Source organism: Oryctolagus cuniculus, chromosome 19 (genome assembly GCF_051225735.1).
Source record: "Oryctolagus cuniculus isolate XC-2025 breed Fujian yellow rabbit chromosome 19, ASM5122573v1, whole genome shotgun sequence".
In the NCBI taxonomy this organism is placed as follows: Eukaryota; Metazoa; Chordata; class Mammalia; order Lagomorpha; family Leporidae; genus Oryctolagus; species Oryctolagus cuniculus.
The window spans coordinates 23,507,403-23,791,388 of record NC_142885.1 but is presented as its reverse complement, the minus strand read 5'-3'; the positions used below and the strand labels follow the sequence as shown (position 1 = coordinate 23,791,388).

General features: G+C 45.9%; 1 protein-coding gene and 2 pseudogenes across 5 annotated transcripts; all 3 read right to left on the bottom strand.

Moving 5' to 3' along the window:
- Nucleotides 1–46,474: 46,474 nt before the first annotated feature.
- Nucleotides 46,475–51,351, bottom strand: LOC103345914 (serine/threonine-protein kinase LMTK3-like; annotated as a pseudogene).
- Nucleotides 51,352–51,757: 406 nt separating this feature from the next.
- LOC127489823 (potassium/sodium hyperpolarization-activated cyclic nucleotide-gated channel 2-like) lies at nucleotides 51,758–59,945 on the bottom strand (annotated as a pseudogene).
- A 617-nt stretch (nucleotides 59,946–60,562) lies between these two features.
- LOC127489004 (uncharacterized) lies at nucleotides 60,563–175,904 on the bottom strand. Of its 5 annotated transcripts, XR_016226101.1 has the most exons (8): nucleotides 149,655–149,751; nucleotides 122,658–122,784; nucleotides 110,880–110,977; nucleotides 85,369–85,478; nucleotides 82,144–82,372; nucleotides 72,990–73,122; nucleotides 68,634–68,845; nucleotides 60,563–60,840 (listed from the first exon to the last, which is right to left on the bottom strand). XR_016226101.1 is itself a non-coding variant. In XM_070063863.2 (5 exons), the coding sequence occupies exons 1-5, from the start codon at nucleotides 87,342–87,344 to the stop codon at nucleotides 60,811–60,813; spliced, it is 582 nt and encodes a 193-aa protein (XP_069919964.2). In that variant the 5' UTR covers nucleotides 87,345–87,430; the 3' UTR covers nucleotides 60,563–60,810. The 5 variants fall into 5 exon arrangements, 1 of the variants encoding a protein (XP_069919964.2); XR_016226099.1 differs by lacking the exons at nucleotides 110,880–110,977; nucleotides 122,658–122,784; nucleotides 149,655–149,751 and adding an exon at nucleotides 87,265–87,429; XM_070063863.2 differs by lacking the exons at nucleotides 68,634–68,845; nucleotides 110,880–110,977; nucleotides 122,658–122,784; nucleotides 149,655–149,751 and adding an exon at nucleotides 87,265–87,430.
- Nucleotides 175,905–283,986: the final 108,082 nt, after the last annotated feature.

Genomic DNA, 283,986 nt, shown 5'->3' with positions numbered 1-283,986 from the left:
GATGGGCCCAGGTTCTCAATGTTGCTTTACTGGTAGCAGCATCTTACTGTCAACTCTCTTCACCACTGAGCCTCCATATTCCCATTAAATTAAGTAGAAAACCTATTGGAGGCACCTTGTTCATAAAGTTTGTTTCTGCTTGTATGGTTTACATGTTTCAGGTGCCACACAGAACATTCTAGGTTCATTCATGGCCTGAATTGTGTAGGCAGGCTCTGAGATAGCAACTGTTGATCCCCACCTCCTGGTACAACTTGTTTTTTAAAAATATTTGTTATTTATATGAAAGGCAGAGTTTCTCTCTCTCTCTCTTTCTCTCTCTCTCTCTCTAACACACATACACACACACACATACACAAACACATTTTCCATGCACTGGTTCACTCCCCGCATGGACACAATGGCTGAAGCTTGGCCAAGATGAAGCTAAGATCCCAGAATTCCATCTGTCTTTCCCATGTGGTAGAGGCCCAAGCTCTTTGGCCATCACCTGCTATCTGCAAAGCAGAGTGTGCTTAAATAGGCAACTGCATAGGAAGTGGTGTAGCCAGGACTTGAACTGGCCCTCTGATATGGGATCCTTCTGTTGCAAACAGAACCTTAACCCTGAAGTGGGGTCTAATCTTATTCCAGGTCTTTGCCTTCTACCTAGAGAAGCATTTGAAGCACAGAAACATGTACAGTACACAAAATGATAACATTTATTTAAGGGATGATAAAGGAAACGTGAGCATGGGTGGGGAGTGGGCCGGGGAAAATGGAGGTAAGAGGAGAAGTGGAGAGACAGCACCTCAGCATCCGTCTCCCAAGAGCAGGACACACTTCTTCCAGTGCGGGCTGCTTTTGAGGTAGAAGTGTGGTGGAACTTCACATGGCACGTGCCCCACCCAGAAGGAAACACGCCCCAGTAAGGGGCAGTTTATTGGACAAGTAGGATAGAATTACATGGGGGCGAGCGCTTGTGACTTGGGACTTCCAGCTCTGTGGCCCTAAGCTAGCTACCTGCCTTATCCCACCTCATCCCCCCGCAGAGATTTCCGACCCTTAATCTTAAGGGGGTGCTGAAGGATGATGATCCGTCTTCTGTAGCTACTTCCTGCTGGCCAGGGGTGTTGTCCCTACCTATCCAGGGTTCGGAAACCTCTTCTTAGCTCATCTAATCGATCCATCTCATGAGCTGGGGAATTTTCATTGTCACAGCCAATCGCTGTTGCCCTTGCATGGTCATCATCATTTTGAGAAGCTGTCAAATTCTGAAACAGAAAAGTTAGTCAATCAGGATGAGCATAATTGGAAAAAAGATAAATTGCAAGTTGAATCCCCTTCAGGATAGGAGGAGTATATTCCACTGTTTCCCAAAACATGGGCATTGATAGATTGTCTTTGCTGAGATTATAAAACCATCTAGCATAGCCATAAAGACTGGTAGTATCCTTTTCAGTGAATATACAACTGTTAGAGTAGATGCCGCAGATTCCATTAATCACTGCACACGCTCCTGGTTTTGCCAGTATGCATTTTATGGCCAGCTAGTTGTCCATGACTAACTTAGAACACCCACGGACTCAAGCAATTGCTGTAAAATCTGGCCTGAAGTGTAGGCTCTAGTTTGGCCCACACAATAAACAGATTTTTAAATGGTTTTCTATGGCCTAGCAGGATCTCCTACTATCATACTACAAGAACTATGGAGTTTTCCTCACAACAGCAGCCTCCTGAGAGAATAAAAGATAGGCAAAACATGTGTGCCACTAAGTGTAGCAGGTTCAATATGATAAAAGCAAAGGTTTTACTCACCCTTTTGCCCCTTGAAGATGTATTCGAGATCTTGGATGCATTCACAAGAGTGAGCAGACTTGTTCTCTGTGTGCCCCTGTGAAGACTAAAGAGGTAGAACTGAGATCCTTGACAAATGTACCCAGCTTGGGATGCCCTGAATTTGACTTCAGTAGGAGTGCTGAGTAGCACCTGGTAGGATCCCTTTCATCTAGGCTGCAATTGATCAGAGGAAGAGTCTTTGCTCCAAGTGTCTCTTAAGACTTGGTCTCCTGGGGACAGGCTGTTCATGATTTTGGGACCTGGCACTGTGAGAATTTTATTACCACAGTCCATTAGCCTCTTGTATAGGAAAAAGATTAATAATAAACTCTTACCTGATCTGTATCCCTGAGTGAAAGAGGGTATCAGAGGTGAAGAAGACCTTTTTACATAGCATTTTAGACAGGCAGTTTTAAAGCAGCCTTAGGTGCCACTTTCATCCTGAGGGAAATAGGTAAGAATTTAAGCCATCTTTCTGAGGTCTCTTGGCAAAGCTTCACCAGGACTTTCTTAAGAATATGATTAGCTTTTTGACTTTGATGACTAAGGTCTCCAAGGGGTATGGAGATAAGAAAAACCTAAAGCAGTCACCACATGCTGAGGTACTTTCTTTATGACAGTATGCAGCCTTTACCCTCCAAATACCCAAGGAACTCCTGGCATTAAACCTTCTCTTCCAAATAGGGAGAGTCATATATTAATAACCCCCCATTCAGCACATGGCCTTATGACTGAACGCCCACCTCCACTGGCATCCTTCATGTTGCCTGGTTGAGGAGAACATTCTATGACAGGGTTTGTGTAGTGAGGATACTTAGTGACCAAAAAGCTCAGGTAGCAAAGCTATTTCTAGAACCTGCCCTGCAGCAGCGACTTTTGCTGCCTTATCTGCTAGCACATTTCCCTGAATAGCATGGCTATCTGTCTTCTTGTGTCCCCTGCAGTGAATGACAACCACTTTCTAAAGACTCCAGTGCTCCTGAAGGAGAGCTAACATCTCTTCTCCTTATTTAGTGGGAGAGCTCTTTGAAGTTGGGAGGGCTCTTCCTTTCCAAATTGCTCCATGTGCATGGAACTCCAGGAAAACAAACTGGAGTCTGGACATAATAACTCATTAGCTCTTCCCCATTGCAAGGTTCTAGTTAAAGCAGTAAGTTTGGCCTTTTGCGATCAAGTGCTAGTTGGCAATGTCTGAGATTCTATCACCTGAGTAAGACCCACCATGGCATAACCTGCCTTTTAAACTCCATACTTTGTGCAACTACTGCTGTCAGTAAACCACTCTGTATCTCGATTTTCTAGAGTTTTTTAAACTGTACCCTTAGGAGTCAGTCCACAGGGACGAATGAGGAGTCATATACAGCTGAAGTTTTGGTAGAACCTGACAACACAAAAGTGATATGGCTCTCCACAAACCCTGTTATGCTTATATATGTGATTCAGATCCCTTGTATTAATTGTATTGGATACATTACAAAGGTTTTATACCCCAATTTGAGGTCCTCGGCTTTAAGCAACCTGCCTCCAGGGCTCCTTGTGGGTTGATCTATATGTAAGGGCATCTTCATTACCCAATGCCCCTATTAAAATGTCTCAATGAACATGCCTTACATAATCTGGCCAGTTGAAGAGTGCTGCTGCTTTTGCAAAGGTGCCAACAACTTGGGAGCAAATGCACATATAATTGGGGCATTTTCCCAGCATCCAACATGAGCTTATGGGATGTCATCTCTGCAAGAAATGATCTCTAGTGGGGCACTGCTCCTCACACCAGGAGGAAAATCTCCTGGGTTGTAAAAATAACACAGCCTATGCCTGAAGACCAGCTGCTAGAGGTTGTAAGCCCTGAAGCTTCTGTGTCCTGAACATTCTCTGGGGCTAGGACCAGCATATCTAGAGCTTGTGACCTCAGGTAGCATTGAAACCCATACCTGGGTGTGTATTCCAGGGCAGCAGAAACCAGCATAAAGCTAAGATAAATGGTAGTGCTGCTGACTAGGTACATGGCTTGCACTAGCTATGGGGTCCACCATGGTCAGGTGGGGTCCATTTCCTTCATCCACTGAAAAGCTGAAGTCACACTTGAGGCTTCCATGGTTGGGCAAAGTCCCTCCCTCGGCTCCTGTTGAGGAACTCCTGCCATGTTAGGAAGTACCACCTGCTGACAGGGGGTGTGGCACATATACACTGCACACCTGTTTTGAGGACCACTCCAGTCAGATGAAGAGAAGTTTGCTAGCAAAAGGCGAGTGCTTGGCCCACCTGCCCATCTTAATAAGGAAAACACCACGATTCAAAATCTCAAGACAGAACTTTTTAGCCAGGTGTATTGCATCCAGTAGAAACTAAATTCCAAGTTCCAGGTTTTTCAGCAGCAAGAATGAATTTAAAAAACACACTACAAACTAGAAACAAAGATTTTGGGCACAAGGCCACAAACTGTCCAACTCTCTTCCCATTCCTCTGTCCAGATCTTCCTTATGAAGACATCTCATTGTCGCCTTTCCTCCCCTATAGCTGAAACTTAGGAACAAGGTCCCCACAACTGCATCTTAACAGATCTGCCTGAGATCAAGAGCAGTGAGACTGAGGGAGACACTTTTGAATTTTCACAAGGAGGTAAAAGCTCAGCACAGCTGAGACAGAAACAAATTGAATTCCACTTACCACTGTTGCTTTTTTGGTTCACTGTTGGGCTTTCTCAGACACCTGGATGGCTCACCCATAAGAAGTGAAGTAAGTGGGGTGGCTGAATGTGTATTCCAGGTCTGTGCCTTCTGCTTAGGGAGACATTCCAAGTACAGGCACATATACACTGTCCAGAATGATGAAGTTTATTAAAAAGGTGAAAGAACACACATGCATGGGCATAGGTGGGGAGTGGCCAGCAGCATAAACAGCTGGGGGAAGGGAATAGGAGAGGCAGCACCTCCCTCTGTCCTGGTCTCCAGCTGAAGAGCTTGCTTTTCCTGGACTCTAGACTAAGTTAAGGTTCCCATTCCATCTTTCTGCTCATGTGCACCTTGGCAGGCAGCAGGTGATGGCTCAAATACTTGAGTTCTTTCCACTCCCTTAGGAGACCAGGGTGGAGCTCCAGGTTCTGGGCTTTAGCCTGGCCCAGCCATGGCTGTTGTGAGCATCTGGGGAGTGAAGCAGAAGATAGAGATACCTCCCTCTCTGTCTCACTCTCTCTTTCACTCTCTGCTTCTGCCTCTGTAAATTTGCCTTTCAAATTAATAAATATCTTTTAAAATTAAAATAAATATAAAGCTATTTCCTTATAACCAAAAAAATTTATTGATTTGAAAGGCAAAGTCTGTGGCAGGGAGTGGGAGGAGAGAGACAGAGAGAGACTCCTCCATCTACTGCTTCACCTCCCAAATGACCAGAACAGACAAGCTGGGCCAGGCCAGAGGCAGGAACTTCTTCTGGGTTTCCCATGTAGGTGGCAGGAGCCCAAGTACTTGAGCCAACCTTCATGTCTTTCCTAGAAGCATTAGCGGGGAGCTGGATTGGAAGTAGAGCAGCTGGAACATGAACTGACTGCAATATGGAGTGTGGGTGTTCCAAGTGGTGGCTTAACCTGCTACACCACAAAATAGAACTGCCACCCAAATTTTTAAACATTGAATTGTCAAGTAGCCATCTAGGTATATATACATCTAGGTGTATATTTATCTAGGTATATGACTCCAAGAATTGGAAACAGGGGTGGGTGTTGTGGTGCAGCCAATGAAACTGCCACTTGGGAGGTCCACATCCCATACTGGAGTGTCTGGTTCCAGTCTTGGTTAATTTGCTTTCAATTCAGCTTCCTGCTAATACTCATGGGAAGGCAACAGATTATGGCTCCAGTTCTTGGGCCTCTGTCAACTGTGTGGGAGACCTAGATGGAGTGCAGGGCTCCTGGCTTTATCCTGGCCTGCCTTCACTGTAGTGGCCATCTGGGGAGTGAGGCAGAGCTCTCTTTCAGTCACTGTGTCTTTCAAATACCTAAGTACATACATAATAGAAGAATTGAAGACAGGGTCTCAAGGAGTAACTTGTACCCATGTTCACAGTAGCATTATTCACATTACCCCTATATGCAAACAACCCATGGGGCCATCAAAAGAAAATGAGTGTGGGAAAACAATGTGGTCCAAGTGAACCATGGAGTATTATTCAGCCTTCCAAAGGAAGGATATTCTGACACTTGCTACTGCAGGCATGAATCCTGAGGACTGGATAATACAAGCCAGGCACAGAAAGACAAACACCAAGGGCAGGCAGTTAAGATGCCTGCGTACCATGTCAGAGTTACTGGGTTTCACTCTCAGCTCTGGCTCCTGACTCCAACTTTCTGCTGTTGCAGACAGGGAGGAAGCAGCTGATGGCTCATGTGATTGGGTTCATTTCATGCACATGAGAGGCCTGAATTGAGTTCCCAGCTCCTGGCTTCAGCCCAGTCCAGTACTTGCCATTACAGGCCTGCAAGGAGTGAACCAGCTGACGGGAGCTCTGCCCGTCTCTCTGGCTCTCAAAGAGCAAATACTGCATAATACTTGAGACAGAGTTGTCCCATTCATTAAGACAGGAGTAGACCTGGGGGTCCCGGGCTGGGGAGGGGGGTGGGGAGTGTTTCATGTGGAGGAGAGGAGTGGTGGTGATGTGCACACAACCCTGTGACTGCTCTTCATGCCACTACCGTATACTTAAAAAGGGTTAAAATAGTAACATTTGTGTTTTGTATTATTAGCATAATTTAAAAGGTAAAAGAATCCCCCACTCCAATATCTATCAATGCAGACCAAAGTTACTCAATTTGACTATAGCTGCCAATACTAGGCTGGACTTGATAGTGACCCCAGACATCACATACCGAAGTGGGCCACTGGGGCCAGCAGCTGCCAGTCATCCCCCAAGCAACCAGTGGCCCCTGCACACATCCCAAAACAGGATGGGAGACTATTTGAGTATAACCTGAGAGTCCAGTACATTCATGCTAGAAGGAAGGCTTATCTGCCACACGTACCTGGGTTTCCCTGAGCAAGCACATGGCTGGACTTGTCATCCCAGAAACTCCAGACCTCACTGTGTCACAAGGACTTTTCAGAGCCTCCTCCCCAACTTTTTAGTGGTAACCAGGGCTCAGAATATGAGGTACTTGCGCAGTACCACACACCTCATAGATGTGAAGGCAAGGTTTGTATAGCTCTTGGAAGTCCCAGGGCCTGGTCTCTTTGTTCCTTTTTTCTACTTTTTATGGAATCAAGGAGATATTTATGCATGCAGTTCTGTAAGTTCTGCTGAATGCACACAGTGTGGCTGTCCTCAGAATCCAGATAGAGAAAGCCCCTGAGGCTGGCACTGTGCCCCAGTATGTTATGCCTCTTCTAAAGGAGCTTCTATAGTAAGTCCTTATAAATGGATACATTCACTACAGCGTTTCAATGTCAGGTGTCTGTTTTTCTGGTGCCTAGCAAATGGTCATGGATGCTAACCAATAAAAATGCTATTCTGCTGACTACTTGAACCATGTGACAACCGAGAAATGTCACTGACCTGACACTGGAGTGAGGTTATGCTCACCTGATCAGCTGCTTGCACATGAGACACAGGACCTGGTGGTGTGGTCTGGTCTGACGCCTGATCCTAGTTCCTCCTATGAGACCCATTGCCTTCACTCCCTGCCTGTTATTTCTTACTGCCTCCCCACAATCCCTCCTCCCAGGCAGGGATCATAATTTCCTCTTGAGCATTTCCAGTGAATGAGCTATGGGGCCACCTTTCTCCTCTGAATTCAGAGGTCTTCCTCTGGGTCTGGCAGGATACAACACACCCGCAGAAGGCAGTTCACCATCCTCCTGCAGACCCCCTGGCGGCCCTTGCTCTTGGCAGCTTTAGCAGGTGAGGTCCCTGCCTCCTCGTCCTGTTGGTTTTCTGGGAGGCTCTCATTCTCTGTCACTCCCTGGGAACAGCTCCTGTCTCCTAAGTGGTCCTCACTGCTGCTGGAGCCGAGAGTGGATATGGAGGACACGGGGCTGTTGTACCTGAGGCCTGGCCAGGGAATGTAGGTCTCCCTCCTTATCCCAGGTTGGGGGCCATCTGTCCTCTCAGCCTCACTGCTGGTGATGCTGATAGTGGCTATGGAGGACAAGGAGCTGTTGTGGCTGAGGACTGGCCCAAGAATGTAGGTCCTCCTCCTTATGACAGGGTGGGGACCACCTGACCTGCCGGCCTCACTGCTGCTGGTGTTGAGAGTGGACGCAGAGGACACGGAGCTGTTGTACCTGAGGACTGGGTGAGGAGTGTGGATCATCATCATGCCAGGTGGGGAACCGTCCATCCTGCCGGCTCCACGGCAGGCATTTAGCCCTGATGACAGGTCACCTTCGGGCAGCACTGGGGACGTGGCGCTGGCTTGGAGACTGGGTGTCAGGGAGGCTGCTTTACAGCTCAGCTGAAAGCCCAGCTCCACCAGGTAGCTTTGGGCCTCAGCATCCTGGGGAGATGCTAGAAGCTCCACTTCAGTGAGCTCAGGTCTCGCTGCTCCACTGAAGCCCTCCTGGGATTTCCCCCAGCTCAGAGCAGGGGACAAGCGGCCATCCTCCTCCTCACGGCCCAGCTGGAAGAGGAGGCCTGAGAGGTATTTCGGACCTTCAGTAACATGCGAAGGACCTGGGAGCCCCATGTAAATTTCGCTTCCTCCTCCTCTGAGGTGAGCCTGTAGCTGGGCTTTTCCCCACAGAGGGGCGTCCTGTTCTCTGAGGCCCTCCTGAGAGCTCAGGCTCTCCACACTTTCACTGAGGTCCTCGTCCTCGGTTGAACTCTGAGTCTGTTTGGCTGTGTCTTCACTCAGTTTGGGCCCTTTCTGCTCCATGCTGAGCCACTTGTGGCCCATAGCATCTGCCACTGTGGGCCTCTCAGCAGGGTCATAGGTCATCAGCCAGTCCAGCAGCTGCTCCAGTTCCCCGCTTATAGAGGAGGGGATTAGGTAAGAGCCAGCCAGGATGGCTGCCTTCAAGTGTGCAAAGCTGTCCCCTTCAAAGGGCAGCCACCCTTTCACCATGGTGTATAGGAGCACGCCCAGGCTCCACACGTCAGCCTTGTAGCCATCGAATTCCTTCCCTAAGAATTCTTCCGGGGCACAGTATTCGAGGCTGCCACACAATGAATTGAGTTGTTGGCCTTCAGCCAACTTTTGGCTTAAGCCAAAGTCAATTAGTTTAATACACATGTTTCTGTCCACAAGGAGATTTTCTAATTTTATATCTCTGTGGACAACGTGCTGCTTATGGCAGTACTCCACTGCTTCCAGGGTCTGACTGAAATAGTAGCATGCTTCTCCTTCCTCAAGGTGGCCGCGCACTGCCACTAACTTTCCAAGGTCCCCCACGCTAATATATTCCATGAACAGGTAGGCTCTCTCTGCCGTGTAGTCTACCTGCATTAGCTGTACAATGTGAGGGTGATGCAGAGAACTCATAATCTCTGCTTCTACCCTTGCTTGTGGGAACTCGGAGGAATCCCCGTGCCCTCTGGCAATGATCTTCACAGCCAACATGGTCCCACTCTCCACGTGGCGGGCCAGCTTCACCTTGCCGAAGCTGCCCTTGCCAAGGGTTCTGAGGACTTCATATCCCTGGAACACCTCCTCCTCTGTGTGGGAGGATCTGTCACCACTCATTGTGGGGATATCTTGGTATCTAGTGTACTGGGAGTAACACTAGCTAGTCTCCTACAGCACCTACGGTGACCTGGCAACCCAATGAGAAAGAAACAAATGAATAAGTCAATATGTTAATACTACTAACAGGTAACACTACATTTACTATACTACAGACTAATTCTATTCACTATACTCAAGTTACTAATATAACAAGAAAAAGAGAAAAAGAAAGAAAAGATATTTAAATTAAATACACAGAGATAGAAAGAAAAAAGTTGAGTTGGGGGAAAAACTAAGAATAAAAAATAAAAAAATAAAGCTCTTAAAGAACAAGTAGACCAAAAAAACTGCATATGAACTTCACTGTACTAATCAATAAGACCAATTCTAATTCACTATGTGATATTATGAACACAACAAGAGAAATCAAAAAAGAAATGAGATTTTTAAATAAATACACACAGATAAAAAAGCAAAAATTCGAGGGCGAGAAAAGAGGAAAAACAACAACAACAACAACAAAACACAGAACAAAATAAACAGCACTGAAAAGAACAGACAAAACAGCAGTACATAACTACACTAATTATTAAGATTAATTCTGTTCACTATGCTAATATTTTGAACAAACAGTACATATGAATTACACTCTACTAATCATAATTAAAACAAAATAATCAAGCAACAAAACAAAAAAATGGAAAACCATAACAGAAAGTAAAACACCAACTCTTATAACAAACTTACAATACTAATCCTCCTGTGTAAAGCGATTACAGATGAGAAAAAAATGAAAAAGGTGAGATACACAAGAATTAAACAATTAGAAAATGAAAAAAGAAAATAGAAGAAATGACAAGAGAAATAAAAAAGAAATGAGATTTTTAAATAAAATACACACAGATAAAAAGCAAAAATTTGTAGGGGAGAAAAGAAGAAAAACAAAAAAAAACCCAACAAAATAAACAGCACTAAAAAGAACAGACAAAACAATATGAAGTACACTAATTATTAAGATTAATTCTATTCATTATGCTAATATTTTGAACAAACACTATATGTGAATTACACTATACTAATCATTATTTCAAACAAAATAATCAAAAGTGACAAAAACAAATGAATGAAATAAACATGATAATAAATAAATAAATAAAATGAAAGAAACAAATGAATAAGTCAACTAACACTACATTTACTATACTACAGACTAATTCTATTCAATGTACTCATCTTACTATTATAACAAGAAAAAGAGAAAAACAAAAGATATTTAAATTAAATACACAAAGATAAAAAAATTTGAGTTAGGGGAAGAAAACTAAAACTAAAAATAAAAAAATAAAGCTCTTAAAGAACAAATACACAAAAAAAACTGCATATGAACTTCACTGTACTAATCAATAAGACCAATTCTAATTCACTATGTGATATTATGAACACAACAAGAGAAATCAAAAAAGAAATGAGATTTTTAAATAAATACACAGATAAAAAAGCAAAAATTTGTGGGGAAGATAAGAGGGAAAACAAAACAAAAAAAAATAAAACAAAAAGAACAAAATAAACAGCACTAAAAAGAACAGACAGAACTGAAGAGCCAAAGTGACTCTATTTTGAAACAATCAAAAGCAGCCTCCATTTCCCATAGCAGACCTGAGTCCTTGTAAAAGCAGGCATTCAGGCATTCTGGAGATATCCAAGTTTACCAAGGACAGCTAGCTCAGCAGACCAAGGCCAGCTCAGTAGAGATTACCAACTGAGGTAACTACCTGAACCCAAGCCAAACAGAGACACTTACCCCCCACCCTGCCCAATCACAAAAGGCCCCGCACCTTAAGCCCTTGATGATGTATCTCCCCTTTAAAAGCGTCCCCAAACAAAGACTTAGGCCTTTCCTCCTTCCTCTGCTGCGCCGGTTGGTTGGATGAGGTCCCTGTCGCGGCTTGTACCTTTTTAATAGAAATCTTGCTTTTGGATTTCAGTGTGATGAGGTTGTTGATAGTTTATTGGGGGATCTACTTATCTGGGCATAACAAAAACAACAGTATATGAAGTACACTAATTATTAAGATTAATTCTATTCACTATGCTAATATTTTGAACAAACACTATAATGAATTACACTATACTAATCAGTGATTCAAACAAAATAATCAAAAGTGACAAAACAGAAACATGGAGAACTGTAACAGAAAGAAAACACCAACTCTTATAGCTAAACTTACAATATTAAACCTCCTATGTAAAGAAAGTGATTACAGATGAGAAAAAGAAGGTGAGATACACAAGAATTAAAGAATTAGAAAATGAAAATGGAAAATAAAGAGAAGAAATGACAAGAAAAATAAAAAGAGAAATGAGGAGATATTTGAATAAAATAAAAATGCACAGATAAGAAGTAAAAGATTGTGGGAAAGGGAGAGGACAAAATGAACAGAACAATAAAACAGCAAAAACAACAAAATATGGAAAAACTTATAGCTTTGTCCAAGTCTCGCTGGCCAGCATCCAACTGCTTCCTGGAAAAAACGGACAAAGTCCTCTGCCCAGCCAGGGATTCAAACAGGCAGTTGGAATGACATCACAATGCACCTTCCAACGTCAGAGCAAGAAATGGACCAATCACAGTTGGTGATACTCCATGGCAGTTTCCAGAAGTATCTGTCCATTTGATTAAAGAGAAAGTACCCCCAAAAGATCTTTGCTTAGGTTAGTGATAGAAATTGATATTTATTTTTTGCAAAATTAGCACATGTAGAATGTTCCAATTGCCTCCTAAAGTCTACACCCCAAATAGCCTTTCCTTTCAATTTAACATCTGAGTGATAGGTCTCAACATGATGGGACCACTTTCCTGGCATCATGACACTACCACAAAATGTTCTGTTGCCCGTGACAGCTCAGGTGCGTTGTTCATATCTGTAGAGCTGAGAGGGAGGTATCTTCCATCATTTCCCCTATGTTCATGAGCAAATTGCTCATTGGAATCCCTGGAGGACCACAAGGCAGAGGGCTGATGTGGTACAGTGCAGAAGGCAAAAACAAACAAACAAACAAAACACAAACTGAGGAATCTGTAGCCCACAAAGCTATGCTTCAGAGTGTGGAGCCAAGATGGCGGAATAGTGAGGGCGCGCACTGATAGTCCAGGAAAATTTAGTTTAATAAAAGGGGAGTTATGGTAGCCTCAGAAAAAAGAACCAGGAAAATATTGCAGACGAAACTCTTCTGGATCCAGTGGGCGTGAATCAGAGGACCTACTGGGAGAACAAGGTCACCCACCACGTGCGAAAGCCGAGCTGTGGGACCGAGCCGCGGGACCGAGCCGCGGAAGCCGAGCCGCGAGACCGAGCTGCGCAAGGTGCAGGGTCTGCGCGCAAGTGCTCGAAGGGGAGTGCAACAGCCGGGAGACTTGGGACGTCCAGGGCTCCGAGTCCACACATCGGCGCTGGAAGGGGAGCGGACCTGCGTGGAGAGCGCGGGAGCCCACAGTTCGGGACACCAGCAGCAGACTCAACACACCAGCGCTGGAACGCGAGGTGAGCCGAACCTCAATAACCCGAGACACCGGCAGGCAAGCGGAGAGAGGAGACTAGAGCGAACTACCCCCGGGGGGGGACTTCACCAAGCTAACTGGAAGAGAGAGAGAGGGAAAAAAAAAAGGTGACTGGTACGGACACGGGTTTCTCTCTCTCCGCTCACCTCTCAAGGGCGAGCAAGACAAAGAGCAGGCGCCATCTTGGACATACGTCATAAGCAGAGCGACCTCAGGTCTGCACCGGCCCTGAGCCTAGCAGAAAAACCTGACTCTGGGCGGGGCGAATTAACAGGAGATTAGGACCTAGTAAATTTGTGGTGCTACTGAACTGGGACTGTGAAAAAAGAGACGGTGGGGGAGAGAACTCATGGAATTCACGTGAGCACTCTCCAGAGACGCTACAATTCCGTAAATTTGGCAACCCAGTGGGAGGCTGAAGGAGAATTTGAGCCCACTCTGAGAGCCGAACAGATTCCCTGTGTGGTCCTTGGGAAAGAGCTTCTGATCTCTGGCTCCTGTGGGTATATCATTTGCCTGCTAATTACCTCCAACTTCGTTCAGCTGTGCAGAATAACTTCCCTTTTGAATCAAAAAAAAAAAAAAAGAGAGAGAGAGAGAGAGAGGTTTACCACGCCTAACCTGGGAGTGTCACCTTTGGCACACCAAACAGAGCTCTCAGGCCACACCCATCTCAAGCCCTAAGGCTCCATCAAAAACAGATAGTCCACTTAATCTAGAGTCATAGTATAACAAGAAAAAGCACCACAGTGAAGAAACCAAATATCTCCAATATGCCAAATAACAAACGTAAAAACCAAGGTAATAAAAACAAGGAAGTCACCATGAAGCCCTCAAATGAAAAAGACACCCCAATTCAAGATTATGAGGATGATGACATAGAAGAAATGCAAGAAGCAGATCTCAAAAAATTGATAAGAACATTAAGAAGTTCTCAAAAACAAATTCTTGAACTACAGAAATCCTTAATGGACAAGATAGAAAATCTCTCTCGTGAAAATGAAATATTAAGGAGGAATCAAAATGAAACGAAACAACTAGTACAACCGGAAACTGGGATAGTGACTGAAGTGAAGAATTCAATAGATCAAATGAAAAACACAATAGAGAGCCTTACAAACAGAATGGGAGAAGCAGAAGAGAGAATATCGGACTTAGAAGACAGAGAACAGGAAAGGATACAGTCAAACCAAAGAAAAGATGAGGAAATTGGAAATCTAAAACATATTGTCGGGAATCTTCAGGATACTATTAAAAAACCCAACATTCGGGTTCTAGGAGTTCCTGAAGGCATGGAGAGGGAGAAAGGATTAGAAGGCCTTTTTGGTGAGATATTAGCAGAAAATTTCCCAGGTTTGGAGAAGGACAGAGAAATCCTAGTACAGGAAGCTCACAGAACCCCTAATAAACACGACCAAAAGAGATCCTCACCACGACACGTTGTAATTAAACTCTCCACAGTGAAACATAAAGAAAAGATCCTAAAATGTGCAAGAGAGAAACGTCAGATTACTCTCAGAGGATCTCCAATCAGACTCACAGGTGACTTCTCATCAGAAACTCTACAAGCTAGGAGGGAATGGCGAGATATAGCTCAGGTACTAAGAGAGAACAACTGCCAGCCCAGAATATTATATCCTGCAAAGCTATCATTTGTGAATGAAGGTGAAATAAAGACTTTTCATAACAAACAGAAATTGAAAGAATTTGTTGCCACTCGTCCAGCCCTGCAAAAGATGCTTAAAGATGTGTTACACACAGAAACAAAGAAACACGGTCATCAATATGAAAGAAGGTAAAGGAAGGAAACCAAGGAAGGAAACCTCACAGCAAAAGATCACAGGGAATTCAAAGCATATATTAGAACTTATCTTTGGCAAATGGCAGGGCAAAGTTACCACTTATCATTAGTCACATTGAACGTGAATGGCCTGAACTGTCCAGTTAAAAGACACCGATTGGCTGATTGGGTTACGGAACAAACCCATCTATTTGCTGCTTACAAGAAACACATCTTTCCAACAAAGATCCATACAGACTGAAAGTGAAAGGCTGGAAAAAGATATACCATGCCAACAGAAATGAAAAAAGAGCGGGCGTAGCCATCTTAATATCAGACACCATAAACTTTACCACAAAAACCGTTAAGAGAGACAAAGAGGGACACTACATAATGATTAAGGGATCAATTCAACAGGAAGATATAACAATTATCAATGTATATGCACCTAACTACAGGGCACCGGTTTATCTAAAAGATTTGTTAACGGACTTAAAGGGAGACTTAGACCCCAATACAATAGTACTGGGGGACTTCAATACTCCACTCTCAGAAATAGACAGATCAATAGGACACAAGATCAACAAGGATACAGTAGATTTAAATGACACTATAGCCCAAATGGATCTAACAGATATCTACAGAACTTTCAATCCTACAGCAAAAGATTTTACATTCTTCTCAGCAGTACAAGGAACCTTCTCTAGGATTGACCACATACTAGGCCATAAAGCAAGTCTCAGCAAATTCAAAAGAATTAGAATCATACCATGCAGCTTCTCAGACCATAAAGGAATGAAGTTGGAAATTAGCAACTCAGGAATCCCTAGAGCATACGCAAACACATGGAGATTGAACAACATGCTCCTGAATGAACAATGGGTCATAGAAGAAATCAAAAGAGAAATCAAAAACTTTCTGGAAGTAAATGAGGATAACAGCACAACATACCAAAACTTATGGGACGCAGCAAAAGCAGTGTTAAGAGGGAAGTTTATATCAATAGGTGCCTACATCAAGAAATTGGAAAGGCACCAAATAGATGAGCTTTCAAATCACCTCAAGGATCTAGAAAACGTACAGCAAACCAGACCCAAATCTAGTAGGAGAAGAGAAATAATTAAAATCAGAGAAGAAATCAACAGGATTGAATCAAGAAAAACATTACAAAAAATCAGCAAAACGAGGAGCTGGTTTTTTGAAAAAATAAACAAAATTGACACCCCATTGGCCCAACTAACTAAAAAAAGAAGAGAAAAGACCCAAATCAATAAAATCAGAGATGAAAAAGGAAATGTAACAACAGACACCACAGAAATAAAAAGAATCATCAGAAATTACTACAAGGACTTGTATGCCAGCAAACAGGAAAATCTATCAGAAATGGATACATTCCTGGACACATGCAACCTACCTAAATTGAACCAGGAAGACATCGAAAACCTAAACAGACCCATAACTGAGACAGAAATTGAAAAAGCAATAAAGGCCCTCCCAACAAAGAAAAGCCCAGGACCAGATGGATTCACTGCTGAATTCTACCAGACATTTAAAGAACTAACTCCAATTCTTCTCACACTATTCAGAACAATCGAAGAAGAGGGAATCCTCCCAAATTCTTTCCATGAAGCCAGCATCACCTTAATTCCTAAGCCAGAAAAAGATGCAGCATTGAAAGAGAATTACAGACCAATATCCCTGATGAACATAGATGCAAAAATCCTCAATAAAATTCTCGCCAATAGAATGCAACAACACATCAGAAAGATCATCCACCCAGACCAAGTGGGATTTATCCCTGGTATGCAGGGATGGTTTAATGTGCGCAAGACAATCAATGTGATACACCACATTAACAGACCACAGAAGAAAAACCATATGATTATCTCAATGGATGCCGAGAAAGCATTTGATAAAATACAACACCTGTTCATGATCAAAACTCTAAGCAAACTGGGTATGGAAGGAACATTCCTCAATACAATCAAAGCAATCTATGAAAAACCCACAGCCAACATCCTATTGAATGGGGAAAAGTTGGAAGCATTTCCACTGAGATCTGGGACCAGACAGGGATGTCCACTCTCACCACTGCTATTCAATATAGTTCTGGAGGTTCTAGCCAGAGCTATTAGGCAAGAAAAAGAAATTAAAGGGATACAAATTGGGAAGGAAGAAGTCAAACTATCCCTCTTTGCAGATGACATGATTCTTTATTTAGGGGACCCAAAGAACTCTACTAAGAGACTATTGGAACTCATAGAAGAGTTTGGCAAAGTAGCAGGGTATAAAATCAATGCACAAAAATCAACAGCCTTTGTATACACAGACAATACCATGGCTGAGGAAGAACTTCTAAGATCAATCCCATTCACAATAGCTACAAAAACAATCAAATACCTTGGAATAAACTTAACCAAGGACGTTAAAGATCTCTACGATGAAAATTACAAAACCTTAAAGAAAGAAATAGAAGAGGATACCAAGAAATGGAAAAATCTTCCATGCTCATGGATTGGAAGAATCAATATCATCAAAATGTCCATTCTCCCAAAAGCAATTTATAAATTCAATGCAATACCAATCAAGATACCGAAGACCTTCTTCTCAGATCTGGAAAAATTGGTGCTGAAATTTATATGGAGGCACAAGAGACCTCAAATAGCTAAAGCAATCTTGTACAACAAAAACAAAGCCGGAGGCATCACAATACCAGATTTCAGGACATACTACAGGGCAGTTGTTATCAAAACAGCATGGTACTGGTACAGAAACAGATGGATAGACCAATGGAACAGAATGGAAACACCAGAAATCAACCCAAACATCTACAGCCAACTTATATTTGATCAAGGATCTAAAACTAATTCCCGGAGCAAGGACAGTCTATTCAATAAATGGTGCTGGGAAAATTGGATTTCCACGTGCAGAAGCATGAAGCAAGACCCCTACCTTACACCTTACACAAAAATCCACTCAACGTGGATTAAAGACCTAAATCTATGACCTGACACCATCAAGTTATTAGAGAACATTGGAGAAACCCTTCAAGATATTGGCACAGGCAAAGAGTTTCTGGAAAAGACCCGGGAGGCACAGGCAGTCAAAGCCAAAATTAACTATTGGGATTGCATCAAATTGAGAAGTTTCTGTACTGCAAAAGAAACAGTCAGGAGAGTGAAGAGACAACCGACAGAATGGGAAAATATATTTGCAAACTATGCAACAGATAAAGGGTTAATAACCAGAATCTACAAAGAGATCAAGAAACTCCACAAAAACAAAACCAACAACCCACTTAAGAGATGGGCCAAGGACCTCAATAGACATTTTTCAAAAGAGGAAATCCAAATGGCTAACAGGCACATGAAAAAATGTTCAAGGTCATTAGCAATCAGGGAAATGCAAATCAAAACCACAATGAGGTTCCACCTCACCCCGGTTAGAATGGCTCACATTCAGAAATCTACCAACAACAGATGCTGGCGAGGATGTGGGGAAAAAGGGACACTAACCCACTGTTGGTGGGAATGCAAACTGGTCAAGCCACTATGGAAGTCAGTCTGGAGGTCCCTCAGAAACCTGAAGATAACCCTACCATTCGACCCAGCCATCCCACTCCTTGGAATTTACCCAAAGGAATTTAAATTGGCAAACAAAAAAGCGGTCTGCACCCTAATGTTTATTGCAGCTCAATTCACAATAGCTAAGACCTGGAACCAACCTAAATGCCCATCAACAGTAGACTGGATAAAGAAATTATGGGATATGTACTCTTTAGAATACTATACCGCAGTAAGAAACAACGAAATCCAGTCATTTGCAACAAAATGGAGGAATCTGGAACACATCATGCTGAGTGAAATAAGCCAGTCCCAAAGGGACAAATACCATATGTTCTCCCTGATTGGTGACAACTGACTGAACACCAAAAAGGAAACCTGTTGAAGTGGAATGGACACTATGGGAAACGGTGACTTGATCAGCATAGCCCTGACTGTTAATGAACAACTTAATACATTATCCCTCTTAGTAGTGGTTTTGTCTGTTCTACTTAATATGACTGGTTTAATTCTGTAATTAATACACAGTTATTCTTAAGTGTTGAAATTTAACTGAAATGTGATCCCTGTTAAACATAAGAGTAGGACTAAGAGAGGGAAGAGATATATAATTTGGGACATGCTCAAGCTGACTTGCCCTAAATGGTAGAGTTAGAAACATACCAGGGGACTCCAATTTAATCCCATCAAGGTGGCATGTACCAATGCCATCTCACAATTCCAAGTGATCAATTTCAGTTCACAACTGATCATAATGAAAGGAATAAGAGTCAAAGGGAGCACATAAACAAGTCTAGTACCTGCTAACACTAACCGATAGAATAAATAAAGGGGAGAGTGATCCAACATGGGAAGTGAGATACCCAGCAGACTCATAGAATGGCGGATGTCCTAAATAGCACTCTGGCCTCAGAATCAGCCCTGAAGGCACTCGGATCTGGCTGAAAAGCCCATGAGAGTATTTCAGGCATGGAAAGCCAAGACACTCTGGCAAAAGATCTCTGTGAGTGAGATCTCAGTGGAAAGAACAGGTCTTCAAAGAAGGAGGTACCTTTCTCTGAAGGGAGGAGAGAACCTCCACTTTGACTATGACCTTGTCTAAACAAGATAAGAATCGGAGAACTCAGAGGGCTTCCATAGCCTTGGGAACTCATGACTGGAGCATAGGGAGATTACTGATGCCATAGACAGGAGTGTCAATTGGTAAAGTCAACAACAGGAGTCACTGTGCACTTACTCCTCATGTAGGATCTCTGTCCTTAATGTGCTGTGCATTGAGATTTAATGCTATAACGAGTACTCAAACAATATATTTCACTTTGTGTTTCTATGGGGGTGCAAACTGTTGAAATCTTTACTTAATGCATACTAAACTGATCCTCTGTAAAAAAAAAAAATTATCAACTCCCAACTTGACTCTCACTGGGATTAAACATGACAATAGGTCAGATCTGATTTCATCATCATTTAAAAAAAATCATCTATTATTCCTCACTTTATGTTTCTGTGTGGGAGCAAACTGTTGAAATCCTTACTTAATGTATACTAAGCTGATCTTCTGTATATTAAGATAATCAAAAATGAATCTTGATGTGAATGGAAGGGGAGAGGGAGTGGGAAAGGGGAGGGCTGTGGGTGGGAGGGACGGTATGGGGGGGAAGCCATTGTAACCCATAAATCGTACTTTGGAAATTTATATTCATTAAATAAAAGTTAAAAAAACAACAAACAAACAAACAAAAAAAAGCTATGCTTCAAATTGTAGGGAGAAAAGCAAGACATTCCTAGAGATTTCAGTGCTTTTTAGCTATTGTAACAAGACCTTGTCTTGGGTATTTGAAAATTTTCACACTGTTTTCAAGGCTGGGGAGAGTAAAATTGAGGACCAGCAGACTCAGTAACTTGAAAGGACTCACTTTCTGCTTCTATGTTGGTGCCCTCGTCAAAAAATTGATAATGAAAGGGAAGGCTGGAGGCCTGCTATTCACCATATGTGTCAGAGTTGAAAGGGAGCATTGTACCCCTTTAAATATACCAGGATGACTGAGTTCAACATCCAAACATTAGGAAAAAGATGGCTCCTTTTTGAAGTGTCCTCACAAGGTGGAAGAAGTGAATGGACCCCTCCAAAGTCCTTGCAGAAAGTCCCTCATCCTGGGTCTTGTGTTGAGGTGCACTGGGTTAAGCTGCACTCTGCGATGCCAGCATCCCTCTACATGCACTGCGTTAAGCTGCACTCTGCTGCCGGCATCTCTCTATGTGTGCTTTAAGGATTCAATAAGTTGTGGGGCTAGGGAATGATACAATGAAGTTTGTGGTTTAGGAAAGTTCCTCTTGGGATGTTAATGCAGAACCTATAGGTAAAACCTCTTCAAGACTGGAGCCACTAAGAGGCCCTAAAGTAATGAGATCTAGAGTCTAGGTCACAGACCCAACTGACTGAACAGAGGGAATGAGAGAGCTGGAAGCCCCCAAGATGACTCTTCTAAAATGACTGAAAAACACAGAAGTGCACCTTAGAGAACTTTGTTTTTGAGAATGAATACTTATGAATATCCATAATGAAGATGAAACTCAAGGATCGAAATAACAAAAAATTATCTGATTATAAAATGGGCAAATAACCTGTACCGATATTCTCAAAATAGGATTTACAGCAACCTACAAGTATATGGGAAAATGTACAATGTCACTAGTCATCAGGGAACTGCAAATCAAAATCACCATCTTATTCCAGTTAGAACAGTTTGATCAAAAATAAAAGTAATAAATGCTGGTAAGGGTGTAGGGAAAGGGGATCTCTTTGTAGGAATGGAAATGACTGTTGTTGTTTTGGAAAACAATGTGGCCAATTCTGAGAAACCTAGTAACGGAACTGCTATATGCCTCAGCTATCCTACTACAGGGCGTGTATCTATGAGTTGAAAGTATGTTGAAGAGATGTGTGCACTCATGTGTAGCATTGTACTATTCACAGTAACCATGATGTAGAATCAGGTGCCCATCAACTGGAGAATGGATAATGAAAATGTGGTATACACATGCAAAGGAATGCTAACGGAGTGGGAGGCCAAGGCAACTTTGGCTTGCTGACAAGGACATAACAGAAGGTCTGTCTCAGCAAGGCATGAGAACAACAGCTGTGGTCCTCTTGGTGGTTTTAGGTTTGTTGGGATCTACACTCTGCATAAGAAAGCCAGACCTTCCTGGTGGTCCCATTAATGATTGTTATATTTCTAATTTTAGGGAAGAACTCTTAAGTCTCATGATCCCCAAAATGTTCATTGCTTTGTAGAATTTTAATCAAGCAGAATGTTAGTGTAGGAGAAGGGGTTAATGCTTTACACAAGGTTGATCTGTTTGTGGAAAAGAATTATAAGGTAACAGGCTCCTTGGTATATTCTTCCCACTAGAAAAAAGATAAATGTTATTAAAACTTTAATTTAATATATGCAACAAATACAACAATGGTTAGGATGTCAAAACTGTGGAATAGCCGGCGCCGCGGCTCACTAGGCTAATCCTCCGCCTAGCGGCGCCGGCACACCGGGTTCTAGTCCCAGTCGGGCCGCCGGATTCTGTCCCGGTTGCCCCTCTTCCAGGCCAGCCCTCTGCTGTGGCCAGGGAGTGCAGTGGAGGATGGCCCAGGTGCTTGGGCCCTGCACCCCATGGGAGACCAGGAAAAGCACCTGGCTCCTGGCTCCTGCCATCGGATCAGCGCGGTGCCCTGGCCACAGCGCGCCGGCCGCGGCGGCCATTGGAGGGTGAACCAACGGCAAAGGAAGACCTTTCTCTCTGTCTCTCTCACTGTCCACTCTGCCTGTCAAAAAAAAAAAAATTAAAGAGTTACAGAAAGAACTGCAAAAGAGGGGATATATTGAAAAAAGGGCCTGCTCTGAACATTGGGGCTTCTAGTAAAGATTTGATTAGGAAGGTAATATTCTAGCTTGTGTAGCCAATGTCTGCATAGCTAGATAGCACTCTAGGCCTTGGTTTGTGTGGGCAGCCTGTTATCTCGCACCTGTCTGTGATAGTAACCCATGCTCTGAACATGCCCTTGAAAATTGTCGTCTCACACCTGTGATTGTAACCCATGCTCTGAGTATGTCCTTGAAAACCAAAGAAATTGTGACTAGATAAAAGTGAACAACAAACTTGGTATAGTAAGAAGAAAGAATCATTATGGGACTTATATAAAGAAACAACCTGGTACTCCAGAGGCAGAGCCATACCATCAGCCTTGCTGTGAGTGTGTCTCTCATTTCTTCCTGTGCCAACACCTCCCACACCTTCAGGAACCCCCGGACTTGATGGAGCTGGACTCCACCATTTACTTCAATTTTTATTGGTTGGAAAATTTGGATGTATGATTCATGTGCACTCATACTCCTTGCAGACTGCTGCTCTCTTTTTGTACATAATCATTCTAAAATTCATCCATGGCATGTTTTTGCCTTTTCCACCACTCTTTCCTCTCCCTCTATTAAATAAAGTAAATAAATACATCTTTTAACATGGCAGGGATTTGATGAAGCAATTACGATGCCACTTGGGACACTCGCATCCAATGTCAGAGTGCCTGGGGTTGAGTTCAAGTTCTGCTTCTGAGTTCAAGTTCCTGTTAATGTGCATCTTGGGAGAGAACAGGTGATGGTAAAGGTACTTACGTCCCTGCCAACTACATGGGAGATGTGGATTTAGTTCCAAGCTCCTGGAATTAGCCTGGTCAAGTTCCTGGCTGTGGCAGGTAATCGGGTGGTGAGCCAGTGTTTGGGATTTCTCTGTCTCCCAAATGAATAAATACATATATTGACATATTTTTAAAAGATTTATTTATTTATTTGAAAGAGTTACACACAGAGAGGAGAGGCAGAGGGCGCAAGAGAGAGAGAGGGAGAGAGAGAACCATGGTACAGCATGTGAAGTGTGTATTTTGAAGGGAGGTTTTATTCACTATTTTCAAATAATGATTTTGAGGATATTTTACATAGTTATCGAAAACTTATTTTTTTTGCAAAATGTCCATTCAAATCTTTACTGATTTTAAGTTTTTTTTCTGTTCTTTTAATTTTATTTGTTAGAGTTCGTATAATAAATTAGAGTCACATTTTTCTTAATTTTCATTCTATGTATTTTTTTGCTATTTTGAATAGTATCTTGTACTTTTTAAACATACATGTATTTATTTGAAAGGCAGAGTGACAGGGTTAGAAAAAGAAGCAGGGTGTTGGGAAGATGGTGGTATAGCAGCAGGACGTTCCAAGTTGCATAGGAAAAAATGGATAGTGAGTGAGCAGAGAGGATACAAGCCAGTGGCAGAATAGCCAGAAATTCACAGAGTGGCCCAGGACTCCACCAGAGACTGCTCAGGTCTACACTGGGGGAGCAAAGAGGAGGGGGAGGTGGTGGATGTGCAGCAAAGGAGCTGCAGAGGGAATAAGCAAAGAGGTGCTGCCCCCACCACCAGCGAACCATGGGGAGAGGTTGTGAGTCCACAGAGCTGTGTATTTAGGCGGGCAGGAAATCTTGGTTAACTATGTTTGAAGTTCCAAGCAGGAAGAAGGAGAAATTGTAGGCAGAGAAATTGGGCACACCATGGTCTGTCTGTGTCTCCCCTCTACCCACAACTGGACTTACAACCAGTGGAGAGAAGCCATATTGATAATTAACATTTTCGAGCATAAGCAGAGGGCTTCTGCATTTGCATCCTTCACACACACCCATCAATTGTGAGGTGCACCTCACAACATGCCCCAAAGGATCACAACATTTCAGAGTGATTTCTTCCACATTATGCAAGCTGTATAACTAGGATTAGTCCTAAATCTCAAAAATCCAAGATCATTGCACACACCAGTGAGAAGAGAGCCCAGCCCCTAGTAGGCAGGGCTTAGTGCATCAAAGCCCTGGTACCTATCTCCACCAGGATCTAGAAATAAACAGGACTCCAGGAGACAGGTCTGCATGATTTCACTTGCATAAACACATGGCAGCCAATAGCAGAGGGAAATAAATTTTAAAATAAAATCAACCAGAAATGCTGAAGAACAAAGGAAAAATATGGAATAAGAATAAGGAAGAATCTATGAACTCCCCAAAGGAGCAATAAAAATCTTCAATAATGGAGGCTGATGAAGAACAGATCAAGGATATGCCAGAAAAGGAATTCAGAAAATTAATAGATTAATTATGTGGCACCGGCACACTGGGTTCTAGTCCCGGTCGGGGTGCCTGATTCTGTCCCAGTTGCCCTTCTTCCAGGCCAGCTCTCTTCTATGGCTTGGGAGTGCAGTGGATGATGGCCCAAGTACTTGGGCCCTGCACCCACATGGGAGACCAGGAGAAGCATCTGGCCCCTGGCTTCAGATCAGCATGGTGCGCCAGCTGCAGCGACCATTGGAGGGTGAACCAATGGTAAAGGAAGACTTTTCTCTCTGTCTGTCTCTCTCTCACTGTCCACTCTGCCTGTCAAAAAAATTTTTTTTAAATAAAAATAAAAAAGAAGGTATTAGTAATGAAATAATAACTGTTAAAAGAGATGGAGAAGGGCACTATGTAATGATTAAAGGATCAATTCCACAGGAAGATATGACTATTATAAATGTATATGCACCTAATTACAGGGCATCATTCCAGTGTTTAACCCACTGTGCCACAGCGCAGGCCCCCAGGCATACTTCTAAGGGTACAGTTTAAAAAGTTTTCATGGGACTCCAAATCCAATTAAAATAGGTGGTAAAATGCCATCTTAATTGTTCAAGTGGGAGCCAGTGCTATGGTGCATTAGGTTAAAGCCGCTGCCTGCAGTGCTGACATCCCATATGGGCACCAGTTCCAGTCCCAGCTGCTCCACTTCCAAACCAGCTCTCTACTATGGCCTGGGAAATCAGTAGATGGCCCAAGTGCTTGGGTTCTTGCACACGCATGGGAGACCCATAAGAAGCTCCTGGCTCCTGGCTTCAGATCAGCTCATCTTTGGTCTTTGCAGCCATTTGGGAAGTGAACCAGCAGATGGAAGACCTCTCTTTCTCTATTTCTCCTGCTCTACCTCACTCTGTAACTGTCTTTCAAATAAATAAAATAAAATTTTTTTAAAAAGTTAAAGGAACATATGTGTTAAAGTGAGCATATAGATACGATTAAATGTTAAAAAAATCATATAAACAGCATCATGTGCCTGTTAATAATAATAGAATTAAAAAGGAGGGAATGTCCAACATGGGAAGCAGTCCACATAGCAGACTTACAGAATGATAATCTCTTTAACACTCTGACCTCAGATTCAGTCCTTAAGGAATTTGGATGTGGTTGAAAAGTCCGTGAGAACATTTTGGACATGAAAAGCCAAGGCACTGTGTCAAAAAATATCCAACATGAAGGATCTCTGTGACTGTGACCCCAGTAGAAAGAAGGAGCCATCAAAAAAGATGTACTTTTCTCTGAAGCAAGGAGAGAACTTCCATTTTGTTTATGGCCTTGTCTAAATTCTGACAGAGGTTGTGGTATTAAAAGCCTTCCATAGCCTTGGCAGCTCATGGCAAGAGCCTTGGGTAATCACTGATGTCATAAATAAGAGTGTTAATTGTAAAATTAACAACAGAAGTCTCTGCATTTACTCTCTATGTAGGACCTCTGTCCTTAATGAGTTGTACTATGAGAATTAACTGCAAAACTTGATCTCAAACAGCATTTTATATGTTGTGTGTGGGGGATGCAAACTGTTGAAATCTTTATGTAGTATAGAGTTGATCTTCTGTATATAAAGTTAATTACAAATAAGAAAAAGTAAGAGATAGAGGAAATAGGAGAGCAGGAAGGGGAGGTGGAGGTGGAGAGAGATAACCTGTCTGCTAGTTTAATCCCCAAATACCCATAACACCTGGGCTGGGCCAGGCCAAGGCCAGGAGTTGAACTCCATCTGTGTCTCCCATGTGGCAGTCAGGAACCCAACTCTAGGCCATCATCTGCTGCTTCCCAGGCACATTAGCAGGAAGCTGGATCAGAATATTTTAACATTCCATCCCAGGCACTCCAGTATGGGATGTGGTCATCCCAAGGGCAGCTTAACCCCTGCAAAATGCCCATCTCTGAATGGTATCAATACATTCTTAAGCACTGTACAGAATATTCATTATACTTTTCATAGAAATATAATTTATTTTATACTAATCTCACACACTGCAACTTTGTAGAATTTATTAATTGGAATGGATTTTCAGTGAACTATTTAGTATTCTTTTATACTTAGGATTACATATTTATCACAAAAAAATCAAGTTTTATTCCTTGCTTTGCAGTCCAGAATCCTTTTCTCCATTTTCACCACATACTTTTTTTAGCAGAAACCTTCCTGATGACATTTAAAAGACATGCACAAGAAAACATTTGAGTCTTGTGGCTAACCATTTGGGGAAATCATTTTGCATTCCTCCATTATATGCGGTGTTTACTGTAGGCTTTCTTTTGGTGCTCTTTTTAAGATTTTGGTATTTTATACATTTTGAATGGAAAGAAAGAAACAGGGACAACCAGAGGAAAGAGAAAAAGTTATTTACACACAGAGATCTCTCCCATATGCTGATTTCCATAACAGATTCTTGCAACATCCAGAGCTGAGTCAAGGACAGAGCCAGGAAGTGGGAGTTCCATGTAGCTCTCCCAGATTCAAACACTTGAGACATCACCATTACCTCCCTGGATCTGCATTAGGAGGAAGTCAGGAAATAGAACCTGAAATTGAACCCTTGCACTCTGATACAGAACTTGGGATTTCCTACATGTATGTGAATTACTAGACTCAATTCCTGCTCCCCACAGGTGATTTTATCTCATTGTGGGAATTTCCTTCACATCTTAGTTTGCTTAGGGTTTTAATCATAAATGGGTGGTGGATTCAGCCAGAAGAATTTTCTTTTAAGATGATCACATGTTCTTTAAATTCACATTGGGGTTTTTCTTAATATGCATTATTTTCTGTCTTTCTTTTGTTCTAAGATAGTATTTTCTAAGAATTTTTTGAGGACCCTTCATATAAGCAAATTCATTTTATTTAGCACCAAGATTTAATTAATACTTATATTAATTAGTATGATTCTTTTTGCATCAATTTTGATAATTTTTATTCTTGTAGGTTTTTTTTATCATATTCCATGTTTCTGAATTTTCATGGAAGTTGTGGGAAAAATAAAGTGAAAAATAATGCACTGGGCAATCTGCCATCACACTCTACTTCAGTTTATTCTGATGTAGCATGCACAAAATAACTAACTGCTCTATGTGCTACTCAGTTATTTTATGAGACAAATGAAATATTGTGCATAATGTAAACTGATATATTGTGCCATTTGACTTTGGGTTTTATCAACATGACAAACTGAATGTACATTTTCTTTTGTGTCCTAATTTAGATAATGACATTAAAATAAGAAAAACATAACATTGTATGAACAACATAAACATGCTGATCTGATGAACCAATGATTAAATCTGATATGTTACACACAGCATCCCATTTACATATATTTATATGGAAGCATAATAGTATTTTAAATGGATAAAATATCAGGGTACATGGGTTAAACCACTTCTTGGGCCCCTCACATTCTATTTGGAGTGCTCTTAGACTAAGTCCTACTTTGCTTCCTACCCAGCTTCTTACTAATGCACACCCTGTTAGGTGGAAGATGAGGACTCAAGTGCTTTGGTCTCTGATACTCACATTGGATACTCAGATGGAGTTCCTGGCTTTTCATTTAAGCTTGGCCCAATCCCAGCTTCTGGGCATTTAGTCCTCCCTCTCTCACACTCTCCTTCTCTGTCATTTTCTTTCTGTGTTACTTCACCTTTCAATTAAATAAATAAGATTTGGAAATTTAGAAAAATTCAAAATATTTATAGCATAGTGGTTCACTTTAAGAAGGATAAATTTATGTATTTAAAACCACAATAGGTGATATTAAACCTATCACAAGGCAGGCACTGTGGTTCAATAGGCTAATCCTCTGCCTGTGGTGCCGGCACACCGGGTTCTAGTCCAGGTCAGGGCACTGGATTCTGTTCCGGTTGCCCCTCTTCCAGGCCAACTCTCTGCTGTGGTCCAGGAGTGCAGTGGAAGATGGCCCAAGTCCTTGGGCCCTGCACCCACATGGGAGACCAGGAGAAGCACCTGGATCCTGGCTTCAGATCAGCACGATGCGCTGGTCACAGTGCACCAGCTGCTGTGGCCATTGGAGGGTGAACCAACGGCAAAAAGGAAGACCTTTCTCTCTGTCTCTCTCTCTCTCTCTCTCTCACTGTCCACTCTGCCTGTCAAAAAAAAAAACTATCACAAACTGATTGTTAGTATATTATAAACATACATATGAACATATAAATGATAAGTAACTTTACTAAATTAACAAGATATTGAGATACACTTATAGACAATATTTTAACCAGTTCACACAGAGAGAGAACAGTATTTCCAAATAGGAAGACATTAGAAACTTTCAAGGTTTATGGACCCAGTCATGTCATGAAGGCATAAATCTAAAAATCCTGTACTCTACCATCTATGAAATGATAGAAAAACTACCAATTAAAGTGCTACCAAGAAGTCATTCAGACACATGCAAATTTTACTTAAGATTATCTTACATTGCATTGGTCCAGAATTATTTTTCAGGAATCAGAAAAGTATTAAGTGGGGATTGTGATTATTGCACTCAGAACATGAAATCAGGTAACTAATTCAGCTAATAATTTTTAAAAGTTATCTTTATAAAACAAATATTAAATGTGAAATGTGACATATTTTAAATTTGTCTGAAAATGTATAGCTATTCACAAATTTGTATAAAACGTAGCTTTGTATAAAGCATAAAATTATTTATAAAACATGAAATGTGTCACCATTGTAAAATCATTATTAGTATAAAGTATATTACTTGGTCATTAGATGTTCCAAGATAAGAAATTTAGTATTTCTTTCTTTAAAAAAAGATTTATTTATTTACTTGAAAGTCAGAGTTACACAGAGAGAAGAGGCACAGAGAGAGAGAGGTCTTCCATCCACTGGTTTACTCCCCAGTTGACCACAATAGCCACAGTTGTGCCAATCCAAAGGCAGGAGCCAGGAGCCTCTTCCAGGTCTCCCAAGTGGGTGCAGGGGCCCAAAGACTTGGGCCATCTTCTACTGCTTTCCCAGGCCATAGCAGAGAGCTGGATCAGAAGTGGAGCAGCCCAGACTCGATCCAGTGCCCATATGGGATGCCAGCACTACAGGTGGCAGCTTTACCTGCCATGCCACAGTGCTGGCCTGAGAAATTAAGTATTTATTATGAGATCATGTTGTCTTGCACAAACTATCCCTGTGAAATATTCTATTCTTGTATGCATTTGATATATACATGCATATGATAAAACATATGCCTCATTTACTCAAACTCTTACATTACATCCACTATGCTTACTTTCCAGTACAAAAATTATAAAATGTGCAAGATCATCAAAAGGAACATTGGAGAATTTCCCAGAGGCCAAAATATATCAATAGAAATATTGAGAGGACAAATCAAGCTGAAGGACTATTTTTGTCCCCAGGACAGTTGCTGAATACTTGAGCCTCAAATCCCTTTGGGTAAACCAGATTTCCCTCTGGTGAACTGGAATAAATAAGAAAATATGCCAACTAGTGTTTACCAAAGGTTAGGCATAGCCAACATGTGCACTAAATTGGAACTAATGAAGCATACAAAGAAATAAGCTACTAGAATTGAGTTTCACAGATTAGATAATGTAATTACATTTCAAATATTTAAATAAACATCAAAAATGAATGAACTGAGATAATAATGAGCTTCAGAAATAAGAACAAGGAACAGCAAAATTGATCATATTTGGAAAAAAGCCAAATAACGATAAACATTTGAAAATTGTAATAAACAAATATACAATACAGAATTTAAACATTAAGTTAAACTCAGGTTTTCCATGCCTGAAATGCTCTCATGGGCTTTCAGCCAGATCCAAATGCCTTAAGAGCTGATTCTAAGGCCAGAGTGCTGTTTAGGTCATTTGTCATTCTATGAGTCTGTGGTGTGGCCTGCTTCCCACATTGGATCATTCTCTCCTTTTTCATTCTATCTATTGTTATTACCAGATACTTGGTCTTATTTATGTGATCCTTTGACACTTAATCCTACCTATATGATCAATTAGACACTTAATATGATCACTTTAACATGTGAGATGGCATTATTACTTCCCAGCTTAATGGGATTTGGTGTGCCATGACAAGTTTTTAGCTTTACCCTAAAGGGTAAGTCCCTGAGAATATGTGCAGAACTGTACAGCTCCTCTCTCTCAGTCCCACTCTTATTTTTACTGGGGTTTATTTTCAATTGACTTTATACACCTATGATTACTTCTATGCTAGGTAAAGAGTTCCACCAATGGTATTAAGTAGAAAAAATAAAAATGATAATAAAATGAAATAACAAACTGTTATTTGTCAGTCAAGACAAAGGCTGTTCAAGTCATTGCTTCTCATACTATCAACTTCACTTCTGCAGATTTCCTTTTAGGTGCTCCGTTATTTGTCACAGATCAGGGAGAATAAATACTATTTGTCCCTTTGCGACTGGCTTATTTCACTAGGTATAATGTTTTCCAGTTCCATCCATTTTGTTTAAAATGACTGGATTTCATTTCACAAATGAGAGAAATAATACATTTACATTGCTAACAGAAATTAGTATATAAGCTACAATTGAATATTTACCTATTTTAAAGAGAATAAAAATATTTTCAAATGTAACAATCAAGAAAAACTTGATTTTTTTTAGTGGGAGGTAAAATAGCAAGGTTTATTAGGGCAGGGACATCCGTAAGGATGGATGGGCACCTCTCCAGACAGGACCTGGGAGACTGGGGGGGGATGGGGAAGGAGCGAGGTTACATGGTTGAGTAGAGAGATTACACCTGACCAGGCCAGGTGGGCGGCTCAGCAGAGAGGCAGAGGGCTGAGCGTGCAGTCCGGTTGAGGATGGGGGTTTTTAAGGAGATGGGTCTTGCTTCCCCACCTGTTCCTCTTGGAACAAAGGGCTTTTTGGATGCAAATGTTAAGAAACTTCTCCCTGGGTTTTCTCCTGAAGGTCTGAAACAAAGGACTTCATGGGTGCAAATGTTATCAGACAGGAGGAAGGGAGCAGGGTGTTTGAGATGCAGATACTGGGCTGCACCTGGGAGATATCAGGTAGAAGGGGTCAGGGCAGGGCAGGATGTGAACACCGGGCTGCCCCTGAAACACCATCAGGATGACCCTGAGATGCAGCATATGCTGGACACAGATGTCCTCTCTTTGGGCCTTTATGTCACACACACATAAGCTCATAACTGACTTTCCTACCTAACATTCCCCCCTCAAGAGGTAATACCCAAAATTCTTCTTTGGGATTATGGATGGAGTTCCGTTTTCTGTAACTTCTTCAAAGCTGGCATGTGGGCCTTGAGGGGGAAAACTTGATTTGTTATGTGTATTTCTAAAGTATTCATGTTCATAGTAACAAAGGTCTAGACGAACATTTTTATCATCAACAAAGGTCCAAGACAAACATTTTTATCATCAGTCTTTTAAAATCAAAAGCTTTTTCATGGTATATTGTGCAAAATATTGAGTATCCTCTTATCAGAACAAATAAGCACCAATGGACTGACAGTGGCATAGACAATGACTACAACACATTGGACACCAATGATAACTGAGTCATATGACCACTGTGGAAGATTGAGCTGCCAAATTATATCACAGAATGACAATGCAGTAGAAAATATAAATTTCGTTATATGACAACTAGAATGAGAATGAATAAGACACATTTATTTGTATCTTTAGATTTAGAGAAATTATACAATTATGAAATATGCTAGCCCAGTAAAGCAATTCATAAATAACTAACACAAAGGGACATAAATTATTGATATCAGCATTTCATTGTATTAAAAAGAGATAAATAAATAGAAGTGTTCAAACAGAAATAAATGTTGAACTGCATAACCAAGTAAGGGTAAAATTGGAGAATAGAGAAAAAGAAATACACCTAAACAATCTACACAGCCCTTAAATAATCCAAAAAAGAGAGATACAAAAATTATCATTGCTGACAAAAATTATTTTCTAGGTTATATTTGAATATTTACCTATTTTTAACTTAAAATGTAAAATAAAATATTTTCCAAAGTAGATCATGAAAGATTTGATTGCCATCAGAAATATCTAAGGTATTCAATTTAAGAAGAAAGAAAAGTTTTCCTGTCTGATTTTCTGAAATCAGAATGAATAAACAAGAAATTTATAAATATATGGAAATCTTAAATCATTCTGGATATAGAATTAAAGAAATGTAAATTCTGGACAAAATAGGTCTGAAAGCATTTAGATATAAGAAAATATAATGAAATAAAATGGAATTGATTAGATAGAAACCTAATGTAATAGAATAATTTATATGTTCTCAGAAACATCTACACTAAGACAGTCATTCTTAAAATTATGTTTGCTTTTTCTTTATTTAATGTCAGAGAGAACATAGATGATAGATAGATAGATAGATAGAAAGATAGATAAATTATAAATAGGTAAATAATCATACATTTCATTGTTCATTGCTGATGTGCACAGCCAGGATCAGGCCAGGCCAAAGGCAAGATCCTGTCACTCCCATGTGGGTTACAGGAATACAAGTACATGAGCAAGCACCTGCTGCCAATCACACTGTGCACTAACAATTAGCTGGATCAGAAACAGAGGCAAAATTCGAAACTGGGCACTCCAATATGGGATGTGGGATTCCCAAGTGGTACCTTAACTACTGAAAAATATGCCCACTAAAAGACAACCATTTTTGTCATAAACTTGTTAAAATTGAAACATTTTACATGATATATTGTACTAAACAATGAGTATTCTCTTGCTCAAGTACTTGGGTTCCTGTCATCCACAACATCAGAATGACATCTGGAGATCTATGATCTTGGTTTTGGCCTGGACCAACCCTGGTTGTGCACATCAGCAATGAAGCAGCAAATTTATGATTACCTATATATTTATCATCTATCCATCTATCTATCATCTATCTATCCTTCATCTCTCTTCTCTCCGACATTAAGTAAAAATAAATAATTTTAACAATGACTGTCTTGCAATACCTGTATCTGAGAATAAATAAATTATTTTACTACAACAGGTTCCTATCTGATTAATTCAATTGTGTAGAATTATACTTTTCTCATATCTAAATGCTTTGATTCATATTTTGTCCAGAATTTACATTTCTTTACTTCAACATCCAGCATGATTTAAGATTTCCATGCATTTACAAGTTTCTTGTTTATTCATTCTGATTTCAGAAAATCAGATAGGAAAACTTTTCTTTCTTCTTAAAGAAGACATATGCTTTAGACATATCTGATGGCAATCAAATCTTTCATGACTTACTTTGAAAAATATTTTTATTTTACTTTTTTAATTAAAAATGGGTAAGTATTAAAATGTAAACTGGATATCCATTTCTCTCTGCAATGATAATTTTTGGTATCTATCTTTCTTGGATTATACAAGGGCTGTGTAGATTGTTCTGTCACTTTTTTAGGTTGTATTTCTTTTTTTCTATTCTCCAATTTTACTTCTACCTGGTTATGCAGTTTAACACTTATTTCTGTTTTAATGTTTCTATTTATTTATCTATTTTAATGCAATGAAATGCTAAATCAATGCTTTATGTCTGATTACTGTGTTTGGTATTTATAAATTATTTTATTGGGTTATTATATCTCATAATTGTATCAATTTTCTAAATCTAAAGATACAAATGAATGTGTTTTATTCATTCTCATTCTAGTTTCACCCTATATATAACCAAATTTATATTTTCTACTGCAATATCACCCTGTGATATATTTTGGCAGCTCGATCCTCCAGTTAATCACTCTCATTACCTGAGCTGAATGTCTAAATTCTGTGTTTACTTTATTTTGCTTACTTTATTACATTTTTTTCAAATGTTTACATTTCATTTCGTTCTTTTATAAATATGGCTTATCAAATTTGCAGTTCCCTCATCTTATTATTTCGAATTCTCAATACTAGTTCAATTTTTTTCATTTTCTGTTTAATTAATTAAATATTTGAAACATAATTCTGATATATAATTTCTGTGAACCTTCATTCTTGTGGCTTCTTTCTTTTTTTTTTTTTTAAAGAGTGAGATCCCAGTGGAAAGAACAGGTCTTCAAAGAGGGAGGTGCCTTTCTCTGAAGGGAGGAGAGAACCTCCACTTTGACTATGACCGTGTCTAAACAAGATAAGAGTCGGAGAACTCAAGGGGCTTCCATAGCCTTGGAAACTCATAACTGGTGCATAGGGAGATTACTGATGACATAAACAGGAGTGTCAATTGGTAAAGTCAACAACAGGAGTCACTGTGCACTTACTCCTCATGTAGGATCTCGGTCCTTAATGTGCTGTACACTGAGGCTTAATGCTATAACGAGTACTCAAACAGTATATTTCACTTTGTGTTTCTATGGGGGTGCAAACGATTGAAATCTTTACTTAATGTACACTAAACTGATCTTCTGTTAAAAAAAAAAAAAAAAAAAAAAGAAAGAAATTTTCAATTCCCAACTTGACTCTCACTGGGATTAAACATGACAATAGGTCTGATCTGATTTCATCATCATTTTAAAAAAATCATCTATTATTTTTCACTTTATGTTTCTGTGTGGGAGCAAACTGTTGAAATACTTACTTAAGGTATACTAAGCTGATCTTCTGTATATTAAGATAATCGAAAATGAATCTTGATGTGAATGGAAGGGGAGAGGGAGTGGGAAAGGGGAGGGTTGTTGGTGGGAGGGACGGTATGGGGGGGGAAGCCATTGTAACCCATGAGTCGTACTTTGGAAATTTATATTCATTAAATAAAAGATAAAAAAAAAAAAATAAAGAATTATTTTATTTTTTTAAATTTTTTAAAATTTTTTTTTTTTTTTTGACAGGCAGAGTGGACAGTGAGAGAGACAGAGAGAAAGGTCTTCCTTTGCCGTTGGTTCACCCTCCAATGGCCGCCGCGGCCGGCGCACCGCGCTGATCCGATGGCAGGAGCCAGGAGCCAGGTGCTTTTCCTGGTCTCCCATGGGGTGCAGGGCCCAAGCACTTGGGCCATCCTCCACTGCACTCCCTGGCCACAGCAGAGAGCTGGCCTGGAAGAGGGGCAACCGGGACAGAATCCGGCACCCCGACTGGGACTAGAACCCGGTGTGCCGGCGCCGCAAGGCTGAGGATTAGCCTAGTGAGCCGTGGCGCCGGCCTCTTGTGGCTTATTTCTGTGTATGCTCCATTACTTCCAATTTGGTTTTCATATTTGGTATATTTTGATCCTTGGAAATCTCCGGTTTTCATATTGCCTTGCTTCATCCAGTTGGCCAGAGGGAAAGTTAAGTGTTCAGCCAGTGTCCCTAGGATAGCACTTGTCTCTCAGTTTGATTTCTCCTCTCTCTGTTGATTTATGTTTGATCTTGGGAAATTCTTCAATTTTCCTTTTGACTCTTGGGCATTTTAAGGATGTTTGGAACTTCTTGAGTACATGCAGTTATTATATTTGAAATGTTTTAGGAACACGTGGCATATATTTTATCATATGCATGCATATACCAAATGCACAGGAGTATAACATTTTACATAAATTGTTTGTGGCAGACAAAAGAGTCTTAAAAGAAAATACCAGGTTTCTCATTATGGAACCTTTCATGAAAGAATAATGTACAAATCCATTAATAATGATTTCTGGGTTTGCTTATTTTTAATGTTTTATGGGTAATTTTATGTTTTCTACACATTTATGGAAATCAAAATTTTTATAAGAGTGATTAATATGAGAATATAGTAATAATTAATATTTTAATAAAAATATAATTTTTAGAAGTTACTAGCTGAGTTAGTTACCTGAATACATTCTTTTCATGTAATCATCAAATTCCTACCTACGACTTTTCTGATTCCTCAAAAATAATTTCTTTGCATGTTTCATTTGATACAATGGTTAAATAAGATGATTTAAATAAATCATGAATTTTTCTGCATGACTTACTGATAACATTTTAATTGGTAGTTCTATCTGTCACTTCACAGTTGAGAAAATATAGAATTTGTAGATTAATATTTTCTTAACATTGGATCCTAAAACGTTGAAATTTTCAAAATGTCTTCTTACTATTTGTAAATGGCATTCCTTCTGTTTACTGGCTAAAATGTTGTCTATGTTCATATCTTACTAACCTGCTGATTTTTCCAATAAAGTTATTTAATTTTCATTATATTTATCCTTATTATATACCAAAAATTGATTTGTGATAGTTTTGATGGTGCTTATTATAATTTTAAATGTACTTCTTCATCTTCTTTTCATTGAAGCCCCATATATTTATAAAATGTTACTGACATTTCCTAAACTTATTTATTATTTAGCTGAATGGAAGAGTGACAAGAAAATGATAGAGAGAAAGAAAGAAAGAGAGAGAGAGAGGGAGAGAGGCAGAGAGACAGAGAGTGTATATTCCATCTCCTGGTTAATTCTTTAAGTGCCTACAACAGCTTGGGCTGGGCCAGGCTTTAGCCAGAAGCCAATATTGGCTATGCATGCAAATGATATATAATATGAGAAAAATTAGTAATAAGAACTCTGATTCACCAGATTATCATATGTTCATACTGTTCTTCATTTATAATTTTTTGTGTTTTTCTGATTCAAGTTGCATTATATAAATTTTGACTCAAAAGAGAATGTAACCTCAGTCTGTCATCTTGATAAAACACAAAGTCAAAGGGCAGACTTTATCAGTTTATATATGTACAATCTTGCATTTGTCTCATAAGTCAGTCAGGGGAAGCACATAGTGCAATGCTTTTCTCCTTCCTACATCTGAGTAAACAGAAACAGTGTATTAATAGATAACTCAATGTCTCCTTTCACTTTATCTTTACTACATCAACTTTCATGGAAATTAAGAATAAGGAATAGTACAAATTAAGAAAAAGTCAATAATGACAAAAAATTATCAAACTTGATTAAAGAAAATTATATTAACTCATCTATAGTATATGAGAGAAGATGCTAATTCATTAAAATCTTCATACAAAATAATATGAAATTGCAAATATGAGGGATCTTCAAAAGCTCATGGAAAGCACATAATAAGAAAAATCTAGCCATGAATTTGAGTACATTTTGCAACAGAATGAACTTTTTTTTATGAATTTTCCATGAACATTTGGACTACTCTTGTACATAACTTGCTTAATATGTGAAAAACAATGAATATAAAGTTAATGGAAATTAATATGTGATCATCTTAAGCATCTGGCTAAGCCTACCACCATTTATAATTAAAACCATAAACAAAGGATTGAAGATAACTTATACAAGTTGATAAAGAGCACCTGTATGGGGCAGTAATTTATCTCAGAGGTTAACATACTTTTTAGGAATCCCAGATCCCATATCACAGTGCCTGGGTTCAAGTTCTGGTTCTATCTCCTATCTCCTCCCTCCTAACACAGTCCCTGGGAAACAGTGGTGATGGGTCCAACAGTTCAGTTCCTGATACCCATGCCTGAGATCTGGATTGAGTTCTCAGCTCCTAACTCCTGTTCTTACCATACTCTGGCTGTTAAAAGCATTTGCCATGTAAACCAGCATTTAGAAGATAGCTCTGTGTGTAACTGTCTTTTTCTCTGTCGCTCTATCTCTCCCTGTGTCACTCTGCCTCATAAATGTAAAAACAAATATTTTTAAATAAGCACCTATGGGAAACCTGCAGCAAACTCCATATTCAATGTAAATGGTGAAAGACTAAATATTTCCCTAGATGATTCAGCACAAGATGAAAATATTTTATTGGGCACTTTTTAAAATGTCACACTGGAGGTGTTTGGTTTAAAAAAAAAAAAAAGCATGTGATAAAAGTGAGAAAAAGGACTCATGACTGCAAGCCAAAGAGTAAAACTTGATTTTCATGTAAAATACATAATCCTATAAAAGAACTACTAAAGAATTCACTAAAAATCCACTTGAATTAATAAGTTCAGTAAACTTGCAGTGAATGATATCAATATATAGCAGTCAATAATATTTCTATAAGCAACTAATGAACATTCTGGAACAGTACTTAAGAATGTGATGCCATCCTGAGATAGGCATATTTCAGGGGACTAAGCTGCTTCTTGGGATTCCTACATCTCATGCTGAAGTATGTAGTATTAAGTGCTACCGTGTTTCTGATCCAGGTTCCGGCTAACATACCTTGGATGCAGGAGATGATGATCCAAGTAGTTTGCTTCCTGTCAACCACATAGGAGACACAGATGGACTTCCACCTCCTGACGCTGGCCTGGCCCATCGCCAACTGTTGCAGGTAACTAGAGAGAACACCAGAAGTTAGAAGGTTTCTCTTTTTTATTCTCTCTCCTCCCGCTCCTTCTCCTCCTCTTCCTTTTCTTAATATTGTCACTCTACCTCTCAAATAAATAAATCTCTTTTTATTTATTTATTTATTTATATTTTTTGACAGACAGAATGGACAGTGAGAGAGAGAGACAGAGAGAAAGGTCTTCCTTTGCCGTTGGTTCACCCTCCAATGGCCGCCGTGGCCGGCGCGCTGCGGCCGGCGCACCGCGCTGATCCGATGGCAGGAGCCAGGAGCCAGGTGCTTTTCCTGGTCTCCCATGGGGTGCAGGGCCCAAGCACCTGGGCCATCCTCCACTGCACTCCCTGGCCACAGCAGAGAGCTGGCCTGGAAGAGGGGCAACCGGGACAGAATCCGGCGGCCCGACCGGGACTAGAACCTGGTGTGCCGGCGCCGCTAGGCAGAGGATTAGCCTAGTGAGCCGCGGCGCCGGCCAAATAAATCTCTTTTTAAAAGGCGTATGATAGCATCCAAAGTAGCAACAGAATGAGTGCATATCTCAGGAAAAAAAATTTTAAAAAGCGATGCTGATTTCATAATGAACTCCACCACATAGAAGACAAATTTGAAATTAGTACTGATTTGAATTGACATGTTGCACTAACATACAAAAATTTTCACTAATTGTGTGAAATATTTTCAACATTACTGGTAATTTTTTTTTTACAGGGAGAGTGGACAGTGAGAGAGAGAGACAGAGAGAAAGGTTTTCCTTTTGCCATTGGTTCACCCTCCAATGGCCACCGCGGCCAGCGTGCTGCAGGCAGCGCACCACGCCGATCCGATGGCAGGAGCCAGGTGCTTCTCCTGGTCTCCCATGCGGGTGCAGGGCCCAAGCACTTAGGCCATCCTCCACTGCACTCCCGGGCCACAGCAGAGAGCTGGCCTGGAAGAGGGGCAACCGGGACAGAATCCGGCGCCCCGACTGGGACTAGAACCCGGTGTGCCGGTGCCGCTAGGTGGAGGATTAGCCTATTGAGCCATGGTGCCGGCCCAACATTACTGGCAATTTGAGAACAGTAAATAAAGGAGTAAAACAGTAAATAAAAATTTAAGAAATAACACTACACAAGCTGAACAATGCTTCTAACAACAGTGAAAAACAATTCAAGGGAATGGAGAATATGGAATCATTGAATGTTGCTGATAGAGAGTAATGAAATAGTGCAGCCACTCTGAAAGCAACCTGGCAGCTTTTCAAAATGTCATAACAGAATTATCATATGTAGGGGTTGGCATTTGGTACAGCAGCTAAGATGCTAATCTGAGACACCTACACCCCACATTGGAGTATATTGCTTTATAGTTCTGTCTCAGTTCTTAATCCTGGCTTCCTGCTAGTGCACTCCTGAGAGACAGAAGATGATGGTTCAATTAGTTGGTTTCCTGCCACCCAGTTGGGAGACCTGGGTTGAGTTTCCAGATGCTGGCTTCAATCTGGCCCAGTCATGACTATTTTAGGTATTTGGGGAATAAACCAGGGAATGTGAGCTTTCTCTGTATGCCTATGTCTCTGTTTCTTTCATTTTCTGCCTTGCAAATAAAGAAATAAATATTTAAAAGGAGAATTAGCATATGATCCAGTAATTAAAATCTCACTTATATACCCAAAATACATGAAAACGTGGATCCACATAAAGGCTCACCACAGCCCTTACCACAGAGCTATATGTGAAAATAATCCAAGTATCTACCAATGAGTGGAAAAAGTGTGATATTTCTTTATAATAGAAAACTCTTTAATAATTAAAATTACTTAAATGGTGATATGTTTCAAGAAGAGATCTCAAAATGATTAAGATTACAGAAAGAAATTAAACACAAAATAATGCATACTATATGGTTTTGATAGCCAGAAAACCAAAAATGGCTAATCTCTGGGCAGAGAGTATAGATTAATGGTGGTCCTTAGGTTGGTTGGGGATGAGTGACACTCCATGGTCATGCAGCCTGTTGCACACAGAGAGGCAAGCAGCATGGAGTTTTGATTGTTTTAAGGAAAATATACCCTTACCTTAAATTGGTCAAGGCTGTCTCTAGACCTTCACACTTCAACCACACTTAGTAAACAAAATAAAACCTAATTTAGGAATTCATTTTTGATAGTGGGTCAGTTTCAGGCAATCACTAGCAACTACACACCAACCATGCTCAGGATGTCAGAATGAGGTGGATACTTACCCTTAGCCTAATGAGCTTGATCTGTACTGTGCTTCCATGTGCCATTTGTAAACACTTCCCACATGGCCAAGCCCAGCTATGTGAACCTTTCCTGGCCCTGAGTGCTGCCAAGTCACAAGTCATTCTCTGTGCAGAAACACAAATTTCATTCCTCAAGTTTCTCTTCTAATAGTATGCAACAGAGTGGGATTATAATTATAGAACCCATTCATACACCAAAATGCATGTAAGTTCCACTTATAGTGTGTGAGTATTGTGTTACATAGATCATGTCAAACTTTTTAAGCAAATGATTTCTAAAATATTAAAGTGATGCAATTAATCAAATTTTCAAGCATCAGAACTAGAAAAAAACTATGCATTTAAAAATATATTTATATATTTATTTTATTCATTTGTGAGGCAGAGGAACACAGTGGAGAGCTCCCAAACAGTGGTCCACTCCCCAGATACTTGAAACAGCTAGGGGCTTGGTCAGGCTGAGTGAGGAGCCAATAACTCAATCCAGAATTCCCATGTAGGTGGCAGGGACACAAGTACTTTAGCCATCACCTGCTGCCTCACAGGATGCATACTACCAGCATGAAGCTGGAATCAGGAGCAGAGCTGGGACTCAAACCCAGTCACTCTGAAATGGAAAGGGAATGCTTCCAGTGTCACAGTTAGTGCCATTTAAAATACTTTCTATTGAAAACATTATTTATTTATTTGATCTAAGAAGGAGAGAGGAAGAGGGAGAGAGAGCGTGTGCTATTCATGTCCGATCTATTAAAAGGATAAGAAGGAAAGGGTGGAGGAAAAGGCACAGGTAGGACATGAATTGTGTTTAGAATGGTTACATAGGCAAAGAGAATAAAAATTTGCAAAATATAAGACTAGACATAAATCATGTCCAATATTACCAGCCAATAAAAATGGAAGTAAAGGGTACACTCTATAACTATGTTAGTGAAGTGGGGGAAACATGTAATGCTATGAGCAAGGTTATTTGCTGAACTCTTTATTTACCTTAGGATTAATCTTATAAAGTAAACTTAAAATACATCTTTCTAAAAATTAAGAATGGAAATAGGAGAGAAAGGAGGAAGAAGTGTAGAAGTATGTATAGGAGGAGGGTAGGGTGGGGAAAATCACTATCTTCCTAAATCTGAATATATGAAATGCAAGACATTTGTATACCTTCAATAAAATTTCAAAAAGAATATCCTTTCTCAAATAAAGCTCAAAAAAAAACCACAATGTTATATAAAGTTTTTTCACAGCATCTCTGTCTATGCATGAAGGGAGTTTTACATTGCTCTCTTCCTGGTAATAATGCTGCATTGTCATAAACTCATTCCACAAGAATTATGTCACCTAGAACTGATAATAATATCAAAATTCATTACTATAACATGTGTAAATTTACAATTTTCTTTTTCTTTTATTTTTCTAAATTTTTAAAAAACTTTTAATGTGAAAATATTTTATGTAGTTTATATATACAGATTTAGGAGCATAGCTACCCCATACTCCTCCCCACCCACACACCCACCCTCCATTCTCCTTCCTTTCTTATTCAGCCTTTTAATCAACTTTCAGTTTATTTTAACCCTACAGAAAATAAAGACTTCAAAAATTGTAATAAGATAAAAGAACAATTCTTCAACAGTAGAGATAAGGGCTCTAAACAATCATTGAACCTCACAATGTCAATGTAAATTTTTGGTACTATATTAATGATCACAGATCAGGGAAAACATATGGTATTTGTCTTTGGAGGACTGGCTTATTTCATGAAGTATAAGGGTGTCCAGCTTTATCCATTTTGCTGCAAAAGACAGGATTTAATTCTTTTTTATAGCTGAGTACTAGCCCATACTAAATATATACCACCATTCCTTTATCCCATCATCCATTGATACATATCTGGGTTGATTCGATATCTTAGATATTTGAATTTATCTACAGTAAACATGGGAGTACAGATAACTCTTGCATATGCTGTTTTCATTTTGTTTGGTAAATTCTCAGGCATGGGATGGCTGGGTCATATGGTAGACTTATTTTCATATTTGTGAGATATACTGTCTTTGACAGTGGCTGTATTAGTTTACATCCCCACCAATAATGGATGAGGGAATCTTATTATAAGGGGAAAAGCTGTTATAATCCAAAATTGTACTTTCAAAATTTATATTAAATAAAGTTTATATTATTAAATTTTATATTAATATTATTATATTAATATTTATATTTATTAAATAAAAGTTAAAAATAAAATAAATTAAAAAAGAAAGTTGACTACAATATGTCATGGTGAAGATCTTTTCTGATCACATCTCTTAAGAGTTCTATGTACATCCCATACTTGGATTCCTTTTCTTTCTCCAAATTAGGAAAGTTTTCTGTTATTATTTCACTGAATAGCCCTTCTAATCCATTCTCTCTTTCTACATATTCACAAAGACTCAATTGTTGGGTTGTTTCATGTTATCCAATAAATCTCCAATGCTGTTTTTAATTTTTCTAATTTATTTTTTATTTGGTCTTACCATTTCCAAAGATTTTTTCCCCTAGCACAGATATTCATTCTTCTGCTAACCAAGTCTGTTGTTAAGAATTTCCATTGTGGCTGGCTCCACGGCTCTCTAGGCTAATCCTATGCCTGCGGCGCTGGCACTCCAGGTTTTAGTCCCGGTCGGGGTGCCGGATTCTGTCCCGGTTGCTCCTCTTCCAGTCCAGCTCTCTGCTGTGGCCCAGGAAGGCAGTGGAGGGTGGCCCAAGTGCTTGGGCCCTGCACCCGCATGGGAGACCTGGAGGAAGCACCTGGCTTCTGGCTTTGGATCAGTGCAGCATGCCGGCCATAGTCACCATTTGAGTCTAACTCTGCCTGTCCAAAAAAAAAAAAAAAAAAGAATTTCCATTGTATTTTATTTGATTTATTGACTTCTTCATTTCTAATATTTGTTTCATTTCTCTTCAATCTTACAGGAAAAGTTTCCCTGTCATGTATGGATTTAACTCATGAATTTGTTTCCCACATAATCACTCTCCTGAATTCCTTTTCAGGCATTTCATCAATCTCTTTGTCTTCACATTTCTATTTGAAGTGTTGTTGTGTTCTTTTGGGAAAGTCATATTGTCTTCCTTATTCTTGCTTCTTGTGTTTCTGCATTATTTTCAGATTTATCAATATACTTGTTGTTTTTCTCCTCTGATGGACTTTATACTTGAACTATGTCTCTGTGACTAAGTTGAGTGTGAATACCAGAGGCACCTGCTAGGTGTGGCCAGTGAACTCTGGTGAGAGCTCAAGGTATGGTGAGAATCCAGGATGACACCCAAGATGGGCATGTCAGCAGGGGAGATGGTGATCATGCCTGTTGGTGTAATCTCAGTCTCACCTCCTCTACTATTCCAAGGTGATCAATGACTGGGGTGATCCCACAATGGGTACAACACCCATCCATGCTGGCACATGAATTGCATAAGGGATCTGTGTGGTACTCAGTGTAAGCAAGGAACCTTTGGCAGTGACCCAGCCCACGCCATCAGGGACCTCTAAGCCTCTGATGCCAGACACAGTGTTTGCCCAGAGACCCAGATACACCCTGTGCCCTATCATGCAGTCACAGTATTCCCGCAGTCACAGCTACGGGGTGCTGACCTGCACGTCTGTCCTGTCCAAAGAGAGAGCAAAGAGGTTCTCAGAGCCAGCTGCTCATGGGTGCTCTGCCTTGGGATTTTGAGTCTTGGAACCTGTGATATGTGGACAGGAAGGGGACACCTCACAGTCCTACGTGGTTGCCTGGTCTCTAGTTTAACCCTTCAAGTGAAAGTCAGTGGGTAATGTGGATTTTTCCCTCACAAAATCCCCTGCACAAAAGCAAGCACCACCTCTACTGGTGTCAAGAGGGCACCTTCTGCCCACCAGTGCCAGGCACCTTTGTCAGGAGCTTGAAGAAATAAATGCCTTTTCTTTCACTGGATTAGGTGGATAAGATGCCCTCTGTTAGGGCTCCATTCCAGACTCAGTGTGGTCTGCAAAGCTCTTCCCCATACAAAATCACCAATGGCCTAGGCTGCGCAGTCTCTTCACACTGCGATTTCCGAAGCTGGCACCTCCTCCAGTCCCTGGCTGCAGGAGTCATGGGAGGTGTCCCCACTCATTGCTACAGGTCTGCACCTTCCCCACTACCTCTGTATCCCTCTTCCTTCTGTAGAGTTTTCACTGCAACTAGTCCCTGGGGATGCACTGCCTCTGCTTTTCTTCTGCTATTTTCCTGTAGTCAAAAGCAGCCATCTTTTCCCCATTCAGACATCTTGGAGTCTGCAATTTTTTTTCATTATGGAATTGGGCTTGTGTGCCATCACATGTTTTATAAAGACATATATGTGCTTTATTTAAATATAAAGAAATGAAAAAATGATAGTAGTAGGGATAATCAAATAAAACATGACTGGTATTCATCAAACAGCTCCAATTATTTTCATTATTTTTATTACTGAGGAATTTGAACATTGGATTCATGAACAGTTTTTCATGTTTAATGACTATTTGTATTTTTTATAATATTCCAGTCCCATGTCTTCTCCTTCTTCATTTTTGACAGGCAGAGTTAGACAGAGAGAGATAGAGACAGAGAAAGGTCTTCCTTCCATTGGTTCAGCCCCCCAAATGGCTGCAACAGCCAGCGCACTGCACCGATCCGAAGCCAGGAGCCAGCGCACTGCACCAATCTGAAGCCAGGAGCCAGGTGCTTCCTCCTGGTCTCCCATGCGGGTGCAGGGCCCAAGCACTTGGGCCATCCTCCATTGCCTTCCTGGGCTACAGCAGAAAGCTGGACTGGAAGAGGAGCAACCGGGACAGAACCGGTGCCCCAACCGGGACTAGAAACTGGAGTGCCGGCGCTGTAGGCAGAGGATTACCCTAGTGAGCCACGGCACCGGCCCTGCCTTTTTATTCTACCAAACTGTTTTTTTCTCATCAGTTATTAAGAAAATAACTTTCATTATTTTGCCATGGTTTTAACTGCCAATCCCTGTTATCCTAGAAGTATTTGAGGGGCTGGCACTGTGGCTCACTTGGTTAATCCTCCACCTGCAGCACCAGCATCCCATATGAGCACCAGCTTCTAGTCCCAGCTGCTCCTTTTCCAGTCCAGCACTCTGCTGTGGCCTGGGAGGGCAGTGGAGGATGGCCCAAGTGCTTGGGCCCCTGCACCTGCATGGGAGACCAGGAGGAAGCACCTGGCTCCTGGCTTCGGATCAGCGCAGCGCCAGCCATGGTGGCCATTTGGGGAGTGAACCAATGGAAGGAAGACCTATCTCTTTGTCTCTCTCTCTCTCTCTCTCTCTCTCTCTGTCTATAGCTCTACCTGTAAAATAAATTTTTTTTTAAAAAAGTAGTATTTGAAAGCAAGTATGACATACTATATCATTTATTTTGTAGATGTTTCAGTATTTACTGCTAAAGGATGAAAAAAGTACAATAACCTCACTTGAAATTCAATCCCCTGCTTTCCAGGTTCCCCACCTGGTGGAAGAGGCAGAAGGTCAGGTCCCCGTGGAAGGAGACCATCTTGCACTTCCCCTCCAGAGCCCTGTCCTCGGGCTCATTGGCTGCACGCAGAGACTTGAGCAGCCCCTGCATTGGCAGGCCCTGTCCACAACGGCACTGCTCACCACCACAGGCACCAGGGCTGCCCACAATGTCCCAGGGCCATGCGGCCCTGTACCACACCCACTGTCACTGCCACTGTGTCCCCCTCCTAGTCCTTGTCCTCATCCTCCCTGTCCTCTGCTGGCCCTGAGGACCCCACCCCGCTGGCCTCCCCGCAAGCTGCCCTGGCATTTGTGACCTGCCATGGGGGCTACCGCAGCCCAGGCCTGGGAACTGCATGAGCACAAGCGGTGGCAGTGCCAGTGAGAGCCGCAAGAGCTTGGCTGCTAGGGGACAGATACAGTGAGCCCTTTGAACCACAGAGACTGAGGCAGGCCCCCAGGTCTGGCTGTGTTCCAGTAAGCCCCCAGCCCCCACTCCCTAGCTACAGCTCCCAGCAGCAGCCAGCGCTCTGTCCAGGGGCCCTCAGTCTCTGTGTCCTGTACCTCTCTTTGGCCACAGGCGTCATCCCCCCATTCCTCTCACCTCTGAACCCATGCACCTGCCAGGAACTTGCTTTCCTAGGGCAAGCTCTGCTTCTCCACCAGCTGGGGGCTTTTCAAGCCCCCAGACCCTCTCATGGTGGCAGGGAGACAGAGATAGAGCTGAACTCCTGGGAGGGCTCAGTCAGTGCCTGTGAAGTTAATGGATGAATGGTGCCCACAGTGACACTGGCTCTCAGATGCCAAAGCTGGGCTGTCCAACGGTCTGTAGGCCCCTCCCCTGTCCTAGCAGCCCCTGGTCTCAGGTCCCCACAGGAGGAAACCCGGCTTCAAATCCCAAGCCCGTCCTACCCACTTGCCAAGTGTCCCTGGTCAATCAGATCCACCTGTGTCCTCACTGCCAATGAACAGGGCTACTCAGTCCTCCATCAGTGCATAAATGAACTGCGGGCCTGTAGGGGCAAGATGAGGTTCCAGGTTGGGGGGGGGGAGCATGGATGCAGAGCAGGTCACTGTCCCCTCACTCCTGACCTTCTGCTCCTTGGCAGATGCACCTTGTTGGTGCCCAACTCAGTGCCCTTGACCCGACACCTGGACGCCCTCCCCTGGGTTGTGTATGGCTTCTGTCCACCTTTCCTGATGACCACCTCAGGGTGTTGGGGTCCTGGGGGTGCCATACAGGAGGAGCAACAGGGGCTTGGGGGACCCCAGAGAAAAGTTGGGGTGACGGCCCTTAGAAATCAGGAAGGCCTCCCAGGGAATGGAACTGTGGGTAAGGTCTCGGAGAATGCATAGGAGTTCACCCAGTAGGAAAAAATAGGCCAGCACCAGCCTCTGCCCACCCAGGTCTGCAGCTGCTCCAGCTTTTGACAACACAGCTGGCCCCACGCTGCCCACTGCAGCCTGGTGAAGGTGCAGAGGAGACAGAGGCCTGTGCCCAGCCCCTTCCTGGCTCTCACCCTCCAGCCACAGGCTCACCTGGAGAGGAGAGCCCAGGCGTACCCAGGACAGACAGGAGCCGCCATCGCCTCCCAGGGATTCTGGGGGCCACCTCCCCCATGTTCACCTCTAGATGGGGGCCTCTGTCTCCCCTGACACAGTCCCCCAGGGGCGAAACACTCCTACGTCCTTAGCACAACTGCCTTTCCAGGGAAGGCACTGCTGTGCCTCCAGCTCACCAGGGCCGACGCAGCTGGCAGCTCGGTGCCTGGCACACTCCCCACTCCCACCTCGAGGCTGGCACAGTGGGCAGACACCTGAGCCCCCTACAGTTTCCCCCAGAGGCCCACAAGGCCCAGGATGTGCTGCCTCTGAGTTGGCTGCAGCCATGGGGAAAACAAACAGCACTCTGGCTTAAAAGGGGGAAAGAGCGGAGGTGGGCTTCCTGAGAAGGAGCTGCCCCTCGGGACTGGGTGGTTTCTCTGGAGCCGAGCTGGCCCCGTCCTTGTCCCTATGCTGTCTGGCCCCTGTGGGCAGCTGAGCTGCAGCCCCTGACATGTGGGAGTGGCAGTGGCTGAAGCAGGTGGGCTTTGCATGCTCTAGTTCATCTCCTTTAACCACAGCCCTGGGAGAGAGGCACTGTCCTGGCCATCTGTCCCAGCAGATGGAGAAACTGAGGCATGCAACAGGAAGAACATGGGCCCCAGGCGGCAGAGCTAGAGCAGGACTGAGCCAGGGTAGTTGTGGCTTTTGGGTCTGCCATGCCCGGCCTGCCCGGCCTCCAGGCCCTGCTCCCCCCCCTCCCCCCAAAAACGAGGGCCACCACCTGAACTCCTCCAGGCCTCCTCACCTTTGATCTGCTGGCTGTTCCGCTGTGGGGGTCCCAAGTCCAAGTATCCATGCTTCCCCCTGCCGGACCATGGCATCCCGGGGCTCTTCGTCTGAGGCTTGGGAGGGGTCCCGTCTCCACTGGGTGCACTGTCCAGGCCTTGCTGTCTGGGATCCGGGCTCTCCCTCTGACACCACCTCTGGCCTGGCTCTAGGGGGCGCTGGCTCCGGCCTCCTCAGCTGTGCTTCTGGGGACCGCGGCTGCTGCCGCTGCGGAGGCCTCCTGCTCTCTACCTACTCATCGGACCTTTGCGTCCACACCGTCCGCGTGCCCACTGGGGCCCGGCTCCCACTCTCGAGGTCCAGCCTCCCGGCCCCGGGAGCTCTCGGCGCCCCTCCCCCTAGTCTTGTGGGCTCTCCTCTAGGTCCCGGCTTCAGCGTCCCATTCCTGGTGGCTGGGCCAAGGGGGCCAGGGCCGTCCCTGCGCTGCTCTGGGGTGAAGCCGCCATGCCTGCTGTGGGGGCTCTCTCCGGCGAGTGCTCCGAATCTGGTCCCTATTCTCCATCTTCTCCCAGGTCCTGGGGCTCCCCGCGCCCTAGTCTCTGGTGGCTTCTTCGTTCCTGGGCAGTCTCGGGCCCCCATTCTCTGACGCTTTCTCCTCCCTCCTTGGGGGCGTCAGCTCCCTATTCTCCAGTGCTTTCTCTGCTCTCTAGAGGGACCCTGAGCCCCCATTCGCCGCCGCCTCCTTCCCCTCATCGGGGACTCTCTGTCCCCCGCTCTCCAGTGCTGTCGCCCCGTTCACGGGAAGCCTCAGGCTTGGGGCTCTCTTCCCGCTGCCCAGGGCTGGCAGGTCCATGTTCAGGCCCCGGGGCTTTCTCTCTGTTCCCGGGGCCTCTCCCGGCCTTCCTGGGTCCTGCCTCCCGTGGTGTCCGCCCCTTGTCCCCTAGGAGGTTCCTTGTCAAGTCCTCCCGCAAGGACATCAGCAGCTGCTCTGTGCTCACTTGAACTACGAAGGTCAGCTTCTTCTGGGACCCCACGAGCGGGAAGGGACCCGGGTCTGCGGGCGGCCGGGGCGCTCCTGGGTCGGGTGGCTCAGGGGAGCCCGTGGCAGAGGGACCCCTCCCTCCTCCTCGGCCGCCCCTCACCTGGGAAAGACTCCCTCAGGGGAAGAAAAGGGTCTCGGTCTCGTAGTCGCTGTCCCCTGGCTTGGGAACCCGAGAGGACGGGCCTGAGCTGGGACTGGCCATGGGGGGGGGGGGGGGTTCGGGGGACGCAGCCAGGTCCGCGGGTGCCTGGGGAGGTGGTAGCGGCGGCGGCGGGGGCGGAGGGGGGTCGAGGAGCCGGAGGTGGCCCCCGCTCGGGGTACTGGGGGCTGCTGCTTTCATGAGGAGGTCCAGAAACACAGAAGGGCTGGGGGAGGTCGGCCAGGGAGCGCTGTTCTGCCCGCAGGGAGGAGTCGTCCTAGGTAGGGGGTGGGGACAGCCAACAGCAGGGTGTCCCCTCCAACTGCCAAGGGCCAACCGCCCACAACTTAATGAGGCTCCAGCGGCAGGCAGGAGCAGGAGGCCCCCTTGTGGCTGCACAGGGGCACGGCAGGGGCCCTCGCGGCTGAGGCTTCCCCCCAAGGGTGCTGCTGTCCTCGCGGGAGAGCTGCCCTCCTCCTCCTCACTCCCCCAGCACCTCGGCAAGGTCTCCCGCCAGCGTCTCCCCCGCGCCCCAGCCCCTGGGAACTCAGCTGCTCAGCAGGAAGCTGCCTGATGCAGAGGACTGGGCCGGGAAGGGCCGAGGCACCGGAAGAAGGGGGAGGCCAAGTCTTGGACACTAGCTGGGGGACCACGGGAGGGGCCTGAGGGGCAGGCACGCCTGGGTCCAGAGGGTCCCAATCATTGGGGAAGAGGGACTCCGGGTGGGAGCCGCGCTCCTACAGGCGAATGTAGTACTCGCTGCTCACTGAGGGGCTGCGGGCACTGATGACGGGCAGCACGCTGGGTGTGGACAGCGCCTTGTAGACGGGATCGGAAGGGTTGGCATGGGGGCCCGGGGGCGTGGACGCGGGCTGCCAGGTGGCGCTGCGCCGCCCCGCCCCAGCCCGCCTCAGCCCGCCCCCCGCCGGGCCATCTCCCACAGCACTGGAGGTTCAGGCCGCGGCTGCTCTCAGCGATCCTGAGCACCTCATTGGGATCAGCCCCGGGGAAGCCATCATCCCGAAGCAGGAACTGGACGAGAGGTGCCGGGGCGCCGCAGGCCTCACATGCGGTCCCGCCCCGCCACCTCCCAGGCTACCCTGGTGCCCTTGACTCCCAGCCCTGCGAGGCATGGTGGGAGTGGGGTCCCTTTGGATCCAGGGCTGGAGGCGGGACTACAGGACGAGGGGACTGTCCCTGGTCCCCCTTCTAACCTCAGCTTCCCCAACACCCTGGCCCTGCCTCACCCTGGTCCTCATCAAGGTCAAGACCCTGGCTGGGGGCCCTCATGGCTCCGTTCCTACAGCCAGAAGCCTGCCTCTGCAGCTGGGGCCACCACTGCCTCCTTCCCACCCCTGCCAGTGTGCCCCTCATAGCCCCTGCCTGATCAGAGCCCCACCCTCACCTCCTCCCACTGGTGTGTGCCCAGGCCCCGCCCCCACCTCCCACTAGTGCGTGCATAGGCCCCGCCCCTCACCTGGTGAGGGCACAGGCCCTGCCTTCACGAGGCTCCACCCGAGGCCCCTCCCCACACCTCCCACTGGTGCTGCACAGACCCTGCCGCAAACCTCTTTCCACTGGTTTGAGTACACGCCCCACCACCACGAGGCCCCGCCCAGCCCCTCCTCCCACTGGTGCTGCAAGGCCACGCCCCGAGGCCCCGCCCTACACCTCCTCCCACTGGTGGATGTAGCCATGACAGCCACAGTAGGTGCAGCAGGCTGAGGATCTTGGTGAAGCTCATGATGCGCAGGGCGCACGCCATCTTGTAGACCTCAGAGTCGATGCCCTTCTCCATGATGAGGAAGATGTAGTCCACGGGGATGGAGGACATGAAGACCATCAAGAACCACGTGCGCAGGTACCTGCGCTTGATCTTTTCAGGGTCCAGGATGATCTCTGTGTTGTCCTCCACCACGATGCCCATGCGGAAGTTGAGCACCAGGTCCAGTAGGAAGAAGGTGTCAGAGACCACATTGAAGATGATCCAGGGGGCAGTGGTCTCCTCCTGAAGAAGGTGATGCCCTGGGGATGTTGATCAGGTTGCCCACCATGAGCAGCAGCATGGTGAAGTCCCGTAGAACCTGCGGAGGAAGGCCCGGCCCTGCGTGCCTGGACAACCAAGGATGGGGAGTCCCCCGCCCCCGCAGTGCTGACCACGTCTGGACCTCACCAAGGCGGGACCTCTGCTTCCCTGCCGGTGCTGACCACCCCAGCACAACATCAAGGGTGGGAGCTGAACCCCCCCCACCACAGCGCTAACCACCTCTGGACCTCACCAAGGCCAAGGGCACTCAGTGCACACAGAATATCACAAGGTCTGAAGGAGAGCTGCCCCCAGGAGTGGGGGTGGGGAGGGCCCTGGGCGCTGGCTCAGATGGCGCTGGTGCAGATGGACCCAGCCCGTCTGGAGCCAGGGCCAAGGGTGCCAGTCCAAGGTGTGGAGAGAGGTGAGAGGCTGAGGCCCATGGGACTTGGCAAGGTCTGGCATTGGCTCTGGCAGCCGCAGGGACAGGAACGATGGGCAGTGTTCCGACAGCCCAAGGTCAACCCCAGGACTCCACCTGGGGGCAGAAGAGGCCCCACCTCCCCGGGCAGATGGCAGGCTGGGAGAAAGCACCTGGCAGGGATGAGCACAGGCCTGTTGGTGAAGGGGAAAATACCATCAGTCCCCCAGGGAAGACACCAAGTGTCCTCCCAGAGCCGGGGCGGTCACTCCACTGACAGCATCCTGGAGCACTGGGCACGGGGCCAGGACAGGAGCCTGCGTACCAGGGACGTGCTCACAAGGGACAGCACATGACAGGCTGCCTGGCTGGGAGAAGCTTCCCTCCAGCTGGTGGCTTGGGGTTCAGGGTTCAACCCCAGGGGCCCCAGTGTCTGCCAACAATACAGTGGACAGTGAGCATGGGAGGAGTGTGTGCCTGGCAGCCAGACAGCCCCTCCTGGGTCCTGCCCCCCAGAATCATCTGCCTAAACTCCTCCTGGGGCTCCACCTCCACAGCTTTGGGTTTTCAGTTTCTGCACAGGTTCACGGGCCAGGTTCTGTTCACACGAGTGTCCTGCCCAGGTCAAGGAACCCACGGCTGTGTCACAGCCCCCATGTCTGCCATCCTGCTCTGCTCCAGTGCCTCACCGCACCCTGACCACGTCCTTCCCACTGGGGCCCCGAGTAATCAAGACAGGCCATGAAGGGGCTGGTGCTGTGGCATAGCGGGTAAAGCCACCGCCTGCAGTGCCAACATCCCATATGGACACCGGTTCGAATCCTGGCTGCTCCACTTCTGATCCAGCTCTCTGCTATGGCCTGGGATAGCAGTAGAAGATGGCCCAAGTCCTTGGGTCCCGGCACCCACATGGGAGACCTTGAAGAAGCTTCAGGTTCCTGGCTTTGGATTGAGACAGCTCTGGCCACTGTGGTCAACTGGGGAGTGAACCAGTGGATGGAAGACCTCTCTCTCTCTCTCTGCCTCTCCTTCTCTCTGTGTGTAACTTTCAAATAAATAAATCTTTAAAAAAAAAATCCACGGGGCGGGCGTGTGGCACGGGGCTGGCTGTTGGGGGCATTTCAGGAGTGAACCAAGGGATGAGGTGGTCTCCCTTTCTCTGCCTTTCAAGTAAAGTGAAAATAGGTAAAACTTTTTAAAAAACAAAGCCTGAGAAATTAAAAAGAAAAAAGCTACCCGCTTCCAAACAGCAAGGAGACAGGGCCGCAAGAGGAGGAGGAGCACCATGGGTCTGAGCTCCACCTGCAGCCCAGGCTGCTCCTCTCCCATGCCTCTTGCTGGGGGGCCATACACTGAACACCCGCTGTCGGAGGCCAGCACACCTGGGCCTGCGGGAGCCCTTGCACGAAAGGCTTCACTTGCACAGGGAGACGTCTCCAGAGAACCATCTTGGCCCAGCGCCGGCCAGGCTGCCAGCCCTCTGTGCCGGCCCCCGCTCCCCCGCTGCAGCCTGCTGGCCTGGCCGCCTGGCCCCCTGCAAGCTCCCATGTCCTGCACCAAGGGACCCTCGCCTCCATCGCAACCGCCCCCTCCCGCCCAGCCCGTCTCAGTGTAGTTACAGCCCCACGGCTCTAGGCCAGTGTGCAGTGTCAGTCTTTCCCACATAAAAAGACGCCCACCGGGCACCCAGAGGGCAGAAGGCTCCCAGCGTTCGAGGTCCAAGTCCTGCCGGTCTGGCTTCCCCCACTGGGCCCGAACGCCAGGAAGCCAAGGGACACACTCAGGTTAGGCCCCGCCCCAGCCCCACCCCTCCAAAGCCCGCCCCAGTGGCCCCACCTACTTCCAGGCCCCGCTCCCAGCGGCCCTGCCTTCCATGCCCTGCCCCAAACTGCTGGTCCTGTTGCAAGGAGCCTGGGACGCCCGCATCCTCCCTCTCTGCAGGTCCCAGCCTCTGGGGAACACCTGTCAGCCTCCCCGTTTAGGTCAAATAGTTTTTAAGTAAAGCAGACTAAGTTGGCAACCGAGTCGTTTTCAAACCACGCAGCGGTTTGCGGGCCTAGAACCGAGAGACAGAGGGTGTGAAGCTTCATGGGAACACTGGTGGTGGCGGATCAGGGACTCTCCGGGAGCACTGGTGGGGGGTCTGGGACTCTCCGGGAGCACTGGTGGTGGGGGTCAGGAACTCTCCGGGAGCACTGGTGGGGGGGTCAGGGACTCTCCGGGGGGGTGGAGAGGGTCAGGGGCTCCACACGGGATTTGGGGTTGGGGGAAGAAGGTCGGGGGCTTCATGGTAGCACTGATGGGGAGGCTGAGGAGCTTCATAGGAGCTTGGGGGTGGAGCAGAGTCCGCCCAGGTCAGCGGTCCCGTGGCTGAGCAGGCAACCATGAGAAGGGCTGGGCCTGAACCCACCGCCCTAGCTCAATGCAGGCAGAGGAAGCCCGGATGTTGTCCCGGGCAAGAGCTCCCGCAGGCCCCGCCCCTCCCCAGCACGGCCCAAGTGGTGCCTGGCATCTACCTCGGGGTCGGATCCTGAGGAAATCATCCAAAAGGAAGAGAAAAACATTAAAAAGCAATTTACACCCAGGCATGCATAGCAGCTCTGTCCGCGAGAGCCAGAGGCTGGCCAGGGCCCAACTCAGGCTGGCCCGGGCTGGCCACTGCCCACCAGTGACCTGGGCACTGTGGGGGTGGGGGCAGAGGCTTCTGGTCCCAGAGATAGGGCCATGGGGAAGCACCTGCGATGTTGGGAAGACCCAGCCCTCACTTCCACCCCCAATGTGCAGCCTGAACCAGCCACTTTCCTGCTCAGACCCCTGGGTCACCGTCTGGCCTTGGGAGCTCCCTGACCCCAAAGGTCATCTGGCCCCATGGCAGCTGGCTGATCAGACACCAGCTCGGGTGACGGAGGGGAAACTGAGGTGCATCAGGCCGTGAGGGGTCAGCTCGCAGCTCTGCTGCTCAGCCCCAGGGGTCCTCAGCTCCTGCTGAGTCCCCAGCATGGAGACCAGGTCCTCCCCGCGGGGTGTGAGGTTGGAATGGAGCAGGAGGCAGCCAGGAATCAGGGAGTAAATCCTGGAGGGATTAGAGGGATTAGGCTCTAAGCTGGGGCTGCACAGCAGGTGTCACAGATTAAGAGACAGAGATGCCACCTCCCCTGCCAGGGACGCTCACCTGCCAGAGAAGCCTAGGGCAGCAGCAGCGATGAGACCATCCTGGGGCACCACAGGCAGGGGTGGGGGGGCGCAGGGCTGCGGCTCAGGTGCCCTGGGATGGCTGGATGTGGGGTGAGGGTCAGAGGCTGGGCAGCAGGAAGCTGAGCAGGGACCCCTAGGTCACAGTAGGGCAAGTTTCCCAAGCAGGGAGTTGGGGAAGAAACAGGGGAGGAGGGCCCCCAGCCACCCTGATCCCTCCTCCCACACTCCCTAGGAGAGGCTGGTGACTGACCCCTGCCATGGCCACCCAGCAGCCACCGTGGGGGACTGGAGGATGTGGCCCCCGCCCCCTGTCTTTCAGCAGCATGGCACATATGTGCTGTGGACTGGAAGAGGCCCACGCAGAGCTGCAGGGTGGGCAGAGCTGGGGCCAGGACCTTCCCCTACCCAGAAGGAGGCCCGCCAGAGGCCAGCAGGACCCTCAGAGTCAGCGCAGCTGCCACCATACCATCTAGCCCAAGCTCCCTTCTCCTCGAGTGTCCTCTGCCTGGGGCCCCTCCTTCCACCTGCCCAACTCTGCCCGGGACCTCCTGCCCCTGGAACCAGAACAGCAGCATCCCCAGCTTGGCAAGCAGGGGTCCTCAAGGGTCCTAGGTGGGCTCAGGCCAGTTTATTGAAGAGGAATCGGGGGCAGGAAGCAAACTTCATGCTCGAGGAGGGGACAGCACCCGCCTGGGATGGGCCCCGTGAGGAAGAAAGAACGTGAAGGGGACATGGAGAGGACTCTGGCCAGCACCCCACACAGATGGACACACAGACACAGAGGGACACATGAGACACAGACACATGCATGAGCACACACAGGTACTTGTCCAAGTCCATAGGAGAATGAACTTCAGTGTTTGCTTTGGTCCCACTCAGGTCCAGCAGCCCCTGGCACTCATGCTGTCCACTGCCTGTCCCTGGGTCTGTCCCATTCCCCACAGGCCTGGAGAGGGCCCCTGCCCTGCCGTGCACCTACCACACCACGGCAGAAGTCAATGCTCTGAATTAAGCCGGGTGCCCGCAGTGTGGCTGTGTCTCTCTGGGATCCCAGAGTCTGGGGGCACATGGTGACCACAGCAGGGCCTGAGGCCCCAGCGACTTTGCTGGGAAACTTTTAGGTCCCTTTTTAAAATGTGGCTAATCAGAGCCAGCGCCCCACATGAGCACTGGTTTGAGTCGCAGCTGCTCCACTTCTGATACAGCTCCCTGCTATGGCCTAGGAAAGCAGTGGAGGGTAGCCCAAGTGCTTGGGTCCCTGCATCCACATGGAGACCTGGAAGCAGCTCTTGTCTTCAACCTGATCCAGCCCCAGCTTTGGCCAACTAGGGAGTGAACCAGCAGATGGAAGACCTCTATCTCTGTAACTCTGCCTTTCAAATTAATTAATTGGTTAATCTTAAAAAAATAATAAAATAATGTGGCCACTGGGTCTCATGTTGCCCCCCCCCCCGCCCCCAGGGACGATTCATTTGTCTGGCTGGCCCCTCACTTGGTCACAGCAGTTGAAGAGCCCTCGCCGCCCACAGCATCTCCCACCCACCCTGGGGACAGCTGCCCCCAGCAGCAGAAAGTCCAAGACCTCTTACTGCCCAAGGAAGGGACGACTGACTCAGTGCCCAGCCTCAGCCCTGTACCCACTCCCCGCCCATAGGCGTCCTGCAGGGGGTGGGGCGGTCATGCTGGAGGCAACTGGGCTGGAGGGGAGACGCAGCCCTGTGACCAGATGGCACTGGGCCTGGGCAAAGAGCAGGAAGCCCATGGCTCCTGACCGTCCTGCATCAAACACGGGACCACTGAGCCGACCCACCTGAGCTTTCCGGAGCTAGACAGGGGTTGGCAAGTTCAGGCTGCTGGCGGGGTCTGACTGCACCGCTGGGAACCGGACTTTGTTCCACGGCCCTGGACCCCATAGTCTGCAGTTCTCAAGCACTGAGGGTGGGGAGGGGTCAGGAACCAGAAGTTCTCAGACCCTGCTCTGCAGGCCTGGGTAGGGGGCCTCCGGGAGCAGGAGAATCTGGGCTCTGTGGGCCCAGGCTCGGGCAAGGACTGCCAGGGCAGAGGGCGCGGCGGGCCTGGGCGCTGTCCACGGTGCTTTAGTCTCCCACTCCCTGAGCGCAGGCCAGGAGGGCCCCAGAGGCGCCCCACTCACCCCGCCCGCGCACGCAGCCCGGACACACCCGGTGCATGCCTCCTGCACCACTGGGCCCGCGTTCCCCGGAGCCCCGCGCCCGAGGTCCAGCTCACGTTCATCTCGCTCCGGCGCCCGGGGAGAGAGGAGTCCACTCACAGCGGCCCGGCCATGGACACTGCCCAGTGCCTGGGCGCGCACGACCCGCTCACGCCTTGGTGGCTACATGCCCACCTTCACCCTGCACAGCTCCCGCGGCTCCCGGAGACGCCGAGCCCCGCCCCCTCTCAGGCTCGCGGGCCCCACTTAACCCCATCCCCACCCGCCCGCCCTTCCTCCTCCTCGAAGGCCGGGTTGCCCTCCACTCCTCCTCAGCGCACAGCCCCGGGCTCTGCCGCCGTGTCCTGTGACAGGGGGAGAGGGTGCCCCCCGAGGACGGCCGGCGCGCTAGCTGAAGTCGCCGGGCTGGTGGATGATCCAGGCCCCCGCGGACTTCATGCGCTCTTGCTCGCACTCCACCGCCATCTGGCTGCTGAACATGCGCAGCGAGAACTTGTTGACGCCCGGCTGCAGGAGCGCGCCCAGTTGGCGCTACATGAAGCTGGCCAGGCTGCCGCGTGGTTCCCCGGCCGGCCCGCCTCCTCGCTGCCCGCCTCCGCCGCTGGCCCCGCGCCCGCGGTCGCCCCGCTGCACGAGAACACCACCTTGGGGCCGCGCGCCGGGCCCTAGGGCTCCGCGGGACTGTACTGCGGGTCGCCGCGCCCGCACTAGCCTTGCGGGCTGCCCTTGGCCGCGCTAGCCACGCCGGGGGTGCCCGAGCCGTCCCACCAGCTGTCCCGGCTACAGAGCCAGGCGGGTGAGCCGCCTTCGTGCGCTACCCTGGGGGCCGTGGTCCCGGGCCGGGCGGGCTCCGCTGGGGGTGCGGGGTCAAGCGGGCGGCGCGGGCAGCTGCTGCTTGGGGGGGGGGGCGCTGGAGGCGGTGCAGGGGTCTCGCCCAGACTCTGGACTCTCCCCGGGCTGCCCGCCGCCCCCGCGCGCGTCCTTAGCGAGGCGGCGCAGGCAGGGAGCGGAGCAGCCGCCGTCACCGCTGGCCCGGGCCCGGGCCCGAGCCCGAGGGAGGGGCGCGGAGTCTCCATGGCGGGGCCGAGGTTGGGGGGGGTCGCCCCGCCTCTGCCTGCACCCCCTGCCCGCTCGCTGTGCTCTGGCGGAGGAAACTGAGGCCGCGGGGTCGGACGCCCAAGGTTATACAGCCTTGGGCCCGCGGAGGCAGCTGAGGGGAAATTGAGGACCAGCACTGTGGCATAGCAGATTATTACCCTGGCCCGAAGTGCCGGCATCCCATATGGGCGCCGGTTCTAGTCCCAGCTGCTCCACTTCCAATCCAGCTCTCTGCTATGGCCTAGGAAAGCAGTAGAATATGGCCCAAGTCCTTGGGCCCCTGCACCAGTGTGGGAGACCTGGAGGAGACTCCTGGCTCCTGGCTTCAGATTGGCACAGTTCTGGCCATTGTGGCCAATTGGGGAGTGACCCAGCGGATGGAAGACACCCCCCCCCCCCGCCTACCCTATGTGTAACTCTCTCAAGTAAAAAATAAAAAAATCTTTTAAAAAAAGAGGATGATAGGGAACTTATGTGATCTTTCTTCTAGTAAGAACTTTTTAAAATTTATTTGAAATGCAGTTTGAGAGAGAGAGAGAGAAGGAGAGGGGGAGAGAGAGACAGATATTCAATGTACTCCCCAAATGGCTGCAATACCCAGGACTAGGCCAGGCCCCACTCAGGAGCCAGAAGCATCCTCTGGATGTCCCAAGGGGGTGCAGTGGAACAAGAACTTGTGCCATCTCCCACTGCTTTCCCAGGCCTTCAGCAGGGAGCTGGATCAGAAACAGTACAGTTGGGACTCAAACCAGAGCCCATATAGGGTTGCAGGCACTGCAGACAGCAGCTTAGCTCACTGTGCTACAGTGGCAGACCCCCCTTTCTACTGCTACACCACTGAACATTTTAGCAAAGGACAAATCCCTTTGTCTTATCCTTACAGAGAAGGCTCCATGTAAAATGACATGATCTTCAAACTCATGAAGGTCCTCAACTACAGATAATGCCTGATACTTGTTATTTGGGAAAGCCAACTTAAGTCAGCATTAAGTCTATGATTCTGTAGGTTCTTTACATGAGAAAGCACCAACTCCAAGGATAAAAAGGATTAGGAAAAATATTAAGGACTCTATTGACAGGCTACTGTATCTGCATTATTTTAGTTTGGACGCTGTTTCCAAAAATAATAATTGTCTTTCTTTTGGAATTGGGCTGCAGCCCACCAGTGGCCTCCAGTTACTAAACTTGTACACTTGATATGACTGACTTTTGTGCAGTGAAAATAGGTGCAGGGCAGGAGAACTGCTTCCCTTTCTAAAATCTCTTGCCTACTGAAAAGATAGAGTATCCATGAATGTCTGTGCCTGGATTCTAGAAGATTCTGAGAGTTACAAAGTTTTCAGGGAGAAGAGAAGATATAAATATATGATCTGAGGTGGTTTTTCCCCTGCCCTTGAAGAGCAATGATGCCCTAGGCAGGGAGAATTAAAGGATGCACTCAGAAAGTAACACACATGTATGTAACTCCATCATTCTATACCCACTCTGTAAGCCAAGCACTAGAAGGAGAATGAGTAAAAAGCCTCAGAATGCGATTCATTTCTGAGGTGGACACCATTTATACTTTACCTGTGTGTTTGCAGTAAAGCTAGGGTACAGAGGAGCCTGAGGATAAGTTCACACATATACTCTCCTTCTGAGATCTCGTCATGTCTCACTGGCCACTGCTGTCTTGCTAGCCAGGCACCAGGATTCATTTCCAATCTATGGTGCCTCTGGAGGACACACAATGTGCAGGGCTGGTGTAGTGGGAAGACTTGCTTCCAAACAGCTGCTTGGCAATCTAGCTATGAGGGCACGAGGGACAGTGCTGTTACCTGCACAGAAACAGAAGAGAAACAGGGCAGGATCAGCACAATGTGTGTGATTCCTAAGAACTGAGACTGGGGATGGGTGGGATGTCAGAGATCCCGCTCCAATGCAGGATTCTGGTTAGATGAAGACTCATAACCTAGACCCTATAACTGTCACACTTTATATTTCCTCACATGAGTAACCACAGAGCAGCAGAGTTACCAAGTACACAAAGGAAAAATGCAGTGACCTATTCCTTCTCCTACTGTAACTGTTCATGGGACAGACCATGTACAGTCCAGAAAGGACTGCCAAACATTGGGGTCAAGTGTGTGATGGGATACAATACTGAACATAGGGAGAGCATCCTGTGGATAGGGTGTCAAAAAATAGAGGTGCATTTTCAACCCAGAACAGACAATTACTGTTAACTGACTTGCAGATGTAGCAAAATTCACCAAGCAAACAAGATGTTGTGGAGTAAGCAACTGACAAGGGGAAATGAAAACACACAGAAGAAAGGAGGAAGGTAACTTTGTAACTTAGGGGAGTCCAGGAGGACCCACAGAAATGAGCCAATAAGAAACCAGGGGAGGGACCTGTGTGCTGAGATATAAATCCTTGCTTTAACTGCTGGGGTATGCCTGTTCATCAGACACCTAATCTTGCATGACTGATCATAATGTCTTGCTTTCACTGCACATCCTGAGTGCAAGATCACCTCTTGAATGGACCAGTGAGGATTATTTCCCACAAGGGTTACTTACTTGTCTACAACTACTTGTCTTCTCCAGAAGCCAACCAGCCAAACTTTCCCTTTCCTCCTTGGGGTTGCAGAGGGGGAAACATGACATGAAGACCCCAGTTCCCCCACTGAAGAACTCTTTGCTGAGGCTGCAGAAGGTCCTATTTCAGAAAACTCAAGATCTGCATCCTATCCAATGTGAGTCATGAACTTCAAAATGTCATCACTCCAATACAAAGAATCACTGAATGCTGCCCTCAAGAGGGAGGGGGAGCTCTTCATTGAAAACCCTGATGCTTTCTTCCATCCTTCGAGTAGTAGAGTTTTCCTCTGACCCTACCATCTCGGTTTCTATGTAAAAATAATGCCAGTATAAGGGAGATAGTTAGGCTGGACCATAAATAGCAGGTCCTAGTGGTGTGGAACAGCATTTTACTGCAGAATACTTGTTGGTCATGGTACTTGATCACAGACACTCTTGTGTGAAATGAAGGCATTCCAAGCTGTGGCTTAACTGACTGCACAACAGCCACCCAGACAGCTTACATTTTAACCAAGAGTAGAGAAGGTTTCATGTTCATCAGCAACAATACTTAGCATTTCCATGTTTCAGTCTACACAGAGCACAAGCCTTCCCCAATGCAAAGTAATCAAGCAATGGACTTACTGTGTGGCGTTGGCTGTAGACACGTTGAGCTGCTCAGAGCAGGCACAGAGACTGAACTATGACTTTTGTTTAAGTTGGGTTTTGTCAATGAGGAAGTGGAAGATGAAAATGACAATGGAATGGACATATCGCATGAGAGGAATTGTAATGACAAATCACAAAATCTGCTGAGAAACTAACAGAAGTAAAAAGGATGACTGAAAAATAATGCTAAGTCACTGAATGAGAATTCTTTAGGGCATCAAAGAAAATGAATGGAACAGACTGGAGATATGAATGGGCCACTCACTCCAAATTAAATTTTCAGGGAGGGCGATTTATGTTCAAGTCTTTTGTAATAAAGACAGGGGAGAGAGGCATTACCAAATCTTGGTAATTTCACTTCCTAAGTATCTCTTTAATCCACCCATTGGCGTCTCTCAATACAAACCTGCTATATTGGAACATGTACAGAAATATCTGGTAGTTAACTACATCATTTTAATATACAGTTGCAATAATTTTACTTCACAATTACTTGTACAGGACGGTTTTTCTACAATGTAGGAAACAATACAATGTAAATATGTCCTGAAGAAGCAAGAGATCCCAAAAGGAGAAGAAATTGAAAAAAGCTTTGAGAACCTACTAAATGAAATAATTATTGGCAATTACACAGGTCTTTCATGAGACGTGGACATCCTGATAGAAGAAGCTCAAAGAATCCCAAGCTGACTCATTCAAAAGAAGATCTTACCCAAGGCATCTTGTAGTCAAACTGTCAAAAGTAAAGGATAAGAAGAGAATGCTAAAAACAGTAAGAGAACAGCAACAGTTACACATAAGGGAAAATCAATTAGATTAACTTCAGACCTCCCTGCAGACATCCCACAGGTAGGAACAGAGTGAGACGATATATTCAAGGTTATAAGGGAAAAAAACTACCAACCAAGATTATATCAGCCAAATTTTGTCCTTTAAAAGTGAAGGACAAAAATTGGTATTTTTCAGGTAAGCAAAAACTGAGAATCAGACCAGTCTTACAGGGAATTCTGCAGGAGGCCATACATTAGAAGTAAGCATCACGAAAGCACATGACACTGCCAACTTCAGGAAGTATAATCAGTATTCAGTATTATACAGAAGGAATAATCAGTATTCAATCCACCAAATGACAGGGTTAGCTCTCATCAGTCAGTAATAATTTTGAATGTAAACAGATTAAATTCTCTAGCCAACGACTTAGGTAGGCTGTCCCAAAAGGAGAAACACCATATATGCTCACTGAGCTGTGGTTACTAATAGGGCACCTAATAGGCAATCCAGATAAAAGATTTTAAGATGGCAGAATAGAGAGGGAGCTCATTGCTCTAGTCTAGAAGATAGTTTTAAGAGGGGAAAAAAGTGGAGATTGCAATCTCAAGAAAGGGAAAAAACTTCAGAGGACACTCCATGCAAAGTAGAGGACACTGGATCTGTGTGGAGGGTGTGGACACACAGAACTCAGTAACCAAGTGGCCAAGAGCATCAACACCAGCTTTGGAGAGTGAGCTGAGATCACTGAAGTAGCCCAAGCCACTGGCGATAAAGCTGAGGGAACAGCCTGGAATGAGTTTGGCTTGGAGCCCTGTGGGAGACAGTGTACCTGCCACCTAGAAGAAAAAAGGGGGGGCATATGTTTCTATCTCCCTGAGCCACCCTGCATCAGTATCCTGTAACTAGCTGAAGTATGGCAGGAACCATTTTGGACATACTTATCAGCTGTTCCAGCTTCTGTCCATGTACCCAGCAACCAGCTGAGATGAGACGCCTGAGTCTGGCTGGGAGAACTGACAGGGGTCTAGGCAGTTTTGACTGCGGGAGCCTTGTGTGCTGGGATTGTGAAAACACTGTGGCTGCATGGAAGGGTGCAGGGTGTGGCCGGGTCCCTGAGCAGTCATTCTGGGCTGCTCCACATGCTCAGGTTGCCCTGATTCTCTGGTGAGAGTCATTGCTGCAGGATCCAGGCTCACACTGCAAACTGCACTGATGCTTTGTGTGTTCTTGTGGCAGTGTGGACGAATACAACACTCACTGGGGCTAGAGCTCTGCAACTGGTCTCCTTGGAGCAGAGAAGGTGAGCATGAGAGTATGACAACAGAACTGATAAAACTCTCTCCTCTTACAAAAAAATAAGAGAGATTGGCCAGTGCCACGGCTCACTTGGTTAATCCTCCACCTGCAGCACCGGCACCGCAGGTTCTAGTCCCAGTTGGGGTGCCAGATTCTGTCCCGGTTGCTCCTCTTCCAGTCCAGCTCTCTGCTGTGGCCTGGGAAGGCAGTGGAGGATGGCCCAGGTCCTTGGGCCCTGCACCTTCATGGGACACCAGGAAGAAGCTCCTGGCTCCTCACTTTGGATCGGTGCAGTGCACCAGCCGTAGTGGCCATTTGGAGGGTGAACCAACAGAAAGGAAGACCTTCCTCTCTGTCTCTCTCTTATTGTCTAACTCTGCCTGTCCAAAAAAAAAAAAGAGATACCACCACCACCATGTTGATTGCAATACGGTTCACAGCAGCCACAAGGAATAAACATGGATTAAACCAAGATTTCCATCATCAGATGAATTACTAAGGAAAACATGGTATAGATTGACGATCAAATGTTATTCAGGACTTAAAAATAATGAAATTTTATCAAGTGGATCAAAATGGAGTTACTGGAGGACTTCATCTTAGAGAAATCAGCCAGAAAAAGAAAAATACCCACATGTATTACCTTACATGTGAAAGTTAACTTTTTGAAAAAAAAATCAAAACACAAAAAAAGAAATATAAATGTGAATGTGTATCACTACTGTCGCAAATATACTCCTATAAAACTTTGTTTGAAAACTGGACAAAACAATGGTTCAGAACAGAATACTGGATCTGGAATTATGGCATAGTAGGTTAAGCATCCATTGTAGTGCCGGCATCCCATATGGGCACCAGTTTAAGTCCAGCTGCTCCACTTCCAATCCTCTTCCTTGCTGATGGCCTGAGAAAGCAATGGAAGATGGCCCAAAGGCTTGGGCCCCTGCAACATAGCGGGAAAGATGGAAGAAACTCTTGGTTCCTGGCTTTGCACTGGGCCACCTCCAGACATTGTGGCCATCTGTGGAATGAACCCATATTTATGGAAGACCTCTAACTCTACGCCTCCCTCTCTCTGTAACAATACCTCTCAAGAAAACTAATGTTTTTTTTAAAAAAAATTAATTTCCTAAAATAAAAGATCATACTGCTCCAGTAGAACTTTATTCTTTGTACCTTTTTCCTATGAATATTATTGTTACCCTGAATATTACATGGATTATAATCATATCATGAAAAATAGATGAAAAGAGGAAAGGAAGGAGGGGAAAGGGGGAGAGCAGAAATCCTGGGTTTATTCTTAGAACTGTACCTACACAATGCATGAAATATGTTCTCTTTTCATTCATTTTAAAAATAATTGAAGGGGCAGGGGCTGTGTGGCAGTGTGTTAAAACCCAGGCTTGAAAGGTGGGCATCCCACATGGGCACAGGATCTAGACTCCACTGCTCCTCTTCTGATCTAGCTCTCTGCTATGGACTGGGAAAGCAGTAGAAAATAGCCCAAGTCCTTGGGCCCCTGCACCCATGTGGGAAACCTGGAAGAGGCTCCTCGTTCATAACTTGCGACTGGCTCATTTCTAGCCATGTGGCAATTTGGGAAATGAACCAGCAGAGTGAAGACTTCTCCCTCTATCTCTACACCTCTTTCAGTAATTTTGTCTTTTAAGTAAGTAAAAGTAAATTTTAAAATTTAAATTTTAAAAAGAAAAAAGAATGTTACGTTAGTATAGTTTTAATGATCTGTGATTAATTTAAATTTAGGGTGTATAAATAAAATGGTCATTTTTCCATTCAACTGATTATACTTGTTACTTATATTCCCTATAAACGAGGGTTTCTAATCTTTCCTTGTTTTTAGAAGATCTATTTTGTTTTTTACAAAGACATTGTTACATACAGAGAGTGAGAAAGAAGGAGAGATCTTCCATCTGCTGGTTCACATTTCCAGGTCCCCCATATGGGTGCAAAGTCACAAGTACTTGGGCTGCTCTCTCCTGCTTTGGTGAATTAGCATGGAGTTGGATCAGAAATGGAGTATAAACTGGTGCTGTGGCATCACGAGTAAGGGTGCCTTCTGCAGTGCCGGCATCCATATGGGTGCCGGCTTCAAGTCCCAGCTGGTCGACTTCTGATCCAGCTCTCTGCTATGGCCTGGGAAAGCAGTGGAAGATGGCCCAAGTCCTTGGGCCCCTACACCTGCACTAGAAGACCCTGAGGAAGCTCCTGGCTCCTGGCTTCGGATCAGTGCACCTCTGGCCATTTGGACCTTCCAGGGAGTTAACCAGTGGATTGAAACCTCTCACTCACTCTCTGCCTCTCTACAACACTGTCTTTCAAATAAATGAATACGTCTTGAAAAAAAAAAAAAGAAGTGGATTAAATGGGACTTGAATAAGCACCCATAGGGGGATGCCAAACATTGCCCCCACCCCCATTTTTTAGTATCTGAACTTCTTACTTGGTAAAGAATTTAGCTTTTTTTACTAAAATGCAAATATAGAAACTGTCCAAAATGGATGAAAGTAAGGAAGGGAGGAACAAATGGAGAAAGAAAGGAAGAGGTACACTGGGAGAGACAGCGTTGGAAGGAGAGCAGAAAGAAGGGAATGTTGATTCATAATTGTTCTATAGAACATATTGAAGAATTTTGTTAACCTAAAAAACAAATACATCTACTAGGATGTATTAATCTTTGATGGAGATTTACATAAAATAGGTAAGCACTCAAATTGCAGTAAAATTAAAAATGTAAAATGTGCATGTTCGCAAAATTCGGTACAAGGAAAACATGACTTATAAAAATGTAAGTTTGAAAATCTTTCTGTAGAAATAAACTATAAAGTGAGAGTATAAAACTATATAATTCTGCATAAGTGTTACTCAAAAATAACACTGCATTGAAAAGAAAAACCTAAGGAAGAATTTGCATTCCTAATAAATGTAACAGTGTGAAATAAGACAAGGTATAATGGCTCATAAAAGCAAATGGAAACATCAGAGATGGTATAAAAAAACACATGAGGAATAGGAAGTACTACAAAGTATACATTCCAACATAAGGGGAAGATATTTCAAGAACTCCTACCTGGTAAAGTCCTGCAGGACTCCAGTCATCCCCAGCCCCCAAACAGCAATTCTGCTCCATGAAAGCAGAAGCTTTCACACAGAGCTGCCTACAAGGATATGGAAAACATATACCACGACAAAGCTGTGCGCAGTTTATCAAAATGTCTTGAAAGACAACAAACTCTTTCTTTCCACAAACTTTTCAAAGTACCTCACATTGGCCCCTGCATTACATTAAATAACTAGAATAAATGCTGGCACATAACAGAAACATCTTTGAAAGACAAGAAATACACCTTTACCAAGAGAGAGTCCTCTGCCCAAATTCAGACTTCTATAAGCTGACCTCAAGCCTCAAATTTCAGTCCAGGCTTGATCAGGTTCTTGTCTTCCTAAGCACAACACCAATCCAGTTTTCTCCCAGATAATCCTCTCCCATCCCTGGTATTCCAGAGACCTTTGTCAAAGTTTCCTGATTGACCATGCACTCACACCACAGTCCCTAAGAAAGACCACACCACACCCATCACCATTTTCTTACCCTCACATTTCCTAAGGTTTTTGCCCAGATGCTGTCCCAGGTCTAACACTCGGAGACTCCACCAGTCCTACCAGTAGACCTACAAGCTCCTCCCTATTACAACTCTACTGAAAGTCACCGGACCTCCTCCATACACTCCTTCCATTTCCCTGTCTATATCACAGAGTGGCAATATACAGAAATTACCTGATTTCAGCTCCCAACTCCTTGCATGCCCCAGGTTCTTCCATGAAATCTAACCCTCCACTCACACCACACTAAATACCTCCATCCCGTCATTCTTAGGCCCGAAATCTAAAACCCAAACTTTTATTAACACGTCTCTCCAAACCAGACTTCTTGGGTTTTGTACTCTGACTCGACAGCACACACTTTTCCTCCAGATCTCCCTCCCATTTCCTGGATACCCAAGTCTTTCCCTATTACCATGTTCTTTGGCCCCTAATTCTCTACAGAGCCCTGGGGAACTCATTCCCCAACATCCTATCCACCCCTGTCTCCATGCTCTCCAAATCTACTGAAGCCCACCAGGCCCCTACATTTCTCCCCATGCCTGTGGGGCTGCCCCACATGACCCTCCTTGCCACGGGGTAAGGGCACATCACTGTCAGCCTGGGCCGCCCAACCCCAGGGAACGGGCTTTCCCTTCCCTTCCCCTTGTGCATCCAGACATGGCACTACTGGGGCAGCCACATCTACTCACCAGTTGCTCCTCTCCAGGATGAAGGCCCAGCTGGCATTGAGCAGGAAGCTGTGCAGTCTCTCCGGGAATGGGAGATTACTTGGCAGCTGAGCTTCAGCGTCCACTCTGGGTTAGTTTCACATCCAGATCTTCTGGGAGGGAGGAGGGGAGGCAGACATCGCTTCTCGGCTTCTTCATGGCTGAGCCGCTGCCCACCCCCACTGACTCCGAACCTGTGGATTTCGGGGGAGAACGCTGCTGGAAGTCACGGGATCCCGTCTCCTTTGAGGCAGCCCCTGGGCATCTCTGTCCTGTTAGCTTAAATACGCAAGTGCCAGCCAACTAACACCTCCCCCTTCCTCCCAGGAAACACAGTGTCAGTGGAGGAGGCCAAGCTACCTTGATGAATCAGGGGAAGCAGCCTTAGCTCTAAATGGCACTGTGGCCCTGTGCTTATCACAATCAGAAATGCTCCATGGACATCATCGATTCCCATCTAGCCCACCAGAATCTCAGGGCAGTATGGAGCTCTCTAGACCTCTGGGCTGACACCCAGACAGTCCCGTTGGTGTAGCGCTCTGACAAACTACCCGTGGTCAGGGTACTGAATGGAGGATACCTGCCCAGCATCCTTGGCCTAGTCGGTGGCCAGGGCTGCTGCCCGGAGTCAGACAAGCAGGCCTGGTGCTGTGTTACAGCACGTTAAAGCCATGGCATGCAGTGCTGTCTTTCCATGTCGGTGCCAGTGTGTGTTCTGGCTGCCCAACTTCCAATCCAGCTCCCTCCTAATGTGCCTGGGGAAGTGGTGGAGGATGTCCCAATTCCTTGGGCCCCTGCAGCCACATAGGAGACCCAGAAGAAGGTCCTGGATCCTGACTTCATATTGGCTCAGTTTGGCCATCACGGTCATTCCAGGAGTGTACTGGCAAATGGAAGACCTCTCTCACTCTCATACTCTCTCAATCTCGTTCACCTGCACTTGTTCTGTTTCTCTCTAATTCTTTTTTTATTTTATTGATTTTTTTTGACAGGCAGAGTTAGACAGTGAGAGGGAGAGACAGAGACAAAGGTTTTCCTTCTGTTGGTTCACCTCCCAAATGGCCACTATGGCAGTGCTACGCCAATCCAAAGCCAGGAGCCAGCTGCCACCTCCTGTTCTCCCATGCGGGTGCAGGTGCCCAAGCACTTGGGCCATCCTTCAATGCCCTCCTGGGCCACAGCAGAGAGCTGGACTGGAAGAGGAGCAGCTGGGAATAGAACCTGGTGCCCATATGGGATGCCGGCATTACAGGTGGAGGATTAGCCAAGTGAAACACATTGCCTGCTTTCTCTCGAATTCTTAGAAATAAATGAAATAAATGTTTTTATTAAAAAAACCCACATTATTATCTCATTAGATAGAGACATAACCTGAAAGATCCAATCCCATTCATGATAAAAAAAAAAAAAACTTCCACAAAGTAGGTATAAAAGGAATAGGCATCAAAATCTTAAAGGCTATGTATCACAGCTCAACAGCCAATGTCATGCTGGATGGGCAAAAAGTGAAAGCATTTTGGTCAAACATGTAACAACACAAGGATATCCCCTTTTAAAATTCTTACTGAATGCAGTACAGTAAATTTTCACAAGAGAAAGAAAGAAGAAAGAAATAAACAGCACCTAGATTATAAAAGAGAAAGTGAAATTCTAAAAGCTTACAGATGGCATGATATGGTACCAGAAAAAAACTAAAACAATCCACCAAAAACACTGCTAGAACTGGTGAAACAATTAAGTGAAGTTTCAGGTTATGAATAAACATAGTGTGTAAGCAGCAGTGTTTATACATTAATGATGAACTCACTGACAGAGCAATCAACAAGTATCCCAAGGACAATAACCACATAAATAAAAAGTTTAGGAAAAAATTTAACCAAAGAAGTCAAAGAGCTCTAAATGAAAATCACCATACACTGATGAACGAAATCACCAAGGACACAAAAGTGGAAAGATGTCTCTTTTGGTGGATTTGAAGAATCAGTATAATTAAAATCTCTACCTTGCCTAATGCTACCTAAAGATTCAATTAAATTTTCATCAAAACACCAATGACGTTTTTTACAGAATTATATACCACAAACCTATAATTCAAACAAAATCACAGAAGATGCAGAATAGATAAGGTGTTTCTGAGCAAAAAGTGAAACAAACTTAGCCTGGATACCTCACAACACCTGATTCAAAGCATTCTACAAATGACACTAAACAAAATATCATAGCACTTGCATAAAAAGTGACACACAGAGCAATGGAAAAGAACAAGGCAAGCTCCACTATTAATCAAAATATGTTCAATACCATATTTTTACAAAAGGTCTCAGACCATCCATTGGAGTTCTTCAACAAGTGGTGTTGCCAAAAATGGATGTATTTGTGTCGAAGATTGAAATTACATTCATAACTCCAACAAAATATGAAAATCAACTCAAAATGGATCAGAGACCTAAATCTATGACCCAGGACTGTGAAGCTTTTTGAAGGAAATACAAAGAAAGCTCCAAGACACTGGAATAGGGGATGACTCTTAGACAAGACCCTCAAAGCCCAGGCAGCTAAAGCAAAACCAAACAAATGGGATCAAATGAAATTAAAAGCTTTGCAAAGCAAAGAAAATCATCATAGAGTGAAGAGACATTCACAAGAATGACCAAAGGATACTTGTCAGCAACCTATATGAAAAGGGTTAATATCAGGAATACATCTGCAACTTAAAAAAAAAAACACCAATAAAAAACCCAACCAATCCAGTTATGAAGTAGCCAAAGGAGCTCAACAGACAGTTCCCCATCGATATACAGATGGCCAAGAAATACAGGAAAAATGTGCAACATCACAAGCTATCAGGGAGATGCAAATCCAACCCACAATGAGATACCAGCTCACACGTACATACTGGCTAAAACCCAATGGACGGAGAGTCACAATGAGGAGGAAGATGTGGGAAAAGGGAAAAACTTACCCATAGGTGGTAAAAATGTAAATTAGTGCAACTACTGTGGAAAACGGTATGGAGATTTCTTAAAAAACCAGACAGACTTGCCATACGATATGGAGCAATCCCTCTACTGGCTATAACCCAAAACACATGAACATATTGTATCAGAGAGATACGTACACCACAATATTTATTGCAGTATGCTTCACGGCAGCAAAAACAAGAAATTGACGAAGTCTTCTAACATCATCATTGAATGGGTAAGAATAATACTATACACACACACACACACACACAGAGTGAAACAACCTTACAAATCCCTCTTTCCACAAACTTTTTCAAGGACCCACATGATGCTCTCTGCATTACCTTAAGTAACTAGAACAAATGTGGGCACATCACAGACACTCCTTTGAAACCCAAGAAAAGCAAGTTTACCAAGAGAAAGTCCTCTGCTATAATTCTGACTTCTACAAACTGAATACAAGCCACAAACTTCATTCCCAGGCTAAGTCAGGTTCTCCATGTACCTAAGCCCCCTATCAACACTTATCTGATTTCAACTAAGATCTTCTCCATCTCTTGGTAGTGGGGACACTTTGGTCAAATTTCCTGATTAACTCAGCACCCATTCCCCAGTACCTTCTGAAAGGTCCCTCTGACTACCTCCTGATATCCTTTCCCTCACTTTAACTAAGGTTTCTCCCCAGGCCCTGTCCTGGATCTAACACTCTGATGCTCCACTAGTTCTTACAAGTAGATCTACCAGCTCCTCCCTATTACAACTCTCCTCAAAGTCACCTGCCTTCCTCCATGCAATCCTTCTCTTTTCCCTTTCTATCACTGGATGGTGACATACAGAAATAACCTGTTTTCAGCTCCCAAAACCTTGCATGAACCAGGTTCTTCCCATGGCATCTAACCCTCCACTCCCACTGCATGAAGTACTTGCAATCCCATCGTCCTTAGCCTGAAAATCTAAAACATCACAACTATTACCACGTCTCTCCAAAGCAGACTTCTTATCTTTTGTACTCTGAGTCAACACATGCAGTTTTCCTCCCAGGTCTCCCTCCCACTGCCTGGAGACCCAATCTTCCCTTCTTAACATGTTCTTTGGCCCCTAATTCTCTGCAGCGCCCGAGGGAATACATTCACCAACATCTTATTCACCTCTGTCTCTGTGGCCAACACTCTATTCTAGGAATGCTAGGCCCCCACATTTCTGTCTCCACATCTCTATAGGGCTTCCCCACTTGACCCTCCTTCCCAAGGCTTGGAAGTCCACCTTGCTCTCAGCCTTGCCAGCCCAATTCCAGGGAACAGAGGTCCCTTCCCTTCCCTTCTCTCCCCCTTGGCCCAAAGGCTGCCATCTACAGGACGCAGCCACATCTACTAACCAGTTGCTCCTGTCCAGGGCGAAGGCCCAGCCGGGTTTTACAAGGAAGATGAGCAGGATCCAGAAATGGAAGATTACCCAGAAGCTGAACTTCAGCGTCAACTCGGTGTCCAGTTTCATATCCATGAAAATGTCTACAATAAAAATTAATAAACATTAAAGAAATGGAAGAAGACACACAAAAATGGAAAAATCTGCCATGTTCATTCATTGGTAAAATCGACAAAATGAAAATTTCCATTCTACCATAAGCAATTTAGAGACACAATGGGATCCCAACCAAAGGACAAATAACATTTTGCCCAGATGGAAAGAAAACAATGCTAAAATTCATATGAAAACATAGAACATCTGAATACTGAAAGCAACCTTATACAACATTGACAAAACTCAAAGTGTCACAATAACAGATTGTAAGACACAGAACAGGGCAGTTACGATCAAAACAGCTTGGTATAGGCAAAAAAAAAAATGACATATGGAAAAATGGAACAGAAAAGAAACACCTGAAATAACGCACACATCTACAACTACTCTGTCTACAACTAGCTCTGATCTGAGCTAAAGATCAATCCCAGGTGCAAAGGACAGTTTCTTCAAAAAAGAGTCCTGAGAAAACTGGACCTCCACATTCAGAACGCTGAAAGAAGCCCGATACCTTACACCTTATACAAAAAGCAACTAAAAACACTTCAAGGAACAAAATCTAAAACTGAGTATCATCAAATTACTAGAGAACACTAGTCCACTATGGGTACAGGTTCACATCCGTGTGCTCCGTGGGGTGAAGGGAGGCTGACACCAGCGTCTCGGCTTCCTCACAGTTGAGCTCCCACCCACCCCCACTGCCTCCAAACCTGTGGATTTTGGGGGAGAACACCGCTGGGAAGCCCCGAATCCCGCATCCTTTGAGGCAGGCCCTGAGCATTTCACTGTCCATAAGCTCAAAAGCAGCAAATCCTTCCTGCACTCTCCAAGCCTCCCGTGCCACTGCCGCCAATAACACCGCCAGCCTACCACAACGCCACTCCCACAGACATCTACTTCTTCCCCAGGCCTACTGCGCAAGCGCCATCCAACTAACACCCGCCCCTTCCTCCCAGAATACACAGCGTCAGTAAAGAGGCCGCACTGCCTTGATTAACCAGGGGCAGCGACCTGAGCCCCAGCCTGACATGCCCACCCTGTGCTCACCATGACCAAATGCCCTCCAAGGGCATCATTGCTCCCAAACCAGCCCATCAGAAGCTCAGGGCAGTGTGGAGCTCTCTAGACCTCCAGGCTGACACCCAGACACTCCTGCATGGTGCAGCGCTTTGCCAAACTGCCCGTGGTCAGGGTACTGAACGGCAAATACAGCCCAGCATCCTTGCCCTTGTCTGTCCCGGGGCTGCTGCCAGGAGTCAGACAACCAAGTGTACGATGTGTTGCGCTCCGGACAGAGAGGTAGGGTGGGGACAATCACTGTGTACCTAAATTGCATTTATGAAATGCATGGAATTTGGATCTCTTAAATACAAAACATATCTTATGAGAACACCTGCACTGTCTTCACTTGGTCATTTCCTCGCCCCTCCCCTTATGTCACAATTGTAGGTGACTCAGTCGCTCATCACTGTGTCCCTGGGAACAGACTGCCTTGCTGGAAGTCCTAACTCAGAACTTTTCATCCCACACTTGCAGAATACACATTCTTCTCATCAGTCCCTGGAACTTTCTCTAGGACACAACATATGATAGGCCATAAAACAAGCTTAGTAAACTCAGTAACTGAAATCATTTCACCCATCTTCTATGACCAAAATTCAAGGAAATGGGAAATCAACTCAAGAAACTCCAGAACATATGCAAACACATGGAGACCGAACGACATGCTCCTGAATGAATGGTGGGTCGTAGGAGAAATCAAAATGGAAATCAAGAAATTTCTGGAAATGATTGAAGATAACAACAGCACAACACAGCAAAACGTATGGGACACAGCAAATACAATGTTAAGAGGACACTTTATAACAACTTGTGCCTACCACAAGATATTGGAAAGGCATCAAATAAATGAGCTTTTCAATGCATCACAAAACCTGGAAAACCAACATATCAAACTCCAAATTAGTAGGATGACAGAAATCATGGAAATTTGAGAAGAAATAAACAAAGTTGAAGCAAAAACATTACAAAAGATCACTGAAATGAAAATCTGATTAAAAAAATTTTTTTTACAAACTTGCTGAAAATCTCCAAAACAAACAAACAAACAAAAAAACAGGAATAAGACCCCAATGAGTAAAATCATAAACAAAAAACAAACTGTAATAACAGAAACCCAATAAATAAAAAAAAAACATCGGGAATTACTACAATGTACTGTTTGCCAATGAATTGGTCACTCAATAAGTCTGCCTTTCATTTAAATAAATATTAAAAACATATGATTATTTCAAATAGATGAAAACAGCTGGAAAAATGCAACATCGTTTCAGAAAGAAAACCTTAGGGAAACTGACTGTAGAAGAACATTCCTCCACACAATCAAGGCAATTTATGTCAAACCGACTGATAGCATCTTATGAATGGGGAAAAGTTGCAAGCATTCCCAACTACGATCTGGAATCAGACAAGGATGCACCCTCATTATTGCTATTCAAGATAGTTCTGGAAGTTTTAGACAGAGTCATTAGGCAAGAAAAAGAAATCAAATGGACACAAATTGGGAAGGAGGAAGTCAAAGTATCCCTCCTTCAGAATGACATGATTTTTTAAATGGGGGAACCAAGAAACTCCACTACGAGATTATTAGAACTCAGAGTTTGGAAAAGTGGCAGGATATAAAATCAACACACAAAAATCAACAGAATTTGTATACACACAATGTCATGGCTGAGAGTCTACTTCAAAAATCCATTCCATTCACAATAGCTACTAAAATTTAAATACCTTTGAGTAAAGGTAACCAAGGAGCTTGAAGATTTAAAAAGCAACTCCAATACTTTCCCAGCTATTTCAAAATATTGAGCTGGATGGAATAGGATTCAACTCTAACAAACACTTTTTGTGAGGCCAGAATTACTCTGACCACAAAAGATAGCTAAACACTGAATGTAAACAAAACTGCTGGCCTAGATCCTAAATGAAAAAGATGTAAACATTCTCAACAAAATTCTAGCCAAACAAAACCAAAATCACACGCAAAAGCTCATGTATAACCTTCAATTGGAATTCATCCCAAAAATGCCATGATGTTCCACATTTTCAAATTAATACACATGATAAATTATATCAAAATAATTGAAGAACAAAACCACATTGTCAGCCAGCACCGCGGCTCACTAGGCTAATCCTCCACCTGTGGCACTGGCACATCGGGTTCTAGTCCTGGTCGGGGCGCCGGATTCTGTCTCAGTTGCCCCTCTTCCAGGCCAGCTCTCTCCTATGGCCCAGGAGTGCAGTGGAGGATGGCCCAAGTACTTGGGCCCTGCACCCCCTGGGAGACCAGGAGAAGCACTTGGCTCCTGCCATTGGATCAGTGGGTGCGCCGGCCACAGCACGCCGGCCGTGGCGGTCATTGGAGGGTGAACCAACAGCAAAAGGAAGACCTTTCTCTCTCTCTCTCTCTCTCACTGTCCACTCTGCCTGTAAAAAAAAAAAAAACAACAGATTGTCAGGGCCAGCACTGTATTGCAGTGGGTTAAGGCCACAACACACAATGCCTCCATTCATATGTATGCCATTTCGCATCCAGGCTGCTCCTCTTCCAATCTAGCTCCCTTCTAATGTGCCTGGGAAAGTGGCAGAGGATGTCCCAATTAGTTGGGCCCTTTCAGCCACATGGGAGACTTGGAAGAAGGTTCTGGATCCTGACTTCATACTGGCTCAATCTGGCCATCGAGGTCATTTAGGGAATAAACTAGCAAATAGAAGACCCCTCTCCCTCTTTTCCTCCCTCCCTTTCTTTTGCTCTTGCTCTACCTCTATCAATCTATATCATTCTTGCAAACAAATGAAATAAATCTTTTGAAAAACCACATTATCATCTAATTAGATACAGAGATATCAATAGAATAAAAAAGGATTAAAAAACTACACAAAATAGATACAGAGGGAATACATATTGAAATCATAACAGCTATGTATGACATGCCAACAGCCAATGTCATGCTGGATGGGGAAAATTTGAAAGCATTTTTGTCAAACATGTAACAACACAAGGATATCCCTTTTTACCACTCTTTCTTAATGTAGTACTGTAAATTTTCACAAAAACAATGAGGGAGAAGAAAGAAAGAATCAGTAAATAGGTGTGAAAATTGAACATCAAATTCTAAGGGCTTGTTGGTGACATGATATTGTAACAGAAATACTAACACAATAAACCCAAAACACTGCTAGGACTGGTGAAACAATTAAGTGAAGTTACAGGTTACAAATAAACATACTGTAGAAACAGCAGTGTTTAATACATTAAAGATGTTTTAAAGCTCTATAATCAAAATTACCATATCTTGATAAAAGAAATCACCAAGAACAGAAATAATGAAATGATATTTCTTTTGATGGATTCGAAGAATGAGTATCATTAAAATGTCTACCTTGGCCGGCGCCACAGCTCAATAGGCTAATCCTCCGCCTGCGGAGCTGGCACACCGGGTTCTAGTCCCAGTCGGAGTGCCAGATTCTGTGGCGGTAGCTTCTCTTCCTGTCCAGCTCTCTGCTGTGGCCCGGGAGTGCAGTGGAGGATGGCCCAAGTCCTTGGGCCCTGCACCCGCATGGAGACCAGAAAAAGCACCTGGCTCCTGGCTTCGGATCAGCGTGGTGCACCGGTCACAGCATGCCGGCCGCACCGGCCATTGGGGGTTGAACCAACGGTAAAAGGAAGACCTTTCTCTCTCTGTCTCTCTCTCTCTCTCACTGTCCACTCTGCCTGTCAAAAAAAATGTCGACCTTACCTAACGCAATCTAAAAATTCAATTAAATTGTTATCAAAATATCAATAACATTCTTTGTGGAAAAAACAAAAACAAAAAAAAGCCTAAAATTCATACAAATCACAGAAGATCCAGAACAGCTCGGGGGTTCCTTACCAAAAAACAAAACAAAACAAAAGTACCTGGATGCCTCACAACACCTGATTCAAAGCATACTACAAATCAACACTAATTAAAACATCACAGCAGTGGCATAAAATGTGACACATTGACTAATGGAAATAAACAATGCAAGTCCCAAAATCAATACCAATATGTAGAGACATCTGATTTTTGATAAAAGGTCTCAGACCATTGACTGCTCTAAGGAAAATCTCCTCAAAAACTGGTGTTGGCAAAACTGCATTTATGTACGAGATTGAAATTAGATCCATTACTCACAGAAAAGAAAATCAACTCAAAGTGGATCAAGGACTTAAATGTAAGACCAGGGACTATGAAGCTTTTGGAAACAAATGTAGAGTAAGTACTACAAGACACTTAAGTACAGATTGACTCTTAGAAAAGACCTTCAGGGCAAAGCAACAAAATCGAAACTAATCAAATGGGATTATATGAAAGTCAACAGCTTATGGACAGCAGGAAATCATCAATAAAGAGTCCTCCAACAGAATGAGCAAAAATATCTGTGAGCTACCTACCTATCTGAAAAAGGATTAATGTCCAGAATACATCCGCAACTTAAAAAAAAATAAAATGAAACAATGAATCCAGATATGAAATGGCCAAAGGAGCTGAACAGAGTTCTCCAGAGAAATACAAATGGCCGCTGGTGCCGCGGCTCACTAGGCTAATCCTCCACCTGCGGCACCAGACACCAGGTTCTAGTCCTGGTCAGGGTGCCAGATTCTGTGGCAGTTGCTCCTCTTCCAGTCCAGCTCTCTGCTTTGGCCCGGGAGTGCAGTGGAGGATGGCCCAGGTCCTTGGGCCCTGCACCCGCATGGGAGACCAGGAGAAGCACTTGGCTCCTGGCATCGGATCAGCTCGGTGTGCCAACCACAGTGCACCGGCCACAGCAGCCATTGAGGGTGAACCAACGGCAAAGGAAACCTTTCTCCCTCTCTCTCTCTCTCTCACTGTCCACTCTGTCAAAAAAAATTTAAAAAAAATACAAATGGCCAACAATTCTATGAAAAAAATGCTCAACATCACAAGCCATCATGGAAATGCCATCCAAACCACAATGATATGAGCTAGCCCTTTCAAAATGGTTAAGCTCCAAAGGACAGAGTCACAATGATAAGGTGGAAGTGGGAAAAGGGGAACACTTACACACTGCTGTTAAATATGTAAATTAGTGCAGCTGCTATGGAAAACTGTAGGAAGACGACGCCCTGGGGGCTGGAGGAACCTGAGAGAATGGCCTTTGGGGCTGGTGCGCCTGAGGCACCTGAAGCACCTGTGGAAGGGGCAGGTGGAGAGGGGAGGGGAAGACAGGTGGGGGACAGGGGAGGGTAGCATGGTATGTGCAGGCTGAGCTGCAGACTCCCACTGGAAAGCAGGGCCTAGGGGAGAGCCTGGTCTCAATATAGGTCCATGGGGACCCCAGGTCTTCATTTATAAACCTGTCAGCCATGCCTAACTCCACCACTCAGCCTGCACCTCTATCTCTACAGCTCCCTTCTGGGTCCTGCTCAGAAGAGGGGCACCCTAACCCATCTCCCACAGAGCTGCAAGTGACAGGGTGAGTGGCAGATGCCACCATGGGGGCCAGAACTCCCTTCCCACATCCCCCAACAGGCAATCCCTGGAGACCACTAGGAGGTGGCTGGTCAGGTGCCCACCAGTGGGAGCTGCCACCCTGAAAACTAGAGCTAGACACAAAGCAGGCCTGGCTCGACACCTCCTCCTGTCAGTGGCCACCTGACCAGAGAGGCCCACACTGTTGCCCTCTCCTGTCCACTGAGCTGAACACAGGTTGGGAAGGTGAGGTGAGGGATCAGTGCTGGCTGTGGTGGGTGGAGTGGCATCATCATAGGCACTTGTTCTAGTCCTGGCTGCCCCGTGAACACACCTGGGAAGGCAGGGGTCAGAGGATGCAAAAGCCCCACCCCTAAACCACTCTTCAGGGAATGTGGCCATGGCTGAGCCATGGTGGCCACAAAAGCAACAGACAGCAGCCATGTGGAAGCCAACGGTAAGAGCAGCTTCAGACCCCATGTTAAGGACCCAGAATCACCTGAGAGGCCCTAGAGATGCCAGGGACCAAGGACACAGCATTACTGGTGCTGACGAGGTGCGAGGGGAGGTCCAGACGTGGACAGACCTGGGGCAGCCAGGAATCCCAAGTACCTGCACCACTCCACAGCCTCTCTCCCGGCTCACAAGCACCCAAGACAGGAGCTGGGAACAGCTGGGACTCAAGCTGGCACCCGAAGGCCATGCCAGTGTTGGCTGTAGGCCCAGCTCTGCCACCTCGCTGTCCCTGATTCCACCAAACATCAAGTGCCTGAGCTCCTAGAGCTCTGAAGGCGTCCCCAGTGCTGAAATGGTGGGGTTTTAGGGTTTTAAGATTTTTTTTATTTAAGATGCAGATTTGCAGAGAGAGAGAGAGAGAGATCTTCCACCTGCTGGTTCATTCCCCAAATGGCTACAGCAACAAGAGCTGGGACAGGATGAAGCCATTAACTATGTGCACACCACACACTTGCACAGTACACATACACATGTGAACCTACATGCACACAGAACACACACATACACACACACACTAACATCACCGTCACAGTCCACACAGGTGATCTTACTCCAGGAAGGGGGTGGCCTGCCTGCTGTGGTCCACAGGGAAAACAGAAGCAGTAACCGCACCCAGGAGCCACCAGGGTGGGCATAACTCTGACGCTGGGGCTCTGAGCAGAGTCCAGGGGCAGCAATGTGCTCTGCCCCTCCCCGCCTTCAGAACGTGGAGTCCTGGGGCCCTAAGGGGCAGCTGCGAGGACTGGGTTTCACATTGGTTTTTGTAGGAACGTGTGGAACCCCTTGGCACTGAGAACGTTCCTGGTCCCAGGTGGGTCTGGGCCAGGAGGAAGACTCCCTGACCAGGCCAGCTCTGACTCTTGCTCAGGACCTGCATGGCTGCTTCTCCTCCAGTGCAAGACACAAACACATCCAGAGAGAGGGAACAAGAGGCCAGGGCCAGCGCACTGAGGACAGGCCTCTGCCTGGGACCATGGCCTGGCCCTTCAGGGTCTCCGACACTCACCAGGATGAAAGCAGCCATGGGGTGTGGGTGGAGACTTAGGGTCCTGGGTTCTCCAGTGCCGGTACCAGCATGGCCCTGCGTCCTCTCCAAGGTGAGCATCACAAGGAGATTGGCGGGGGGAGGCAGCCCCTTAACCTGGGCCCTTTTGGACATCTGCAGTCACCTGTGTCCACGACAGGTGCTGGTGTCCTTTGTGCTTTGCTGGGTCCCTTCTCAGGGTGCATTTCTGAGTGGAGACCATGGACCCCCGAGCCCACTGCCCCCTCCTCAGCACCTCTCCACTAGGGCCAGCGACCCGCCTGCTGCTCAGGCTCACTGAGGGGGTCTGTCCCACACACCCCCCAGCCCATGCCAGTTGAAGCATGTGCAGGAAGGGCCTGTGGGCTGAAGTATGCATCCGTGCACAGCCCATTCAGAATTCACTTCTGGACTGTGTGTGTGCTGCATATGTGTGACTGCAGAGCTCAGAGCCAGGCTACAACTGGCTGCATGTAAAACAAACTCAGGAGCTCCAGAGGGGACAGTGTTCCAGAAGCCGCATTCAAAACTCCATAGGGAATAGGAGGGATCTGGGCTCCTCTTCCTTTAAGCGTACTTCAGGGCACCCACGCTCAGCAGCTGCCCCCAGTGTCCACCAGATCCTGAGGCCATCGCCTGTCCTCTGGCAGCTCCCAGCCTCTAGCGCCCAGCAGGTTCCTAAGGGTGGGGCCCACATGGCTGCAGGGTACATACCTATCAGCGAAGGAGCCCGTGATCTGAGGCCACAAATGCCAAACCAACCGTGAAACACTGTGGGCGAGGACAGGTTAGGGAGGCCCATGGCTACCTTAGCTGGCTCCTGGACACCAGTGACCACCTCTCTCCCTGCAGGGTTCTCACCCCCAACTCCACACCCCTGGACCCCCTCAGCCAAGGCTTCGACCAGTGTTCTTCATAGAAATGGTCCAGGCGGCTGTAGACACTTCACTGACCTTGCTGAGGATGGCCCACAGAAGTGCAAGTCCTGGGACGCGGGGTGGTTTCTTCCCACTTGAAAAGCTGGAAATGCGGCTAGGGGTATGGTGGCCCATGGTCTGCAGGAGGCCGGGGTCAGCAGGATCGTCGGGCCACACAGAGCCTGGCTCTGAGTCCCACAGCTTCGTCGAGGATGAGGCCCCGCCATGAAAAAACTCCCCCAGCAGAGAACGGGAACAAACATTCCTGGGGAGAAACCAGGTTTTGCAGGGGCCAGCCAGGCCAGGGCAGGTGGGGCAGGGATACAGAGGCTACAGGGGTTGGGGCACAGTGTCAGCTTCTGTGGCTTCTGTCTCCCTCTAACTGTGCCCCTTCCCCCACTGTGGTTGTGGAAGCTCCCCAGGAGGGCCTGGCCTCGCTGACAGATGCACCAGGGACCCCAGCAGCCCAGATCCTGGAAGGCAACTTCCCACACCACAACACAGTCCCAGTTGCTGACTCTGGAGGTTTCAACGGGTGGGTGTGGGTGGCAGAACCTGCTGTCCCTCTTGGCACTGGGTCCGTGTATATGAGCCCCTCACCCAAAGTCACTGAGGGGCAGAGACCTGGGTGGGACCCCTTGGGGTGGGGAGGGAGAAATGGTTCCAAGAGGGTGGGGGGGTGTGGCCTGGCAGCTGGAGGTACTCTAGTGGCCGGGCACGGTGACTCTTGGGTAGGTGCCTGTCCATGGGCAGTTTGCTCCACTGCCCACTGCTCCAATTGTTCTAGGCCCTTCCCTTGGCACTGGGCCAGTGTGGAGCCGAGGCCAGCGTTGATGTTCAATCTGCCTAGACTCTATAATTTGAAGATTTCATTTTCTAAGAATTTTTTCTTTATTTAAGAAGGAGGGAGCGAGAGCGCATGCTCCTCCTAGGTGTCTGAAGTTGCTGGAGCCCCAGGATGAAGCTGGAAACCAGAGTGGAGCCTGGATGGAAACCCCAGGTCTCATCCTGGTGCTCTCACTGCTGGGCCCAAAGATTGCCCAAGCAGTTTACACACACTGCATCATGGGTCTAATTAAATGCATCATGGGTCTACTCATGTGTATGAAAATAGGGAAGTAGAGTTTTGAATACCTTGGCAACTGAAACATCATACTGTCCTTAGCTAAGATCTTAGATAACATAAAAGAGTTGGGCAAGGTTCATCTGCCAGTGTCCTTGTCCCACTGTGGTATGTTCAATTTGTCATCGCTTTCTGGTGACTGTCAATTGAGGGTAAAGCCCACAGCACTGACCTCTTACCCAGCCTGAGGAAGACCTGCGAGCAGAGAAGGGGCAGCTCTGTTGTGATTGATTTGAAGGAATGCTGTACACTTACTCATCCCTGCTCTGGGGTTAGTTTAAAACTAGGTTCCATTGGTCATGAGCCCTGTAAGAGCCCGTCTACACCTGCCACCCCGTGATGGGCTGGGAAGTGGACCAATGTGGAGAGAGTGGCCAGTGCACAAGAGCCAGTGTGCTCCACATGTGGCTCACAGTCCCACTGAGGGCAATGACCTCACCTGCACAGAATGTTGGCACAGGCCAGACTTCTGTGATGTCATCCTCCGTGGCAGTTATTAGGCCTTGCTGCCAGCACAGTGGCACAGGGACAGGCGCCGAGGGCAGGGACAGAGCAGGGAGAGCAGGTCTGTGGGGAGAGGGCCTGGGGAGCAAGGGAGTGGTGGACATGGGTGAGGGAAGGGAGAAGGCAGGATGGGGGTATGGGCATGGGCAGGGTAATGGAGGATGGGGACAAACAGAGTGGTTCAGGGGTGGGCCAGGGTGGGCTGAGGGAGGGCGAGGGAGGGCGAGGGTGGGCCGAGGGTGGGCCGAGGGAGGGCGAGGGTGGGTGAGGGTGGGCCGAGGGAGGGCGAGGGTGGGCGAGGGTGGGCCGAGGGAGGGCGAGGGAGGGCGAGGGAGGGCGAGGGTGGGCCGAGGGAGGGCGAGGGTGGGCCGAGGGTGGGCGAGGGAGGGTGAGGGTGGGCCGAGGGTGGGCCGAGGGTGGGCGAGGGTGGGCCGAGGGAGGGCCGAGGGTGGGCCGAGGGAGGGCGAGGGAAGGCGAGGGTGGGCGAGGGTGGGCCGAGGGAGGGCGAGGGTGGGCGAGGGTGGGCCGAGGGAGGGCGAGGGTGGGCGAGGGTGGGCCGAGGGAGGGCGAGGGAGGGCGAGGGTGGGCGAGGGTGGACCGAGGGAGGGCCGAGGGTGGGCCGAGGGAGGGCGAGGGTGGGCCGAGGGTGGGCCGAGGGAGGGCGAGGGTGGGCGAGGGTGGGCCGAGGGAGGGCGAGGGTGGGCCGAGGGTGGGCCGAGGGAGGGCGAGGGTGGGCCGAGGGTGGGCCGAGGGAGGGCGAGGGTGGGCCGAGGGTGGGCCGAGGGAGGCTGAGCATGGGCTTCTTGTGGAATTGGGAGGGAGAAGGGGAACACGGGGTGATGGTGGTGGCAGGCATGGAATGGGGCACTGGATCCAGGACAATGGGGAGAGCAGTGGAAGAGGAGACTGGGGGGGCAATGCGGGGCTCTCTGTAGCATTCATGCTGCACCATGGGTACGTGGGGAGAGTGTTGGGTATTCCTCAACCCAACCTGGCCTTCCCTCCCTTGTGAAATGGCAAGGGTTTGAATCCCTGGAACCAGATCCAACTCATTGCCTGTGTTTATAAATAAAGGTTCCACATTGATCTGAAAACTACCATGTGGTGTGTAATTTTTCCACAAAGATTTATGCATTGGAAACAGAAATGAGCAAAAGAGGTGGTGACAGAGAGGTCTTCCTTCCTCTGGCTCACTTCCCACAGGACCCCAACAGTCAGGTAGGGGCCAGGATGGAGCCTGGAGCAGGGAACTCCTACTACTCTCCTAAATGGGTGGTAGGGCCAAAGTACTTGGGCCTGGATCTGCTGTATTCCTAGGCACACAAGCAGAAGACCGGATGGGAAGTGGAGCAGCTGAGACTTGAAATAGTGCTCCAACGTGGGAGCTTAGCTGAGCAGAAGCTCCAAAAAGGTTGGCTCCCTTGTGAAATGTCAGTGAGTGTAAGAGTTTGCACACCCTAGGGATGAAAGGTGGTGTTCCATCTGCTAGTTCATGTGCACACCACACTGGGTACTACTGCCTGAGACAGTGTTGGGACCCCCACAGGCATACATAAAATCTTTGGCACCTCCCCTTGCCAGCTGAGGGAGGCCTGGTTTTGAGTGGAGAGCTTCACTGAAGAGGGCCGACTCACCTCGTGGGACTAGAGATGGGAGGGGAGGTCCTGAGCCCAGCAGGATCCTAGGCTGTGTCCGGTGCTGAAGGAGGCTCATGTCTGGCTTTCCCCAGCAATGTGTCCGACAGCTATGAAACAAGACAAAACCAACAACTTTTAAGGCCTCTGGGAATCCACAAAAAAAAACCCCAAACCAATCAACCACAAAACAGACAGCACTGATTGATGGAGAATTGCTGACTGCCCAGGAAAGAAGAGTGGGAGAAGGTGGTGTGCTGGCCTGGAGCTGTGTCCCTTTCCTCCCCACCCTGAGCTTGTGGTGCTACCAGGGTGGGTAAAGGTGTCTGTCAAAACCAGCAGTTTGGTTTGTTGGACATGGTGCTGAGGGGAGAGCAAGGAACCCATGCTCAAGTCCTCGCCAGTAAAAAGAGCAAACTTCACAGGACAGAACGCAGGAAAGCGGCAGTCCTGCTGGCCTGAGGTTGGACGCCCTTTGGGACAGGGGAAGACCAGTGTGCCAAACAATTTTTTATTTTTTTTATGATTAGGTATTTATTTGAAAGCCCAAGATACAGAGACTGTGACATAGAGAGATCTTCCATCCAACTGGTTTACTCCCCAGGTGGTTGCATCAACCACTATGGGACCAGGCCAAAGCCGGGAGTCAGGAGTCAGGAGTCGAGACTTCCCGGTCTCCCGTGAGGGTGGCAGGGCCCCAAGCACTTGTTCCATCTGACACTGCTTTCCCCAGGATATTCGGGAGAATCCTGATCAGAAGTGGAACAGCCTGGATACAAACCAGTGCCCATATGGGATGCTGGCATTACAGAAGGTGACTGAACCTACTATGCTACAACACTGGCCCCCAATTTTTTTATTGATTGGAAAGGCAGGGACACACAAAAGAGAAAGGGCCAGATGGGGAGAACGTCCATCCTTGTTTAGCCCTCCAAGTATACACAACATCCATGGCTGGGCCAGGCAGAAGCCAGGACCCAGGCATTCAACCTGGGTCCATGTGAGTGGCAACGACCCAACAACTTGAGCCACTACCTGTTGTCTCCCAGGGTGGGTATTACAGGAAACTGGAACTGGAAGGAGAGCTGGGACTTGAACTCAGGCCCTCTGTTATGGGATGGGAGCATCCCAACAGGTGGTGTCATCACTGTGCCACACACCCTCCCCCAAAGAGAAGTTTTCCAGGAGAATCCTGGATGCCATGGTTGGGCTAGACTGAACTCAGCAACCAGGAGCTTCATTCACATCTCCCACGTGGGAAAGCAGAGAAGATGGCCCATGTCTTTGGGCCTCTGAATCCAACTGGGATACCTGGGGGAACCTCTCTGAGCCATGGCGTACAGAAGATCTGCTCCACCCATCCATGGAGAGAGAGCCATGTTCCCAGAACCAGCTCTCTGTGGCTGCTCCACCTTGGGTTTTGAGCCCCTGAGTCTCTGATATGTTGAGTGCCTGGGAGTACCTCACAGTTTTACCTGGGCACACAGCCCCCATCAATCCTCCCAGCCAGACTCAAGGTCAGTGGGGAACAGGGACTTTGCTCTCTGGCAATATCCCTGGATCCCACACGTGCACCAAGAGTCACTCGCCACAGCCCCTCCTTGTTTCACAATGGCACCTTCTCCCCACCATCCTCCAGCTGAACTGCCAGCTGCTGGGCACATGCCCGAGACCTGCTCAGCTGCTTCTTACATCCATAATTCCACCTGCCCTCTCTCAGCCACCTGTTTGTGGGGAAACGGGGAGAGGGAAATGTGCCCCTTTGTCCCACTGGGTAAGTGGGTGCCCTGTCGCACTCAGGACTCTAGGCCGCATTCACAGACAGCGCAGTCGACCAGGCTCTCCCTCCAGCTAGATCACCAGTGTCACAGGTTTCTGCACTCTGATCTCATTCACTCTCCAAAGCTGATGCAGCTCCTGGGGTCATGTGCTGTGTCTGTGCTTGCTGCTTTGCGTCCACGTGGGCCTTCCACCATGATCCACGGTGTCCTTCTTCCTTCCTCAGCACTTCCTGTAGTTTGCTCTCCAAGTCTCCCCTAAGAATATACTTCATCCACTATTTTTTTTTTTTTGCTGTTTTCCCCTAGCCTAAAGCAGTACACCCCTTCCCCATTCTGCTCTTTTGGAATCTCCAAGATGCTTTACTTTAAAATGGCTTGCCTCATGAACGGGCATAGCAACACAGCAGAACACAGTTTATTGTTTAGAGGTCTGGCATAAGCAAATTCAGTTCAGAATACTAATGTTAGATTTCGTGGCATTTATTCTCACTAGTTAATTTTCAGAAGTCTTACTAACAGTAAGGAATTCCTTTGGGAAATTTAGCAGTTTCCTTGCTGAAAACCACTGGGTTACATTGTTTTGGGAGTGGAACATTGTGCCCTCCTTAGAACATTAGTCAAGGCCTTGATAGTCACTCTTTGGCAAACAACTCTGCTGCTGAAAATACAAAGGGAGAGACAGGAGTGACATTTGCATTTTGATTTAGATAGTACTTTGTTCTCAACTATTTATGGTCTCCTTTCCTCTTCAGAATGCACTTGTACACGCACACACACACACATTCCTCTGATATAAAGTATTCTGTACAGAGAATCGAGCCAATTAACTGAGACATGAGCAATGTAGAGAGTAGAGTATAAGGAGAGAAAAATTCACTGCTCTACAATTATATCAAACACGATGAAGATTCACTGCCAGTCTGATGTCTGTTTTAGGGGATCATATGATAACAGCTTTTCCCCTTCTGGTTTTTCATTTAGCTGTGCTTTCAGATTTTTTTTTCATGTTTTTGGTAATCTTCCTTTAAATATCTGTACAAGAGTTAACATTGCAATGTGGCATTGCTACCAGTACTCTGCTATGTGATACTTATTTTAACACCTTTGATAGCCTGAGAAAATTTGATGGGTTAGTTTTTTCTGGAGCAATTCCTTTACTTCACTTATTTTAACCCACTGCTTTTGGTAATGCTGTTTATGAGGAGTTGCCTTCACTTCTTGCTCCTGGAATCACGACTATCATGAATATTCTGCTTTCTGACTCCTGGCAGCTCAGGTGAGATGACTCAGCCTTTTGAAAGCCTTACTCAGCAGTTGCACTCCCTAGAATATTTTCTGACTTCTTTCAAAATATTTTAACCAAAAAAGACTTTGAAGGCAAAATGAGAAAAGGTTGAAATTAAGTTATATACATATATTGCATATCTTATCTTTGTTTTTCAAATTTATTTCTGTAGTGGAATACAAGCACTCTAAGGGCTAAGCCATGCATATACTACAATAAACATTTATGGAATGTGGTATTTATTTTCAAAAGCCTCAACAAAAAGCAGCAGTAAAGCTGAAATATCATATGTTTGAGAATAATATAATAATACCAATATCCAAAATGTTAGAATGATGCAATTATTTGTTTCTGACTACAGATTTCCTGATATGATCACGGTATATAGTTTAGCATTAGACCAAGATTTATTGCCTCATAAAAACAACATTAAAATAATTTATTTTGTGTGAATTAGAATTCTAAGACATAAAAAATGAGAATTAAACCTTGATTCAAGAAATTTTTGAAAAGTCCATTGAAAGATCATAGGCAGCATACAAAAGAACCCCTGAAGAAGATAGTGAACCACAACCAGGAGCAAGACACAAATAGAGTCCTCTGTGTGGCTGAGATTCTAAACTACAACTTGTCCCCAGATCTTGATCTTTCCGATTTGCTTACCGAAGGCTCCCACTGTCACTGATGCAGGCTTTTGGTGTCACTATCGTACCAGTGCAGGCACTGCTGCCTGTGAAAGCTCAGTGACCTTACAACTGCTGAAGTCACTGCCAGAAATGACAACTTAGCAGCTTCTTTCCAGCTGAGGGCAGCTGTCTGTGTTTGGCTACACTGACAGCATATGTCTACCCTAGGGGTAATACACACCAGGAAATCATGTATTTGGCATATTTTACTTCTTCTTGGCAACAATTCCAAAACTGGAAAACAACGTTTTCCAATATAAAAGATGTTACACCCTCTGCACATTCACCCAGCATTCTGTAATATCATTTGTAAAAGTCTTTATTTTTTTGAAAGGCAGAGAAAGAGTGAAGGGGGGGGGGTCCCCTATCCACTGGTTCACTCCCCAGATGGCTGCAATGGCAGGAGCTGCGCTGATCTGAAGCCAAGAACCAGGAGATTCCTCCAGGTCTCCCACGCTGGGGCAGAGGCTCAAGCACTTTGGCCATCTTCTGCTGCCTTCCCAGGCCATAGCAGAGGGCTGGATCAGAAGTGGAGCAGCCAGGACTCAAACCTGTGCCCATATGGGATGCTGGTACTCCAGGTGGCAGCTATACCTGTACATCACAGCGCCTGCCCCCAATATCTTCTGAACTCTAGTTGGCCCCATAATATATTCTTGACCAGTAAGGTGCACCTGGAAAATGAGCTGAACATGGTCCAAATACTTAAGTGCTACCACTCACATTATAAACTTGGATGGAGTTCCAGGCTCCTGACTCCATCAGGGATTACAGCCATTCTGTTAGTGAACCAGAGAAAGATCTCTTTTCCCACTATGTCTCTTTGTCTCCCCCTCTTTCTCTGTCACTCTGCCTTTTAAATAATAATAATAAAATGGCCAACAAACACTTGAAAAAATACTTAGGATCACTAATCATTAGGGAAATGAAAATCAAAACCACAATGAGGTTTCATGTCACTCCACATAGAATGGCACTCACACAGAAATCAACAAATAACAGAGGCTGGCGAGCATGCGATGAAAAAGGTACTCTGGTCCACTGTTGGTGGGAATGTAAACAGGGGCGGCCACTGTGGAAGACAGTATGGAGATACCTCTATAGACCTACCCTATGATCCAGCCACCCCACTGCTGCAAATTGTCTTCAAACAGTACTTTATACGTTTTGTGTCTGTGTGGGTGCTTTGTGTCTGTATGGGTGCAAACTGTTGAAATCTTTACTTAGTATAGACTTGGTATTCTATATAAAAATAATTAAAAATGAATCCTAATGAAGAATGGGATGGGAGGAGTATGAGGTGGGACGGGAGTTGGGGTGGGAGGGTGGCTCTGTGGGGGAAGAACCACTATATTCCTAAAGCTGTACCTATGAAATTTGTATTAATTAAATAAAAGCTAAAAAATTAAGAGTGGGAATGGAATAGGAAGAAGGGTTAGAGCATGGGTGGGAGGGAGGATAGGGTAGCAAGTATCACTGTGTTCCTAAATCTGTATATATGAAATACATGAAACTTGTATAACTTAAATAAAATTAAAAAATAAGTGATTCCAAGATCTGCAAAAAGAAAAATTAAACAAATACAAGAAAGCAGAACACATTATAATCTTAGTGTCCCATTAACAGACAGTGTCAACTACCAGTCTTCTGAGTGAGCCCAAACACCAGTAGTCTCAATTGACATCATCATAACCCCCTGAAGGGTCACAGACAGGAACTGATCAACGGAGTCCAGAAAGCTCACTAAATCCACTGAGACATGAGAGTGCAAAACAAACTATTCCTGGAGACAACATTATGGCATTTCAGGTAAAGCTACCACCTGCAGGGCTGGCATCCCATACAAGTATCAGTTCAAGTCCCAGCTGCTCCCTGCTAATGTGCCTGGGAGAGCAGCAGATGAGCCAAGTCCTTGGGACCTTGCTACCTATGGTAAAGATCAGGATGCAGTTACAGGCTCCTGGTTTCAGAGTGGCCCAGCTCGAGCTCTTGTGACCATTTGGGGTATAAACCAGAGGGTATAAAATGTCTCTCTGGGGTCCAGTGCTGTGGGGTAGTGGGTAAAGCCACCACCTGCAGTGCAAGTGCCCATGGTGCCAGTTTGTACCCTGGCTACCCCACTTCCAATCCGGCTTTCTGCTGTGGCCTGGGAAGGCAGTAGAAAAATGGCCCAGGTACTTCTACCCCTGCACCCGTGTGTAAGAACCAGAAGAACATCTTGGCTCCTGGCTTCAGATATGCCCAGCTCTGACCATTGAGGCCATTTGAGGAGTGAACCAGCAGCCAGAACACCTTTCTCCACCCCTCCCCTCTCCCTCTCTGATTCTCTGTAACTGTCAAATAAATCAAGAAGAATTAAAAGTGGCCCTGATGAGGGATGCAAACATTTCTTAAAAAAATAAAGAAAATGTCTATCTTTCCCTCTCTCTGTAGCTTTGCCTTTCAAATAAATAACCCTTTTAAAAGAATATTATTCAGGACGGTGCTGTGGCACAGCAGGTTAAGGCCCTACCCTGAAGTGCCAGCATCCCATATGGGCGCCAGTTCTAGCTCCACTTCCAATCCAGCTCTCTGCTATGGTCTGGGAAAGCAGAAGATGGCCCAAGTCTTTGAGCCCCTTGCACCCACATGGGAGACCCAGAAGAGGCTCCTAGCTCCTGATTTTGCATCAGCCCAGCTCTGGCTGTTGTAGCCATTTGGGGAGTGAACCAACGGATGGAAGGCCTCTCTCTCTCTGTCTCTACCTCTCTAGTCCAAATAAATAAAGATAAATCTGTAAGAAAATAATATATTATTAAGTCATCACATTTTGAAATAATGTTACATTAGATATAAGAAAAGAAAGTAATTTTGCAAAAGCAGAAGTAGTGTGCCTATCTCCACAGAAAGAAGGTAGAGGAGGAGGAGGAGGAGAAGAAAAAGGAACCAAAATAAAAGATACAGGGTAACTACAGATTTAGGAATCAGAGGTAGACATTTGGCCTAGAGGTTAAATTGTTGGTTGGGTTGCCCATGTCCCATACCTGAGTACTTGGTCTCAACTTCCATCTTTGCCCTAGATTCCAGTTTCCTGCCAATGCAGAACCTAGGAAGCAGTGGTAATGACTCAAATAATTTGGTCCTTGACATGCACTTTGGACAAAGAATAAACAGAAACAATTCTGCAAATTATAACTGGCCCTGTTTCCTTCAAACCACCAAAAGCAGACAAGATAGTAACTGAAAAATAGTACCATTTCTTGAGTGATAGGGACTCTGCTAGATGCCTCCTGTAAGAGTCTTTATTTTTCTTTACTGTTAATAAATCATTGATCACAATTTTAAGATATGCCACTTCTTGTTATAAGGTTAAAAAAAACCACAAGCTCAGAGAGGATAAGTAATTTTCCCATCATTACACAGCTTAGGGCTGCCACAGACCGATTGTGGAGGTAAGTCTTTCTAAACCCAAAGGCAAATTTTAACTGGCAACACTTGGCAGTTTTTTTTCCTGTTATTCAATAGCCTGAAGCTGGCTCGGCAGAAGCTGCGTGCTTATTTCAAAGGGAAAGATACAACATCAATCAGTTCAAAGCTGAGTGTTTAGAATCACCAGGTGATTTTGAGAAGACAATACTAACTCCTGGTGAGGTGTATTTCCACCTGTGTGTCTAGATTCATGAGCAATGCTAGAGCTGGAGCTCTCTACACCAAATTACTACCATTGTAATACAATTGACTCCTATCAATATATGCCTTCAGAACCATTCTGAAGACTTACAAACTACCCATTTGTCCATAGGGTATGTCTAACCACTCAAAGATAAAGGATAGCAGTTATTGGTGGAATAAATGTAGCAATGGGTAAAATTGCTCAAAAATCACTATTTATTTATAAAAAACAGAAGTAGTGTATGATCGTGGGGTCACCCACTGAGATTCTTACTAAACTAAGTTGGCTTTGTAATGAATACTTGCCTTGGCATCACTGCTAGCCAGTTGTAACAGGCAGCTGTAACAATGAATATATTCTGTGAAAGGATGATTGCAGATTGTGGGCTCAATGTGCAATGTCTACCAAGGCAAAAATTTTCTCTCCTTGTTGATTCGAAATTATGTAGTGCTGCTCTCAGTCAGTTCATCTCAAGGATATTATTACCTCTATTCTACCCCTTGTATGGCACTCACAATGAAACCAATTCTATTGGAAGGCCCCTGGAGGCAGAGCTGTTTTTTCAACTTGCTGAAATGCATTCAGGTCCTCCTAGTTCTGTAAGACCAATGAAATCAAGTAGTTCTTTTTCCTATTTGGCATGGACAACCATCACAACAGGAGGGGCCTCCGTTGCTGAATGCTGAGGTATCTTGCACTGAATTAAACTTCATTCCATCTATGTGCAGTATTATGTAAAATTTCACTTTCTGAGCAGACCCCCAGTGATTTCTTTTTAAGTCAGGCGCTACCCAGGCAGTACAACTGTTTACTTGTCTATCCCCATACTACAGGGGGCACTCAAGTACTGTGCAGAAGAATCTTTAGACCTTTCTGGTCCTCAATTTTTGGGAGGATGAGCGGCATCCATGACAGACAACAGCATTCATTACCATCTTCCTGTTATGCGACAAGAGCCTATGCATTTTTACTACTGGTATTCTCACCCACAGATAACCCAGGCTAAACTAGAGAAAGGGACACTAAGATATTTTTGACAGGACTGCTCTGTAATACCCCTATCTCCCCATAGCCCCATTAATTGGCACCATGTGTGACCCTCAGTTTGCTAGGAAATACCTGAGATGGGCCTGATTCATTTAGAATTCAGGTGTTTTCAATAGGCAGTGAGAGACAGGTTACAGAACTGGATTGGAAAAGCAGATAAACAACACAGAGGTCATTTCTTTTCTTTCTAAGCATAAAAACCATGATGGAATGACCTTCAACCCCAGATTCTGCTACATGGACCTCACTATCAACTTTGGAGTTACTTTACTTCTACTTACATAAATTATAATTTGATGATAAAATACTGAATTATAAAATTTTCATAAGATGGCTGATATACACTTATTTTTTTATATTGAGAGAGAATCTTGAGGGCTGGATTCTACTTAACTTATAAAGGAGAGAACAAATCCTATTTCATCAGTATGAAAAAGATGTCCTTTGATTTTTTTATATTATCTTCATATTTCCCTGGCTGGCCAGGACATAATAGTTACAATTAACATTAGTTTCCTGGGCAATCTTGGCAGCATAAATTTCTGTGTGTCAACATCGAGTCAAAGTGATGGCAATACCCTGAGAGACTGACTCCTGCCCTAAGGCCCTGTCAAGTGTACAGTGCTCTCAGCACAGAGGCAGAAAACCCACTTCATTAAGGAGGACCCTGCACCATCCAAGGAAGGACAGTGAAATAGAATGTCACAGGGGCTGGCGCCTTGGCTGACTTGGTTAATCCTCTGCCTGCGGTGCCGGCATCCCATATGGGTGTGACGTTCTAGTCCCGGTTGCTCCTCTTCCAGTCCAGCTCTCTGCTGTGGCCTGGGAAAACAGTGGAGGATGGCTCAAGTGCTTGGGCCCCTGCACCCACATGGGAGACCAGCAGGAAACACGTGGCTCCTGGCTTTGGACCAGAATAGCTCGGGCCGTGGCAGCCATTTGTGAGGTGAACCAACGAAAGGAAGACCTTTCTCTCTCTCTCTCCCTCCTCTCACTGTCTAACTCTGTCAAATAAAAAAATACAATGGCACAGAGGTTTCCTCTCCTCATCTTACTATCATGACCGCCAACATGCTTGTCTTACCCTGCCAGGCTCCAGTGTATCAGAAACATCACATTGTTAGCAAAACAACCTGTGATCTACCATTCACGGTCTTGAGTTTCTGCAGCAACACATTGATAGCTGAATCCCAAATACTTGTCACAGCTAAAAAGTACTGTGTGTAAAGTCTTTCTCAACTCAAAGCCCGGAAGAATATCCTTAGTACCAACACTTCAGAGGAAGGGTCCCATTACCCTGATATACCTGACTTTAGGGAAGAACTATTTAACGTAAGAACAGACATACCCATCCCTTCCTCAAGTTCCACCTGCTCTCTCTAAGTCAACTCTCCTTAGAGGGCATCACCTGCAAGGACAGCCCCAGAACTGAGGCTCCTGTGTCTGGTCAGAGCCTCAGGCTCACAGCCTCATCCTACAGGAGGCAGTGCATCCACTCCCTGTAAACCTAATCTGGGTCCATCAGAGCAGCTCCCTGGACAGGTACACACGTCACTGTGGAATAAGTTCCTCTCCCAGTCCTTACTGCTCAACTCAGGATGCCCCTGGAGGAGTTGGATAGTGGACCAGGCATATGTGAGAGTCCCCTGAAGTTTCTGGCTCGGCTTATCCCTATCCACACCCTCTTTGGGTGCCACTTGCTCTAATGTCACCTGGTGTTGCTTGGGCTAACTCCTGTCCCCCAAACATGCTTTCTCTGATGCACTCCCTCAGCTCTTGAGCTCAGAATGTAGACTAAGCCCAGGCTGCTGCAGGAGACACAGAGTAAAGACAAACATCAGGTCTCATCTTCAGTTCCCCAGGCATGTTTTACGCACATCCCTGGTCCCCAGGAACTCAGAGAAATCTCGGAAGAAGGGACCCCAGAGAGGTACAAAGATCTTATCCTATTTCTTGACAAACTGAGGAAAATGATTGCCGTGAGAATTTTGCAAATTCCTGTGGCAACTGATTGGCAGCAGAATTCACACACAAGCCTTGCCCTCAAGGCTCCCTGTCCCAAGAATGTAACTCATCACCCAGAAACCACTATCTGTATTTCAGCTTACTTTATTTAGATCAAACATAGCTACTTCCACTGTTCAAATATATGAGATGGGACTACTCTTTTATCAGAGCTCAGAAAGTCCTATTATTAATACTCAGCTGATTTTCAACCACTCTCTGACAGGCTGAGACTAAGGAACACACTAAATACTACTTAAGAAAACACATTCACTATGACTTTACTCCACCATTCTCCTTTAGGTTTTTCAGTTCTGCTCTATTAGATGGCTTGTTTCCTTAAATTATTCCCAATAGATATAATGAGATCTCTCCTCTGTTTATCTCAAAAGTAGGAAAAAGATCGATTGGATGAAGGCATAATCTAATAAAATTCAAATTTAATGATTCAAATTTGATGATACCTGTTTTCCAGATTTTTGATCTTTTCAATTGCAGCCATGGTGATCAATGAATGGGAAATGAATGACTACAAAGAGGATTCCCTGGTCTTTGGAAGGCATTAAAAATTTTCACAACAGAATGCTAGTGATGGTTGCACAATTACATGAATCTACTAACACCAAGGTGTTATACATCTGTAATTGGTGATTTTTCTTTTAAGTAATTTGAAAGGAAATTTTAAATTTCTGCTCCAAAATGTAAATAATGGAATAGTCACTTGTAAAGACAAGAAAATAGTACAACATACTTAACACCAATTCTCTTCTTCGATTAGCCCAAGAATTGAGGTCATAAGGAAAACAGCGTCCCTGAACATGAGAAATATACGCCACTACAAGAAATACCAGCTTACCAGGAAGAGAGAAGCTGCTGAATGCAGCAAATGGTAAGGACACTTCCATGGTAACTGTCCAACTGCTGGAGGCTGGAGGTGACGTGCCTTGACAGTTAAAAACATTTTTGTGTGTGGGCATTTTGCCTTGTAGTTGGAACACCCATTGAGACACCCACAATGCAGTGCCTCAGTTTGAATCCAGCTTTCTGCCAACGAAGACCCTGGGAGTCAGCAGATGACGACTCACAGAAATCTATCACTGCCATGCAAGTGGGAGACCTGGATTTAGTTCCTAGCTTCCATTTCTGGCATAGTTGGAATCACCCAGTGGATCACAGTTCAGTGGAAGTGAACAGTTATTAATCATTCTCTGTGAGTCTGCTTCTTAAATTGGGGTCAAGGTGGAGTTTTGGAAATAGTTTTGGAAATTTTACCACAAGAAACACAAACAGGTTCTCTTTAAGAGTAGAAAAATTGGCCGGCGCCACGGCTCAATAGGCTTATCCTCCACCTGCGGTGCTGGCACACTGGGTTCTAGTCCCGGTCAGGGCACCAGATTCTGTCCTGGTTGCCCCTCTTCCAGGCCAGCTCTCTGCTATGGCCCGGGAAGTGCAGTGGAGGATGGCCCAAGTGCTTGGGCCCTGCACCCGTATGGGAGACCAGGAGAAGCACCTGACTCCTGGCTTCGGATCAGCGCGATGCACCGGCCACAGCGTGCTGGCCGCGGCGGCCATTGGAGGCTGAACCAACTGCAAAAGGAAGATCTTTCTCTCTCTCTCTCTCTCACTGTCCACTCTGCCTGTAAATAAATAAATAAATAAAAGAGTAGAAAAATCATCAGTGCCCAGCGCCAGCACTACTCCTGTCACTTCTGCCCCTCTGGAGGTCCTGTGGCCTGCAAATCTCAGCCCCAAATACAATACAGCAGCTCCAGCCCCACCCTCTGGCAGTGACTAGGGGTCTGCTTGCCCCGTCTAATGGGCTTCACTGTGACTCCTGGGGCTCTGGCCCATCAGGCAATGGTCTCTAGCACTTCTTGTATCACATTTGGGTGATGGGTGGTGAGCCGTCACTGGGCCCACTCACAGAGCCAGCCACGTGTGCTTCCAGAAAGAATGTCATTTCTGCAACTCTGTTCCCTCACTCTAGTGGTGGCTGAGAGATTCCATACCATGGGGCCAAGCAACTCCAGTGGACCCCACACCCTTGATGCTGCTGTACTGAACTACAGCAAAATAAGCTATACGGAGAGGCCGCTATGGTATTTAACTTGAAATGGAGACAAAAACATGCTACATAGTCAACACCTAAAGACAGACATTCAGGAAAAATCCTTCAATCCTGGAAAACCATCCCTTAAAAATGATACAAAAAAACTGATCTATCAGATGTACAACAATCAACATAGGGACAGAAGAGTGAAAAGTAAAACAATATGCTACCCAAAAAGAATATAACCACACTACAGTACAAGAACACAAAGAAAAGGTGGTGAGTAAAATGCCAGATAAAGAATTCAAAAGACAGGCTATAAGGATCTTCAGAGAGACACAAGAGAATATGGACAGTTAGCTGAATGTTATGCAAGTGATGCATGATATCAATGAATGAAAACTTCAACAGAGACAGAGACCTTGAAAAAGAACTAAAGTGAAATCTTAGAAAGTATGAAGTGATTCAGTCAAAAAAGTGAATCTCAAACACATCTCAACAACAGAGACTAGACTGAGCAAAAGAAAGAATACCTGAACTCAAAGATGAGTCTTTTTAAATATACCAGTCAGACAAAAGGAACAAAAGAGAAGATGGCCTCCTGAGACCAGCGGAACACAACATAAACAAGTATTCAAATTTCCGCAGTCACTAGGGAGAGAAGAAGAACCAGTGCAGTGAGGTAACAGCTGAAAACTTCCCCAGGCTGGAGAAATATATGGACAGTGATGTACAGGAGGCTTCAAAAGTCCTTGAGAGAAGTGACCAGGAAAAGTTCTGTCACCTTATGCTTGTACTCAAAAGAACACCACAAAAAAAGAAACAGAATTGAATCAGAAATGCACATGGTCCCTTTTAAGGGAAACCCCAATTAGATTATTAGCACATTTTCCCCACAAAGCTTAAAGGATTCATAAAATAGAAAATCCATTCATGATTAAAATCATGAACACATGCATATGGAAAAAAAAATTCTCAACTTAATAAACCCATACATAACAAACCCACAGCCAATATCATATGAAATGGGGAATTCAAAAACATTCCTCTAACATCTTTGACAAGATAAGAGTAACAGTGGGCAGAGAGTACTCTTACTGGTCTGATTCAATATGAAACTAGATAGCTTGGCCGGTGCTGTGGCTCACTTGACTAATCCTCCGCCTGTGGCGCCAGCACCCTGGGTTCTAGTCCTGGTTGGGGCGCCAGCTACTAGTCCTGCTTGCTCCTCTTCCAGTCCAGCTCTCTGTTGTGTCCCAGGATGGCAGAAGAGGATGGCCCAAGTGCTTGGGTCCCTGCACACGCATGGGGGGGGGGGGATCTGGGAAGAAGCATCCGGCTCCTGGCTTCAGATTGCTGCAGCGCCAGCCATAGCAGCCGTTATATATATATATATAAAATCTGAGATGGTTTTTCTGCATTGAAGTAATGCCATTTTCTGTGACCTTTCTGAGACTCCCTTGCATTAAATTGTTATAGAATTCAGATGTGAATGAGAAAAACCTGGGGCCAAAGTGATAACAAATGGAAAGCACAAAACAAAATGTGGACCCAACCTCCTAGGGCATTCAGAGTGTAAGATGCTCCTATGTCACCTGCCAGCCTGAGGACAAGCAAACTGGATTGGTCCATAGAGGATGAGGGTGGGGGCTCGCCAAACAACTGAGTTGTGCTGTGGCAGAAAAGCATATAATGCATAATAAATATTACTAATATAGCATTGTAACAATCAGAGTGGCATTTAGTACATCCACAGTGTCACACAACTGTCATATCTGATCCTGGGACTTCTCCACCTCTACCAAAGGAAACCCCATACCACTAACCAACATGCCTGGGGCCGGCGCTGTGGTTTAGTGGGTAAAGCCACTGCCTGCAGTGCTGGCATCCCATATGGGCACTGGTTCGAGTCCCGGCTGCTCCACTCCCCATCCTGCTCTCTGCTATGGTCTGGGAAAGCAGTAGAAGATGGCCCAAGTCCTTGGGCCCCTACATCCGTGTGGGAGAACTGGAAGAAGCTCCTGGGTTCAGATTGACACAGCTCCAGCTGTTGCGACCAATTTGGGAATGAACCAGCAGGTGGAAGTCCTCTCTCTCTCTCTCCTCTCTCTGTGTAACTCTTACTTTCAAGTAAATAAATAAATCTTAAAAAATGCCTTTGTTCAGAATTTTTTTCAGAATTCTGAATACAGGATGTTTATGAGATCATTGGCATTCCTGGCTAATGCTGATGTACTCAGTAACAAGCAATAAACACTCTCAAGTGCGGGTAGCATGTAAAACATCCTCAAGTATATTTTAATTATTTTACTGAGATGAAGTATGCTATTTTGCATGCATAATATTATCAATATTACATTAAATCTCTTCATTAATTAGCACTAATGCTACTTAGAAGAGCTGTCAATAAAATAATTCATTCTCATAACATAACCTGGATCAGGAGTACATGCTGGCTCCTATCTATTATGCTGAGCTAAGAGAGGGCTTCTGCTATAATATCAATTTATATTCTAAAAATGGCTCTGTGAACAAGTGCTTTCATGTGCTAGAGTTCCATCTCAATCACAGTATTTGAAGACAAGTGGGGATGGTAGATAACTGTTAAACAACCCCTTTGTGCTAATGCCCGTGACCTCATCCAAACACACCATTATCTGTGCAAATGCAGTACACATTTACATACTGTGTATTAAATTTTTCATGAGATTTAAAGTGTTAGCTAAATACCATAACATACATTGACCACAAGGCCTTCTTCATAACTAGGTGATGAGGACACAGCCTGCAACTCCCTGTTAGAAGTCTGCTGTCTGGGGCGGGCATTTGGTGCAGCAGTTAGGACACCACGTAGGACACCAGCATCCCTCATCCCAGTTTCTGGGTGTGAGTCCCCACTCCACTCCTGAAACTTCCTGCTCATGCACACCCTGAAGGCAGTGGTGATGGCTCCAGTACTTGGGTCCCTGACACGCATGTGGGAGGAGATCCAGATTGGACTGTAAGCTCCTGGCTCAGCCCCAGCTGTTGTAGGCAATTGGGAAATCAATCAGCTGATGAGAAATTCTCTTTCTCTCTCTCCTCCCCACCACTACTAGACTCTCTGTCCTTCAAATACAAAAATAATTAAGTAAAGAATTGAATAAAATATAAAAAGAAAGCAAAAGTGTGTTGTCTTTGGCTATATGTAGTTTTTCCTTTTAAAGATTTTTTAATTTATTTGACCATTAAGGTTACACAAAGAGAGAAGGAGAGGCAGAGAGAGAGAGAGAGAGGTCTTCCATCTGTTGGTTCATTCCCCAGATGGTCCCAATGGCTGCTCCATTTCTGATTCAGCTCCCTGCTGATGGTCTGGGAAAACAGTAGATGATGGCCCAAATGCTTGGGCCCCTGGACCGGTGTAGGAGACCTGGAAGAAGCTCCTGGTATCAGCTCAGCTCCAGCCATTGCAGCCATTTTGGGGTGAGTGAACCAGCGGATGGAAGACCTCTCTCTCTGTCTCTCTCTCCATCTGTCTGTAACTCCATCTCTGAAATAAATAAAATCTTAAATAAATAAGATTTTCTCTTGGTCATAATCTCTGTAACTCTGACATAAATAAATAAATAAATAAATAAGGCCGGCGCTATGGCACAGTGGGTTAAAGCCCTGGGCTGAAGCACCAGCATCCTGTATGGGTGCCAGTTCTAATCCCAGATGCTCCTCTTATGATCCAGCTCTCTGCTATGGCCTGGGAAAGCAGTAGAAGATGGCCAAAGTCCTTGGGGCCCTGCACCCACATGGGAGACCAGGAAGAAGCTGGAAGGCTGATCAAGGCTCGTTTATTCTAAAGTCTCAGCAGCATTTATACATATCCAGCTGCAGAACAAAGAATCACAAAGAACCACAAAAAATAATAACATACATAAGCAAGTTTTTGGGGCCTGTGGCAGCAAAGATAATTTTAACAGGTGTTCTTTTTTTTTAATTTTTATTTATTTATTTATTTATTTATTTTTTATTTTTTGACAGGCAGAGTGGACAGTGAGAGAGAGAGACAGAGAGAAAGGTCTTCCTTTGCCGTTGGTTCACCCTCCAATGGCCGCCGTGGCCAGCGCGCTGCGACCGGCGCACCGCGCTGATCCGATGGCAGGAGCCAGGAGCCAGGTGCTTTTCCTGGTCTCCCATGGGGTGCAGGGCCCAAGCACCTGGGCCATCCTCCACTGCACTCCCTGGCCACAGCAGAGAGCTGGCTTGGAAGAGGGGCAACCGGGACAGAATCTGGCACCCCGACCGGGACTAGAACCCGGTGTGCTGGCGCCGCTAGGCGGAGGATTAGCCTAGTGAGCCGCGGCATTTATCCATATCCAGCTGCAGAACAAAGAATCACAAAAAATAGTAACATACGTAAGCAAGTTATTGGGGCATCCGGCAGCAAAGATAATTTTAACAGGGTGTTCTTGATTATCATCCTCCTTCAGGATGGGAGTATGTGACTTTCTTATCCTAGGAATTCCACAAGCCAAGATTGGCCCTGATTTGTCCAAAGGCTGCCTACATCTCCCCCTTTTTTATTTTATTGAGAATGGCCTCTGTCTTAGGTTGCCCTCAGTCATCTCTGCCCTTACCCGTCATTGGTAACTCTGGCAGCTTGGCCTAGAGCTCTGTCTTAGATTGGTACAGGATGCTGAGTGTCTTACCCATCTCTGAGGACCATTCCCACATCTCTGTCAAATGATGACTAGGTAAAGAAATTATGGGGGCAGGCACCATGGCAAAGTGGGATAAGTCTCAGTCTACTGCACCAGCACCCCATAGTGGCGCCGGTTTTAAGCCTGAATGTTCCCTGATGATGGCCTAGGAAAACAGTGGAAGATGGCCCAAGTCCTTGCACCCATGTGGGAGACCCAGAAGAAGCTCCTGGACCCTGGCTTCGGAACAGCCCAGTTCTTTTGTTTTGTTTTGTTTTTTTCTTTTGTTTTGGCAGGCAGAGTTAGGCAGTGAGAGAGAGAGAGAGACAGAGAAAGGTCTTCCTTCCATTGGTTCACCCCAAAATGGCCGCTATGGCTGGTGCACTGTGCTGATCCGAAGCCAGGAGCCAGGTGCTTCTTCCTGGCCTCCCACATGGGTGCAGGGCCCAAGCACTTGGGCCATCCTCCACTGCACTCCTGGGCCACAGCAGAGAGCTGGACTGGAAGAGGAGCCACAGGGACACAACCAGCACCCCAACCAAGAGTAGAACCTGGAGTGCCATTGCCAAAAGATAGAGGATTAGCACGGTGAGCCGAAGGGCCGGCCACAACAGCCCAGTTCTAGCCATTGCAGCCATTTAGGGAGTAACCAGATGGAAGACCTCTCATTCTCAGATAGAAGACCTCTCATTCTCTGTCTCTCCCCCTCTCTTACTCTGCCTCTAAAATAAATAACTCTTGAAAAGAAGTAATTGTGCTATACACACAATATGGGATACTATTTAGCAGGAAAAATGCAGTGCTGTCTCTTGCAACAAAATGGATGCAACTGGAAACCATTATACTTAGTGAAATAACCTAGTCTCAAAAAGAAAAATACCATATGTTGTCCCTGATCTGTGGTAACTAACAGAGTACTTAACACGTGTGTAGGAGTGAAATGGGCATTTTGAGATATGGTGCTTTTTTACAAGCCTTGTCTCACTTTGAGGAACAATTTATTTTCTTCAGACTATTTGTTGAACTTTTACTTAGTGTATAGTTAATATTATGAGTATAAAGTTAACTGAAAAATAGATTTCTGTAAGAATTAACAGTGCAAATTGGAGAGGGATGAGGAAGAAGTATGGAAGCATGGGATATAGGAAATATTGGATGCGAAGAATCAATATGTTCCTGAATATGTATATAGCAAGTACATGAAATTTGTTTACTTTACATAACATTTTAAAAAAATAGATAATCTGCTAACAAGACTGACAAAGAAAAAAAGAGGAAAAACCCTCAAAACTTCAAGTAAATAAGATTAGATGAAAAAGTGGACATTATAACAAACACTACTGAAATACAAGGCTTCAAAAGGCATTTCCATTCAATACTATATGCTAATAAACTGGAAAACCTTGGAGAAGTGGAGAAGTTTATAAATACAAATAACTTACCAAATTAAATCCAGAAGATAAACACAATCTGACAGACTCATAAAAAGTAATGGGATTGTAGCAGTAATCAAAATTCTTCCATCAATGAAAAGCCCAAGACTTGGTGGTTTTACTATCAAATTCCACAAAACATTTAAAGACAAACTCCAACACTTTTCAAAGTATTTGAAAACACTGAACAGGATGAAACGCTGCCAAACTCCTTTTAGGAGGCCAACATCACTTAGACACTAAAAACAAAGACACAAAAGGGAAAGAAGACTACAGGCCTATATCCTTGAAGGACATAGATGCAAAGATTCTCAACAAAGTGCTAGCCAAAAAATTCAAAACATCAAAAAGCTCATACATAACTATCAACTGGAATTTATCCAGAAAAAGCCAAGGTGGTTCCACATTTGCAAACCAATCAACATCATAAATTAATCAACATATTGGGAAGAATGAAAACCATACTCTCATTAGATGCAGAGAAAGCACTGGGTATGATTCATTACCCTTTGATGGTAGATATAGAAGGAATATGCCTCGGGGCCAGCGCCGTGGCTCACCTGATTAATCTGCCACCTCCGGCGCCGACATCCCATATGGGTGTTGGGTTCTAGTCCCGGTTGCTCCTCTTCCAGACCAGCTCTCTGCTGTGGCCTGGGAGGGTGGTGGGGGATGGCCCAAGTGCATGGGCCCCTACAACCACGAGGTAAACCTGGGGGAGGCTCCTAGCTCCTGGCTTTGGCTTGCACAGTTCAGGCCATGTCGGCCATTCGGGGAATGAACCGATGGAAGGAAGACCTTTCTCTCTCTCCCTCTTCCTCTCTCTCTCTCTCTCTCTCTCTGTCTGTAACTCTGCCTGTCAAATGAATAAAGAAAAGAAGGATTACTCCTGAAAATCATAAAGGTTATATTTGACAAACCAACAGCCAATTTTATGCTGAATGAGGAAAAGATGACAGCATTTCATCAAAATCTGTAAAAACACATGGGTGTCCACTTTCACCACTCTGACTGAATATAGTATTGTAAATTTTGACAAGAGCAATTGGAGAGCAGAACAAAATAACATGCACTAAAATTAGAAAAGAACAAGTCAAATAATCAATGTTTGCAGAAAACATGATGTTAGGCCGGCGCCGCGGCTCACTAGGCTAATCCTCCGCCTAGCGGTGCCGGCACACCGGGTTCTAGTCCCAGTCGGGGTGCCGGATTCTGTCCCGGTTGCCCCTCTTCCAAGCCAGCTCTCTGCTGTGGCCAGGGAGTGCAGTGGAGGATGGCCCAGGTGCTTGGGCCCTGCACCCCATGGGAGACCAGGAAAAGCACCTGGCTCCTGGCTCCTGCCATCGGATCAGCGCGGTGCGCCAGTCGCAGCGCACTGGCCACGGCGGCCATTGGAGGGTGAACCAATGGCAAAGGAAGACCTTTCTCTCTGTCTCTCTCTCTCACTGTCCACTCTGCCTGTCAAAAAAAAAACAAAAAAAAAACAACAAAAAAAAAAACCATGATGTTGTTCCTGGAAGAACACAAACATTCCACCAAAATGCTGCTTCAACTGATAATCCAATTCAGTAAAGGTTACATACAAATAAATAGACAAAAATAGCTGCCTTTTTACATATTAACGATGGCCTCACTGACAAAGAGAGCAACAAAAATCCAATTCACAATAACCACAAAAATTAGCATATTTAGGAATAAATTTAATCAAATGAATGAAAGATCTTTATAATGAAAATTATAAAACACTGACCAAAGAATAATCAAGGACACAAAACTGGAAAGGTATTCCTTTTTTTGTGGATTGGAAGAATCTAAGTCATTAAAATGTCTATCTCATAAAGAAATCTACAGAATACCAATGACATTCTTTACAGAATTAGAAAAAACAAACTCAAATTCATACAGAACCACAGAAGATCCAGAATTGCTAAGGTGATCCTGAGTAAATAAAAATCAAGCTGGAGACATCACAATACCTGACTTCACAGCATACTAAAAAGCTACACTAATTAAAACATCATGTGACTGGCAATAAAAAAACTGAGACATACCAATGGAGCGAAACAGAGAATCCCAAAGTTAATGTAAATACATATAGCCACCTGATTTTTTTTTTTTTTTTGACAGGCAGAGTGGACAGTGAGAGAGAGAGACAGAGAGAAAGGTCTTCCTTTTGCCGTTGGTTCACCCTCCAATGGCCGCCGCGCTGCGGCCGGCGCACCGCGCTGATCCGATGGCAGGAGCCAGGAGCCAGGTGCTTTTCCTGGTCTCCCATGGGGTGCAGGGCCCAAGCACCTGGGCCATCCTCCACTGCACTCCCTGGCCACAGCAGAGGGCTGGCCTGGAAGAGAGGCAACCGGGACAGAATCCGGCGCCCCGACCGGGACTAGAACCCGGTGTGCCGGCGCCGCTAGGCGGAGGATTAGCCTATTGAGCCGCGGCGCCGGCCGCCACCTGATTTTTGACAAAAGGGTTCAGACCATTCATGGGTGTAAGGATAATCTCTTCAACAAACGGTGCTGGCAAAGCTCGATGTATTTGTGTAGAAGAATGGAATTAGATCCATATCTCTCATCATTTATAAAAATCAACTGAGATGGGGCAGCCATGCACTTCTCAGAAGACTGTTCTTACAAGTATGGTCAAAAACAGTGAGGCCAGATACCAGTGCTGTGGTGTAGTGGGTAGGGCCACCAGTGGCGCAGGCATCCATTGATCAGACCAATTCCTGCCCTGGCTGCTCCACTTCTAATCCAGCACCCTTTTAGAGGGCTGGGGAACAGCTGTTGAGGATGGGTCGATTGTTTGGGCCTCTGTCACCCTTGTGGGGAGACAACATGGGGCCCCTGGCTCCTGGCTTCTTATAACCAGTGGATGAAAGATCTCTGTCTCTTAATGCTATAATGAGTACTCAAACAGTATATTTCGCTTTGTGTTTCTATGGGGGTGCAAACTGTTGAAATCTTTACTTAATGTATACTAAACTGATCTTCTGTAAAAAAAAAAAAAAAGAAGAAGAAATTATCAATTCCCAACTTGACTCTCACTGGGATTAAACATGACAATAGGTCTGATCTGATTTCACCATCATTTAAAAAATCATCTATTATTTTTCACTTTATGTTTGTGTGGGAGCAAACTGTTGAAATCTTTACTTAATGTATGCTAAACTGATCTTCTGTATATAAAGAGAATCGAAAATGAATCCTCATGTGAATGGAAGGGAAGAGGGAGTGGGAAAGGGGAGGGATGCGGGTGGGAGAGACGATATGGGGGGGAAGGCATTGTAATCCATAAGCAGTACTTTGGAAATTTATATTCATTAAATAAAAGTTAAAAAAAAAATCTCTGTCTCTCCCTCCCTCTCTGTAACTCTGACTTTCAAATAAACGAACAAATCCCCAAACAAACCAAAAACTCTGTAGTGGTTTCTCGTTAAGGGCAGTCCACGTGAGGCAGACAAACCATTCAATCAGATCTGTGTGAGATTCCCCATTCCACAGAGTGTGAGACTCCTCGTTCCCCAGTCTGCAATGAACATTTTCTCTTGGACTGCTGCTGAGCTGCCTTAGGTTTGCCAGGACAAGGCAGGCAGACTATTTCCTTGGGAAGTCTGCAGTATTGTTATCTTGTTATCTTTCCTCCTACCTTGGTCATTTTCTTGAGGGAATTCACATCTAATTTTTTGCCTGGAGAGTGGAAGTCTGACATTCAAATTCTTAAAATCTCAAATATATTATTTTGGCTGCAGCGTATTTTACCCACTAGTGTTGTAGACAATGAAACTGAATGGGTGGTTACATGGATGTATGAAATATATTTGCTTGAAAGAGACTGAAATCTAACGTTTCTGCTATAAATTGAATCTGGTCTTAATGCCTGTCTATTTCAGGTATTTCTATTTAGGAAACATGATCTACTAATAAAATTTAAGAAACAAAATATTTGGAAGTTCAACTAGTAAAACAAAAGAAGAGGAATGTAAATTGGAAAGTTCTCTTGGCAGAAGTCATGTACTCTGATAACTATGTGTCTTCCTCTAAAATACATTAAATGCATGAAGTAGAGATTTTGAACATGCAATGAATTTTTGTAAAACTCCTTTATTCTTTACCAAAGTCACATTGCCTTTAGCAATGATAAAGTAACATCACAAGGGATTTTGTTATGGATGCATTTCCTACATGGTTGATGAAAATTATGTACAGCAATAAAACCAATTTTTATGAAATAGCAAAGTAGAATGATCTTGTATATATTTATTTGATGCATTCATCAAGCCACTTTCCTCTAAAAAATGTGCTGACGAGCATTAATTGATCAAGGGAAAGAATCTATTTATTTAATAAACAGAACAAAGATAGGTCAGAGACCAAAATTTAAGAACTGAGACTATGAAGCTTTTGGAAGCAACTGCAGAAGAAATGCTCCAAGACACTGGAGAGGGGATGACTTCTTAGACAAGACCCTCAAAGCACAGGCAACAAAATCAAAACTAAACAAATGGCATTATATGCAAGTCAAAAGCTTCTGCACAGCAAAGGAAATCATCAACAGAATCAGGAAAAATATTTGTAAGCTAACTATCTGATAAAGAATTAATCATCAGAGTACATCAGCAACTTAAAAAAGAGAGCAAGAACAACAGAAAACCAACAACCAGTTAAAAAGTGGCCAAAGGAACTCAACAAACAGTTCTCTAAGGAAATACAAATGTCTAACAAATCTTGGAAAAAATGCTCTACACCGCTAGCCAACAGGGAAATACAAATCAAAACTGCAATGATAAATAACCGCCTTTTCTTAATTGTTAAAATCCACGATATAGAATAACAAATGATGAGAGGATATGAAAAAAGGGGAACTCTGGTACACCATCTGTGGGAATGTAATTCGTTCAAGGACCGTGGAAAATAGTATGCAGATTTCTTAAGAAACCAGAAGGAATTTGTCATATGATCCTGAAATCCCACTGGGTTTATACATATAAGGTATTAGCATCATGTATCAAAGAGATACCTCCACCACCATGTTTTTTGCAGCACTGTTCACAACAGACACAGCAAGATAATGCATAAGAAAAATATGGTATATATCTATAATGGAAGTTTTATTCAGGTATAAAACATAGCAACACTTGGTCGGTGCCAAGGCTCACTTGGCTAATCCTCCGCCTGTGGCGCCGGCACCCCATGTTCTAGTCCCAGTTGGGGCACCGGGTACTAGTGCCGGTTTCTTCTCTTCCATTCCAGCTCTCTGCTGAGGCCCAGGAGGGCAGCGGAGGATGGCCTAAGTGCTTGGGTCCCTGCACCCTCATGGAAGACAGGGAGGAAGCACACAGGTTCCTGGCTTCAGATCGGCACAGCGCCGGCCGTAGCGGCCCTTAGGGGAGTGAACCAATGGAAGGAAGACCTTTCTCTCTCTCGCTCTCACTGTCTATAACTCTTTCTCTGTCTCTCTCTCTGTCTGACTCTGCCTGTCAAAAAAAAAAATAACAACACTGGATGTAACTGAGGACATCAGTTAGTGAAATCAGCCAGAGAAATACAAATATCACATGTCTTCTCTTATATGTGGAAGCTAACATTTTTAAAATCAAAACACAAAATCATAAAGAATGCTTTTGTATATCACTATTGCTCAAAACTTTGTTTTATAACCTTGTCAAACCTATGGTTAAGACAATTATACTACTCTTGTGGAACCGTGGTCTTCCTACCTTTCCTTGTTGAATACTATGATTAGTGGTGAATTAAGACTGTGAATAATAAAGTGGATTAAAACTATACCTCATAAAAATAATGAAAAGAAGAGAGACAAGGGAGGGAGAGGACGGGGGAGAGAAGAATGTGGCTGTCTTCCTGGAACAGCACCTATGAAATTCATGAAAATTTATTTTAAAAATAATTTAAAAATAAAGAACATTACACTAGTATAGTTTTAATGATCTGTGATTACTTTAAAATTTATGCTATATGGGTAAATGGTCATTTTCCATTGAACTGTTCATACCTGTTGCTTATTTCCCACTAAACTAGGGCTTCTGTTTCTTTTACCCTTTTTTTTTTAAAAAAAGATTTACTTTATTTACTGTATTTACTTGAAAGGAACAGTTACATACAGAGAGGGAGAGACAGGAAAAGAGATCTTCCATCTGCTCACTTCACTCCACAAATGGCCACAACAGCCAGGGTTCAGCCAGGGTTCAGCCAGGATGAAGCCAGGATGAGGCCAGGAGCCCCTTGCCCCTTGCCCCTTGCCCCTTGCCCCTTGCCCCTTCCCCCTCTCCCTCTCCCAAGCACTTGAGCTATCCTCTGCTACTATCCCAGGTGCATTAGCAGGGAGATGGATCAGAGGTAGAACAGCCAGGATTTGAACCAGAGCTTGTACGTGATACCACAGTGCCAGCCCCATGTTTTACTTTTTAAACTTCTTACTTCAAAAAGCATTTACCAAAGTCATATCATCAACGATGTTTTTCATAAGGTTTATGGGTTCATTTGCCAGGCAGAGTGACAGAGACACAAAGAGAGAGCCTCCACCTCATGACTGACTTACTCCACAAATGCCCCCAAAAGCCAGGACTGGGCCAGGCAGAAGCCAGGAGCCAGGAACTACATCTCTGTCTCCAATGTCGGTGGCAGGAACTATGCACTTGGGCCATTGTTTGTTGCCTCCCGAGGAATTACCAAGAAACTGAATTGGAAATGGAGGAGCTGGGACTCACAACAGGCAGGTTGATGCAGGATGCTGATAACCCAAATGCCAGTTTAACCTGCTGTGCCTCAATGCCCACGCATTTCTAAACTTTTCAGATTATTACTCCATCTTAGTCCATTTTGGATGCTGTAAGAAAACACATTACACTGGGAAGTTTATAAACAACAGGGATTTATTACTCACTCTTTTGGAGGCTGGTCACTCCAAGGTCACAGTGTTAGGGGACGCGGTGTCTGGTGAAGCTTCGGTGGCTAATGTCCGTGCACCGTCATATGGCAGAACTGCAAAGGTATAAACAAGCTGCTCCATCAAGCCATTCTTAAAAGGGTGCTGTGGCATAGTGGGTAAAGCCACCTTCAGGCCTGGCATCCCACATTGGCACGGGTTTGAGTACCAGCTGCTCCACTTCTGATCCAACTCTCTTCTCTGGCCTAGGAAACCAGTCGAAGTTGACCCAAGTCCTTGGGCCCCTGCACCCACCTGGGAGACCTGGAATAAACTCCTGGCTCCTGGCTTCAGATTGATTCAGCTCTGGCCATTGTGGCCATTTGGGGAGTGAACCAGCAGAAGGAACACTTTCTCTCTGTTTCTCCCTCTCTCTGTCTGTAACTCTGCCTCTCAAATAAGGAAATAAAACCTTTTTTAAAAAATAAGGGCAGTGACAGCATTCTCAGATTTGCCCTCATGATCTAGTCAGCTCCCAGCATCTCTGCTCCTAAATAACAAGACACAGAGTATTACATTTCAACACATGCTCAAAAATTTTGAGAAGATTAAAAAAAAAACAAGATAATTCTCAGAGGGGATTCCATACAGAGGAATAGGGAAAAGGAGGACTGCTATAAGCTAGGATAAAATAGGAAAAAAGGCAGAGAAAGTGCATTCCCAGGGGAGAGTGGAGATTCTGTAAGAGGAGGAGAGATGCTGTGGATCTGTGTGGAAGCTGCAACAAGCACTGATACAACACAAGACGCAGCAGGTGAGAGCTGGAGAAAGTGCCGGCTCTGAAGAACAAGGTGAGATCACACTGCAGTGGCCCATGCCACTGCTGAAATAGCTGCAGAGACAGCCTAGCAGACTGTCTTGGATGTGTCATGGACCCTGTGAGTAACAGGGTATCCTCTACCCCAGCAGAAAAGAGAGCAATTCTCCCCATCCCCTCACAACAGACCCTGACTAGCAGCTCAGAGAGGGCAGGCACCATTTTGGATGTAAGTAGCTAGTAGCTGCAGCAGCTCTCGTGCAGGCTCCCAGCAACAGTCAGGGAAAAGGCGCCATCTTGTCTCAAGTAGCAACAGCCCAGGGGCACACACCCAGCAACAGGCAGGGAGAAGGAGCCATTCCGACATCATCACTAGCTGCAGGGACTCTTCTAAGTGTCCATAAACTGGCAGGGAGAAGGCATGATTGTGAAACAAGCAGTGCTGTGGCCAGTAGCTCTTGTGGACATGTATGACCAGGGATTTCACCACAGGGAAAAATCTGTGTTCCCCAACGACTTTCAGTCTGGCTGGAAAGACTGACAGGGGGCTGCAAATGCACCTATGACTATCACGAGCCTTAGCCTCTCAACATAATGCAGGCTCTGGAGCTCAAACTGCCTAAGTGGAGCACCCCTAGGCAACTGGTTCTCAGCTTCTCCATGGACAGAACAGGTTAGTGGGGTGGTGTGGATCTTCTGCACCCTGTGTCTATGGGAGCCCTGGTACTGAGACTGTGGGAACCCATGCATGCAGGAGAGGGTGCAAGGTGTAGCTGCATTTCTGGGAGATTACTGTGTGTAGCTCCACAAGCTCAGCACCCTGGCTGCCTGGGGTGGGTCACTGCAGCAGGATCTGTGCTCACACTGAACACTGCACAGATCCTTTGTGCCATTCATGCAGAACCACAGAAGAGAATAGTACCCACTGAGGGCTAACACCTGGGTTAGTCTCACCTTGGAAAAGAGGAGTGAGGGTGTGATTATACCAACAGCAGTGACCATATCCTCTTTTCTATTAACAAGAGGACAAGAGGAGATCTAACATGCCCAATATGGGTGTTACCCTGGACACTGGTCCCACCCTGGAGCAGTGACCAGAGCTGCCTAGTCACAAGCAGCACACACCTCTGGGTATTCATTGAAACAGCAGACACTCCACTAATTCACAGAGACACAGTCCAATAATAAAAGCCATCAGAGGGAAAAAATTAAGTATCTCCACAAATGCATAAATATAAAATGCAGAAATTCAAGAAACAAGAATAAAGAAAATAACATGATGCCCCCGAAAAAAAAACACAACACTGCAATATTGGAAGGTGAAGAAATTCATAAAATTCAGGGAATATATTTCAAAAAATTAACTGTAGGCTTACTCAGAAGTAATCAGAAGCAAAACCACAAATTAAATAAATCCGTAACTGATATGCATGAAAATTTTCCCATGAAATTGAGATTTGAAAGAAAAATCAAAATTAAATATTAGAAATGAAGAGTACAATAGATCAAATTTAAAAAATGCGATGGAAAGCCTTAACAACAGACTCCATAAGGCAAATCTCTGTAAAATTAAGAGTCAAAGAAAAAGAAGAAGAAATTAGAAAAATGTAAAATAGGGTTGGAGATTTATGGGATACTATCAAATGACCAATATATAGAGTCTTAGGGGTTACTGAAGGCATGGAGAGGGAGATTGGATTAGAAGGCCTTTTAGTGAAATAATTACAGAAAACTTCCCAAATTTGGAGAAAGAAAGTGATGTCCAAGTACAGGAAACACACAGCACTCTTTTTTTTTTTTTTGTCAGGCAGAGTGGACAGTGAGAGAGAGAGACAGAGAGATAGGTCTTCCTTCTTCCATTGGTTCACCCAATAATGGCCACTGCAGCCAGCGCACTGCAGATGAGGCACCATGCTTATCTGAAGCCAGGAGCCAGTTCCTTCCCCTGGTCTCCCATGCGGGTGCAGGGCCCAAGCACTTCGGCCACCCTCCACTGCACTCCCGGGCCACAGCAGAGAGCTGGACTGGAAGAAGAGCAAATGGCACAGAATCCGGAGCACTGACCAGGACTAGAACACAGGGTGCCGGTGCCACAATGGGAGGATTAGCCTACTGAGCCATGGCGCCAGCCATACAGCACTCCTAATACACATGACCAGAAAAGACCTTCTCTACAACATATTGTGGTCAAATGCTCCACAGTAAAACATAAAGAAGACTCCAAAATGTGCTAAAGAAAAATATCAGATTACTATCAGAGTATCTCCAATTAGACTCACAGCTGACTTCTCATCAGGAATTACTACAAAGAGCTATAGCTCAACAAATCAGGAAACCTAGAAGAAAAACATTCCTGGACACACACAACCCACCAAAATTGACACAGGAACACACAAAAAAGCAACCATACCAATAAACAAAAAAGAAATTGAATCAGTAATGAAGATACTCCCAACAAAGAAAAACCTAGGATTGGACAGTTCCACTGCTGAATTCTATTAGACATTCAAAGAAGAACTAAAACCAATTCTTCTCAAGCTATTCAAAACAACTGAGAGGGAAGCCTTCCAAACTCCTTCCATGAAGACAGCATCACCTTAATTCCTAAATCAGAAAAGGATACAACAGAGAAATTACACACAAATGTCCCTGATAAGCACACAAAAAAAATCATCATCAAAATACTAGCCAATTCAATACAACAACATATAAGAAATGATCATTCATCTGGACAAAGGGGGTCTTATCCCTGGTACAGCGATTATCAACATTCCCAAATCAATGTGATACACCACATTAACAAACTGAAGAACAAAAAACATATGATTATCTCATCATTAGCATGGAAAGCATTTGATAAAATACAACACCCTTTCATGATGAAAACCTGAAGCAAATCAGGTATAGAACGAGCTTTCCTCAACACAAGCAAGACAATTTATAACAAACCAATGGCCAGCATCTTACTGAATGGGAAAAGTCGTAACCATTCCCACTAAGATCTGGAACCAGAAAACGGTTGCTTCCCTCTCACATCACTGCTATTCAATACAGTCCTGTATGTTTGAGCAAGCGTCATTATGCAATAAAAGAAATCAAAGGGGTAGAAATCAGGAAGAAGGAAGTCAAACTATCCCTATTTGCAGATGCCATGATTATGTATATAGAGGATCCAAAGACTCCACTCAGAGACTATTAGAACCCATAGGCGGTCCCAATATGGCAGAGCAGGGAGGAGCTTACTGCTGTAGCCCAGGAGATTATAGTTTAAAAAATGTGGAAAGGGTAGTCTCAGGGAAGAGTTAGGGAGAAAACGGCAGAGGAAAGTCTACCAAAATTAGAGAGACAGGGTGGACCTACGTGGCAGGCATGGACGCCCATGGCTCAGGACTCCAGCCTACCCAGCCAAGAGCCTATGGACCAGCACTGGAAAGTGAAGTGAGACCAGACCACAGCAGACCAGCCACTGCTGAAAAAGCTGCAGGAAGAGTCTAGAGGGAACCAGGCTTGGAGCCCCATGGGAGATACTGTACTAGACAAACTACAGGAAAAAAAGAAAAAGAATGGGATGGACACGTTTCTCTCTCCCCAATAACTTTACAACAGCATCCTGTAACATGTCAGTAGAGGGGTGTGATTTTGGATATACATCACAGGTGAGCCAGCTCGTGTCTCTACCCATCAATCAGCCAAGTGGAGACTCTTGATTCTGCTGGGGAGAACTAACAGGGGGCCGACAGCTTGTGACTGTGTGAGGCGTCTGTACTTGGACAGGGAAAAAACTCAGGGTGTGTGGGAGGACTCACAGTGTGGCTAGGACTTTGAGCAGTTACAATGGGAGACTCCATATGCTCAGGGTTTCCTGGTTACCGGTTAGAGATACTGTTAGGGAAACTGATCTTACACTGAGGAATGCACAGATCCTTTGTGTGACCCTTGGGACAGAGCGAATAAATGTAACACAAACTTGCGCATGCCCTTATCCCTGGAGAACTGAACAGAGCTCTTTGGCCAAACCCACTATAAGCCTCTAGATTTTCACTGAAAAGTAGACTTTCCACTATCTTCACAGTCATAGTCCAAAGATAAAAGTTGCCACACACCCCCAAAAAAAGAGAAAGTGGAAACCAACAAGTATCTCCACAAATGCCAAACAATAAATGCACCAATTCTAGAAACAAGAATAGGAAGACAACATAATGTCACCAAAAGAATGTGATACTTTGGGGCCAGCACTGTGATACAGTGGGTAAAGCTGCATTTGCAGTGCCAACATCCCATATGGATACTGGTTTGAGTTCTGACTGTGCTGCTTCCAATCCAGCTCTCTGCTCTGGCCTGGAAAAGCAGTGCAATATGGTCAAAGTCCTTGGGCCCCTGCAGCCACATGGGAGATCCCCAGAAGAAGCTCCTGGCTCCTGGCTGCAGATCGGCATAGCTCCGGCCATTGCAGACAACATGGTAATGAGCAGCTGACAGAAGACCTCTCTCTCTCTCTGCCTCTCCTTCTCTCTCAGTAGTGCTGACTTTCAAATAAATAATAATCAAAGCTTAAAACAAAGAACATGACACTTCAATGCTAGATTGTGAAGATGATGAGATAGAAGAATTGAAAGAAATGGAATTCAAAAAATTGATCATAAGATTACAAAGAAGTAGTCTGGCACTGTGGCTCACTTGGCTAATCCTCCGCCTGCAGCGCCGGCACCCTGGGTTCTAGTCCCAGTTGGGGTGCCGGGTACTAGTCCCGGTTGCTCCTCTTCCAGTCCAGCTCTCTACTGTGGCCCTAGAGGGCAGTGGAGGATGGCCCAAGTGCTTGGGAGACCAGGAGAGAAAAACAGCTCCTGGCACCAGTGCAGCCTTGGCTATTTCAGGTATCTCAGAATTCAATCAGTGGATGAGATTCTTTCTCTAATTCCCATTCTCTCAAATAAATGAATAAAAATTTTCAAAAATTTCAAATTTTCAAAAAATGTTGACTTTATCCCCAGCCCATACTTTGCTTTGCCTAAGTGTTGATGGCACGTATAAATATAAAGCTTTACTATTTCAATTTACACTGGAAGAAGACACTACAGAAAAGGAAAGGAGGGGCTGGCACTGTGGATAGCAGCCTAAACCTTCACCTGCAGCACAAGTACCCCATATATTCATCGATTCAAGTCTCAACTGCCCCACTTCCAATTCAGCTCCCTGCTGATGGCCTGCATAAAGGAGTGGAGGATGGTCCAAGAGCTTGGACATCTGCATGCCCATGCAGAACCGTGGGTACATGGGTAGGGACTCCTGTCTCCCAAGTTTGGCCTGGCACAGCTTGGGCCACTACAGCCATTTCAAGTGTGAACCAGCTGATGAAGGACCTTTCTATCTGTCTTTCCCTCTGTCTGTAACTCTGCCTCTCTAATAAACAGATCTTTAAAAAAAACAGAAACAAACCAGCCATATGCTTCAGCAATCCCACCACTGGGTCTACACCCAAAAGAAATGAACATTATTCTATCAAAGAGATACCTCCACCACCATGTGGATTGCAATATGGTTCACAGCAATCACAAGGAATAAACATGGATTTATTTATAAAGATTAAACAAAGATTTCTATCATCAGATGAATGCATAAGGAAAACATGGTATAGATTGACGATCAAATGTTATTCAGGACTTAAAAATAATGAAATTTTATCAAGTGGATCAAAATGGAGTTACTGGAGGACTTCATCTTAGAGAAATCAGCCAGAAAAAGAAAAATACCCACATGTATTACCTTACATGTGAAAGTTAACTTTTTGAAAAAAAAATCAAAACACAAAAAAAGAAATATAAATGTGAATGTGTATCACTACTGTCGCAAATATACTCCTATAAAACTTTGTTTGAAAACTGGACAAAACAATGGTTCAGAACAGAATACTGGATCTGGAATTATGGCATAGTAGGTTAAGCATCCATTGTAGTGCCGGCATCCCATATGGGCACCAGTTTAAGTCCAGCTGCTCCACTTCCAATCCTCTTCCTTGCTGATGGCCTGAGAAAGCAATGGAAGATGGCCCAAAGGCTTGGGCCCCTGCAACATAGCGGGAAAGATGGAAGAAACTCTTGGTTCCTGGCTTTGCACTGGGCCACCTCCAGACATTGTGGCCATCTGTGGAATGAACCCATATTTATGGAAGACCTCTAACTCTACGCCTCCCTCTCTCTGTAACAATACATCTCAAGAAAACTAATGTTTTTTTTTTTTAAAAATTAATTTCCTAAAATAAAAGATCATACTGCTCCAGTAGAACTTTATTCTTTGTACCTTTTTCCTATGAATATTATGGTTACCCTGAATATTACATGGATTATAATCATATCATGAAAAATAGATGAAAAGAGCAAAGGAAGGAGGGGAAAGGGGAAGAGAGGAAATTCTGGGTTTATTCTTAGAACTGTACCTACACAATGCATGAAATATGTTCTCTTTTCATTCATTTTAAAAACAATTGAAGGGGTAGGGGCTGTGTGGCAGTGTGTTAAATCCCAGGCTTGAAAGGTGAGCATCCCACATGGGCACAGGTTCTAGACCCCAATGCTCCTCTTCTGATGTAGCTCTCTGTTATGGCCTGGGAAAGCAGTAGAAGATGGCCCAAGTCCTGGGGCCCTGAACCCACGTGGGAGACCCGCAAGAAGCTCCTGGTTCATAACTTTGGATCGGCTCATTTATAGCCATTGTGGCCATTTGGGGAATGAACCAGCAAAGGGAAGACCACTCTCTCTACCTCTACACCTCTTTCAGTAATTCTGTCTTTTAAGTAAGTAAAAGTAAATCTTAAAAAAAATTTTGAAAAGAAAAAAGAATGTAGCATTAGTATAGTTGTAATGATCTGTGATTACTTTAAATTTAGGGTGTATGGGAAAAATGGTCATTTTTTCATTCCACTGATTATACTTGTTGCTTATATTCCCTATAAACTAGGGTTTCTGTTCTTCCCTTAATTTTATGAGATTTACTTTGTTTATTACAAAGACACTGTTACATACAGAGAGAGAGAAAGAGGGATAGATCTTCCATCTGCTGGTTCACTTCTCAAAGGGCCAAAACAGCCAGGACTGCACCAAGATGATGACAGGAGCCAGGAGCTTTTTCCAGGTGACCCACATGGCTCCTAAGTCACAAGCACTTGGGCTGTCCTCTGATGCTTTGGTGCTTTAGCATGGAGCTGGATCAGAAATGGAGTAGAGACCCGTGCTGTGGCATAATGAGTAAGGCCACCTGCTGCAGTGCCGGCATCCCATATGGGTGCCAGTTCAAGTCCAAGCTTTTCAACTTCTGATCCATCTCTCTGCTATAGCCTGGGAAAACAGTAGAAGATGGCCCAAGTCCTTGGGCCCCTACAACTGTGTAGGAAGACCCTGAGCAAGCTCCTGGCCCCTGACTTTGGATCAGTGCACCTCCGGTAGCTGTGGCCTTCCAGGGAGTGACCCAGTGGATGGAAGACCTCTTACTCGCTCTCTCTACCTCTGCCTCTTTATAACACTGTCTTTGAAATAAATAAATAGATCTTGAAAAAAAAGAAGTGGAGTAAATGAGATTTGAACCAGCACCTGTATGGGATGCCAAATATTGGCTCAACCCTACTTTTTGGTTACTGAACTTCTTATTTGGTAAAGCACTTAGCCTTTTACTAAAATGCAAATATAAAAACCATCCAAAAATGGATGAAAGGAAGGAAGTAAGGAAGGGAGGAACAAAGGGAGAAAGAAAGGAAGAGGTACACTGGGAAAGACAGTTTTGAAAGCAGAGCAGAAAAGGGAATGTCAGCCGGCGTCATGGTTCAACAGGCTAATCCTCCGCCTAGGGGCACCAGCACACTGGGTTCTAGTCCTGGTCGGGGTGCTGGATTCTGTCCCATTGCCCCTCTTCCAGGCCAGCTCTCTGCTATGGCCCAGGAGTGCAGTGGTGGATGGCCCAAGTGCTTGGACCTTGCAACCCACGGGAGACCAGGAGAAGCACCTGGCTCCTACCTTCGGATCAGTGCAATGTGCCAGCCGCAGTGCACTGGCTGCGGCGGCCTCTGGAGGGTGAACCAGGCAAAGGAAGACCTTTCTCTCTGTCTCTCTCTCTCTCTCTCACTGTCCACTCTGTCAAAAAAAAAAAAAAAGGGAATGTCGTTTATTCTTAGAATTATTCTATAAAATATACCCAACAATTATTTTAGCCTAAAAAACAAATACAGGCCGGCGCCGCAGCTCACTAGGCTAATCCTCTGCCTAGCGGCGCCGGCACACCAGGTTCTAGTCCCGGTTGGGGTGCTGGATTCTGTCCCGGTTACCCCTCTTCCAGGCCAGCTCTCTGCTGTGGCCAGGGAGTGCAGTGGAGGATGGCCCAGGTGCTTGGGCCCTGCACCCCATGGGAGACCAGGAAAAGCACCTGGCTCCTGGCTCCTGCCATCGGATCAGCGCAGTGCGCCGGCCGCAGCGCGCTGGCCGCGGCAGCCATTGGAGGGTGAACCAATGGCAAAGGAAGACCTTTCTCTTTGTCTCTCTCTCTCTCACTGTCCACTCTGCCTGTCAAAAAATAAAAAAAATAAAAAAATAAAAAACAAAAAAAACAAATACAAGTCAGCGCCGTGATTCAATTGGCTAATCCTCCACCTTGAGGTGCCGGCACACCGGGTTCTTGTACCGGTTGGGTCGCCAGATTCTGTCCCAGTTGCCCCTGTTCCAGGCCAGTTCTCTGCTATGGCCCAGGAGTGAGTGGAGGATAGCCCAAGTCCTTGGGCCCTGCACCTCATGGGAGACCAGGAGAAGCACCCGGCTCCTGCCTTCGGAGCAGCATGACGCGCCGGCCACAGCACGCCAGCCGCAGCGGCCATTGGAGGGTGAACCAACAGCAAAAGAAAGACCTTTCTCTCTGTCTCTCTCTCTCACTGTCCACTCTGCCTGTCAAAAATAAAAAAATAAAAAACCAAATACATCCACTGGAGACAACATCAATCTTTAATAGAAATTTATATAAAACAGGTAAGCACTCACATTTCAGGAAAATTAAATACATAAAATTTGCACATTCATAAAATTCTGTACATGGAAAATCCTGACTTTCATAAAAATGTAAGCTTGCAAATCTTTCTGTAGAAATAACCTAAAAAATAAGAGTATAAAGGCTATATAATTCAGAATAAGTGTGACTCAAAAATAACACTGCATTGTAAAGAATGACACATCCTATAAAGTAAAACATAAGGAAGAATTTGCATTCCTAAACAATGTGACAGTGTGAAACAAAAAGACATGGTTTGACAGATCATAAAATAAAGGAAATATCAGAGATGGAAAAAATCAAATGAGGAATAGCAAGTACTAGAAAGTATACATTGCCCGCGGCTCACTAGGCTAATCCTCCGCCTAGCGGCGCCGGCACACCGGGTTCTAGTCCCGGTCGGGGCGCCGGATTCTGTCCCGGTTGCCCCTCTTCCAGGCCAGCCCTCTGCTGTGGCCCGGGAGTGCAGTGGAGGATGGCCCAGGTGCTTGGGCCCTGCACCCCATGGGAGACCAGGAAAAGCACCTGGCTCCTGGCTCCTGCCATCGGATCAGCGCGGTGCGCCGGCCGCAGTGCGCCGGCCGCGGCGGCCATTGGAGGGTGAACCAACGGCAAAGGAAGACCTTTCTCTCTGTCTCTCTCTCTCACTGTCCACTCTGCCTGTCAAAAAAAAAAAAAAAAAAAAGAAAGTATACATTGCAACATAAGGGGAAGATATTTCAAGAACTCCTACCTGGTAAAGTCCTGCAGGACTAAGTCATCCCCAGCCCCCAAACAGCAATGGGAACAAAAACTCCATGAAAGCAGAAGCTTTCACACAGAGCTGCCTAGAAGGATATGGAAAACATGCACCACGACAAAGCTGTGTGCAGTTCATCAAAATGTCTTGAAAGCAAACTCACAATCACTTCTTTCCACAAACTTTTCAAAGTACCTCATGTTGGCCCCTGCATTACATTAAATAACTAGAACAAATGCTGGCACATAACAGAAACATCTTTGAAAGACAAAGAAATACACCTTTACCAAGAGAGAGTCCTCTGCCCAAATTCAGATTCTATAAGCTGACCTCAAGCCACAAATTTCAATCCAGGCTAGATCAGGTTCTTGTCTTCCTAAGCACAACACCAATCCAGTTTTCTCTCACATAAGCCTCTCTCCATCCCTGGTATTCCGGAGACTTTTGTTGAAGTTTCCTAATTAACCGTGCACTCATACCACAGTCCCTAAGAAAGACCACACTATACCCCTCACCATTTTCTTACCCTCACTTTTCCTAAGGTCTGTCCCAGATCTAACACTTGGAGACTCCACCAGTTCTACTAGTAGACCTACCAGCTCCTCCCTATTACAACTCTACTGAAAGTCACCTGACCACCTCCATACATTCCTTCCATTTCCCTGTCTATATCCAGGATGGCGATATACAGAAATTACCTGATTTCAGCTCCCAACACATTGCATGCCCCAGGTTCTTCCATGGCATCTAACAATCCAATCACACCACACAATTTACTTCCAATCCCATCATTCTTAGCCCCGAAATCTAAAACCCAAACTTTTATTAACACATCTCTCCAAACCAGACTTCTTGGGTTTTGTACTCTGACTCAACAGCACACACTTGTCCTCCAGGTCTCCCTCCCATTTCCTGCATACCCAAGTATTCCCCTATTACCATGTTTTTTGGCCCCTAGTGCTCTGCAGAGCCCTGGGGAACTCATTCTCCAACATACTACCCACTCCTGTTTCCATGCTCTCACACTCTGCTGAAGCCCACCAGGCCCCTGCATTTCTCCCCATGCCTGTGGGGCTACCCCACATGACCCTCCCTGCCACAGGGTGGAAGTCTACATCGTGTCAGCCTGGGCCGCCCAACCCCTGGGAACGGGCTATCCCTTCCCTTCCCCTTGTGCACTCAGGACATGGACACAACTAAGGGGGCCACATATGCTCACCAGTTGCTTCTCTCCCAGAAGAAGGTCCAGCTGACATTGAGCAGGAAGCTGTGCAGTCTCCAGAACTGGAAGAACACCCGGCAGCTGAGCTTCAGCGTCCACTCTGGGTGAGTTTCACATCCGTGCTCTGTGGGAGGGAGCAGAGTAGACAGACATCCACTTCTTGGCTTCCTCACAATAGATCTGCTGCCCCCCCGTGCCTCCAAACCTGCAGATTTGGGGGGAGAATGCTGCTGGGTAGATGCCCTGGGCATCTCTGTCCCATAAGCTTAAATGCAGCAAATCCCTCCTGCACTCTCCAAGCCTACCATACCGCTGCAGCCTATAACACCTCTCTCTCTCTCCCTCTCTCTCTTGCTCACCTGTTCTCACAATGTTTCTCTCTCTGTAATTCTTGCAAAAATGCAATAAAGCTTTTTTTAAAAAAAACACATTATCATCTCATTAGATACAGAAAAATAACCTGAAAAGATTCAATCCCATTCATTATTAAGAAAAAAAAAAAAAACCGCCACAAAGTAGGTATAAAAGGAGTAGGTATCAAAATCATAAAGGCTATGTATGACAATTCGAAGCCAATGGCATGCTGGATGGGCAAAAAGTGAAAGCATTTTTGTCAAACATGTAACACAAGGATGTCCCCTTTTACCACTCTGACAGAATGCAGTACTGTAAATTTTCACAAGAGAAAGAAAGGAGTAGAAAGGAAGAAATAGCACCTAGATTATAAAAGAGAAACTGAAATTCTAAATGCTTGCAGGTGACATGCTATGGTACGAGAAAAAATGAAAACAATCCACCAAACACACTGCTAGAACCGGTGAAACAATTAAGTGAAGTCACAGGTTACAAATAAGCATACTGTGTAAGCAGCAGTGTTTATTCCTTAATGATGAACTCACTGACACAGCAATCAAAAAAATCCCAAAGATAATAACAACAGAAATCAAATGTTTAAGACTAAATGTAACCAAAGAAGCCAAAGAGCTCTATCATGAAAATCGCCATACACTGATGAAAGAAATCACCAAGGACACAAAAAATGGAAAGATATCCCTTTTGGTGGATTTGAAGAATCAGTATAATTAAAATCTCTAACCCACCTAAAGCTACCTAAAGATTCAATTAAATTTGTATCCAAACACCGATGACATTCTTTACAGAATTACATAAAACAAACCGAAAATTCATACAAAATCACACAAGATCCAGAATAGATGAGGTGTTCCTGAGAAAAAAGACAAAACAAAATTAGCCTAGATGCCTCACAACATCTGATTCAAAGTATTCTACAAATCTACACTAAACAAAATATCAAAGCACTTGCAGAAAAAGTGACACACAGACCAATGGAAGAAAACAAGGTGAGCTCCAATATTAATCCAAATATGTACAACACCAGATTTTTAGGATTCAGACCTATCCACTGGAGTAAGGAAAAACTCTTCAACAAATGCTGTTGGCAAAAATGGATGTATCTGTGTAGAACATCGAAATTAGATTCATAACTCCCATAAAATAGGAAAATCAACTCAAAACGGATCAGAGACCTAAATCTATAACCCGAGACTATGAAGCTTTTTGAAGGTAATACAAAGAAAAGCTCGAAGGCACTGGAATAGGCAATGGCCCTTGCAAAAGACCCTCAAAGACCAGCAGAAAAATCAAAACTAAACAAATGGGATTAAATGAAATTAAAAGCTTTGCACAGCAAAGGAAGTCATCACAGATGGAAGAGACATACAACAGAATGAGCAGAAGATATCTGTCAGCTACCTATCTGACAAAGGATTAATATCAAGAATACATCTGCAACTTAGAAAAAAATAGCAGCAAGAAAAACACAACCAATCCAGATATAAAATGGCCAAAGGAACTCAACAGAAAGTTCCCCATAGATATACAGATGTCCAACAAATACAGGAAGAAATGCCCAACATCATAACCTATGAGGGAAATGCAAATCCAAACCACAATGGGATATCAGCTCACACGTACATACTGGCTAAAACCCAAAGATCAGAGAGTCACAATGATGAGGAAGATGTGGGACAAGAAGAACACTTACACACTGGTGGTGGAAATGTAAATTGGTGCAGCTGCTGTGGAAAATGGTATGGAGATTTTTAAGAAACCAGAAATAGACTTGCCATATGATGGAGCAACCCATCAATTGGCTATAACCCAAAACACATGAACATATTGTATCAGAGAGATACGTACACCACAATATTTATTGCAGTATGCTTCACGGCAGCGAAAACAAGAAATTTTCATCAGATGAATGCGTAAGCATAATACTATACATACACACACACACACACACGCGTGCGCACTCTCACACAGTGAAACAACCTTACAAATCCCTCTTTCCACAAACTTTTTCAAAAACCCTCATGACGCTCTCTGCAATACCTTAAATAACTAGAACAAATGTGGGTACATCACAGACACTACTTTGAAAGCAAAAAAAAAAAAAGAAAAAAAACACATTTACCAAGAAAAAGTCCTCTGCTATAATTCTGACTTCTATAAGCTGACTACAAGCCACAAACTTCATTCCCAGGCGAAATCAGGTTCTCCATGTACCCAAGCCCCCTATTAACCCTTATTTTATTTCAGATAAGATCCTCTCCAACTCTTGGTACTCTGTAGACTTTGGTCGAATTTCATGATTAAATCAGCACACATTCCCAGGTCCCTCCTGCAAGTTCCCTCGGCCTGCCTCCTGATACCCTTTCCCTCACTTTTCCTAAGGTTGCTCCCCAGGCCCTGTCCCGGGTCTAACACTCTGATGCTCCACTAGTTCTTTTTTTCCTTTTCTTTTCTTTTTTTTGACAGGCAGAGTGGACAGTGAGAGAGAGAGACAGAGAGAAATGTCTTCCTTTTGCCGTTGGTTAACCCTCCAATGGCCACCGTGGCTGGCGTGCTGTGGCCGGCGCACCGCGCTCATCCGAGGCAGGAGCCAGGTGCTACTCCTGGTCTCCCATACAGGTGCAGGGCCCAAGCACTTGGGCCATCCTCCACTGCACTCCCAGGCCCCAGCAGAGAGCTGGCCTGGAAGAGGGGCAACCAGGACAGAATCTGGCACCCCAAACAGGACTAGATCCCGGTGTGCTGGAGTCGCAAGGCGGAGGATCAGCATAGTGAGCCTCGGCGCCGGCCTCCACTAGTACTTACATGTAGACCTACCGGCTCCTCCCTATTACAATTCTCCTAAAAGTCGCCTGCCTTTCTCCATACAATCCTTCCATATTCCCTATCACAGGATAGTGACATACAGAAATAACCTGTTTTCAGCTCCCAAAACCTTGCATGCCCTAGGTTCTTCCATTGAATCTAACCCTCTACTGCCGCTGCATGAAGTACTTACAATCCCATTGTCCTTAGCTTGAAACTCTAAAACCCAAACAACTACTACCATGTCTCCCAAAACCATACATCTTATGTTTTGTACTCTGAGTCAACACATGCAGTTCTCCTTCCAGGTCTCCCTCCCACTGGCTGGACAACCAGTCTTCCCTTCTTAGCATGTTCTATGGCCCTTAATAAACTACAAAGAACCAGGGAACTCATTCACCAACATCTTATTCACCTCTGTCTCTGTGGCCCCCACTCAATTCTAGGAATGCTAGGCCTCCACATTTCTGTCTCTACATGTATATAGGGCTCCCCGACTTGACCCTCCATCCCAAAGGTTGGAAGTCCACCTTGTTCTCAGCCTGGCCAGCCCAACTGCAGGAACAGGGTTCCCTTCCATTCCCTCCGCTCCCCTTTGGGCCCAAGGGCTGCCATCAACAGGACACAGCCACATGTACTAACCAGCTGCTCCTGTCCAGGGTGAAGGCACAACTGGGTTTTACCAGGAAGCCAAGGAGGTTCCAGAAATGGAAGATTACCCAGCAGCTGAAATTCAGCGTCAACTCGGTGTCCAGTTCCATATCCATGAAAATGTCTGCAAAAAAGTTTTTTTTTTGACAGGCAGAGTGGACAGTGAGAGAGAGAGAGAGACAGAGAGAAAGGTCTTCCTTTGCTGTTGGTTCACCCTCCAATGGCCGCCACAGCTGGCATGCTGCGGCCGGCGCACCGCGTTGATCCAATGGCAGGAGCCAGGAGCCAGGTGCTTTTCCTGGTCTCCCATGGGGTGCAGGGCCCAAGCACTTGGGCCATCCTCCACTGCACTCCCTGGCCACAGCAGAGAGCTGGCCTGGAAGAGGGGTAACCGGGACAGAATCCGGCACCCCGACCGGGACTAGAACCCGGTGTGCTGGTGCCGCTAGGCAGAGGATTAGCCTAGTGAGCCGCGGCACCAGCCAAAAAAGTTACAAAACATTAAAGAAATGGAAGAAGACACACAAAAATGGAAAAATCGTTCATACTGATTCACTGGCAAAATTAACATAATGCAAATATCCATTCTACCATAAGCAATTTACAGACAAAATGGGATCCTAAGCAAAGGTCTAATAGCATTTTGCCCAGATGGAGAGAAAACAATGCTAAAATTCATATGAAAACACAGAACATCTGAATAGAGAAAGCAACCTTACACAACATTGACAAAACTCGAAGCATCGCAATAACAGATTGCAAGACACAGAACAGGACAGTTACAATCAAAACAGCTTGGTATAGTAAAAAAACTGACATACAGAACAAAGGAACAGAAAAGAAACATCTGAAATAACACACACATATCTACAACTAATCTATCTGTCAAGAAGGAGCCGAAGATCAATCCCAGGTACAAGGGACAGTTTCTTCAAAAAATGGTCCTGAGAAAACTGCACAGATATGCAGAACTCTGAAAGAAGACCCATACCTTACACCTATACAAAAAGCAACTAAATGGCTGGCGCTGTGGCTCAATAGGCTAATCGTCTACCTGCGGCGCACCACACCGGTTTCTAATCCCGGTCGGGGCACCGGATTCTGTCCCGGTTGCCCCTCTTCCAGGCCAGATCTTTGCTGTGGCCCAGGAGTGCAGTGGAGGATGGCCCGGATCCTTGGGCCCTGCACTCACATGGGAGACCAGGAGAAGCACCTGGCTCCTGGCTCCTGGTTTCAGATCAGTGTGGTGCGCTGGCCACAATGCGCCGACTGCAGTGGCCATTGGAGGATGAACCAACGGAAAAGGAAGACCTTTCTATCTCTCTCTCATTGTCCACTCTGCCTGTCAAAAAAAAAAGCAACTAAAAACACTTCAAGGAACGAAATCTAAAACTCAGTATCATCAAATTACTAGAGAACACTAGTCTACTCTGGGTTAATTTCACATCCGTGTCCTCTGGGAGGCAGGAGGGGAGGCAGGCATCTGCTTCTCGGTTTCCTCATGGCTGAGCCACCGCCCACCCCCACTGCCTCTGAACCTGCAGATTTCGGGGGAGAATGCCACTGGGAAGCCCCAGTTCCCAAATCCTTTGAGGCAGGCCCTGGGCATCTCTCTGTCCGTAAGCTTAAACGCAGCAAATCCCTCATGCACTCTCCAAGCCTACCGTAACACTACCGCCAATGCCACTGCCAGCTGGCCTCAACCTCGACACCACTCCCACAGACATCGCCTACTTCTCCCCGAGGCCTACTATGCAAGCACCATCCAACTAACACCTGCCCCTTCCTCCAAGAATACACAGTGTCAGCGGAAGAGGCCACACTACCTTGAAGAACCACGGGCTGCAGCCTGAGCCCCAGCCTGACATGCCTTTCCTGTGCTCACCATCATCAGGAGCACTCCAAGGGCATTGTTGCTCCCAATCCAGCCCACCAGAAGCTCAGGGCAGTGTGGAGCTCTCTACACCTCCCGTGCTAACACCCAGCCACTCCCACATGGTGCACAGCTCTGCCAAACTGCCCATGGTCACGGCTACTGAACGACAGATACCCACCCAGCATCCTGGCCTGGTCAGTTCCGGGGCTGCTGCCTGGAGTCAGACAACCAAGTGTGCAATGTGTTGTGCCACAGACAGGGAGGGAGGGTTGGGACTATCACCGTGTATCTAAATTGCATTTATGAAATGCATGGAATTTGGATCTCTTAACTAAAAAACGGTATCTTACAAGAACACCTGAACTGTCTTCTCTTGGTCGTTTCCTAGCCCTTTCATTATGTCACAATTATAGATGACGCAGTCACTCATCACTGTGTCCTGGGGAACAGGCTGCCCTGTTTGAAGTCCTAACTCAGAACTTTTCATCTCACACTAGCAGAATACACATTCTTCTCATCAGTCCCTGGAACATTCACTAGGACACAACATATGATAGGCCAGAAGCAAGCCTAGTAAACTCAATGACTGAAATCATTTCACCCATCTTCTATGACCAAAATGCAAGGAAACGGGAAATCAACAACTCAAGAAACTCCAGAACATATGCAAACACATGGAGACCGAGGAACATGCTCCTGAATGAATGGTGGGTCGTAGGAGAAATCAAAATGGAAATCAAGAAATTTCTGGAAATGATTGAAGATAACAGTACAACATAACAAAATGTATGGGACACAGCAAATGCAATGTTAAGAGGGAACAAAAATCAGTATATTTAGGAATAAATTTAATCAAATAAGTGAAAGAGCTCTACAATAAAAATTATCAAACACTGACCAAAGAATAATCAAGGACACACACAAAAAAAGGAAAGATATTCCTTACTTGTGGATTGGCAGAATGTGTATCATTAAAATATCTATTTCATGGAAAGAAATCTACAGAATACCAATGACATTCTTTACAGAATTAGAAAAAACAACCCTCCAATTCATACAGAACCACAGAAGATCCAGAACCACTAAGGTGATCCTGAAGAAATAAAAATCAAGCTGGAGACATCACAATACCTGACTTCACAGCGTACTAAAAAAGTGTACTAATTAAAACACCATGTGCCTGGCAATAAAAAAACTGATACATACCAATGGAGCGAAACAGAGAATCCCTAAGTTAATCTAAATACTTATGGCCACCTGATTTTTGACAAAAGGGTTCAGACCTTTCATCAGTGTAAGGATAATCTCTTCAACAAACGGTGCTGGCAAAGCTCGATGTATTCGTGTAGAAGAATGGAATTAGATCCATATCTCTCATCATTTATAAAAAATAAACTGAGATGGGGCAGCCGTGCACTTCTCAGAAGACTGTTCTTACAAGTATGGTCAAAAACAGTGAGGCCAGATACCAGTGTTGTGGTGTAGTGGGTAGGGCCACCAGCAGCGCTGGAATCCATTGTGGGGAACAGTGCCTGCCCTGGCTGCTCCACTTCTGATCCAGCACCCTTTTAGAGGCCTAAGGAATGGCTGTTGAGGGTGGGTCGATTGTTTGGGCCTCTGTCACCCTTGTGGGGAGACAACGTGGGGCCCCCGGCTCCTGGCTTCTTATAGCCAGTGGATGAAACATCTCTGTCTCTCCCTCCCTCTCTGATACTCTGACTTTCAAATAAACAAATAAATCCCCCAAACAAACCAAAAAATCTGTAGTGGTTTCTCATTAAGGGCTTGAAGTCTTGTGGGGGAAAGTTCATCAGGCTAACTAGAGGAGAGAGGAAAAAAAAGGGGGGACCAGTATGGACACAAGTCTCTCTCTCTCCGCTCACCTCTAAAAAGCAAGCAAGACAAAGAGCAGGCGTCATTTTGGACATACTTAAAGCAGTGCCCGCCATCAGCCAACCAGAAAAACCTGACTCTGGGGGGGTGAAATAACAGAAGGTTAGGACCTAGTGAATGCATGGAGCTAATGAACTGAGATTGTGAAAAAAGAGATGGTGGGTGAGAGAACTCAGAGTTTATGTGAGTACTCGCCAGAGACGCTACAATTTGGTAACCTTGGCAACCTGGTGGGAGACTGCAAGGGAATTTGAGCCCACAGTCGGGGTACCACAGAGTCTTGGTGTCATCCTTGGGAAAGAGCAGATGAATGTTGAACCCACAGGAGCCAGAGATCAGAAGCTGACTGCCTAATATTCCGCTCAGCTGTGCGGAAATTCTTCCCTTCTGAATCAAAAAAAAAAAAAAAGAAAGAGAGAGAGAGACAGAGAGAGAGAGAGATTTACCATGCCTAACCTGGGTGTGTCACCTTTGGCAGACCCTTAACCCTGAAGAACCAAACAGAGCACTCTGGCCACACCCATCTCAAGCCTCTAAGGCTCCATCAAAAGCAGACAGTCCACTTAATACAGTCATAGTATATAACAAGAAAAAACACCACAGCGAGGGAAGAAGAATCCAAAGAATATCTCCACAATGCCAAGCAACAAATGCAGAAACCGAGGAAACAAGAACAAGGAAGACATTATGATGCCCCCAAATGAACAAGACACCCCAAGCCAAGATTATGAAGATGATGAGATAGAAGAAATGCAGGATACGGATTTCAAAAAAATTTATGATAAAAACATTTAGAATTTTTCAAAAACAAATTCTTGAACTGCAGAAATCCTTTCTGGACAGGATAGAAAATCTCTCTCATGAAAATGAAATCTTAAAGAGGAATCAAAATGAAATGCAGAAATTAGTGGAAAAGGAAAGTGTGATAGTGAAGAGAAATCTAATCTCCAATTAGACTCACAGCATCTACAGGCTAGGAGGGAATGGTGAGACATTGCCCAGATATTAAGAGAGAAAAACTGCCAGCCCAGAATATTATATCCTGCAAAGCTCTCATTTGTGGATCAAGGTGAAGTAAAGACCTTTCAGAGCAAACAGAAATTGAAAGAATATGTCGCCACTCGTCCAGCACTGCAAAACATGTTTAAAGATGTGTTAAACACAAAGATATAAACACGGGCATCAATATGAAAGAAGGTAAAGTAAGGAAACCTCACAGCAAAAGATCAGAGGAAGTTCAAAGCACATATTAGAAAATATCTTTGAGAAAATGGCAGGGCAAAGTTACTACTAATCAATAGTCACATTGAACGTTAATGGCCTCAACTCTAGAGTTAAAAGACACAGATTGGCTGAATGGGTTAAGGAACAAAACCCATCTATTTGCTGCTTACAAGAAACACATCTTTCCAACAAAGATGCATGCAGACGAAGTGAAAGGCTGGAAAAAGATATACCATGCCAACAGAGATGAAAAAGAGTGGGTGTAGCCATCTTAATATCAGACAACATAAACTTTACCACAAAAACTGTTAAGAGAGACAAAGAGGGACACTATATAATGATTAAGGGATCAATTCAACAGGAAGATATAACGATTATCAATGTATATGCACCTAACTACAGGGCACTGGTTTATTTAAAAGATATGTTAAGGGACTTAAGGGGAGAGTTAGATTCCAATACAATAGTACTGGGGGACTTCAATACTCCATCTCAGAAATAGACAGATCAACAGGACAGAAGATCAACAAGGAAACAGTAGATTTAAACAACACTATAGCCCAAACAGATATAACAGATCTATACAGAACTTTTCATTCTACATTTAAATAATTTACATTCTTCTCAGCAGTACATGGAACCTTCTCTAGGATTGACCACAGACTAGGCCATAAAGCAAGTCTTAGCAAATTCAAAAGAACTAGAATCATACCATGCAGCTTCTCAGACTATAGGGGAATGAAGTTGGAAATTAGCAACTCAGGAATCCCTAGAGCATACACAAACACATGGAGATTGAACAGCATGCTCCTGAATGAACAATGGGTCACAGAAGAAATCAAAAGAGAAATCAAAAACCTTCTGGAAGTAAATGAGGATAAGAGCACAACATACCAAAACTTATGGGACACAGCAAAAGCAGTGTTAAGAGGCAAGTTTATATCAATCGGTGCCTACATCAAGAAACTGGAAAGGCACCAAATAAATGAGCTTTCAATGTATCTCAAGGATATAGAAAAACTGCAGCAAACCAGACCCAAATCTAGTAGGAGAAGAGAAATAATTAAAATCAGAGAAGAAATCAATAGGATTGAATCCAAAACAACATTACAAAAAAAATCAGCCAAATGAGGAGCTGGTTGTTTTTTTTTTATTATTATTACTCAGCATCTTTATTCTTAAGGCAATGATTTCCAATAATTAAAAATTGTGAAGACGATACAAATGCCTATAGGTAGATCACTTGGTTTGGGGGGATAGTAAGACTCCACATGACTTAACTCTCCTTCAGGAGCTAGATTTTATTTTTAACTTTTATTTAATGAATATAAATTTCCAAAGTACGGCTTATGAATTACAATGGCTTCCCCCCCATAACGTCCCTCCCACCCGCAACCCTCCCCTTTCCCATTCCCTCTCCCCTTCCACTCACATGAGGATTCATTTTCAATTCTCTTTATATACAGAAGATCAGTTTAGCATACATTAAGTAAAGATTTCAACAGTTTGCTCCCACACAGAAACATAAAGTGAAAAATAATAGATGATTTTTTAAATGATGATGAAATCAGATCAGACCTATTGTCATGTTTAATCCCAGTGAGAGTCAAGTTGGGAATTGCTAATTTCTTCAACAGATCAGTTTAGTATGCATTAAGTAAAGATTTCAACAGTTTGCACCCCCATAGAAACACAAAGTGAAATATACTGTTTCAGTACTCGTTATAGCATTAAGTCTCAATGTACAGCACATTAAGGACAGAGATCCTACATGAGGAGTAAGTGCACAGTGACTCCTGTTGTTGACTTTACAAATTGACACTCCTGTTTATGGCATCAGTAATCTCCCTATGCACCAGTCATGAGTCTCCAAGGCTATGGAAGCCCCTTGAGTTTTCCGACTCTTATCTTGTTTAGACAAGGTCCTAGTCAAAGTGGAGGTTCTCTCCTCCCTTCAGAGAAAGGTACCTCCTTCTTTGAAGACCTGTTCTTTCCACTGGGATCTCACTCACAGAGATCTTTCATTTAGGTTTGTTTGTTTTGTTTTGTTTTTTGTTTTTTTTGCCATTGTGTCTTGGCTTTCCATGCCTGAAATACTCTCATGGGCTTTTCAGCCAGATCGGAATGCCTTTAGGGCTGATTCTGAGGCCAGAGTGCTATTTAGGACATCCGTCATTCTATGAGTCTGCTGAGTATCTCGCTTCCCATGTTGGATCACTCTCCCCTTTATTTATTCTATCGGTTAGTATTAGCAGGTACTAGACGTGTTTATGTGCTCCCTTTGACTCTTAGTCCTTTCATTATGACGATTGTGAACTGAAATTGATCACTTGGAATAGTGAGATGGCACTGGTACATGCCACCTTGATGGGATTAAATTGGAGTCCCCTGGTATGTTTCTAACTCTACCATTTGGGGCAAGTGAGCTTGAGCATGTCCCAAATTGTACATCTCTTCCCTCTCTTATCCCCACTCTTATGTTTAACAGGGATCACATTTCAGTTAAATTTCAACACTTAAGAATAACTGTGTATTAATTACAGAATAAAACCAGTCATATTAAGTAGAACAGACCAAAAAAAAAGAACTACTAAGAGGGATAATGAATTAAGTACTTCATTAACAGTCAGGGCTATGCTGATCAGGTCACCGTTTCTCATAGTGTCCATTTCACTTCAACAGGTTTCCTTTTTGGTGTTCAGTCAGTTGTCACCGATCAGGGAGAACATATGCTATTTGTCCCTTTGGGACTGGCTTATTTCACTCAGCAGGATGTGTTCCAGATTCCTCCATTTTGTTGCAAATGACTGGATTTCGTTGTTTCTTACTGTGGTATAGTATTCTAAAGAGTACATACCCCATAATTTCTTTATCCAGTCTACCGTTGATGGGCATTTAGGTTGGTTCCAGGTCTTGGCTATTGTGAATTGTGCTGCAATAAACATTAGGGTGCAGACTGCTTTTTTGTTTGCCAATTTAATTTCCTTTGGGTAAAACCCAAGGAGTGGGATGGCTGGGTCGAACGGTAGGGTTATATTCAGGTTTCTGAGGAATCTCCAGACTGACTTCCATAGTGGCTTGACCAGTTTGCATTCCCACCAACAGTGGGTTAGTGTCCCTTTTTCCCCACATCCTCGCCAGCATCTGTTGTTGGTAGATTTCTGAATGTGAGCCATTCTGACCGGGGTGAGGTAAAACCTCATTGTGGTTTTGATTTGCATTTCCCTGATTGCTAGTGACCTTGAACATTTTTTCATGTGCCTGTTGGCCATTTGGATTTCCTCTTTTGAAAAATGTCTATTGAGGTCCTTGGCCCATCTCTTAAGTGGGTTGTTTGTTTTGTTTTTGTGGAGTTTCTTGATCTCTTTATAGATTCTGGTTATTAACCCTTTATCTGTTGCATAGTTTGCAAATATTTTTTTCCCATTCTGTCGGTTGTCTCTTCACTCTCCTGACTGTTTCTTTTGCAGTACAGAAACTTCTCAATTTGATGCAATCCCAATAGTTGATTTTGGCTTTGACTGCCTGTGCCTCCCGGGTCTTTTCCAGAAATTCTTTGCCTGTGCCAATATCTTGAAGGGTTTCTCCAATGTTCTCTAATAACTTGATGGTGTCAGGTCGTAGATTTAGGTCTTTAATCCACGTTGAGTGGATTTTTGTGTAAGGTGTAAGGTAGGGGTCTTGCTTCATGCTTCTGCATGTGGAGATCCAGTTTTCCCAGCACCATTTATTGAATAGACTGTCCTTGCTCCAGGAATTGGTTTTAGATCCTTGATCAAATATAAGTTGGCTGTAGATGTTTGGGTTGATTTCTGGTGTTTCAATTCTGTTCCATTGGTCTATCCATCTGTTTCTGTACCAGTACCATACTGTTTTGATTACAACTGCCCTGTAGTATGTCCTGAAATCTGGTATTGTGTTGCTTCCGACTTTGTTTTTGTTGTACAAGATTGCTTTAGCTATTCGAGGTCTCCTGAGTCTTCATATGAATTTCAGCATGGTTTTTTCCAGATCTGAGAAGAAGGTCTTCGGTATCTTGATTGGTATTGCATTAAATCTATAAATTACTTTTGGGAGAATGGACATTTTGATGATATTGATGCTTCCCATCCATGAGCATGGAAGATTTTTCCATTTCTTGGTATCCTCTTCTATTTCTTTCTTTAAGGTTTTGTAATTTTCATCGTAGAGATCCTTAACATCCTTGGTTAAGTTTATTCCAAGGTATTTGATTGTTTGTGTAGCTATTTTGAATGGGATTGATCTTAGAAGTTCTTCCTCAGCCACGGCATTGTCTGTGTATACAAAGGCTGTTGATTTTTGTGCATTGATTTTATACCCTGCTACTTTGCCAAACTCTTCTATGAGTTCCAATAGTCTCTTAGTAGAGTTCTTTGGGTCCTCTAAATAAAGAATCATATCATCTGCAAAGAGGGATAGTTTGATTTCTTCCTTCCCAATTTGTATCCCTTTAATTTCTTTTTCTTACCCAATAGCTCTGGCTAGAACTTCCAGAACTATGTTGAATAGCAGTGGTGAGAGTGGGCATCCCTGTCTGTTACCGGATCTCAGTGGAAGTGCTTCCAACTTTTCCCCATTCAATAGGATGTTGGCTGTGGGTTTTTCATAGATGGCTTTGATTGTATTGAGGAATATTCCTTCCAAACCCAGTTTGCTTAGAGTTTTCATCATGAACGGTTGTTCTATTATATCAAATGCTTTCTCTGCATCTATTGAGATAATCATGTGGTTTTTCTTCTTCCGTCTGTTAATGTGGTGTATCACATTGATTGTTTTGCGCACATTAAATCATCCCTGCATACCAGGGATAAATCCCACTTGGTCTGGGTGGATGATCTTTCTGATGTGTTGTTGCATTCTATTGGCGAGAATTTTATTGAGGATTTTTGCATCTATGTTCATCAGGGATATTGGTCTGTAATTTTCTTTCAATGCTGCATCTTTTTCCGGCTTAGGAATTAAGGTGATGCTGGTTTCATAGAAAGAATTTGGGAGGACTCCCTCTTTTTCGATTGTTCTGAATAGTTTGAGTAGAATTGGAGTCAGTTCTTCTTTAAATGTCTGGTAGAATTCAGCAGTGAATCCATCTGGTCCTGGGCTTTTCTTTGTTGGGAGGGCCTTTATTACTGTTTCAATTTCTGTTTCAGTTATGGATCTATTTAGGTTTTCAATGTCTTCCTGGTTCAATTTAGGTAGGTTGCATGTGTCTAGGAATCTATCCATTTCTGATAGATTTGTTTCCCTGTTTCCTGGCATACAAGTCCTTGTAGTAATTTCTGATGATTCTTTTTATTTCTGTGGTGTCCGTTGTTACGTTTCCTTTTTCATCTCTGATTTTATTGATTTGGTCTTTCTCTTCTTTTTTTTTAGTTAGTTGGGCCAATGGGGCGTCAATTTTGTTTATTTTTTCAAAAAAACAGCCCCTCGTTTGGCTGATTTTTTGTAATGTTTTTTTTTTTTTTTGGATTCAATCCTGTTGTGATTTCTTCTCTGATTTTAATTATTTCTCTTCTCCTACTAGATTTGGGTCTGGTTTGCTGTAGGTTTTCTAGATCCTTGAGATACATTGAAAGCTCATTTATTTGGTGCCTTTCCAATTTCTTGATGTAGGCACCTATTGCTATAAACTTGCCTCTTAACACTGCTTTTGCTGTGTCCCATAAGTTTTGGTATGTTGTGCTCTTATCCTCATTTACATCCAGAAAATTTTTGATTTCTCTTTTAATTTCTTCTATGACCCATTGTTCATTCAGGAGCATGTTGTTCAATCTCCATGTGTTTGTGTATGCTCTAGGGATTCCTGAGTTGCTAATTTCCAACTTCATTCCTTTATGGTCTGAGAAGCTGCATGGTATGATTCTAGTTCTTTTGAATTTGCTAAGACTTGCTTTATGGCCTAGTATGTGGTCAATCCTAGAGAAGGTTCCATGTACTGCTGAGAAGAATGTAAAATCTTTAGCTGTAGGATTGAAAGTTCTGTATAGATCTGTTAGATCTGTTTGGGCTATAGTGTCATTTAAATCTACTGTATCCTTGTTGATCTTCTGTCCTGTTGATCTGTCTATTTCTGAGATGGAGTATTGAAGTCCCCCAGTACTATTGTATTGGGGTCTAAGTCTCCCTTTAAGTCCGTTAAAATCTTTTAGATAAACTGGTGCCCTGTAGTTAGATGCATATACCTTGATAATTGTTATATCTTCTTGTTGTATTGATCCCTTAATCATTATATAGTGTCCCTCTTTGTCTCTCTTAACAGTTTTTGTGGTAAAGTTTATGTTGTCCGATATTAAGATGGCTACACCCGCTCTTTTTTCATTTCTGTTGGCATGGTATATCTTTTTCCATCCTTTCACTTTCAGTCTGTATGGATCTTTGTTGGAAAGATGTGTTTCTTGTAAGCAGCAAATAGATGGGTTTTGTTCCTTAACCCATTCAGCCATTCGGTGTCTTTTAACTGGACTTGTATCTCAAGGATCTAGAACAACTGCAGAAAACCAGACCCAAATCTAGTAGGAGAAGAGAAATAATTAAAATCAGAGAAGAAATCAATAGGATTGAATCCAAAACAACATTACAAAAAATCAGCCAAACGAGGAGCTGGTTTTTTGAAAAAATAAACAAAATTGACACCCCACTGTCCCAACTAACTAAAAAAAGATGACCCAAATGAATACAATCAGAGATGAAAAAGGAAATGTAACAAGAGACACCGCAGAAATAAAAAGAATCATCAGAAATTACTACAAGGACCTGCATGCCAGCGAACAGGGAAGTCTATCAGAAACACATAGATTCCTGGACACATGCAACCTACCTAAATTGAACCAGGAAGACATTGAAAACCTAAAAATCCAATAACTGAGACAGAAATTGGAACAATAATAAAGGCCCTCCCAACAAGAAAAGCCCAGGACCAGATGGATTCACTGCTGAATTCTACCAGACATTTAAAGAAGAACTGACTCCAATTCTACTCAAACTATTCAGAACAATCGAAAAAGAGGGAATCCTCCCAAATTCTTTCTAGGAAGCCAGCATCACCTGAATTCCTAAGCCGGAAAAAGATGCAGCATTGAAAGAAAATTACAGACCAATATCCCTGATGAACATAGATGCAAAAATCCTCAATAAAATTCTCGCCAATAGAATGCAACAACACATCAGAAAGATCATCCACCCAGACCAAGTGGGATTTATCCCTGGTATGCAGGGATGGTTTAATGTGCGCAAAACAATCAATGTGATACACCACATTAACACACTGCAAAAGAAAAACCATATGATTATCTCAATAGATGCAGAGAAAGCATTTGATAAAATACAACACCCTTTCATGATGAAAACTCTAAGCAAACTGGGTATAGAAGGAACATTCATCAATACAATCAAAGCAATTTACGAAAAACCCACAGCCAGCATCCTATTGAATGGGGAAAAGTTGGAAGCACTTCCACTGAGATCCGGTAACAGACAGGGATGCCCACTCTCACCACTGCTATTCAACATAGTTCTGGAAGTTCTAACCAGAGCTATTGGGTAAGAAAAAGAAATTAAAGGGATATAAATTGGGAAGGAAGAAATCAAACTATCCCTCTTTGCAGATGATATGATTCTTTATTTAGGGGATCCAAAGAACTCCACTAAGAGACTATTGGTTCTCATAGAAGAATTTGGCCATGTAGCAGGATATAAAATCAATGCACAAAAACCAACAGCCTTTGTATGCACAGGCAATGCCACAGCTGAGAAAGAACTGCTAAGATCAATCCCGTTCACAATAGCCACAAAAACAATCAAATACCTTGGTATAAACTTAACCAAGGATGTTAAGGATCTCTACGATGAAAATTACAAAACCTTAAAGAAAGAAATAGAAGAGGATACCAAAAAATGGAAAAATCTTCCATGCCCATGGATGGGAAGCATCAATATCATCAAAACGTTCATTCTCCCAAAAGTAATTTATAGATTCAATGCAATACCAATCAAGATACCGAAGACCTTCTTCTCAGATCTGGAAAAAACCATGCTGAAATTCATATGAAGACTCAGGAGACCTTGAATAGCTAAAGCAATCTTGTACAACAAAAACAAAGTCGGAAGCAACACAATACCAGATTTCAGGACATACTACAGGGCAGTTGTTATCAAAACAGCATGGTACTGGTACAGAAACAGATGGATAGACCAATGGAACAGAATTGAAACACCAGAAATCAACCCAAACATCTACAGCCAACTTATATTTGATCAAGGATCTAAAACCAATTCCTGGAGCAAGGACAGTCTATTCAATAAATGGTGCTGGGAAAACTGGATCTCCACATGCAGAAGCATGAAGCAAGACCCCTACCTTACACCTTACACAAAAATCCACTCAACGTGGATTAAAGACCTAAATCTACGACCTGACACCATCAAGTTATTAGAGAACATTGGAGAAACCCTTCAAGATATTGGCACAGGCAAAGAATTTCTGGAAAAGACCCGGGAGGCACAGGCAGTCAAAGCCAAAATTACCATTTGGGATTGCATCAAATTGAGAAGTATCTGTACTGCAAAAGAAACAGTAAGGAAAGTGAAGAGGCAATGGACGGAATGGGAAAATATTTGCAAACTATTCAACAGATAAAGGGTTGATAACCAGAATCTACAAAGAAATCAAGAAACTCCACAACATCAAAACAAACAACCCACTTAAGAGATGGGCCAAGGACCTCAATAGACATTTTTCAAAAGAGGAAATCCAAATGGCCAACAGACACATGAAAAAATATTCAAGATCACAAGCAGTTTCACCTCACCCCGGTTAGAATGGCTCACATACAGAAATCTACCAACAACAGATGCTGGCGAGGATGTGGGGAAAAGGGACACTAACCCACTGTTGGTGAGAATGTAGACTGGTAAAGCCACTATGGAAGTCAGTCTGGAGATTCAGCAGAAACCTGAACATAACCCTACCATTCAACCCAGCCACCCCACTCCTTGGAATTTACCCAAAGGAAATTAAATTGGCAAACAAAAAAGCGGTCTGCACCCTAATGTTTATTGCAGCTCAATTCACAATAGCTAAGACCTGGAATCACCGAAATGCCCATCAATAGTAGACTGGATAAAGAAATTATGGGAAATGCACTCTATAGAATACTATACAGCAATCAAAAATAATGAAATCAGGTCATTTGCAACAAAATGGAGGAATCTGGAAAACACCATGCTGAATGAATTAATCCAGTCCAAAAGGGAAAATATCATATGTTTTCCCTGATCAGTGACAACGAACTTAGCACCAAAGGGAAAACTTGTTGAAGTGAAATGGACACAATGAAAAACAGTGACTTGATCAGCCCTTGTCATCACTGTTGCTGTACAATTTAATACTTTATCCCTTTTAGTACATTTTGTTCTAGTACTATTGGGTTGAACTCTGTAATTAACACACAATTATTCTTAGGTGTTTAAATTTTAACTGAAAAGTGATCCCTGTTAAATATGAGTGGGAATAAGAGAGGGAGGAGATGTACATTTTGAAACATGCTCATTTGAACTTGCCCCAAATGGTGGAGTTAGAAATCTGCCAGAGGATTCCAATTCAATCCCATCAAGATTGCATGTACCAATGCCATCTCACTAGTCCAAGTGATCAATTTCAGTTCACAACTGATCACACCGATAGGTCCAAGAATCACAGGGATCACAAAAACAAGATTAGTGTCTGCTAATACTAACTGACAGAATCAAAAAGGGAGAGAACAATCCAACATGGGAAGCGGGATACACAGCAGACTCATAAAATGGCAGATGTCCTAAATGGCACTCTGGCCTCAGAATCAGCCCTTAAGGCAGTCAGATCTGGCTGAAGACCCCATGAGAGTATTTTAGGCATGGAAAGCCAAGACACTCTGGGGTAAGAAAAAAAAAGAAGACCTAAGTGGAAGATCTCTGCGAGTGAGATCCCAGTGGAAGGAACGGGGCCATCAAAGAAGGAGGTACCTTTCTCTGAAGGGAGGAGAGAACTTCCACTTTGACTATGACCCTGTGGGAATAAGATCGAAGTTGGCGAACTCAAAAGGCTTCCATAGCCTCAGTAACTCATGACTAGAGCCTAGGCAGATTATTGATGCCATAAACAAGAGTGCCAAATTGTTAAGTCAAAAACAGGAGTCACTGTGTCCTTACTCCTCATGTGGGATCTGTCCTTAAGGTGTTGTCCTACGTGAAGTAATGCTATAACTAGTACTGAAACAGTATTTTACACTTTGTGTTTCTGTGCAGGTGCAAACTGATGAAATATTTACTCAATATATACTAAATTGATCTTCTGTATATAAAGATAATTGAAAATGAATCTTGATGTGAATGGAATGGGAGAGGGAGCTGGAGATGGGAGAGGTGCGAGTGGGAGGGAAGTTATGGGGGGAAGCCATTGTAATCCATAAACTGTACTTTGGAAATTTATATTTACTAAATAAAAGTTTAAAAAAATAGAAAGAAAGAAAAGAATATATTTGCAACTTAAAAAAAAAACAGCAAAAAAACCACCAATCAGGTTATGAAATTGCCAAAGGAACGCAACAGACAGTTCCCCATAGATATACAGATGGCCAACAAATATAGGAAAAAATGCTCAACATCACAAGCTATCAGGGAAATGCAAGTCCAAACCACAATGGGATATCAGCTCACACGTATATACTGGCTAAAACCGAAAGGACAGAGAGTCACAATGAGGAGGAGGAGGTGGGAAAAGTGGAACACTTACACACTGGTGGTAAAAATTTAAATTAGTGCAACTACTGTGGAAAACGATATAAAGATTTCTTAAGAAAATAAAAACAGACTTGTCATATGATGGAACAATTCCTCTACTGATATAACCCAAAATACATGAACGTATTGTATCAGAGATACGTTCACCACAATATTTATTGCAGTATGCTTCACGGCAGGGAAAACAAGAAATTGTCAAGGACTTCAAACATCATCAGTTGAATTGATAAGAATAATTCTCTATCTCTCTGTACACAGACACACACACACACACACACACACAATGAAACAAACTTACAAATTCCTCTTTCCACAGACTTTTTCATTGACCCTCATGATGCTCTCTGCAATATCTTAAATAACTAGAACAAATGTGGGCACATAGCAGACACTCCTTTGAAAGCCAAGAAAAATATATTTACCAAGAGAAACTCCTCTTCCACAAGCCACAAACTTCATTCATAGGCTAAAACATGTTCTCCCTGTTCCCAAGACCCCTATCAACCCAGTTTTCTTTCAGATAACATCTTCTCCATCTCTTGGTAGTCTGCACACTTTGGTCAAATTTCCTGATTAACTCAGCACCCATTCCCCAGTCCCTCCTGAAAGTTCCCTCTGCCCGCCTCCTGATATCCCTTCCCTCACTTTTCGTAAGGTTTCTCCCCAGGGCCTATCCTGGACCTCACACTCTGATACTCCACTAGTTCTTACAAGCAGACCTATTACAGCTCTTCCCTATTACAACTCTCCTCAAAGTTGCCTGCCTTCCTCCCCACAATCCTTCCATTTTCCTTTTTCTATCATAGGATGGTGACATACAGACACAAACTGTTTTCAGCTCCCAAAACCTTGCACGCCCCAGGTTCTTCCATGGCATCTAACCCTCCACTCCCACTGCATGAAGTACTTGCAATCCCATCGTCCTTAGCCTGAAAATCTAAAACCCAAACAACTATTACCACATCTCTCCAAACCAGACTCTTATGTTTTTCCTCTGATTAAACATTTGACAGTTTTCCTCCCAGATTCCCCTCCCACTGCCTGGACAACCATTCTTCCCTTCTTAGCATGTTCTTTGCCCCACAATTCTTGGCAAAGCCCCAGGGAAATCATTCGCCAATATCTTATTCAACTCTGTCTCTGTGGTTCCTCTATTCTAGGAACACTAGACCCCGACATTTCTGTCTCCACATGTATATAGGACTCCCACCACTTGACCTTCCTTCACAAAGTCTGGAAGTCCACTTTGCTGTCAGCCTGGCAGCCCAACCCCAGGGCACAGGGTTCCCTTCCCTTCCCTTCTCTCCTCCTTGGGCCCAAGGGCTGCCATCAGCAGGACACAGCCACATGTACTACTAACCAGTTGCTCCTGTCCAGGGTGAAGGCACAGCTGGGTTTTACAAGAAAGCAGAGCAGTCCCCAGAAATGGAAGATTACCCAGCAGCTGAACTTCCGTGTCAACTCTGTGTCCAATTTCATATCCATGAAAATGTCTACAATAAAGTTACAAAACATTAAGAAATGGAAGACGACACACAAAAATGGAAAAATCTTCCACGTTGACTCATTGGCAAAATCAACATAATGCAAATATCCATTCTACCATAAGCAATTTACAGACACAATGGGATCCCAAGCAAAGGTCAAATAGCATTTTGCCCAGATGGAGAGAAAACAATGCTAAAATTCATATGAAAACACAGAACATCTGACTAGAGAAGGCAACCTTAAACAACATTGACAAAACTTGAAGCATCACAATAACAGATTGCAAGACACAGCACAGGACAGTTACAATCAAAACAGCATGCTATAGGCAAAAAAAAAAAAAATGACAACAATGGAACAGAAAAGAAACACCTGAAATAACGCACACATCTACAACTAATCTATCTTTCAAGAAGGAGCTAAAGATCAATCCCAGGTTCAAAGGACCGTTTCTTTATAAAAAGATCCTGAGAAAACTAGACCTCTACATGCAGAAGTATGAAAGAAGACCCATACTTTCCACCTTATACAAAAAGCAACTAAAACACGTCAAGGAACAAAATCTAAACCTCAATATCATCATATTATTAGAGAACATTGGGGAATACTGGAAAACATTGGCTTAAAGAAAGATTTCTGGGACAAAATGCCAGTAGCACAATAAAAGCTGAAACAAACAAATGTGATTCCATCAAGCTGAGAAGCTTCTGCACTACAAAAGGAACACTCAGAAAAGTAAAGAGGCAACCAAAAGGATGGGAGAAACTATTTGCTAACTATGAAACTGATAAAAGATTAATATCCAGGCCAGCGCTGCCGCTCAATAGGCTAATCCTCCACCTGCAGCACTAGCACTCTGGGTTCTAGTCCCGGTCAGGGCGCCAGATTCTGTCCCTCTTGCTCCTTTTACAGTTCAGCCCTCTGCTGTGGCCAGGAGTGCAATGGAGGATGGCCCAAGTCCTTGAGCCCTGCACCCAAATGGGAGACCAGGAGAAGCACCTGGCTCCTGGCTTTGGAGCAGCGTGGTGTGCTAGCCGCAGCAGCCAATTGGGGATGAACCAATGGAAAAAGGAAGACCTTTCTCTCTGTTTCCCTCTCTCTCACTCTCTAACTCTGCCTGTCAAAAAATAAAGATTAATATCCAGAATCTAAAAAGAGCAAAGTCAAGAGGCTTTGAATAAGAGAAAATAATCTGCCAACTATAAAACTTATAAAAGATTAATAGCCACAATCTACAAAGAGTTCAAGGAACTCAACAACAACAAAACAAAAATTCCATTTAAAAATAGGCAAAGGACTTGAACAGGCATGTTTCAAGAGAGCAACTTCATATGGCCAACAGACACATGAAAAAAGGCTCAGGATTGCTAACCATCAGGTTTCACCACACCACAGTCAGAATGGCTCTCATACTAAAATCAACAAATGATAAATGCTGCTGAGGATCTGACACTATGCTACCCTAATACACTGTTGGTAGAAATGTAACCTGGGGAAGCCATTGCCTAAGACAGTATGGGGATACCTCAGAAAGCTGAAAATAAATCTTCCATATGACTCAGCAATCCTTCTCCTGGTGATTTACTCCTAGGAAATGAAATCAGCAGATCTGAAAGGGTTATCTGTACCTCCAGGTTTACTGCAGCTCAGTTCACAATAGCTGAGATACGGAATCAAACCTGATGTCCATGAACTGATGACAGGAAGTCGAGAGTCTCCAGAAGAACAAGATTGCCTGGCAGCTGAGGTTCAGTGTCCACTCTGCGTTAGTTTCACATCTGAGTCCTTCTTAGCGGGGGAGGTGAGGCAGACAGCCGCATCATGGCTTCTTCACACCTGAGCCCCTGCCCAGCCCCCGCTGCCTCTGAACCAGTGGATTTGCAGGGAAAACACTGCTGGGAAGCACCGGGATCCCCCATCCTTTGAGGCAGGCCCTGGGCATCTCTCTGTCCAAAAACTTAAACACAACAAGTCCATCCTGCACTCTACAAGCCTACTGAACCACTACTGCCAATGCCAGCCAACAACGACACTGCCTTGGATATAGCCTACTTCTCCCCTAGGCCTAACACCCATCCCTTCCTCCCAGAAACACAGCGTCAGCAGAACAGGCCGCACTGCCTTGAAGAACCAGGGGCCACAGCCTGAGCCCCAGCCTGACATGCCTTTCCTGTGCTCACCATGATCAGGAGCACTCCAAGGGCATCGTTGCTCCCAATCCAGCCCACCAGAACCTCAGGGCAGTGTGGAGCTCTCTACACCTCCCGGGCTAACACCCAGCCTCTCCCACATGGCGCACAGCTCTGCCAAACTGCCCATGGTCACGGCTACTGAACGGCAGATACCTGCCCAGCATCCTTGGCCTGGTCGGTGCCAGGGTTGCTGCCCGGAGTCAGACAAACAAGTGCACAATGTGTTATGCCCCTGACAGGGAGGTAGGGTAGGGACTATCACTGTGTACCTAAATTGTATTTATGAAATGCATGGAATTTGGATCTCTTAACTAAAAAACAGTATCTTACAAGAACACCTGAACTGTCTTCTCTTGGTCGTTTCCTAGCCCCTCCCCTATGTCAAAATTGTAGGTGACACAGTTGCTCATCACTTTGTCCCTGAGAACAGGCTGCCTTGTTTGAAATCCTAACTCAGAACATTTCATCCCACAACTTGCAGAATACATATTCTTCTCATCAGTCCCTGGAACTTTCTCTAGGACACAACATATGATAGGATATAAAGCAAGCCTAGAAAACTCAATAACTGAAATCAGTTCATGCATCTTCTATGATCAAAATGAAAGGAAACAGGAAATCAACAACTTAGGAAACTCCAGAACATATGCAAACACGTGGAGTCCGAGCAACATGCTCCTGAATGAATGGTTGGTCTTAGGAGAAATCAAAATGAAAATCCAGAAATTTCTGGAAATGATTAAAGATAACAGTACAACATAGCAAAACGTATGGGACACAGCAAATGCAATGTTAACAGGAAACTTTATAACAACTTGTGCCTACAACAAGATATTGGAAAGGAATCAAATAAATGAGCTTTTCAATGCATCACAAAATCTAGAAAAACAACGTATCAAACTCCAAATTAGTAGGATGACAGAAATCATGGAAATTTGAGAAGAAATGAACAAAGCTGAAGAAAAACATTATAAAAGATCATTGAGGCCAGCGCCGTGTCTCAATAGGCTAATCCTCCACTTGCGGCGCTGCCACACCGGATTCTAGTTCTGGTCGGGGTGCCAGATTCTGTCCCGGTTGCACCTCTTCCTGTCCAGCTCTTTCCTGTGGCCCGGGAGTGCAGTGTAGGATGGCCCAAGTGCTTGGGCCCTACATCCGCATGGGTGATCTGGAGGAAGCACCTGGCTCCTGGCTTCAGATCGGCGCAGTGCACCAGCCAGAGCGGCCATTTAGAGAATGAGCAACAAAAAGGAAGACCTTTCTGTCTCTCTCTCTGTCTAAATCTGCCTGTCTAAAAAAATAAAAAGATCACTGATATGAAAATCTGGTTAAAAACTATTTTTTAGAAAATTGCTGAAAATCTCCAAAACAACAACAACAACAAAACAGGAATAAGACCCCAATCAGTAAAATCAGAAATGAAAAACAAACTGTAATAATAGAAACCCAATAATAAAAACAACTATCTGGAATTCCTACAATGTATTGTTTGCCAATGAATTGGAAATTCTTGGGAAATCTCCCTCACTCCATAAATCTGCCTTTCAATTAAATACATATTTAAAAAACATAATTATTTCAATAGATGAAAACAGCTGGAAAATATGCAAGAACCTTTCAGAAAGAAAACCTCAGGGAATCTGACAACAGAAAGAACATTCTTCTACACAATCAAGGCAATTTATGTCAAACCGACTGATAGCATCTTATGAATGGGGACAAGCTGGAAGCATTCCCAACTACGATCTGGAATCAGACAAGGATGCACTCTCATTATTGCTATTCAATATAGATCTGGAAGTTTTAGAGCCATTAGGCAAGAAAAAGAAATCAAATGGATACAAATTGGGAAGGAGGAAGTCAAACTATCCCTCCTTCAAAAGGACATGATTTTATAAATGGGGGAACCAAGAAACTCCACCACGAGACCATTAAAACTCATAACAGAGTTTGGAAAAGTGGCAGGATATAAAATCAACACACAAAAATCAATAGAATTTGTATACACACAATATCAGGGCTGAGAAACCACTTCGAAGATCCATTCCATTCACAATAGCTACTAAAATTTAAATAACTTTGAATAAAGGTATCCAAGGAGCTTGAAGATTTAAAAAGCAACTCCAATACTTTTCCAACTATTTCAAAATAATAAACTGGAAGGAGTAGGATTCAACTCTAACAAACACTTTTTGAGAGGCCGGCATTACTTTAACCACAAAAGATAACAAAACATGAAATACAAAGAAAACTGAAGGCCTATATGCATAATGAAAAAGATGCAAAGATTCTTAACAAAATTCTAGCCTAACAAAACCAAAACCACATGCTGAAGCTCACATAAAACCTTCAATTGAAATTTATATCAGAAATGCCATGATGTTCCACATTTGCAAATTAATACACATGATGAATTTTATCAAAAAAATGGAAGAATAAAACCACATTGTCTGGTCTGGCGCTGTGTTACAGAGGGTTAAATCCAAAACACATAATGCCGGCATCTCATATGGGTGCCATTTAGCATCCAGGCTGCTCCACTTTCAATCCTGCTCCCTCCTAACATGCCTGGGAAAATGTCGGAGGATGTCCCAATTAGTTGGGGCCATGCAGCCACATGGGAGACTTGGAAGAAGGTTCTGGATCCTGATGGCTCTGTTTGGCCATCAAGGTCTTTTGGGGAATGAACTAGCAAACAGAAGACCTCTCTCCCTCCCTCCTTCTCTTTTGCTCTTGCTCTACTTATATCTCTCTGTATAAATCTTGCAAACAAATGAAATAAATCTTTTGAAAACCACATCATCTAATTAGATACAGATATCAGTAGAATAAAAATGATTAAAAACTACACAAAATATACACAGAAGGAATACATATCAATATCATAAAGGCTATGTATGACAAACCAACAGCCAATGTCATGCTGGATGGGGAGAATGTGAAATCATTTTGTCAAACATATAACAACACAAAGATGTCCCTTTTACCACTCTTACTGAATGCAGTCTCCATATGGGAGACCTGGAAGGAACTCCTGACTCCTAGCTTTGGATCAGCCCAGCAATGGGCCCTGTGGCCATTTCGGGAGCAAAGCAGCAGATGGAAGACCTCTATCTCTGTGTTTCCCTATCTCTGGATCTCTGCCACTTAAGAATATATATTTTTTTGAAAAAAGATCACTACGCAGCTCACGTGGAACTTGCCCACCCTACCTTTAACTGATGAAGAATTAAGAGTGGGAACAAGAGAAGGAGGAAGAAGGAGGCTGGGAGTGCAGGCTTGAGAGATGCTAGCATGGGAAGTAGTATCAGTATGTTTGAATCTGTATATAAGAAATACATGAAATTTACATACCTGATATAAAATTTTAAAAAGTACATAATCTTCTAACCAGACTAACAAAAATGATAAAAACTCCAGTAAATAAAATTACAGAAAAAAAGCAGAGATTATAATCTACATCACTGAAACACAAGGTTTCAGAGAAACTGCTATTCAGTACTATATGCTAATAAACTGGAAAACTAGAAGAAACAGAGGAATCCCTGGATAACAAATACACGTGACCTACTAAGATTAAATCCAGAAGATATAGACAACCTAAAAAGACTCATAAAAATCAATGTAAACTAAAACACCCACCAAAAACACTGCTAGAACTGACTAAATAAATAAGTTAGAGGTTACAAATAAACATACCTTGTAACCCGCAGTCCTGTCCTCCAGCGCAAGCCCAGCCACCCGCTTCTCCGCTTCCCACAGCTGAGCCGCCGCCTGCCCCCATGGCCGTCAGCCTGCGGACATGAGTGTCTACACTGCTCCGAGGAGCCACGACCCCCCCCCCCCCCCGCGACGAGGTCCCAGGCCTCTCATTGTTTCATAAGAAAAACTCACCTTCACTCCCGCACTCTCTGGGCCAGTACAGCTGCCGAAAACGCCGCCATCAGCCGAGAATTCCGGCAGCCTAGGACATGCCGCCACCACCAGATAATACCGTCTTGCTCTCCACCAGGCCGACTGCGCAAGCGCCAGCCATCTAGGGCCCGCCTCTTCCTCCCAGTAAGCACAGCAGCACCGGAAGCTGCCAGGCAGCGTCAAAAACGTGGGTGACAGCAGTCTTGGCTCCGGGCTAAGACTGTGTTGATCTCCGATGTGCTCCAGGTAAGAAACGTTTTCTGGTTAAAAAAAAAAAAAAGAAAGAAAAAAGAAAAACCTGTCATTTGCAAAAAGAAAAAAAATGGATGCAACTGTAAAACCTTACACTTTAAAATAACCCTTTCCAAAAAAAGACAAACACTGTATATTCTCCCTGATCTTTGGTAACAGAGTACCTAAAAGGTGAGCTATATTAGTGATATTGATACTTTGACGTACAATGATTTAGACAACTCTTGTCTTGCAGATAGAATGATTTTAAACAAACCATGTCTTGCCTCTTCAGGAACAGATTTTGTTTTTAATTCTTTCAAACTGTTGAATTCTTTACATAGTGCAGGCTTTATATTATGAGTATAAAATAATTGAAAATAGATTTTTGTATAAAATAAGAATGGGAATCGTGGATAGAGGATGAAGAGGGATGGGAAATAGGGCCGGTGCTGTGGCCAAGCAGGTTAACACCCTGGCCTGGAGCTCCAGCATTAAATATGGGCGCCAGTTTGAGACTGGCTTCTGCACTTGCGATCCAGCTCTCTGCTATGGCCTGGGAAAGCAGTGGAGGATGGCCCAGGTCCTTGGGCCCCTGACCCATTGGGAGACGCAGAAGAAGCTCCTGGCTTCAGATCAGCACAGCTCTGACCATTGTGGCCAATTGAGGAGTGAACCATCGGATGGAAGACCTCTCTATGCCTTTCCTCTGTGTAACTCTGACTTTCAAATAAATAAATAAATCTTTAAAAAAAATGAAGAGGGATGGGAGCATGTTCGGGTCGGTGGGTAGGAGTGAGCGAGGGTGGAGTGGGAATAATTAATGTTTCTAAATTTGTATATATGAAATACATCAAGTTTGAATACTTTAAATCAAGTTTCCAGGTAAAAAAGGGAGGTAAAATTTTGAATGATTCATTATGAGAGAGAGAGCTAGAGATAGCTCTCATCTACTGAGTCACTCCCCAAATGCCCTCAAGATGGGACTAAAGCTGAGAAGTAGGATCTTCATCCACGTCTCCCACATGGTTGACAGGAACTAAGGCCTTGAGCCACCCTCCAGGATACACAATAAGGTAGGCCATAAGTCTCAGCTAATTCAACAAATATCAAAATCATACCATGCATCTTCCACAACTACATGGAATGAAGGGGCGAATGACCACACCAAGAACCTCAAGAACATATACAACCACATGGAGACTGAACATGCTCCTGAATGAACTGTGAGTCAGAAAAAATTAAAAAAAGATGAAAACGAATACAGATGACAGTATAACATATCAAAACTTATCAGATACTGGAAAGTTTAGAGAAATTGGTGCCTATACCAAGAAATTGGAAAAGAATCAAATAAGTGAGCCACCAATGTAGCACCCTTGAAAAAAAAATGAAATCAAATGCAAAATTATCAAGAGGAAAGAGATATATAAATTAGAGGAGAAATAAACAAAATTGAAAGCAAAAAAGAATATAAATATCAGTGAAATGAAGAACTTGCTTAAAAAATTTATACACTCTTGGTCCAACTATCCTTAAAAAAAAAGACCCCAATTAGTAAAATCAGAGATGAAAAATGAAAGGTAACAACAGATACCACAGATGATTAAAAGACTTACCCATCAGGAGCTAATACAAAGGACTGTATGCCAACCAATTAAAAAGTCTGTCTCTCCTACTCCATCTATAATTCTGCCTCACAAATAAATAAATAAAACTTTCAAATAAACCATAGGCTTATTTCAATAGATGCAGAGAAAGCATTTGACAAAATACAACATCCTTTCATAGTGAAAACCTTAAGGAAACTGAGTGTAGTAAGAACATTGCTCAACATAATCAAGGCAATTTATGACAAACCTATAGACAGCATCTTATGAATGGGGAAATGTTGGAAGCATTCCCTGAAGAGCTGGAATCAGACAAGGATGACAACTTGTGCCCTTGCTATTCAATATAGACCTGGAAGTTTTAGCCAGACCTATTAGGCAAGAAAAAGAAATCCAAGGATACAAACTGGGAAGGAGGGAGTCAAATTACCCCTACTTGCGGGTGACAGGATTCTATATATAGGGGAAATAAGTCTCCACTAAGAGATTACTGGAATTCATAAAAAGAGTCTGGGGGAGTGCCAGGATACAAAATTAACACAAAAATCAATAGTCTATGTATAAAATGCCATGGCTGGGAAAGAACTTCTAAGATCAATCCCATTCACAATTGCTACAAAAAAATTAAACACCATGGGATAAAATTAATCAAGGATGCCAAAGTATCTAATATGAAAATTAGCAAACATTAGTGAAAGAAACAGAAGACACAGAAAATGGAAAAATCTTTAATATTCAAGGACTAAAATAATCAATATAATCAAAATGTCCATAGTACCAAAAGCAATTTACAAATTCATGTGATCCCAATTAAAATGCCAATTACATTCTTTTCAGATCTAGGGGAAAAAGATGTTAAAATTCAAATGGAAACACAAGAGACCCAGAATAGCTAATGGAATCTTATATGTGAACAACAAAGCCAGAAGCATCACAATACCAGAATTCAAGACATACTTCAGGACAGTTACAAACAAAACAGCCTGATACTGGCAAAGAATAGACATGTGGACCAATGGAGCACAATAGAAACTCCAAAAACTCAATCCACACATCTACAAATAATTTACCTTTGACAAAGGATCTAAAATCCAACCATGTGACAAGGTCAGTCTCTTCAAAAAATGGTGCATAAAAGGTGGATCTCCCATGCAGAAGTATGAAAATAAAAACCTACCTCATTCTTACAAAAAAACAAACTCAAAAAAGGATCAAAGACCTAAATGTACAACCTAATACCATCAAATTCTTAGAGAACATTGTGGAAATGATGCAAGACATTGCCAGATGCAGACTTCTTGGAACACAGACGTACAGGCAATAAAAGCAAAAACACACAAATGGGATTACATCAAGCTGAGAAGCTTTTGCACTGTAAATGAAAACTCAGCAAAGTGAAGGGCAACTGACAGAATGAGAGAAAATATATGCAAACTATGACCTGATAAATTGTTAATATCCAGAATGTATAAAGTGCTCAAGAAACTCAACAACAAAACAAACAATGCAGTTAAGAATGGGCAACAGGCCGGCGCCGCGGCTCACTAGGCTAATCCTCCGCCTAGCGGCGCCGGCACACCGGGTTCTAGTCCCGGTCGGGGCGCCGGATTCTGTCCCGGTTGCCCCTCTTCCAGGCCAGCCCTCTGCTGTGGCCAGGGAGTGCAGTGGAGGATGGCCCAGGTGCTTGGGCCCTGCACCCCATGGGAGACCAGGAAAAGCACCTGGCTCCTGGCTCCTGCCATCGGATCAGCGCGGTGCGCCGGCCGCAGCGCGCCGACCGCGGCGGCCATTGGAGGGTGAACCAACGGCAAAGGAAGACCTTTCTCTCTGTCTCTCTCTCTCTCTCACTGTCCACTCTGCCTGTCAAAAAAAAAAAAAAAAAGAATGGGCAACAGACTTGAACAGACATTCCTCAAGGAAGGAAATGCAAATGACCAACAGACACATGAAAAAATGCTCAGGATCACTAGCCATTAGCGAAATGCAAAATGAAACCACAATGAAGTTTCACCTCACCACAGTTAGAATGGTTTGCATACAGAAATCAACAAACAACAAATGCTGGAAAGGATGTGGCAAAACAGTACACAAGTGGCCAGTGCCGTGGTGCACGAGGTGATTCCTCCTCCTGCGGTGCTGGCATCCCATATGGGCACCGGGTTCTAAACCCAGCTTCCCCTCTTCCAGTCCAGCTCTCTGCTGTGGCCTGGAAAAGCAATGAAGGATGGCCCAAGTGCTTGGGCCTCTGCACCCGTATGGGAGACCAGGAAGAGGCACCTGGCTCCTGGATTTGGATCGGTGCAGCTCTGGCAATTGTGGCCATTTGGGGGGTGAACCATTGGATGGAACACTTTTCTCTCTCACTCTCACTCTCACTGTCTGTAACTCTTCCTGTCAATTATTAATATAATTATAATATATTAATATTATTAATATAAATAACATAATAATAATAATGCAGTACCCTAATCCACTGGGAATGTAATCTGGTGAAGCCATTGTGGAAGACAGTATGGAGACACCTCAAAAGGCTGAAAATAGATGAATCATATGAACCAGCAATGCCACTCATGGGAATTTACCTAAACAAATTGAAATCAGCAGATGAAAGAGTTATCTGTACCCACGTTTATGGCTGCTCAATTCACAACAGCTAAGATATGGAATCAATCCAGATGTCTATCAAATGATGATTAGATAAAGAAATTATGGAGGCCAGCACAAAGTGGGTTAAGCCTCCTACTTGCTGCACCAGCATCCCATAGGTGTTCCTGTTCGAAGCCTGGATCCTCCCTGATGAAGGCCTAGGAAAACAGTGGAAGATGGCCCAAGTCCTTGGGCCCTTGCACCTGCGTGGGAGACCCAAAAGAAGCTCCTGGCTCCTGGCTTTCCATCAGCCCAGTTCTAGCCATTGCATCCATTTAGAGAGTGAACCAGAAGGAAGACCTCTCATTCTCAGATGGAAGATCTCTCGTTCTCTGTCTCTCCCTCTCTCAACTCTGCCTCTCAGAAAAATGAATCTTGAAAAAAAGTAACTATGGTATATATACACTATGGAATACTATTCAGCAGGAAAAAATGCAATGAAGTCTTTTGCAACAAAATGGATATAACTAGAAAACATTATACTTAGTGAAATAAGCTAGTCCCCAAAAGACAAATACCACATGTTGTCCCTGATCTGCAGTGACTAAGAGAGTATTTAACAGGTAATAATGTGTAGGAATAAAATGAGTATTTTGAGATATGATGCTTTTTTTTACAAGCCTTGTCTCACTTTGAGAAACAATTTATTTTCTTCATACTATTTGTTGAACTTTTTACTTAGTGAATAGTGACTATTTTGAGTATAAAGTTACCTGAAAATATTTTTCTATTAAAATTAACAGTGGATCAGCTTAGTATACCTTAAGTAAGGATTTCAACAGTTTGCTCCCACACAGAAACATAAAGTGAAAAATAATAGATGATTTTTTTTAAATGATGATGAAATCAGATCAGACCTATTGTCATGTTTAATCCCAGTGAGAGTCAAGTTGGGAGTTGATAATTTCTTTTTCTTTTTTTTTTTTTTTTTACAGAAGATCAGTTTAGTGTACATTAAGTAAAGATTTCAATCGTTTGCACCCCCATAGAAACACAAAGTGAAATATACTATTTGAGTACTCGTTATAGCATTAAGCCTCAGTGTACAGCACATTAAGGACAGAGATCCTACATGAGGAGTAAGTGCACAGTGACTCCTGTTGTTGACTTTACAAATTGACACTCCTGTTTATGGCATCAGTAATCTCCCTATGCACCAGTCATGAGTTTCCAAGGCTATGGAAGCCCCTTGAGTTCTCCGACTCTTATCTTGTTTAGACACGGTCATAGTCAAAGTGGAGGTTCTCTCCTCCCTTCAGAGAAAGGCACCTCCCTCTTTGAAGACCTGTTCTTTCCACTGGGATCTCACTCACAGAGATCTTTTTGCCAGAGTGTCTTGGCTTTCCATGCCTGAAATACTCTCATGGGCTTTTCAGCCAGATCCGAGTGCCTTTAGGGCTGATCTTCTGTATATTAAGATAATCGAAAATGAATCTTGATGTGAATGGAAGGGGAGAGGGAGTGGGAAAGGGGAGGGTTGTGGGTGGGAGGGACGGTATGGGGGGGGAGCCATTGTAACCCATGAGTCGTACTTTGGAAATTTATATTCATTAAATAAAAGATAAAAAAAATTAACAGTGGAAACAGGAGAGGGAAGAGGAAGAAGTATGGAAGCATGGGTTAGAGGAAGCGTTGGGTGTGAAGAATCAATACGTTCCTGAATATGTATATGGCAAGTACATGAAATTTGTTTACCTCACATAAAATTTTTAAAAACTAAATAAGCCTCTAACAAGACTGACAAAGAAAAAAAGAGAAAAAAACCTCAAAACCTCAAATAAGTAAGATTAGATGAAAAATCAGACAGTATAATCAACACTACTGAAATACAAGGCTTCAAAAGAAACTGCCATTCAATACTATATGCTAATAAACTGGAAAAAGCAGAAAAATGGAGAAGTTTTTCAATACAAATAACTTACCAAATTTAATCCAGAAGATAAAGACAATCTAACAGACTCACAAGAAGTAATGGCATTGTAGCAGTAAGCAAAATTCTTCCATCAATAAAAAACCCATGACTTGATGGCTTTACTATCCAATTCTACAAAACATTTAAAGACAAACTCCAACAATCTTCAGACTATTTTAAAACACTGAACAGGATGGAACACTGTCAAACACTTTTTAGGAGGCCAACATCCCTTTGATGCCAAAAACAAACAAAGACACAAAATGGAAAGAATACTACAGGCCTATATCCTTGAAGAACATAGATAAAAAGATTCTCAACAGAGTACAAAATAAACAATTGAAAACATCAAAAAGCTGATACATAACTATCAATTGGAATTGATCCTAGAAATGCAAGGGTGGTTCCATATTTGCAAAACAATAAATAGCATAAATTAATCAACATAATGAAAGAATAGAAACCATACTCTCATTAGATCCAGAGAAAGCATTTGATATGATGCATTGTGTTTCATGGCACAAAAAAAAACCTCCACAAATTAGGCATAGAAGGAACATGCCTCAAAAACATAAATGTGATATTTGACAAAGAATCAGCCAATATTATACTGAATGAGGAGAAGATGAACGCATTTTGTCAAAATCCGTAACAACACAAGGACGTCCACTCTCACCACTCTAACTGAATACAGTACTATACATTTTCACAAGAGCAATTACAGAGGAGAACACAATAACAGGCACTAAAACTGGAAAAGAACAAGTCAAATAATTAATGTTTGCAGATGACATGATGTTGCTCCTGGAAGAACACAAACATTCCAGCAAAATGCTGCTTCAACTGATAATCCAATTCAGAAAACTTTAGAAGTACAAGTAAACATTTGAAAAAGCTGCTTTTTACATATTAATGATGGCCTCACTGACAAAGAAAGCAACAAAAATCCAATTTACAATAACCACAAAAATTAGACTATTGAGGAATAAATGTAATCAAATAAGTGAAAGATCTCTATAATGAAAATCATCAAACGCTGACCAAAGAAACCATCAAGGACACAAAACTGGAAAGGTATTCCTTTTTTTGTGGATTGGAAGAATTTGTATCATTAAAATGTCTATCTCATGGAAAGAAATCTACAGAATACCAATGACATTCTCTACAGAATTTAAAAAAACAACCCTCAAATTCATACAGAACCACAGAAGATCCAGAAACGCTAAGGTGAATCTGAGGAAATAAAAAGCTGGAGACATCACAATACCTGATTTCAAAGCATACTAAAAAACTGTATTAACATCACATCACACTGATACTTAAAAAAAAAAAAAAAACTGAGACATAGACCGATGGAGTGAAACAGAGAATCCCAAAGTTAATGTAAATACATATAGCCACCTGATTTTTGACAAAAGGGGTCAGACCATTCATTGATGTAAGGATAATCTCTTCAACAAATAGTGCTGGCAAAGCTCGATGTATTCGTGTAGAAGAATGGAATTAGATCCATATCTCTCATCATTTATAAAAATCAACTGAGATGGGGCAGCCGTGCACTTCTCAGAAGACTGTTCTTACAAGTATGGTCAAAAACAGTGAAGCCAGGTGCCAGTGCTGTGGTGTAGTGGGTAGGGCCACAAGCAGCGCAGGCATCCATTGATCGGACCATTGCCTGCCCTGGCTGCTCCACTTCTGATCCAGCTCCCTTTTAGAGGCCTGAGGAATGGCTGTTTGAGGGTGGGTCGATTGTTTCGGCCTCTGTCACCCTTATGGGGAGACAAGGTGGGGTGAACCAACAGTAAAAGGATGACCTTTCTCTCTGCCTCTATCTCTCACTGTCCACTCTGCCTGTCAAAAAAAAAATAATTATTAAAAAAAAGGACAATTATACTGCTCTTGTGGAATTGTGGTCTTCCTACTTTTCCTTGTTGAATACTATGGTTAGTGGTGAATTAAGATTATGAATAATAAAGTGAATTAAAATTATATCTTGCAAAAAATAATGAAAAGAAGAGAGACAAGGGAGGGAGAGGAAGAGAAAAAGAGGAATGTGGTTGTCTTCCTGGAACAGCACCTATGAAATTCATGAAAAATTATTTCAAACATAATTTAAAAATAATGAAGAACATTACACTAGCATAGTTTTAATGATCTGTGATTACATTAAAATTTATGCTATTGGGTAAAATGGTCATTTTCCGTTCAGCTGTTTATGCCTGTTTGCTTATTTCCCACTAAATTAGGGTTTCTCTTTTTTTTTTCTTTTTTACTTCTTTTTTTTTTTTTTTGACAGGCAGAATGGACAGTGAGAGAGAGAGAGACAGAAAGGTCTTCCTTTTTTGCCGTTGGTTCACCCTCCAATGGCCGCTGCAGCCAGAGCGCTGCACCCAGGGCACCGCGCTGACCCGATGGCAGGAGCCAGGTACTTATCCTGGTCTCCCATGGGGTGCAGGGCCCAAGGACTTAGGCCATCCTCCACTGCATTCCCGGGCCACAGCAGAGAGCTGGCCTGGAAGAGGGGCAACTGGGACAGAATCTGGTGCCCTGACCAGGACTAGAACCCGGTGTGCCGGCGCCGCAAGGCGGAGGATTAGCCTATTGAGCTGTGGCGCCAGCCTTTTACTTTTTTTTTTTTAAAGATTTACTTTATTTTCTTGGAAGGCACAGTTACTTACAGAGAGAAGGAGAGAGAGAGGAAAAGAGATTTTCCATCTACTCACTTCACTCCACAAATGGCCACAACAGCCAGGGTTCATCCACAATGAAACCAGGAGCCAAGAGCTTATTCTAGGTCACCCACAAGGGTGCAGAGGCCCAAGCACTTGGGCTATCCTCTGCTACTATCCTAGAGGCATTAGCAGGGAGCTGTATCAGAGGTAGAACAGCCAGGATTTGAACCAGAGCTCATATGTGATACCACAGTGCCAGACCCATGTTCTTAAACTTCTTACTTGATGAAGCGTTTACCAAAGTCATGTCATCAATGTTTTTCATAAGGCTTATGTATTCATTTGCCAGGCAGAGTGACAGAGACACAAAGAGAGATCTTCTACCTGCTGACTTACTCCTCAAATGCCCCCAACAGCCAGGATTGGGCCAGGAAGAAGCCAGGAGCCAGGAATTACATCTCAGTTCCAATGTAGGTGGCAGGAACTACGCACTTGGGCCATTGTTTGTTGCCTCCCAGGGGAATTACCAGGAAACTGAACTGGACATGGGGGAGCTAGGACTCACAACAGGCAGCTTATGCAGGATGCTGACAACCCAAATGTCACATTAACCTGCTATGCATCATGCCCACCCATTTCTAAACTTCTCTGATTAGTTACTACATCTTAGTCTATTTGGGTTACTGTAAGTAAACACATTACACTCGGAAATTTATAAACAGCAGGAATATATTACTCTCTTTTGGAGGGTGGTAAGTCCAAGATCACAGTGTTAGGAGCTCAGTGTCTAGTGAAGCTTTGCTGGCTAATGTGTGTGTGCCTTCATGTGGCAGAATAGCAAAGGGGTAAACAAGCTGCTCCATCAAGCCATTCTTAAAAGGGTGCTGTGGCATAGTGGGTAAAGCCGCCTTCAGGCCTGGCATCCTACATTGGCACGGGTTTGAGTACCAGAGGCTCCACTTCTGATCCAGCTCTCTGCAGCAGCATGGGAAACCAGTGCCAGTGGAAGATGGCCCAAGTCCTTGGACCCCTGTTTCCATGTGGGAGACCTGGAATACACTGGTTCCAGGTTTCTGATTGGCTCAGCTCTGGCCATTGTGGCCGACTGGGGAGTGAACCAGAAGATGGAAGTCTTTTCTCTCTGGCCCTTCCTCTCTCTGTCTTTAACTCTGCTTCTCAAATAAGTAAATAAAACTTTTTTAAAAAAAATAAAGGCAGTGATAGCATTCTCAGAAGATCTGCCCTCATGATCCAGTCACCTCCCAGCACCCCTGCTCTTAAATAACAACACATTGAGTATTACGTTTCAACACATGCGTATTGGGGGTCACATCAGTTAGCAACAGCTACCCCAAATCATTTATTATGAACCCCCAATGCATATTTAATTATAAAAACTCATTATAAAGCTTGTAAAATATGCATTAAAATACTACAGATGATATGATTCTGTAAAGGTAACTTCTATTACTACTATATTTTTACCTGGCAACCCCAAAAAGAATCTGAAACTACATAGATACTAATGGGAGAATTCTAAGATTGGCCATATGCACTGTGCAATAAGACTACTGTTTTAGTCCTGTTCACTGGTCATGTGAATGATTTTGGTGAAAATTTACCAGTGGTTGCAGGGTTGATATTTTTTCAGTTCACAAATTATTGTCAAGAATCAGTTTAGTGGCCAGCGCTGTGGAATAGTGGATGAAGCCACCACCTGCAGTGCCGGCATGTATATGGGGCACAGGTTCGAGTCCCGGCTGCTCCACTTTCAATCCAGCTCTCTGCTACGGACTGGGAAAGCAGAAGATGGTCCAAGTCCTTGGGCCCCTGAACCCAAAAAAGGTGGAAGACCTCTCTCTCTCTCTCTCTGCACCCCCACTTCTGCATCTGCCTCTGTCTCTCTGTAACTCAGCCTTTCAAATAAATAAATAAATCTTTTAAAAAAGAATCAGTTTAAACCAAGGGTACATTTTTCAAGGTCTTTAATATAGAAATTGGATATCATCAATGAAGCATATCATAGTATGCTTTCTATAGAAATTTGTAAAAAGAGATAAAATTGACATTGTATTCTGATAAAACTTTAGATTCCAAAAGAAGACATAGCAATCATAAATATTTATGCACTGAATACAAGACCACCGGTTATATACAGAAAATACTATTAGACCTAAAGAAAGAGAGACACTCCTAGACAATAAAAGTGGGTGACTTCAACAATGCACTCTCATCAATGGACAGATCATCTAGATAGAAAATAAGTAAATACACATCAGAGTTGAAACATAACATCAAACAAATGACCTAACGGACCAAAAGTTACATTCTATTCACCACATTGAACATTTTTTCAGGGTATACCAAAAATTAGGCCACAAATCAACTCTCATTTAATTTGAAAAGACTGAAATCCTATCAAGTAACTAGAAATAAACGAACAAAAAGAGAATACTCAAAAAATATATGGAAATTAAACAAGATGCTCCTGAATGAACAATGGGACACTGAAGAAATTTAAAAGGAAATAAAATCTTTCTTGAAATAAACATATTAACTCCTGTGAGTTACAGCAAAAGCATTATTAAGAGGTAAGTTTTTAGCATATAGTGATTATATTAAAAAAGAGAAATGTTTCAAATTAAAGATCTAATGATGCATCTCAAAAACTTAGAAAAATAAGATCACAACCTTTAAGCAGAAGGAGGTGAGAAATAATCTATGTCACAGCATGAATAAATGAAATTTAAAAAAGATCAAGAAATCAAAAATTCATTTTGAGAAGGTAAACAAAATAAATAGTCCTCAGAGGGGATTCCAACATGGAGGAATAGGGAAATGGAGGACTGCTATAGGCTAGGATAAAATAGAAAAAAAGGCAAGAAAGTGCATTCTCAGGGGAGACTGGAGATTCTGTAAGAGGAGGAGAGATGCTGTGGATCTGTGTGGAAGCTGCAGATGCCCAGCAACAAGCACTGATACAACACAAGTCCCAGCAGACAAGAGCTGGAAAAAGTGCCGGCTCTGAAGACCACGGTGAGATCAGGCTGCAGTGGCCCAAGCCACTGCTGAAATAGCTGCAGAGAGAGCCTAGCAGAATACACTGTCTTGGGGTGTGACTTGGACCCTGAGGGTAACGAGTATCCCCTAACCCAGCAGAAAAGAGAGACAATTTCTCCCCATCCTCTCACAACAGCCCCCGACAACCAGCTCAGAGAGGGCAGGCACCATTTTGGATATGCTAGTAGCTGCAGCAGCTCTCATGCAGACTCCCAGCAACAGTCAGGGAAAAGGTGCCATCTTGTCTCAAGTAGCAACAGCCCAGGTGTTGCCCAGCAACAGGCAGGGAGAAGGAGCCATTCAGACATCATCACTAGCTGCAGGGACTCTTCTAAGTGTCCATAAACTGGCGGGGAGAAGCATGATTGTGAAACAAGCAGTGCTGTGGCCAGTAGCTCTTGTGGACATGTATGACCAGGGATTTCACCACAGGGAAAAGTCTGTGTTCCCCACCGACTTTCAGTCTGGGTGGAAAGACTGACAGGGGGCTGCAAATGCACCTATGACTATCATGAGCCCTTAGCCTCTCAACATAACGCAGGCTCTGGAGCTCAAACTGCTAAGTGGAGAACCCATAGGCAACTGGCTCTCAGAAGTTCTCAGCCTCTCCAAAGACAGAACAGGTTAGTGGGGTGGTGTGGATCTTCTGCACCCTGTGTCTGTGGGAGCTCTGGTACTGAGACTGTGGGAACCCAGGCATGCAGGAGAGGGTGCACGGTGTAGCTGGTTTCTGGGAAAATACTTGGGTAGCTCCATAAGCTCAGCACCCTGGCTGCCTGGGGTGGGTCACTGCAGCAGGATCTGTGCTCACACTGAACACTGCACAGACCCTTTGTGGCAATCATGCAGAACCACAGAACCACAGAACCACAGATGAGAACAGCACCCACTGAGGGTTAACAACAGATTTCATGAGGCAGATCTCTGGAAAATTAATAGTCAAACAAAAAAATGAAGAAGAACAAATTAGAAAAGTGAAAAATAGGGTTGGAGATGTATGGGATACTACCAAATGACACAATATAGGGTCTTAGGGGTTACTGAAGGCATGGAAAGAGAGAATGGATTAGAAGGCCTTTTAGTGAAATAATTACAGAAAACTTCCCGAATTTGGAGAAAGTAAGTATGTCCAAGTACTAGAAACACACAGCACTCTTAATATACATGACCAGAAAAGACCATCACCATGACATATTGTAGTCAAATGCTCCACAGTAAAACATAGAGAAAAGATTCAAAGATATGCATAAAGGGAAATGTCAGATTACTTTCAGAGTATCTTCAATTAGACTTAGAGCTGACTTCTCATCAGGAATTACTACAAAGAGCTGTAGCCCAACACATCAGGAAACCTAGAAGAAAAACATTCCTGGACACACACAACCCACCAAAATTGACCCAAGACACAGAAAAACCTAACAGATCAATAAACAAGACACAAATTGATTCAGTAATAAAGACACTCCAAACAAAGAAAAACCTAGGATTGGACAGTTTTACTGCTGAATTCTATCAGACATTTAAAGAAGAACTAACTCCAATCTCAAGCTATTCAAAACAACTGAAAGAGAGGGAAGCCTTCCAAACTCCTTCCATGATGACAGCATCACCTTAATTCCTAAATCAGAAATGGATACAAGAGAGAAATTACACACATATGTCCCTGATAAGCACACATAAAAATCATCATCAAAATACTAGCCAATTGAATCCAACAACATATAAGAAATGATCATTCATCCGGACAAAGTGGGTATTATCCCTGGTACACAGCGATTATTAGCATTCACCAATCAATTTGATACACCACATTAACAAAGTGAAGAACAAAAATGATATGATTATTTCATTAATAGCAGGAAAAGCATTTCATAGAATACAACACCCTTTCATGATGAAAACCTGAAGTAAAAACCGTATATAAAGGATCCAAAAGACTCTACTCAGAGATTATTAGAACTCGTAGGAGGTCCAAATATGGCAGAGTAGGGAGTGAGCTTAACTCTTCGCTTCTAGCCCAGGAGATGATAGTTTAAAAATGTGGAGAGAGTGTAATCTAAGGATAGAATTAGTGAGTCAATGGCAGAGGAAACTCTACCGAAATTAGAGAGACAGGGTGGACCTACGTGGCAGGCATGGATGCACATCGCTCAGGACTCTAGCCTACCCAGCCAACAGCCTATGGACCAGCACTGGAAAGTGAAGTGAGACAAGACCACAGCAGACCAAGAAGAGGCAAAAAAGCTGCAGAAAGAGTCTAGAGCGAACCAGGCTTGGAGCCCCATGGGAGACACTGTACTAGCCAAACTAGATGATAAAAAGAAAAAGAATGGGGTGGACACATTTCTCTCTCCCAAATCAGTTTACAACAGCGTCCTGTAACATGCCAGTAGAAGGGTGCCATTTCAGAGATACATCACAGGTGCACCAGCTCGTATCTCTGCCCAGCAACCAGCCAAGTGGAGACTCCTGATTCTGGTGGGGAGAACTAACAGGGGGCCGATAGCTTGTGACTGTGTGAAGTGTCTGTATTTGGACACGGGAAAAAACTGAGGGTTTGTGGGAAGACTCACAGTGTGGCTAGGACTTTGAGCAGTTACAGTGGGAGACTCCATATGCTCAGGGTTTCCTGGTTACCTGGTGAGAGATACTGCTAGGGAAACTGATCTTACACTGAGGAATGCACAGATCCTTTGTGTGGACCTTGGGACAGAGCGGATAAATATAATACAAACTTGGGCTAGCACTCTAGCCTGGGTCTCCATTGAGGAGAGGAGCTCAGCTGCACAGAATAAATTCCCTTTTGATGAGAGAGAGAGAGAGAGAGAGAGAGAGAGAGAGAGAGAGAGAGATTTGCCACAACAAACCTGGGTGTGTCACCTGGGGCATTCCCTTATCCCTGGAGAACTGAACACAGCTCTCTGGCCACCCCCACTACAAGCCTCTAGATATTCACTAAGAAAACCTTCCACTTATCTACACAGTCATAGTCCAAAGATAAAAGTTGCCACAGCAAAAAAAAAAAAAAAAAAGAGAGAGAGACAAAGAGAAAACCAACAATTATCTCCACAAATGCCAAACAATAAATACACCAATTCAAGAAACAAGAATAGAAAGACAATATGATGCCCCCAAAAGAACAAGACACTTTGGAGCCTGAACTGTGGCATAGTTGGTAAAGCCGCCATGTGCCGTGCCAACATACCATATGGGTACTACTCCAAGTTTTGGCTGAACGATTTCCAATCCAGCGCTCTGCTCTGGCCTGGAAAAGCAGTGTAATACAGTCAAAGTCCTTGGACCTCAGCACCCACATGGGAGATCTCCATAAGCTCCTGGCTCCTGGCTGCAGATTGGTATACAACGGCCATTGTGGCCAACTGGGTAGTGGCAAGCTGATGGAAGACTTCTCTCTATCTCTCTCTCTCTTTCTCTGCCTCTTCTTCTCTCTCTGTGTAGTGCTTTCAAATAAATAATAAATCTTAAAAAAACAATGAAACTTCAATACTAGATTGTGAAGATGATGAGATAGAAGAATTGAAGAAATGGAATTCAAAAAATTGATCGTAAAATACATAGAAGTAATCAGAAGCAAATGCATGAACTACTGAAATCCATATTGGACATGAAAGAAAATTTGTCCCATGAAATTGGGATCTTAAAGAGAAATCTCAATGAAATGAAAAATGCAACAGATCAAACAAAAATGCAGTGGAGACCGTTAACAATAGAATTGATGAAGCATAAGAAGATATCGGCATAGAAGACCAAGCACCAGAAACTATATCATCAAACAAAAGAAAAAAGAGGAATTTAGGAAACAAAAACAATTCCTTATTAGAATGCAAACATGAAGAGATTGATGCAATGCTGGTTAGGGAATTCGAAAAACTGATTGTAGGTTACTTAGAAATCATCAGAAGTAAATCCACGAATTAAAGAAATCCATACATGACATGAATGAAAAATTTTTCCATGAAATTGAAATTTTAAATAGAAATGAAATTAAATGTTAGAAATCAAGAACTCAATAGCTCAAATAAAGTACGTGGTGGAATATCTTAGAAACAAACTCAGTGAGTCAGAAGAAAGAGTATCTAACTTAGAAGACAATTTTCTGGAAATTTTACAGTGAAACCAAAAAAAAATGAAGAAGAAGAAATCAGAAAACTTAAAAACAGTCTTGGAGATTTATGGGAAAATATCAAATGATCAAACATACAGGTCTTAGGCGTTTCTGAGAAAGACAGAATGGATGAGAAGGCCTTTTTAGTGAAGTAATTACACTAAACTTCCTTAATTTGGAGAATGAAAGGGACATCCAAGTACAGGAAGCACACAGGTCTCCTAATAGACATGAGCAGAAAAGATCCTCACTACAGCACATTGTAGTCAAAATCTCCACTGTGAAACAAAGATTCTAAAATGTGCATAAGAGAAATGCCAGATAACTCTCAGAGGATCTCCAATTAGACTCACAGCTGACTTCTCATCAGAAACCCCACAGGCTAGTAGAGAATGGCACAATATATCCCAAGTCTTAAGAGGAAAAAAAAAAAAAGGTCAACCCAGAATACTGTACCCCACAAAGCACTCATTTATCAATGAAGGGGAAATGAAAACCTTCCACAACAAAGAAATTGAAAGAATTTGACATCATTCATCCAGCCTTACAAAAGGAAGTGCTTACTTAAGGAAGCACTACACACACGAATATACAAACATGCTCATCACTATGAAAGAAGGTGAAGGCAATTCCCCAATAAAACAACAAAGGAAATCCACAGGAAAACCAGGAATATTTATGGGAAAATGGTAGGGTCAAGTCACTATCAACAGTCACCTGGAATATAAATGGTCTCAACTCTCCAGTTAACACACAGACTAGCTTAATGGGTTGAAAACAAGACCCATCTATTTGTGCCTACAACAAACAAATGTCACCTACAAGGATTTGCACAGACTGAAAGTGAAATGATGGAAAAAATTATTCCACACTAACAGAAACCAAAAAAATAAAAAGCTGGTGTAACCAACCTAATATCAGAAAAAATAGACTTTAACACACAAACTGTTAAAAGAGACAAAGAAGGACACTGTATAACAACTGAGGGATTAATTCAACAGATGTGACTATAGTCAAGATATATGCACCCAATAATTACAGGCCATCTGACTACCTAAAATAAATGGTAATGGACCTAAAGGGAGTAATGCACTCCAACATAATACAAATGGGAACGTTCAATACCCCATGTTCAGCAATGGACAGACCAACCAGATGGAAAATTAGCAAAGAAACAACAGAGTTCATTGACATATAGACCAGATGCGCCTAATAGATATCTACAGAAATTTTCATCCTACAGTTGCAGAATACACATTCTTCTTACCAGGGCATGGAGCTTTCTCTAGAATAGGGCACAGAATAGGCCATAAAGCATGTCTCAGGAAATTCAGAAAAATCAAAATCATACCATGCATCTTCTCTGACCACAATGGGGTGAAACTGGAAATCAAAAACTCAGCAATCTCCAGAACACATATTAACATGTGGAGACTGAACAAAATGCTCTGAGTGAATAGTGGATCATAAAAGAAATCAAAAGATAAATCAAAAAATTTCTGTAAAACGAATGAAATGACAATAGAAAATATCAAAGTTTATGGGATAAAGTAAAAGAAGTGTTAGGAGGAAAGTTTATACCAATTGGTGCCTATATCAAGGTATTGGAAAGGCACCAAATAAGTGAGCTATCAACAGCTCTCAAGGATCTAGAAAAATACAGGAAATGAACCAAAAATTAGTAGGACAACAGAAATAATTAAAATTAGTGAAGATATTAACAAAATTGAAATACAAAACACAATACAAAAGATCAGTAAAAAAAGCTGCTTTTTTGGAAAAAAAATAATATACCATCAGGCCAACTAAACAAAAAGGGAGAATACCCAATTCAATAAAATTAGAGATGAAAAAGGTAGCACAACAACATATACCATAGAAATAAAAGGAATCATCAGAAATGATGACAAGAAACTGTATGCCAACAAATTGGAAGACCTAGAAGAAATGGATAAATTCCTGGATACATGCAACTTACCTAAATTGAGCCATGATGAAACAGAAAACCTAAACAGACCATTAACCAAGAAGGAAAGTGAATCAGTAAGACCTTCCCAATAAATAAAAGCCAAGGACTGGATGACTTCACTGCTCAATTCTATCAGACATTTAAAGGAGAACTAACTCCACAATTCTTCTCAAGCTATTCAAAACAAATTCATTGGTGGGAATCCTCCAAAACTCCTTCTATGAATCCAGCATGATTCAATTCCTAAATCAGAAAAACATACAACAGAGAAAGAGAATTACAGAACAATTTCACTGTTGAATATACACACAAAAATCCTCAGCAAACGCTACCTAATCAAAAACAACAATAGATCAGAAAGATCCTTCACCCAGACCAAGAAGGATTTATCCCTCGAATGCAGGGATGGTTCAACTTTCACAAATCAAACAATGTGATACACCACATTAACAAACTGCAGAATAAAAACTATATGATTATCTCAGTGCAGAGAAAGCATTTAACAAAATACAACACTGTTTCATGATGAAAATTCTAAGCAAACTGGGTACAGAAGGAACATTCCTCACCACAATCAAGGCAATTTATGACAAACCCAGGACAAGCATCCTACTGTATGGAAAAGTTAGATGCACTCCCACTAAGATGCAGAACCAGACAAGGATGCACACTTTCATCATTGCTAATCAATACAGTCCTGCGAGTTTTACCAGAGCCAACAGAAAAGAAAAATAAATTCAAAGGATAAAATTAGGAAGGAGGAAGTCAAATTATCCCTACTTGCAGATGACATGATTCTGTATTTAGTGCATCCAAAAGACTCCAATAAGAAACTACTGGAACTCATAAGAGAGTTTGGTAAAGTAACAAAATATTTAAAAAACCGGAAATTAATAGCCTCTGTATACCCAGACAATGCCAAGGCTGAGAAAGAACTTCTAAGCTCAATCCCATTCACAACAGCTACAGAAAAATTAAATACCTTGGAATAAATTTAACCAAGGACAGCAACTAAATCTAACATGAGGATTACAAAACAATAAAGGAAGAAATAAAGAAACAAAAATGGACAAATCGTCCATGTTGGTAGATTGGAAGAATCATTATCATCAAAATGCCCACACTACCAAAAGCAATTAATAGGTTCAATGTGATATCAATCAGAACACAGATCTAGAAAAGAGATGCTTAAATTTATTTGGAAACACAGGAGACCCCAAAATGCTAAAGCAATCTTAACAACAAAAACAAAGCCAGAGGCATCACAATATCTGATTTCAAGGCATACTATAGGACAGTTGTACAGCCTGGTACTGGCACAAACAGATGGATAGACCAATGGAGCAGAACAGAAACTCCAAATATCAACCCATGCTTCTACAACCACCCTGTCTTTGACAAAGGAGCTAAAATCAATGCCCAGAGCAAGGAAAGTCTCTTTAACAAATAGTGCTGGGTAAACTGGATCTCCACATGCAGAAGTATGAAGCAAGACCTCTACCTTACAGCTTACACACAAATCCACTCAACATGGATTAAAGATTTAAATCGACAACCCAATACCATCAATTTATTACAGAACATTCAGGAAAACCGGCAAGACACTATCATAGGCAAAAACTTCTTGGAAAAAACACCAGAGCACTGGCAATCAAAGACAGCATTTACAAATAGGATTACATAAAATTGAGAAGATTCTGCACTGTAAAAAACACTCAACAAAGTGAACAGCCAACCAACAGAATGGAAGAAATTGTTTGCAAACTATGCAATTGATAAAGGATTAATACTAGATATATAAAGAGCTCAAGAAACTCAACAACAAAACAATCTAGTTAAGAAATAAGTGAAGGAGATAAACAGACATTTTTCCAAAGAGGAAATCCAACAGAGACATGCAAAAATGCTCAGGATCACTAACCTCAGGGAAACGCCACCCAAAACCATGGTAAGTTCTCACCTCACCTCCATTAGAATGGTTTTCATATAGATATCAACAAACAACTAATTGCTGGTGAGGATGTGTGGAAAAAGGTACCCTAATCCACTGTTGGTGGGAATGTAAACGGATACAGCCACTGTGGAAGATGGTATGGACATTCTTCAGAAACCTGAATATAGATTTACAATATGACCCAGCCATCTCATTATGGGGAATTTACCCAAGGGTAATGAAATCAGCCTATGAAAGACTGATATGTACCCCCATGTTTACTACAGGTGAATTCACAATGGCTAAGATGTGGAATCAACCCAGATGTGCTTTAACTGAAAAAAGATAATGAAATTTTGCAATATGTACACCACAGAATACTACACAGTCCTAAAGAAAAAAAAGAAATCCTGTCATTTGAAGCAACGTGGTTATAACCGGAAAACATTATACTTAGCAAAATAAGCCAGTCTCAAAAGGACAAATACAATATGTTCTCCGCAAATTTCTGTTAATAATTAATAGTGTATCTATAATGTAATCCACAGAAGTTAAACTGCCAATTTCCGATGTGATTACTTTGAACAGCCATTATCTCAACTGCTGAGGAACAGGTTTTCTTTTTTCATACTATGCCTTGAACTCTTTACTTACTATAGAGGTAATCATATGTGCATAAAGTTAATTGAAAATAGATCTTATGGGCCGGTGCCATGGCATAGCAGGTAAAGCTGCCACCTGCAGTGCCATCATCCCATACTGGGGTTGGTTCAAGTCCTGGCTGTTTCTCTTCTAATCCAGCTCTCTGCTATGGCCTGGGAAAGTTGTAGAAGATGGCCTGAGTCCTTGGGTGCCTGCACCTGTTGAGAGACCCAGAAGAAGCTCCTGGTCCTGGCTCCAGATTGGCACAGCTCCAGCAGTTGCAGCAAACTGGAGAGTGAACCAGCGGAGGAAAGACTCTCTACCTCTCCTTCTCTCTCTGCGTAACCCTTTCATATAGACAAATAATAAATATTTAAAAAGAAAAGAAAATAGATCTTCACAAAAAATGAGAATGCGAATAGGAGAGGGAGGAGGAAGAAAGGTGGGAGTACTGATAGGGTAGAAAATAATCACTATGTTCATCAATTTATATTAATGAAATTTATGAAGTTTGGGGCCAGCACCGTGGCTCACTTGGTTAATCCTCTGCCTGGGACACCAGCATCCAATAGGAGCGCCAGGTTCTAATCCTGGTTGCACCTCTTCCAGTTCAGCTCTATGCTGTGGCCCGAGAAGGCAATGGAGGATGGCCCAAGTGCTTGGGCTCCAGCACCCACATGGGAGACCAGGAAGGAGCACCTGGCTCCTGGCTTCGGATCAGCGCAGCACCTGTCAGTGCGGCCATTTGGGGAGTGAACCAATGGAAGGAAGACCTTTCTCTCTGTCTCTCTCTCTCTCTCTCTCTCTCTCTCTGTCTATAGCTCTACCTTTCAAATAAAAAAATTTTTAAAAAAGAAATTTATGAAGTTTGTGTACCTTAGATAAAATGTTTTGAGCAAAATATTTATAATAACAGTAAAAAACGGTAATCTATAAAAATAAAAATGACATTGAAATGCTATGGTTTGAACAGCCTTTGTCTCAACTGTTGAGAAGCAGTTTTATTTATTTCATACCATTTGCTGAGCTCTAATAAGTATATGCTTAATCTTATGCATTTAAAGTTAACTAAAAATAAATCTTACTAAACAAATAAGAAAGGGAATAGAGATAGAGGAGGAAGAAGGGTTAGAGTGCGGCTGGGAAAAAATACTATCTCTTTAAATTTGCATTTATGAAATGCACGAAATTTATATAACTTTAATTTTTAAAAAAGTGGAAAAAATCCCAAGAATAAAAGTTTGAAATAAATACAAAAGACCCCACTATATAATATCTATAAGAAATTCACTTCACAAGAACACACATAGACTGAAAGTGGAGGGCTAGAAAAAGATATTCCACACAAACAGAAAATAAAAACGAGGAGAATTGGCTATCTTGACAACAAATAAAAAACTTGAAATCAAAAATTATAAAAAGAGATAAAAAGGACATTGCATTGATTAAATTTTATTCAGCAGAAGATATAACAATCATTAATATATAAGCAACCAACACAAGACCACCAAGATATACACAGAAAATAGCATTAGACCGAAAGGGAGAGACATTCCTATACAACAATAGGGAGTAAGTTGAACAATGCACTCTCATCAATGGACAGATCATCCAAATACAATATAAATAATGACATGTGTGAAAGCTAAAATCTTACATCAAGTCAATGACTTGACAGAAATTTATAGGACATTTAACCTAAAAGCTACATTCAGCACACTCAACTTTTTTTTGGATATATTATATATGGGTCCACGAATCAATTCTCAGCAAATCTGAAAAGACTGAAATCCTATCAGGTAACTAGAAATAAACTATAAGAATAAAAATTGAACACTCATAAATATTTGGAAATTTAACTAGATGCTACGGAATGATGAGTGATCACTGAAGAAATTAAAAAGGAAATAAAACCTATCTTGAAATAAATGAAAACTAAAACAAAACATGTGAAACACTGTTGATTACAGCAAAAACATTAAGAGGGAAGTTTATAGCATACAGTAGTCATATTTAAAATGAGAAATGCCTAAAATTCAAAATCAAGTGATACATCTCAAAAATTTAGATAAACAAGAAAAAACAAAACCCCAAACAAGCATGAGATGAGAAATAAAATGGATCAGAACATAAATCAATGAAATAAAAAATATACTAGATCAGCAAACCAAAACTTACCTTTTTAAGATGATAAAATAGATAATCTTCAGAGAGGATTCCATTTTAACAGAAGAGGAACATGAGGCTTGGAAACTCATCCTTCCACGAACATCTCCCCCAGCTACCAAACTCTCAACCACCGGGAAATGTGGTGTGTTCCTCAGTTTCATGGCAGAAGTTCAAGGACAGAAACAATCAAGAAAGAAAAGCAATGTAAGTGCCCCGAGGTGGAAGAGAACTTGGCACCGTCACGGAACTGAGAGGCCAGCATGGATGGGGCAGAGGAGGAAGCTGCATAAGGTCAGATTTAGAGAGGTCTCATGAGGACACTCCTGCTGGTGCCTTGGGACTCATTCTGCCCCACCAGTCTCACTTATCTGCTCACAAGGATTCACTCCCTGATTATGCAACACAGGCAGCATCATGCTGTGTCACCAGGGGCAAGTCACTCAGCCTCTCTGAGCCCCAACTTCTGCATGTGAAAATGAGAATAACGTGTATGGAGCAAAAGCCCCACTGTGAAAAAGTGACTGCCTGTGACATTCACCAAGGGGGAACCCAGAGAGGTAGACCTGCCCTTCATTTCCAAAATGAATTCCAAGACGACCATATCATGGAGAGGTGGGAGGGTTCACAAAGACAAATGACAAATCAGAGATAACAGTGGCTGTAACTCAGTGAGAGAAAGCAGTGAAGTAACATGGTGATGAACAAAGCACTTCTGCCTCCAGGTGCTGTGTGGGTTGGCCCAGGACTCCTCACTCACCCAGCACAGCTGTGACCCCCTGGCTGGTTAGTTAGCAGTCACTATTTTCTCCTGTGCATGGTTCCAACTGTTCCCGCAGGGGCATGCCATCATGAGAAATGTCACCTCCCTGGGGTCTGTAAAGAACCCACTTTCCTAATCACCATAACCGCCACAAGATCAAGTGCGGCAGAGAAGCACCTGTGCCAGCCAGCACAGCCCAGGTGCCTATTGCACCTGCCTGCATGCTGCACCGACACATGGGGCACTCAGCCCGTATCTCTGCTACTTTTTGCTCAGAGAAGAAACTGCAGGAACTGGCAAGAGTTGCCACATTCCTGCCCTCAGAGTCCCAACTCCAGATGGCCCAGTGGCGTTTGTGCCCAAACAGAAAACCGGGCAACCCTGAAAGGTGAGGCTTGGGCCTGACAGAGCCACACGTGCCCAGGTGCTCCAGGACCCTCCCCGTGCCCAGCACGCACTCACCGCTTATGTACACCCACACTGTGTACCCCAGGAGTGGGAGTCTCTGCAGTTGCCATGGGGCCTGGGGGTCAAGTGCTACGGGGGAACCTCACGCCCAGCTCAGGCCAGTGGACACCTCCTCTCCAGCAGCCACAGTGATGTGCCTGGAGCTTGAAGAAAGTTTCAAAGAATCAGGAATGGGGTAGAGGAGCCGTGTCCCAGCCTGGCCGCACACATGCAAAGGTTCCCATGGGAGCACACACACACACACACACACACACACACACCCAAGCCAAGCTGCAGCTCTCTCACAGACACGCTCCCGTGTGGGTTTGTCTCCAAAAAAGTGGCCAACCAAGGACTGTGGGCACTTACAGGCCGGACAGCCAGGAGCTGTAGTCTCTTGGTCCCTCCCTCCTCACCTGGGGGCCACTGGGACTTGCACCCTTAGCTCACCACCTGTGGGAGGCCGGCTCCTTGACAGGCCTGGCCCCCATGTCCAATGACTGGAACCCTCCTGAGCTTCCCCAGGATGTCTGCATAGATCCCACCTGGGGCCCGGCCCTATCCTTTCTAGAGCAATAGTAGACAAAACATGTCAGTTTCTTGAAAGAGGATGCCTGGCCTCTCCAGGTGAACAGTCCTGGCAACACTGTTTTGCAAAGCTGAAATACAAGTCTTACAAAATCCACTTTGGTAAAGAAACAAGTAAAGCAAGGGCCATGAAGGCTTTGTTCTACAAGACTCTGCAAAGCAAAAGCAAGGCTGCAGAAGCACTCAGAGTTGAGTTTCCCTGGTGAGCTCCCAAGCAGGAAACAAGGAGAGGCAAAAAGCCCTTCTCACTCATGCTGCACAGCCCTGGGAAACAGCAAATTCCATGTGCCTGTCTTCCTAACCCTTTGCCACTCATTCATTCATTCATTCATTCATCCTTTTGTTGCGTATTCAACATTGATATGGGAGGGTCGTTTGGCCCAGAAGTAAGATTTGTCTGGGGATGCTCCCAACCTAATGGGGGGTGCTTTGGTTCCAGTCCCAGCTCCCTTGTGGATTCCAGCAGCTTGCTAATGTGCACCCTGGGAGGCAGCAGAGCTTGGGTTCCTGCCATCACATGGGAAACTCTGAGTTCTGGCCTGCTGGGCCTGGCCCTGCTCCTGCTGTTGTGGACATTTTGGCAGTGAAAATACAGATAAGAGTTCTCTCTCTCTCTCTCTCTCTGTGTGTGTGTGTGCGCGTGCGTGCGCGTCTGTGCATGATGCCTTTCAAATAAAATACATTTAAGGCAGTTTTTCAAATACACACATAGGGGTGAGTATTTTGGCTCAGCAGGTTCAGCAGCTGCTTGGGATGTGCATATCCCATAGTGGAGTGCCTAGTTGAGTCCTGGCCACTCTACTTCTGATCCAGTTTTTGTGCTAATGCACCCGAGAGATGATATATGGTGGCTCCAGTACTTGAGGACCAAGGTTCCTAGCTCCAGGCTTCTGGCTTCAGCCTGGCCCATCCGCAGCTGTTGCTGGCCTTTGGGGAGTGAATCAGCAGATGGAGGATCTGAAAATATCTCTTTTTCATCCCCACTCCTCATTTTAAACAAATAAATGTTGCAAAACATAGAAACCACACACACTGATCATCAACTCCTATAAAGCCAGTAGGAATTTGAAGGGCAAAGGTGTGCAGAATAAACTTACTGGGGGGTCACAGGTGGCCTCCTCAGAGCCAGCCCTTGAGCTGAGACCTGGAGGACGAGGAGGAGTGATGAGGAGGAGTCACCACAATAGCAATCCCAGGGGAAATGAAGCCAGAGGGATGACTCTTCAAGGTCAACACTAGTTACTGCTGACCAGTAGGAACAAAGTCTTAATTCACCACATTCTGTAAGAACCAAAGCACAAAGCACAATACCTAAATATTTTGAAAGTTTTTGTTTTGTAAAACAGAGGGACAAAGAGGGATTGCATTTTGTCAACCCAAGTTTTAGAACCAATTATATGGCCACCTTTCTGCATACTGTGCAGAAACAACAGTCCCTGCCCACTCAGAACTAAACATGCTCTACGAATATCATAGTTAAAATAATTCCAGCATTTCAACATCTAATCTGGAAGTAAAAATAACCTGTACTGACTGAGGTATCCAGGACCTTAGTTTCCTAAGTGCAACAAATATCCTCAGCAATTGATACTTACTTCTTAAAATTCTAGAGCCATTCTCTGATCTAGTTGCCTCTATTGAGTCCCACAGTCCCAATTAATCTAATAATATGACTGGGATACATACATTTTTACATTATGTGTTTCCTCATATAACTACATTCATAAAGATAATATAACAGAATACATTCCTCAGGAATTTTCACAAAATTAGGGAAACACTGGGTATCACAGAGGAGAATCAGAGTTCAGTGGGCGATGACACACATACAACTGTCTACTTGGGTTTCCCAGTCAATGCTATCACTGCTGTGCTGGAGAACCTTCAAGGCACACTGAGATAAACCATCTTAGCAAATCAGGAAAAACAGGAGTCAAAGCCTGTGAGCAGAAACTTCCTTTCTGGATGACCAGATCCATTTCTCAGTTCCTATCCACTAAGTACAACTCTAAATCCAGAAAATAATACCAAAAAAACCTGGAAATTAACACAGTGGCTGGGCGTCTTCATCGCCCACCTGGTGGTTCACCCATCCTGGCATCAGCATTCAGCCAGGTAGGCTCATTCCTTCTGGAACTATATGTGATACCTCTGAGCACATATACATTTTAAAGTATACTTATAACAACATACAATTTATGATATGTAACAAAAATAATTTATAATATAAAATACACTATTTAATTTGTAGCATACAATGTAATACACAATTTATTCTTCCTTCCATCTGGCTCCTGAAGGCCTGAGTGTCCCTGACCCATGTTCGGGGCCATCACATGATATGCACAAAGAGTTCAAAAAGACTCACCAGGCAAGGATGGATGAACCTGAGTCAGAGGCCCAGTGAATCCACTACCACTCCTCAGACACCAGCAGCCCAGCCTTTCTGCAGGTGTTGCTCATCATGGAGCTCACCTCCTTGTTCCAAGTCCAGCGCCGGGGCTCTACACAGCATCCGAGGAAGAATGCTGCAATGCTGGACACCAAGAAGCTAAAGGGAAATAGTAGGACTGAGCAACACTTTTATAAAATTGGTATTCAATGGCAAACTTCAGTTCTGATGGGAATACTTTCTGGTGCCAACCAATAAGAAAACAAAGACCCAGATTGTGTAGGCTGGCACAGGGAGCATGGCTTCAGGCAGCTCCTGATCTGGAGCTGTCAAAAGTAGGCAGCAAGGTGAGGCGAGCTCAGGGTAGTGGGGCCACAGGTCTTTCATTTGTTTCACTTTGTTCTTTGAAATTATACTGCGATTCATTTTAAAATTTGACAGAGCATTTTTCATTAGGCACCTCTCTAATAAATAAAAAGAAATAACATTATATTTATGTACATATAGTATATGTTTTTTTTAACATTTGGAAATTGCCAGGAACCACATGAGATACCAAAACACAATGGTGACCAAGACACAAATTTGCCAAGTTCTCTGTCTGTTGTGTGGGGAGCAACTGGGAGTAACTCGGACTAGACTAAGTTACTGGAATTAAGACTTATTCTGTGCATCTGCTCTCCCACAATATGGCGCTGGGAGAGGAGAAAACAGCTTCTACACAGCTGCCTCCAGTTCAACCAATAAACTGTAGGACCTGCTCCTGATTGGAGGAGAGCAGCGTACTCGGCGTGTGGGTAGCAGAGTTGGGATTGGTGGAAGAGAACTATAAAGGAGGAGAGAGACAACATGCATCAGGAACATCTAAGGGGAACATCTATCTGAAGGAACACCTGTGCAGCTCCCAAGAGAGCCGGCCGGCAGTGTGCCGCTCCCCCGCGGAAGTGGGGAAAAGTGGCAGGGGGAACCGCCCTTCCACGGAGGTGGAAGGGACAGTAGCCAACCCGGGAAGAACTAGCAGCAAACCCGGGGAGGGCCGAGCACACAAAAGAACAGCGCAGGGTCCTGTGTCATTCCTCCACAAAGAGGGGGAGCGACATAATGGTGCCGTGACTCAGATATGAAGCCTAGGCAGGGTTTAGTGTCGTTCCTCCATGAAGAGGGGGAGCGACATGTTGTACTCTAATTTACTCTATCCATCCACAAACCCTTAAGGAGAAAGAGTCTCCAGTTGATATTTAAAAAATCAGATGAAATTAAACATCAGGAGAAGCCCGCAAATGAGAATACAAAGTGCTGGGGAAAGTATGGTTGAGAGGCCGAGACCACCCTCCTTCAGGAAGCTGTGGAGCAACCTGCAGCACCTTACTCTGTAACAGAGCGCTGGGGCTCAAGGTGCATAAGTGCCCTCTGCTAGACACCTGGCCAGTACACAAGTACAAGTATGCCATATTCTATGAGATGACCCAATCAGAGCATGGGAGAAGTGTGTATATCCCTGCCTCCCTCTCAGTAACTCTGCCTTTCAAATTAAAAAAAAAAATACTATGTATTGGGTATGTGGCTGCACACGAGGGTACTTCAAAAGGTTCATGAGAAATGGAATTAAAATAGCTTGCAGGAGCAGGCATTTGTTTTGGCAGTTAAGATGCCAGTTGGGAAGCATATGTCCCACACCAAAGTGTCTGGGTTCAGCTCCCAGTTCCATCTTCTCAATCCAGCTTCCTGCTATTGTGCACACTATGGTGCAGTGGGTTTTATATCTCCCTCTCTCTCAAATAAACAAAATATTTAAAAATGCTTCAAGATCCTGCACAATCTCCACAAACTTTTTAGAGATCTGCACATGCTGAAACTTTAAGTACAAAACATGTCCATTAATCTGCATGAACAGCAAATGCCTCCCAGTGTGTTCCCTCCAGGGACCAGGGGAGGAAGTTGGGACTGGGGTCTGAGCAGGACTTCCACATTATCATTAATGTTTTACTGCCTTTAAAATGTTGAAACCAATGTGGCATGTCAGTCTTCCTTCTCCACGGTGAGTGCTGGGGTGGGCATTTTATCAGATTCTGCACTCCTGGTTTGTTTTTTTTTTGCTCAATATTGAACAGAAGAATTCTTGTTACTTGACTGTGTCCCTAGACATGCTTCCCCCATCTTCATGTCAGTGTATGGTCTCCAAGGACTGAAGTTATTCCCTAACTCATCTGAACATGCCAGGGACATGCATCAGGACTGCGCATGCAAGGAGGGAGGGTGGAGGGTGGAAACCCAGAGACATCTACAAGCTTTGTTCTTGATGGGCTTCTTTGGGCTTGCTCTAGCTATGGCCAACGGCACATGGCCCACACCCTCCTGGGGTGAGTGTGGGAACATTGGGCTTGTTGGGGTTGAGGGGTTTAACAAAGATTCCAGTGCCCTTTCCCAACCTTACACCCTGTGTGAGTACCCTGGATCCTCCATGGTGCAGAGATGTCTGGCTAAACTCCAGGAAGTGGATGACAACTTAAATTGCCCTTGATGTGTGTTTCTCTGGGGACTGAAATCACCGTTACAAACTTGCTGCATTTAAAGGCTTAACTTCTGGAAATGGCACAACAGAATTTTACAACGGCAGGATTTTCAAGAATGGAATCCAGGGTGGCCACTGGAAAGGGAACAGAATATTTGCCAATTCTCCCACCCAAATTTCTTCTCCTGTATATATTTCAACTGCCCTACAATTGAGTTACATTTCCATCAAGATTTCACATTTCTGAGTATTCCACCTGCAGGGCACCCCTCATAAAAGGAAGAACGAATTCATTAGCCCAGCTCTTGTCTCTGCGCTGGCAGCAATCACACTCTCTAAGAGGATCGCGTGTCTCACATGGATTTACCTGAGGTTTTTCCTGGCATTTGGACAATTACTTAAAATGCTAAAAAGGGTGATGCAGAAACAGGATTATTGAGGTGAAGAAGAGAGGAAGGGAAGTTGTCACAGGACCATGACTTCCCAATTGAATAGTTCCTTTCTCAGGTCTGTGTTAATTGTAAAGAAGTATACTGCCTACCACACACACACACACACACACACACCCCTCAAGCCCCAGGACAGAGAGGAACTTGACCTCTATGCTAGAGGTTGATATTTTAGAGCGACCCTGTACTCTCCTGCCATAAACTCACATGATCTGCTGACTGTCATTAACGATGGCCAGAAACTTCATGCATTGCTCAAAAGTTATTACTTAATTACCGAGGGCAACACAAGCATGGTGCTAAGCAGCATTGTTCATGCGTCACCTCAATTAATACTCACAATAGCTTCTCAAAACAAAATCCCCAGGAAGCAAGGTCAGCATCACCCAGGAAAATGCTAGAATCACAAATGCTTGTACTGTTGCTACTTGAGACATGCCAACATGCAGAGCCCAGTCTCTGATGTAACAAGCTCTCCCCAAAAATCTGATGTGTGCCAAAGTTGGGGAATGATCACTGAGAGAGTGGGGGCTGTTATAATTTCACAATGAACACCTCAGGCCCAGAAAGGGAAATTGATCATTCAAGGCACAGAGAAAGCAGAAGACACCATATTTGAAACCAGACAGGCTAACTCCAGAGCCCAGTCCCTCAATCACAGTGCTACAATGCTCATTATCCGAGGAATGAAGTACGGATTGAATCAGTGAGCATCAGACAAAAATATGCCAAATGAGTCTGCAGTGATAACTCCAAATCTCAACAGCTGAGCCAGTGATGGGCCACAGAACAATGAGACTTCTCAGAAACAGCAAATTGACTCTACATCCACCAAGTTGGTAACAGTCAAATAAATTAGAGGCTGTCCATTTGATGGAATCAATTCAGCTCTAAATGTGATGGTTGCCAAGACATCCAATGGCCCATAAAAATACTTAGTGTATAAGGAGGCAGGAAATACTAAGTCTGAGACCAGAAGCACCAGTATGGGCAGTTTTTCCCCAACAGTCACAAGTGGCTGAGGACTTGGGAAACTGGGGGATTTAACAACCTGTGGGTGTGAATGGAAATTGGCAGTTATTCTGCACCAAAACTGGGTCATAGATATTTAAATTTAAAAATATGCATGACTTATGACCCCAAACCCCCACTTCTTAGAAGGAATCACATGTGCATAGTCAAGCTGGATGATTATCACTGCAGATCAACACTTCTAAGGGGGAAAATCTCACAAAACGAAACTGCAATCATTACGTGGATTGGATAAATAAATCAGGTTTCTTCTATATTGAAGAATGTGATCTGTACATTATAAGAAACCTAGATATCCCTGAGATACAGAGAGAGAGAGAGAGAGAGAGAGAGAGAGAGAGAGAGAGACTCTCTATACCATTTGTAAGTTTCTTGAATACACTGTTAGGAATAAAGTATAAAATTAATTATCTTAAAAGCAAAAGGATTTGAGATAAAGGGAGAGGAAAGCAGAGTGAAATTAAACACAACAGAAATCCCAAATGCACACACATCACATTATCTATTTTCAGTGCATATTTTCATCAACAAACATCTAAACAAGCGACCACTAAACTGCGATTTCACTTTAGAAGATAAGCAAAGAGCTCTCTCTTACTGGCAAAGAGTATGCAGTGGGGCCTCTGGCTTCTCGGTCTGCCCGTAGCAGCTAACCTTGTCCTCGAGGATGTAGGAGAACTTCTCCAACATGGAAGACATGGCAGTGGTTAGGATGCTGAGACCGCCCCTCACTCTCACCTCCAGGCTGTAGTCTGAATCACTGTAGGAGACTGAAATGAGTCATGAGGGAAACTCTTTGGAGGTGTGAACTTTATGCTTATAGCAAATTGCAGCATGGTCCAGCCACACCTCTAGTGCTCAGTGGCCACATCTTATACAGTACAGGTCTCTACAGTCAAGAAGATCTCTCAGCAGCTAGGTTCCATCAGTCTTTTTAGGATTTGTAGTTCTGAAGCATTTCTCCTGCTGAGTGTCACCTTCCTTATTCTGGCCATACTCACTTCCATCACCTTCCAAAACATCTCTGCTTCTTGCCCTTCTCTTACATCCCTGATGACTTCTTATGGAAGCCTCTTCCTTCACTCACCTCCCACACCGTCAGCACTCTTCCCAGGTTCTGTGTTACAGCCACTGTTCCTCTCTCAGTTTATCATTTTCTTGGATATTTTAGCCATTTTTAGAGTTAAACTAGAGATGATGATGGCTCCCAAATCCTATATCTAGCCCTAATAATTCCCATATCAAAATAACTGGACATTCATTGTACCCCACCAACCAATTCAAATCAACAAACTCTAAAACTGACCTTACCATTTACCAACTCAAAACGCAGTGCATGATACTTGTCTACCAGCCAGCCAGAATCTACAGGAATGGGTCCTACCAAGCAGAGGCTGGAGAATTTACCTGCCACAACTTGGGGGTGAGGTACAACCAACACTTAGTGTATACACACCAGAGAGGATGCTAAAGTCTTTAATGAATAAAACTACTCCCCACGGCTACGAATACCCAAATGTCAAGAGACCCATTGCTGAAAATCAGCTTTTTTTTCTTCCTTTTTATTTATTTATTTTTAATATAAATTTTATAAATAAAACCTTAGGAATACAGTGAATTTTTCCACCATACCCATCCTCCCACCTACACTCCCACACCGCTTCTTCCTCCCTCTCCCCTTCCCAGTCCCATTCTCCATTAAAATTCATTTTCAATTAATATTATACACAGAAGACAAATTCTATATTCAGTAAAGATTTCAGCAAGTTGCACACACACGCACTTACACACACATACACACACACACAGTTTGAGAACTAGTTTTTCGGCCACCGCCATGGCTCACTAGGCTAATCCTCTGCCTTGCGGCACCGGCACACCGGGTTCTAGTCCCGGTCGGGGCGCTGGATTCTGTCCCAGTTGCCCCTCTTCCAGGCCAGCTCTCTGCTATGGCCCGGGAGAGCAGTGGAGGATGGCCCAAGTGCTTGGGCCCTGCACCCCATGGGAGACCAGGATAAGTACCTGGATCCTGCCATCGGGTCAGCACGGTGCGCCAGCCACAGCGCACTGGCCACGGCGGCCATTGGAGGGATAATCAATGGCAAAGGAAGACCTTTCTCTCTGTCTCTCTCACTGTCCACTCTGTCAAAAAATAAAAAAAATAAAAAAGAGAACTAGTTTTACAGTTAACTCTCATAATGCAACTCATTGTGGACAGAGATCCTGCATAGGGAGTTAGAACACAGTGACTCCTGTTGTTAATTTAACAATCTCACATATGAGGTCAGTGAAACAGCTTTAAAGCCATAGCTGTACCTGTATGGTGTGGAGCCCAGTGGCTATGCTTATTCCTGTCCCTTTCACAGACTCTGGAGTGGGGCCCAGAGTCGGCACTTTAACAAGCTCCCCAGTTGACTGTTCAGTGCACTAAATGGTAAGAGTCACTGCTATGAGGCAGAGCCAACCTCAACGTCAAAGAGATTCACGCATTCTTCTTCAATGACAAGCACTGGATCACTTGATACACAAGAAGAAGCTGAAATTCAAAGTCTGAGTAATCCCCTAACTTCAGTCTTTAGGATCAACACCCTTGGCTTTCATGGGAGTTACTTTATTAGCACAATCCCAGAGAAACTGACCCATAAACTTCACAGTACAAAGTAAAGAGTGTTCACTGCACAATTCTTTTCTTCAGTCCTAAAGCTCACAACTTGTTTCTTGCCAAGTTGAAACTCGGAAATACAGAGGCATGTTTGGTGCTCTGCCCACTGGAGAGGCTGCAGCAAAGGCCACTGCAGGAAAATCTTCAAACCTTTTCATTTTATTAAGCTTAGTATATATTGTGAAACACACAAAAGATACTGCTCTTGAGATACAAGGATAAAAATAGAAGATGGATGCAATAGCCGGAGCTAAGCAGATTTGAAGCCAAGAGCCAGGAGCTTCCTCCAGAACTCCCACACAGGTGCAGTGGCCCAGGAACTTGAGCCCTCTTCTACTACTTGGCCAGGCCACAGCAGAGCTGGGACGGAAGTGAAACTCCTGAGACTCGAACCAACACCCATATGGGATGTTGGTACTGCAGGCGGTGGCTTCATCCACTATGCCATGGCTCAGCCAACCCGCTGCCCCAAATACCTAGGCTGTTTCCACTTGTAATCCAGATTTCTGCTCATATCCCTAAGGAAAGCAGAGGAAGCAGCCCAAAGGCTTAGGCATCCAAACCCACATTGGAGTACTGGATAAAGTACCTGGCTTCTGGTCTGTCATGGCCCACCCTCGGGACACTGTAGCCACCTGGGGTAGGGACCCATACATTGAAGATCTCTCCTACACTGCCTCATCTATAACTCTGCCTTGCAAACCAATCTTTAAAAAGTAAAAAATACCCTAAAGGCATTCGGATCTGGCTGAAAAGCCCATGAGAGTATTTCAGGCATGGAAAGCCAAGACACTCTGGCAAAAGATCTCTGCGAGTGAGATCCCAGTGGAAAGAACAGGTCTTCAAAGAAGGAGGTACCTTTCTCTGAAGGGAGGAGAGAACCTCCACTTTGACTATGACCTTATCTAAACAAGATAAGAATCGGAGAACTCAGAGGGCTTCCATAGCCTTGGAAACTCATGACTGGAGCATAGGGAGACTACTGATGCCATAGACAGGAGTGTCAATTGGTAAAGTCAACAACAGGAGTCACTGTGCACTTACTCCTCATGTAGGATCTCTGTCCTTAATGTGCTGTGCATTGAGATTTAATGCTATAACGAGTACTCAAACAATATATTTCACTTTGTGTTTCTATGGGGGTGCAAACTGTTGAAATGTTTACTTAATGTATACTAAACTGATCCTCTGTAAAAAAAAAAAAAAAGAAATTATCAACTCCCAACTTGACTCTCACTGGGATTAAACATGACAATAGGTCTGATCTGATTTCATCATCATTTAAAAAAAATCATCTATTATTTTTCACTTTATGTTTCTGTGTGGGAGCAAACTGTTGAAATCCTTACTTAATGTATACTAAGCTGATCTTCTGTATATTAAGATAATCGAAAATGAATCTTGATGTGAATGGAAGGGGAGAGGGAGTGGGAAAGGGGAGGGTAGTGGGTGGGAGGGACAGTATGTGGGGGAAGCCATTGTAATCCATAAATCGTACTTTGGAAATTTATATTCATTAAATAAAAGTTAAAAAAAAGTAAAAAATATCTAGTACTTACTATGAGGTGTCAGAACTTTGGAAAGGCTGGAACAGAACACAGAGATATTCTTGGTGTTTCTCTAAGCTTCTGCCTTCTCCTCCGTGTGTGCAGTCTGTGAAAATTCACTGGATTACATGCCAGTTAATTCGAGTGCCCCGTGCCCCCGTGCCCCTGCACACATACCTTACACTGCTGCACAACCCAGAGCAGAGAGGTCGTGAGTCAAGGCCTCTTCTCATGGACGTGGCCAAGGCTACATCTGGCCAGGCACAGGAAACCCCCAAAACAGTACCAGGACCATGGGAAAAATTCTTCCTCTCCCAACCACCCACCACACCCTCTAGGACTCCTGTCACACTCCCCTCCCTTTCCTTTCTGCAACACGCCTTTCTTAGCTTCATTTCACACCTCCCCCCATTCATGCCACCTTTTCATTCTCTCCCATTCCTCTCTGCTCCCGCCTCTCCCTTGACACTCTTCCTCCTCCTACTATCCCCTTAACCCCCTTGCATGCACACCCCAGCCCCCGCCCACACCATGACAGAAAGGCCAACACACCAAACTCAACACAGAAAGAGCATTTCTGTTCTTCTGGAACAGGAACTCAGTAAGAGGCATTCTCTTCTGGAAGGAGCCAAAGAAGAGAACCGAGCCTAGTAATTTCCAGAAGCCCAAGGTAACTGATGTGGCTGCCTTGGGTCCAGCCTCTCCAGATCCAGGCCTGACCCTGGGGCTGCTGGGTCACCCTCATGCTCTGCCAGCAGGTTCAAGGATGGCTCTTAATTGCTTGAAAAGGCTCTCGGGTTGAGCCAACGCACTGCGGACTCCCACCTGAGCACATCGGGTCAAAAGGGGCCACGCATGTGCACGCACTTCCAAGGAACAGTGCTGGGCACAGGCGCAATCCCCATGGGCAGCTGCCATGGCACCAGGGGACGCACTGGCACGCTGCTGCATCCAGGGTCTGACACAGCAGGGCCACTTCCAGTCCCTCTGCTCCAGACTGTGACCGAGGGGGGCTGTGACTGATGACCCAGGTAGTCTGGACCCTACCTCCAGGCCTTGTGGGAGTCCTGAATGGAGCTCCTGCCTCCTGGATTCTGCCTGGCCCAGCCCTGGCCATCAAAGCCATGTGGGGAGAGAAGCAGTGCAGGGGACATCGCGAACAATATTTCTCTCTCTTAGTGATCATCCATATGGGGGTTCACTCCACAGATGGCCATAAAGGCTGACACTGGGACAGGCCAAAGCAGAAGCCAGGGACATTTTATCTGGTGCTCCATTCTGGGTTCAGGGGCTTAAGTCCTTGTGCCTTCTCCCTCTGCTTTCCCAAGCTACTTAGCAGACAGCTGGATCCCACGGGGAACGACCTGTAGGAGAGGCAGGCACTGTGGGGTCAGGTGAAGCCACTGACCACAGTGCCGGCATCCCATATGGGCACTGGTTTGAGTCCCAGCTGCTCCAGTTCCAATGCAGCTCTCTGCTGTGGTCTGGGAATGCAGTAGAAGTCCTTGTACCTCTGCACCCATGCAGGAGACCCCAGCAATTCTCCTGGCCCCTGGCTCCTGGCTCTGGATCCCCTCAGCTCTGTCCATTGTAGCCAATTAGGGAGTGGACCAGCATATGGAAGACACCTACTCACTCTCTCTCTCTCTCTCTCTCTCTCTCTCTCTCTCTGTGTGTGTAACTCCTAATTTCAAGTAAAAATATCTTTAAAAAGGCAAAATTCTTTTAAAAAAGGAAAACATAGCTCTAAATAAAATACTACGTCAAGGCCAACTACTAGAGTTTATCTAGAATTTGATACTATATGCACTACATGCCCTACTAACAAAGAATTTGAAAAAGAGTTTAACTCAGTCTTTTTTTTTTTTTGACAGGCAGATTGGACAGTGAGAAAGAGGCAGAGAGAAAGGTCTTCCTTTGCCGTTGGTTCACCCTCCAATGGCCACTGCAGCCGGTGCGCTGCGGCCCACGCACCGCGCTGATCCGATGGCAGGAGCCAGGTGCTTCTCCTGGTCTCCCATGGGGTGCAGGGCCCAAGCACTTGGGCCATCCTCCACTGCACTCCCTGGCCACAGCAGAGAGCTGGCCTGGAAGAGGGGCAACCGGGACAGAATCCGGCACCCTGACCAGGACTAGAACCTTGTGTGCCGGCGCCGCAAGGCAGAGGATTAGCCTAGTGAGCTGCGGTGCCGGCCTTAACTCAGTCTTAGAAAAGGTTTTGGTACCCATTCATTCTCTTCTTCCTTACAAACATTCTGTGTGGTATTATTTCTGAATTATACATGAGGAAATCTTTGGAATTTATTTATTCAGACACTTATATACCCATTTGCACAAGGACTTGAAACACCCGTGATCTACACGGTTCTCCACGGAACACAGGTCTGCTTCCCAATCTCCAATCTCCATAACTAGCCTTGCATTTAAAGTATGGATCATGTTTGAAATAGGACAAATCCTGTGTTCCACAAAGCAAGATAGAATATAAAGGTAGCATCTGAGGTCACTGTTGACATTTTCTACATGCATGTTATCCTGTTGGTACTTTTTCTCTCATTTCTCAATGTTAGATACAAATGGGGATGGAGAAAGTTCAACTACCCCTATGTGCAGATGACATGATTCTATACATAGGAGATCCAAAAGATTCCACTAAGAGACTCTCAAAACTCATAGTAAAGTTTGGTAACGTGGCAGGATAGAAAATCAACAGCCTTTGTATACACCAACAATGTCATGGCTGAGAAAGAACCTCCATGACCAAACCTGTTCAAGTAGCTACAAAGAAAATAAAGGACCTTGGAATAAATTTAACCAAGGAGGTCCAATATCTGAGAATCACAAAAGATTAAACAAAAGAATAGAAGAAAACAAAAAAATTGAGATGCTTCTGCACTACAAAAGAAACACTCAGCAAAATGAAAAGGCAAATAACAGAATAGGCAGAATTATCTTCAAAGTATGCAACTGATAAGGGATTAAGTCCCAAAAACTTTCAAGAAACTCAACAACAGCAAAACAAACCACCCACCAAGAAATATGCAAGGGACTTCAACAGGCATATTTCTAGAAAGGAAATCTAAATGGCAAACAAACACATGTAAACATGCTCAGGATCACTAGCCATCAGGGAAATGCAAATCAATACTACATTGGCCTTCAGGATGTGGGGGAAAGACACCGTAATCCACTGCTGCTAGGAATGTAAACTGGTATAGCCACTGTGTAAGACAGTATGGAGATACCTCAGAAATCTGAATATAGATGCACCATACGAGCCAACCACTCCAGCCCTGGGAATATACAAAAGGGAAATGAAATCAACATACAAACAGTTATCTCTGCCCTCATATTTACTACAGCTAATTACAAGAGCAAAGATATGTAAGCAACCAAAATGCACATCACCTGAAGACTCAATAAAGACATTATGGGCTACAGACACCATACATACATACACAGACTGCACAGCCTGGCTATTGTGCATCCTGCTGCAATGAGCATAGGCCTGTGAAAACCTCTGCCTACATAATGATTCGTTTCCTTCAATATGTTACCAGTACTGTGTACATCCATACAGTTTTCCATGTTGACAGGACTTGTTTCACATGAGAAATTGTATTGCCATATATATATTAAGGAATACAGATACCAGATCAATAAACCCAATTTTACCTTCAAACACTAGAACAGCAAAGTAAATCTTAAGAAAGTGGAAGGAGGAAAAATATACAAACTGATATAAATCCAACGGAATACAAAATATCACAACAGAAATTCAGTGAGACCAGAATACTATTCTTGAACACTCAGTGACATGGACAAAACGTTTATCCACAGGAAACAAGGGAAAAAAGGGAACAGACTCAAGTGACTTCACAACAGAAACAACAGAGAGGACACGATTACCTACCTTACCAAAATAATAATCAGAAAACACTATGGAAAAGCCAAGGCACAAGGATTTGGTCAATGTTGATACAGTGTATGGACTGATTGTTAGAAAGACACAAACCACTAAAACTGAATACAGTAAAACAAGAAACCCTAAATACACTCATCATTTGAAAAGAGACTGCAGTAGCAGGGAAACAAAAATAAACAAACAAAAAACATGAAGAAAAGTCCAGGACCAGATGGCTCTACTGGTGAGAACTCCCATTTAAAAGATAATTATAATCTGTTCTTTGCACACCCTTCCAAAAAGGAGATGAAGAGGAAAATCCTTCCATTTTATTCCATCAGACCAGCATTATCCCAACATCCCAAACAAGCACACATCATAAAGAAAATGGCACACAAATATCCGTCATGAATGTGTCACATACCTCAACAAAATATTACCAAATGCCATCCGGGAGCACAACCAAAGCTTAGCACACTGTGCGCAACTGAGAGTTACTCCGGGAATGCAAGGACGGCTACCATACAGAAGCAATTAATCCCAGAGCAGAACAAACATGGGAAAAGCCACAAAGTATCCCGATAGACACAGAAAACCTATTTCACAAAACCTTCATTACTTTTGCGGTATTAAAAACAAATCATCAAATTAGGACAGAAGGTACACCTCGGCCTGGCAAGGCTCTTTCATGAAAAACCCACAGAGCGCTAACATCACACCCAATGCCAGGAACCCGAAACTGTCCTCCTAGACCAGGACACAGACACGCACTTTCGCTCTCGTTCCTCCCGAGAACAGTCTCAGAGGTCTAGAGCAGGGCGGCTGGGCCCTCAAAAAGCAAACAGACAGGAACGTGGGACAGTTCTGGGAGGAGATCGAGTCACCTCTGCTCTCACACAGCTGCTCGCACCCTGGGGACCCTTCCAGACTGTCCGCACAGCACAACTGCGACTCCACCGGAGCCTTCGGGACCAAGAGCAACAGGCACGCCGGCACCCAAGACCCCAGCGGGAAGCCGCAACAGCCACGCATCACTCACCTCCAAGGGGGCCCGGTCTGAGGCCTGCCAAAGCCGTTGCTTCCGGAAGGGGCTGAAGAAGAGAAACGCGCCTGGGAAATGGCTTGGCAGCCTCGGACATGCAGCCTCTCCTGATGCCGGCATGACCCTGGGGCTCATGGGTCAGGCTTAGGTTTGGCCACCAGCGTCGAGGACAGCTCCTTACCTCATGGCCTGTGCAGACTCTCGGGCAGCAGCAGACGCAGGCGCTGACTCCTACCCATGCGCCAAGGTCAGAGGCGGCCATGTCAGAGGGTGCACTTCCGGGTCAAAGTGCAGGACGCAGGCGCATTCCCCACTGGCCATTGCCATGGCACCACAGGACGCATCTTCGCACTGCAGCATCCAGGGACAGAAGCCCCAGGGCCACTTCAGTCCCGCTGCTCCAGACTTTGACCCAGAGAGGCAGCTGCTGATTGCCCAGGTTCTCTGGATCCTGCCTCCCTGCCGCTCGGAGTCCTGAATGGAGCCCCTGCCTCCTGGCTTCTGCCTGGCCCAGCGCTGGCCATCAAAGCCACGTGGGGAGAGAAGCAGTGCAGGGGCCATCGCAAGCACTGTTCTCTCTCTGAGTGATAGTTCATATGGGGGTTCACCCCTCAGGTGTCTACAAAGGCCAGCACTGGGACAGGCCGAAGCAGAAGCCAGGGACTTTTTATCTGGTGCTCCATTCTGGGTTCAGGGGCCTAAGTCTTTGGGCCGTCTCCCTCCGCTTTCCCAGGCGTGTTAGTAGACAGCTGGATCCCAGGGGGAACGGCTTCCGGAAGGCACTGTGGGGTAGTGGGTCAAGCCACCACCAGCAGTGCCGGCATCCCATGATGCCAGTTGGAGTCCTGGCTGTTCCACTTCCAATGCAGTTCTCTGCTGTGGTCTGGGAAGGCAGTAAAAAATGCCCCAAGTCCTAGTGCCTCTGCACCCATGAAGAGACCCCAGGGAGGCTCCTGGCTCCTGGCTTCAGATACTCAGCTCTGCCCACTGCAGCCAATTTGGTAGTAGACCAGCAGATGGAAGACTCCTTCCCTCTCTCTCTCTTTCCTCCCTCCACCTTCAACTTTCACAATAACTAAAGAAATATACTCAACCATCCAGTGATCTAATACCCAAGGAATGACAAATTAAAATGACAACCTGGAGAAAGAGTGCCTTGGATGACAGCACAGAGTCAGGTCCCCAAAGCACCAGACTACGCATTGTTTGTGGTCAGTGTTCATTTAAATATCTTTAAATTAAAGTAAGATTATTTCATCTGGAATTCCAATTTTAGGCTTTTTGCTGCTTTGTGCCTCTGACTTCCAGCAGGGTGAGTCTTCCCCATGGAAGGTACAGGAGCAGAAATCCATCTGCCATAAGGGCTGTCCTGTTACTTTCCTCAACACATGCACTTGCCCACAGGTTAAGACAAACTGGCGCTAAAGAGAAAACAGAGTATCGGGCCACAGTTCCCCCCAGCTCCTCCCCACTATCACACCCTTTCCTACACACACATCCACATTTTTAATAAGGACAAAGACTACTTAAAGAGAACGTTGGGTGTGCCAGGTACTACCGCAAGTACCTGAACTTATTTATCTTCACAACAAACGGATGATGAAACCACGATTATCTCCATTTTGAGGAAGAGGCAGAGAAGGATGAAAGATGCCATATAACTCCCCTAGAAACAGGTCAAGCCACGGACTGACCTCAATTCAGACTTACATCAACTCAGGTCCTTTCCATAATGCCACAGGCTCTCTGCTCACTTCTGATCCAAACCAGAAACACATTAACCAGAGTGATGAGAAAAGTCCTCTAAGTAACCCTTGTCTCAACCAGAAGTGGGGATTGAGGATGTAATATACAGGTCCATTTTACCACTGCATCTCTCTGTCTGTGATGGGGGCTCGGGCAGGGGTTTAGAACTCCCTGAATATGCACTCTCTCTGCCCAATGATCTGAAATAGAAGTTGGAGGAAAACATGTAGAGAGGCATTGCTTCCCTATGCAACTGTGTTCTTAACGCTGCATTTTTTGCCTGTCTCCTTCTCATAAAGGCCTCGTGCAGGAGATATCCTGGCTGACAGTCTGTAAGGCAGGTTTTGGAAGACACAGTTTCCTTGTTCTAACAAGTAATCTGATGTTCCTAAGATGCTACTGTACCTATTAAAAAGAAAATGGGGGTAAAAAGTAAATGAGTGGCATTTCTTAATGAGCACTATACTTCATGTGTTGTACTATGCGAATTAATGGTAAAACTAGTACTCAAACAGTACTTTATACTTTGTGTATCTGCGAGGGTGCAAACTGTTGATATCTTTACTTAGTATATATTAAGTTGATCTTCTGTATATAAAACTAATTGGAAATGAATCTTGATGAAGAATGGGATGGGAGAGGGGGTGGGAGATGGGATGGCTGTGGGTGGGAGGGAGGTTATGGGGGGAAAAGCCTCTATAATCCAAAAGTTGCACTTTTGAAATTTATATTTGTTAAATACAAATTTAAAACATATACATAAACAAAGCTCAAAGCATCGCAACGACAGACTGCAAGACACAGAACAGGGCAGTTACAATCAAAACAGCATGGTATAAGCAAAAAATTGACATATAGACCAATGGAACAGAAAAGAAACTCCAGAAATCTGTGCACACATCTACAAACAAATTCTATTGGACAAATGAGCTAAAGATCAATCCCAGGTGCAAAGGACAGTCTCTTCAAAAAACAGTCCTGGGAAAACTGGACCTCCACATGCAGAACTATGAAAGAAGACCCATGCCTTACACCTTATACAAAAAAAAACAATTAAAAATACTTCAAGGAACAAAATCTAAAACCCAATCTCATCAAACTACTAGAGAACATTGGGGAAAACCGAAAGGTATTGGCATAGGCAAAGATTTCTAGGGAAAAAGATCCCAGAAGCACAAGCAATAAAAGCAGAGACAAATATGATTCCATCAAGCCGAGGAGCTTCTGCGCTACAAAAGAAACACTCAGCAAAGTGAAAGGGCAACTGAAAGTATGGGAGAAAATACTTGCAAACTATGAAACTGATAAAAGATTAATATCCAGAATCTATAAAGAGTTCAAGGAACTCAACAACCACAAAACCAAAAATCCAGTTTGGAAATGGCAAAAGGACTTGAACATGCATTTTTTCAAGTGAGGACATTCACATGGCCAACAGACACTTGAAAAAATGCTCAAGATCACAAACCATCACAGAATTGCAAATCCAAATGACAATGAGGTTTCACTGCACAACAGTTAGAATGGCTCACATACAGAAATCAACAAACAATGAATGCTACTGAGGATGTGACAACTATGGGGACGTAATCCACTGTTGGTGGGAACATAAACTGGTGAAGCCATTGTGGAAGCAAGTAGAGATACCTCAGAAAGCTGGAAATAAATCTACTATATGACTCAGCAATCCATCTCAAGGTGATTTACCCCTGGGAAATGAAATCAGCATATTTGAAAGGATTATTTGCACCTCCAAGTTTAGTACAGCTCAGTTCACAATAGCTAAGACATGGAATCAACCCTGATGTCCATGAACTGATGACTGGATAAAGAAATCATGGCCTATATACACTAGGTAACACAACCCATTGGGGATTACAGAGATGCTGTCTTTAGCAACAAAATGGATATAATTGGAAACCAGTATATTTAGTGAAATAAGCCATTCTGCAAGGACAAATACCATATATTACCCTGATTTGTGGTAACTAATTGAGACCTAAAGGGTAATGGGTAGGAGGGAAACTGACATTCTGTGATAGATGATTTTCTACAGTGTTTTTTTTTTTCTCCATACTGTTCTCTACTTATTATATGGTTAAACATATGAGCATATAGTTAACTGAAAATAGATAATTATTAATAATTAAGAGTGGTAACAAGGCCGGCGCTATGGCTCAATAGGCTAATCCTCCGCCTTGTGGTGCTGGCACACTGGGTTCTAGTCCCGGTCGGGGTGCCGGATTCTGTCCCGGTTGCCCCTCTTCCAGGCCAGCTCTCTGCTGTGGCCCGGGAGTGCAGTGGAGGATGGCCCAAGTACTTGGGCCCTGCACCCACATGGGAGACCAGGAGAAGCACCTGGATCCTGGCTTCGGATCAGTGCGGTGTGCTGGCCGCAGTGTGCCGGCCATGGCAGCCATTGGAGGGTGAACCAACGGCAAAGGAAGACCTTTCTCTCTGTCTCTCTCTCTCTCTCACTGTCCACTATGCCTGTCAAAAGAAAGAAAGAAAGAAAGAAAGAAAGAAAGAAAGAAAGAAAGAAAGAAAGAAAGAAAGAAAGAAAGAAAGAAAGAAAGAAAGAAATCCTTTAAGGAGAGACTTTTTAGGATGCTGGGGGATGACTGAGCACCATGGCTAAGAACACAGCTGGAGTCAGCCATACCTCTGGATGGCTTCAGCCGTGTTCTCCAACCTGCCCATAACTCAACTGTATCAACTGTAAATGGCAAACGCCCTCACCTCATATGGCTGTGAGAATTTAACGGATGTAAACTTAGTGCATCTCCAGGCAATCATAAACATAAGCCCATTGCTAACACTACAGCTATCACAACAGTGTGTTCTGTGTTACGTTTTATAGTACAGATGCTGTTGTGATCAGTGACTTGCACTATGTGACAGGCGTGGGCATGTCCAGACCACAGCCTCCCTGGCACTCACTTGATTTTGATGAACTTCCGACACGGCACCGTGTTCCTCACACACGCCTCAGTCAGCGGGTTGATGTCTTCCACCATAACGAAGGGGGCCTCCTCCAGGGTGATGATGCTCAGGTGGTTGTGATCCAGCTCACAGTCAGAGAAGGACTTGTACCAGGGCCACACCGTGGGCCTCGGGCTCAGGGTCTGGTTCTCCCACTTACCCACCTGCACCACAAACAAAGAGATACACCAGTGCTGCCTTGCGCCTCTGACTTCTGGCAGGTCAAGTCCTTCCCATGGAAGGCGTGGGAGCAGAAATCCATCTGCCGTAAGAACTGTCCTCTTACTTTCCTAAACATGTGCTCTTGCTCACAGGTTAAGACAAACTGGGGCTAATGAGAAAACAGAGTATTGGGTCACAGTTCCCCCCAGCTCCTCCACAGAGGAACTGCACATGCATGTCTGGGAGTGGCACCAAAGCATGATGTCCTGCCAGAGCTCATTGTCACGGATGTGACGGAAAAAGTGTAGACTTCTGAAAAAATCAGCAAGGTCTATGTCCAGCCCTCCAAAAAGGATGTGGGTGTCCCAGGAAGTGACCTAACTGTTGCACCAAATGCCTGCTCCGAAAAAATTGGTTTTGGTATAAAAAATTTTGACATGGATACCTACGTGAGAGGTCTTGAAAAAACTTCATGAAAACATCTATTATTAAAAAAAAAAACCTACGTTGTGGAATTCAAACATTTTTGCAACAAAATCAAGTTATCTTTGAATTCCATTTTCTAGGAATTCATTGAAGTACCTTCGTTCTAACTGAAATACTCTAGGCACACGCTTCATCACGGACAGCTTCGTTTTCCCAGCTGTAAAATGTACACAATATCACCTTCTTCCTAAGAACATCATGACAAATAAATAAGGTAGTGCTTAGCGTACATCAGGACCTGTCAAAACAGAATCAATTGTGCTCCCTCTGAGCTGCTTGAGCGTCTTGGTGAAAGTGAATTGAAGGCTGTGGGCTGTATTTTTATTTTCACAGGCAGATTTAGACAGTGAGAGAGAGAGACAGAGAGAGAGGTCTTCCTTTTCCATTGGTTCACCCCCAAGTGGCTGCTACAGCTGGCGTGCTGCGGCTGGCACGCTGCGCAGATCTGAAGCCAGGAGCCAGGTGTTTCCTCCTGGTCTCCCATATGGGTGCAGGGCCCAAGGACTTGGGCCATCCTTCACTATGTTACTGGGACACAACAGGGAGCTGGACTGGAAAAGGAGCAACCGGGACAGAACCAGCGCCCCAATCAGAACTAGAACCCTGTGTGCCAGCACTGCAGGCAGAGGATTAGCCTAGTGAGCCGTGGTGCCAGCCGGCTGTATGTTTTAAACCATAATTTTTTTTGACAGCTTATTGGCACTGCTCACACACACCAAGAATAAGCTGTCCTGACCAGTGCTGGCTCCTTCCTCCTCCTGCTCCTGCTCCCACACGTGATCACTTGACACCGCAGGTCAGTGCTGTGTTTGTGACAGTAACCTCCGGGGAAGCACCTCGTCTGAAAAGCTAAGTGCCAAGTCCATGCTCGGCTGGGTGGCTGTGACCCCTCCCCACCCCTCCAGTAACATCAGCATCACATGAAATGAATGGTGGACAAGCAGGGCGCCAGGAGTCTGAATCTGAAGGTGCTTTCCGATTCTGCAGTGTGCTTCTGTTAACTGAGCTACAGTAACTGTGTCATAGCCACAAAACCCAACCTGCCTGGCACACTAGGCTCATAAATCCCCAAGGCAACATAAACTAAGGCAAACATAAACTAAGGTTGTGCTGCTGGCTGCACAACCTTTGGTGATGTCACTGACCACATTACACAGAGGACTTCACAGCAAAATTCCAGCCAAAGCTGGTCTGGGTCAGATCAGTGCAGCTCCAGCCATTGTAGCCAACTGGGGATTGACTCAGCATATAGGAGCCCTCTCTCTCTCTTTTTCTTTCACTCTCTGCCTGTCCTTTTCTCTTTGCATACCTCTGACTTTCAATAAATAAATAAATGAATAATTTTCTAAAAAAAGCTAATATGGAGGGCGGCTATTTGGTGAATTGGTTGCAACATGGCTTGGGACACCCACATCCCATATCAGAATGCTTGGGTTCAATTCCCAGCCCGAGCTCCCAATTCCAGCTTTCTGTCAATGCAGACCTTTGGAGGCAGCAGGTGATGGCTCAAGTACCTGGCAACTGATACCCATGTGGGAGACCTGGATCGAGGTCCCAGATCCTGTATTCACCTAGTTCAAAATCATAGCTCTATGAGGAGTTATCATTGTATATTCATTCAGTAAACATTATTAAGTGTCCACAGTATAACAAGTACTGGCCTACAAAGATATAATGGGTAAGGTCCCTGGAGTTCATCCTCATCCTCATCAACATCATCTTATTATTATCATGATCATTATTATCGATACAGAACATAGAAAGAGGACTGATGTAGCGGACCCAGCACATATAATTCTAGAAGAAAGAAAATGTTTTCTCTTATCCTGTCTTTGCTATTAATTGTATTAATTGGTGAAAAACTAACCCTGTGTGTTTGGGCTCAAATTCACCATCTATAATACAGCACAGAAAAGAAAATTGCACTTTTGATGTTGTAAGACTACTTAAAATAATGTATTAAAATTCACGTTATTTTTATAAATTTGAGTTGAATTTTCTGAATTAGCTACTTAAAAATATTTCAGAACAGAGTTACTGTCATCAGTCACTTGTATTCTAATATTTACCTGAATAGGAAAAAAAGTTATAATCACTGTTTAATACCCTAGGGACTATGATGATGACACATAAACACTCATAGTCCTCTTATGTACAAAAAAAGAAAAATCTTTGAAAAATTATTGTCCTAACTGGTCTCTAGCATCTTTTTCTTCTCTGCCATCATGAAATTTAAATCCAAATGACAACACCAGTCTGTTAGATGAGAAAGATGACACATGGAACATTTCAGAATTTAACAAGATTTTGGATCTTAATTCCCCAAATCTTGCTTTGGGTACTACTTTGACCATCAGATAAAAACTCTCATGAAGACAAGAAATGTAGCTTGCCTGGGATGTATACCCACACCCATGTGGATACAGTGTTCCATTCTTTGTGTCAACAAACACTTCCTCTTTGCCCTCACACACGTGATCACGGTGGGGCCATCTCCTGACTATCCTGAGAAACAACGACACACGCAGCCATACGCCCTATCTCTTAGCTAACTGAGGATGTCATCCCATGCCTGAGGGAAAAACAGCTTCCCCAAGAGCCTGGGGTTGCTGGTAGGAGATAACATAAAAAGTTGTCTTTTAGTCATTATTCTTTGACTCACAGGTTATTTAAAAGTGTTGTTTATTGTGTTAACAATGGAAAAATTTCCAGAAATCTTTGTCATTCAATTATAGCTCTCATGTATTCCTTGAAGCACTAAGTAAATCCTTTTAAATTTATTAAAACTTCCTTTATGACCTAAAGAATTACATCCATATATATTTTCTGAGTGCTTTCAAAACATGTGTGTTCTGTTATTGATTTCAGTGTTCTACATATGTGTATTAAGTCAACTGGTTTGTGATATCTTTAAGACTGTTTCCATACCAACTTTTATCTGCTTGCTCTACTGATTACTGAGATAAGAATATTGAAATCTCCCATTTTAGTTATGGATTTTCAGATAAACCTTGCAGTTCTATCAACTTTTGTGTCAGCATCTTGAAGCTGTGTTACTAGGTCTATAAATACTTAGATTGATATCTTACTGATGGATCAAAGCATTTATCATCATGGATTGACTTTCTTTATCATTGAAAATATCCCATGATCCTAAAAATATTCCATGATCTGTGTTGCTAATGTAGCTAGTCCAGTTTTGTAGATGACTAATGTGTATCTCTTTCTCCATATTTCAATTTTCAAGCTATTATATTCAAACTGAATTTCATTTAGGGAGCCTATACTTGGGTCTTGCTTTTTGATTCAATGTTATAATCTCTCTGCCTTGTAACTGAGTTCCTTATACCATTTACATTTAATGTAATTAATGAAATAGCTGAGTTTAAATTAATCTCCTAGTTAGGTGTTTTCTATCTGTTCTATGTTCTGTTTTTCCTCTTTATCTATCTACTTTTGGATCAGTTTCCTTTCCATGATTCCATTTTATTTCTTTTATGGGTTAATTATACCCCTACTTATTTACCTTTAGTGACTTCTTTAGGTTTCATGATATATATTTTAAATTTATCACATTTATCTTCAAGTGATATTGTACCATGTCAAATGGTGTATTTCCATTTCACTCTCCCTACAGTTGTACTACACTTGCCACACATTTAACTTTAAAAAGCTATAAACTGTATGCTACATTTTTAGTATTTTTGCTGTAAAAAAGTCATTTATCTTTTAAAGTGACTAAACAGTTTAAAAATCTGTATACATTTAACCATGTAGCTTTCAATTCTCATGTTTTCATCTTTTGTGTTGATTCAAATACCCACTTAGTAACATTTTCTTTCTCCCTAAAGGACTTTTTCTATATTTCTGGTAGTGTGGATGTGCTGGTGATGAATTATTTCTGTGATTCTATGTCTGGAGTCTTTATTTCACTCTCACACTGGAAAGATACATTCACTGTGCAAAGAATTCTATGCTGACACTCTTTATCTTTCAGTACTTCAAAGAGGTTCTCCGTTCTCTTGTAGCATATGTTGTTTCTAATGATAAAACTACTGTCAATCTTTTCTTTTAAAAGATTTATGCATTTATTTGAAAGGCAGAGTTGCAGAGATACAGAAGCGGGGGGGGGGGTCTTCTATCCACTAGTACACCTCCCAAAATTGACACAATGGCTGGAGCTGGGGCAATCCAAAGCCAGGAGCCAGTAATTTTTCTGGGTCTCCCAAAGTGGGGATTTTACCTTAAAACACTAGAACAGAAAAGTAAATCTTAAGAAAGTGGAAGGAGGAAAAATATACAAACTGATATAAATCCAACGGAATACAAAATATCACAACAGAAATTCAGTGAGACCAAAATACTATTCTTGAACACTCAGTGACATGGACAAAACGTTTATCCAAAGGAAACAAGGGAAAAAAGGGAACAGACTCAAGTGACTTCACAACAGAAATGACAGAGAGGACACGATTACCTACCTTACCAAAATAATCATCAGAAAACACTATGGAAAAGCCAAGGCACAAGGATTTGGTCAATGTTGCTACAGTGTGGACTGATTGTCAGAAAGACACAAACCACTAAAACTGAATACAGTAAAACAAGAAACCCTAAATACACTTATACTTTGAAAAGAGACTGCAGTAGTGGGAAACAAATACACATGAAGAAAAGTCCAGGACCAGACGGCTCTACTGGTGAGAACTCCCATTTAAAAGATAATTAAAATCCGTTCTTTCCCTTCCAAAAGGGAGAGGAAGAGGAAAAACTTTCCTTTTTATTCCATCAGACCAGCGTTATCCCAACATCCAAAACAAGCACACATCATAAAGAAAATGGCACACAAATATCCATCATGAATGTGTCACATGCCTCAATAAAATATTACCAAATGCCATCCGGGAGCACAAACAAAGCTTAGCACACTGTGCGCAACTGAGAGTTACTCCGGGAATGCAAGGACGGCTACCATACCAAAGCAATATATCCCAGAGCAGAACAAACATGGGAAAAGCCACAAAGTATCCCGATAGACACAGAAAACCTATTTCACAAAACCTTCCTTACTTTCGCAGTATTAAAAAAATAAAATCATCGAATTAAGAACAGATGGTACACCTGGGCCTGACAATGGTCTTTCATTAAAAAGCCACAGAGCACTAACAGCACACCAAATGCGAGTAACCGGAAACTGTCCTCCTAGACCAGGACACAGACACACATTCTCGCTCTCGTTCCTCCCAACAACAGTCTGAGGTCTAGAGCAGGGTGGCTGGGCCCTCAAAAAGCAAACAGACCGGAACGTGGGGCAGTTCCGGGAGGAGACGGAGCCACCACTGCTCTCGCACAGCTACTTGCACCCTGGGGGCCCTTCCAGACCGTCCGCACAGCACGACCGCGACTTCGGCACCCAAAAGCAACAGGCACAACCCCAACGGGAAACCGCAACAGCCGCACGTCACTCACCTCGGTGGGGGGGGGTGGTCTGCCAGTGGGACAGAGGTCTGCCAAGGCCGTTGCTTTCGGAAGGGGCCGAAGAAGAGAACCGCACCTGGGAAACGGTGTGGTAGCCTCGGACACGAAGCCTCTCCTGATCCTGGCCTGACCCTGGGGCAGCTGGGTCTCCCTCAGGCTTGGCCAGCAGCGTCGAGCACGGCTCCTCACACCTTGTGCAGGCTCTCGGGCAGCAGCGGACGCGGTGCTGACTCCCACAAGAGTGCTGGCGGGGCAGTCGGGGTACGCATGCGTTTGTGTGCACTTCCGGGTCAAAGTGCAGGACGCAGGCGCAGTCCCCACTGGCCGTCGCCATGGTGCCACGGGACACATCTGCACCCTGCCACATCCAGCGTCCTTCTGATGCCCCAGGCCCGCTTCAGTCAGCTTCTTCTGCTCCGGGTGTGACTCAGCCAAGGCGGTGCTCGGCCAAAGCTAGAAGCCCAAAGCTCAAACCCAGTCTCCGCATGAGTGGCAGGGACCCCTGGAGCGCATTCACAGGAAGCTGGATCAGAAGAAGCGGAGCCTGAACTCAAACCAGAAACTCCAGTGTGGGATGCAGGCATCCCACTGTGCCGGATGGCTGCAATGTCCATCTGTTAACCAACGTCTCCCTCAACACTCACTCATGTATCCATTTGTTTTTCTTTTTCTTTTTTTGACAGGCAGAGTGGACAGTGAGAAAGAGAGACAGAGAGAAAGGTCTTCCTTTGCCGTTGGTTCACCCTCCAATGGCCGCCATGGCCGGCGTGCTGCGGCCGGCGCACCGCGCTGATCCGATGGCAGGAGCCAGGTACTTATCCTGGTCTCCCATGGGGTGCAGGGCCCAAGCACTTGGGCCATCCTCCACTGCACTCCCGGGCCATAGCAGACAGCTGGCCTGGAAGAGGGGCAACTGGTACAGAATCTGGCGCCCCGACCGGGACTAGAACCCGGTGTGCCAGCACCGCAAGGTGGAGGATTAGCCTAGTGAGCCGTGGCGCCAGCCACCTTATACCATATTTTACACCATCAACTTTCAGTTAGTTGGGTTCAATTGCTTTACCAGCTGCCCAACTAAGTCAAATGCCCTGACAGAATGTCCCTGGAACTTACACCTCCTGCCCACCCCACACAGGGCAGAACCTCCAACAACACATCTCGATCAGATTCCACTTCAAGTGCAGGGATGACCTGGAGAGACTGGGAGAAATATACATAAAATGAGAAAGCAGTAAAAGTGAGCCACCCTCCAGAAATGGGGGGAGGGAAGGGGCTTTTCATCAAAGCTGGACAGTCAGCACCTCCCCCTAAGCAGCCAAAGCCATGAGTCCTCTGTCCCCTTCTCCTGTGGTATGTACTTCTTTAAAAAAGAAAAAAAAAAGATCTATTTACTTATTTAAAAGTCAGAGTTACACAGAAAGAGAAGGACAGACAGAGAGGGAGAGGTCTTCCATCCTCTGGTTCACTCCCCGGTTGGCCACAACAGTCAGAGCTGGGCTGTTCTGAAGCCAGAAGCCAGGAGCTTCTTCCAGGTTCCCCACACGGGTGCATATGCCCAAGGACTTGTGCCATCTTCTACTGCTTTCCCAGGCCATAGCAGAGAGCTGGGTCAGAAGTAGAGCAGCCAGGTCTCAGACCAACACCCACATGGGATGCTGGCACTGCAGGCGGTGGCTTTACCCGCTATGCCACAGTGCTGGCCCTGGTATGTACTTCTGATGACCATATAACTTCCTTTCCAATTAGCACTCTGACAGCCAAGGCCAGGGTAACCAGCAATGGCATTCATCAGTCTCGTCATCTGTTTTTTTTTTTTTTTTAAGATTTATTTATTTGTTTGAAAGGGAGAGTGACAGAGAGGCAGAGGCAAAGAGAAAGGTCTTCCATCCACTGGTTCACTCCACAGATGGTCTCAATGGCTGAAGCTGCACCAACCCGAAGCCAGAAGCCAGGAGCTTCTTCTTCCAGTGCAGGTGCAGGGGCCCAAGCACTTGGGCCATCTTCTACAGCTTTCCCAGGCCATAGCAGAGAGCCGGATCAGAAGTGGAGCAGCTGGGACTAGAACTGGAGCCTATATGGGATGCCGACACTGCAGGTAGCAACTTCACCCGCTACACCACAGAGCCGGCCCTGGTCATTTGTTTTCAAGAACAACTTGAGGAATCCAACAGATGAGATTGTCCCAGGTCATCTCAGGGTAAACCTGAGGTTGAAAAACTAATATTAGGGGCAGGCACTTGGCACGGAGGTCAAGCCTCTGGTTGGAACAACTACATCCAAATCTCAGTGCCTGGGTTCAAGTCCCAGCTCCACTACTGATTCCAGTTTCCTGCTACCGTGTCCTGTGAGAGGAAGCAGGTGGTGGCCCATGTAGCTGGGCCCTTCCACTCACAGGGACACAGGACTGACTTCCTGGTTTCTGACTATGGCCCAACTCAGCCTCCCCAATCATTGTAGGACTTGGGGAGTAAATCAATGGATAGGAGTGTTGGTGTCTGTGTATCTTTTTCTCTGTCTGTGGCTATGTCTCTTTCAAACAAATAAAATAAATAAATATTTTTGAGTGAGAAGGGGTTTGTGGCAGGGAATTATTATCGGCTAAAAGGTCAAAGTGTATTCAACTTCAATGCCCTCATGATAGTAACTACAACACCATTTTTTTTTCTTTTTGAGATAGAGTTACAGACAGAAAATGGGAGAGAGAGAGAGAGAGAGAGAGAGAGAGAGAGAGAGGACTTCCATCCCTGGTTCACTCCCCAAATGGTCACAACAGCTGGAGCTGGGCCAGTCGGAAGCCAGGAGCCAGGAGCTTCATTTGGTCTCCACACAGGTGCAGGGGCCCAAGCACTTGGACAATCTGCTGCTGCTTTCCCAGGCCATAGCAGAGAGCTGGATTGGAAGTGGAACATCTGAGACTCGAACTGGCACCCATATGGGATGCCAGCACTACGGCAGCTTTACCAGCTATGCCACAGCACCAGCCCCCACATGATTGATTTTTAAATGTTTTTTTCATTTTAATCAAAACAAAACCAAAAATCATAATTAGGGTCTAAGAGCAAAGTACAAATAGCTTTATAAAAATAAGTTATGAAGTGGTCAGCACTGTGGCTTAGCAGGTAAAGCCACCATCTGCATCCCATAAGGGTGCCAGTTCGAGTCCTGGCTGCTCTATTTCTGATCCAGCTCTCTGTGATGGACTGGAAGAGCAATAGAAGATGGCCCAAGTGGTTGGGCCCCTGCACCCATGTGGGAGACCCAGAAGAAGCTACTGGTTCCTGACTTCAGATGGGCCCAGTTCCAGCTGTTGCAGCCATTGAGGTAGTGAACCAGCAGATGGAAGCCCTCTCTTTCTCTTTCTCTGCCTTTTTGTAACTCGGCCTTTTGAATAAATAAATAAATCTTTTAAAAAAGCTCTGAACATAATTGACAATTATACTTTAGAAGGACTTGCCTCAGGAGAATTTGGCTAACTACATATTGTTGGGGAGGTATTTCTGCTAGAAGTCAAATATCCCAACTCAAGGTCACACAAAAGACAGGTAGCCAAAGACCGAAACTAGGTTTTGCGAAGGCACAACTTACAAGAACTCTTGGCTGGCGCCATGGCTCACTAAGCTAATCCTCTGCCTGCGGCGCCAGTACTCCGTGTTCTAGTCCTGGTTGGGGTGCCGGTTCTGCCCAGTTGCTCCTCTTCCAGTCAAGCTCTCTGCTGTAGCCTGGGAAGGCAGTGGAGGATGGCCCAAGTGCTTGGGCCCTGCACTCACATGGAAGACCAGGAGGAAGCACCTGGCTCCTGGCTTCGAATCGGCGCAGCGCGCCAGCCATAAGGGCCATTTGGGGGGTGAACCAATGGAAGGAAGACCTTTCTCTCTGTCTCTCTCTCTCTCTCTCTCACTGTCCAACTCTGCCTGTCAAAAACAAAAAGAACTTTTGTGTTAGAGATAAAATATAGAGAAATACATAGTTAATTTTATATACTTAAATTCCAAAAGCAGGAAATGCAAAAATTAGTCCTGTTTTTCTTAAGGTTTATTTCATTTATTTCAAAGCCAGAGTGACAGAGAGAGGGAGAGAGACAAGGAGAGAGAGATCTTCCATTCATTGGTTCATTCCTCAGATGGCTGCAGCCTCCAGGGCTGATCCACGCCAAACCCAGGAGCCAGGAGCCTCCTCTGAGTTTCCTCCATAGGTGCGGGGGCTCAAACACTTGGCCATCTTCTGCTGCTTTCCCCAGGTCATCAGCAGGTAGCTGGATCAGAAATGGAGCAGCTGTGGCACAAACTGGCACCAACATGAGATGCTGGCATAGAAGGCAGCAGCTTTATCTGCTTTGTCAAAATGCCCGCCCAAAAATTTATAGTTGTTATAATAATGCTAAAATACACACACCTTACACAAAGAATGTTAGAGCTCGAAGGGACTGCTACACAATAAATCAATTTAACAGTAAAAGAAGTAAAACTTTGGAAACTTAACTTTTGCATTTTGCCATTTGTGCTAATTCACAACCTACTCTACTATAGTTAATTTTATTTTAAACATAAGAAAGAAGGAAACTGGAGTAGATGGAAGGAAGAAAAGGAAAAAAAGAGAAAACGGAAGGAAATGAGCAAAGTACCCAAAATGCTTTTATCTCCTTGATATGAAGGCATCCTTCTCGGGTCCTCAGAATTAGCTTCCTGTGCCCACCATTTCCCTTAGTTTTCCTTCTGTCCTCTAGGGTCTTACACATGAGAGAGTGTGTATGTGTGTGAGCCTATGTGCCAGTGTGTGCCTATGTGTGCACATATGTGTGCCTCTGTGTACCATGCATGTGTATGCAAGTGTCAGTGCCTGTATGTATGCCAGTGTGTGTGCAGTGTGTTCCTCTGTAAATGCCATGTGCATATGTGTGCCTGTGTGTCCACATATGTGTCTGTGTGAGCATGCACTGTGTGCATGCCTATGTGAGCCTGCAAGTGTGCATGCCTGTGTGTGTCATGAATATGCCTGTGAGTGTGAGTGTATGTGAGTGCATGTCTCTCTATGTGCCATGTGCATGTGTGTGCCTGTGTCATGTTTGTCCACATATGTGCTATGTGAGTACACACTGTGTGCATACCTGTGTGGTCATGTGTGTCCCTGTGAGTGTGCATGCCTGTGTACACCATGAGTACGCCTGTGAGTGAGAGTGTGTGCGGTGTGTGCGAGTATGGGTTCACAGTGCTGGCTTCTCTCTCCAGCCCCCTTTGAGCTTTTTGTCCACCTTGCTTCCATGCCTTCTTCCTGCTTCTCCTCCTTCCCTCAACCTGCCTCTGCTCCACAACTCCTCACAACACAAAAGGCACCAGCAAGAAATGCTAGAACTCAAAGTTCTTCACAATGTTACATATCACTTATCTAACCTTTTCTATATGGAAAACTGACATTCTGAAAGGTTGCATACATAATTTGCCCACAGTTGCAAAACTAACAAATGACACAATCAAAATAAAAATCCAAGGATCCCCATTAAAGCACCTAAGGAACGCACAGAAAGTTATTTTTAAATCCCAAGTGGGGAAGAGCTTTCTCAGAAACAAGAGGTAAAGGTTTTTAAATACCGCCGGCGCCGCGGCTCACTAGGCTAATCCTCTGCCTAGCGGCGCCGGCACACCGGGTTCTAGTCCCGGTTGGGGTGCCGGATTCTGTCCCGGTTGCCCCTCTTCCAGGCCAGCTCTCTGCTGTGGCCAGGGAATGCAGTGGAGGATGGCCCAGGTGCTTGGGCCCTGCACCCACATGGGAGACCAGGAAAAGCACTTGGCTCCTGGCTCCTGCCTTCAGATCAGCGCAGTGCGCCGGCCGCAGCGCACCGGCTGTGGCGGCCATTGGAGGGTGAACCAACGGCAAAGGAAGACCTTTCTCTCTGTCTCTCTCTCTCACTGTCCACTCTGCCTGTCAAAAAATTTAAAAAAAGGTTTTTAAATAAATACCTTACATATTTTATTGCGTTAAATGTTTTTGTCTGGCCCAAATCTCTCTCTCTCTCTCTCTCTCTCTCTCTCTCTCTCACACACACACACACACACACACACACCAAATTCAAAACAAATGACAAATTAAATGGGAAACTGCAAAACAAATAACAAAAGCTAATTTCCTTAATTTATAAAAAGTGCTTACATATGAATAAGGAAAACTTCTTTCAAATGTAATTTCTTGATGAAAGAAATTCAAATGAATTTTAGAGATTTTTTTAAATCCCTTTAAATTAAAGAAATACAAATTAAAAGCCAACCTACCATTATTTTCATCTAGACTGCTGAAAAGTCAAAGTAGTAACATACAGAAAAGTCATTCTAATTCACTGTTCCCTGAGTCTGAATCTCTGGGGCTGAGTGGCCATATGCCTATCAAAAGTTTCAACGTGCCTCCCCTTAGGAAGCCACCAATCCCACCTCTCAGACTGTGTCCTCCCATACTTGCCTCACATGCACAGGAACAAGCTGAGCTGTTCATAACAGCAAGACTGGAAACAACCTAAATGTCCAATAACAGAAAACCTTTAGACAATCATTTTCCAAACAACAGAAAACCTCACATGGACTATCATGCAGTCATTAAAAGAATGAGGCTGATAGGCATAAACTGAAGAAAATGTCCCCCAAAAAGACTCATTTAGTGAAAAAATACTGAATCTTCTTTAATATAAAAGGGGATGTATATGTGGACTAAGATGCATACACAGAATTCCCCCAAACACAGAGGGACCACTAACAGTCCATCACACCAAAACTCCGGACGAACCTTCAGACTCTTCTAGTTCTGAAAAGCTTTTACCTTAATAAGCTCCTCCCACCACGAACCTGCCTTAGCCTTCCTCAAGAATGCCCTTGACCTCGTGAACACTACACAATGAAGGTCTCTGTTCCTTCTGAACCCATCCTTCCTCCTACCAACTCATCAACTGGGACCTCTTTCTATACCCCAGCAGCTCTGAATCTCTCTTCATGGCTTAATACTTCTTCCATTCCTAATATCAACTCACTGTTCCCATGAACAAACCTTAGCCTTCCAAAGTCTGCTGGCCATAACTCAAAGTTGGCATTCTTTGTGCTACCCATTGATTCTTTTCTGATTCATTTCATTCTTTATTTCAGCAAACATTTACTGAGTGACAACTGTGTACCAGGATCCTAAGTCAAAAAAGAGAAACCTGACACCTGGTCCCTGTCTTAAGAAATTTGCAGCTTAAGACAATTTTTCAAAATTTCATATGCCTGGGGGATGGCACTGTGATGTAGTAGGCTAAACCTCCATCTGTGGTGCTGGCATCCCATATGGATGCCAGTTCATGTCCCAGCTGCTCTTCTTCCTAACAAGCACTCTGCTATGGCTTGGGAAAGCAGTGGAAGACAGACCAAGTGCTTGGGCCCCTGCACCCATGAGGGGGACCCAGAAGAAGAAGTTCCTGGATCCTGGCTTCAGATTGTCCCAGCTCTAGCCATTGCAGCCAACAGGGGAGTGAACCAGCGGATGGAAGAACTCTCTCTGTATCTCTCCCTCTGTCTGTAACTCAGCTTCTCAAATAAATAAGTAAATCTTTCTTAAAATAATTTTTTTAAATTTCATATGCCTCTATAGCATATAAGCAGGAAAGAATCAGATGTAGGGAAGCAACCATCACATGTCTGGCTACACCAACCAAATACAGGAAGGAACAAAGACTGAAGGTGGTGGTCAAAGTAGGTACCAGTTTTGTATGCTGGCATTTTTGGGGTCTTATTTTTATTTTTATTTATTTTGGGGGTTTTACTTATTTATTGGTAAGAATATATTTCTATATTTACATGCAATTTAAAATAAGCATTAATAAAGAGGTGATGGGAGCCAGCATTGTGGCATAACGGGTAAAGCAACCACCTGGGGCACTGGCATCTCATATGGGTACCAGTTTAGGTCCTGGCTGCTCCACTTCCAATCCAGCTCCCTGTAATGGCCTGGAAAAAGTGGTGGAAGATGCCCAAGTGTCCGGCCCCTGCCACCCATGTGGGAGATGTGGATGAAGCTCCTGGCTCCTGGCTCTAGACTTTGGCCTGGCCCAGCCCCAGCCATTGCTAGATAAATCTTTTAAAAAAAGAAGAGGGAGGGGCCGGCACCGCAGTGTAGTAGGTTAATCCTCTGCCTGTGGCACTGGCATCCCATATGGGCGCCAGTTCTAGTCCCGGTTGCTCCTCTTCCAATCCAGCTCTCTGCTGTGGCCTGGGAAATCAGTGGAGGATGGCCCAAGTGCTTGGGCCCCTGCACCCGTATGGGAGGCCAGGAAGAAGCACCTGGCTCCTGGTTTCGGATCGGCGCAGCTCCCGCTGTTGCAGCCATTTGGGGAGTGAACCAATGGATGGAAGACCTTTCTCTGTCTCTCCCTCTCACTGTCTGTAACTCTACCTCTCAAATAAATAAATGAAATCTTTAAAAAAAAAAAAAAAGAAGAGGGAATATCTAACGTCTATACTCTGAATGCTGCATAGCATGGTGCCTGACACATAAATGGTGCTCTGTAAATGGTCACTGAAGGAGAGAAGGGATGGATGCACAGTTTCACAAAGCAGAATAGTGAGAAAAGAAACAACCATGCTCAACAGTTGATTACTGCCTTTACTCAACTGTGCTTTTAAAGTTCATGTTGGGCCTCTCACTACTGACATTTTGGACTTCACTATGGGAGACCTTCCTGTGCATGTTAGGGCATTAAAGCTGCAGGCCTGGCCTCTAGCTGGCCAGTAACACCTCCAATGCTGTGAAAATCAAAAACTTCCCCCAGGGAATGCGATTTGGCCTAGCAGCCAAGAGAAAGGTTACTTCCAGGGGGCTCTAATTCCACCACAGGCTACAACTTGGATCCTGGGGCATCACCACCCAAATTCTTTTGATGTCAAGATCCCAAACCCACATCACAAGCTCCCATCCTTCATATTCTCCCACCCGAACCAACCTGGATATCCAGCTGATGGCTCTTGGCCCTGAGTGGTGTGCACCTGGCTGCCACCATGGGCTTCTAAGCACTCTTTGGCTAAGTTGAGAAAACACCAGGACCACCTCAGCCCAAGCTGTCATTCAGCTGAGACTCAGAATCCACTCCCTGCACTCTGGATGACTTCCGGTTGTACTAAAACTGCAGCTACTTCTGAAACGTCTCTCCTTTCCTCAAGGAGTCAACAACACCTCCGCCACCTGCCCTTCTTCTCCAAAGAGTTCCTCCGAGATAAACTCTATTCAATGTCCTTTCCTAAGACATCTTAGGTGCTTAATAAATATTTGTCAAATTTAGGAAAGAAAAAAACAACACAGCTTATGATGAGGGAGAAAACAGCCCTAAATTTCATTCTTATTCAAGAATTTTTTTCTCCAATTTTAAGTAACCTTAAGGAAAGTCAACACCATCCTCTCTAGTTTCTCAAGGCTACCAGCACTGTTGCAAAGAGATCCTCAGGATGACCATTAAAGTGTACTGAGATTTTAGAAGAAGGCATAAAACTGCAATGCTAATTGAACAAATGAACTGCAATGCTGCCAACAAACGTGAGCCATTCTTAACTCCACAAGTCAATGAGATGCAGAAAAGGATGGCAGCCACATGACAGAACACGAGGGCAACTGCACAGGCTAAGGACCCACCCCGGCATGCAGCACAGGCTCACCAACATCTCCTGAGGGTCCAAACTGCTCTGCAGCAGGAGAAGCGGACCTTAAATAACTTAAGCAGTAAAGGCAGCTGTACAATAGCTTCGGAGTCACGTGCCCCCTTTCCACCTAACCCTAGTGCCTTCCCTGGGTTCCAGTTTCTGGTCAGAAGACAGAGGCAGGGGCCTGCGCTGTGGTGTAGTGGGAGACGCCACCACCTGCAGTGCCAGCATCCCATATGGACACCGGTTCCAGTCCTGGCTGTTCCACTTCCCATCCAACTCTCTGCTGTGGGCTGGGAAACAGCAGAAGATGGCACAAGTCCTCAGGCCCCTGCATCCGCATGGGAGACCAAGAGGAGGCTCCTGGCTCCTGGCTCCTGGCTCCTGGCTCTGAATCAGTGCAGCTCCGGCTGTTGCAGCCATTTGGGGAGTGAACCAGCAGATGACCTCTCCCACTCTCTCTGCCTCTGCCTCTCTGTAACTCTGCTTTGCAAATAAATGAATAAATCTAAAAGAAAGAAAGGAAGGAAGAAAGGAAAGGGAAGCAGTACTACGTTCCACTTCAAGACTAAGTCCCTACTGAACCCAAGCACAACAATTTCCACGAGCTTTTGTCTCAGAGGGTAATTATGGAATAAGCAGCTTGGCAAAAGCTTTCACAAAGCAGAGCCACTTGTTTCTCAAAATGTGTTCTAAAGTTTTTTCTTGACCTTTAGCGTATGGTAGCTTAGACAAGTATCTTTTTTTTTTTTTTTACAGGCAGAGTGGACAGTGAGAGAGAGAGACAGAAAGTTCTTCCTTTTTTGCTGTTGCTTCACCTTCCAATGGCTGCTGCGGCCGGCGCACTATGGCCAGCGCATCGCGCCGATCCGAAGCCAGCAGCCAGGGGCTTCTCCTGGTCTCCCATGCAGGTGCAGGGCCCAAAGACTTGGGCCATCCTCCACTGCACTCCCGGGCCATAGCAGAGAGCTGGCCTGGAAGAGGGGCAACCGGGACAGAATGCGGCACCCCGACTGGGACTAGAACCCGGTGTGCTGGCTCCGCAAGGTGGAGGATTAGCCTAGTGAGCCATGGCACCGGCCGACAAGTATCTTAAAAATATTTCTCGTCAGCCATTTTTGGTAAATTGTGATCAAGATTACTTTAGCCAAAAAAGTTTATTTCCATCCCTCTCTCCTAACTCAGAAGTAGCATCTGACCAGGTTTATTTAGTTCAAGCTTTCCAGAGTAACATGCTTCTGGATAGTTTCTGAACATTAGGAGATCTCAGCTGCAAAGGAGAAGCTTTCTCCTTAAGGGGTATGAATGTCCCAGCACGCTACTACACGGGAGGTGCAAGGGCTGGTGCTGGCCTGCACACCGCCTTCCCCACCGCTATATGGAAATAAAGCACTGAGTGCACACAGCATTTTTTGAAAACCTCTGACAGACAAAACGTTGTTGAGAGCATTCCATGCTATGAAGGGCCGGGTATGTGCCCGCACAGTAGAAAGTGTTTCACAGAGTTCGGTGTTATGGTGTATTGGTAAAAGCTACTGCCTGTGACGCCAGCATCCTATATGGGCACCAGCTGGAGTCCTGGCTGCTCCACATACAATTTAATTCCCATCTAATGCACCTGGGAAAAGCAGTGGATGATGGTCCAAGTACTTGGGCACCCACACACACGGTAGGAGACCTGGAAGAAGCTCCTGGCTACTGGCTTTGAGCTGGCCCAGCCCCAGCCAATGTACCCATCTGGGGGAATGAACCAGCAGATGAAGATATCTCTCTCTCTGTCTCTGTCTCTGTCTTTCTCTCTACCCCCTTGTTTCTCTGTTACTGACTTTCAAATAAATAAATAATTTTAAAAAAAGGAAGGAAGGCAGGAAGGAAGGCAGGAAGGCAGGAAGGCAGGAAGGCAGGAAGGAAGGAAGGAAGGAAAGGAGTTTCACACAAATCCAAATACAATAAGAGAGAACATATGTCATAAGAGTTTCCATTCAGCCTCACACCATGAGTACAAATAGGGAGAGGGGATCTTCTACGATGAAGACAGCTGAGAAAAAGAAGAAAAGTGACTCCGGTGGGGTGCACAGGTGCACACAAGCACAAACAAAACAGCCTCCCTAGTGCAGAAGCCCCTGTTCTCTCCTGCTTCCAGTGCACTGCCTCACCCCTCAGCAGGAGGATGTCCTTGGACCAGTGGGGTAACCACTCACCATCACAGGGCAGCGTGGTGAACCATGGCACATGACTGCCAGGGCCTAGCTGCCTATGGGAACTATGCACCATGGGCACTCTGGGAAAATCCCCTGCCCTCACGCCTTCTACCCCAGCCACCCTGGTCCACTCACAGTTCCTCTCCAGCTTTGCCCCATATACAGTATTGTCATCTAAGCCCAGTTCGCGCCCTCATCCTCAACACAGCTCCTGCAGCATGTCTTCCTCATGCCCCCTATCTATGCTGCCCAAGAATCCCTCCGTCCATCCACTGTAACCCACAGAAACACTGGGCTCACCCCATCAGGGTACAGCAGTGCCTCTGTTTACCATCAGGGTAGCTCCTGGAATGAAAGGTTGCTCCTCAGCCCATTTGCTTATAAAATTCAGGGCAGGTCTCTGGCACAGCAGTTAAGTTGCTTGGGACACTGACATCCCATATCCATCCCATATCCTGGTTTGAGTCCAGACTATTCTGTTTCTGATTCAACTTCCTGCTAATGCCTGAGAGGCAGCAGATGATGGCTCAATCACCTGGGATCCTACCACCTACATGGGAGACCTGGACTGAGTTCCAGGCTCCTGGTTTCCATCAGTCCAGCCCTAGCTGTTGTGGGTATTCGGGGACTGAACTGGCAGGTGGAAATCTCTAACTCTCTCCCTGTGTTTCTCTGCCTTTCAACTAAAAATGAAAATTTTAAACACAATCAAAATAAGAAATTCCAATGTGAAAAAACCAAAGCAACCCCATAGGGGACCTTTCTTAAGAAATCCATAGAGGCTTATGGCAATGGCTCTGACTTTTGTTTCTTCTGAACCCACTTCAAGATCTGAACTTGACCCTTTAAAAGTGTTTGTTCTGAATGATTCATCCTGTATACAAACTCAACATTCATCATTTCTAATATTACTTTCCATTTTCAATCCCATCATTTATCCACTCCTTATCAGCATTTTCAGTTAACAATAAATATAATTACATAGTTTATAAGTATACAAATACATATTATATAGATACATAAATACATGAGTTATAAATAACTGCAAGCCCTAGAAACCCTCTCTACACTAATAACAATGTGACAGACAAAATTAAAATGACCATGTGCCACCACTAGCACTATATTTTGTCTCTGATAAGCAGAATTGGCACACCTTTGGTCCAACACAGAAATTCATACATTCCTATGAAAATAAGGAAGTTCAAGGATCATAAGCCCTGAAGTTATTCCTATGTAATTATTTTTACAACTTATTTTACTTATTGAAAAGACAAACACACAAATCTCTATGGCTGGTTCACTACCCAGATGCCTTCAACAGGCAGAGCTAGAACTCAATGTAGCTCTCCCACATGGGTGGCAGGGACCCAACTACTTGAGGAAGCTGGAATCAGGAGCTGAACCAGGAATCAATCCCAGACACTCCAATATGGGATGCAAGCATCCCAAGCAGCATCTTAACCAGCATACCACACACCTACTCCCTTACCTAATTCTAATTATTTTATTTATAAAATAAACATGTAATACAAAATTCAAAAGATATACAATCAAAATGAAGTCTATGCACCTATTCTTCCACCACTCAGTGCCCCTCGCCAGAGCAATCAGAGTTACTAGAGTTGGGAGTTTCTTGACAGACAGCCTAGCATACAGACATATACCCTTTTTTCTTTAAGATTTGTTTATTTATTTGAAAATCAGAGTTACAGAGAGAGAGGGACAGAGAGAGGTCTTCCATAAGCTGGTTCACTCCCCAGATGGTCACAACAGCCAGGGCTGGGCCAGGCCAGATCCAGGAGCCCAGAGCTTCATCCAGCATCTCCCAGCACTTGGGCCATCTTCCCCTGCTATCCCAGGAGCATTAGCAGAGATGGAAGTGAAGCAGCCAAGAAGTGAATGGGCACCCATATGGGATGCCAGGCATTGCAGGCGGTACCTTTACCTACTGTACGACTAAACTGGCCTCTCTCTTCATTGCATAACTCGTAGCAAATCAAACACTTTTCTGCATACAGATATTTGCACTGACTACATTTGGAGAATACTCTGATCGGCTCATACAGACCAGAGCAGCCCCACTCCTCTTTAATGGCTACACGACACCCAGTGTGTGTAGGTACTTCAATGGCTACGCGACACCCAGTGTGTGTAGGTACTTCAATGGCTACGCAACACCCAGCGTGTGTAGGTACTTCATTTTACTGATGAGATTTCCTACTGGAAAGCATTTTGGCTTTGTCCAACCTTCTATTAGTTCAAATGATGATGCAATGCATATTCTTATACCCATATGCAACAGTAACTCTAGGATAAAGTCTGAGCCATGGAACTGCTGGGTCAAACAATATGTTCATTTCACATTTTAACAGATATTGCTGAACAGTATTTTTTCACTTATACAAGAAATATGAGAACCTACTTTTCTATTTAAGGCTTTTACCAATAAACTACACTATTAAATGTTCATTCTTTTTTAAAGATTTATTTATTCATTTAAAAGGCAGAGTTTACAAAGAGAAGGAGAGACAAAGAGAGACATCTATCTGCTGGTTCATTCCCCAAATGGCTGCAATGGCTGGAGCTGGGCTGATCCGAAGCCCGGAGCCTCTTCTAGATCTCCCACATAGGCACAGGAGCCCAGGGACTTGGGCCACCTTCTACTGCTTTTCCAGGCCATAACAGGCAGCTGGATCAAAAGCAGAGCAGCCAGCAGCCAGGACTCAAACAGGCTCCCTATACGGGATGCTACTGTTACAGGCAGCAGCTTTACCTGCTATGCCACAATGCCGCCCTAATTTGTCATTCTAATGTATAGTTTTTCCACAAATCTTTCCCAAAAAGCCTCAAACTCCACAAGAATACTAACTCTGTAACTGCAGGGTTCAGCAATCCTCTGTATTCAAATGTTGTTAGAAGAATGAATGAGCAAGGAAAAGGTAAGGTTTACTTTGACTATCATAAACAAATATGCCTAAAACATTGGCCATTTTTCCACTTTCAGAAGGGGAGGAAGAAAGCAAAGATGAATGGATTGATTCTTCTATAAAATTATGTCTCCTACAGGTATTAAAAGAACAGAAAGGACAGGTTGTGATGCAGCAGGTTAAGCCACCACTTGGAAAGTCCATATCCAATCAGAGCACCAGCTCGAGACCCAGCGATTCCACTTCCTATCCACCTCCCCAACAATGCACCTGGGAAATAGCACGTGAAGATTCAAATACTTGAGTTCTCACCCTCAAGAGGGAAACCAAGATGGAATTCCAGGCTCTTGCCTTGAGCCTGGCCCAGCCCTAAGTTCCAGACCTTGGGGGAGTGACTGGGAATAGAACCAAATGCTCTGGTGCCTCAGGCGAAGTATTAGACTAGTGAGCTGCGGTGTGGACAGTGCCATTCATTTTAACATTTCACAGAGTATTTTTCATTAGGGACCTCTCTAATAAATAAAAGGAAAACACATTATATTTATATACATGTTGTATCTTTTTTTTAGTATTTGGAAATTGCCAGGCAACAAAAAAAATACCAAAACAAAATAGTCAGCACTGTGAGGTAGTGGGTAAAGCCAAGGCCCACAGTGACGCCACCCCATATGGGCGCCAGTTCGAGTACGGCCGCTCCACTTCCGATGCAGCTCTCTGCTGGGGTCTGGGAAGGCAGCAGAAGACACCCAAGTCCTTGTGCCTCTGCACCCATGAGGAGATCCCGGCGAGGCTCCTGGCTCCTGGCTTCAGATATTCTCAGCTCTGCCCATTGCAGCCAATTGGGTAGGGACCAGCAGCTGGAAGACTTCTCTCCAAACACACTCCCTCCCTCCCTCCCTTCCTCCCTCAAGTCTGAATACAGACATAGCATATGAGCCAGCCACTCCAGCTCTGGGAATGTACCCAAGGGAAATGAAATCAGCATACAAAAACAGAGTTCTCTCTGCCCCCATATTTACTACAGCTCAACTCACAAGAGCAAAGATATGCCATCAGCCAAAATGCCGATCACCTCAAGACTGAATAAAGACATTATGGGCTACGGACACCATACATGTGTCTGCAGACTGCATAGCCTGGCTATTGTGCATCCTACTGCAATAAGCATAGGCCTGCGAAAGCCTCTCTGTCTACACAATGATTTCGTTTCCTTCAATATGTTCCCAGTAGTGGGTACACCCATACAGTTTTCCATGTTGACAGGACCAATTTCACATGAGAAATTGTATTGCTCTGCAGGTATATATTACAGAATACAGACATCGGATCCATAAACCCAATTTTGCCTTCAAACACTAGAACAGCAAAGTAAATCTGAAGAAACCGGAAGGAGGAAAACGATTCAAATGGAAATCAACCCAACAGCATAGAAAATATCACAAAAGACATTCACTGAGACCAAAATACAGTTCTTGAAAACTCATGAAACTGACAAAAGAGGAAACAGGGGGAAAAAGGAGAACAGACTCAAATGACATGACAACAGAAATGACAGAGAGGACATCACTACCAACCTTGCCAAAATAATAATCCAAAACCACTAGGGAAAAACCAGGCACGGGGATTTGGTCAACCTAGATAGAGTGGCTTGATTCTCAGAAAGACGCAAACCACTAAAACTGAATACAGTAAAACAAGAAACCCTGAATACACTTATAATTTGAAAAGAGACTGTAGTAGCAAGGAAACCGAAACAAACAAACAAAAAAACATGAAGAACTGAAGGAAAGTCCAGGACCAGATGGCTCCACAGGTGAGAACTCCCATTTAGAAGATAATTAAAATCCGTGATTCACAAACCCTTCCAAATAGGAGATGAAGAGGAAAACCCTGAATACACTTATAATTTCCAAAGACACTGTAGTAGCAGGGAAGCTGAAACAAACAAACCAAACAGACATGAACAAAGTCCAGGACCAGATAGATGGCTCCATTGGTGAGAACTCCCAAGGAAAAGATAATTAAAATCCGTGATTCACAAACCCTTCCAACAAGGAGATGAAGAGGAAAAGCCTTCCATTTCATTCCATCAGAGCAGCATTTTCCCAACATCCCAAACAAGCACACATCATCAAGAAAATGGCACACACATATCCGTCGTGAATGTGTCACATGCCTCAACAAAATATGACCAGAAGCCACCCAGAAGCACAACCAAAGCTTAGCACACTGTGCATAACTGAGAGTTACTCCCGGAATGCAAGGACCACTACCATACAAAATCAATCGATCCCAGAACAGAATACACATGGGGAAAGCCCACAAAGTATGCCAATAGACACAGAAAACCTATTTCACAAAAACGTCCACGACTTTTGCGAAACTAAAAAACGAATCATGAAATTAGGAACAAAAGGTACACCTCGGCCTGACAAGGCTTTTCATGAAAAACCCACAGAGCGCTAACATCACAGCCAATGCCAGGAACCCGAAACTGTCCTCCTAGACCAGGACACAGACATGCACTTTCGCTCTCCTTCCTCCCGACAACACTCACAGGTCTAGAGCAGGGAGGCTGGGCCCTCCAAAAGCAGACAGACAAGAACACAAGGCCGTTCTGGGAGGAGACCCAGCCACCTCTGCTCTCGCACAGCTGCTCGCACCCTGGGGACCCTTCCAGACCGTCCGCACTGCACGACCGCGACTCCACCCGCGCCTTCGGGACCCAAGAGCAACAGGCACGCCTGCAGCCAGGACGCCCAGCAGGAAACCGCAACAGCTGCGCATCACTCACCTCCAAGGGGGCCCAGTCTGCTGGGGGCACAGAGGTCCGTGAGGGTCGTTGCTTCCCGAAGGGGCCAAAGAAAAGCAATGCACCTGGGAAACGGTGCGGCAGCCTCGCACATACAGCCTCTCTGATGCTGGCCTGACCCTGGGGCCGCTGGGTCTCCCTCAGGCTCTGTCAGCAGCATCAAGTAGGGCTCCTCTCCCCACCTCTTGCATGGGCTCTCGGGCAGGAGCAGATGCGGCGCTGACTCCCAGCGGAGCACCGCTGGGCAGTCGGCGCCAAGCGTGCCGGTGCACTTCCGGGTCATAGCACCAGGCGCAGGCGCACTCCACATGGGCTGTCACCATGGCACCCCAGGACGCATCTGCACACTGCTGCATCCAGCGTCCTAAGCCCCAGGGCCGCTTCCACTCCAGCCTCTCCAGGCGGTGACCCAGGGACACAGATGCTGATGGCCCACGTTCTCTGGACCCCACCTCCATGTCTCATGGGAGTCCTAATTGCAGCTCCTGCCTCCTGACTCCTTCCTCCTGCCTCCTGCCTCCTGGCTTTTGCCTGGCCCAGCGCTGGCCATTCACTGGAGCCACTTGGGGAGAGAGGCAGTACAGGGCGTCTCACCAGCACTCTCTCACACTCTCTCTCTCTCTCCATGTGGAGGTTCACCCCCGAGCTGGCTACAAAGGCCGGGACTGGGACAGAAGCCAGTGGTTGAAGCAGAAGCCAGGGTCTTTAGCCGCTGCTCCATTCTGGGTTCAGGGGCCTAAGTCCTTGGGCCGTCTCCTTCTGCTTTCCCAGGCCTGTAGCAGACAGCTGGATCCCACGGTGAACGGCTTGCGGGAGGGTCGGCACTGTGAGGTAGCGGGTAAAGCCAAGGCCCACAGTGACGCCACCCCATATGGGCGCCGGTTCGAGTACGGCTGCTCCACTTCCGATGCAGCTCTCTGCTGGGGTCTGGGAAGGCAGCAGAAGACACCCAAGTCCTTGTGCCTCTGCACCCATGAGGAGATCCCGGCGAGGCTCCTGGCTCCTGGCTTCAGATATTCTCAGCTCTGCCCATTGCAGCCAATTGTGTAGTGGACCAGCAGCTGGAAGACTTCTCTCCAAACACACACACACACTCCCTCCCTCCCTCCTTCTCTTCCTCCCTCCCTCCAGACCCCTCTGTGTGTAACTCTTACGTCAAATAAATAAATATGATCTTCAAGAAAAGTAAAAAAAAAAAAAATTAAAAAGGAACCCATAGCTATAAATAAAAAACCACATCAAGGCCAATTCCTAGAGTTTCTTTTTGTTTTTAGAAATCGGTATTATTTACATTACCTACCCTATTAACCCAGAATTTGAAAAAGAGTTTAACTGGGTCTTAGAAGGGATTTTGGTACCCAGTCATTCTCTTCTTCCTTACAAACATTCTGCGTGGCATTATCTCTGACTTGCGCATGAGGAAATCTTTGGAATATACTTATTCAGACACTTACGTACCCACGCACACAAGCACTTGAAACACCTGGGATCTACAGAGTTCTCCACGGAACACAGGTCTGCTTCCACTCACCACCCCCCACAGTCTAGCCCTGCCTTTAAAGTATGGATCATGTTGGACACAGGCCAAATCGTGTCTCCCACAAAGCAAGAGAGAATACAGAAAGGTAGCATTGGAGGTCACTGCTGACATTTGCTACATGCACATTATCATGTTGCTACTTTTTCTCTCATTCCTCAATGTTAGATACAAATTGGGAGGGAGGAAGTCCAACTATCCCTATTTGCAGATGACATGATTCTCTATATAGGAGATCCTAAAGACTCCACTAAGAGACTATTGAAACTCAGAGTAGAGTGTGGTAAAGTGGCAGGGGAGAAAATCAGCAGCCTATTTGTATACACAGACAATGTCATGGCTGAGAAAGGACTCCAAAGACCAATCCTGTTCACATAGCTACAAAGAAAATAAAAGAGCTTGGAATAAATTGAACCAAGGGTGCTCAATATCTGAGAAACACAAAAGATTAAAGAAGGAAATGGAAGAGGACACCAAACAACAGCAACAACATATTGAGAAGCTTCTGCACTGCCAAAGAGACACTCAGCAAAATGAAGAGGCAAACTAACAGCTGCAAAGCATGCAGCTGATAAAGAATCAACTACCAGAAACTTTCCAGAAGCTCAACAACAGCAAAACAATCCACCCACTCCAGAAATGGGCAAGGGACTTCAACAAGCAAACTATTTCAAGAAAGGAAATCTTCATGGCCAACAAACACATGCAAACATGCTCAGGATCACTAGCCATCAGGGAAATGCAAATCAATATTACAATGGCCTTGAGGATGTGAGGGAAAAGGCACCCTAATCCACTGCTGGTGGGAATGTGAACTGGTATCACCACTGTGGAAGACAGTATGGAGATAAGTCAGAAATCTGAATACAGATGTAGCATATGAGCCAGCCACTCCAGCTCTGGGAATGCACCCAAGGGAAATGAAATCAGCATACAAAAAAAGAGTTCTCTCTGCCCCCATATTTACTACAGCTCAATTCACAAGAGCAAAGTTATGCCATCAGCCAAAATGCCGATCCCCTCAAGACTGAATAAAGACATTATGGGCTACGGACACCATACATGCATCTGCAGACTGCATAGCCTGGCTATTGTGCATCCTCCTGCAATAAGCATAGGCCTGCGAAAGCCTCTCTGTCTACACAATGATTTCATTTCCTTCAATATGTTCCCAGTAGTGGGTACAGCCATACAGTTTTTCATGTTGACAGGACCAATTTCACATGAGAAATTGTATTGCTCTGCAGGTATATATTACAGAATACAGACATCGGATCTATAAATCCAGTTTTAACTACCTTAAACACTAGAACAGTAAAGTAAATTTAAGAAACTGGAAGGAGGAAAAGATGCAAACAGAAATCAACCCAACGGCATAGAAAATATCACAACAGACATTCAGTGAGACCAAAATACAGTTCTGGAAAACTTAGTGAAACTGACAAAACGTTTATCCTCAGGAAACAGAGGAAAAAAAGGAGAACAGACGCAAGTGACTTGACAACAGAAATGACAGAGAGGACATCACTACCAACCTTGCCAAAATAATAAACCAAAAATACTGGGGAAAAACCAAGGCATGGGGATTTGGTCAACCTAGATAGAGTGGCTTGATTCTCCAAAAGATGCAAACCACTAAAACTGAATACAGTGAAACAAGAAACTCTGAATACACTTATAATTTCCAAAGACACTGTAGTAGCAGGGAAACCAAAACAAACAAAAAAGACATGAAGAACATGAAGGAAAGTCCAGGACCAGATGGCTCCATTGGTGAGAACTCCCATTTAGAAGATAATTAAAATCCGTGATTCGCACACCCTTCCAAATAGAAGATGAAGAGGAAAAGCCTTCCATTTCATTACATCAGACCAGCATTATCCCAACATCCCAAACAAGCACATCATAAAGAAAATGGCATATATATATATATATTTATATATATATCCATCGTGAATGTGTCATATGCCTCAACAAAATATGACTAGACGCCATCCAGAAGCACAACCAAAGCTTAGCACATTGCGCGCAACTGAGAGTTACTCTGGAAATGCAAGGATGCCTACCATAAAAAATCAATCTTTCCCAGAACAGAAGTGGAGGATGGCCGAAGTCCTTGGGGCCCTGTACCCACCTGTGATACCAGGATGAAGCTCCTAGTTTCCTATCAGAGGACACCAAACAACAACAGCAACAACAACAACAACAACAAATTGAGAATCTTCTGCACTGCCAAAGAGACACTCAGCAAAATGTAGAGGTCAACTAACAGTTGCAAAGCATGTATCTTTGGCCGTGCGGCCATCTGGAGAGTGAACCAGTGGATGGATGATCTCTCTCTCTCTGTCTCTACCTTTCTCTGTAACTCTGACTTTCAAATAAATAAGATAAATCTTTTTTAAAAAAAGGACAGTGCATAGCACTAGATTGTTCTTTCTCTTCTATCTTTAAGCAAGAGCAGTCTTTCTAACTGTTTCTATCAAGCATTGACTGAAAACCAGTATCTACCTTACAGAGTTGGTGCGAGAGGGCACCTAACAACGTCCAGCACCAGGGACTCCCCCCATGCCTCCACGGCATCCAGCAGCCTGCTCTCTGCTGTACTTGTTGGTGGGACAGTGAACAGGAATCACAGGAAGAAAGAGCCCAGCACAACTTCCTACTGCAAAACAAACAGCAACACCTCATTCCAGAAGCCTGAGTTCGTGTGAGTCCTTGCCAAGGGGCAAACAGGGCCCACAGTTAAATGGAGTTAACTCCCCAGTTAAATGCTTCTGAGAGGGGCAGACTGAGAGCCACCGCAGGGTCAGCTCCCGCTTGCAGGAGGCCACAGATGACCCTCTGCCCCCGAGCCTGAAGCTTTCCCTAGACGAGGGCTTCACGGTGGCCTCGTGACTGCACAGGTGGAACTGCAAGTGATAATTCACAGCCTGCACCAAAATCCCCACGGTCCTTGGGTGTCCACCTTGCTCTCCCATGACCCTGGCCTGTTCTGCCTTTTTCTGTGCAAACAATCAGCATTGCACTTCTGTTAACCATGATCAGCAAGGGGGGCATCACACACACACACACACACACACATGTCCTGTCCCACATAGGTGTGTGGCTCCCTCATTGCTTTTACAAACCACAGGGTATCCAAAATGCTAGTTCTAATTTTCTTTTATTTCAAAAGCCAGAGGAAGGTGTTCCCACATGTGAGCCACAAACTGCCACTTCGTTCTCCACTTAGGATGGCAGAGGGAATGCCTGAGCCTCTCCCATGACAGACACCAAGGCAAGGACACCACCAAGCAGGTCAGTATCGAACACTGAAGGTGCCACCAAAACCCACAGAGCTCAGATGTCCACTGGAAGCTTGTATGCTGTTCCTAGGCAACGACTTTACACGTGGTACTGCCCCCTGCTGCTCACAAATAATCCCCACTGGGAGTCTGTCTGACTGCTGAGCCTGCCCAGGACCCTGGCCCTGGGCACCACTCATTATGCCCAACTCCCTTCTGGGGGAGAACTCAGGATCTGTTTACCCACTGCCCACTGAGAGGAACACGCAGTGCAGAGGCACAGAGCACCGCACAAACCGAGAAAATCCACCGCATCTGATGCTTGAAGCCTGGTAAGACATCCCCTTGACTTTCTCCATTGCTAAGGCACCCAGTGCTAAGCCTGCTTGTGAACAACATAAAGAAATTGTTTTCTTAAGCACCAGCACAAGCCGAAGGAACTTCCTGATGGTTCATCAAACACTGCAGAGAGACAGCAAATTCTATGCAGGCTGTCATGGACTGAACTGTCTGTCCCTCTAAAATCCAGGTGCTGAGGCCCTGGACCCCAAGGTGAGGGCATGAGGAGGCGAGGACTTTGGGAGGTGGCCGGGGTGGCTAAGCTCAGGAGGGTGGGGTCTCCCCCTGATAAGAAGAGGTAGAAACACCAGAGTTCCCCTCGGCCTCCTCCAAGTGAGGACACAGTGAGCGGGAAACACGCTCTGCCAGCACCGTGGTCTCGGCCTTCCCAGTCTCCAGACATGAGAAAGCAATTTCTGCTGCCTGAGCCACTCGTCCTGTGGTGCTTTGCTCCAGCAGCCCCAGCCGCCCCAGCCGCCCAACACAGAGTAGCAGGAGAGACCCCAACAAGCTCCCTGTTACAGGAAAGCAAATGGAATGGCCGTGCAGGGAGCTGAGCCACAGATGCGCGGATGAGAACTCTGAGATCTTCAACAACTCCCCAGAGAAGCTGGGGGCAATTCTGAGGGGGACATGCTCACAAGAAAGAACAGGAACACAACTTCAGAACCCACACACTCAGGGGAGAAGCAGGAGAAAGAGGACCCGTTCATGATCCACACCACAAGACACAAAGCCCTTTGCCTGTCACGGCCAAAACGCTGGGAACACAGGACAGAACGAGACAGGGTCCTTATGCCACGCACCTTCTAAAGGATGGCATCTGGCCTAGTGCTTAGGACACCCATGTCACACATCAGGGCTCAGGCTCCTGACTCCAGCTTCCTGCCAGGGCAGACCCTGGGAAGCAGTGGTGATGGCTCGAATAACTGGGTTCTTGCCACCAATGTCAGATACCTGGATTTAGTTCCTAATTCCTAGTTTCAGCCCTGGGGCCATTTTGGGCACTGTAGGAGTGAACTAGAAAATGGGAGATCCCTCTGCTCTCTCCCTTTCTCTCCCTCTCCCTCTCTCTCTCTTTCTCTCTCTCTCTCTCAACCTCCTTTGCCTTTCAAATAAGATGAAAATAAATTAAAATTAAATGCCTGTGATAGTGGTTTGTGCTACAGACTTGATATCTATATATGTACACATTCACACATACATAAACACATATCCCAATAAGTAAATAAATTCTTAACCATAAGACCCAAAACTCTAAAATGACTAGAGGAATGCAGAGGGAAAGGTCCATGGCATTGATCTGAGCAGTAATTTCTTGGATGTGACCCCAAAGGCATGGGCGGCAAAATCAAAAAATAGACATATGAGATTGCATACAAGAAAATCCTTCTCCAAGCAAAGGAAACAAGCAACAGAGTAGAGAACTGACACACACACTGAGAGAATATTTGAAATCATTTATCAGGTGAGGGGCTACTATCTTAATACAAAGAACTCAAATGAATCAGTAACAAGAAAACATCCCCTGAATGGACACTTCTTGAAAGAAGACATACAAGTAACCATCTCCAATTATCAGAGAAATTAAATTTAATTTAGTTTAATTTTAATTTAATTAAATAATAATTTAAATTTAAATTTAAATAAATTTAATTTAATTAAAATCGCAGCAGAGAGGCCAGTGTTGTGACACTGTGGGTAAGCTGCCACCTGAGACGCTACATCCCACCTGGGCACTGGTTTTTGTCCCACTCGCTTCCCTTCCAATCCAGCTCTCTGCTAATGAGCTGGGAAAAGCAGTGGAGGACGGCCCACGTGTTTGTGCCCCTGCATCCAGGAGCTCCTGGCTCCTGGCTTCGGCCTGGCACAGCTTGGCCATTGCGGCCATCTGGGGAGCAAACCACCAGATGAAAGAGCCCTCTCTCTGTCCCTCCCTCTCTCTTCCAACTCTAACTTTCAAATAAACACATAAATCTTTAAAATAGATAAATAAAAATAAAACCATATAAGACAGCAGGCCACTACATCAGACTGGCTATTACCAAAAGACCCAGGCCACAGGTGCAGAAAAAGGGATCTAGCACACTTCTCAGGGGAACGTCAGTCAGTACAGCATTTTGAAAACAAGCACGGAGGGTCCCTAAAAGCTAAAAACAACTCAAGCTCTCCCACGACCCCACCAGCCCACATCTGGATTTATGTACATGTGCATGTAAGGTGTATATGTACATGTATGTAATGTGTGTATGTGCATGTGTGTGATATCTGTGTGTGACATGTATGTGTGTGATGTGCATGTGTATATGTGTGTGATATATACAAGAATACATATATGTATATAGCAGAGCCATGTCTTCACTTACATGTCCACTGCAGCACTGCTCAAGACAGCCAAGACAATGGAAATGCATGAATGCCCCTTGGCAGGTGAACGGACAAGGAACAGCAGCTGCAACACACCCAGGAATACCCAGACCCAAAACACCCACAGGAGGGTCTGTCATTTACAGCATGTTCATGGAGATGAAAGTCACGCACTGTATACGAGGACTCTAAAGTCCTTAAAACACAGGATTGAAATGTTCTTACTGGGGCTGGTGTTACAGCACAGGTGGTTAAGTCACCGCCGGTGTCCCCAGCACCCCATGTGACCACCAGTTCATGTCTTGGCTACTCCACTTCTGATCCAGTTCTCTGCTAACATGCCTGGAAAAGGAGCAGGAGATGGCCCAAGCTTGGGCCCCTGACACACACACTGGAAACCTAGATGGTTTTCCAGGTTCCTGACTTCTGCCAGGCACAGTCCCAGCCATTGTGGCTACTTGGGGAGTGAACCAGCAGATGGAAAATCTTTCTTCTCTCCCTGTGTGTTTGTGTGTGTGTGTGTGCATGCACATGTGTCCCTGTGTGTCTCCCTCATCCCACACCCATAACTGCCCTTCAAGTAAACAAATAAATCTTAAAAAAATAAAAGGAAGGGGAAGAAATACCAGAGAGCTGATCTGTCTCCACCCCATTAGAACACAGCAAGAAGATGGCCTCCCTCACCAGGACCCAACCATGCTAGCACCTGGGTCAGACTTGCAATGCTGAGAACTGTCAGAAAATCAATACCTGTGATCAGGCCAGGCCAGGTGTGGGGTTTGTTACAGTAGCTTGAGCTGACTAACACACCCCTAAGGCCTCCAGAAAAGCATGTGACAACCTGACACAGCTAACCTGTGAACTCACGTCCCCACGCGGCCAGGCCTGGTGCTGCAGCAGATACAATTCCCATTGCACCCAGCTCCGTCTCCTTACTGGCATCACCAGATGGGAGAACTCCATCATCACCACTGTGTGTTCCACCAACACAGCAGGTACACTTGGGGGAAAAATCACAGCATTCCACTCCCTTAGGACAACCACCTAGCACATCAGGACAAGATGGTCAAGAGTGGGAATTGAGAAACTGTCTCTATAATGAGCCTGCAGTAAGCCACGCTGCTAACCAAGTGCCGGGGCAAGGTCTCGGTTGAGCGAGTCACATGACCGGTGGTGGGTGCCACAGAGAGCTGACTACAACACACACCTGGGAGCAGGTGAGCTCTCAGAAATGAGGGAGCCACTTACCATCACTCAAGTCCTGCAAGGGACCCTCCTGGCAGGAGAAGTCCAGGTTCACTTTGATGGTGACAGTGAAGGTGGCTGCTTGCCCAGGCTGCAGGGGGAACTGGGCGAGGGTTTCTTCCAGCTTCCAGCTCAGGAAGTTGCCATACAGTTTCTCTGCAATGATAACAACAATAGTGATGTTGATGGTGATGGCAGAGCAGAGGCACAATGAGACTGACACCAACCCGGCTGAGAAATTCTGGCACACGCCCAAAAACAAAGGTGAGAACCATTCAAGATGTCAGAGAGCAAAGTCCTAGGAAAAGCCCTGAATCAGAAGAGGCTGTAAGACACAAAGAGGAGGGAGAATGCGTCACACCCAGGCACAGACCCAAGGCCAGGCCACCATCCCTCCTGGGGAGCCACGGGATCTGCAAACGAAATGAAGGCCTGTGGCTCTGGCAAGTGAAGCTAAGTGTCTCCACCATGAACATTTTCTGTATTGTACTGCTGTGAGGGAAACAGACCCATGTTAAGCAGGGACACTGCTTCAGAGAAAGGAATCCAGAATTAGAAACACACAGCTAAGAGCAGAGCCTCAGGCAGGGCCAGCGAGGAAGCGGCCTTGGGCCTGGAGCACCGTGCAGAATGGTAAATCCTGAGCTGCGGTTTGTCTGCAGACAGCATGGGGGCGACGGCCACTGCATCAGGGGCTGGTGCAGAAGCTGTGCACGGTGACCTCTGCAGAGAACAGGGCGGGGGGCATCATCATTGCATCGGGGGCTGGTGCAGAGGTTGCACACGGTGACCTCTGCAGAGAATAGAGTGGAGTCATCATCACTCACAGCAAGGCACCCTATGGAAGGACAGGAAGAGACACAGGGGACACCCAGTGTGGCCTGGGAAGCGGCCATCCCTCCTTCATTAGTAACTGGGAGTGAGATGTGAGACATCCAACCAGGGCCCAGTATTCTCTGCAGCCAGCACACCTGGGAAAACTGACAACCTCCAATGGCTGTGCCACAAGGTCCGCTTCCAACTCTGCTCCACTGAGAAGCTCCCAGCCCCACTGCCCTCCTGCTCACAGGGGCAAGCACAGATGCCGCACAGCCCTGAGCAGTGAGGTCCAGTGTTCCGTCAGCCAGCAGAATGACACAGACACACTGAGCATATGCAGGGTGGGTCAGTCATGGCTCCTGGGCAGTGCACTGCAGAGCCTAGGGTCCAGGTATGCAGCACGAGAAAACCTTCTCAGAGAGACTTGAGGGGAGGAAGAGAAGCCAGCGATGGTTAGTAGGAGGAGGATTCTGGTCCTGTGCTGTGTCCAGCACGATCTTGGCATGTGGCACAGCTTAACAGATGTCACACTCAAAACCACCTTCACACACTGGCTTTGTGGTCTGTCTCCTGTGTAGCCGCAGCACGTGGGGACTTCAGACATTCACAGCAGCTATCTTTGGTGGGCAAGGCACTGCCCTAGCCCACAAAGATCGTTGAAGCCTGTGTGTGTTCCTACTCTCCAGTCTGCACCGCAACCCTGAGGTCCAAACTACCCCGGGACACCTGCTCTGGGTGCTGTAGCAGCTCCAGACGGAAGTTATGCCATTCCTCCCGCACCACGGATGGGACCGAGACCCTCCAGCAACCCAGGAAGTCTATAAAGATATTACATGGATTTTAATGAACTCCACTTTTTTGTTTTTTAGCCCGGTCAATCCATTCAGGAATGGAATGGATAAGAGATGCCAGGTGACAGAGAGCCAAGTGGACCCTGCTTACTACGGCCAGTTCCAAGGCCCCAAGAACACTGGAAATACAAGCTGACTGCCGCCATGGCCTGTGCATGAGCCACACCAGCAGCCACCCCCTTCCTAAGCACAGCCCATATCAGACAAGACACCAAGGCCTTGCAAAACCTCACCTCCCAACATCCTCTCCAAGCTGTTTCTAGAGCACAGTCTGTAAATGGCAGCCACTGTGTCAGCTGCCCGGTTCACACAGCCAGGGATGGGCAGGAAGCATGGGCAGGCTCTGAGCGAGCGCTCCTGCAGCAGGAGGAGCGCACACACTGAGGGGCCTCGGGAGGGCACTCTGGCCCACATGCTGCCAGCTCTCCTCCACCAGCACAGTCTGCTGCCTCTGTGGAGAGGGCCAGGCCCACTGTCTCCACAGAGGGGTCCCACTTGTCCTCCACAGCCCCACTCATGGGCTGCGTTCCTGTGGGCCTTGTGCCCCACACACATACACACAACCCTTCCATGCCCTGACAAGTAGGATACTATATCCAAGGGACTCATTCTCCTACCAATCAATCAATCAATGGATGGCACCAGTCCCCAACACTGAGACCCAGCACCTGCCTGGAGAGAGGCAGGCACCATGAGGGTTAGGAGCACCAGCTTCAGGACAGGGCATCTCTCCTCACCTGCCAGCCCTGGCTGCATGTCCTAAGTGAGCCACCAAACATCCGTGTCTGTCAGTTTAGCCATCTGTAAGATGGGCTGTAGTGCCAGGTCAACAAGGTAATAGAAGCCAAGTGCTTAGAACACAGCATGGGCCGGCGCCGCGGCTCACTAGGCTAATCCTCCGCCTCGCGGCGCCGGCACACCGGGTTCTAGTCCCGGTTGGGGTGCCGGATTCTGTCCCGGTTGCCCCTCTTCCAGGCCAGCTCTCTGCTGTGGCCAGGAAGTGCAGTGGAGGATGGCCCAGGTGCTTGGGCCTGCACCCCATGGGAGACCAGGAAAAGCACCTGGCTCCTGGCTCCTGCCATCGGATCTGCGCAGTGCGCCGGCCGCAGCACGCCGGCCGCAGCGGCCATTGGAGGGTGAACCAACGGCAAAGGAAGACCTTTCTCTCTGTCTCTCTCTCTCTCTGTCCACTCTGCCTGTCAAAAAAAAAAAAAAAAAAAAAAAAGAACACAGCATGGACTAGAACAGCACTTGGGCAGTGTTAATGATTCCTCCCATGCCTCAAAAACCCCTCTCTCCTTGTCCTAAGTGAGTAGTCCCTCCCCAAGGCCGTGTGAGGATGAGCTAGCCCTGCAGAGTGTGGGACCCCGGCCCAGCAGTCAGCAGGCGCACTCTAACACTAGCTGCCACCAGATTTCTGCCCCTCCAGCCATGAACAGGACCTGGCATGGGGAAGCAGACAAAAGTGACAATAGCGTGGGCCAAGTCACAGTGTTCGGTTTATAATTTGGTTTATAATTAGAACAGATGGAAACGAGTTACACGGAAAAAAAAAAAAAAAACAGGATGCCAGACTGAACGTACAATGTAATTTCAAATGCATGAAAGTACTCAAGTAGAAAAAATGAAAACATATCTATACACTAATATTAGTTTGCTTTGAGTCATGGGATCAAGGGTAATTTCAAATGCTTTTGTATTTTTTAAATTTTCTGCAATGAGCTTTTATCATGCTTTTATAAAGAAATACACACAAGGATACTTCAAGAAGTTCACAGAAAATAGAATTAAAGGGTAAGTTTATTTTGATGCCAAAAAAGATTAAAATGCTTGCATATGAGGGACCTTCAAATCATTCATGAGAAATGTACATTATGAATAAAGCATGCATGGATTTCAAAAACGTTTGGCACCAAATAAATTACTTTTAGTTCTGTTCTTCCATGAGCTTTGGGGAGTCCCCTTGAGCCTGCACACACACACACACACACACACACACACTTGTATAAATCTGCGCTAATAGCTCTCTAAGTCTAGGCCCCTGCCCCCCTAACCTGGTTTCATGCAGTGAGAAGCCTGTGGGTCCTGGCTGAACATCCACATGCAAGACCAACCACACCAAGGCCTGTGGCCCACCTGACAGAGAGGTGGGTTCTGAGCCAATGCACATGCCTTCATGGTGCCCCACGCTGTGGCAGGGCAGTAATGTTTCTGATGACAGGGGCAGCAAATCACAGGGACTGTGTGTCCCCAAGTCCCAGGCTCGTCTCAGCCAGCTGAATAAACTTCCCTGGGGCAGCGGATTAACTCTGTGGCAGCCATGTGCATTGGCAGGCAATCAGATGCCTACTAAGAATTTGGCCAGGCTCAGGAAAAACTAGCCCACCCACACTAATTAGGTGAGCTCTGCCTCTCCATGCCACTACTGTGCTCACTTGGCAAGGCAGGGACCATCTGGAGGGACCATCCAGCAGGAACAGCCCCAGGCAAGCAGGGCAGGACTTGGAGCAACTGCCTAGTTAGCAGCTTCCCAACAGAGGTGCTCCATCCCAAGTCATAAAAGAACCGATTACAGCACAGAGATTTACAGCAATTTGCCCAAAGCCAAGCAGCTGGTAAGTCATGGAACCAGGAGTCAGCGCTTGCATGGCAATGGCCTCCTCCCACCTATCTGAGGCCCTGACCAGAGCCAGAGTGAACTCCAAAGTGGAGGTTTCGTACAAGGGAACTTCATGGAAGGCATGCAGAAAACAACACGGAACACCCGAGTATGGGAGCTCTGGCATCTGCCCACCTGAGTGTGAAGCCCAGCTTTGCCCTTCAGCAGCTCTCGGGACAGGTAGGGCTGCAAGTCCTCTGTCAGCCAAGATGACCTGTCCTCAGAGGAGGTGGTAACAGAGTCAGCATGATGGTAACATGAAGCAATGCGAAGACTTAGCATAGCAACGCGGCACCCAGAAACTGCTGGGATGATGGATGAGAGAGCCTGGGCCCCAGTGAAGTTTGCTTCTCACATTCCACACTGCCCATTTCACTCGTACAAGCAGCATTCATTGCACAGCCGCTGAGGAGCCTCATGGCAGGCATGAGGCAAGGTTCTGAGGACAAAGAGACCAGGAAGATGTGACCCCTGCCCTCGAGAGTGGTCAGGGGAGAGGTCTCTGACTGCACAGCGGAAGCTGCCAACATAGACCAGATGGAGATGAGGCTCCCATGAATCTGAGTAATGTGTAAATATCACCACCACTGCATCATAGAGAACGGGGACAGTAACTGCCTGCTAAATTCACTGCTCACATCTGGGGGCCCAGAACTAAAGGAAGACTCATTGCCCAGTGGCTTGAACTGCTGGGTCCCAGACTTGGCAGCTGCCCATCTAGCCTATCAGAAGTCCATAACTAGTGGGGCGGAGGGCTACATGTTACAACCAGCTACAGCACTCTCCTCGCCTGTCCAGAGGGCTTTTCCTTCCCCAAAAGTGCTTCACTGGAGAGATGAACTCTGGGACTGAGGCTACAGAGCCCTAGGGGCAGGGGGACTGAGAGGCGGTGGTGTATGGCGGAAAAGGGAGGTGCGAGGAACATAAACCCTGACTGTTGCTGACCTGCAGGAGGCACCTACCAACCACAACCCCAAAGGAAGTGCAGGAGCAGGGGGCAAACGTGGGCTCAGTGCGAAGTGCTATCACCAAAACACCAAGAGCCAGGCAGCTGGTGTCTGTGCGTGTTCCCCTGAGCAGGTACCTGCTAAGATCGGTGTATATATTTTCTCCCTGACTTCTGCATGGGCTCTGCTCCCCATCCCATCTTAGGAAGGGCACCAAGTCCACATGGCAACCGGCACTTTGCTGTCCAACCCTGACCACAACCCTTTGAAACGATACCATTCTTTCAAGTGTAATTTTTTTTGACAGGCAGAGTGGACAGTGAGAGAGAGACAGAGAGAAAGGTCTTCCTTTTACCATTGGTTCACCCTCCAATGGCCGCTGTGGCAGGTGCACTGCACTGATCCGAAGCCAGGAGCCAGGTGCTTCTCCTGATCTCCCATGCAGGTGCAGGGCCCAAGGACTTGGGCCATCCTCCACTGCACTCCTGGGCCACAGCAGAGAGCTGACCTGGAAGAGGAGCAACCGGGACAGAATCTGGCGCCCTGACCAGGACTAGAACCCGGTGTGCCAGTGCCACAGGTGGAGGATTAGCCTATTGAGCTGCAGCGCCGGCCTGAAGTGTTATTCTTTACACGAGTGTGGTACACCGAGATCCCGGGATAACCGCCTGGGAATCTGGCAGCCAGTGGTCTCCGAGCTGCAGGGCCAGGCATCCTGCATTCTCCTGCCCTTCTGCCCTGCTCACTTAGGTCCCATCTGTACTCCCAACCAGCGGAAATTAGCAAGCCCCACAGTGTGAGCCTAAAGGCCTTCCAATTTCTTTTGAGATCAAACTTCTCCATCATGACCCTGGGAGGAAAGCCACTGCCATCTGGCACACAGTGGGCCAGCAGGCTGGAGGGCTCTTAGTCACTCAGGAGTTTCAGGTCCTGCTGGGAGGCACTCTCAGAAATCCACTCACTGTGGCAAGTGGCGTGGAGCAGGAAAACACAGGATGTATAACAAGAGCTCTGTTCCATTAGGTGAGTGGATCTGACTCCTACACCCCACCGCAAGACCCAGCAGTGTTTATGTGCTAAGCACATGCCTAGTGTGGCGACTGGCATGTAAACGTGGTACACACACGTTCAACTGTTGCCAAGTGAGGTGAGCATCTCTGCAACAGAGGACAAGCAGAACATGTGAGGCTGCAGAGGTGGAATTCATTCCACTGGATGGGGAAGCTAAGCATTCGGGAGGGGACATGTGGCCTGGGCTGCAGAGAGGACAGAACTGGGCATGCACAGAGGACAGCCAGGAATGAGTGGAGCCCAGCAAGTGTGAGTGCAGAGGCCATGGAGCCTAGTGGCACAGAGATGGGTCCAACTCATCCTGCAGTCTCCAGGGCACAGGCATCACCAGCAGTGGGAGGCACTCACTGTGGGCTCACCCAGCAAAAGGTGAACAGCTGATGGCAAAGGACAGACACCCGGACAGGCAGAGGCAGCAATGGCGGGGAAGGGGAGTGGAGCACCTAACTCCTCCCTGGACAGCCCCACCCTGTCCCTCTGCTTGCACAGAACATGCTGCACCCGCCCCTGTCCAGCTTTGGTACCACATCCTCAGCCCCATGAGGACACAGATCACAGTCCCTGAAGCACAGTGGGCACCAGGGGAGAACAGAGGGAGAAATGTGGGCAGGGAGCCTCTGAATGTAGGTTAAGAAACTCACTAGAGGAAAACGATTTTAAAATGTTCAAGAAAGGTGGGGGCCGACACTGTGGCATGGCAGGCTAAGCCTCCACCAGTGACGTCAGTATCTCATATAGGCACCTGTTCGAATCCCAGCTGTTCCGCTTCTGATTCAGCTCCCTGCTGATGGACTGGCAAAGCAGCAAAGGATGGCCCAAATGCTTAGGTCCCTGCCACCCATGTGGGAGACCCAGAAGAAGCAGCTGGCTCCTGGCTTCAGTTTGGTTCAGTTCTGGCCGTCGTGACCCTCTGGAGAGTGAACCAGTAGATGAAATATTTCTCTCTCTCTCTCTCTCTCTCTCTCTCAGTCTCTCTCAGTCTCTCAGTCTCTCTCACTCTGGCTTTCAAATAAATAAAATTAAATAAATATTTTTTTTGGACAGGCAGAGTGGACAGTGAGAGAGAGACAGAGAGAAAGGTCTTCCTTTTGCCATTGGTTCACCCTCCAATGGCCGCCGCAGCCGGCGCGCTGCAGCCGGTGCACCACGCTGATCCAATGGCAGGAGCCAGGATCCAGGTGCTTTTCCTGGTCTCCCATGGGGTGCAGGGCCCAAGCACCTGGGCCATTCTCCACTGCACTCCCTGGCCACAGCAGAGGGCTGGCCTGGAAGAGGGGCAACCGGGACAGAATCCGGCGCCCCGACCAGGACTAGAACCCAGTGTGCCGGCGCCGCTAGGCGGAGGATTAGCCTAGTGAGCCGCGGCGCCGGCCCAAATAAATATTTTTTAAAAGAGTTCAAGGGGCCGGCCCTGTGGCATAGTGGGTAAAGTTGTTGCCTGCAGTGCAGGCATCCCATATGGCTACCAGTTCAAGTCCTGGCTGTTCCTCTGCCAATCCAGCTCCCTGCTAATGCACCTGGGAAAGCAGCAGAGGATGGCCTACATGCTTGGGCCCCTGCACAACATTGGAAACCTGCATGGAGTTCCAGGTTCCTGGCTTCAACCTGGCCAAGCCCTGGCCATTACAGCCATTTGGGGAGTGAACTAGCATATGATCTCTTTCTTTGTCTTTCCCCTCTCTTTGTAACTCGGCCTTTGAAGTAAACAAGTGAAATTCTTTGTAAGATAGATAGATGATAGATAGATAGATAGATAGATAGATAGATAGATAGATAGAAAGACAGATCAATCTGACCTGAATATCTCTGATGTCTCCCAGGCACCAGCAGACCAGGGCAGCAAACCTCAGCTCTTGTCCCCACTCACAGGGGTGGTGACACAGCAGTCACTCTTCAGACACTCTGGGGAATTACTCATTCTGGAATTACTGCATGAGGGGAAGACTAGATCCCAGTGAGTATCCAGGAGGCACATTAAGCCCCCAGCAGTCAAATCACTCAAGCCAAGTGAGGCAGCTGGTCACTAGCAGATAACCCAGCAACAGCAACATCCAGGAGAGGGAAAGCAAACCCTGAGGAATCTGGGGAGTGTAAGGGGCCGGGCCGTCCCCCATACACGTGCGGCAGGAGCAGAGCATGAGAAGAGGTGTGAAAACTGCTGGCACAAGGCCAGAATATCAGTGACGCTCCAGGGCTCACACCTGGGGGCCAGCATGAGGACACTCAGACACCGAACACTCTGCTTATGTTGTAGGAAACTCTGTGCCTTAAGTGATGTGTGCAAGTCACAGACAGTGCCACACTCAGGGACCATCTAATGCCAAACAACCAAAGCCTTTATGGCCAAGACACAGCACGCAGCAGTGGGCAGGGCCAGTGAGCCGTCTCTGTGGCTGCAGTATCACAGAAAGCTACACAGCTCAGGCACCAGATTCAAGACCAGGCCCTGCCTCGCAGGCAGCCCTTCCTGTTTGTTTCTTCTCTGTATTTCTGTGCTATCAGACAGAATGAAGAATGCAGCCTCTCAAAATCCCACAGAGGGACGTGTGGCCAGAGGAAAAAGGAGAAACAGAAGTCAACTGTGGGGCACACGTCACTCATTCTCCCCCTGAAAAAAGTGCTGTCAGCATCGTAACACCGAGTAGCACTGGATGATGAGGCAGGGACTGCTCAGCTCTGCCTGTGGTTGCCGGCTTCTCCCTGCGCCTGGGCTGAGCTCCAGCATCCGTGGCAAAAGACACAGCCCAAGAAGCTCGGCCCAGTCAAAACCTGCATGAATCTTCAATCATGCTGGCATGGAGTCAGCACTTCTTGTTGAAGAAAAAAGACATCCAGGATTGTGTGGGGGTGTGGCTACATATGTGCATGTGTCTGCCTGTGTGCACACCCTCGCACACGTGGATGACAGGACATTTGTTAGAAAGCTTAAACAAACAGTAGACTTTTCTGAATCTGGGACTATTTAAGCAAGAGTGAGTATTGACATCTTCCCAAGTCTACAAAGGATGACTTGTTGCTGGTTATAAGTAAAGGGTTAAATCACTAGACAATCCTGGTCCTGAAATGCAGTGGAGTGTAACAGCTCATCTCCCTGGAAGGAATGTGTACACGCGGGGACAAAAGACTCCACTAAGACAGTATTGAAACTCAGAGTAGAGTGTGGCAGGAGAGAAAATCAGCAGCCTATTTGTATACACAGACAATGTCATGGCTGAGAAAGGACTTCAAAGACCAATCCTGTTCACATAGCTACAAAGAAAATAAAAGAGCTCGGAATCAACTTAACCAAGGATGTTCAATATCTGGGAATCACAAAAGATTAAAGAATGAAATAGAAGAGGACACCAAAAAAAAAAAAATTGAGAAGCTTCTGCACTGCCAAAGAGACACTCAGCAAAGTGAATAGGCAAACTAATAGTTGCAAAGCACGCAACTGATAAAGAATAAACTACCAGACACTTTCAAGAAACTCAACACCAGGAAAACAAAACATCAAGAAATGGGCAAGGGACTTCAACAGGTAAATATTTCAAGGAAGGAAATCTCAATGGCCAACAAACGCATACAGAAATGCTCAGGATCACTAGCCATCAGGGAAATGCAAATCGATACTACAACAGCCTTGAGGATGTGGGAGAAGAGGCACCCTAATCCACTGCAGGTCAGATTATAAACTGGTATCGCCACTGTGGAAGACAGTATGGAGATAAGTCAGAAATTTGAATACAGACGTACCATATGAGCCAGCCATTCCACCTAAGGTATATACCTAAGGGAAATGAAATCAGCATACAAAAAAGTTATCTATGCCCCCATATTTACTACAGCTCAATTCACAAGAGCAACGATATGCAATCAGTCAACACGCCCATCACCTGAAGACTGAATAGAGCCATTATGGGAATGGACAACATCCACGAATACACAGACTGCATAGCCTGCCTATTGTGCATCCTACTGCAATAAGCATAGGCCTGTGAAAGCCTCTCTGTCTACACAATGACTTCTTTCCTTCAATATGCTCCCAGTAGTGGGTACACCCATACAGTTTTTCATGTTGACAGGACCAATTTCACATGAGAAATTGTATTGCTCTGCAGGTGTATATTACAGAATACAGACATCAGATCCATAAACCCAATTTTACCTACCTTAAAACACTAGAACATCAAAGTACATCTTACGAAAAAGTTTCAAATGGAAATCAACCCAACAGCATAGAAAATATCACAACAGACATTCAGTGAGACCAAACTAGAGTGCTTGAAAACTCAGTCAACCTGACAAAACGTTTATCCACAGGAAACAGGGGAAAAAGGAGAACAGACTCAAGTGACTTGACAACAGAAATGACAGAGAGGACATTGCTACCAACCTTGCCAAAATAATAATCCAAAACCACTAGGGAAAAACCAAGGCACAAGGATTTCGTCAACCTAGATAGAGTGGATTGATTCTCAGAAAGACCCAAGCCACTAAAACTGAATACAATAAAACAAGAAACCCTGAATACACTTATAATTTCCAAAGACACTGTAGTAGCAGGGAAGCTGAAACAAACAAACCAAACAGACATGAACAAAGTCCAGGACCAGATAGAGGGCTCCAATGGTGAGAACTCCCAAGGAAAAGATAATTAAAATCCGTGATTCACAAACCCTTCCAAATAGGAGATGAAGAGGAAAAGCCTTCCATTTCATTCCATCAGAGCAGCATTTTCCCAACATCCCAAACAAGCACACATCATAAAGAAAATGGCACACACATATCCGTCGTGAATGTGTCACATGCCTCAACAAAATATGACCAGACGCCATCCAGAAGTACAACCAAAGCTTAGCACACTGTGCATAACTGAGAGTTACTCCCGGAATGCAAGGATGCCTATCATACAAAATCAATCAATCCCAGAACAGAATACACATGGGGAAAGCCCACAAAGTATGCCAATAGACACAGAAAACCTATTTCACAAAAAGGTCCACGACTTTTGCGAAACTGAAAAACGAATCATGAAATTAGGAACAAAAGGTACACCTCGGCCTGACAAGGCTCTTTCATGAAAAACCTACAAAGCGCTAACATCACAGCCAATGCCAGGAACCCGAAACTGTCCTCCTAGACCAGGACACAGACACGCACTTTCGCTCTCCTTCCTCCCGACAACACTCACAGGTCTAGAGCAGGGCGGCTGGGCCCTCCAAAAGCAGACAGACAAGATCACAAGGCCGTTCTGGAAGGAGACCGAGCCACCTCTCCTCTCACACAGCTGCTCGCACCCTGGGGACCCTTCCAGACCATCTGCACAGCACGACTGTGACCCCACCCGCGCCTTCGGGACCCACGAGCAACAGGCACGCCAGCAGCCAGGATGCCCAGCAGGAAACCGCAACAGCTGTGCATCACTCACCTCCAAGGGGGCCCAGTCTGTTGGGGGCACAGAGGTCCATGAGAGCCGTTGCTTCCGGAAGGGGCCAAAGAAGAGCAATGCACCTGGGAAACAGTGCAGCAGCCTCGCACTTACAGCCTCTCTGATGCTGGCCTGCCCCTGGGGTCGCTGGGTCTCCCTCAGGCTCAGCCAGCCGCATCGAGGACGGCTCCTCTCCATGTGGCTTGCGCAGGCTTCGGGCATGAGCAGATGCGGCGCTGACTCCCAGCAGAGCACCGCGGGGCAGTCGGCACCAAGCGTGTGGGTGCACTTCCAGGTCATAGCACCAGGCGCAGGCGCACTCCACATGGGCTGTCACCATGGCACCCCAGGACGCATCTGCACATTGCTGCATCCAGCATCCGAAGCCCCAGGGCCACTTCCACTCCCGCCTCTCCAGGCTGCTACCAGGGATACAGATGCTGATGGCCCAGGTTCTCTGGACCCCACCTCCATGTCTCGTGGGAGTCCTCAATGGACCTCCTGCCTCCTGCCTCCTGCCTCCTGGCTTCTGCCTGGCCCAGCGCTTGCCATTCATTGCAGCCGCTTGGGGAGAGAAGCAGTGCAGGGGCATCGCCAGCTCTCTCTCTCTCTCTCTCTGAGTGATCGTCCATCTGGGGGTTCACCCCTGAGGTGGCTACAAAGGCCGGGACTGGGACAGAAGCCAGGGGCTGAAGCAGAAGCCAGGGAATTTAGCCGGTGCTCCATTCTGGGTTCAGGGGCCTAAGTCCTTGGGCCGTCTCCCTCTGCTTTCCCAGGCCTGTTAGCAGACAGCTGAATCCCACGGCAAATGGCTTCCGGGAGGGTCGGCACTGTGAGGGAGCAGGTAAAGCACTGCCACAGTGCAGGCATCCCATAAGGGCGCCAGTTCGAGTACGGCTGCTCCACTCACTTCTGATGCAGCTCTCTGCTGTGGTCTGGGAAGGCAGCAGAAGACACCCAAGTCCTTGTGCCTCTGCACCCATGAGGAGATCCCGGCGAGGCTCCTGGCGCCTGGCTTCAGATACTCTCAGCTACGCCCATTGCAGCTAATTGGCTAATGGACCAGCAGATGAAAGACTTTCTCTCTCACTCTCTCTCTCTCACTCACTCACTCTCGCTCTCTCTTTCTCTGCCTCCCTCCCTCCCTCTCATCTCCTCTGTGTGTTACTCTCAATGTCAAAGAAATAAATAAGATCTTCAAGAAAAGTAAAGCAATTAAAAAAGGAAGACATAGCTATAAATAAAATACCACATCAATGCCAACTACTAGAGTTTTTTTAGAATTGGTATTATATGCATTACCTACCCTATTAACCTAGAATTTGAAAGAGTTTAACTGGGTCTTAGAAAGGATTTTGGTACCCAGTCATTCTCTTCTTCCTTACAAACATTCCGCGTGGCATTATCTCTGACTTGCGCATGAGGAAATCTTTGGAATGTACTTATTCAGACACGCACGTACCCATGCACACAAGGACTTGAAACACCTGGGATCTACAGAGTTCTCCACAGAACACAGGTCTGCTTCCCAGTCACTGCCCTCCACAGTATAGCCCTGCCTTTAAAGTATGTATCATGTTGGAAATAGACCAAATCGTGTCTTTCACAGAAAAAAATTGAATACTGAAAGATAGCGTTTGATGTCCCCTGGCTTTTTTTTTTTTTTTTTTGACAGGCAGAGTGGACAGTGAGCGAAAGAGAGATAGAGAGAAAAGTCTTCCTTTTCCGTTGGTTCACTCTGCTGATCTGAAGCCAGGAGCCAGGTGCTTCTCCTGGTCTTCCATGCAGGTGTAGTGCCCAAAGACTTGGGCCACCTTCGACTGCATTTCTGGGCCACAGCAGAGAGCTGGACTGGAATAGCTGCAACCGGGTCTAGAACCCAGGGTGCTGGTGCCACAGGCTAGGATTAGCCATGCGAGCTGCGGTGCAAGTCGCAGTTAGTTTCCTTCTAAAATACATGCAAATGCACTGTACGGGATCATTACTGAAGGTATAGTAATGTAATATGTTTTTAAGTTAGTAAATCTCTATCCTGTCAAAAATAACTTCCTAATTCATTTGTCATCAATTTAACACATGATGAATTAAGTGTATTTCAAATAAACACTGACAAAATTAAATATTTTTTGTTGCATTTTTCTCTTATATTAAATTGATGTAACTTTTCACTTTTTGTGAAAATCCGGCGCCCAGACTGGGAATAGAACCCAGAGTGCCAGCGATGTAGGCCGAGGATTAGCCTAGTGAGCCATGGTGCCGGCCAGTCCCTTGGCTTTTAATGGAAGCCTAATTCACTATCTCCTCTGTTCAATTCTCCGTCATTTCCTCCTGAATTTCCTGTTTTGAGTCAAGGGTGCTACCTTCTTCTTAGTCTTGGAAGTCTCTGCAAACTCTATGTGCCTGCTGTGTCCTGTGTCCATGTGAGTTGATCTCACCTTGGCTCCTCCTGCCTGGCGTGTCCTTTGTCCACAGGTGAGTTGATCTCACCTGGGCCCCAACTGCCTGGCATGTCCTATGTCCATATGAGCTGATCTCACTTGGGCCAGTTCTTCCCCTTCGCGCTGTCATGGCCCTGGTGCAGATCTCAGGTCCCTCCTGCTCTGCAAGCTGCAGCACCCTCTCAATGTCATGCCCCGTCCCCTGGCTTGCCTCTTTCCAGCCTACTTGTCACAGGGTAGGGAGAGTTTGCGCCTTCTGCTTAGCTCGGGAACCTGTGGGCTGGCCTTGTGTACCCTGTGAAGTCTTGGCTTTATCTCAAGGAAACTCACGGTTTGCTTCAAGCCATCTTTTTAGTCTGGTTTCACAGTTCCCCATCTACATAATATGTATTTGGTTTACTGGGCATTTTTGGTTCTTGGAGCAGGTCATGTAGTTGGTGCTGTTCCTGCCTGAGCAGAAGCTCTGGGCTGCTCCTTTCCCCAGCTCCCCTGCTGTTAAGAAGTCAGGGGATTCTTCCTCCTCTCCTTTTGATTACCTGGCTGAGATCTCAATGAGATCATTTAGTTAGGCTCCTCGTGTCCCTTAGCTAGCTGATCTCTCCCTGTGTTGTGCACTCATCGGGACAGGGATCCTGCTGTCTTTCTTTCCCTGTAAGTCGGGCAGTCTGTGTGGAGCTGAACGACTTCACATTGTCTTTTCTGAAGGTTTAATAACCCAGGCAGAGTGACAGCCAGGAGTTAGAGGACTGATGTTTCTCTTCAAGAGATGGAATCTCGCTGAGTGGTGTCAGGGAGGGTCTTCCTCACAGGATGATGGCTGCTTAGGCAGTGTCTGCGTGCTGGGGGGAGTGCAGTGAAATCTGGGCACGTGGGGGAGGAGTGGCAGACCCCCGATGTGGGGTGAGTCTCTAAGCCTTGGCTTCCTAATCTGTGGAGAAGGGATGGCAGTGTCTGTGTGTGTCCCGAGTTTGCACTGTCCTGGATGCCTGTCGCTGCTGCCACGGTCATCTCAGGTCTAGGAATGCCCAGCATTCAAACCAAGGCACCTTGCAGCTTCTGTCCACCTCTGACCTTTTATGGTGCTGGGTTCTGTAACCGGAGGGAGGGTTGTAGCAGGCCCCAAGTTTTCTTTGTTAAAGCTTTTTGAAAATTCAAGTTGAAGCATTTAAAAAATTTTGTTTATTTATGTAAGAGGCTGAGTGACAGAAAAAAGAGAGAGAAATCTTCCATCCAGTGGTTTACTCCACAAATGCCTGCAAAAGCCAGGGCTGGGCCAGGCCAAAGTTAGGAGCCCAGAGTTCCTTGCAGGTGTCCCATGTCGGTGGCAGGGACACAAGCACTTGAACCATCACCTGCTGCCTCCCATGGTGCTCATGAGCAGGAAACTAGATCTGTAGCATGGAGCAACCAAGACTGAACCAGACTCTCCAGTGTGGGATGTGGGTGTCCTAAGCTGCAGCCTAACCTGCTGCACCACAGTGCCTGCCACAGTTGAAAGCATTTCAGTGATAAATTTTAGCTTACAAATTATGTATGTTCCTTTTAGAAATCTTGAAAAATATAAATGGATAGTAAAAAAATAATTCCTCATCCTGCATCCTAACTGTGCATAGACAGGCACACTTAACATTCTATGTGTTTATTTAGTACTGTATATTCTTTTTAAAAATTGGATTGATTTTAAAAATTGAATTTATTGGCTGGCACCGCAGCTCACTTGGATAATCTGCCTGCCTGCAGCACCAGCACCCCAGGTTCTAGTCATGTTTGGGGTGCCGGATTCTGTCCTGGTTGCACCTCTTCCAGTCCAGCTCTCTGCTGTGGCCCAGGAGCGCAATGGAGGATGGCCCAAGTGCTTGGGCCCTGCACCCGCATGGGAGACCAGGAGGAAGCATCTGGCTCCTGCCAGAGCAGCTGCAGCCGCCATTTAGGGGGTGAACCAATGGAAGCAAGACCTTTCTCTCTGCCTCTCCCTCTCTCACTGTCTAATTCTGCCTGTTAAAAAATAATAAAAAATTTTACAAAATTGAATTTATTTTATAAATCTGTATTTTGATTTTTGAAGTAGCATAAGACTTTTCCATATTATGAAGGTTTTCTGGGAGTCAACTAGAAAATGGGAGATCCCTCTCCTCTCTCTCTCTTTTTTTCCTCTCTCTCAGCCTCCTTTGCCTTTCAAATAAGATGAAAATAAATTAAAATTAAATGCCTGTGATAGTGGTTTGTGCTAGAGACTTGATATCTATATATGTACACATTCACACATACATAAACACATATCCCAGTAAGTAAATAAATTCTTAACCATAAGACCCAAAACTCTAAAACGACTAGAGGAAAGCAGAGGGAAAGGTCCTTGGCATCGATCTGAGCAGTAATTTCTTGGATGTGACCCCAAAGGCGTGGGTGGCAAAAGTAAAAAACAGACATATGAGATTGCATACAAGAAAATCCTTCTCCAAGCAAAGGAAACAGATGGGATCTCTCTGTCTCTCCTTCTCTGTCTGCCTTAACCTCTCTTGTCTCTGACTTTCAAAAAAAATTAAACAATTTTTTTTGTAGTAAAATAGGTCAGGAAAGCAAGGAAGATGGAAGGGGGGATAACAGAACAGGATACTTTTCTTTCTCTGAGGTTGGTATCTGAAGAACGGGGGGTTATTCAGGGTGAGTGCAGACGCGTTAAGGGGCTGTGGGGGCCCTGCTGGGACCCTCAGTGCCTCCCAGCAGTCAGGCAGGAGCAGGAAAGGACACAGGGTGCCGGCAGGTTCAGCGGCAACAGGCACTGAGACCACAAACGCAGTCCTGCAGAGAGGAGGGTGCACCAAGCACCGCCACTGCCAAAGCAAGCTTGGGTCCAGCACTTCGGTGCCTAGTACTGTCCCCCTGTGTCCTGCATCCTCAGGATGGCCCCAGGAGGGGAGAACCAGGGTTGACACCTGTGCAGCACCTGCTAAGTGACAAGCACTGCTCTGGGTTCTCAGGCACAGGGGATGTCACAGTGAAATAAACAGATTACCAGAGCACCCACCCCGATAACCCTCCTGTGGTCACTGGGACAACTTCATATTGAAAAAGAATGTCAAGTGCCTCACACCTGGTGCATGAAATGAGCTCCAGGGTGGGAGCTCTTCCTAATTTAAGATAGAAAATAACTCTACCACCGGCACAAAGAAAGAAAACGTTGCAGGCACCAGAGAAGCATTCCATCTGCAGAGCAGGCATTCAGTGTGCTCAGTGGGCCCAAGGTGAAGCTGAGGCGAGAATGGAAATAGATGCTCTTTAATATCCACAGGCAAACCTGCTGCTGTCACCATGGCCTCACACAGGAGCCTTGCACACGTTCCCAGTTTCTAGTGCTGGCGGTCATCTGTCACCACTGGGAGCCTTGCCTTGTACAGCAAAAGCACCAGGAATTATTCCCTTTGTATATTCTGGAAGCATATGGTTTGTTTCCATTAATTTAATTCCACATGTAAATGTATGGCAGCTTGGGAGGAAACCAAAGAAAGAATGATGGCTTTAATTTTTCACTGGTAACTGTGTTGCTCTGAGATGGCTACAGCGGGCAGTGTGTGGTGCTTCTGCCTCCTGAGGGTGACTACACCAAAGCTGAGAATCAGGAGACTTTGGTCCTCCTGCTGGTTCCCCGTGCACCTGCTATGTGACCTTAGTCACCTCTTCTGCCTTTACTTCCCCTGTCCATAAAAAGGAGGAGAGTAACATAGACCCCAGCCATCCTAGGCCTAACTAGAGACAAGGGCCTTTGGCCCTTTGGGAGTTAAACAATCTATGGATAATCTTTCTCGCTCTGTCTGTTTTTCTGCCATTCAGGCAAACGAAAGTAAATTTCTGGCCGGTGCCGCGGCTCACTAGGCCAATCCTCCACCTGCAGCGCCGGCACACCGGGTTCTAGTCCCGATCAGGGCACCGGATTCTGTCCCAGTTGCTCCTCTTCCAGTCCAGCTCTCTGCTGTGGCCCGGGAGTGCAGTGGAGGATGGCCCAAGTCTTTGGGCCCTGCACCCCATGGGAGACCAGGAGAAGCACCCGGCTCCTGGCTTCGGATCGGCGCAGTGCACTGGCCCCAGCGCACCATCCGCAGCAGCCATTGGAGGGTGAACCAGGGGCAAAGCAAGACCTTTCTCTCTGTCTCTCTCTCTCTCACTGTCCACTCTGCATTAAGATTTATTTTATTTGAAAAGCAGAGTTACAGAAAGAAAGACACACAGAGAGAACTCTTCCATCTGCTGGTTCACTCCCCACATGGCTCCAACTGTCAGAGCTGGACCAGGCCGGAGCCAGAAGCCAAAAGCTAGGAGCTTCCTCTAAGTCTCCTACAGGGACCCAAGCACTTGGACCACCTTCCATTGCTTTCCCAGGCATACTAGCAGGGAGCTAGATCAGAAGTGGAGCAACTGGGACACAAACTGGCACACACATGGGATATCAGTGCCACAGGCGGTGGCTCAACCAGCTACACCACAGTGCCAGCCTGAAAATAAATGTCTTTAAAGATTTTTAAGATCGACCAGGTGTGGGCAAGACCCAGTGGAAAATTAAACGCAAGGTAGGGAAGAGAAGGTGACTGGGCTGCACGTCTGCCAATTGCCACCTGCCAGTTGCTATGCAAGTCACCCACACCCTGCATCACCAGCAGTAAACACCCAGTGGGGCTGCCCAGCACACAGACGACAGACAAGAGTGTTTGCTCCCGGGGTTGCACTGGGACTTGCTGGGAAGAAAGCTGGGGAACTTTCTGGGGTGATGGAAATGTTCTGTATTATATCTTGATGAGGGCTTAGATTACACAATGACATGGGCCAGCATCTATTGAAACTCATCAGATGGAACATGTTAGACCTGCACATTTCAGTGCATGTGCATTTTATCAAAAACATTGAGCTCAGAAGCACTCACAGGTGCTTCTGAAATCCGGAACTTTAGACAAGATACTGGGCGGGGTGGGGGGTGTAGGTAGGACGCCAGAGAGATGTGTTACAAGGCAAATGCAGCAAAATGCTAAGTATGGAAGCTACACAACAGGCACACAATTGTTTAGATAGGATTCCTGCAAGTCTGCAATGAATAGTGTCCTGATAAAAGGCAGGAAAGAAAGGGATGGCTGACATGGGACTGAGTTCCAGAAAAGTTCAAAGGCACAGCAACAGCAAAGGAAACAGCAGCCCAGAAAGGTGGAAAAGCTACACCTTGGGCTTGGCACTGTGGTGCCGAGGGTTAAGCAGCCTCCTGCAATGCTGGCATCCTTCGGAGGTTTGCCCAAGTGCTTGGGCCCCAGCTATCCACATGGGAATCCTGGATGGAGTTCCTGGCTCCTGGCTTCAGCCTGGTCCAGCCCTCAAGTGCTTAATCAGGAGGCGGCCCTGGGCTGCAGGAACCACAGGATCGGCCTGTTCCTGTCTCCCAGTCTTCCACTCAGTAACCAGTCTGCTGAGGATCTGACCCCTGTTCAGATCCAGTAATGGGGACCAAGGGCACGAAGGGGTCAGCCTCATGCCTGTAGCATGTGGTGTTTGATCTCCACCCCCACCAGGACTGCACCAAACTAAAGGAAGCTTTGAGGTTTTCTGAATAGTAGCTATGTAAAATATCACTTGTGCAAGGCAACAACGCAAACTTCCCAGGTCTGACGCACTGACCACACCTACCCTTGGTGGGGAGCAGTTTGGAGGTGACCTGCAGTGTCTCCAGGGGTTCCAGGCCAATGTTTTCTAAGGTGATGACGAGTTGATGAGTCTCTCCATTGAATAGCTGCATAGACACGTTGGTAGATATCTCGTCACCAGAGGAAGGCTGCAATGAGTGTGCCGATCTAAACCAAAAGCAGGGAGAATAAACTGAAGGAAGAAACCAACGCTGTGCAGGAATGATTCACATCAGGGGCCGGTGCTGTGGTGTAGTGGGTAAAGCCGCTGCCTGCAGCACCAGCATCCCATGAGTGCCAATTCAAATCCCAGCTGCTCCACTTCCAATCCAGCTCTCTGCTAATGTGCCTGGGAAAGCAGGGGAAAACGACCCAAGTGCTTGGGCCCCTGCACCCATGTGGGAGACCCAGAAGAAGCTCCTGGTTCCTGGCTTTGTCTTGGTCCCAGCTCCAGTCATTTGGGGAGTGAACCAGCAAATGGAAGATCAATTTGCTTGCTCTCTCTCTCTCTCTCTCTCTCTCTCCCTGCCGTTCAAATACTAAATTAAAAAAAAAAAAAAACTGATTCACATCAGGTAAAAGGACGACCACATTTTGGCATTTCAGAAATAGGAGCTAGAGAATCTTGGCTTTGAATGAGAAATTCGGGAGCCAACCATGCTAAGAACAAGTCAGGTTCTGTAAGTCAGGCATATGACGCGCCTCGGCTCCAGGCTCCGATCAGAGGCAATGTTTTTTCCCAAACCAAATCCTGAGAAAAAAAACAGCACAACAGGTTGAGGCAATTTCCTATGTGCCATCTGTAACAGCGTTCCTCACTCCTAGGTCAGGGAAGGAAAGCCGATGCACAACCTCCCTGCATGACCCCTGTGCAGCTTGCACATCAGTTGCTCCTAGGGGAAGGTTTCAGGAGGTAACAAAACTCAGCCAGGACTAATCACTGGCTGTCTCACACAGCAGGGTGTCCAGGCCCTCTGTGCTGCAAGGGACAGGGGCGGAAGGAGGCACCCACAGTGCAGGAGCCCCGGAGCCACGAGGAACGGCGTCAGAGTGAGACTGCAGCTGGCACTGCTGCAAAGGCACACTCGGGACATGGCACTGGGACCCAGCTCCCACCAGCAGCACTGTCCTCCTCAGCCCTGTGCTGGCCCCAGAGCCTTCCCAAGGCAGGAACGATGTTTCTGTCTGTTTGCTATCAGCTCCTTGCCATACACCTAGTGTCTAATAGGTACTCACCAAGAATGCACTGAACAGACTGATAAGCACCTCAACTCTGAACCTCCTGTGTGGCATATAAGAGCATCTTGTCAGTGTCTGCCTGAGCCCAGGACAGAGTGACCACTGTGTGTTCAGCGGCTGCTTGCTTGATGCCTGGCCTGGTGCAGCATCTCTCAAGGTGCGGAATGCAGGGGCTGGTGTTGTGGTGTAGCAGGTGAAGTCTCTGCATGCAGCACTAGTATCTCTTAATGGGTGCCTGTTCAAGTCCCAGCTGCTCCACTTCCAATCCAGCTCCCTGCTAATACACCTGGATAAACAGTGGGAGATGGTCCAAGTATCTGAACTCCTGCCACCCACATAGGAGACCAAAATGAAGCTCCTGGTTCCTGGCTTCAACCTGGCCTTTGTGGCCATTTGGGGAGTGAACCCACAGATGAGACCTCTCTCTCTCTCTCTCTCTCTCTCTCTCTCTCTCTCTCTCTCTCTCTCTCTCTCTTCTCCAGGTGTGTGTGTCTGTGTGTGTGTGTGTGTGTGTGTGTGTGTGTGTGTGTTTCTCTGTAACTCTGCCTTTCAAATAAAAATAAATAAGTCTTAAAAAAAGAGACTGGAAGGAAGGCACAGCCCCATTGTGCCCACACACAAGCCATCAGGCCACGGGCCTAGCATCATTCCTCCTGCCAGGCTCTGTGGCCCCCCAATGCCCACAGGGTTATTCTCTTTTGCGTGACTGACCCACAGGGAGGCCTGTGTCCACTGTGCCATGCGCTGAGCTCACTTCTGTCTCTGGGGAGCTGCCTCTCCAGGGCTCTGCATGTGTCCCATCCTGCTGTTCTCAGTCGTATTTCACTCCCTTCTTTACGGTCTGTGTTTGACCATGCTTTGTAAATCCCACACTTTCTATGGAGCCTTCCTGAACCCCACAAGATAGGGTCAGCATCCCCTCCTCTGGTTCACATTACAGGAGCAGTCAGCAAATCCTAATGATCACACCAACCCCCTAAACCCCCCATCCCCCCGACAGGGAGCTCTTCTAAAGGGTCATGGCCTAGGTCAGGGTCCTGGAGCACAAGGTGGTGTTCACAGATGCTGGTGAGTGGATTTCACCAGTCACAGGGACCTTTATAGCAGATTAGTTACAATCAACACCTAATTACTCAAGAGTCACTTGAAAAAAACATTTATTTATTTATTTATGTAAAAGGCAGAATTACAGAGAGAGAGAAAGCACACTTCCATCCACTGGCTCACTTCCCAAATGGTTGCAAAGGCCAGGGCTGGGCCAGACCAAAGCCGGAGCCAGGAGCTTCTTCAGGGTCTCCCACGCAGGTGCAGGGGCCCAAGCACTTGGGTCATCTGCTGTTGCTTTCCCAGGCCATAGCAGGGAGCTAGATTAGAAGGAAAGCAGCCGGGACACAAACCAACACCCATATGGGATGCCAGTGTTGCAGGCAGCAGCTTTACCCACTACACCACAATGGCCAGCCCAGAGAAATAGGGGGCCTTTTGAAAAATATGTCTTATACCATTTTTCAGTAAGAGATAAAAGGCAGCCATCCTGGCCTTTGGTGCCCATGCTGGAGCATGTGTCGGGAGCAAGCGTCAGTGCGTCTCCACTGCTCAGCTGCACCCCGGGTGTAAATGGGCCATATTTGGTTCCTGTGTCAGGGGCCTGCTTGCCTGTCTTGCTCAGCGGCAGCCCAGGTACAAATGTGCCACATTTTGTTCAGCCACTTGCCAGGCAATGGGCATCCAAGTTCTGCCTGCTTTCTGGACTATTACAAAAAATGCAGCTGTGAACATTCATATACAAGTTTCTGAGTCACTGTGTGCTTTCCTCGGCCTTGGGTAGACACCGAATTTCTGAGTCATATGGTCAATTTACGTTCAACATTTGTGGAAACATGGCAAGCATGCAGGCTTCTCCAGCACCACACATGGCTACCGCCTGTCTTCTGACGACAGCCACCCTGGCAGGTGTGAGCAGGAAGCCCACACGGTACCAGCTCCAGAAAGATTGATGATGCCACACACCTTTCCAGGTTGCTCGTTAGCTCCTGGGAAGTCTTTCATGGGGAGAGAGCTAGCCCATACTTCTGTCAACCTTTCTAATTTAGTTGTTTGCCTTCTTAGTTTGGGTGTTAAGTAGCAGATCCTTACCAGAGACATGATGTACAAATATTTCCTTCCAGCCTGTGAGTTGTCTGTTCATTTTCTTAGTGGTATTTCTGGAAGCACAGCAGTTTTTAATTTTGATGAAGCCCAATTTATCAGTGTTTTTTTCTTTGTGGATCTTGCTTTTGGTGACATGTCAAAGAACTCTTTGGCTAATACAAGGTCGTGAAAACTCTCACCAGCTTTCTTTTCAAAGGCTGGTGCTTTGAGCTCTCACAGTCAGGTCTGGGATCTGCTTTAGAATTCATGTTTCCTGCATTTCATTGCATTCCCCAATCACCCGATGCTTTCTCCACCTCTGACAAATGCTCCCAGCTGCCCACTGTGCATGGCTAACTCCTGCTCCCAGCCCCTCACGGCCACCAGTGGGGACCGGAGGGCAGTGGCCATGCTGGTTCTGCCTTCTCCCTCTCTCCTGCTGAACACAGCCTCCTTGAGCACCAGGCCCCAGAATGCTGGGCCCACGGTTTCAGCTCTGGTGCCTGGCCCACTGCCTAGCAAGCAACAAGCATGTATTAGACACACAAACCAGTTAAAACCTTTTAGAAAATCTCAAACATCCTAAAAATAGCCAAAGGATGTCCAAGAAGTGTCACCCCTGAGGGCAACAACTGAGAACGGCCCAAATCCAACAGCAAGGAAAGGGCAGTTATGCAATCCTGAGATATCCTCAGGTTGTCCTTTTTAAACGCAACTAAAACCAGGTTTTTAAGACTCTGTGAAAGTGTGAGGAAAAGCTTATTAATGTGATTTCACAAAAACTCATCTATGACACCGTGTTCAGACAAGTGTTTTCTAAAGTGGCAGGAAGTACCTCCAAGCATTCACAGTGACTGGCTCCAGGCCTCCCGACAGCCACTTCCCTTTCTCCTTTATGCTTCCCTGTGATGCTGAAAATCTAAAACAAAAATAAAACAATCCCATCTGGGTGCCAGTTCGGGTTCTGTCTGCTCTTCTCCAATCAAGCTCCTGGCTAATGGCCTGAGAAAAGTAGCCCATGTGTTTGGATCCCACGCCCACATGGGAGACCTGGATGAAGCTCATGGTTCCTGGCTTCAGCCTGGCCCAACGCTCCCCATTGCGGCCATCTGGAAAGTGAACCAAAGGATGGAAGAGCTCTCACTCTGTGTGTCTCTCCCTCTCTTTGTGACTCTTTCAAAATAAATAAATATTTCTTTAAAAACTAAAATAAGGGCCAGCACTGTGGCTCACTAGGCTAATCCTCTGTCTTGCAGCACTGGCACACCGGGTTCAAGTCCTGGTCAGGGCGCTGGATTCTGTCCCGGTTGCCCCTGTTCCAGGCCAGCCCTCTGCTGTGGCCAGGGAGTGCAGTGGAGGATGGCCCAAGTACCTGAGCCCTGCACCCCATGGGAGACCAGGATATGTAGCTGGCTCCTGCCATCAGATCAGTGTGGTGCGCCGGCTGCAGCGCGCTGGCCGCACCGGCCATTGGAGGGTGAACCAACGGCAAAGGAAGACCTTTCTCTCTCTCACTGTCCACTCTGCCTGTCAAACAACAACAACAACAACAACAAAAAACTAAAATAAAAGAATTCTGTCAAAGAGAAGAGTGATTTTTTTAGATGCCCTAAGATCCTGACTGTTTTTGGAAGAATAATTTCACATTTGGTCCTAGCCTTAGTATGGGAGATCTTGACTGCTCTAATTTGCTCTGGGCAAAACGGATGAACTACTGTGGACTCTGAAGGCCCCCTCCTGCAGATTCTGGGCCTGAGAATTCTGGATGTATGCAGAGCCTGCGCGCCTCATGAGGGAAGGCTCCCCAGGGCTGCTTCCTGCCCATGGCTGGACACCTGTGCTCACCTGGTACCTGGGCAGGGAGGTGCTGATCTGCAGTCTTGGCAAAGTGGGGATGACTTCCACCGTAGAGCCGCTGGTCTTTATTCCCAGGAGGTGGTCCAGCAGGCAGTCACTGACAACACCAAAGACGGTCTTGAGGTAACCTGGGACACAGGAAAACAGAGACGTCACAACTCCCAGCAAAGTTCCATGCCCCGTGTCCACCTTCTTGTCCACTGCTGAAGTCCCCAACCAGCAAGGGCAACCCTGCAGAAGACCTGGGTCCTGGTGCTGGCTCCGTTACCTGCCAGTCCCTGCTCACAGCCTCAACATCCCTCGGGCTCCTCCTTTGTGGTGGGGGTTACAACAGCACCTGTACTCCCATCCCACCAGGCTGACTGGACCCAAATGGGAAAGCTCCTGTAAGCCATCAATCTCTGCACAACCTGTAGTCAGCATCTCAGCCCGGGACTCACTTGCTTTTCAGATTTATCCATCTCCACAGTGAGGATGGCAGTTAATATTCCTTCCCGGGACATAATGTAATTTAATGAGTATTTGAAAAATGCTTCAGAACCTTCTGTTCAGAGGCGAAAGTTCAAGAGCCAATTATTATTATTGCAGCAGCTTTGTGATGGGGCGAACTGGCTGTGTGTGTGTGAGCACTGCCATTTAAGATGAACAAATTTCCCACTGGTGAGATAAGCACTTGAAACTATTTAAGCAAAGCTGTAGAACAGCTTTTGAAATTTAGCTGATTTATTGTCAACAGCATTTACTGTGCAAGACAATGAAACCATACCCAGTGGCTCGAGGCTCAGGTTACAACCTGCCTACACTCGTGTGAGCCTGAGGTGTGCTCAGTGGAGAAGCCAGCATGGCTTTCAAGGGCTCCCGGGGCCCCAGCAGCCTCCTCGGTCCTCCTGAGGTTCCTGCTGGCTGGGAGCTGCTCTCTCAACACCACTCCAGCTCACCCTCCCTCAGAGGGTGGGCTTGTCAAAACACCCCTGCAATGGGCAAAACACTAAAATCCCCACAAATCCATACCTGGAACCAGGGTCTCTCGCATTTCCCTTTCAACAGGAACCTGATATATGTTTTGCCTGCTGAGCAACCACTATTTTATAATCCCTAATTAGAATCAGGCCTTTCCTTACCGTTGCTGAAAATGGCTGTCACATAATAGTCTGATGACAAAGACTTGGGGTCCACAATTACTGTGCACAGCAGTACAGGGTCAGCCCGTCTAGCTTTGTGCACAAGACACACCAAAGAACAATGCCAAATGCTCTGCACAGAGATGCACAGCTCAGGGACCACTAAGTCCACACAGGTAGTGGAGGAAGTGGAAAAGGATAGGGCACTTGCAAGACAGCAAAGGTAGAGGAACAATGTGTAACCCAGCAGGAAGGCTCGGCAGAGGAGCACAGAGATGGTCCACACAGGGCTGGGGAACTTGGCCTGATGAAGAGGGAAAGTGACTCCCACTGGTTGACCATGATGCCTTCAGAGGAGAGAGAAGGGTCTCAGAGGAGAGACCGCTTTGGGGAGGGGAGGCAGTACATTTGGGTTGGACGTGTAGAACACGCATGTCCCACCTGCTGGACACCAGGGGGATAGCTGGGAAGTGCTGGGGCACAAGCCATGGAAGGGTACCTGACCCCAGGAGTGGTCAGCAGTCTACAGGGCTGTGAGGCAGAAAAGCACTGTGGGGCTGGGGACACCCTCACCACCGGTGACGTATGGAGGACAGAGAGGAGGACAAGAAACACAGAGCGAGGAGCACCTGTCAGAGGGCTGGGCTGCAAGGGGACACCTGCACGAGACCAGCAAGACTGAGGAAGAAGGGCCAAAGAGACCGCGGAAAATCTGGAGGGTGTGGTGTCACCGAGGCTGGAGAACACAGCTCGCCACACATGCAGGGTGGCAAATGAGCACTAAAGCTCCAAGCAAACCAAACCACTGGTCCCAGGTTTAGGCAGAAAAACGCCACTAGTGATGCCACAGACAGGTGTCCTGGAGAAGGGATAAGGGTTAAACTCAGGACGCGGAGGGGTGCAGGAACATGGCACTGGTGGCAGAAGCGACTCAGTGTGCACAGCCAACTCTCCCAAGAGATCCAGCAGAAGACAGGGGCTTCCTGAGAGCACATGGGACATCGTGGCATCAGGAAAGGTCAGGATGCAGAGGTAGGAACCAAGCTGTTGGAATACTGTCTGGAGGAGGAGGCAGACAGAGCACAGGAAGGGGCCCTGCCCACCGCAGCAGGAGCCTGGCAGGTGCCAATCACACTCCAACAACTTGCACCACATCCCAAGGAAAGGCAGTCTTTCCCCATCCCTTGATGGACGAGGACTAACGAGATGGGTGAGAGGCTCTGGACCCTGGTGTACGGAACAGCAGTGTGGCAGCGCCTCATCAGCAGCAATCAGAAAAGCCCTTACCATTCACGGTGATCGTTCCAGTCGTCTGTGGGACCCCTACGAGCGTCACCAGGTACAGACCAGACTCGGCCGGAAGGGAGAGCGCTGCGGGGCGCGACTCGAATTCCACTCCACTGGTCAGCAGCCCCTGCAGCAAGGCACAGAGTAACGTGAGCAGGACCAGCCTGCACCACACACCTGGCAGCCCAGAACAAGGCAGTGGAAGGCTGCGGCTTCTTAGAACCCACAGAGAACTGCAGAGACCATGCACATGTGACGCACGGGGCAGTCAGATCAACAGCTGCTGCCCTTGATTTTGGTCCTCTCCGCCATGTTTCTGATGTTTGCTTTGCTTTCTTCTTGTACCAAATGGGAATATGAACACAAAGAAAATTTTTATTTATCTTTTTTTGAAACACTTATATTTATTTGAAAACAAGAGGGAAACAGAGACAGAGAGATCTACTGTTTACTCCACTAATGGCTGCAATGGCCGGGGCTGGGCCAGGCCAAAGCCAGGATCCAGAAGCTTCCTCCTGGTCTCCCACAATCTAAAAGATGTCAACAATCACCAGTCAACTATTGGAAAATAAAATGTTTAAAAAAATTAACAAGACACCAAAAATTCCAACTATCTTGGAGTAAATCTAACGAATAACGTGCAAGATCTCATCACAGCTACAGAAACCTGCTGAGATAAATTAAAGAACTCAAGACACAGAGAGTCCTGCCCTGTTTGTGGGGTTCCGCTTTCCACAGTTTGCAGTCAAGGCAACCCTCAAACTCTCAGATCCAGGGCCGGCATTGGGGCGTAGCAGGTAAAGCCACTGCCTACAACACCAGCATCCCATATAGCTGCTGGTTTGCATCCTGGCTGCTCCACTTCCAATCCAGCTGCCTGCCCATGTGCCTAAGAATACAGTAGAAGATGGCCCAAGTGTTTGGGCCTCTGCCACCCATGTGGGAGATCCAGACAGAACTCCTGTCTTCAAGCCTGGCTCAGCCCTGGCTTGGGCGGACACTTGGGGAGTGAACCAGCAAATGGACACTGTGACTCATTTATCAAATAAATAAATAAATAAATAATCTTAAAAACAAACCTCTTTTATCTGTGGCAGGACAAGGCATGTGAGTGGGTGTGCTGAGAGGAAGGGTGCAAACATGGAACGCAGGAAGGCAAGATGCTGGGCCTCGGTGTGAGTTCAGGGTGTATGAAACCTGCATGCACAGATGTGTGTGTGGTGTAGACAATTGGGTGTGTGGAATGCACATACACTGTCTCTAACTCTGTGCACAGGAGACGCCGGCAGCAGAGACACTCTGGGGGCAGTGAGCACGCCTGCCGCCCACATGTGAGGCAAAGGCGTGAAGTGATCTGTGTGTGTGCGTGTGGAGGGGGTGCAGTGGGCAGGATGCACTCAGTGAAGCTGATCGCATGCCTTTCATCTCTAACAGACACACCGGCCTCTCTGTCTTCTTAGAACAACCAGGGCGGTGCGGCCACCGCTGCCTACCTGAAACGCGGGTGGCGTGTGCACGTCTGCAGTGTTCCATGAGTCAGCTTTTGACACAGCACCATGGTATGCTGGCTATATCAAGTGGTGGTTTTCTCCTGTCTAAGTCTCTACCCTTCCTCATTTATTAAAATATGTAATTTATTACTTTTAAACCAGGTAAAAATGCTACTTTTAAAAATGAAAAAAATGTATAAGAAACAACAGCAATCATCTGACACTTTAACTACTTTGTGGTAAATTCCCCCTTGGATTCCAAGAGCCAGACAGCCACAGCAGAGGCTGACCATGGCCATGTCCTGAGGCCAGTGAACCCTTGTGCAACAGTTGGGGGAACACCGGTGCTCAGTCAGTCTCAGGACTGCTGGCTTAACACAGGCTTGGGGAGCAGTCACATGCAGCAGGGCTGCCCAACAGTCCTGGCTCGCGGAAAACTGTGGCTCCACCAGGCAGTCTGGCCCAGCCAGCAGGGACGTCTCTCCCAGGCAGGCGCCATGCATCCCCAACACAGCTCATTGTGCTCACACCAGGGATAAGGCCTATGGGCCTTCGTATCCCCCGGGTCCCACGCACCCTGTACCTGGCACAGGGCATGGCCCTCAGTGAGACACCAGCAGGAAGAGCCTGGTTCTCACCTGGAACAGCGGTTATGAAACTGGTCGCAGTACAGAGAACCTTGGGAACGGATCCCATGGTAGTCTGAAGGCAGCACAAGTCCCCCAAACAAGCATGGACCCAGGGCGTGAATCTTCCACACCCTACATGGTGCAGTAACACAGCACCTCTCTCTACAGCTCCCCCTGCGCCTCAATCCCTGTGTCACCTCACAGCAGCACAACAATCTCCAGTAAGCCCCTGTGAACTCCAAAGTGCTGACTTCCAATCTCACAGCCAATGGGCAAAGCTCTGTGCGTGAACAAGCCCAAGGTTGCTCTGTGCTGTCCACTCGGCAGCAAGCATGAGACACGGTAATGACAAAACATGGACTTCACTCACCAAACGCTTACTATCTTGGGCAAAGCAGACATGTGTGCCAGAATTAGCGCTCTCTCTCTCTGAGTGATCGTCCATCTGGGGGTCACCCCTGAGGTGGCTACAAAGGCCGGGACTGGGACAGAAGCCAGGGGCTGAAGCAGAAGCCAGGGAATTTACCCGGCGCTCCATTCTGGCTTTAGGGGCCTAAGTCCTTGGGCCGTCTCCCTCTGCTTTCCCAGGCCTGTTAGCAGACAGCTGCTTTCTCCTTTATGCTTCCCTGTGATACTGAAAATCTAAAACAAAAATTAAACAATCCCATGTGGGTGCCAGTTCGGGTTCTGTCTGCTCTTCTCCAATCAAGCTCCTGGCTAATGGCCTGCGAAAAGTAGCCCATGTGTTTGGATCCCACGCCCACATGGGAGACCCGGATGAAGCTCCTGGTTCCTGGCTTCAGCCTGGCCCAACGCTCCCCGTTGCGGCCATCTGGAGAGTGAACCAAAGGATGGAAGAGCTCTCACTCACTCTGTGTGTCTCTCCCTCTCTTTGTGACGCTTTCAAAATAAATGAATATTTCTTTAAAAACTAAAATAAAAGAATTCTGTCAAAGAGAAGAGTGATTTTTTTAGATGCCCTAAGATCCTGACTGTTTTTGGGAAGAATAATTTCACATTTGGTCCTAGCCTTAGTATGGGACATCTTGACTGCTTTAATTTGCTCTGGGCAAAACGGATGAACTGCTGTGGACTCTCAAGGCCCCCTCCTGCAGATTCTGGGCCTGCAAATTCTGGAGGTATGCAGAGCCTGCGCGCCTCATGAGGGAAGGCTCCCCAGGGCTGCTTCCTGCCCATGGCTGGACACCTGTGCTCACCGGGTACCTGGGCAGGGAGGTGCTGATTTGCAGTCTTGGCAAAGTGGGGATGACTTCCATGGTAGAGCTGCTGGTCTTTATTCCCGGGAGTTGGTCCAGCAGGCAGTCACTGACAACACCAAAGACGGTGGTGTGGTAACCTGGGACACAGGAAAACAGAGACGTCATAACTCCCAGCAAAGCTCCATGCCCCGTGTCCACCTTCCTATCCACTGCTGAAGTCCCCAACCAGCAAGGGCAACCCTGCAGAAGACCTGGGTCCTGGTGCTGGCTCCGTTACCTGCCAGTCCCTGCCCACAGCCTCAACATCCCTCGGGCTCCTCCTTTGTGGTGGGGGTTACAACAGCACCTGTACTCCCATCCCACCAGGCTGACTGGGCCCAAATGGGAAAGCTCCTGTGAGCCATCAATCTCTGCACAACCCGTAGTCAGCATCTCAGCCCGGGACTCACTTGCTTTTCAGATTTATCCATCTCCACAGTGAGGATGGCAGTTAATATTCCTTCCCGGGACATAATGTAATTTAATGAGTATTTGAAAAATGCTTCAGAACCTTCTGTTGAGAGACGAAAGTTCAAGAGCCAATTATTATTATTGCAGCAGCTTTGTGATGGGGCGAACTGGCTGTGTGTGTGTGAGCACTGCCGTTTAAGATGAGCAAATTTCCCACTGGTGAGATAAGCACTTGAAACTTTTAAGCAAAGCTGTAGAACGGCTTTTGAAATTTAGCTAATTATTGTCAACAGCATTTACTGTGCAACAAAATGAAACCATACCCAGTGGCTCGAGGCTCAGGTGACAACCTGCCTACACTCGTGTGAGCCTGGGGTGTGCTCAGTGGAGAAGCCAGCATGGCTTTCAAGGGCTCCCGGGGCCCCAGCAGCCTCCTCGGTCCTCGTGAGGTTCCTGCTGGCTGGGAGTTGCGCTCTCAACACCATTCCAGCTCACCCTCCCTCAGAAGGTGGGCTTGTCAAAACACCCCCTGCAATGGGCAAAACACTATTCTCCCCACAAATCCATACCTGGAACCAGGGTCTCTCGCATTTCCCTTTCAACAGGAACCTGATATATGTTTCGCCTGCTGAGCAACCACTATTTTATAATCCCTAATGAGAATCAGGCCTTTCCTTACCATTGCTGAAAATGGCTGTCACGTAATAGTCTGATGACAAAGACTTGGGGTCCACAATTACTGTGCACAGCAGTACAGGGTCAGCCGTCTAGCTTTGTGCACAAGACACACCAAAGAACAATGCCAACTGCTCTGCAAAGAGATGCACAGCTCAGGGACCACTAAGTCCACACAGGTAGTGGAGGAAGTGGAAAAGGATAGGGCACTTGCAAGACAGCAAAGGTAGAGGAACAATATGTAACCCAGCAGGAAGACTCGGCAGAGGAGCACAGAGATGGACCACACAGGGCTGGGGAACTCGGCCTGATGACGAGGGAAAGTGACTCCCACTGGTTGACCACGACGCCTTTTAGAGGAGAGAGAGGGGTCTCAGAGGAGAGACTGCTTTGGGGAGGGGAGGCAGTACACTTGGGTTGGACGTGTTGAACACGCATGTCCCACCCGCTGGACACCAGGGGGATAGCTGGGAAGTGCTGGGGCACAGGCCAGGGAAGGGCACCTGACCCCAGGAGTGGTCAGCAGTCTGCAGGGCTGTGAGGCAGAAAAGCACTGTGGGGCTGGGGACACCCTCACCAGTGGTGACGTACAGAGGACAGAGAGGAGGACAAGAAACACAGAGCGAGGAGCACCTGTCAGAGGGCTGGGCTGCAAGGGGACACCTGCATGAGACCAGCAAAACTGAGGAAGAAGGGCCAAAGAGACCGCGGAAAATCTGGAGGGTGTGGTGTAACCAAGGCTGGAGGACACAGCTCGCCACACATGCAGGGTGGCAAATGAGCACTAAAGCTCCAAGCAAACCAAACCACTGGTCCCAGGTTTAGGCAGAAAAACGCCACTAGTGATGCCACAGACAGGTGTCCTGGTGAAGGGATAAGGGTTAAACTCAGGACGTGGAAGGGTGCAGGAACATGGCACTGGTGGCAGAAGCGACTCAGTGTGCACAGCCAACTCTCCCAAGAGATCCAGCAGAAGACAGGGGCTTCCTGAGAGCACATGGGACATCGTGGCATCAGGAAAGGTCAGGATGCAGAGGTAGGAACCAAGCTGTTGGAAGACTGTCTGGAGGAGGAGGCAGACAGAGCACAGGAAGGGGCCCTGCCCACCGCAGCAGGAGCCTGGCAGGTGCCAATCACACTCCAACAACTTGCACCACATCCCAAGGAAAGGCAGTCTTTCCCCATCCCTTGATGGACGAGGACTAACGAGATGGGTGAGAGGCTCTGGACCCTGGTGTACGGAACAGCAGTGTGGCAGCCCCTCAACAGCAGCAATCAGAAAAGCCCTTACCGTTCACGGTGATCATTCCAGTCGTCTGTGGGACCCCTACGAGCGTCACCAGGTACAGACCAGACTCGGCCGGAAGGGAGAGCGCTGCAGGGCGCGACTCGAATTCCACTCCACTGGTCAGCAGTCCCTGCAGCAAGGCACAGAGCAACATGAGCAGGACCAGCCTGCACCGCACACCTGGCAGCCTGGAACAAGGCAGTGGAAGGCTGCGGCTTCTTAGAACCCACAGAGAACTGCAGAGACCATGCACACGTGACGCACGAGGCAGTCAGATCAACAGCCGCTGCCCTTGATTTTGGTCCTCTCCGCCATGTTTCTGATGTTTGCTTTGCTTTCTTCTTGCACCAAATGGGAATATGAACACAAAGGAAAATTTTTGTTTTTCTTTTTTGAAACACTTATATTTATTTGAAAACAAGAGGGAAACAGAGACAGAGAGATCTACTGTTTTACTCCACTAATGGCTGCAATGGCCGGGGCTGGGCCAGGCCAAAGCCAGGATCCAGAAGCTTCCTCCTGGTCTCCCACAATCTAAAAGATGTCAACAATCACCAGTCAACTATTAGAAAATAAAATGTTTAAAAAAAGTAACAAGACACCAAAAATTCCAACTATCTTGGAGTAAATCTAACGAATAATGTGCAAGATCTCATCACAGCTACAGAAACCTGCTGAGATAAATTAAAGAACTCAAGACACAGAGAGTCCTGCCCTGTTTGTGGGGTTCCGCTTTCCACAGTTTGCAGTCAAGGCAACCCTCAAACTCTCAGATCCAGGGCCGGCATTGGGGCGTAGCAGGTAAAGCCGCTGCCTACAACACCAGCATCCCATATAGCTGCTGGTTTGCATCCTGGCTGCTCCACTTCCAATCCAGCTGCCTGCCCATGTGCCTGAGAATACAGTAGAAGATGGCCCAAGTGTTTGGGCCTCTGCCACCCATGTGGGAGATCCAGACAGAACTCCTGTCTTCAAGCCTGGCTCAGCCCTGGCTTGGGCGGACACTTGGGGAGTGAACCAGCAAATGGACTCTGTGACTCAACTTTCAAATAAATAAATAAATAAATAATTTTTAAAGAAAAAAAAAAAACACCTCTTTTATCTGTGGCAGGACAAGGCATGTAAGTGGGTGTGCTGAGAGGAAGGGTGCAAACATGGAACGCAGGAAGGCAAGATGCCGGGCCTCGGTGTGAGTTCAGGGTGTATGAAACCTGCATGCACAGATGTGTGTGTGGTGTAGACAGCTGGGTGTGTGGAATGCACATACACTGTATCTAACTCTGTGCACAGGAGACGCCGGCAGCAGAGACACTCTGGGGGCAGTGAGCACGCCTGCCGCCCACATGTGAGGCAAAGGCATGAAGTGATCTGCGTGTGTGCGTGTGGAGGGGGTGCAGTGGGCAGGATGCACTCAGTGAAGCTGATCGCATGCCTTTCATCTCTAATAGACACACTGGCCTCTCTGTCTTCATAGAACAACCAGGGCGGTGTGGCCACCGCTGCCTGCCTGAAATGCCAGTGGCTTGTGCACGTCTGAAGTGTTCCATGAGTCAGCTTTCAACACAGCACCATGGTATGCTGGCTATATCCAAGTGGTGGTTTTCTCTTGTCTAAGTCTCTACCCTTCCTCATTTATTAAAATATGTAATTTATTACTTTTAAACCAGGTAAAAATGCTACTTTTAAAAATGAAAAAATGTATAAGAAACAGCAGCAATCATCTGACACTTTAACTACTTTGTGGTAAATTCCCCCCTTGGATTCCAAGAGCCAGACAGCCACAGCAGAGGCTGACCATGGCCATGTCCTGAGGCCAGTGAACCCTTGTGCAACAGTTGGGGGAACACCGGTGCTCAGTCAGTCTCAGGACTGCTGGCTTAACACAGGCTTGGGGAGCAGTCACATGCAGCAGGGCTGCCCAACAGTCCTGGCTTGCGGAAAACTGTGGCTCCACCAGGCAGTCTGGCCCAGCCAGCAGGGACGTCTCTCCCAGGCAGGCGCCATGCATCCCCAACACAGCTCATTGTGTTCACACCAGGGATAAGGCCTATAGGCCTTTGTATCCCCCGGGTCCCACGCACCCTGTACCTGGCACAGGGCATGGCCCTCAGTGAGACACCAGCAGGAAGAGCCTGGTTCTCACCTGGAACACCAGTTATGAAACTGGTCGCAGTACAGAGAACCTTGGGAACGGATCCCATGGTAGTCTGAAGGCAGCACAAGTCCCCCAAACAAGCATGGACCCAGGGCATGAATCTTCCACACCCTACATGGTGCATTAACACAGCACCTCTCTCTACAGCTCCCCCTGCGCCTCAATCCCTGTGTCACCTCACAGCAGCACAACAATCTCCAGTAAGCCCCTGTGAACTCCAAAGTGCTGACTTCCAATCTCACAGCCAATGGGCAAAGCTCTGTGCGTGTACAAGCCCAAGGTTGCTCTGTGCTGTCTACTCGGCAGCAAGCATGAGACACGGTAATGACAAAACATGGACTTCACTCACCAAACACTTACTATCTTGGGCAAAGCAGACATGTGTGCCAGAATTAGTGCCTCTAACAGTAAGCAAAGATGCATTTTAGTGACATGCTGGGGTTCTCGGTCACAGAGGCCCCTGCGGTGGTACATACCATGTTCTGCACTCGAAGCTCAAACAGCATGGGGTTGTACACCATCAGCTGGACTTCACATACGTCCCCTTCAACCCACTGGAAATCTAGACACACACACAAAAGAACCCTGGGGTTAGCAGGTAGTTTTGAACTTCTCATGGGGTTTCAGATCAGCCCACTGACGATTTTCTTCCCACAAAGGTGGTGGCCGCCATCCCCATTGTGAGGTGGGAAGTTCACAGCTTGGTGTGCCCTGCTTTCTCTGAAACCACGCAAAGCAAGGTATTGCCACTGTCCTGACACTACACACAGGTTGCCTCCCCCGCCCTCTGCAGGCTGCACTCCTGCTGGCACCCCAAGGCCACCTCACAAAGCTACAGCTGGACCTGGTGTGGCCCCTTACAGCACACAGCACCCCAAGGGCCCACAGGCTGTCAATGCAGGAAGAAGGCTGGGGTCATTGGCAAGAGGCCCAGAGTGTGGGTCACCTGTGCCCCCCAAGACCACGACTTTTCCACCCAGCCCACTTCCTTGTCAGTTGTAACTCAGCAGCTGCTGGGGGAGACCGAACTCTGAAATAACCCCAAGACTCCAAGCAACCCCAAAACAACCCCAAGATGACCTGAGTGTGAACATGATGACCAAGCCACATGACAGAACACAAATGAATGGTTCCTGTAGACTTAATAGAGGTCCCCAACCAGCTGACCAAGCTCATCAAAATGGAGATTGCTCTAGATGGGATAGACATGGTCAAGTGAGCCCATAAAGGGGGTGAGACCCCTCCTGGAGGGGTGACCCCTAGGAACTCAAGCCAGCAGCACAGGGACCTGAGGGAGGGGCTGGGGGCCAGGAGGGGTGAACAGGGACCTGAGAGAGGGGCTGGGGGAAAGGAGGGGTGAACAGGGACCTGAGGGAGGGGCTGGGGGCCAGGAGGGGTGAACAGGGACCTGAGGGAGGGGCTGGGGGCCAGCAGGTGTGAACAGGGACCTGAGGGAGGGACTGGGGGCCAGGAGGGGTGAACAGGGACCTGAGGGAGGGGCTGGGGGCCAGGAGGGGTGAACAGGGACCTGAGAGAGGGGCTGTGGGCCAGGAGGGTACAGGGACCTGAGGGAGGGGCTGGGGGCCAGGAGGGGTGAACAGGGACCTGAGAGAGGGGCTGGGGGCCAGGAGGGGTGAACAGGGACCTGAGAGAGGGGCTGGGGGCCAGGAGGGGTGAACAGGGACCTGAGGGAGGGGCTGGGGGCCAGGAGGGGTGAACAGGGACCTGAGGGAGGGGCTGGGGGCCAGCAGGTGTGAACAGGGACCTGAGGGAGGGACTGGGGGCCAGGAGGGGTGAACAGGGACCTGAGGGAGGGACTGGGGGCCAGGAGGGGTGAACAGGGACCTGAGAGAGGGGCTGTGGGCCAGGAGGGTACGGGGACCTGAGGGAGGGGCTGGGGGCCAGGAGGGTACAGGGACCTGAGGGAGGGACTGGGGGCCAGGAGGGTATGGGGACCTGAGGGAGGGGCTGGGGGCCAGGAGGGTACGGGGACCTGAGGGAGGGGCTGGGGGTGAGCAGGGTATGGGGACCTGAGGGAGGGGCTGGGGGCCAGGAGGGGAATGGGGACCTGAGGGAGGGGCTGGGGGCCAGGAGGGTACGGGGACCTGAGGGAGGGGCTGGGGGCCAGAAGGGTACGGGGACCTGAGGGAGGGGCTGGGGGCCAGGAGGGTACGGGGACCTGAGGGAGGGGCTGGGGGCCAGCAGGGTACGGGGACCTGAGGGAGGGGCTGGGGGCCAGCAGGGGAACAGGGACCTGAGGGAGGGGCTGGGGGCCAGGAGGGTACGGGGACCTGAGGGAGGGGCTGGGGGCCAGAAGGGTACGGGGACCTGAGGGAGGGGCTGGGGGCCAGGAGGGTACGGGGACCTGAGGGAGGGGCTGGGGGCCAGCAGGGTATGGGGACCTGAGGGAGGGGCTGGGGGCCAGCAGGGGAACAGGGACCTGAGGGAGGGGCTGGGGGCCAGCAGGGTATGGGGACCTGAGGGAGGGGCTGGGGGCCAGCAGGGTACGGGCACCTGAGGGGGCCACCTCCGGGAAATGGCTGAGGATACCATGAGGGGTATGGACACAGACCTCCCCTGGACAAGCCTGAGATGTGGACACAGCCTGGGCATAGGACTGCACTGGACGCCCTGATTTCACAGACAGTGAGGAAATCAATCTGTATTGCTCTAAACTGGGAAGTTGGTGATTTCTTACAAAGCAACGAGACACCAGCAGAGTACCCATGACGGGTGTCCAAGATATGCCAGCAGGCAGAGCCTGGCTCTCACCGGAACACCAGTTATGAAACTGGAAGGCAGAGAAGGAAAATCAGACCCCAAGTGAGGCGTAAAGCCCTTCCACACGGCTGCCCCACTGCTGTTTGTAATCACCTCGGGGGAACAGCAGTGACCCCAGGGTCACAAGGCAGGCACTTGGGGTCTTAGCAGATGAGCAAACCTGCCTGGGAATACCACCGCCAGCATCTTGTGCCACAGGGACTCTGGCCCAGGCCGGGGAACTCCAGGTGGGGCCTAGCAGAGATGTGGTGGCAGAAGGGGAAGCAGAGGCTTTTCCAGCATTTGCTGACCGGAATTCCTTGGCTTTCACAGAGCCTTCAGCTTCTGCAAACACCTTGTGCCAGGGCAGCCTGCACAGGATCCAGGACCAGCTCCACCACACCTGTGATGATGACCGGGAGCTGGCATCTTGGATCCATTCACAAGATGATGGCACAGAGTAACACAGTGCAGGACCGACTGCCACCTGGTCAGAACCAGCACTTGTCTTATTTTACGAAGAGGGAAAACTCTTCCTGACAGGTGGGACAGCCTGCCCATCTTAGGCCCTGATAAATCATTGCTCAGACTCAAAACACAAGGCTGTCAGCTCTGGAACCCATGCTCTTTCTCCCTCCACCAAGCTGCCCCTTGGTAGCTCCTGGGACTGAGGCTGCCCTCTCTCTGCAGGGGTCTGACGTCAGCCTCTGATAAGCTGCAGGGGCTTCTCCACAAAGGAGCCAGGGCAGCTGTGCTCATCCCACCTGCCCCCTCCACCCTTAGCAGCCTCCCTTGGCCTGCAAGGGACTGGCACCCCAGCCCACCCCCAACCAAAGATGAGGAACTCATTGTCTCTTAAACAGGTCCTTATGCCTGGTATCACAGATTCGTTCTCTCTGGTGGTCAAAAAATGATCATTGTGCTTTCCAGGGTGCCGAAAAAAGTAATTTGTACTTTGACGGCCTTCATCCACTACAGGTAAGTCTAAAGTCAATCACTGAGTCTGTGAGAAGTGATTTTTGTCAGAAACAGACAATCCCCTGCCCGTGCCCCTGCCTCAACAGTCCCTCCCTGAAACAGCAAGAGAGCAGGAGTCAGCGGCGGTGAAACCGGCTGTCTCAGGTTCGGCCCATCCCCTGCGCCCGTTATCATCTGTGCAGACAGGTGCTTCTGTGGCCACATTTGCCTCTGCCTGTGGGAGGAAGCGCTCCTGATTGCCTGCTGCATTCCAGTACCGAGCCCCAGGCACACGAGTGCCAGTGCAAACATCATCTACAGGGACATCAGGAACTCTCTAATCTGACCCTCAGCACAGTGCTCCCATGAGCTCCCAGTGTGCCCACAGCATGAAGGGCACACGTGCAGCCCAGGTGGCCCTGTCGGCTGTCCAAGGTCACATGGTGGGGAGTGGGGGTTGCAGGGCTAGGCTGCAACCCAGGCTGCCACGTCCTATGCAGGCCACCCTGCCTGGCAGCGGTGACCTCAGACTGAATCTGGGATACCACAAGGTCCTTTCACAAGAGGGAGGAATCTCTTCACCCCTCCAGGCCTTGCCTGGGACCTTGGTTGCCATCATCTCTGCTCAGAGCAGGGCCCAGACGAAGCCTGCACACAGGCACTCAGGCCAGGAATCAGTGCAGGCAGAGGGCAGGTGGTGTCAGCACTGGCCCTCAGGGTCTGCCTCACCTCCAGTGCCCAGTTAAAGATGGACTTACAGAGACTAGAATCTCAGGCAAAAGGGACACGAGTCTTCACACTATAGGCAGAAAATTGTCCAAAAGATATCAGAAGTCGTGGAACACAAAGTACATTCTCCTACCCATGAGTATTCAACAAATAATATGCATCTCAGCTGAACCTTCTGTTATCGATATTTCAGAAAAAACACAAAGCTTGACATTATCCACTGAATATATGAGCAGGCACTTCTTACTATGATAAAAACTGTATCACAGAGGACAAGGGTGGAGGGCGTGTGGCATGGCGGTTCAGACACCACTTGGGATGCCTGCATCCCGTATCAGAATGCCTGGGTTTCAGTCCCTGCTCCACCTCAATTCCAGCTTCCTGCTAACGTGCACCCTGGGAGGCAGGAGGTGCAGTTCCAGCTTCCTGCTAACACGCACCCTGGGAGGCAGGAGGTGACAGCTTGTGTACTCAGGTCCTTGCCACCTGGATCATTGAGTTCTGGGCTCCCATCTTTGAACTGGCCCAGCCCTGGCTGTTGTAAGCATTTGAAGAGTGAACTTGTGGATGGAAGATCTCTCTCCATGTCTCCCTCCCTCCCTCGCTCTCTCTCTGTCTCTCCCTTTCAAATAAAATGAAAAGTAAACAAACAAACAGTCAGTCCCTGAGTGCCGAGTTCTAAGTCGAGGGAAGGAGACAGGGCCTGGCCATGCCCTGGCTGGCTGGCTCAGGGCAGGCGATGTGCACCCCTCAGTCTCCACCCTCTCCGTGAACAGGCACCTGCAGCATCAGCATCCCACCATGATGAGAACTCCTACCTGGTGTCGGCTTTGGGCCTCATTCACAAAAGGAAGCCTCATCAATTGCTGAAGAACAAAGAACAGTAATGAGGCTGGATGCTGGGCACGAGCCACAAGGGCAGAGACTCCAAGCCAAGCTCCAAGGCCTTGAGTTTAAGGCTCTGATGTCTCTGTCTTTGAATCCTTAATAATGTTGTAACCAGGGGCTCCCCGATCCCCTGCTGTGCTGGGCCCTGTGGATCACACAGGTGGCCTCAAGAAGAGGAGCCTGGCCTCCAGCCCCTAAGCCCTCTATACAAGTCTGCTCTAGAGCCTCTCTGGCCCCGCCTTCCCAGTGCACAGTCTTTGCTCAGGTTCAAAGGGGAGGTACCCAGGAGCACCTCTTCCACCGACATCCTGTCTCCCTGTTTGACTTCCTATGCACTTGTCCAGCCTGCACGAACTGGGTGGGTAGGGGCAGGCTGCAACCCTCTGGCTTAGCTCAGTGCAGCCCAGTGTCAGCATGCTTGGAACACTTAGACTAGCCAGGAACTTGGCTCACATGATTCACTGAACACTGACAGTAAAGGACAGAATGGTGTACAGGTGGCTGCCACACCACCATGAAGCCATGACGCTGTACCTGAGCCCTTAGGAGCCAGGTGTTATCTGCAGCTAACTGGGGCCCACACCAGCTGCACGTGCACATTAGAGCAAACCAGAGAGCACCCCTGGGAGCGGGACACTTGGTCTGGGGATATGTGAGCCCAGCTCTTGGCTTTGCCACTAAGCAGTTAAGTAACCTATAGGAAACCATCTCTCTGAGTCTGTGTTTTTCCGTCTATAAAAGGAGATAAAAATCAACTCCTCTAAAATTAATGCGACAACTAAAGGCACAAAAATATGAGCCAGCCTCTTCTCAAGCAGCATCTGAATGAAGAAGTGATCTCCAGGGACAGAAAGCACAGGTCTGTCTAGGACTCCCACCTTGGTCTCGCCCTGTAGCTGAACAAACAACTTTACTTCCAAAGACGCACTGTTTTCAGGGAGTTCTGACAACCTGCAACTTGTTGGTGATGTTTACAGTGAGGCCCTACTAGGAGCTAAGGCCAGCTGGTGCTGGAGTTGCAGGAGGAACACTACGATGATGAGCTCCACACAGCACTCCAGTGTCCCTTCTGCGGGGAACAACGCGGCACTGTGGACAGCACAGACTGAGCAGCGAGGCCACTTCTCCTGGCAGTGAGGTCCTGGACAAGCCCTGTCCACTCCATTCACTCTTTCATTATGCTGTGGCATTGGGGACAGGATAGGGAGCAGCACAGAGCTCCTGGCCTCTTGCTACATTGCAGGAGGGAAGCCATAAAGAGGCAAATGTCTAATTGAGTTAAGGAAAGGCACTACCGAGGGGCAAGCTAGGGATGCTGAGGGCAGGGTGGCCTCCAGAGTGCTGGGAGCAGCAGATTCCCCCTCTGAGAAGACGATATTTGAACAGAGACCCAAGCAGCATGACTGTGAGTGAGGCAGCGACAGCAGCGGGACGAGTTCCATGCAGAGACCAAAGCCGTGGGACTGGGACAAGTCATGTGTTCAAGGACCAGAAAGGAGTCATGTGGCTGGATCTGAGAAGCAGAGGTGAGAGAGGTGGGGGGGTGGGGGAGTCAGGACAGGTAGGCAGCTGAGGTGGTATGCGAGGCAGGGCCTCTAATTAATGAAGGTGCCTTTTCCCTAAAAGGAGGCACAGCAATCAAAACCAGAAATAAAGAGGCAGCACAGAAAGTGCTGAGGATCAAAAACCGAGAGCGAGAGAGCTGCCAGCAGCCTTGGGCCTCCACACCAGGAGGGGACCAAGGGCAGTCGGCCTCTGGGCAGGGCCCGGCCTTCCCTAAGCTTGGGCTCCTTGTCTAGGAAATGCAGGCCCCTGCCCTTGTAGATCTGTCATGGGGACACACAGGCCAACCAGCATGACAGGCAATCCCCACCCCATATGCAAGTGGACACTGGTGTCTGTCTCCAGGGCAGTGAGGGAGAGAGCTCAAGCCACGGCCAGGCCTTGCAAAGGTCACCCGCACACAGGACAGGGAGGGCCTGGGGCACACTGTGCCCTGGGTCAGTGACAGGAGAGACATGAGCGGTTGCAGCCTGGGAAGGGGCAGGGAGCTTGGAGCCAGAAGGGCAGAGGTGAGGTCTTCAAGAGAACCAGGGTTCTGCTCCCCCTCTCCCTGCGTTCACGGGGAAACGGCACCAGGGACACGACCCAACCCCAGAGCAGAGCTTTCTCTGCTGGGTGGGAAGTCAGCACGGACCATGTGAGATCATGCTTGTCTCCACTGCCACTCTGACATCATCTGTGTTAAGTCTCAATAAACACAGCTCTTTCCAGTTCCTGGGACTTTCCTGAAAATGCCGTCAATGAAATAGAGCGTTAAAACTCAGCTCCACGGGCAGCTGCCTGCCAAAGGCAGCAAACCAGACAAGCTTCCGTGGGAGGAAAGGCACACATGCGGCCAGCCTGGAGCTTTGCGCTGACATCCAGAGGTGCCAGGGGCAGTGGGAGGCAGGGCAGGGGGACAGAGCTGGGGCCATGGGGCCTACCTATCTTCTTGTTGCATTCTTCCCTGAGGTCGTGTGCGATGACCGGCGAGTAGATGAAGGGGCTCTTGGCCAACACGTTCTGACCCAGCAAGCTCTTTCATTGTCTGTGGCTGGAGGCTGGTGGGGAGGTTCAACAGCTTCACACGCCTGTGACAAATGGCACAAAGACATCAGCGGTCACGCTGGCCTGGCCTCAGGGAAACAGGACGTGTGGGAGCAACAGTGGATCGGTCAGAGGAGATGAACCAAAGGAAGGGAAAGCACTCAAAGTCAGCAGCAGGGCAAGGCAGCCGAATGCCACACACAGTGAGCCCAGGATGGGGGCACAGCCACTTTCCCCTGGCCCCACAGACAAGGCCCAGGATGAGCCCCCACTGCTACTGCAACCAGCAGGCTGGGCTGCCCTGGGCTCAGGAGGTCAGAGGCCAACAGCAGCCCTGCTTTCCTGTCAGTGCCACCTGACCCTTACCCTGCCTCCCTGGAGTGGGTTGGCTCACAGACCCTCAGAACCAACCCCACACTTCATCTGTGTGGTCTCACTGACGCATCACATCCACCGTCAGCTTGGGTGCCGTTAGTATGATCTCCACATAACCAGTTATCAAACAAGAGATTAAGTGCACAGCCCAAAATCCCATGGCTGGACATGGATGACAGCAAGAGATGCTGGCTCTGAAACCATGGCGGTGGTGGTGGGGGGTCTCTCCTGGGAGATAGTCTTGGCAAGGTGGTGGATCAGCTCAGGAATATTGCTAAGGAAACCTCTTTGGATGGGGGAGAACAGGTATGACAACAACACTGCCGGCAACGCACCTGCATGTCCCTCCACCCCCACCTCCCAGAGATAAGGCCATGGGAGCAGCTCTGGCCACCAGGTGAGGAGTGGGAACCATGCAGCTCCCTCCCAGAGGAAGCCTGGGCCTCCTGCTTTCTCCTTCCACAACTGTAAGGCCAGACGCAGGGAAGGTGAAGCAACCAGGATCACAGAGCAACCCCAGGGAGTTCAGGGGCCTGGAAAAGGGCCCAGCTGGCATTAGATTTCATTGCAACAAAGCACTAAGTCTGCAATGAGACTGCAAGGGAAATTTCTGCTACCGTGTAGCCCAACCTCTACTGGAGAATGAGGACTGCCGTACCAAACCCACGAAGCCACAGCCTTGCCGGGCTGGATGGGGTCTCCAGATGCCTTGTACAGTCCTCTTCCCTACCTGCTACATACACTCACATACAGCATCCCCACTGCACCCAGCAAAAACACCCGACAACTTCCCATCCCCATCTTTGCAGAGTCTGGGTCACAGCTGTGATTTTCAGCCAGTGTCCACGGCATTCGCAGGCAGGAGCTGCAGCTCACAAACCAGCATCCTGAAAACCACGGGTTATGTCGAACATGCCCCGTCCGCCCCCCTTCTCCTGTGGGCACCCTGTGTCCCGTTTACCAGAGAGCGTCAGAACTACGCGTCTTTTGTCTGCTTCAATTCTGCTGGAAGCTTGCAGAGGACAGCTGCACCAGAGCCCTCTCTGTGTCCCCGCCAGGCACCCAGTCCAGGACTCAGACTTTGAATAGAATCCCAAGCTTCCAAATCTTTCAGAAGCTAAGCTCAAGGCTAAGCAGCTCATTCCTGACTACTGCAAATCCAGCCCTGTGAACATTCTGGAAATACCAGCTGCACAATCCGTGGACTCAGACAGGCCCCTCTGAAGGCTAGGCTGAGCCTCAGGCCCACACCCGGCCACCTAGGGACCTGCCTGTGGCCAGTGCTCACCATCTGCCTGGGAGACATTCTCAGGTAGGAGAAAGACCATGACCACAGGGCAAGGAGTTGCCAGCGTCCAATCCCAGAGGCCACTGGCACTGCGTGGCCCTCGGCTCTTTCACTGGAAAGGTAGGAAAAGTGAGAAGTCCCTGAAAAATAGTAAGATCCCCATGTACCTCAGCAGTCACTCCAAGACTAAGCTGGGAAACACATGTCAGGCACCTGTATTAGCACCTGACACGTAGTAGGTCAACACAATCCCCTCCTCTGCCCCTTCCGAAAACAACATTTACTTATGCACACACAGAGCAGAGTCCCTGGTGTAAAAATCACAGCACTGGACCGCAGTGAAGACATGAGGTTCTGGATCCCTGCTGCTGACCCCTGGGCTAGGACACAGTTGCTCTACACCTGAGGGTTAACTCATGTATAAGACAATTCAGGTCTCTTGGGACACAAACAGCTTCCTACTCCACACCACAGTCACCACCTAAACATGAACTTGGCTGTACTTCCAAGGAATCATCACTGTAAGCAGAGAAAAATCTAGATCCACCTAAAGTGTTCTTAAACATGGAAAAGGGATGGGCATTTGGCACAGCAGTTAAGATGTTACTTGGGACACTAGCAGCCCAGGTCAGAATGCCCGGTTAGAGTCCCAGACACTCTGCCTCCTGTCCAGCTTCCTGCTAGTGCACATCCTGGGAGACAGCAGATGATGGCTCAGGTACTTGGGTCCCTGCCACCCATGTGGGAGCCTGGAGGGAATTCCTGGCTCCTGGCTTTGGCCTGGCCTAGCCCTGGAGGAGGCAGGGAGTTAAAAGGCAATAGAAGGGGAAATCTCTTTAAGATGGCCCAGAAGGCTTCCTTCCCCCCAAAAGCTGCCTTGAGCAAGACAAAAGTGCCAATCCCACTCCTTTCCCATGAGAATAGCAAGGAAGCAGTGATTCCACCCTCTGAGTTTTCAGTTTACAGTGAAAACAGAAAGAAGGCCCTTTTTGTTTTATCATGAGCAGGCAAGACAGGACAGACAAGATTACAAACCCAGCCTTTTGATGCGTTTTGCCCCAGCCTCCTAACGGACTGTTAGCTACTATTCTGTTTTTCACCCCTGAAGTTGTACTTAAGAGACTGGACAGACACAGTTTCTGGGGCTGTGTCTCTTGGATAACCCTCCTGGCTGCAGTGGCAGCAGGTTTCTGACTTAAATAGAGCTTGCTTTGCTCACTGCTGTGTCTAGGTGGAAATGCTTCTTTCGTGGCAAAGAACCGAGGATGCCTTTCTTCACTGTTTTTTTACCCATAATACTGGCTGTGGCAGCCATTTTGGAGAGTGAACCGGCAGATGGAAGATCTCTCCCTCCCTTTCTCTCTCATTCTTATTCTCGCTCTCACTCTCACTCTCTCATTCTCTGTCTCCCTGCCTTTCAAATAAAATGAAAATAAATTTAAAATTTTTTTAAATATGTAAAAGCATTCCAAGAGCTCTTGAGGCAACAGTCATTCTTCGTTCTTGAGTGTTGGTTATGCATGAGATCAGAGGCCAAAAAACTCATTTACCTGTACACATGTGTGTACTTCTTGGTATGTATACTTTTTTCAAAAAAATTAATTTTTAATAAATGTGAAACTACATATTATATTGTGTCTTTTTTATCTTTATTTATTTATTTATTTTTGACAGGCAGAGTTAGAGAGAGACAGAGAGAAAGGTCTCCCTTCCACTGGTTCACTCCCCAAATGGCCGCTATGGCTGGCGCACTGCGCTGATCTGAAGCCAGGAGCCAGGTGCTTCCTCCTGGTCTCCCATGCGGGTGCAGGGCACAAGGACCTGGGCCATCCTCCACTGACTTCCCGGGCCACAGCAGAGAGCTGGACTGGAAGAGGAGCAACCGGGACAGAATCCGGCACCCCAACCAGGACTAGAACCCGGAGTGCAGGCACCACAGGAGGAGGATTAGCCAAGTGAGCCATGGCGCCAGCCTTCAACAATGTTCCTTGGAGGGGAGGGCTCTCAGGGCAAGGTCAGCCAGAAAAGTACCCTTGCTTAGTGGTCATAGCTCAAGTTTTTGCATCTATGTCATTTTACAAAATATGCCCCCCACCACTACCACAGAAAATGTCCAGGGCTCCTGCCCTAAATGCAACATAATTTGGCACAGATAACCACAGAACTCACGCTTTCGGCCTGTGACACTGCCTATGGCGGAGCAGGATCCCTGGGGTAAGGAGTCCCAGAGAAGGAATGTTCTTCCAGATTCTATCTGGAAAGCCTGGCTCTGCTCAGCACACTGTGGCTAACTGGAATCAAGCAAAGCAACCGTGGGATGCTAATTAGCAAACTGACAAAAAATCAAGTGGGCAGGAGGGAAGAGACAGGACAAAGAGCACTCCTTTTTCTCTTGCCCTCTTAGTTCCTCAGCCTGCCTTCTAGGGAAGCGTGGAAGACAGCACTGGAGAGCAGGTAACAGAAGGGCGATGGCTGTGAGAAGCCTCACCAGGCCGCAGGTGGAGCAACAGGGAAGCCGCCCATGCTCCAGGTCCTGCACTGACCACACTGCAGAGGAGGACAAGACCTCCCTGCTCTGACTTCCGAATGCTACAGACATTCCTCACTGGCTCCAACAGCCCTGGTTTGAGAACTACTTCCAGGAGGATACCAAGTAGGGGAGAAAATGCAGGACCAGGGCTTACAACTGCTGAGAGCACAGGGCCAGCACCCTGGGGGCACCTGTGAGGCTGACAGCTTGCCTCAGTGCTGGGCCTCTCAGCCTCTTTGTGATTAAATGTGTATGATCCCCCCTCAAGCTGCATAATTAAACCTAAACTTGAAGTTGCAAAAGCACCAAAGGCACTCAGAACTCTAATTGGGGGATTTAGATCCTTAGATTCTTAGAAATTTCAATACATTCAGTAACTCTAGGGCTCTTTGCCAGGTGCAAGGAGCTCAGCAATAGCTCCTAAAAAAGCAGACTCCCTGCCCACATCACCACCCCAACTCGGAGGCTCACTGGGGAGTGGGAAATGGCACCTATTTCTTCTTTAATAAGATGTGCTTTTGGTCTGCATGGTTATTTGTGGCTGGTGCTATAACTACTGGTCATCCCCCTCTGTAGGCAATTCTGTGGAGAATCAAGCGGAAGGCTTGTAATCTGAGCTGGCTGTCCTCGGCAGGACCTCCAGACAGCAGTGCCCACGGAGGGTTTGGCAGCCCTCCTGGCAGTAATCCTTGACCATGACTGAGTCCCTGGCAGTTAGCACAGAGCCAGACCCATCTTGGGCACTCAATACATATTAGATTAATTGACTTCTGCAATAGAATTAAAATAGAAATGCACTTTGTCTCCTTTTTTATTATTAATTTGCATCATAATTACTTGAAACCATTTAGGGGTGAGGTTAGTTCAGGTTCTCCTGCTCCAGAGAAGAGGTAAGTATTTTCCTATAAATTGCTAAAACAGCTTTACCGTCAAAAACTAAGAGACCTCAACAGAAAAGAAAATGGCTTCAATCATCTGTTCTGGCACCAGAATCACAAGGAGGTGACTCTCCTCAGGTGCGTCTGACAGCCCTATACAGCAGGTGTGATCATTCACTCACCAGCGCAGGTATCTTCCAAGCAGCTGACTGCCTAGCACTAACAAGGTGCTTCAGTCTCCAAATGCACCTCCGCTGAGGCTGCCTGGAGCTAGCAGGGGGCCGTGCAACACCTGATGTGAATATTTTTTAAATTAAGCATTCCTGGGCATAGGACTTTGAAATCATTGGCTACTACGTTAAAATAGCCGCAGACTTGATTTCTGAGGAAGACTATGGCCCAGTCCACAGAGCTGCTGTATAGGACTGGTCAGCAAAATACCTTGGACAAATACCCATGAAGAAAGATGGGTTTCTGCAGATCACTGTTTTTGGAGGTTCAACTCCAAGGTTGGTCGCGGCACCTGTTGTGCATCTGTGAGGGTGGCAGATGGCTGGGTGGAGCGCACACAGAAGAAGGACCCCCTGGCCAGCCAGGAAGGGGACACAACAGCTGGGCCTGACTCAGGCATCCACAATCACATGAGAGCTATCTTTTCCGGGCAACACCCACCAAAGACCTGGGGATCTCCCAGTAGGCACTCTTAGGCCGTGGGACTGCGTGAGGCTTCCACCCTCACAGTCCCATCAGTGCAGGACTCTGGGGTTTAAAGCCCCGCATGAGTTCAGGACTAACATCATGTTTCAACTGTGAGGATGAGAAGCAAGACTGAGGAAGAGCAGACCACCTGTATGCAGTGCCTCTAGTTAAGCATCCCACACCAGCTCGCTGGAGGACTGCCGGGAACCAAGCACCTGTGACAGGCAGCTGCCGCCCTCAGTCAGCACCCCCACCCCCAGCCACTTCTTTCTGATGCCTGAGAACATAACTCTGCGAGGTGCTGCCTGACTCCTGCCAAAAGCTCACTTAGGAGAAATCACATTCACCAGGCAAAGCTGATGTGTCAGCAGTCCACCCGTCATTTTTGACATTCTCAGTGGTGGTGCCGGAGCAAGCCAGACAGCAGCCAGCCAGGCACACCGCTGGTCATCAGTGAGCACACTGGGGTATCACACCCTGCATGTGCACAGCCGCCTGCTGGGATTGAAGGAGACCTCTGCAGTGATGTTGTGCAGGAAGCCATCCCCTGCACCCCAAGGTCACCTCACTGAGACCCCATGAGCCTTGTCACCACGAAGACGTGTCTCCCCAGTGTGACGGGACCTGTCTGCTCATGAGACAGAGGACCTCAGCACCCAGCAGGCTGACTTCCTGTTGGCCACAGCCGGGTCATGCTTTGCCCCTTCCAGCCCTCACATGGTACCTTAAGACTTCCAGGTACTAACAGAACTTGTCCTTTTATTTTCCCATCGCGCCCTTGCTTTCCCATCACTCTGGCAGGACTATTTTTAATGTATATTTATGTGTGCTGCTGCAAACACTCTAGGAAATAAGGCAGAATAGTACCCGCACAATAACCACTTGAACCATTTCTAGGCGACCCAAGCATGCTAGACTAACAGTCTAAGGCCGAGTGTCTTCATTGATCCAAATGCATCCAGCAGCACCCACCCCCTTCCCTTCCTGCCCCTAACAAGTCAGTCCTGATGCCACCAGACAGGACAGAGCCAGGTGGGTGCCTGCACCGGCCCAGCACGGATGACGAGGTCCAGGCAGAGCAGGAAGGGCCCATGGGCTGGGTCCAGCAGCACCCCAGCAGAGGCAGGCAGAGCTACACAGGGAGACACATAGGACAACAACAGGTGACAGACGAGAAAACAGAGAAGTAGCTGTTCACGAGAGTGGAGGGCAGGGTCCTCACGACCAGAGAAGGGGCTGTAGATGTGAGACACCTGAAACACAGCCTGCTAGGCTGGGCTGCAACTGACTGCAGGGCTGGAGCAGGGGAAGTGTTAGATAAGATGAACCTTACGCATGTGACAAAGGACACAGCAGACTTCTTGAAGGGGCCCCCACTGGCCAAATCAGAAATGATGGAAGCATCACAATAACAATAGGATGGAGTTTATCATATAATAATATATTACAGGACACCATAAGTATACATATAGCAAAGTAGGCAGATGGATAGATGGGTGGATGGACAGACAGTGGATAGATAGAAAGATGGATAGATAGAAAGATGGTCAGATAGATTGGTAATCGACAGATATATAGACAGATGGGCAAACAGAAAGGTAGGTGGGTGGATGGATAGATTAGATAAAGACAGATGGGGAGAGAAAGACAGGAAGATGGATAAATGGATGGATGGACAGATGAGAGGGTGAGAGTGACAGGGACAGAGAGAGAGGATAGACAATCAGATGAGAGACACGTGGACCAACACAACCACTCCTCATTTCCTAGCTCTAGCTCTAAGTAACATGAATTTTCAAGAGTAAATAAAGTCACATTTCATTTCATAGGGAGCGATGGATTTAATTCAGCTGACATAACTTAATACTTGTATGTATAGGCAAAAGCATTAACTGGCAGGAAACGGTAAAGTCACTTTAATCAGTGCAAGAGCTCCCTGGAGCTTCCAGGAGAACACAGACCTGCAGAGACCTCTGCTGCTTACACTGCACTTCCCCAGCGTCTCACTCAGTCCTCACAGGAGCTCAGCACCAGTGGCCTCACTTTGGGGGGAGGAGATGAAGGCAAGGAAAAGCTAAATGGTTCTTTCACAGCCACATGATTAATTACAGAAAACAGAGTTTGGACTCAAGTCTACTGGGCAGAATCCTATGGTTTTTCCAATTTTACATTAAGGGAAGTTATTGATGTTTGGCCTTAAGAAGTTACATCAATAACTGTTAGCTACAGTTCCTCCTTCCTGAAGCCCAGGGAAGTGCTTACACATCAGAGGCCTGTGACAGAGAGGGATTCAGAGGAGGAAGCCCACACGGCCTGTTCCAGAAGCATGACCCGGGGTATATCTCTGGAGGAGAAAGATCTTACTTGGACAAGGAGAAGAAAAACATTAGAGGCTGAAGAATTACAGAGCAAGGACATCACGTTTGTCCTAATTCCTTATCTTTCCAAGCAGGGAAAACTTAGGAGAACAGCACAAAAGCAAAAGCTGGCAAGCACATTAAAGTAAGTGAATGTGTATCTGTGCATGACAATTAGTCTTGGATAAAAACACAGGCCCCCAGACCCAGCCCTCCTAGGCAGAACATGTCACAAGTTCAGGAAGAGGCTACACAGCTCATAAAACACAGCACACCCCCACTCTGTGGTGGAGCTTCCTGTTCAAGGCCTCCCTCTCAGAGGAGGGAAGGGCAGCTCCCACCAGTGTGCTGACTTGCCCCACAGCATGGCAGTCTGGACATGAAAACTGGCCTCTGTGCCTGGGGCAGCATGGCAGGCTGAGTGGGTTACAACGCACGACATGGGGCCTGGACTGAGGGCGGACTCCTAACGTCCACTCCCCCACTCCGCCCATTGGCCAACAGTCCTGAGGCTTCACCTCCGTCATATAGTTCAGGGGTATGGACCTGGGACGGTGGAAAGCATAGGGACACTTGTAAAGGCCCCTGAGAGGGTGGACCCTACCTTTCCTGGCTGGGCCCTCGAAAAGCAGACAGACAAGAACACAAGGCCGTTCCGGGAGGAGACCCAGCCACCTCTGCTCTCGCACAGCTGCTCGCACCCTGGGGACCCTTCCAGACTGTCCGCACTGCACGACCGCGACTCCACCCGCGCCTTCAGGACCCAAGAGCAACAGGCACGCCTGCAGCCAAGATACCCAGCGGGACACTGCAACAGCCTCGCCTCACTCACCTCCAAGGGCGGAGGGGGGGCGGTCTGCCAGCGGGACAGAGGTCCGCGAAGGCTGTTGCTTCCCGAAGGGGCAGAAGAATAGAAACGCGCCTGGGAAATGGCGCGGCAGCCTCCGACACGCAGCCTCTCCTGATGCCAGCCTGACCCGGGGGCCGCTGGGTCTCCCTCAGGCTCAGGCTCGGCCAGCAGCGTCGAAGAAGGCTCCTCTCCTCATGGCTTGCACGGGCTCTCAGGCAGGAGTAGACGTGGCACTGACTCCCAGCGGAGCACCGCTGGGCAGTCGGCGCCAGGCGTGCCGGTGCACTTCTGGGTCACAGCGCCAGGCGCAGATGCACTCCCCACAGGCCATCACATGGCACCCCAGGACGCTTCTGCACACTGCTGCATCCAGCGTCTGAAGCTCCAGGGCCGCTTCCAGTCCCGCCTCTCCAGGCGGTGACCCAGGGACACAGACGCTGAGAGCCCATGTTCTCTGGACCCCACCTCCATGTCTCACGGGAGTCCTAATTGCAGCTCCTGCCTCCTGACTCCTTCCTCCTGCCTCCTGCCTCCTGGTTTCTGCCTGGCCCAGCGCTGGCCATTCACTGGAGCCACTTGGGGAGAGAGGCAGTACAGGGGGCCTCACCAGCACTCTCTCACACTCTCTCTCTCTCTCCATGTGGAGGTTCACCCCCGAGCTGGCTACAAAGGCCGGGACTGGGACAGAAGCCAGTGGCTGAAGCAGAAGCCAGGGACTTTAGCCGCTGCTCCATTCTGGGTTCAGGGGCCTAAGTCCTTGGGCCATCTCCTTCTGCTTTCCCAGGCCTGTAGCAGACAGCTGGATCCCACGGTGAACGGCTTCCGGGAGGGTCGGCACTGTGAGGTAGCGGGTAAAGCCAAGGCCCACAGTGACGCCACCCCATATGGGCGCCGGTTCGAGTACGGCTGCTCCACTTCCGATGCAGCTCTCTGCTGGGGTCTGGGAAGGCAGAAGAAGACACCCAAGTCCTTGTGCCTCTGCACCCATGAGGAGATCCCGGCGAGGCTCCTGGCTCCTGGCTTCAGATACTCTCAGCTCCGCCCATTGCAGCCAATTGTGTAGTGGACCAGCAGCTGGAAGACTTCTCTCCAAACACACACACACACTCCTTCCCTCCCTCCCTCCCTGTCTCCCTCCCTCCCTACCTCAAGAACCCTCTGTGTGTAACTCTTATGCCAAGTAAATAAATATGATCTTCAAGAAAAGTAAAAAAAAAAATTAAAAAAGGAACCCATAGCTATAAATAAAAAACCACATCAAGGCCAACTCCTAGAGTTACTTTTTGTTTTTAGAAATCGGTATTATTTACATTACCTACCCTATTAACCCAGAATTTGAAAAAGAGTTTAACTGGGTCTTAGAAGGGATTTTGGTACCCAGTCATTCTCTTCTTCCTTACAAACATTCTGCGTGGCATTATCTCTGACTTGTGCATGAGGAAATCTTTGGAATGTACTTATTCAGACACTTACGTACCCACGCACACAAGGACTTGAAACACCTGGGATCTACAGAGTTCTCCACGGAACACAGGTCTGCTTCCACTCACCGCCCCCCACAGTCTAGCCCTGCCTTTAAAGTATGGATCATGTTGGACACAGGCCAAATCGTGTCTCCCACAAAGCAAGAGAGAATACAGAAAGGTAGCATCGGAGGTCACTGCTGACATTTGCTACATGCACATTATCATGTTGCTACTTTTTCTCTCATTCCTCAATGTTAGATACAAATTGGGAGGGAGGAAGTCTAACTATCCCTATTTGCAGATGACATGATTCTCTATATAGGAGATCCTAAAGACTCCACTAAGAGACTATTGAAACTCAGAGTAGAGTGTGGTAAAGTGGCAGCAGAGAACATCAGCAGCCTATTTGTATACACAGACAATGTCATGGCTGAGAAAGGACTTCAAAGACCAACCCTGTTCACATAGCTACAAAGAAAATAAAAGAGCTTGGAATCAACTTAACCAAGGATGTTCAATATCTGGGAATCACAAAAGATTAAAGAAGGAAATGGAAGAGGACACCAAACAACAGCAACAACATATTGAGAAGCTTCTGCACTGCCAAAGAGACACTCAGCAAAATGAAGAGGCAAACTAACAGCTGCAAAGCATGCAGCTGATAAAGAATCAACTACCAGAATCTTTCCAGAAGCTCAACAACAGTAAAACAATCCACCCACTCCAGAAATGGGCAAGGGACTTCAACAAGCAAACTATTTCAAGAAAGGGAATCTCCATGGCCAACAAACACATGCAAACATGCTCAGGATCACTAGCCATCAGGGAAATGCAAACCGATATTACAATGGCCTTGAGGATGTGAGGGAAAAGGCACCCTAATCCACTGCTGGTGGGAATGTGAACTGGTATCACCACTGTGGAAGACAGTATGGAGATAAGTCAGAAATCTGAATACAGATGTAGCATATGAGCCAGCCACTCCAGCTCTGGGAATGCACCCAAGGGAAATGAAATCAGCATACAAAAAAAGAGTTCTCTCTGCCCCCATATTTACTACAGCTCAATTCACAAGAGCAAAGTTATGCCATCAGCCAAAATGCCGATCCCCTCAAGACTGAATAAAGACATTACGGGCTACGGACACCACATGCGTCTGCAGACTGCACAGCCTGGCTATTGTGCATCCTCCTGCAATAAGCATAGGCCTGTGAAAGCCTCTCTGTCTACACAATGATTTCATTTCCTTCAATATGTTCCCAGTAGTGGGTACACCCATACAGTTTTCCATGTTGACAGGACCAATTTCACATGAGAAATTGTATTGCTCTGCAGGTATATATTACAGAATACAGACATCGGATCTATAAATCCAGTTTTAACTACCTTAAACACTAGAACAGTAAAGTAAATTTAAGAAACTGGAAGGAGGAAAAGATGCAAACAGAAATCAACCCAACGGCATAGAAAATATCACAACAGACATTCAGTGAGACCAAAATACAGTTCTGGAAAACTTAGTGAAACTGACAAAATGTTTATCCTCAGGAAACAGAGGAAAAAAAGGCGAACAGACTCAAGTGACTTGACAACAGAAATGACAGAGAGGACATCACTACCAACCTTGCCAAAATAATAAACCAAAAATACTAGGGAAAAACCAAGGCACGGGGATTTGGTCAACCTAGATAGAGTGGCTTGATTCTCCGAAAGATGCAAACCACTAAAACTGAATACAGTGAAACAAGAAACTCTGAATACACTTATAATTTCCAAAGACACTGTAGTAGCAGGGAAACCAAAACAAACAAAAAAGACATGAAGAACATGAAGGAAAGTCCAGGACCAGATGGCTCCATTGGTGAGAACTCCCATTTAGAAGATAATTAAAATCCGTGATTCGCACACCCTTCCAAATAGAAGATGAAGAGGAAAAGCCTTCCATTTCATTCCATCAGACCAGCATTATCCCAACATCCCAAACAAGCACATTATAAAGAAAATGGCATATATATATATATATATATATATATATATATCCGTAGTGAATGTGTCATAAGCCTCAACAAAATATGACTAGACGCCATCCAGAAGCACAACCAAGGCTTAGCACATTGCGCGCAACTGAGAGTTACTCTGGAAATGCAAGGATGCCTACCATAAAAAATCAATCTTTCCCAGAACAGAAGTGGAGGATGGCCGAAGTCCTTGGGGCCCTGTACCCACCTGTGATACCAGGATGAAGCTCCTAGTTTCCTATCAGAGGACACCAAACAACAACAGCAACAACAACAACAACAACAAATTGAGAATCTTCTGCACTGCCAAAGAGACACTCAGCAAAATGTAGAGGTCAACTAACAGTTGCAAAGCATGCATCTTTGGCCGTGCGGCCATCTGGGGAGTGAACCAGTGGATGGATGATCTCTCTCTCTCTCTGTCTCTACCTTTCTCTGTAACTCTGACTTTCAAATAAATAAGATAAATCTTTTTTTAAAAAAGGACAGTGCATAGCACTGGATTGTTCTTTCTCTTCTATTTATAAGCAAGAGCAGACTTTCTAATTGTTTCTATCAAGCAGTGATTGAAAACCAGTATCTACCTTACAGAGTTGGTGTGAGAGGGCACTTAACAACGTCCAGCACCAGGGACTCCCCCCATGCCTCCATAGCATCCAGCAGCCTGCTCTCTGCTGTACCTGTTGGTGGGACAGTGAACAGGAATCACAGGAAGAAAGAGCCCAGCACAACCTCCTACTGCAAAACAAACAGCAACACCTCATTCCAGAAGCCTGAGTTCGTGTGAGTCCTTGCCAAGGAACAAACGGGGCCCACAG

Coding starts and splice junctions, on each gene's coding strand:
- LOC127489004 (XM_070063863.2), bottom strand. CDS start 87,344: ATGGTGGAAGGCCCACGTGGACGCAAAGCAGCAAGCACAGACACAGCA. Junction 82,373..85,368: donor CCCATCTCTAGTCCCACGAG/GTGAGTCGGCCC, acceptor GTTTCTCCCCAG/GAATGTTTGTTCCCGTTCTC. Junction 73,123..82,143: donor TGTGGGCCATCCTCAGCAAG/GTCAGTGAAGTG, acceptor TTTTTATTGTAG/ACATTTTCATGGATATGAAA.